The 273647-nt window shown below is 53.1% G+C and overlaps 16 protein-coding genes and 2 long non-coding RNA genes across 46 annotated transcripts; 10 read left to right on the forward strand and 8 right to left on the reverse strand.

Annotated features, from left to right (window-relative positions):
* Window positions 1–18581: 18581 nt before the first annotated feature.
* Window positions 18582–34468, reverse strand: LOC133238137 (uncharacterized). The gene is made up of 3 exons (XR_009733438.1): window positions 34377–34468; window positions 22604–33270; window positions 18582–22330 (listed from the first exon to the last, which is right to left on the reverse strand). It is a non-coding gene; the product is annotated as an uncharacterized LOC133238137 (long non-coding RNA).
* On the forward strand, window positions 33218–37887 carry PRSS22 (serine protease 22). The gene is made up of 6 exons (XM_061400904.1): window positions 33218–33386; window positions 33951–33977; window positions 34383–34554; window positions 34999–35276; window positions 36635–36792; window positions 37382–37887. Exons 1-6 carry the CDS (start codon window positions 33305–33307, stop codon window positions 37640–37642), a joined length of 978 nt encoding a protein of 325 aa, XP_061256888.1. The 5' UTR covers window positions 33218–33304; the 3' UTR covers window positions 37643–37887.
* Window positions 37888–37966: 79 nt separating this feature from the next.
* On the reverse strand, window positions 37967–52766 carry LOC133237981 (zymogen granule protein 16 homolog B-like). Its single transcript, XM_061400509.1, has 4 exons — window positions 50413–52766; window positions 50094–50199; window positions 48004–48082; window positions 37967–47791 (listed from the first exon to the last, which is right to left on the reverse strand). Exons 1-4 carry the CDS (start codon window positions 50465–50467, stop codon window positions 47411–47413), a joined length of 621 nt encoding a protein of 206 aa, XP_061256493.1. The 5' UTR covers window positions 50468–52766; the 3' UTR covers window positions 37967–47410.
* A 16113-nt stretch (window positions 52767–68879) lies between these two features.
* On the reverse strand, window positions 68880–71322 carry LOC133238139 (zymogen granule protein 16 homolog B-like). The gene is made up of 4 exons (XM_061400906.1): window positions 71214–71322; window positions 71043–71124; window positions 70711–70816; window positions 68880–69373 (listed from the first exon to the last, which is right to left on the reverse strand). Exons 2-4 carry the CDS (start codon window positions 71095–71097, stop codon window positions 69016–69018), a joined length of 519 nt encoding a protein of 172 aa, XP_061256890.1. The 5' UTR covers window positions 71098–71124; window positions 71214–71322; the 3' UTR covers window positions 68880–69015.
* A 13297-nt stretch (window positions 71323–84619) lies between these two features.
* On the reverse strand, window positions 84620–86730 carry LOC133238138 (zymogen granule protein 16 homolog B-like). Its single transcript, XM_061400905.1, has 3 exons — window positions 86478–86730; window positions 86149–86254; window positions 84620–85090 (listed from the first exon to the last, which is right to left on the reverse strand). Exons 1-3 carry the CDS (start codon window positions 86713–86715, stop codon window positions 84778–84780), a joined length of 657 nt encoding a protein of 218 aa, XP_061256889.1. The 5' UTR covers window positions 86716–86730; the 3' UTR covers window positions 84620–84777.
* A 5355-nt stretch (window positions 86731–92085) lies between these two features.
* Window positions 92086–92874, reverse strand: LOC133238142 (transmembrane protein 225B-like). The gene has a single exon (XM_061400913.1). The coding sequence runs from the start codon at window positions 92857–92859 to the stop codon at window positions 92269–92271; it is 591 nt and encodes a 196-aa protein (XP_061256897.1). The 5' UTR covers window positions 92860–92874; the 3' UTR covers window positions 92086–92268.
* Window positions 92875–94920: 2046 nt separating this feature from the next.
* PRSS21 (serine protease 21) lies at window positions 94921–103869 on the reverse strand. Of its 3 annotated transcripts, XR_009733439.1 has the most exons (8): window positions 100976–103866; window positions 100846–100875; window positions 100733–100759; window positions 100325–100490; window positions 99370–99653; window positions 96946–97100; window positions 95669–95790; window positions 94921–95493 (listed from the first exon to the last, which is right to left on the reverse strand). XR_009733439.1 is itself a non-coding variant. In XM_061400911.1 (7 exons), the coding sequence occupies exons 1-7, from the start codon at window positions 101040–101042 to the stop codon at window positions 96407–96409; spliced, it is 996 nt and encodes a 331-aa protein (XP_061256895.1). In that variant the 5' UTR covers window positions 101043–103869; the 3' UTR covers window positions 96309–96406. The 3 variants fall into 3 exon arrangements, 2 of the variants coding, with proteins under 2 accessions (XP_061256895.1, XP_061256896.1); XM_061400911.1 differs by lacking the exons at window positions 94921–95493; window positions 95669–95790 and adding an exon at window positions 96309–96673 and having other exon boundaries at window positions 100976–103869; XM_061400912.1 differs by lacking the exons at window positions 94921–95493; window positions 95669–95790 and adding an exon at window positions 96309–96646 and having other exon boundaries at window positions 100976–103862.
* Window positions 103870–109676: 5807 nt separating this feature from the next.
* Window positions 109677–122412, forward strand: LOC133238140 (testisin-like). 3 transcript variants are annotated; one of them, XM_061400909.1, is made up of 7 exons: window positions 110272–110521; window positions 110619–110648; window positions 110735–110761; window positions 110975–111140; window positions 111813–112096; window positions 121612–121766; window positions 122025–122412. In XM_061400909.1, the coding sequence occupies exons 1-7, from the start codon at window positions 110455–110457 to the stop codon at window positions 122268–122270; spliced, it is 975 nt and encodes a 324-aa protein (XP_061256893.1). In that variant the 5' UTR covers window positions 110272–110454; the 3' UTR covers window positions 122271–122412. The 3 variants fall into 3 exon arrangements, with proteins under 3 accessions (XP_061256894.1, XP_061256891.1, XP_061256893.1); XM_061400910.1 differs by lacking the exons at window positions 110272–110521; window positions 121612–121766; window positions 122025–122412 and adding an exon at window positions 109677–110247 and having other exon boundaries at window positions 111813–113191; XM_061400907.1 differs by lacking the exons at window positions 121612–121766; window positions 122025–122412 and having other exon boundaries at window positions 110266–110521; window positions 111813–113191.
* A 610-nt stretch (window positions 122413–123022) lies between these two features.
* On the forward strand, window positions 123023–129981 carry PRSS33 (serine protease 33). The gene is made up of 8 exons (XM_061400510.1): window positions 123023–123081; window positions 124135–124204; window positions 126446–126551; window positions 127328–127354; window positions 127574–127796; window positions 128118–128389; window positions 128780–128949; window positions 129147–129981. The coding sequence occupies exons 1-8, from the start codon at window positions 123023–123025 to the stop codon at window positions 129315–129317; spliced, it is 1098 nt and encodes a 365-aa protein (XP_061256494.1). The 3' UTR covers window positions 129318–129981.
* A 5805-nt stretch (window positions 129982–135786) lies between these two features.
* ELOB (elongin B) lies at window positions 135787–140045 on the forward strand. Its single transcript, XM_061400928.1, has 4 exons — window positions 135787–135890; window positions 136017–136151; window positions 137369–137474; window positions 139662–140045. Exons 1-4 carry the CDS (start codon window positions 135888–135890, stop codon window positions 139772–139774), a joined length of 357 nt encoding a protein of 118 aa, XP_061256912.1. The 5' UTR covers window positions 135787–135887; the 3' UTR covers window positions 139775–140045.
* Window positions 140046–158334, reverse strand: SRRM2 (serine/arginine repetitive matrix 2). Of its 15 annotated transcripts, none has more exons than XM_061400916.1 (15): window positions 158128–158330; window positions 154729–155000; window positions 153714–153821; window positions 153362–153526; window positions 153119–153196; window positions 152645–152704; window positions 152521–152553; window positions 152248–152298; window positions 152009–152101; window positions 151152–151344; window positions 143160–149839; window positions 142127–142411; window positions 140949–141062; window positions 140703–140813; window positions 140046–140611 (listed from the first exon to the last, which is right to left on the reverse strand). In XM_061400916.1, the coding sequence occupies exons 2-15, from the start codon at window positions 154968–154970 to the stop codon at window positions 140602–140604; spliced, it is 8223 nt and encodes a 2740-aa protein (XP_061256900.1). In that variant the 5' UTR covers window positions 154971–155000; window positions 158128–158330; the 3' UTR covers window positions 140046–140601. The 15 variants fall into 15 exon arrangements, 12 of the variants coding, with proteins under 12 accessions (XP_061256900.1, XP_061256899.1, XP_061256898.1 ...); XM_061400915.1 differs by having other exon boundaries at window positions 140703–140810; window positions 152645–152707; XM_061400914.1 differs by having other exon boundaries at window positions 152645–152707.
* Window positions 158335–158515: 181 nt separating this feature from the next.
* On the forward strand, window positions 158516–168440 carry LOC133238147 (uncharacterized). 5 transcript variants are annotated; one of them, XR_009733445.1, is made up of 8 exons: window positions 158516–159071; window positions 159339–159564; window positions 160099–160271; window positions 166558–166812; window positions 166963–167026; window positions 167178–167238; window positions 167923–168068; window positions 168263–168440. It is a non-coding gene; the product is annotated as an uncharacterized LOC133238147 (long non-coding RNA). The 5 variants fall into 5 exon arrangements; XR_009733446.1 differs by having other exon boundaries at window positions 158679–159071; window positions 159477–159564; XR_009733447.1 differs by lacking the exon at window positions 158516–159071 and having other exon boundaries at window positions 159119–159564; window positions 166966–167026.
* A 7820-nt stretch (window positions 168441–176260) lies between these two features.
* Window positions 176261–182734, forward strand: FLYWCH2 (FLYWCH family member 2). The gene is made up of 3 exons (XM_061400927.1): window positions 176261–176451; window positions 180795–181223; window positions 182419–182734. Exons 2-3 carry the CDS (start codon window positions 180893–180895, stop codon window positions 182520–182522), a joined length of 435 nt encoding a protein of 144 aa, XP_061256911.1. The 5' UTR covers window positions 176261–176451; window positions 180795–180892; the 3' UTR covers window positions 182523–182734.
* Window positions 182735–193495: 10761 nt separating this feature from the next.
* Window positions 193496–220922, forward strand: FLYWCH1 (FLYWCH-type zinc finger 1). 4 transcript variants are annotated; one of them, XM_061400930.1, is made up of 10 exons: window positions 193496–193810; window positions 196626–196738; window positions 207176–207607; window positions 207862–208320; window positions 209253–209696; window positions 209826–210089; window positions 212834–213097; window positions 213872–214144; window positions 215804–215876; window positions 218457–220922. In XM_061400930.1, the coding sequence occupies exons 3-10, from the start codon at window positions 207274–207276 to the stop codon at window positions 218584–218586; spliced, it is 2241 nt and encodes a 746-aa protein (XP_061256914.1). In that variant the 5' UTR covers window positions 193496–193810; window positions 196626–196738; window positions 207176–207273; the 3' UTR covers window positions 218587–220922. The 4 variants fall into 4 exon arrangements, with proteins under 4 accessions (XP_061256914.1, XP_061256917.1, XP_061256916.1 ...); XM_061400933.1 differs by lacking the exon at window positions 218457–220922 and adding an exon at window positions 216308–218392; XM_061400932.1 differs by having other exon boundaries at window positions 193497–193810; window positions 218547–220922.
* A 4741-nt stretch (window positions 220923–225663) lies between these two features.
* Window positions 225664–231578, forward strand: KREMEN2 (kringle containing transmembrane protein 2). The gene is made up of 9 exons (XM_061400941.1): window positions 225664–226326; window positions 226508–226682; window positions 227648–227739; window positions 227838–227962; window positions 228164–228317; window positions 228996–229328; window positions 229409–229534; window positions 229620–229698; window positions 229953–231578. Exons 1-9 carry the CDS (start codon window positions 226233–226235, stop codon window positions 230161–230163), a joined length of 1389 nt encoding a protein of 462 aa, XP_061256925.1. The 5' UTR covers window positions 225664–226232; the 3' UTR covers window positions 230164–231578.
* Window positions 231579–231744: 166 nt separating this feature from the next.
* Window positions 231745–238726, forward strand: PAQR4 (progestin and adipoQ receptor family member 4). 2 transcript variants are annotated; one of them, XM_061400939.1, is made up of 3 exons: window positions 231900–232209; window positions 233554–233775; window positions 233946–238726. In XM_061400939.1, the coding sequence occupies exons 1-3, from the start codon at window positions 232044–232046 to the stop codon at window positions 234377–234379; spliced, it is 822 nt and encodes a 273-aa protein (XP_061256923.1). In that variant the 5' UTR covers window positions 231900–232043; the 3' UTR covers window positions 234380–238726. The 2 variants fall into 2 exon arrangements, with proteins under 2 accessions (XP_061256924.1, XP_061256923.1); XM_061400940.1 differs by lacking the exon at window positions 233554–233775 and having other exon boundaries at window positions 231745–232209.
* On the reverse strand, window positions 235210–246452 carry PKMYT1 (protein kinase, membrane associated tyrosine/threonine 1). 3 transcript variants are annotated; one of them, XM_061400934.1, is made up of 9 exons: window positions 246216–246452; window positions 245725–245833; window positions 239104–239603; window positions 237749–238242; window positions 236991–237097; window positions 236688–236860; window positions 236447–236604; window positions 235563–235661; window positions 235210–235484 (listed from the first exon to the last, which is right to left on the reverse strand). In XM_061400934.1, the coding sequence occupies exons 3-9, from the start codon at window positions 239452–239454 to the stop codon at window positions 235373–235375; spliced, it is 1494 nt and encodes a 497-aa protein (XP_061256918.1). In that variant the 5' UTR covers window positions 239455–239603; window positions 245725–245833; window positions 246216–246452; the 3' UTR covers window positions 235210–235372. The 3 variants fall into 3 exon arrangements, with proteins under 3 accessions (XP_061256918.1, XP_061256919.1, XP_061256920.1); XM_061400935.1 differs by lacking the exon at window positions 245725–245833; XM_061400936.1 differs by lacking the exons at window positions 245725–245833; window positions 246216–246452 and adding an exon at window positions 245441–245697.
* A 12137-nt stretch (window positions 246453–258589) lies between these two features.
* On the forward strand, window positions 258590–270272 carry GREP1 (glycine rich extracellular protein 1). Its single transcript, XM_061400938.1, has 32 exons — window positions 258590–259451; window positions 259647–259679; window positions 260184–260213; window positions 260327–260356; window positions 261202–261231; window positions 261314–261346; window positions 261429–261500; window positions 261924–261977; window positions 262232–262279; window positions 262728–262760; window positions 262844–262903; window positions 263858–263887; window positions 263970–264002; window positions 264274–264309; window positions 265082–265111; window positions 265193–265225; window positions 265314–265349; window positions 265538–265567; window positions 265955–265996; window positions 266346–266375; window positions 266454–266486; window positions 266583–266618; window positions 266950–266979; window positions 267071–267103; window positions 268129–268182; window positions 268316–268348; window positions 268425–268466; window positions 268558–268590; window positions 268703–268738; window positions 269405–269449; window positions 269729–269770; window positions 269870–270272. The coding sequence occupies exons 1-32, from the start codon at window positions 259220–259222 to the stop codon at window positions 269932–269934; spliced, it is 1437 nt and encodes a 478-aa protein (XP_061256922.1). The 5' UTR covers window positions 258590–259219; the 3' UTR covers window positions 269935–270272.
* Window positions 270273–273647: the final 3375 nt, after the last annotated feature.

The raw sequence follows: 273647 nt of genomic DNA on the forward strand, positions 1-273647 counted from the left end.
TTTGACCCTCATGGGAAGTCCGGGGGAGGGGGGCGTGGTGGGGACTGATTTCTAGAGTTTGCCCATTTCTGTGGTGTAAATACTCCCTTTATGGCTAATGTTAGACTACCAAGGCGGTCACTGAAGGCGGAGTCAGAAGTAAACCTACAGAAGCACATTGGTATTTCCACCACATGAATATAATAGATACAAAAACCTCAAGAACACAGATAATAGTAAAATAAATAGAAGTGATTATTTTTGATTATTTGCTACCTTTGTCAATATAATTTAAATGTAAGTTTATATAATGCAATTTTTTTTAATGTGCTGGGTCTTTGTTGCTGTGTGAGGGCTTCTCTTGTAGTGGGGCACAGGCTCTAGGGTACCCCGGCTCAGTAGTTGCAGTGACCAGGCTTAGGTGCCACCTGGCGTGTGGGATCTAAGTTCCCTGACCAGTGATGGAAACTGCAACCCCTTCCCCTGCCTTGGAAGGTGGATCCTCAACCACTAAACTGGTCCAAAGTGGGGAAATCCCTATAATGTAATTTTTAACAATGAGTTTTAAAAGATAAAAGACTGTATTGCACACCCAGCTTGCAAAACTCAACATATTCTCTCCTCCCATTTTTGATTTTATTGTTGTTCAGTCGCTCAGTCACATCCGACTCTTTGTGACCCCGTGGACTGCAGCATGCCATGCTTCCGTGTCCTTCACTACCTCCCAGAGTTTGCTCAAATTCATGCCCATTGAGTCAATGATGTCATCCAATCATCTCATCCTCTGTGGCCCCCTTCTCCTCCTGCCCTCAATTTTTCTCAATATCAGGGTCTTTTCCAATGAGTCAGCTGTTCGCGTCAGGTGGCCAAAGTACTGGAGCTTCAGCTTCAGCATCAGTCCTTCCAATGAATAGTCAGGGCTGATTTCCTTTAGGATGGACTCCTTTGATCTCCGTGCTGTCCAAGGGTTAGCGTGTACATTTTACTTCCTCCACCGGGCGGGGAAACAAAGGCGGGAGGAGGCATGCGGCTCCGTGGGAAGCAGAAAGCCGGGCTGGAGTCCCCCAAACGGCCACCGGGTGCGCCAGACACAATCTGATCGGCAGCTCAGGCCGGAGGCAAGCCGGGCTGGAGTCCCTCAAACGGCCACCGGGGGGCGCCAGACACAATCTGATCGGCAGCTCAGGCCGGAGGCAAGCCGGGCTGGAGTCCCTCAAACGGCCACCGGGGGGCGCCAGACACAATCTGATCGGCAGCTCAGCCCAGAGGCCCTTGGGGTCCGCGGCCGCTGCTGGGCTCCTGGATCATGGAGGCGCTTTTCCTTGTATTTCGGGCTCATCCAGGACCAGGGCCGCTAGCAGGGGTCTCGAGGCACGGAGGGCTCGCCCCCCACAGCGAGTACGCACACGCCCTCGCCCCTAGTCTGAGAAACCAGAATTCTCGACCTACCACCCAGCCACGCAGCCACCCACCTTAAGCCCCTACCCGGCGGCCTTTGCAGCCGGAAGTTGGCTGTCCTCCGCCTTCCCGGCATCCCCCGTGCTTCTGCCGGCTGAGGGTCCATAGTGAGCCTGGATCATTAGCTGGCTGGAGTGAATTAATCTGTAGGGAATTAGTTTATATTGTCCTCGGGCTGGATTAGTGCGGAGGGACGAGGGACAGGAGTTTCCTCCTGAGTCACCCTGAGGCCACAGAGCCCGGGAAATCAGGGAAGGAGCTTTCCAGGCTTCCGGTGCAGGTGCGGACGAGGGCCATGCCTCGCCTGCGGAAAGGCCTGTGTGCTCCTCCCAGCTTTTTGTCAACAGTCTGCGTGGCCTTGGGCAAGCTGGGCTCGCATTACGGCAGCAGACGCTGTGGGTTGACTCCCAGGCACCTGTGCCCTTTTGTCCCTGTTGGTAGGTAGTGCCCACCCCTCAGGGTTTCCCAGGTGGCGCTAGTGGTAAAGAGCCCGCCTGCCAATGCAGGAGATGTAAGAGACGCAGGTTCAATCCCTGGGTGCAGAAGATCCTCTGGACGGGGGCATGGCAACCCGCTCCAGTATTCTTGCCTGGAGAGCCTCTTAGATCAGAGGAGCCTGGTGGGCTACAGTCCATGGGGTCGCCAAGAATAGGACACAGCTGAAGCAACTGAGCGCGCCCACCACTCCAGGAGGGTTTACTGCGGCTCTTTGCCCCCACTGTGTCGGTCCTGTACCCCTCATCAAATGCTGGTTCCTTGAAAATACCATCAAAACAGCCTGTCGCTAAGACTAAACTGCGTTTGTTGCTTCCCTTGTTGAGGGAGCAGCATCTTGAAAGACTCCTTCCTGGAGAGGGCAAAGTTGAGATAGGTTTCAGAGTCTGGCTTAATTTAAGACCTTAATGAGGATCGGTAGGGATCATGTTACATAGTTTAGGGCTGTTGGTCATGGTAGTTGAGGGTTTATAGTCTCCGCGAGGGAGTCTTCGATCTTCACCAGTTATTTGATACTACCTGTTTAAAAAAATCGTGTGGTTTTTGATGGATTTTTCTGAGGTCAAGGTGTAAAATTATTTGCGCATTTTCTCTTCCTGGTCAGGTGTTTCTGGGAGTAGTGAACTCATGGTAACACAGTCATGCTATTTTGCTTCAACCAGGGTGAGTCACAGCCCTCTTCTACTTGCACCCAGAGGGATCTTGTGTGTGGTTTTCTTGTGTGTGAAATGGGGATTGTGTTGCAGGGGGAGGGGGAGAAGACCAACAAGGTTTCACCCTGTAGTAGCCTTTCAGACTACGTCACGGTGGGGCTTACAAAAATGTGTGCGTCCTGAAAAAGAGTTCTTACTCTCAAATCTGAAAACAGAGCTGCCAAATTGAAAAGAACAGATGTGTATTAAATGTCTCCAGGATGTCATTATGTTTATTTGCCAACTGCAACTCACAGCATACAGTTAAGGGGTCATTATATTCACTCGGCAAAGGGAGGTGTGTGTTCACATGTTGATGGCACGTAGTGGAAGCTTCAGGTTTACGGATTGTCAAGGTCTTAAAATGGCCATGGGGCGTTTCACTCTTGGCCTTCCTTCTTCCCAGTCTTGTAAGTTGGGGTGAGCTCCTCCCCTTTCTGCCTTCATTTCCTCCTAGGTCCGGTGGGGAGGACAGTGCTCTGAGCAGAGTAAGGAGGCTGAAGTGAGATCATGTGTTGAGTGTGGCAGCTGGCAGTTGCAACTGAGGTGCGGATGATTCTGGAGCCCTGCGAACTGGGGTCTAGGACAGCTGTGAGAGACTGGACCCATGGGAAGCACGAGGGAAGGACGCAGGGGTTTAAGCAGGTTGGGAGAGAAAGCAGGAGAAACGCATATGACAGTAACCACACTGTCCCAGCTCAGAGAGTCTGTGGCTTGTTCCGGTCAGTTCCTGCAAGGAAGTTCCTGACCGCCCCCAGGACAGGGGACGAGTGTAGGGACAACAAATAAAAAATACTGAACAACCAGTTCTTTACCGGCAGGAAGCAGAACAGGGTGACTGGAGTCTGAGTCTTTTGGAGGCCCCGTGTCTCAATGGACATTAACCTTTAATTGCTCTATTTGGGGTGGGCTGGAGCAGCCAGGCTAATGCAGTTGGAGGCTTGAGGAGGCAGGTATTTGCAGCCTGTAGGTGACATGAAGTTGGGCCCCAACAAGGCGTCCTGGCCGGATGTCTGCTTTGCTGGGGGAGGGTGGAGGTGGCAGGTGTGGGGTGGTGGAGGTTGGCAACACAGCCGGGTGCTGGGCAGGCGTGGGTGAGGGCCACATTCTGGTCAGGTGGGTCCTCCCTGGGCACTCCCAGACCCTGGCACCTGGTGGAACCTGGGCTCCTTGGGCTCTGGAGGCATGGAGCAGAGCCCTGGCCCGGAACTTTACCAGGCTTTCTGGTCCTCCCTTCATTTAGACCGGGGGAATTCCTTCCCTCTTCCTGTTTCTAGCATTTCCTGTCTCCTCATCTTTCCCAGCAGACCTGAGGGCAAGGTTAGCTTGAGATCAAGTCTTTAGCAGTTGGGAGAACTTGTTCTCCTTTCCTCCAGGGCAAGAAAGACAGAATCTTTAGACTCTGACAGGATATGAGGGCAAATATTTGCATTTCATCTTTCTGTGGTAAAGAGAGGAAAGGAAAACAAGTCACTGTACAATTTTAGAAAAGAGACTCGTTTGACAATACATGCCAAAACCTGTATATACACCTACAACCTTTGACCTAGCCATTTCTCTTTTAGGAATATAACTCCAGAAAATACTCAGAGATGTTCTTCAAAGATTTCTGAATAAGATTGTTTTCTGAAGTGTTCTGTACAACAGTAAAAAGAATGAGTGTCAAGTATTAATAATTATGTTATGAACAAATAGTTTACTGACATGGGAAGCTACCCAAATAATTACATTTAGAAAACAATATAGTATCATGGTTCCAGTGGAAGGACTGATGCTGAAGCTGAAGCTCCAATACTTTGGCCACCTGATAGGAAGAACTGACTCATTTGAAAAGACCCTGATGCTGGGAAAGATTGAGGGCAGGAGGAGAAGGGGATGACAGAGGATGAGGTTGTTGGATGGCATCACCGACTCAATGGAAATAAGTTTGAGCAAGCTCCGGGAGATGTTGAAGGACAGGGAAGTTTGGGGTGCTGCAGTCCACGGGGTTGCAGAGTCGGACTGAGCGATTCAACAACATGGTTCCAGTAATAAAAGGGTAAATACAGAATCTATAGCCTGTTTTCTCAGTTAGGAAAAAACTTGTGAACTGTTTCATTAAGTAATCAATTGACTCAACAAAAGTGGGAGACACGACATCCCAAGAACTGTGGATATGATAGTGAGCTGTTAAAAGTGACCTGACTTCCCCGGTGGTCCAGTGGCTAAGACTCCACACTCTCAATGCAGGGGGCCCAGGTTTGATCCCTGGTCAGGGAACTAGATTCCACCTGCCCAAGCTAATGAAGAGCCTGTATCCTGCAGCTAAAGATCCCCTGTTCTGCAACTAAGAAAGATCCCACATGACGCAGTGAAAATCGAAGATTGAAGTTCCTGAGTTCTGCAACTAAGACGGGCACAGCCAAAAGATAAAGAACTGAATAAAAGCGTAATTTCCAAAAAAGGTAAAAGCATGACTCAAAGAAATTTAAAAGTGGCATGTATCAGAGATTTTAACTCATTCACGAAGAAGGAAACCATCAAGATGTTACAACTGATTTGAGAAACAGAAGAAGAAATCTATACACGGGACATCAGGAATGGTGAAATCCATTTGCTAATAACAGATGCAAGACTGTTTAGGGCCTAGGGACTTCCCTGGTGGTCCAGTGGTTAAGATCTGCCTTCCAATGCAGGGGTTAAGGTTTGGTCCCTGTCGGAGAACTAAGATCCCAGGTGCCGGGGATCAGCCCACGCATTGAAGAGCCCTTACGCAGCAGCTAAGACCAGACGCAGCCAAAAATGGATAAATAAATATTTTCTTAAAACGTTGTTGAGTCTAAAGCAAGAAAACGTCACGTTTGGCATCACCTCTTCCGCAGGACGACAAGGACGCCAGCCGGCAGCACTGTCTGTCCTCACAGATAGTAACCGGTCACATCAGTGGGAGGTGGCTGGCTCTTGTAGGGGCAGGCCTGATTAGCATTGCTATCAGTTCTGTCTCCACAGAGCTGTCAGCCAGCCTCATCACAGACACAGGCGCACACACGCCCCTACAGGATCTGAAGATCCCGGGAGACTCGTGCTCGCCTTGGGAAGGCTGTTCAGGCCTCCCATTTGCCCATTTCATGTCTTCCACACTTTCCCCACAGAACACTTAAACTAAGGCCAAAGGAAAAGTGCCGACTCTGAAGATGTCGGGCAGACAGAGCAGCAGGTGCCCAGGGTGCAGAGGAAAGAGGCCCCGTGGGGCCGGGCGTGGGCCAGCAGTGAGAGCAGGTGAGCACGGTGGATGCTCCAGCGCCTGCGGGGAGGGGACGAGGTGCTGGGATCCCCTTCTCGGTGCAGTGGGTATCGCTGGGGCTTTGAACAGGGAGATGCCATGAGCTTGTTGGAGTTTTGTTAAACATCTCGGCCATTGCGGGAGAGGAGCCTGGAGGGGAGCTGGAGGACCTGTGTCAGGGGAGGGAGGAGGAGGCCTGGGCTCTCCCGTGGGCTTGTTCTGGGCTGGCACTAGGACGCACTGATGGATCGGTGGGACGGCAGAAGTGTTGCTGTGGCCGGCTCAGCCTGGTGGCGAGGAACGCCTGCGCCCCACCCCAAGCCCACGATGTGGTGAGGCCCCCGTAGACGTGTTGTGGCTGGACTGGCCCCTGGGGTTCTTACTATGATCACAAGACACACCTTAGCAACCAGCCTCAGGAGACTTTGGAAAAAAACAGATTTATTACTCACAGGTCCTGGAGGGCACAGCGAGCACCCTAAGGCCACACGGTGAGGTTGTGGGTAGAGACGGGTAGGGGTGTGCACAGGAGCTCTGCCTTTATTAGGGTCCAAGGGTGGGCAGGCTGGGGTTTCCAGGGTTCACTCTTTGCTGAACTTAAACTTGAATTCCTTGCTGATTTTAAAACCTAAGAGGGGGAATTTGGGCTCAGGAAGAGAAAAGTAGGGTCAACCCACTGGTCAGTTATCTGGGTCACCCAGGGTTTTCTAAAAGGGGACCTTCATGGTTGGGGCCCCAGGCTCCTTAGCTGGTGGTCAGCTCGGAGCTGTGTCGCACAGCTGGCATTGCCTTCATTCGAGATGGGTGTCTTTGAAATAGATTCTCCAGCAGCCGAAAGCTTAATGTCAGAAGCTAACACTACAAATATGTATACATCGGGCCCTGCCCTGCCTCAGCCCTGATCCTGGAGCCCTTAGAATTCCCGGGTGATAGTATCTTTTGTTCTGTTAAGATGATTCTTGGTGGTCTCTTTGGCTCCTGGATGGGGGCTGGTAACCGGAAAGACCAAGCCATGATTAGAAGCTTGAAACCTTCATCTTCTGGGGAGGGGGAGGGGCTGGAGAGCGAATTAATAATGGATCGTGCCCACGTGATGAGGCTCCATAAAAATCCCTGAAGTACAAGGATCGCCAGAGTAGGAACGCATCCGTGTGTGGGGTGGCACACCCCAGCTCCACAGGGACAGAAGCCTCTGCACTCAGGACCCTTCTGGACCTCTCCCGAAGTGCCTCTTCACCTGGCTGCGCCTCTGTGTCCCCCATCATAGAATACACTGGCCACATAAATAAGTGTTTCCCTGAATTCTGTGAGTCATTATAGCAAATGAGCAAACCTGAGGACGGGCTTTCTGGGAACTCCTGATTCGTAGCTGTGTCAGGTGGGAGTGCGGGTGACCCGAGGACACGCCGCTTGGATCGGCATCTGAGGTGGGGAAGGTCGTAGGGGGCTGAGCCTGTAACTTGTGGGGTCTGCACAAACTCCAGTTAGTGTCAGCCCTGAGTGAAATCGTACGACACCTGGTTGGTGTCCACAGACAATTGCTTGGTGTGGAAAAAACCACACAGCTGGTGTCAAAAATACTCTATGTGGGGCTTCTCTGGTGGTCCAGTGGTTAAGAATCCACTTGCCAATGCAGGGGACGCAGGTTAGATCCCCAGTCTGGGAAGAACCCACATACCTTGGGGCAGCTGAGCCCACGCACCACAACTACTGAGCCTGTGGTCTAGAGCCTGGAACTACAGCTACTGAGCCCCCATGGCATGACTACCGAAGCCCAAGATCTCCAGAGCCTGTGCTGCGAGGCAAGAGAAGCCGCCACGAATGAGAAGCCACCAGGGTAGCACCTGCTTGCCGCAACTAGAGGAAGTCGTGCAGCGATGAAGACCCAGCACAGCCAAAAATAAACAACCTTTAAAAACAGTACGTGTACAGAGGAGTTTTTTCCTTTTCATTTGGTAATGGGCGGGGAGGAAAAGGCTGAATCAAGAATGACTCGAATGGCTGTGCATCTGGGAGAACGGTGCCATTTTCTGAGATGGGGCGCCGCGGTGTGGGGGGTGGCGCGGAGCCTGGATCCCAGGGACTCTCAAGATCCCCTAGTCTGTGACGCTGGCTGGGAGTCCAGGTCCCCAGCCCCCAAGCCTGCATCTTGGAAGCACAGCTGAGGAGTGCGGGTGGGGATCTGTCCCCAGGCCCCCGTGCAGAGGGGCGCCCTGGTCCCAGCCGCGAACTGACTCCCCTAGAGCCTTCCGTCCTCCTGGCAGGAGAGCTGGGATAGCCTCTGCACCCTGACTTACCCAGGAGCCATTCACGAGCAGTAATTAGCACCATCAATTATTTCCCTAGAGGGTTGATGGGGGAGGAGGAACGTGGGTCTCCACCCTGTGGGGGAGGCTGGAACTGGTTTCTCCAGGCCTCCTCTCTGGCCCACCGGAAGTGGCTGCTCAGTAGGTACCCCGAAGGCAGACCTGCAGAGCCCAGCTCTGAGTCCACAGAACTGGAGCTTCTCGTTCTGCACCTGCCCCCAGGTATCGTTCATCCCGTACACTCAGTCACTTCCTCTCCAGGAGCCCTTGGCCATGACCTCTGACTTCACAAGCCCTAGGACTGAGAGTAACTGATGAGTCGCCAGGAGTGCTGGAAGCGGCCCAGGCCGGCACTGGACACCCAGCAAGGCAGCTGGACCAGAGCATCCACCCGCTCCATCCTTCCCAGCTCAGCTCTTCCCGGCGGCGCGTCTGGGCTCAGCCCTCCCCAGCCTGGAGTTTCTGTCTCTGCCTCCCGGGGCAGAGGAAGCGCAGCCCTTTCAGACGGACTTCTCGGTGTTGCAGTGAGGGTCGGTCTAGCTGGTCCCGGGGAGAAGTGGGAGCTCTGCACTTGACTGGGGAGGAAAGGAGGCATTGCTAGTGATGTGGGAGGGCTGGCCACCTTGCCCCTGGAGACTCCCAACCAGGCTGCTGGGAGGTTTTTCCAGGAGAACAACAGAAGTCAGTGGGGAAAATGGGCTCTAAGAATTCTGGTGTGCAGCCAACTTTTCTGAAGGAGGGGGAGATTGTGAACAGAACCTAGGAGAATGCTCTAAGCTGTGGAAAGAAAATTCTGGAGGAAGCTGACATAGAGGAAGAGATGGGCCACTAAGGAATGGAGAAACAGGTGTAAGTGCGGTTTAAAAAGAAGTGCGGAAGGTCTCAGTGGACCACATGAACAAATAATACTCTATATTCCAGGAAGACGTTAAGCAGAGTAAAGATACATGGAGTCACACCATTGACATCCAGACCCTGGAGGACCAGCATTCTAAGAGCCAGTGCAGGGGTTGGGGAGCTCTGCGTTTAGAAGAGTATGGGATTGAGGATGGGACCAGGGAGCAGGGACCCCTAAGATTACAGAAAGGAAGAAGGAAATGTCAAGAGGACAGACAATGCTGTTGTAAGATGATGAAAATTTTCTTTCCAAGAATTCTAGGTGGGGGTGGGGTGGACCACATAGCCAAGGGTCAGAGAGGCTGAAGATGGGACAGGATTCGGTGTGCGCCCACATGATGCTAGGCTTCTTGTGGAAACCGAACTCTGGGGACGGGACGGCAGTGAGCAGGACCAAGAGGGCCTTGAGGAACTTGGGAAGAGGAAATGTGAGGTCTGAGGCCGCAGGAGCCATGGGGAGGTTCTGAGCAGGGCCAGGACCCCCGGATGGGCCTGGAGTCAAGTCACACCCCAGTCTCCAAGAGGCAGAGAGCCCCGAATGACACTGAAAGGGAAAAGGTAAAATTTTACTTAACCTCCTGGTCCTTTTGGCTCTGTAACTCAGCTTTCTCCTTGCAAAGTCTGGGTCAGATAGGTCTCAGAAAGTTGGGACTCACAATATTAGGAACTGGAGCTTATTTCACTCACCCATGTCCTGCTCTTTGCAATTGCCCAGCTCCTGCAAACCCATAAACCCGCTTAATCATGCCTGTCCTATGTAAAAACTCTGTAACCCCTTTGATCGGGGCTCAGAGCTTGGAGTGTTAACTCCTCTGGGCCCACTGGCATAATAAACCTGAGTTCTCCAACTCTCTGAGAGTGGGGCTTTGTTTCTCGAGTACTGATTTCTGCAACATTTCTGGAGGCCCCAGCGAGATCCCAACCATGCTGGCCTCTCGAGCTGCCAGACTGGTGGCTCGGCCAGGCTGGAGTGAAGGAACCCTGAGACGAATGAGGAGGCGCGCCATTGGATGGTATTCTGGGTTCTCTTTCGGACCCGTGTTCTGACTCTCTGGATGACTGAGCACCAACTGGACTCATTGGAGGGATGGACCAACTCGCCAGGAGTGGCCACAGGGTCAGTTAAGGCCCCGGGGCCAGTCCCCATTCAGGTCCTACCCCAATAGGTAGAAGAGGAGACTGATCACCTCCTTGGGCTCCCAGGAAGGGAGCGTCAGATAGGGAGACCTGGGGACTCAGGAGAAGGGAGGCATCGTGAATGATAACTCCTTGGGGCTCGCAGGAAGGGAGCAACAGTTAAGGAAACCTGGGGCCTCGGGGAAAGGGAGGCATTGTGCTAATCTCTGAATGATTGTGAGTGAGTGATTGCTGATTGAATGGAGTGAGAGAAATTTTTCTTTTGGAAACTACAAAACCAATTCTTTTTGCATATACAATTAAAAACAACTAGCATGTTAGTGATTTAGCAACAGCAGCAGCATGTTAAAAGGCCTGCCTAGGAAAAAGCTTAAAGTTAACCCTTTCCATGGCCTTGAAATACACAGCCAACTTTGCCTGAGACCTTAGCCTTGGGCAAATTAGAACTTCAAGCAAAGACAAAAAGGGGTCAAAGAGATATTTTATTTTTTTATTATTATTTTTTTCAAATAGATATTTTAAATCTCAAACAGAAAACTATAAGATCTCTGTCAGTCTGTCTGTCTGGATTTATGTATGTCTCAGTGTATGTCTTGTTTTTTTTCTGATAATACTGTTGAAGTTGTAAATGAGTTCTAATTTACTTGGCCTAAAGGAAAGTGCTGCTGCTGCTGCTAAGTCGCTTCATTCCTGTCTGACTCTGTGTGACTCCATAGACGGCAGCCCTCCAGGCTCCACCGTCCCTGGGATTCTCCAGGCAAGAATACTGGAGTGGGTTGCCATTTCCTTCTCCAATGCATGAAAGTGAAAAGTGAAAAGTGAAAGTGAAGTTGCTCAGTCATATCTGACTCTTCACGACTCCAGGAACTGCAGCCTACCAGGCTCCTCCATCCATGGGATTTTTCCAGGCAAGAGTTCTGGAGTGGGGTGCCATTGCCTTCTCCAAAGGAAAGTAATTGCTTACAAATCAAACAATTCTAAATACAAGAGAAATCAACCTAAATAAATTTCAGATTCATATAAATTTGGAAATATTCAATATTAATTATCTAGTATTAATGTTTGCTTGCTAATCTAATAAAGAAGTAGGATGTATGTTTTTAATAAAAAGGTATAAAAATAAAATTACATTTTATGAAGAGAAAAAGAAAGTAGGTCTGACTTACAGGTGGCTGTTACAAAAAGTGATTAGAAGGTTTGTGGAAAGTGACTCTGAAAAAAAATATTTTGGGGCATGGTTAGGACTGACTAAGTTTAAAATAAATTTAATTAAGTTTACCTAAATGAGTTTAAAGTAAGCTGGTGCAAAACTTGAATTTGGCCTTCCTCTCTGTTAAGAGGACATACTTCCTTCAGATGTTGAACTGCTTTTAATAATAGATTTAAGTTTCTTTACCTCTTAATTGATCTGTTCTGTATTTACCTTTGAAATCTTTTGTTACCTTTGGCTAAGTAAATAACTATTATTTCACAGTGACTTATATGATCCTACCTGATGAGTGTTATGAACCCTTTTGATATTTATTGACAAAACTTCCTAAATCACTTGACTTCTAGCTAACTTTGGGATGCTTCAGAGACCCCCTGAGACATTCCAGAGAGCTATTAAGCCACCTAGGTTCATTGGACATGTTAAATTACATGGGAAGTACTATTGAAGGGGTGATAAATCTTTTCGGGTTATACTGTATGGCTGATGTTACTAAATAGCTACCCTAAAATTGTGTGAAATTCATATAGACCTGATATGCCCTGAAAAAATATGGTCAATTATAATCCTAGTTATCATACTGAAGAGTACATATCACAATGACCAGGTTTCTTTGTCAATTACAACAGAATCAGTTTTTAAACACGCCTTCCATGGTTTTACTCTCATGCCTTTAGAGGAATACTGCTAGTTCTTCAAGATTTATGGAAAAGACTTTCTAAGATTAAACAGATAAACAAATTTTGTTATTAACAGTAAGCTGGTACCAGACTAGAATTTGGTCTCTCTCTGTTTAGAGAACAAAGTTTTCTTAGAATGCAGCTTTCAATAACAGATTATTAATTTCTTTGCCTTTAAGTGATTTATTTTTAAAATATTTTTGTTATTTTGGTAAAATAACTAAACAATATTTAAGATTATGATGTGGGCCTTCCTGGTAGTTAGACGGTAAAGAATCTATCTGCAGTGTGGGAGACCAGGGTTCGATCCCTGGGTTGGGAAGATCCCCTGGAGAAGGGAATGGCTACCCACTCCAGGATTCTTGCCTGGAGAATCCCATGGACAGGGGAGCCTGGCGGGCGACAGAGCATACAGACCATGGGGTCGCAGAGAGTCGGACACGTTGTGGCTCAGCTGGTGAAGAATCTGCCTGCAATGTGGGGGACCTGGGTTTGAGCCCTGGGTTGGGAAGATCCCCTGGAGAAGGGAAAGGCTACCCACTCCGGTATTCTGGCCTGGAGAATTCTATGGACTGTATAGTCCATGGGGTTGCAAAGAGTCGGACACAACTGAGCCACTTTGACTTTCAGTTTCAAGACTATGATACATGTAGACAAAGCTCATTCTGCTTCTACAAAAAATAACCCCTCATGGCAAGACTTTTGCTATCCTGATGTCTTTAAAACATGGCAATAGTCTGCTCCTAAAACAGGAAATTAAAAATGGATAAACAACAGCTGAAAATCAAACAGCCAGGGCTATGGGAAATCCAAGATGGCTGCTTGGCTTTTCCCAGCTACCTGACAGACCTCATTTTTATTTGATGGGTAGGATCACAATAAACCCTGGAAAATTCTGAAAGAGATGGGAATACCAGACCACCTGACCTGCCTCTTGAGAAATCTGTATACAGGTCAGGAAGCAACAGTTAGAACTGGACATGGAACAACAGACTGGTTCCAAATAGGAAAAGGAGTACGTCAAGGCTGTATATTGTCACCCTGCTTATTTAACTTCTATGAAGAGTACATCATGAGAAATGCTGGGCTGGAGGAAGCACAAGCTGGAATCAAGATTGCTGGGAGAAATATCAATAACCTCAGATATGCAGATGACATCACCCTTATGGCAGAAAGCAAAGAAGAACTAAAGAGCCTCTTGATGAAAGTGAAAGAGGAGAGTGAAAAAGTTGGCTTAAAGCTCAACATTCAGAAAACAAAGATCATGGTATCTGGTCCCATCACTTCATGGCAAATAGATGGAGGAACAGTGGAAACAATGGCAGACTTTATTTTTTTGGGCTCCAAAAATCACTGCAGATGGTTACTGCAGCCATGAAATTAAAAGACGCTTGCTCGTTGGAAGAAAAGTCATGACCAATCTAGACAGCGTATTAAAAAGCAGAGACATTACTTTGCCAACAAAGGTCCATCTAGTCAAAGCTATGGTTTTCCCAGTAGTCATGTATGAATGTGAGAGTTGGACTATAAAGAAAGCTGAGCGCTGAAGAACTGATGCTTTTGAACTGTAGTTTTGGAGAAGACTCTTGAGAGTCCCTTGGACTGCAAGGAGATCCAACCAGTCCATCCTAAAGGAGATCAGTCCTCAATATTCATTGGAAGGACTGATGTTGATGCTGAAGTTCCAATACTTTGGCCACCTGATGCGAAGAGCTAACTCATTTGAAAAGACCCTGATGTTGGGAAAGATTGAAGGCGGGAGGAGAAGGGGACGACAGAGGATGAGATGATTGGATGGCATCACCGACCCAATGGACACGAGTTTGAGCAAACTCCGGGAGTTGGTGATGGACAGGGAGGCCTGACGTGCTGCGGTCCATGGGGTCGCAGAGAGTCAGACACGACTGAGCGAGTGACCTGAAAGCCTTCCCTGGCTACAGTGTTAATGCCCTCATAATGAGTTCTCCAAAAAAAGAATTATGTTTCACTGAAGATTAAGTTCTAGTTTTGTTAATTAAGGTCTGTGCTTACTAAGACTCACTTCTGAGCCAGTTTCTTGTTATATTGCTAAAAGTTTTAATTAAGCTTTTAAAAAGGACATTTGCAAGGAGATCCAACCAGTCCATTCTGAAGGAGATCAGCCCTGGGATTTCTTTGGAAGGAATGATGCTAAAGCTGAAACTCCAGTACTTTGGCCACCTCATGCGAAGAGTTGACCCATTGGAAAAGACTCTGATGCTGGGAGGGATTGGGGGCAGGAGGAGAAGGGGACGACAGAGGATGAGATGGCTGGATGGCATCCCGACTCGATGAATGTGAGTCTGAGTGAACTCCGGGAGTTGGTGATGGACAGGGAGGCCTGGCGTGCTGCGATTCATGGGGTCGCAAGGAGTCGGACACGACTGAGTAACTGAACTGAACTGAAGATTGTTTCTAAAGCTTATCTCAGAAACCAATCTTTGGATAAAGGTCAGATGCTCCATGATGTACAACCAGGAGATTAACACTTGGCTATAATCATTTAACTGAGTCAGATGACCTGGGTTATACTGGGCTATACCAATGAAAATTCTTGACTTAAATTTTTGCTTATGACCTTACTAATAACTGCTAGCTGTATTATTTTCTATGTAGCTTGTTTCAGATTATTTCTTATGTTACCAAATATGTGACTGAGCCTGTGATAAAATGCTGATATGCAGTTCCATATGAGATCAATAATTGTAATAATGTAACTCTAGATATGAGAAGAAGCAACAAGACAAAATACTTTCCTGGACCAAGAGGCTAGTAAGACAGGTACTGTCCAGAGACCTTTGCTACTTACAAGGCCTGATCTAGTGACAGCACATGGAGTGGCCTGGCAAGGGAATCTGTGTTAGACCTGGGAGTGAGCCTTCCCAGCACCGTGGGACAATGATCAGGAAATGCCCCCAAAACATAGTCAAATATGTGGCTATGAAGGGCCCCTGCGCACTGGATGCTGGCCCTTGCCAGCTGCCTCTACAAAGATGAAATCATGACCACTGCAAGATGCTGACCTTCAACACCCCCTTGAAAGGACTTCACTGCTGCTGCTAAGTCGCTTCAGTCGTGTCCAACTCTGTGCGACCCCATAGACAGCAGCCCACCAGGCTCCCCCGTCCCTGGGATTCTCCAGGCAAGAATGAAAGGAATTCAGGGTGGAGACAAAAAATAAGGCACTCTGTGCTCTGGGAAAAATCCAGAAAAACAAGCCTTCAGATAGTCAGATGTAAAGATTTTCATGAGTCCAAATTCTTGCATCTTCTCATGCCTAGAGAAACACTAATGTCATGAACCAATGTCTGGACCTGGTTCTCCTGGTTAGCCCCACAACAACTTTCCTACTTCTATTAATCTTTGGGCCATATATCTTTAACTTTCTTGTTAAGTTTATTTCTCCAAGTAGTAGTATGTTGCCCTAAAGGTCCGGGAGTGAGAGACGAGAATGAAAACAGAACACGAAATCTGGTGCAATGGGTCAGGGGACCTGCAGCCTCTACTGGACTGAGGTGCAGAGTCCACTCTGTGTCCAGCTTTTACTCCTGACTGCAGACTACAAAACTCTCTTTGATCTATCTTTCCCAAGACACTACACTGACACAGTCCAGATCTTGTTTTTACCCCAAGCCATTCCCTTCTGGGAAAGTCTCAGGAACAATCAGCAAGTGTGTAGAGAGCATTCATGGCTAACGCTGACTCGGTGTTCAAGGTCCATGCTTTCGTGATCCCAGTCATACTCCCTTCTGGGTCTGGCCTTGGGGTCTGTAACAAGGCAATTATTCTAAGAAAAACATGAAAAATGGTTTTCATCATTGTTGATATATCATCAACACAGTTTCTTGATATCTGCTGTTTTTCCAGGTGCTATTTCCATGAAATTTCTCAAAGCTGTGAAAGAACATTATTAGAAACTCCCACTACATCTCCCCCTTTTTGTTTTTGCAGGAGTAGATACGCTGTCCGAGCAACTTCTTCATCAGTTCTCGGATCGTTTCTCTCATGTATCTAAGGACTAGACACAAAACAGTTAAAAATATACGTTTTGATATTATAGTACCAAGCAATCTTCCTCCTAAAGCTTTAATCCACATCATGGGGTTAAGTTTATGTAACCTTTCCTCAATTTCTTTAAATAAATCAGTTTCTGGGAGTAACTGTAAGTGGACATTCTCCATATTAGAAATAGTAGCCTGTAATTGAGAAATATCTAAGAATAGATTATTACGAACGTGTCATCTCAAATGTTTAGATAATTGATCTCAAGTATATGCACTTCGATTATATTTATGAGGTGTGATATAAAATGAAGAAATACTCAATCACACTTAAGATGAATTTGTAATTTTAAATTTTGTTATTTCCTCCCCTAGTAGGAGAACTGCATTTTCTAAATCACTCAATCGTTCATTAATTTCTTGGTCTATGTGGATTTGACTTCCTCAGGCAGAGCTTGCATTTTGGCGCCACTCTGTACAAACGTAGTCATTTGTATAGTTTGATGCGGAGCCGTCCCGGCTACTGCTGTGGTTGTGGTTATAGCAATAATTCCCACAATAGCTGCTATGAGGAGTCCAGTAAACCTTTTGGAACGTTGCAGTACTTTCTTTCGGAGAAGGCAATGGCACCCCACTCCAGTACTCTTACCTGGAAAATCCCATGGATGGAAGAGCCTGGTAGGCTGCAGTCCACGGGGTCGCTGAGTCGGACACGACTGAGTGACTTCACTTTCACTTTTTACTTTCATGCATTAGAGAAGGAACTGGCAACCCACTCCAGTGTTCTTGCCTGGAGAATCCCAGGGACGGGGAGCCTGGTGGGCTGCCGTCTATGGGGTCGCACAGAGTCGGACACGACTGAAGCGACTTAGCCGCAGCAGCAGCAGCAGTACTTTCTTTATAACCTTTAAAAGAGCATGTATTTCAGGGGAGCCTTCCCAAGGTCTGGTTTGATTTACTAGAAGCCATATTCCCAATCTCCTTCTTAATGTAACAAATGAATGATTAGGATTATAAAGTGAAGAATTTAAGCAAGTAGATAATTTGCAATCCTGGCAAGAAAGTTCTTGTACACTTTCATGGATAGAAATGGTTCCTTTTAAGAGCACATGGGATCTCTCACACAAGTCTGAGTATAAAATGTCCCGTTTGTACTGGTATTAAATGCCAATGAATGATTAGTTTTATCAGAATAATGTCCATCCCAAATTTGGAATTTTCTCAGACTTTTTTTTTTTCAGTTCAAATCTTCACATTTTATTCCTTTTTTTAATTTTATTTTATTTTTAAACTTTACAATATTGTATTGGTTTTGCCAAATATCGAAATGAATCCGCCACAGGTATACATGTGTTCCCCATCCTGAACCCTCCTCCCTCCTCCCTCCTCCCTCCCCATACCATCCTTCTGGGTCGTCCCAGTGCACTTAAAGCCAATTTCCAAATCTCTCCTTGCCCTCTTCCTTGATCTAATTGTGGGAAGGGGGGTGACATGCCACTACCATGCCATATAATCGGATGGTCTGAATGAGTGGTAATATTAGCATGGTCAAAGACTTTATGCACCTGCCAACACAGCCTTTTGTGTGGATTTCAGGACTGATTTTGATAAGAGCAATTAGAGACTGCGTACCCCTTGGGGGACCAGTCCCATACAATTCCATGGGAACCATTAATCAAAATTACTCCCTCAGTCCCGCGGCAATTATTCCACTGAATACGATCTTGTTTTCCAGTCCACAGCTTGTGATGCTCGCATAAAGGTCTGTCTGATTTGGTGTCATTATTGGGTTCTGAGTCGTCATAAGCAAAACTCAGACCAGAGAGGAGATGTAGTTGAACCTTAGTATAGTTATGATTTAAAGAATTAGTGGACAGCCAGGCTTGCATAGATAATTTAAGACATCCTGTAGCTGGTCCTACACAAACTGGCCAGGATTCATACCCATGAATAACACTGAAGGGAGTCCCTTCCTCTTTTTAAACAAGAGGAAGGCGTGTGTATCTTCAGGTCCTGGTATCCAGGAAGAGCCATTAACACAAACGGGGATCATAGAACCCCTCCAGTCAATGGGTTTCAGTAATGGGGGGTTAGGGATATATGCCCAATAAGTATAATTCTTTGCTTCTGCCGAAACCAGGGGTGCACCCCCTGCGATGGTTACCAGGGCAACATGACCATGATGAGGTGGGCTGGAGTCACCGGTTATTTCTGCTCAGTTTCACTCTGCGAGCTGGAATCCACACAGGTTCCGGACCTTCTCCTGGGGACATACAAGCAAACCCTCTTTCCCGTGTAACTAACGTTCCCGGTGACCAAGCACTTGTTAATGGCTCTGCCACCAAATCAGGCTTAGTTGTATTTGTGGATGTCGCCTGAAAACGTCGCTCAGCTGTAGTTTCCATAGTTTGTGTCGAAATATTAAAAAATTGAGAGTAGATAAAGCTTTATTCAATATTGTTTATTGTCCTGTGGCGTTTCCCCCTTTTTGTTTTTGTATCGCATGTTTAAGTGATTGATTAGCCCTCTCCGTTATGGCCTGTCTTGTGGGTTATAGGGAATGTCAGTAGAATGTTTTATAGATCAAATTTCAATCAGTTTTCCAATTAAATGCATTGTTGGAATGTTCTACTGGTATAAGCAGGGCCATTATCAGTTTTTACAGTTTTTGGTAGTTTTATAACAGCAAAACAACCAGATAAATGTCTTTGTATATGTTTTGTGGAGTGAGCAGTGGCCCATACAAATTGACAGAATGTATCAATAGTCATATGTACATAAGAGAGTTTACCAAAAGAAGATACATGAGTTACATCCATTATAACTATGGATTTTATATGAAACTGTGTATCATCATTATATCAGTGGCTCAGTCACACATTTGATAATGTAAGGGACAACCTTTCTTGAAACAGGCAATGTAGAAACCAATATAGTTAGCAGTAATAGTAAAATCATAAATAAGAATTTAAGTCAAGAACTTTTATTAGGTATAGCCCAGTGACATCTTTAAGTCATGTGACTTAGTTTGTTAAATGACTATAGCTTGTTAATTTCCTGGTTGTAGATTCTGGAGCATCTGATCTTTATTTAAAGACTGGTTACTGAGATAAGTTTTAGAAACAAACTTAGAGTGTCCTTTTTAATGAAGGACCTTTTTAATTTAAGTTAATGAAGCCTCTTAGCAATGTAACATAACCATAAGGAATTATCTAAGAAGTGAGTCTTAGTAAATACAGATCTTAATTAACAAAACTAGAATTTAAGATTCAATGAAACATTAGAAGTCATAGGCCTGACATCAATTGGGTGGATATTTCTTTTCAAGCTCCCCAGTATACTCTTGCCTGGAGAATCCCAGGGACGGCGGAGCCTGGTGGGCTGCCCTCTATGGGATCACACAGAGTCGGACACAACTGAAGCGACTTAGCAGCAGCAGCAGCAGCAGTATACTCTTGAGATTTTTGTATATGTCTGGAGACAGTCTTTTTTTTTTTTTTAACCTTGATGAGGCTGTTCAGAACGCAAATGTATCTAATTTCTAGAGGGACAAGGCAGAGAGAACAGAAAAATGTTTTAATTTTATCCTCAGGTGTAAATCACTAAATTGTTTTAAACCATCAGTGACTTGAGGAGAAGAGCTTTTTTATATCTGAAAACAAAGATTAGAAGCCAGTAATATGTCAGACAAAAGTCATGAAAATTGTAGTCATATTTAGCAGTCTGTTCAATCTCAGGTAACCAATCCCTTTGTTTTGTGGTCCTTGCCTGATGACCGAGGACGTCAGTAAAAACGATAGTCTCCAAGAAGTTTGTGAAGTTTTTTGTCAATGTCTGTACGACCTGTCTAGCAAAGTGGGTGCCCCAATCACTGGAGATTGCAGAAAATGTATTTTAACCTTTTTTTTTTTTTTTCATTGTGAAATGTTAACCCTACAGCCAGGAAAGGCTTTACTCTATCAAATAAAAGTGAGGTTTGTCAGGGAGCCGGGAAAAGCCAAGGGCAGTCTTGGACTTCCCATAGCCCCGACTGTTTGGTTTATAGCCATTTTTTATTCATATTAAATTTTCTGAGAGGGGTTCATTTTGTAGAAGCAGAGTGAGCTTTGTCTACGTGTGCCATAGTTTCCATAAACCATTGTGAAATAACACTCATTCATTTTATCAAAGTAACAAAAGATTTTAAAAACAAGTATGAATCACTTAAAGACAAAGAAGTTTACATAGTCTGTTATCAAAAGCCATATTCCATGAAGACTTTGTTTTTAAACAGGAAGAGAAAATCAAATTCCAGATTGGTACTAGCTTATATTCATTGTGAAACAATAGTTATTCACGTAGTCAAAGTAACAATAAAAGATTTCAAAGGCAGTTTAATGTCTTAAGAATCTTGTATCATGCACAAAACTCTCTTCCACTTGTCACAAACCTTTTTAACACTTCTGTATTCATCACTCTGCCCATTTAGAGAACAGCCACTTGTAAGTTCAGAAGTACTTCCTTTGTCCTTAATAGAATGTAATTCCATTCCTTATACCTTTTTGTTAAAAACACACATTTTTTTTTAGCAACCATGGACTGTCTTGTATATTAGCCTTTTATAGATTGGTGAACATAAATGAATGATATATGCATGAGGGAATTGCTGTCGCACTGGGTGTAAAGCCTTGGCTACAAACTTTTGACAAATAGTTGGACTGTTAAGCATATCTTGAGGTAATACAGTCCATTGAAATCTTTTATGTGGCTCCTTTAAATTAATGGAAAGAACTGAAAAGTCCAATCTAGGCTGATCATCAGGGTGTAAAGGAATAGTAAAAACCAATCTTTGAGATCAATTACAAATGCCAGTTTCTTGGAATCATATTAGGATTAGGTAGATCAAGTTGTAAAGCACCCATTAAAGCAACAATAACAGCATTGCTGCTCTGCTGCTGCTAAGTCACTTCAGTTGTGTCCGACTCTGTGCGACCCCATAGACGGCAGCCCACCCGGCTTCCCCATCCCTGGGATTCTCCAGGCAAGAACACTGGAGTGGGTTGCCATTTCCTTCTCCAGTGCATGAAAGTGAAAAGGGAAAGTGAAGTCGCTCAGTCGTGTCCGACTCTCAGCTACCCCATGGACTGCAGCCTACCAGGCTCCTCTGTCCATGGGATTTTCCAGGTAAGAGTACTGGAGTGGGGTGCCATTGCCTTCTCCAAATAACAGCATTAATAGCTCTCAAATCAGTAAGCATTTTCCATTTACCAGATTTGTATAATAAACACTGGAGAATTCCAAGGGCTAAAGGACTCAATAATATGTCCCTTGCTAAGTTGTTCATTAAGTAATTTATGTAAAGCCTCCAATTTTTCTTGTTTTAGAAGCCACTGCTCTATCCACACAGGTTGATCAGTTTTCCAATTAAGAGGTATAGGTGGGTGGAGGAAGATTAATAGGAGCAGTGGCCATTGGTGAAAAAGGGGGCGGTTTGAAATCTTGAGCAAAGGATAAATTCTTCCTTTTTGATTTTTGCCCAGTCCCAATCTTGGTATATAACCTTGATTGAACATAATTTGATGACTGGCCTCGCTATATTGATTTTGCGGTTTTTTCAAGAGTCATCATCGCTTTCATCAAAAGAATCAGAAGTCTGCAAAGGCTACAGTACCGACTGAATTAATGCCCATGTTCTCCAAATAGAAACAGGGAGCAGAGTTCCTCTTGTATGTTCTTTCTTTAACTCGGCTCCAACCTTTTCCCAGACTTTTAAATCTAAGGTCCCTATTGGCAGGAACCAGAAGCAATATTTATCCACTGCTTGTAACAATTCTTGGAGAAGGAAATGGCAACCCACTCCAGTACTCTTGCCTGGAAAATTCCATGGACTGAGGAGCCTAGTAGGCTACAGTCCGTGGGGTCACAAAGAGTCAGACACGACTGAGCGACTTCACTTTGTAACAATTCTAATAATTGCCCTTCACTAATAGAAGCTCCTCCTGCTTTCAAGAGCTGTCTTAATAAACAAATACATGGGCGATAGTGTTCTGCACTCTCAACATTTCCCATTTTAACCCTAGTTAAGTGCCTGAGGATTTACCAGTGGGGATTTCAGAGGCCTCTCAACCGTCTCAGGTTCTGCGTCGCTGTATTTTCACTTTCGCTTGTAGCGGTCTTGCGCTCCAGCCCAGTGTTGGGCTCCAGGCACCTGTTGCCCTAAAGGTCCAGGAGCGAGTGACGAGAATGGAAAGAGAACATGAAAAATCTGGTGCAATGGGTCAGGGGACCTGCAGCCTCTATTGGACTGAGGTGCAGAGTCCACTCTGCGTCCAGCTTTTATTCCTGACTGCAGACTACAAAACTCTCTTTGATCTATCTTTCCCAAGACACTACACTGACACAGTCCAGATCCCCTTGTTTTCACCCCAGGCTGTTCCCTCCTGGGACAGTCTCGGGAACAATCAGCAAGTGCGTGGGCAGCGTTCATACCTGACGCCAACCCGGTGTTCCAAGGTCCATGCTTTCATGATCCCAGTCATACTCCCTTCTGGGTCTGGCCTTGGGGTCTGTAACAAGACAATTATTCGAAGAAAAACATGAAAAATGGTTTTCATCATTGTTGATATATCATCAACACAGTTTCTTGATATCTGCTGTTTTTCCAGGTGCTATTTCTATGAAATTTCTCAAGACTGTGAAAGTACATTATTAGAAATTCCCACTACAGTAGTACAAGAATACCCCTCGGCCAACATCCAGACAGTGCTGGAACAAGCTGCCTTATCATTCTGTGCACTCCCTCCATAAATGCACCCCGAGGTCCTCAGGCTCTTCTCCCTTGGAGATCTTATACGGGAGACCACCCCCGAGATAGAAAAGCTCAAGGGGGACCACCAACAACTAGCTGACCTGGAGATGTCCCGACACCTCCAGGCCCTGGGAAAAGTCTTCCACCGTATCTTCCGATAAACCTTAGAAAGGACACCCATTCCTTTGGGCAATTGGCTTCATCCCTATCAGCCAGGAGATGAGGTATAGGTTAAAAATTAGAAAAAAAAAAAAAAAAACCCACTTCAGCCAGTTTGGTCAGGCCCTCACATGGTCGTCCTGGCAACCCCTACTGCTGTTAATGTTATAGGCATCATCCCTTGGACCCACCACACCAGAGTCAAGAAGGCAGCAGCTTCCTGTGATGAGGACAGCTGGAAAGCAGTTCGGGACCCCAAAAACCTCCTCAAGGTCTGGTTCCAACGGCCCTCACCCATGAAAGACACTGAGCCCTGCTCTAGTCACTCCGGAAGCTGAGTAGCCCACGCACGGCAGAAGCATGAGAATTCTTCAGCCTTGCTCCAGCCACACTCCGGCAGCTGGCTGGTCAACGCACGGCAGAAGCTTGAGGATCCAGCTATGAAAATATCAATGGATTTTCATTGTCAACCCTGCCTCTACCCCTGATTGCTAGTTTTGCTGTGCTCTTCGATATAGGACTAGCTTCAGTCACACCCCAAGACTGGGATTTGGGTCAGAAGCTGTGGTTAGCTGTCTGTTATCTCATCAGAGTGGGAAGCCTCATTCTTATTAGATGTCTTTTATGATTGATTGTCCCTACTAACTAAACTGCTCACAGTATAGCTGACCCCCCCTTCACAATAGGCTCAGTTGCTGTAGCCATGACAACCCAAAGATGGGGGAACCTTTTGCTAGTGTTCAGTTATCTGTTATGTGCAGGCTGCTTTGCAGCCCCTTGCTGTCCCTTGCTGCGACATGGTGCCGTTCCTTATCCATCATGCACCTGTCAACATTACAGTCAACCCTTGGAAAATGGCTTACTCAACCAACAGCTAGAACAATGTATAGATAGCCAATCCTATAGGCCGATCACCCACTGCCTCCATGACCATGCACTGTATGTCCTGGGCGCCGAAAATGTTTCCAGTCACGCCCCCACTGCCGCTGCCTTTCCCCCACCAGAGGATCCAAACCCCGGGCGGCATCCCAACACCATGGCATCGCCACCATGCCCCTGCGCCTCCTTCTACCCCCAAATGCCACGCAGATGTTACAACCCAGAACAGGTGTCTGTCTGCCAACTGGAAGAACCTCCTGGCAGGGACAATAATGCAGACAAACGAAATCATGGACCAACTTTGCCCTGAAAAGTCAGGCTCTGCTGCTGGCAGTGGAAACAGGTCACAGAGTTCACCCCCTAGACCCCTGTCTGTACCGGGTTTGCAACGCAGCTCATCGCCTTGTTAATGACACCAGCCCCAGCTGGCCAGGGACTGCTGCTGGCTTTGCTCATCCTTAGGCGCTCCACGGTACTTAGCTACATCAGTACCATTGAATAATGCAACAGCCATAGGAACTCCTGTAGATCCACTCTTACAAGGGCCAGTCTTAAGGGCAAATGTGTTAACTCAAAAGGCTCCAGAATGCTTTACGAATGATGGAGGAACTGAACCTGTAGGCCATTTAGCCAGGGACCAATGCAATCAAACTTTAAAAGGTGAGTGGCCCACTCATCCTCCCACAAACACAATAAGATGCTGCCCATCAGGGCCTTTTCTTCGTGGGACAGATGCTTACTTATGTCTACCTGTCAATTGGATGGGTATCTGCGCCTTGGCTTTCCTCACTCCCCAGATGAATATTGGCCCTGACAACCAGACTCTCACCGTACCTCTGGCAGCACAAACGCGGTCAAAAAGAGCCATCCAGTCTATACCCCTACTAGCTGGTCTGGGAATCACGGCTGGGACAGGCATGGGAATAGGAGGAATTGCTTCATCAACCACCTTCTACCATACGCTATCCAAGGACTTCACAGACGACACTGAGAGAGTGGCCAGGTCTTTAGTGGCCTTGTGGGACCAATTAGATTCCCTAGAATAGGAGAAGGCTAGACCTACTGACAGCTGAAAAGGGAGGACTCTGCCTCTTCTTAAATGAAGAATGTTGCTTTTACGTAAAACCAACCAGGAATAGTCAGGGACATGGCCCAACAGCTAAGGGAATGAATCATAAAAAGGAGAGAGGACCTAGCAAATTCCTGGGATAACTGCAACATCTGGAGCTGGGCATCGTGGCTTCTGCCTTTAACCGGTGCTCTCTTCATGATCTTCGCAGTGCTCTTCTCTGACCCTTGTATTCTCAGTGCTATTTCCCAGTTCATAACTTATTGAATTAAATCCATAAAGTTACAAATGGTCATAGCTCAACATAGCCCCCTGAACGATGGGGAGCTCTGAAAGTCCTACCAAAACATGAGATGATGCTTTCTACGAGTGACAGAAGCATCGAGAAGGGGGAATGAAGAGGAAAAGGCAAAATTTTACTTAACCTCCTGGTCCTTCTGCCTTTGTAACTCAGCTTGCTCCTTGCAAAGTCTGGATCACGTGGGTCTCGGAAAGTGGGGACTCACAATGCTGGAAACTGGAGATTATCTCACTCACCCTTGTCCTGCTCTTTGCAATTGCCCAATCCCTGCAAACCCAAAAACCCATTTAATCATGCCTGTTCATGTATAAAAACTCTGTAGCCCCTTTGTCCAAGGTTCAGAGCTTGGAGTGTTAACTCCTCTGGGCCCGCTGGCTTAATAAACCTGAGTTCTCCAACTCTGAGTGTGGGGCTTGGTTTCTCAAGTACTGGTTTCTGCAACAACACCCAAGCTCTCAGGACAGATCAGAAGTGTGTTAGAAGGAAGGAAGGGTGTCCTAGTTGGGAAGGTGACAAAATGCCAGCTGGTGTGACAACAAACTGTGGAAAATTCTTAAGAAGATGGAAATACCCAACCCCCTGACCTGCCTCCTGAGAAATCTGTAAGCAGGTCAAGAAGCAACAGTTAGAACTGGACATGCAACAACAGAATGGTTCTAAATCAGGGAAGGAGTACATCAAGGCTGTATGTTGTCACCCTGCTTATTTAACTCATATGCAGAGTACATCATGAGAAACGCTGGACTGGATGAAGCACAAGCTGGAATTAAGATTGCCGGGAGAAATATCAATAACCTCAGATATGCAGATGACACCACCCTTATGGCAGAAAGCGAAGAACTAAAGAGCCTCTTGATAAAAGTGAAAGAGGAAAGTGAAAAAGTTGGTTTAAAACTCAACATTCAGAAAACTAACATCATGGCGTCTGGTTCCCTCAGTTCATGGCAAATAGATAGAGAAACAGTGGAAACAGTGGCAGGCTTTATCTTTGGGGGCTCCAAAACCACTGCAGATGGTGATTGCAGCCATGGAATTAAAAGACGCTTGCTCACTGGAAGAAAAGTTATAACCAACCTAGACAGCATATTAAAAAGCAGAGATATTACTTTGCCAACAAAGGTCCATCTAGTCAATGCTATGGTTTTTCCAGTAGTCATGTATGGACGTGAGAGTTGGACTATAAAGAAAGCTGAGTGCTGAAGAATTGATGCTTTTGAACTGTGGTGTTGGAGAAGACTCTTGAGAGTCCTTGGACTGCAAGGAGATCCAACCAGTCCATTCTAAAGGAGATCAGCCCTCAATATTCACTGGAAGGACTGATGCTGAAGCTGAAACTCCAATACTTTGGCCATCTGATGTGAAGAACTGACTCATTTGAAAAGACCCTGATGCTGGGAAAGATTGAAGGTGGGAGGAGAAGGGGACGACAGAGGATGAGATGATTGGATGGCATCATCGACTCGATGGACATGAGTCTGAGCAAACTCCAGGGTTTGGTGATGGACAGGGAGGCCTGGCATGCTGCAGCCAATAGGGTGGCAAAGAGTCGGACACGACTGAGCGACTGAACTGACTGAACTGAGCAGTGTCCCTGAGACCAGCCAGGCCACTTTCCTCAAAACCACTAGTGCCCCAGAAAACCTTGCCTGCAGACTGCACAGCCTGACCACTGCTCAGTCAGCACTCAGCCCCGTGCAGCCGCCAGCCCTTCTCCGGCAGGATCATGAGAGGCATGGCGGTGCTGACAGGCCCTCTCCACAGATGGGTAAGCTGAGGCCTGGTTGCAAGAAGCCGCCGCTGTGTCCCTGGCTCCTTCAGAATGCTCTGCTTGCCCTGGGGGCTTACTCATCACCCAATGGGGACAGAGCTTCTGTTCTGTCCCAGGCCCTGCCCTCCGAGAGCAGAGATGCCCAGAGTCACAATGGCCTGACCAGCACCACAGAGTGCAGGGATGGGGGGAAGGTTGCGATGGATTCAGGCCTCTCAGCCCAGCGGGGCCTGGTGTTGCCCCTTCTCCTGAGGTTCATGAAAAGGTAGACATTCAGATTTCTTTCTCCATCTTTCAGTTGTAGTGAAATATGCAGATTTACCATTTTAACCACGTTCAAGTGTATAGCCGATGGCATTATGTATGTTCAGTGTTGGGCAGCCCTCCGTCTCCAGAACTCTTCATCTTCTCACACAAACTCCTTACCCGTCAGACACTAACTCCAATGCCCCTCCCGCCGCCCCAGGCCCCCACCCTCTGCTTTCTATGAATTTAGCTGCTCTAGGGACCTCAGGCCGCTAGAATCAGGCAGTACTTGTCCTCTTGTGTCCAGCCTGTTTGACCCGGCATAATGCCCTCAAGGTTCAGCTGTGTTGTAGCAGGGGTCAGCGCTTCTTTCCTTTTTATGCTGAATAGGACACAGTGGAACACCTTTTCTCTATCCATTCATCCACTGGTGGACACTGGGTTGTTTCACCTTTTCGGCTGCCGTGGACATGAGTATGCAAGCAGGGACTCAGGCACTTGTACACTCCTGTTCACAGCAGCACTGGCCAAAACACAGATTGCTTTTTTGGCCACACCACGTGGCATGGGGAATCCAGTTCCCTGACCAGAGATCAAACCTGTCCCCCCCTGCATTGGAAGCATGGAGTCTTAACACTGGACCGCCAGGGAATCCCCCAGGTTTGTTTTTTTTTTTTCAGTGTGGATTTGGCCAATTGAAAAAACAAACACAAGCGTGCAGATCTGACTGGAGGGCTGGATTCCACCCTGGTGCGCAGCCATGCTGGTCTCAGAGCCGAGTGGCCTGCCTGGAGTTCAGCGTGGCCCCCACCCTACCCCCGAGGCTCTCCTCCCCGGCTCAGAGACCGAACCTCTCCTCACGGAATAGTTTGCAACCTCAGAGCCAGCGCCGGACAGCGTGGGAACGAGCCCCAGAGGGGAGAGCAGGTCCCGCGGCCGGTGCTGTCTGCTGGGTTTCTGTCTGCGGGGCTCCTGCCCCCAAGCCAAGGCTCCCTTCTGCAGGTGGGTCCACGAGGACCCTGGTGGTCCAGGGGCCTCTGTTCAGAGCACCCTGTGCCTGTGCCCTGAGCCATGTGGCCTCTGACCCCGGAACGCTCTTCCCACGTCTTCTCGTAGTGTCCCCAGCTCGTCCTCTGGAGCCAGGCTCAGAGTCACCTCCACAGGGTGGCCAGACGGCCGGGCCAGGCCACCCCCAGTCCCACCCACCCGAGCTTTTGTTTTGTGGTCATGTGGCATGTGGGGTCTCCGATCCCTGAGCAGGAATTGAACCTGTGCTCCCCACATTGGCAGGCGAAGTCTTAACCCCTGGACCGCCAGGGAAGTCTCACCCGAGCCTCTGAGTTGGCTCCTCCTGCAGCTGGGATGGGCTCTGACCTTGGCCCTGTCCTGCCAGCCTTAGCTCAAGGCTGCACTGTCCCGGGCTCCTGACTTAAGGTTACAACCCCCACCCCGCCCCCCGCCTCCCATACCCCCTGTCATCCCCACCCCCTCACCAGAGCGCCTTCCAGCTTTGATTTACCCCACAGACTTGAGCAGCTACTGCTGCTGCTGCTGCTAAGTCACTTCAGTCGTATCTGACTCTGTGCGACCCCGTAGATGGCAGCCCACCAGGCTCCCCTGTCCCTGGGATTCTCCAGGCAAGAACACTGGAGTGGGTTGCCATTTCCTTCTCCAATGCATGAAAGTGAAAAGTGAAAGTGAAGTCGCTCAGTCGTGTCCAACAATCAGCGACCCCATGGACCGCAGCCCCCCAGGCTCCTCCGTCCATGGGATTCTCTAGATTAGATTTATTCGCTCATATTGTTTCTTCTGTCCCCACTGGCATCTCTGCCACAGGGGCAGGATGGCTTCAGGATTGTTCGCAGCTGTATTGCAGCAGGTGTTCAGTAGACTTCGCTGGATACTGAAGGGATACTCCTGATCATTATCGATCACATCAAGGGATGTCTGCCCTGCCCGGCCGGTGCCCACAGCTGAGATGCCGGGGAAGGGGTGGGGCGCAAGTCACTCCTTTGGACTGAACTCTGCTGGCTCTGGCGGCTTGCCCTCGGGTACCTCTGCAGCCCTACCTGCCACTCCCAGCTCCCTGCAAATTCACCAGCAGCCCGAGATGGCCTGGCAGGGACACGGAGAGTGGGTGGCAGGGTGGGCAGCCCATCCATCTCCAGTCCCGGCGAAGAGATGCCCAGCCAGATTGCCTGGCATGCGTCTGGCATACAGCAGGGTCAGGGTGGGGACTCGATGAATATTCTGTTTGAATGAATGCTGGATCAGGCCAAGGGCTCCACTCCTTGGGAACTGGGGAGCCGGTCTGGGGGTGTCCCTTTTCCAGGACTTGTGCCAGGAATTTTCCACTGGCTTTTCTGGACTTCCTTTCTCCCCATCTTCCTGGCCACCCCGTCTTGAGGACAGCAACATCTCAGGGCACATGCCTGCCCCTTGGGTCACCTGGGCAGTGGAGCAGAATGGCAGGAGAAGCTGGCACAGAGAGGAACCAGAGAGGCAGGGGGTGGCGCAGCCGGTCCCCAGTGGAATTCTCCAGACTCAAGTCTCCCTCATTGGTTTATTCACTGGACAAGCATCCACTGAGCACCAGTGGGCACCAAGTACCAACCCAGGTCCGTGGGGAGCCTCCTTACCATCTGTCCTTCTGGGAGTCGTAGCACAGGGCACCCACCCTCAGGAGCGCCCTCCAGGGTCCACACCCTCCACCCCCTCCCTCCTACCCCCGTCCCAGGCCTCTGTGCCCATCGGCCCAGGACACCATGCTGTCATTACCTGCTCACCTGCCTCCAACCCCCGGGAGATGTGTGCAGCCTGAGGGTAGGACCTGATGTCAGCCCAGGACCTGGCACACAGCAGGTGCCCAGTAAATGCCTGCGGGGTGAGCTGGGGAGGCCAGCCGCCTTAGTTGCAGGAAGGGAGTGGGCTGGAGGAACATGAGGGGCGCAGAGGTGGACCCAGGCCAGACAGCGGGTGGAGGAGGGGGCCGGGGGGGACGCCCTCCCCTCACCTCGCTGGCATTGCGGCCCGGATCCCAGTGGAGGTGCCCCTCACCCGGGCCACCCTGTCTCCCCGCAGTCTCCCTGCCCCCAGTCCTGGGACAGAGATGAGTGAGTCGGGCGCCCCACCCTGGCCTTGTCTTTGGGTGGAGTGGAGCAAGGGCCTCCACGCAGCAGGAGGGCACCTCTGGATCCAGGTTTGAGCTGTCTCCTGCCCGCCCCACTGAAAGCAGGGGCCAGTAAGATACCAAGGACCGACCTTGGTACCGCCCATCTCCAGGGAATCTCGCAGGCTTGCAGAAGCCCTGACAGCCCAAGAAGGTGGGCAGGCTCTGAGGGGGTGCAGGATGTGTGCTGGCTAAGCCGTGGTGTTGGAAGAAGCCCTGGTGGGCAGTCTGCCCGCTGAGGACCCTCATGGCAAGCCCTCCCAGCGCCCTGACTCACCCACCAGGCGCTTACTCTCTCTCTCTCTCCCCCAACCTTGGGCTTCCCTCCCCTGCGGCCCCCATCCCCAGCCTCTGCAGGGTCAATTCCAGCCTTTCCTTCAGCCTCTCCCATTTAAAAAGGAAAATTATTTACTCCTGGCTGTGTGGGGTCTTCATCGCTGTGCATGGGCTTTCTCCAGTTGCGGCGAGCGGGGGCTGCTTTTCCTTGCAGCGTGTTCTCAAGGTGGTGGCTTCTCTTGTTGCAGAGCGTGGGCTCTAGGGCGCGAGGGCACAGTCAGTGTGGCTCGTGGACTTAGTTGCTCCGAGGCATGTGGGATCTTCCAGGACCAGGGGTTGAACAGGTTTCCCCTGCACTGGCAGGCAGATTCTTAACCACTGGACGGCCAGGGAAGTCCCAGCCTCCCTTTCAAGGTCCTCTTTTCTGGGCAGCCCTCACTCGCTGCCCTCGTCCCCTGCCAACATCATGTGCCTCCCCTGGACTCCCACCTACCCAGCACTTCTGAGCCCGGTTGGTCCGTCTACTGGACTGGCGTCCAAAACGGGGTTCACCTCGGGGTTCCTCCACTCACCAGCCGGGAGGCCTTGGGTAAGTCACTAACCTCCCTAAGTGGGCTCAGTTTCCTCATCTGTAGAATGGGAATAATAATAGAGACTTTGCAGACTAAAGGAGGTGGCTATTGTTTTCATGGCTGCAGCCACCATCCACGGTGATTATAGAGCCCACGAAGAGGAAATCTGTCTCTGCTTCCACCCTTTCCCCTTCTATTTGCCATGAAGTCATGGGGTCAGATGCCATGATCTTAGTTTTCCTTAATATTTAGTTTTAAGTTGGCTTTTTCACTCTCCTTCTTCACCCTCATCAGGAGGTTCTTTAGTTCCTCTTTGCTTTCTGCCATTAGAGTGGTATCACCTGCATATCTGAGGTTGTTGACGTTTCTCCTGCCTATCTTGATTCCAGCTTGTAACTCATCCAGCCTGGATTTCTCATGATGAGCTCAGTGTAGAGGTTAAATAAACAGGGTGACAGCAGACAGGCCGGTCGCACTCCTTTCTCAATCCTGAACCAATCGGTTGTTTCAAACAGGGTTCTAACTGTTGCTGCTTGACCTGCATACAGGTTTCTCAGGAGACAGGTACGATCATCTGGTATTTCCATCTCTTGAAGAACTTTCCACAGTTTGTTATGATCCACACAGTCATAGGCTTTAGCATAGTTGATGAAACAGAGTAGTTACTAAGTCGGGTCTGACTCTTTTTGACCTCATGGACTGCAGCACACCAGACTTCCCTGTCCTTCACTATTTCCTGGAGCTTGCTCAAACTCATGTCCATTGAGTCGGTGATGTCATCCAACTATCTCATCCTCTGTCGTCCCCTTCTCCTCCTGTCCTCAATCTTTCCCAGCATCGGGGTCTTTTCTAATGAGTCAGTTCTTCACATTAGCTGGCCAAAGTATTGGAGCTTCAGCTTCAGCATCAGTCCTTCCAATGAATAATCAGGGTTGATTTCCTTTAGGATGGACTAGTTTACCCCCTGTAACGTCCATTCACAGCGAAGGCCAGCGCAAAGTTTGTGGATGAAATGACACAAGGTCAGAGATACACAGTTTGTCTTGGAGACAGCCCCACTCCTCTTGCTTGGGGTGCGGGTGTCTGGAGGGCAGACTGCAGGGTGGGGCCTCCGGGATCAGGCGGGCAGGCTCCTCAGGGAAGCACCTGGATCCAACACCATCCCCGCTCCTGGGGCTTCCCATCAAGCACCACCCAGCAGCCCTCTGACCCCAGTGAGGAGTCGGGGGGCGGTCCCGGGAGACCAGGGGCTGGGGGTGCTGTGGGGCCTCCTGGCCTCTGCAGGCAGCCACATCCATCTCGGCTGCCTGGACAGCTGGCTGCCTGGATAGCTGGCTGCCCTACCTGGGCGTCTCAGACATCCAGGTGAGATGAGTCCTCTGGCTGCCCAGTGACGGGGCCCACAGGAAAGGGGACCCGGAACAGGTGGCTCCTGGGGGCCTGATTCATGGGCCTTCGGGAAGTGGGTTAACGGGATCCGGAGCCCCGGGCTGAGCCAGGTCTCCCGCTGAGTCACAGGCCCGTTAGGGAGCCTCTGGCAGCCCCTCATCGGCCCCCACCCCCACCCCAAGGCCCCCGGGGCCTTCCCAACAGCCCACACCCAGCTTCCCGGCCAGCAGGGTCCAGCGCCTCCCTTTCAAGCTTGGGGGGCCTTCCTCTGCCCCGCCCCCCAAGTCAACGTCAAGGCCCAGCCTAGACCCTGGGGCCCAGGGTCCCTGCTTGCCCCTGCAGAGCCCCATGCAGGCCCCAGGTAGAGGGAGCAGCTGGAAGCCCACCCCCAGACCCCTTAACGGCTTATTTCCTCCCTGAAGCCCCACCCCTCCCTGTGACCTACCGCCACTCACTCCGCCACTCACTCGGGGGACTGGTCCGACGGCATTCCGCCTCCCAGGATAAAACCTAGGGCGGCCTGCAGGGGAACAAGGCACTCCCGTCAGCGCGCCATGGTGGTTCCAGCGACTCCCCCCACCCTGGGGGCGCCCTGCCTCTGGGTCCTGGCCTCCCTGTTGATTCTGGCCGCTCCAGGTGAGTCCTGTGGGCCTGCTGGCCTGGACCTCCCCCACTGCCCACCCCGCACTTCCTCCCTGGTCCTGCTGAGTCCCTCCTCTCCTCCCCTCTGCTGTCTCACTCTGTTTTGTAAGTTGCCTGCTCTGAGCCTCAGTTTCCCCTGCAGCCGTGAGAAGCACAGGAAACACTGCAGGTACCCGTAGGCCCGGTCAGCGCTCAGGGCTCTTGGCTCGGCTTCTGCTTTACCCTCTTCCCCTCCACTCCTGTCTCCCCTGTCTCCTCAGTCCACTGCTGGGGAGGCAGCATCCAGACCTGGGTTCTCATGCTCACCCCCTGTGAGACCCCCACCCCAGACCTGGCCCCCACGGCCCCCAGGGCACAGGCTGGACACAAAGCTACGGGGAGGCCGAGGCCGCCGCTCACAGCCAGGGCCTGAGGTTTCTGCCAGCCCTGCCCAGGCTCCGGGAAATGCCCCACCCGGGCAACGCGACCCTGAGGCCCTGGGACTCAGCCACTGGGGAGGGTTGCAGGGCACGGGAGAGCCCCTCCACCGGCCTGACCCTTTCTTTCTCTTGCCCTCAGCCACCATGGATGCTGTCAAGACAGCCGGTGAGTCTGAGCTGACCTCAGGGAAGCAGTGGGGGAGGAAGCCTGTGTGTCTGTCTGTCGGGGGCAGGTCAGGAGTGGGCAGTGGGGCAGGAGAGGGTTTGAGCTGGAGAAGAAGGCACCCAGGAGAGGAGGCCCAGAGGGTCAAGGAGGAGAGGCGGGGTGTGTATGTGTGTGTGTGTGTGTGGAGCAGGGAGTGACTGAGCCGCCCTAGCAGCTGAAAGGACCAGGGGACTAGAGGATGAAGTGCCCAGCTCGGGGAGGGCAGAGGACGGAAGGGGCAGGCGGGCAGGCGGCCAGACCGGGTTGAAGGGAGAGCGGTGCACAGGCCTCGGTGCGTGAAGCGGGGAAGGGGAGCTGGAAGGGGGATAGACAGCGCCCAGATTTTGACAGACCCCTTACCGCCAGGCCCCCCAGCCTGCGGGAAGCGCCTGCAGCTGAACCGGATCGTGGGAGGCGAGGACAGCTCGGACGCCGAGTGGCCCTGGGTTGTGAGCATCCGGAAGAACGGCACCCACCACTGCGCGGGCTCCCTGCTCACCAGCCGCTGGGTGCTCACGGCCGCCCACTGCTTCAAGGAGTACGTGCGCCCCGCCCGCCCCTCCACCCAGTTTCCCAGACCCCAGGCTGCCCACCCAGCCCCGGTTTCCAGGCCTCTGGCCGGTCTTGAGTCCCTCAGGAGAGCTCTGGCTTCCACCCAGAAGCCTCTTTTGCACGCAGTGTGTGTGTCCCCAGGCCTGTCTGGCTCTTTGTGACCCCATGGACTATAGCCTTCCAGGCTCCAATGTCCATGGGATTTCCCAGACAAGAATACTGGAGTGGGTAGCCATTCCCTTCTCCAGGGGTTCATCCTGACCCAGGGATCGAACCCCTATCTCCTGCATTGCAGACAGGTTCTTTACCACTGAGCCACCAGGGAATCCCCCTTTTGTGCTCCAGGGGCCTTCATGTGCATGCCATTCCTCAGAAACCCTTCCCCAGGCCCTTCCTGGGCTGATGCCAACCCCAACCCTCTTCCTTTTAGTAATCTGGACAAACCAACCCAGTTCTCTGTGCTGCTGGGAGCCTGGCAGCTGGGGAACCCTGGCCCAAGGTCCCAGGAGGTGGGTATCGCCTGGGCACAGCCCCACCCTGTGTACTCCTGGAAGGAGGGCTCCCGCGCTGACATCGCCCTGGTGCGCCTGGAGCGCGCCATCCAGTTCTCTGAGCGCGTCCTGCCCATCTGCCTGCCCGACTCCACCGTCCAGCTCTCTCCGGACACCAACTGCTGGATTGCCGGCTGGGGGAGCGTCCACGATGGAGGTGCGGCTTCTTCCGGGGCGGGGGTGGGTGGGGACAGAGGGTAGCAAACACTGGGAGATACAGGTCCCATGGGTGGCAAAGAACAAAGGCCAGGGGCCGAGCATGATCCAGAGGAAAAAAGATGGTCTGCAGCCCAGAGATGTGATGACCTAGAAACCAAGGTGGACAACTTCAGATCAGTTCTAGTTAAAAGGTAACTTAAGCTGTGTTCTGACTGCCAGATCAACCAGGCTATGAAGTGATATAGGAGAGACTGATAGAAGGTTTCTGGGGCTTCTCACGTAGCTCAGTGGTTAAAAATTCGCCTGCCAATGCAGGAGACACCAGAAATGCCGGTTCTATCCCTGGGTTGGAAAGATCCCCTGGAGAAGGAAATGATAACCTGCTCCAGTATTCTTGCCTGGAAAATCCCAAGAACAGAGGAGTCTGGAGGGCTACAGTCCATGGGGTTGCAAAGAGTCAGACACCACTTAGTGACTGAGCACACCCACTAGAGATTTCTATGGGGCCAAGCCCAAGCCGGTGAATATGAAAACAGCCCTGAGATTCCAAGTCAGAAATAGGTACCCCCTGGTGGCATCAGGACACAATTGCAGGCAAAATTCCCAGGAAAAAAAATGCAATCTCCAGAAGGGTAAAATATAATTGACAACCCAAGTCTGGAAGTTTGGAAAACCTCATCTAGAACACAGAGCAAATTAGAAAGTAAGAAGCAGAAAGGCTGTATTGTGTGTGTGTGTGTGTGTGTGTGTGTGTGTGTGTGTATAGAGAGAGAGGGAGAGAGGAGAGACTAAGAAAGGACAAAATGTAAGAAAATGGGACTTAACCAGATTTCAGAAGAATTAAGAGAAATGACACCATTTTGGGTATCTGGGGAATCCCACTGACACTGAAGTTTCAGCCAGCCTCCCCATGGTCATTCTTAGGGGCTCCTGTGAAAGCTGGATTTATGGATTGGGGAACCTGACCAACCAACCCTAGGGTCTGCAATCCCTCTAGGGGATGGGGAGGTCCTTCAAGTCCCGATAACATTCAACACCAAGCGGCCATTAGTCTGTAGCAGTCCTCAACCTGGATAAAGTAGTGCCTGAGACAGGACAAGCAGGGTCATTGGTTTGAACCTTCTTGTGGGCATCAGAGATCTCATTAAAGGTTCAGAATTTCAAGCTGCACACTCCTTTAGGATTCAGTAGGTCCAGAGTGGAGTCCTGGAATTTGGGTTTTCTGCGGGCATCGTGGCCGAGCCTGACAGAGTTGATCCATTTACCCTTTGAGAAATGCTCCTAAGGGGGATGGCGGGGACTGAGGAGGCCAGCAGGAGAGCCTCCCAAGCCTGACTCTCTCCTCTCTGCTCCCAGTGCCCCTGTCCCACCCTCAGACCCTCCAGAAGCTGAAGGTCCCCATCATCGACTCAGCCACCTGCAGCCGCCTGTACTGGCGGGGAGCCGGGCAGGGCGCCATCACCGAGGACATGCTGTGTGCTGGCTACCTGGAGGGGGAGCGCGACGCCTGTCTGGTGAGCACTTTCCTCCTTCCCAGCCCTGCCCCACTCAGCTCCATCACCCCTCACCTTGCTGGGCCTCCGTCTAGAATCTGCCCTGACCTGGCAGTCCCCCTAGAGAGATGCCTACAGAACCCGGCCCCAGCCTGGCTGAGCCGTTCTTGCCTTTGTTCATACATCAGACATGGTGAGAATGGGGTGTGCCTGACCCCGTTCTCAGGGAGCCGCATCCAAGGAGGGGGTGCTGTGGTCCTGGCACCCCCCAGCGGGCTACAGGGAGGAGGATGGCGGACTGTGGGACCTTGCACACCCGGTCTGAGACACTCTTCTTTCTGAGCCGTGGTTTCCTCATCAGTGAGGCAGATCACAACCCTCGCTCCATGCCTCCAGGGCTGTGAGGGAGAAGGTCTAGCACTAGGTGCTTCTCACCAGGAGTGAGCCTGGGAAGGGGGCCCTCCCTGCCCCGGGGCGCTAGTTAGGGCTTTGCCGGTCCAGGCCCCAGGGTCTGGAGAAATGGCCCGTCTGCCACCTGCTGCGGCGCGGGTGCTGGGCTCTGCCCACCCCTTGGCCCATGCGGACCCCTCACCTTCCTTCCTTTCCGCAGGGCGATTCCGGAGGCCCCCTGATGTGCCAGGTCGAGGGCACCTGGCTGCTGGCGGGCGTCATCAGCTGGGGCGAGGGCTGTGCGCAGCGCAACCGGCCCGGGGTCTACATCAGTCTGGCCGCCCACCGCTCCTGGGTGCAGAGGATCGTGCAGGGAGTGCAGCTCCGCGGGCGCTCGCAGCGAGGCGGGCCCACAGGCCGCCGGGGCCGGGCCCTGGGGGCGCGGCGCCCTCGCGGGGCCGAGAGGCGCCGCGCGGACTAGGGACCCGGGGAGACCTCTTGCCATCTCCTCCGTTGTAAATAAGCCGTCTACCTCTGGGGGGCGCCCGCGACCCGGCGCCGGATCGCCTCCGCGGGAGGTCCCGCCCCTCCCCGGGCTCAGGCCCCACCCCTTAGGCCCGGACAGCCTTTGTGTATATACACGTCAACGCTTTTTACAGTTATTTGTAACCGCACCCACGTATCTTATTTATTCCTCCAACTTCAATAAATTATTTATTCCCCGTTCTGAGTCGTTCAGTCATGTCCAACTCTGCAACCCCAAGGCCTGTAGCCTGCCAGGCTCCTCTGTCCATGAGATTCTCCAGGCAAGAATACTGGAGTGGGTTGCCGTTTCCTTCTCCAGGGGATCTTCCCGACCCAGGGATCCAACCCGGGCCTCTAGCATTGCAGGCAGATTCTTTACCGTCTGAGCCACCAGGGAAACCCATTTATTTATTATTTATTCCCCAGTTCCTGTTTTTTTCCCCTGGGTATGTGGACATTGGTCAGCAGGGATCCGGTTGGGGTTAAAATGGGGGCAGGCAGGTAGCAGTTTAAATGGTGGCCTGGCCAGGGAGCCAGGCGTCCTACCCACCTAGGAGTCAACATCCTGACCTCTGACCTTTGCACTGTCCTTTCATAACCCCCTCCCACCAGGGAGGCCAGCAGGGAGAGGAGACAGGAGGCCCAGCTCTGTCACCTGAAAGCTAGGTGGGGCTGCAGGGCCAGGCAGGCCCACAACCTGCCTGTTGAATTTTGGAAATGGGGCTGGCTGGGAGAACCCCCCAAACACACAAGAGAGTGGGGTGTTCCCCTCCGCCCGGCCCGCAGAACCAGGTGTCTCAGATTTGGGCCGAGGCAGCCAGGGCTCCCAGAAGGTGACTCACCGAGTGACTCACTGCAGACTCTCTGAATCCTCCCTCAGAAGGACGGAGGAGAAAAACAATGAGACAGCAGGTCTCTGCTTGGGGGCTGGGGGAGCCTTGAATCACCTCAGCTGCCCCCACGGGTGGGGCTGGGAGCCCAGCCCTAGGCCACCAGGGGGTCTGCCTGGGACCAGCTAGTGCTCACGCAGGCTCCCCTTTCCCAAGGCCTGCCCTTCCTCCCAGGGCCTGGGAGGCCGAGCCCTTTCTGGGACCCTGTGCCAGCCCCACCCAGGCTTCCCAGCATACAGAGAGAGGGCTGGGTGGTTGGTTTGCTGAGTGTGTGCGAGAGATTTTTTCCAACAGGAAGACACATAGGCCCAGCTGTGAAGGAGACAGAGATGCATGGCTGCCTCAGGGCCCCCAGTGAAAGATTCAGTGCAGTGGACTCGAGAAGGCAGTACCGATGTGGTTGGTAGGTAGGTATCCTTTACTGGCAGCACTGTTTTTAAGACTTTCGTTCGTATTTTTTTTTTTAATCACCCCTGTGTTAATACTGGGCTTCCCTGGTGACTCAGTGATATAGAATCTGGGTGCAATGTAGAAGACACAGGAGGCTCAGGTTCGATCCCTGGGTTATCAGAAAAATCCCCTAGAGGAAGGCATGGCAACCCACCCCAGTATTCTCGCCTGGAGAATCCCATCAACAGAGGAGCCTGGCAGGCTGCAGTCAGTCCATGGGGTGGAAAAGAGTCAAACACGCCTGAGTCAACTTGGCACCCACTCACGCATCTGGTTAATATCAGATCGAGGTAAATGCTGTGGGGTTGCTCTTATTAACACACACTGGGACTTCCCCGTTGGCCTGGTAGTTAAGAATCCGCCTTCCCATGCAGGAGACTTGGGTTTGATCCTTGGCTGAGGAACTAGGATTCCTCATGCCTCGGGGCAACTAAGCCCGCATGTTGCAACTAGCGAGCCCAAACGCTCTAGAGCTGCGTGCCGCAGCTAGAGAGGCCCTGGTGTTACAGTGGGGCTCCTGCATGCCGCCACTGGGACCTGGGACAGCCCGATAAAGAAAGAAATGTTAAGCGAGTAAAACAAACGCTGATCTGGCCTGGGAACCAGCCTGGGAAGCGAGCAGGTGGCTCCGGTGTGGCCCCTTCCCTCTGTGTGTCCCTCTTTGTCGCCACGCTTCCCTCGTCCCCTTCCCCCCCTCTCTGGGCTCAGTCCTCCGCCACCTCGTCCGTCACCCTCCCTGCCTCGTTTTCCCCCCTGTCCGCCAGGGTCTCCCTCTGCTCCTCGCTCCCCCACGCCCTGCCCCTGTCTGCTTACCCTTTCTCTGTCTCCATCTCTGTTGTCTGGCCCCCGGCTTCTTGTGCCTCAGTTTCCCCCATGCCCCATCCCTCACCACCCTCCACCCCTGCCTCCAATGCCGTCGCAACCGAAGCCTCTGAGAAGGCCACACATTTGAGCCCCCTTGGTGGCAGACTCCTTTGGTTGGCTAAGGCAAAACTCATTCCAATGCCCCTCCCTTGCTTCCTCTACCAAAGAGACTGGGAAAGCTAGATACTCCCTTCCAAAGTCTCCTGCAAGGTCGCCATGGAAGCAGACATCTGATGGGTGGTTTCTTGGGAAGACTTTGTTGTTGTTGTTGTTTTTCTGATAGAAGGGACCTATTCAGCTGGCATGATCCTTTCCCACCATCCTCCTTCTAAGATGCAGATGTAATACCTAGCCTTTAGCAGCCATCTTATCACCATGAGGCTACGAATTGATGTGCTAAATTAACAGTGAATAAAGATTCAGAAGCTGTGGGTGTAAGGATGTGGTTGAGAATCTGCCTGTATCCTTCTTGTGTGCTATTAAGCCACTGCTGGTCAGATATTCTTTTACTGCAGCTAAATGCTTTTGAATAGTTTTAGATTTACAGAAAAATTTTGGCTTTTTACAGAAAACTCTTTTCATTGTTATGGAAACAGATTATAAAGGTTTTGAGCTCACAGCTGCCCACAAGAGCTTTGGACCTTCAGGGGGTGCCCCCATTAGTTTCAGGTTTTCATGTCATGCTTACTCAAGAGCAAATTATCAAGTCTTTTTGAGAATCCATTGCTTTTTGAGCAATGCAGGGGATGTAGGTTCAGGGCAACTAAGCCCCCACACAGCCAAATAAAAAGTAAGTAAATAAATAAATATTAAAAGAGTAAGTCTTTTTTTTTCTTTTTTTCTCTCCCTTTCCTGCTCAAAGCCTCCCAGTCAATGCTGCAGCCCGAGGTGGCAACTGAAGGAATTTCATCATTGCCCCTGTAGATGGTGCCCTTATAAGCTCATCAATCTCCAGGCCAAGAGCAACATCTCCCCAAGCTCCCCAGACTGCCTGGGGAGTGTGGGATTCTACATAAAGGTGGAGAGAATGGTTTTTCCCAGCTTCGAGCCAAACTTTGCTACCAGTGCCCAGGTGGTTGTGCTCATAGCATCACAAAGTTGCTCATGGGAACTAGGACTGGGCTGTGAGTAGGACCTTCAAAGCCTGCAACCTTAGACCTCACGTGACGACACCAGGCAGACTGGCAGTGAGCTAGTGAGTAAGAGCACAATCAGAGCACGGGGGAGGGCAGCGTGTGTCAGACTGTGGGGGCCAAGTTCATCTGCATCACCTCGCAACCTTGACGCAATGGGCGCGTAGGTCTGATTTCCTGTCGGCAGCCACGAAACAATTACGCACAGACAAACCAGGGCAAATACCAGTTTTCAGGGACACAGTTGTCTCAATTCATGCTGAGTAGGGAATAATCACTTTCACAGAACATAGTCTATTTTTCTGGTTCTTCCTCATTTTCTCACCCTCTCCGTGGTGGATACCCCAACTTCAGTGCTGGGGCTTCTCTGCTCCTTCAACTCCTTGTATCCCTGGGTGATAGCATCTGCTTTCTCAGTTCTGCCCACCATCCATAAAGGTGACTCCAGAGTTCTCTCCCCCATGTCCACTCAAATACTCAACATCCCCTGGTACATATCATATCATATAGCCATCTCAACCTTATTATGACTCCAAACAAATCTCAATATTCCCTCTCAAACTTGCTCCACTGATGGAATTTCCCATCTCAACACAAGGCAACCGTCCTTCCTTCCAACCGCTCAGTTTAGGAACCTCAGAATATAGACAACGCCTAGGGTTGGCAATGACACCTAGCAACTGGAGTGAAAAGTGATCTCACCCCCTGGGGAAAAGATGCTCACTGTTTCATATAAGGTTGACTATCCACGCAGCAATCCTACTCCTAAGGCTGATCCAAGATAGAAGAGAACATACTCACACAAAATCTGTCTGCAGATATTTATAACAGCTTTATTCAGAATCGACAAAAAGTGAAAGCAACCCAAGTGTTTCTTCAGCTGTGATAAGCAAACTGTGGTCCGTCCATTCAGTAGATTCTACTCCTCAGCAAAAAGGAACAAACTATACTCCACACGGGGCTTCTCAGGTGGTGTTAGTGGTAAAGAGCCTACCTGCTAATGCAGGAGCCGTAAGAGACTTGGGTTCCATCCCTGGATCGGGAAGGTCCACTGGAGGAGGGCATGGCAACCCACTCCAGTGTTCTTGCCTGGAGAATCTCATAGACAGAGGAGCCTGGTGGGCTACAGTCCACAGGATCACAGAGTTAGACACAACTAATGCGACTCTGTACGCACGAATGCACACACAACATGGTGAATTTTAAGCACATGCTGCTGAGGAGAGACAGCGGAACTCCAGAGGCTCCGCACCACGATTCCATCTATACGACGCTGTGCTGAAAAAGACAGCGCTGCAGGGCCAGAGAGCAGATGGGTGGCTGCCGGGGGCTGGGGTGGGGGAAGGACTGCCCCCAAAGGCGCATGGGGGGATTTTTAAATAATGACGGAACTGCCTTATATCTTGATGGCAGTGATGGTTACCTGACTGAATGCATTTACCGAATCTCGTAGGACTATAGTTTATACAAAAATGGTGATTTCGAGGGGATTTTTCTGGAGCGCTAAGACTGCGCTCCCAATGTATGGGAACTGGGCGCCATCCCTGGTCAGAGAAAAAGATCCCGCGTGCCACAACTAAAGCCTGGGCAGCCAAAATAAATAAATTTTTTTTTAAAGAATTGCATTTCTTAAAAAATGATGACGTTTATTCTATGTAAACTGTATCTCCATGAAGTGGAAGTGTTAGTCTCTTAGTCGTGTCTGACTCTTTGTGACCCCATGGACTGTAGCCCACCAGGCTCCTCTGTGCGTGGAGTTCTCCAGGCAAGCATACTGGAGTGTGGGTAACCATTCACTTCACCAGGTTATCTTCCCTATCCAGGGATCGAACCCAGGTCTCCTGCATTGCAGGCAGATTCTTTACTATCTGAGCCACCAGGGCAGCCCATACCTCCATAAAACTGATTTTTCAAAAATCCCAACACAAAAACATGTAGTCTTCCTTTCTCTTCTCTTCTCCTCATTCTCTAAGTTCAAGCCATCAGCAAATCCTGTGGGTTCTGTCCCATCTCCAAAATATGTCCAGACCTGGTCACTCCTTCCCGCGCCGTCCCAAGCCCCTCTCCTCTTTATCCCAGTTTCTGTCATGGCCTCCTGTCTGGTCCCTCCTACTTCTGCTGTTATTCCCTCCAGGCTGTTCTCAACACAGCAACCAGGGTGGTTCTCCTGAAACCAAAGTCGGGGACTTCTCTGGCGGTCCAGTGCTTAAGAATCCGCCTGCCAGTACAGGGGAAACCGGTTCAATCCCCGGTCCTGGAAGATTCCGGACATGCTGCGGGGCAACTAAGCCCATGCGCCACAAGTACCGAGCCCGAGTGTTGCAACTACTGAAGCCCACGTGCCCAGAGCCTGTGCTCCACAACTAGAGAAGCCTCCGCATGAGAAGCCTGTGCGCCGCAAGGGAGAGTAGCCCCCGCTCACTGCACTAGAAAAAGCCCGTGAGCAGCAGGGGAAAAAAAAGTCCTTGCTTGACTCCAGCTTTAAAGAAAAACAAGAGACTGAAGTCGGATCCCATCATTCCTCTCTTGCAAACCCTAATCGGAGTGAATGACGTCATCCTTTCGGCCTCCCTTCTCACCTCTGTCCTCCTTGGTCACTGCGGCAGCGTCGCTGGTCTCCCAGCCGGGCGCAGGAACACAACAGGCGTGTTCCTGCCTCAGGGCCTTTGCACCCACAGTTTCCTCTTCCCCCGTAGGACTGCACGGCCACTCCCTCACTTCCTACCAGTACCTGCTCACGTGTCACCCTGTCATCATCCTGTTTACAACAGCAACGTCCCTTCCCTCCCTTCTTGTTCCTTTTCTTGCTTTCTCTTTTCCCGGGACATTTATGACTATTTAGCATAGTATTTGGTCCATTTGTTCTTTATCATCCCCTCCCAAACACACACAACCAGAAGGTAAGCCTCTGTCCCTGCCTTTGGCATGTTTTCGCATTGCTCTCTGCTTACTTGATTATCTTTCCCAGGAAATACTCTGGGCTTACGAAGGGAGAGACCTTTATCTTATACACCTTGATGTGGTCAGTGTCCAGAAAAGGCTCCTGGCAAAACAGCAGATGTTTGTAAATGTTCTTTCTTTATTTATTTCTATTTTTTTAACTGATTAATACACCATGTTTATTTTTTTAATTTTTACCTAAAAATATTTTTTTTTATTTATTTATTTGGCTGCCCCGGGTCCTGGTTGCAAAATGCTGAATGTTTAGCTTCAATGTGCAAATTCTTAGGTGCAGCATACAGGATGTAGTTCCCTGGCCAGGGATCGAACCTGGGTCCCCTGTATTGGGAGCTTAAGATCTTACCCACTGGACCACCAGGGAAGACCCTGTAAAGGTTTCTTGAGTGAATGGTAATGAGTATGATCGGTGTCGTCAGTTTGGTAGACAATGTGGACACATCCCTTTCATTTTTCTAATTCTTCACTCAAGCCCCGTGTTCTCTCTTTAGCAGACATTTAGTCTCTCCAGGTGGCCCCACTCTGCCCAGAAATTATCTGAGAATCCTATGGGTTGACTTGATCTGTAGGGACCTGCTCTATGAGAACTGGAAAGTCATACTATTCCTTCAGTTCTGTTCCCTTGCTTGGGTCAAGGTCAACTGGGGACCCCATGAACATGACAGTCTGACACACACCCACCCCTCTCCCTGGTCACACTATAAGCAAGCTCACGCCAGCCCGCCCTGCAGTCAAGCACGGGAGGTCTGCGCTTGCGGGTCTAACAGGTGGTCGTACTCAGAGGCCAGCACCTGGGGGGCCATGTTCAAGGAGCTTCTAGCTCCAACCATGAGCTGACCTCCAGCCCTCAGCTCATGCTGCTGACCCCATCACCGAGGAGGATTGCCTTTGGGGTCCTTGGGGTTAGTTTCTGCTAATGAACCATGTTGGAACTGTCTGAGTTCATCAGAGAAATTTCAATAACACCAAACTCACTATTCAACTTTCCTTGACCTACTCAACACATAACAAATTAAGGCTTTTTTTTTGTGGTATCACCATGATCCCGGGAATTTCTACTGTCCGTGAGCCACAGTTACCTCTGGGAAGAGGGAGTGAGCTGGCCCTGGGTCTCCCAGACACAGGGATGACAAGCTGCCTGCAGGATGACGTGGCTCCACGTCCACTCCGGGGAGGCTGGACCGGCTCCGCTGACCCTGGCTCCTAGGAGGGGGTGGCCTCAGACGAGCCTGCTGTCCCCGGCCTCCTCTCCGCCATCTCCCTGGAAGGGCAGGACAGGAGCCCAAGAACGTCCAGGGCTGGGCGCACGTGTAGGAGACACAGGAGGAGAAACAGAGGAGGAGACACGTCTGATGTGCGAGGCTGGGCCCTGTCCCTACCAGCCCGGCCCTCCAGGGTGCAACCCCTCCAAGGAAGCCAGGAAGACTGCGGGAGACCAAGGGGCCCCCGAGGACCATGACCGCCACAGGTCAGCTGGGGATGGGCTAGAGGGGCAGGAGGGTGGAGCTCCGTCTCCCACCTGACCTCACCAGCCCTTGCCCCAGGCCCAGGACTTGTGCCAACACCTCCCCAGCAGGGGCCCCCAGGACAGTTCTCTCTGTGGGTCCTGGGTCCCTCTCCCCTGCCCACCCCGACCCTAAGGCCAGGAGTACACTGGGTCAGGGTCCCTGCTCTATACTGTGGATCCCCCGGGGCAACATTTGCTGGTAGGACTGGGAGCCTTGGTCCAGCGTCCAGGATTCCGCCCGTGCTTGGGCCGATGAAGCTGAGGTCAGAGGTTGTGAGGTTAGCAGGGCCCCTTGGTCCCAGGTGGACGCCTGGGGCCTGTACTTGCTCCTTGAGCCCCTGCTTCCAACTCTGGGAGGAGGGAGGAACCGGAGATCCAGTCCCGGCGGGTGTCCTTGGGAAGCGACCATGCCCCTTAGGGCCCGGGAGGCCAGCCTGCGGTGCGCACAGGACGGCCCAGCCCCCAGGCCCAGCCTCATTCAGGAGGCCATGTTCTGGCCCCTGGGTGATTGGAAGGGCTACAACAGGTAACAGCAGCTTCCGGCCGCCCTCTTTCTGCATGTTCCCGCCCTGTCCCCACACCCTAGGGTCCAGGAAGCACATATTTGCCCAGAACCCCGGCCTCAGAAGAAGGTCCACAGGCTCAGGGCCGGGGCCCTGGGGCTCAGGCCCCGCATCCCTGTCACCAGGGTGACACGGGGGCCTCTGCTCTGTCCCCTCGGTGGGACTTGGATCTGGGCCGGACTGTGAGCTGGCAGTCAAACTGCGCGGGGCCACCTGGGCTGGTGTCTGCAGCCATGTGCCACCTACGCAGACTGGAAGGGGGAACCCTGGCAGGGTCTCCCTCAGGCACCACTGGGAACCCTGCTTCCATTTCCTCCTTCTGCAAGTGGGGAAGCAGAAGTCCTGTCCCTCTAGGGTTGCCAGGCAGGGAGTTGACGGGTGACAGGGCAGCCTCTGCACCATGGCTGAGGGGCAGGCTGCTGCAGTCTGAGGGAGGCATTGAGAGAATGTCCCAGGCCTAGGGGCTACTTTCCTTTCCCTTCGGGCTGTAACAGATGCCCGCCTTTCAAGAAGTGGGGTCCTGGGGAAGCCTGGCTCTGGACATTCCTGTATTGATCTATTGGCCTGGAAGGCCTCCCTCCCTTAACCCCACCTGGCCAGCTCTCACTCAGCCCTTAAACTTAGCTCAGATGTTGCCTCCTCCAGGAAGGCTTCCCTGAAGCACACCCACAACTGTGCATGTGCCTGAGCCCTTCCAGGGAGCTAGACTGTCACTATCAATGCAGATGAAACCACCAGTTGCCTCCATCTGCTTCTGCATCCATTCCCCTTGGGGAACCCTAGCTGGGTGCATGGCCCATTCTCTATTCCTCCAGAGTCTAGAAAGCCAGTAGCCAGCCAGGGTGCATACCTGTTCTGAATGGGTGAATGAATGATTGAGTGGCTTCCCCAAGCCCCTGTACACTCAGAGAATCCTGAAATTGAGCCTGGACAGCTCAGGCCACCTGTATGGGCTGCAGCAGAGAGCAAGGGATGGGGCCTCTGGGAGCCCCAAATCCTCAGAGATTATGGGATCGGCTGGGGTCTGCATGGGCAGGCCCTGCGTCCTGTCAGAATCACCCAGCCCTGGGGTGTCGGAGCCCCTCCTGCCTCCTCCTGCAGCTCTGGTCAGTAAGCTCCGCCCCGGAGGCCTCGTCCCCACAAGCTCAAAAGGCTTTGTTTGCATCCCAGACCAAGGAGCACCCTGGACCCACTGTAGCTGCAGAAGCTGGATTAATTGGTGGATTCTGATTCAGGGCTGCACTCAGGTCCCTGGTGACTTGTGCCCACCACCTGCCAGATGGCCTTGGCAGGGTAACCCGCGGCCCAGCCCTGCGAACCCAGAGGGGTCATTTCTCTTCGGTTGAAGTGCTATTTGCTTCAACTTGAAGGATAACCCCATTCAAAGCCGATGCTGGTAATGCCCTGAACCGTATACTGTGCATAGACTCCAGTGAGCTCCTTCTGGCTGTCATCAGGGGAGGCGATAAGAAGGGGCCACGTGGACATCCAAAACGGACGAAGGGCCGTAGGCTGGTGTGAGCGACCAAGGAGGAGAAACGCCTGAAGGAGCCGAGATCCTGAAATGTGTTCACCTTTCTGCAGGTGGAACTGCTGAGGGTTCAGACCTTCAGCTCCACATAAGTGACTCCAGGAGGAGCCGTGTCTCACCGGAAAGTGAGAAGAAGGGCGAGCCTTGAAGGATCTGGAGACCCCCCCAATCCCGGGTCCTCTATCCCCGCCGTCACCAGCAAGGACAGCCTGTCACGGCAGCATAATCCCTGACGGGACTTTGGTGCCTGAGTCAGGCTTCCGGGTCTCAACCCCTGCTCTGCCACTTTCAGGCTCCGTGCTTTGGGGCTTGTTACCCAGTGTCTCCGGGCCTCAGTTTGCTCATCTGCAAAGTGGGACTGATTTGAGGGAGCAGTCATTGAGATCTTCCATCAGGAGAGCTCCCCAAGGTGCCCAGTCACCGTGATCCTCAGGAGGTACAGCTGGTCTCCTGTCTCAGAGCGGGGAGCTGACCCCGGGCCCAGCATTTGCAGGCCCCCACTAGACCAGGTGGGGGCCCCAGGAGCAGGTGACCTGTCTCTGTGACCTTCCCCCACCTCAGTGTCCATCCCAGAGTGTCCCCTCCTCACTGGCCCCGCCCACACTCTGGCCCTGCCCACACTCTGGCCCCCATGGTGCCTGCTGCTCTGGCCATTCCTTATCCCCGGGTCCCTGGGGCCCTGTAAATGCAGAGCAAATACCTACCCCAGGCCTGCAGCAAAGCCCCCATTTAACCATTAGGGGAAGACCCTGGAGTTGCTGCCTCTACGCTTCAATCACTGTTCAATCAGTGGTCTACTCTGACCCTCCTTCCTTTTCTCTTTGACCCTAACCTGGGCAGAACTTCTGCTTTCCCATACTGCTAAGTCACTTCAGTCGTGTCCAACTCTGTGCGACCCCATTGAGGGCAGCCCACCAGGCTCCCCCATCCCTGGGATTCTCCAGGCAAGAACACTGGAGTGGATTGCCATTGCCTTCTCCCTGCTTTCCCATAAGCATTCTCAAACTGAGAGACCATTTCTGGCTGAGCTGAGTTGGGGTTGAAAGGCGACAGTGGGGAGAAGCACCCCTCCCTTTCGGTCATCCCAGGAAGCAGAGGCCGGACTTGCAGGAGGAGAGCGGAGGGGACAGGGCTGGGGTGCAGGGGAGGAAACAGCAGAGGAAGAGGGACAGACCTCAGCTTACTCAGGAGACATCAGCACCCCAGTGAGGGTGCTGGGAGGAGGGACCAGCCCCCTCCCCAGGTTCCCAAGACTGGGGCAGGGGCTGGGATGCAGTGAGGGGCTCCAAGCCCTGCTCCTCAGTCAGTTCAGTCACTCAGTCGTGTCCGACTCTTTGCGACCCCATGAACCACAGCATGCAAGGCCTCCCTGTCCATCACCAACTCCTAGAGTTTACCCAAACTCATGCCCATTGAGTCAGTGATGCCATCTAACCATCTCATCGTCTGTTGTCCCCTTCTCCTCCTGCCTTCAATCTTTCCCAGCATCAGGGTCTTTCCAATGAGTCTGCTCTTCGCATCAGGTGGCTAAAGGATTGGAGTTTCAGCTTTAACATCAGTCCTTCCAATGAACACCGTGGACTGATCTCCTTTTGGATGGACTGGTTGGATCTCCTTGCAGTCCAAGGGACTCTCAAGAGTCTTCTCCAACACCACAGTTCAAAAGCATCAATTCTTCAGCACTCAGCATTCTTCATAGTCCAACTCTCACATCCATACATGACCACTGGAAAAACCATAGCCTTGACTAGACAGACCTTTGTTGACAAAGTAACATCTCTGCTTTTTAATATGCTGTCTAGGTTGGTCACAACTTTCCTTCCAAGGAGTAAGCGTCTTTTAATTTCATGGCTGCAGTCACCACTGACAGTGATTTTGGAGCCCAGACAAACAAAGTCAGCCACTGTTTCCCCATCTATTTGCCATGAGGTGATGGGACCAGATACCATGATCTTAGTTTTCTGAATGAGCTTTAAGCCAAGTTTTTCACTCTTCCCTTTCACTTTCATCAAGAGGCTCTTTAGTTCCTCTTCATTTTCTGCCATAAGGGTGGTGTCATCTGCATATCTGAGGTTATTGATATTTCTCCCAGCAATCTTGATTCCAGCTTGTGCTTCCTCCAGCCCAGCGTTTCTCATGATGTACTCTACATAGAAGTTAAATAAGCAGGGTGACAATATACAGCCTTGACGTACTCCTTTTCCTATTTGGAACCAGTCTGTTGTTCCATGTCCAGTTCTAACTGTTGCTTCCTGACCCGCTTATAGGTTTCTCAAGAGGCTGGTCAAGTGGTCTGGTATTCCCATCTCTTTTAGAATTTTCCACAGTTTATTGTGATCCACACAGTCAAAGGCTTTGGCATAGTCAAGAAAGCAGATATAGATGTTTTTCTGAAACTCTCTTGCTTTTTCGATGATCCAGCGAATGTTGGCAATTTGATCTCTGGTTCCTCTGCTTTTTCTAAAACCAGCTTGAATATCTGGAAGTTCATGGTTCACTGCTCCTACTCACCTTCTAACACAGCCAAAACGACCCGTAAATACTTGAATCCCGGTGACATTATTTTGGAAGTCTCTAGAGGTATGGAAATAGGTACCTCCTCCAGGCCCAAATGTCTCTGTTATATGAAAGAACCAGGTGGGGAAGAGAAAAAAATTAACACCCAGTGACATGTTTCTGCCCAGAGGAGGACTAAGCCCCTCAGATGAGGGAACAGTCCTGAGAGCAGAGTCCGTCTGTGACAAGGCCCAGACCCCAGCCCTGGACGGAGGGAGGGGATGGAGGGGGGCCTCCAGGGGGATGGGCAGGGGGGACCCCAAGCCAGACTTACCCCCTGCCCAGTAGGTGGGGCTCCACAAAAGGGCGAGGGTCAGCCATAGCAGCATGGCTTCTGGCTGGAGAGTCAAGGGCTCCTGGGGAGAAGAGGACAGGCCATCCGATCTCAGAGAGGGGCCTCCCCTGACCTCCTGGGCCCAAGCATGGTGGGGGGCGGGCCTTACCGGGCCTGCGGAGTCCTGTGGTCCTGTCCTGGTGCTGGGAGTCTGGTGCCTGGGCACCCTCCTCTGGGTCCTTTATACCCTCCTGGACCGTGTGGCCCCCCAGCAGGAGGAATGGGCAAGGGGCCAGTGGGACAGGAAGGAGCTGGGGAGGGCTCTTCCTGGGGGAATCCGCAGAGCCATCCGGGGGAGGGGACGTGCTCTTTACTGCCTTGGCCTCGTGGTCACCACAAACAACACGTGACTAGGGGCATTTTACTGTCACCTCTGGGTTTCCCGTCTGGACCCTGCACCAGACCCTGACTTCAGCCATGGCGAGGTGTCCTGAGAGCCCTTCCCAGTTTGAGCAAACAGGGTTCAACCCCTCGGCTGCTTCAGCATAGCTGCCCCCAGCAGCTTCACGGGGCTCAGGGCTCCTTCCTCGTGCAGAACCCGCTTCAGGGCCTCACTCGGGCCTGGGCAGAGCCTTATGTGCCCTGGGCTTTCCCCTCCAACCCTCAGAGCTGCAGCGGACAGCTCAGTTCTGAGGGCCTGTGGCAGGTGGTAGAGACAGCCTGGGCCTGGCCCTCCATGGCCTGTCACTGGAAGACGCCTGTCACCTTTCCTTTGAGCCGGATCTGGTGTAGCTGGAGATGAACTGGGTCCTGTGGGCTATGGGATGACTGACAGCAAGGACCCCAGGACAGGAGGGGTCACAGTGGTGCTCCAGGTCAGCTCTCCCCAGAGCCCCTGGGGCCAGGCTGAGGGGTCACCTTGTCCTGGAGGGAGTGGGGGGCTTCTCGAGGGCTGGGGATCTGGGGGCCTCATGGTCCAGCAGGTCCAGGCTCCCTGTGACTGGATGGTGCTCAGGCTGTCTGCACAGCCTCCCCGACCATTGGGAAGAGTCACGGGGTCACAGAACTCAACACAGGGGTGACTGTGGGCATGGAGTTGGAGCCTGTCAGGTCTGAACCCCCACTTCCCTCCTCCCTGGCCCCCCTTTGGGAGCTCAGGTCACCCACGTGTCTCAATTGCCCACCTGTTATATGCGGGAAGCAATAGCCCCTCCTCGCAGGGGTTGTGAGATTTCAGTGACACCTTCTCCACCCAGGGTGAATGCCGGGGTCTTACCCCTGTGGGCAGGGGCGCCGGTTTTCCTTTGAGCAGACTTGGCAATCACTCAAGATAGTGCCCTTTTTTCTCTTTTTTGTCTTTTTAGTTGCTAAGTCGTGTCCAGCTCTTTTTGAAACCATGGTCTGTAGCCTGCTAGCCTCCTCTGTGTATGGGGTTTTTCAAGCAAAAATACTGGAGTGTGTTGCTATTTCCTTCTCCTGGGGATCTTCCCAATTTAGAGATCAAACCTGTGTCTCTCTGCATTGCTGGTGGATTCTTTACCAGCTGAGCCACAAGGGAAACCCCAGAATACTGGAGTGGGTTAAATATCCCTTCCCCAGGGGTCTTCCCGACCCAGGTGTCAAACCGGGGTCTCCTGCATTGCAGGCAGATTCTTCACCAACTGAGCTATCAGGGAAGGGGTGGCTTCATATAAAAACCCACATTTGTGGGGAGAAGGGAGCAGAGGGCAGCTTTGTCTAGAAGCTGGCCCCTCCTTCTGGGCCTGCACTGGCCCCCCTGGACAGGCTCCTTAGAGCTCAGGCCCCCCTGACTCCCGTGGCAAAAGTGAGGCCCTCACCTGTCCTCCAGAGCTCTGCACACACCCCCAGAGGCCTCCATCCCTGTGATGCCTCTGGGCTGCGGAAGGGCTGTGTCCTCCTCTGGGCAGAAATAGCCAACATGTCACTGTTTATTTTTCTTCTCTTCCCCACCTGGTTTTTTCATATGAGACATTTGGGCTTGGAGAAGGTACCTATTTTAACACTTCGGCAATGGCAAACCAGTCCAGTACCCTCGCCTGGAAAATCCCATGGACAGAGGAGCCTGGTGGGCTGCAGTCCATGGGGTTGCTGGGAGTCAGACACGGCTGAGAGACTTCACTTTCACTTTTCACTTTTGTGCATTGGAGAAGGAAATGGCAACCCACTCCAGTGTTCTTGCCTGGAGAATCCCAGGGACGGGGGAGCGTGGTGGGCTGCCGTCTCTGGGGTCGTGTAGAGTCGGACACAACTGAAGCGACGTAGCAGCAGCAGCAGCAGAGACTTCCAAAACAAGAGAGGGGAGGCCCCTCTCTGCAGGGGCAGAGAAGCCCTCGAGGAGCCCAGATCCTCCTGGGGAGATGGAGACACAGGAGGCCCAGGAGCCCTACAGGCAAAGCTGCTGGAGGAGGGGCCCAGAGGTGGCACCAGGGGCTTGTGTTCGTGCCCAGCCCAGCGGCAGGCGCTTCTGCTAAAGCTGCCAATTAGGAGGCTTCCTTCTCTCTGCAGACTGCCAGGGTGTGAGCTCAGAAGGAAGGTCTGTCTGGCTGGGACTCCAGGATGCAGTACCCAGGGTGGGAGTTGGAGGAAATGTTAGCTGCCAGCCTGGACCAGAAGGGGCAGACAGGACTTAACCGAAGGCACGGGGCGTGCGTTTTCCTGGAGCACAGGCACATAGCTATAAGGGATGCACACGGGAGCTCAAAAGATACTGCAGGCTCATCAGCGGATCCACTTCAAACACACACACCTGCCAGCTCTCTGACAACAGGAGCTTGCACACGCTCCTCCACATGTATACACCATGCACACATAAACAGCAAGCCCCCATCCCCGGGGAGCTCTCTTCCTGCCCTGCAAATGGTGGCTTTCTCTCTGCGTCCTCACTGGGCAGACATAGGCAGCTCTCTGGTGTCTCCTTCACAAGGACTCTGATCCCCTCATGAGTGCTGCTGGTGGAAGCTACTTCTGTTGAAGAGTTTCGTGTGTGTGTGAGCAGTTCTCCTGTGATTTGATTTATTCCTGCAGTAGTGGATGGATGGATGGATGGATGGATGGAAGGAAGACTACCATTGATCCTGAACCCCCGTGGGGTCAGGCCTAATGCCCAGGGGTTTCACAAGTGTGATCTCATTTAATCCTCACAGCACCTCTCAGAGGGGTATTCCTCTCCTATCTTCAGGAGAGTTGGCGTGCTTGATCCAGTGAGCTGTGGGATTTAACCCCCCCACCTCTCTGCCCCACATTCAGATGTCCGTCCAGGGTCCATCTGGTGCCCTCTGGGGAGAGATGCCCCTTCCTGTGTCCCCGCAGCCCACGTGCCCACGAGCTGCAGACTCCCATGGCCCAGGGCTCCCTGCAGGGTTCCTGCTGCTGCTCTGGGAACTCGGGGCCAAGACGCCCGAGGCCTTTGGCAGAGCCAGCCTGGTGCCTGTGAGCTCCTTCTCAGCGGTCCTAGAAAGTTCAGAGACCAGGCATGTGCCACACCTGAGCCCTGGGGTCCAGGCTGAGGGACGGGCGACTTATCCTGGGCTTGGCTCCTGCCCCTCATCTGGTCCGTGGTCAGACGTCAGCCTCGAGGCCTTCAGAACATTCCAGGGCCTCTAACCCCTTCCTTACCCACATCCCAGCTGAGCCATGCAGGGTCCTCGCATGTGCGCTGTGAGCTGTTTCTCCTCCACAGCACTGACCAGTGCAGCGCCCGGCTCCTGCCCTGTCCTGTCCCTGGACTGTGGCCCTCGTCCTGGGCCACCAGACACCCGTCAGGGCGCAGGGGCCGGCCAGCCCTGGGGCCTTGAGAGACATTCAGCCCTGCAGCCGGGAGTGGGCAGCCAGGGTTCAAGGGGAGCTGCTGGAGGCGGGGCTCCCTCCACCCCCCAGGAGACCCCCCATGGGCCCCAAGAGAACCCTCTTGGTCTGTTTTCCAGGCCGGGGCTGGGGTGGATTCTATAAGCACAAGTGTCAGTCTTCCGAATCCTCTGCAAACACCCCCGGAAGCTGTGGAGAAAGAGGACAAAAGGGCTGGAGTCTGGATCCTGGCCAAGGTCGGGCTGCGGGACCTGAGGTTTGGGCTCCTTCCTCCTCACTCACTGTTGACACAGCGGGAGGCGGGGTGGGAGTGGAGGGAGCCCGGGAGCTGAGCGATTTCTGCTCCTTGCTGCCGACAAGAGTGCGGGGTCTGAGGGACACACACATAGACATACACAGACTCACACACACACAGAGACACACACCCACACACAGACACACACAGAGACACGCATAAACACACACAGAGACACACACATACACAGACACACACAGAGACACATGCACAGACACACACACACACACACAGACATACAGACACATACACACACACACACACACAGACGTGCACTACACATGGGGTGTTGGCTTCAGTGGTGACCGGCTGGTCCAGGACTCACCACAGCCAGGGTCCCTGTGACGGTCTCCCGCGCCGGCTGCCTCCTTCAGAGCCCCGTTGAGACGCAGGTTTTCTATCACTGTCGAGTCTCCTGGACTGCAGTCCCCACCAGAGTGTGAGTCTGGACTCCGTCACTCAGGGCTCCCAGGGTGCCAGGAAGAGTAAGGCCAGCAGGGCTGCAGGAGGGTCACAGCGGGGACCCCAGGGGTGCCTGAAGCGACCCTGCCCGGTCCCCCTTCCTGTCTGTGCAGGTGGGCACGTGGGTGTGGACACCAGGCCAGTGTGGCCCAGGCAGCCTGACTCCTGCCAGCTCACAGTCCTGCCAGGATCCAAGTCCCACAGGGGGATGGAGCAGCGGCCCCCACGTCACGCCGGGGACAGGGAGGCGGGGCCGGGCTCCTGGCCCACCAGCCTCACAGCAGGGCTGAGAGGCTGTCCTCACCGGAGCCGCAAGGGCACAGCCACCACCACAACAACCCAGCAGCAGTGCTGACAGCACAACCCCAGCAACACAACGGCAGCCACGCAGTAACAACCATGCCAGCAGCAGAGCGACAACCCCACAATGACCACAGGAAGAGCAGCATCAACATAAAACAAGGCAAGTCAGGTCTGCTTCCTGACCTGTGTCCTGGGCTGAGCTCGGGGTCCGGGGCCACAGGTGGAGACTCGCCTTTGACTCTTGCTGACGACACCCTCCTGGTTAAAGAAGCCCAGCTGTTTCCTGCCATGCAAATCAACCAATCAATAAAGACCCAGGAGGGAACAGACACAGGTCAGCGGGCGAGGTAAGGAGCCCGTGGCCACCCTCCACCCATCCCACCCCCTGGAAGAAGCAGTCCAGCTCAGGGTGCCCAGCAGGCCACGGTTCTTCAGGGGCCCCTTGGTGCCCCACAATCTTCCCGGCCTCCCTGGAGGGGCCCCTGGAGGGATGGGAAGCTGGAAACCAGGCTGAGACTGCAGCCAGTCCCTCTGAGGGACCAGGGTCAGTGGAGCTGGTGGGGCCTCCCCAGAGTGGATGTGGAAGCACCATCATCCTGCAGGCAGCTTGTCACCAGGAGTCCAGGGGGCAGGGAGGTCCCCACTCCTTGCTCAGGGGAGGCCACCCCAGCCCCCAGCCCCATCCAGGGCCTGCAAGGTGTCCCTGTGGACTGGCCACCTCCTGGCTTCCTTCACCCCAGAAAACTGTGGCTCACAGCATGTAGAAACCCCTGAGTTCACAGTGACTCCACAACAATCCTTCATTTGTTATCTGTGGAGTAAGCCAAGGGAATAAAATCACTATTTGGAAAATTGGTAAATAGAAACAATAAATCAATGATCAAGCACTTTCTGCCTTTCCTATAGTACATAATCTGTAGCTCAAGAATAGTAAATACAAAAGAAAAACTGGCTTTTCTTAAATTAATTAATTTTCATTTATTCCTGCTAGGCTGCATCTTCGTCGCTGCACGCGATCTTTCTCCTGCGGGGCGAGCGGGGCTGCTCTCTAGTTGCTGTTCCTGGGTTTCTCCCTGCAGTGGTGTCTCTTGTTGCTGAGCACAGGCTCCAGCACGTGGGCTTCAGTAGTTGTGGCTCCCAGGCTTAGCCGTCCCAAGTCATGTGGGATCTTCCCGGACCAGGGCTGACCGCTGCATTGCTCGACACATTATTAACCACTGGAGCACCAGGGAAGCCCCCAAAATTGACTCTCGATGGATGAATTCCAGCTACTCACCAGAGAATAAATGAGAGAATATCAGTCTGTTGTAATCAAAGGAGTTCATTGATCTTGGCAATGGTCTCCAACAACTCTGCATCAGCAAGACAGGCAAGCTTCATATGCCCTCTGATAGAAGTCACACCTGCGAGCTCCGGTAGTTGGGAGAGGTGGCAGGGGTATGTGTTTGAGGAGATATCCACCCGTGAGCCTGTGGTGCCTCTTGAGCTCACACGTGTGCACGGGCATCCCTTATAACCATGCTCATGCACTCTGTGAAAATGTGCCTCCCTGTGCCCTTGACCCATCCCCGCCTTGACTAGACTAGCAACCGTCTCTTCCTCTGTCTCCCACTTCGGGTACTGCTTCCTTGTCCCAGTCCAGATAGACCATCCATCTGGGCTCAAACCCTGGCAGCCTGCAGAGAGAAGGAAGGCCCCCAACTGGCAGCTTAACAGAAAAAGTGCCTTCTGCCCTCTCACAAAGGCTGGTTGATATGCCCGCCACCTCCCTGCAGTCAGCACCATGGACAGAGCTGCCTCTGGCCCCGGGTGGGGAAGAGGGGTCCCCCAGAAATCCTGATTCTGTGAGTGATGGGCCACAGGGGTTAGTGTTCTGGGCCACAGAGTCTCTGTCAGAACTCTCCCCGTGCCTCTGCACTGGGAACACAGCCCCAGGTGACATCTCCATGAATGGACAAGAGTGCAGGTAAATGGGCAATGAATGATGTTGGAAATTTAGAGATTTTTACTTGTCACAATTTTTCTTGGAATTTTTTTCTAACAGTATAAATAGATGAAAAGTATTCCGAGCTCAGGCTTCCCAGGTGGCACTAGTGGTAAAAAATCTGCCTCCAATGCAGGAGATGCCGGTTTGATCCCTCGGTGGGGAAGGGCCCCTGGAGGAGGGCATGGCAACCCACTCTCCTATTCTTGCCTGGAGAATCCCATGGATAAGAGGGGCCTGGCAGGCTACAGCCCATGGGGTTGCAAAAGTCGGACATGACTGAAGCCACTTAGCACACGTGCAGTCTGAGCTTACTGGTTGTGCAAAAATAGGTAGACAATGGGAGTTTACCTTCAAGCCATAGTGTGCTGGTCCCTGGCCTAGGGACCTGATGTAAGTAGGCAGGTGGCAGCTGGACAGGGACTTCACCCCGACACAGCCCCCCACACTACCACCTAGTGAAGCCGGGGTCCCCTGTTCCTGGTGGCCTGCATTTCCAGAGAGAGAGGCTGTGCACACACCAGGCCGTGCTCTGCGCCCCTTCTCCTTGCAACCACGTGGGAGCTTGGATGCTCTAGCCTCTGCCCAGCCTGTCCTAAGGCAATGTATCAGCACAGCCTGGGGTCCACTCCTTCTCCGGGCCGTGTAGCTTCCCCTGTGGCGAGGACTCCTCCATTCATGGAACTGGTAACTTACGGACAGGTCTGCCATTCCTAACCTTCAGTTCAGTTGAGTCGGTCAGTCGTGTCCGACTCTTTGTGACCCCGTGAATTGCAGCACACCAGGCCTCCCTGTCCATCACCAACTCCTGGAGTTCACTCAGACTCACATCCATCGAGTCAGTGATGCCATCCAGCCATCTCATCCTCTGTCGTCCCCTTCTCCTCCTGTCCCCAATCCCTCCCAGCATCAGAGTCTTTTCCAATGAGTCAACTCTTCCCATGAGGTGGCCAAAGTACTGGAATTTCAGCTTTAGCATCATTTCTTTTTTTTTTTTTTAATTGTGAACGAATATTTAATATATCAAAACAGAAATGGACTCACAGATACAGAGAACAAAGCAGTGGTTACCAGTGGGGAGAAGGATGGGGAAAGGCAACATGGGGGAAGGAGATTAAGAGGTACAAATTATTAGCTATAAAATAAATAAGTGGTGCTCATTTGTGTGTGTGTATTTAGTTCAGTACAATTTTATAACCTGTATATAGGCATGTATATCACACATATCTATAATGACATAAAAGAGTCTCATCACCTCAACATTTTTCATGGTCACACCTGCCTGCCTCTCACTTACTTGGGAGTTCAGTTCAGTCCATCAGTCGTGTCCGACTCTTTGTGACCCCATGAATCACAGCACGCCAGGCCTCCCTGTCCATCACCAACTCCCAGAGTTCGCTCAGACTCACGTCCATCGAGTCAGTGATGCCATCCAGCCATCTCATCCTCTGTCGTCCCCTTCTCCTCCTGCCCCCAATCCCTCCCAGCATCAGAGTCTTTTCCAATGAGTCAACTCTTCCCATGAGGTGGCCAAAGGACTGGAGTTTCAGCTTTAGCATCATCACTCCTTCCAAAGAAATCCCAGGGCTGATCTCCTTCAGAATGGACGGGTTGGATCTCCTTGCAGTCCAAGGGACTCTCAAGAGTCTTCTCCAACAACACAGTTCAAAAGCATCAATTCTTCGGCGCTCAGCTTTCTTAGTCCAACTCTCACATCCATACACGACCACTGGAAAAACCATAGCCTTGACTAGACGGACCTTTGTTGGCAAAGTAATGTCTCTGTTTTTAAATATGCTATCTAGGTTGGTCATAACTTTTCTTCCAAGGAGTAAGCGTCTTTTAATTTCATGGCTGCAGTCACCATCTGCAGTGATTTTGGAGCCCCAAAAAATAAAGTCTGACACTGTTTCCACTGTTTCCCTATCTATTTCCCATGAAGTGATGGGACCAGATGCCATGATCTTCGTTTTCTGAATGTTGAGTTTTAAGCCAACTTTTTCACTCTCCTCTTTCACCTTCATCAAGAAGCTTTTTAGTTCTTCTTCACTTTCTAAAGCCTTCCTCGGTGATCAATGCAAAGAAATAGAGGAAAACAACAGAATGGGAAAGACTAGAGATCTCTTCAAGAAAATTAGAGATACCAAGGGAACATTTCATGCAAAGATGGGCTCGATAAAGGACAGAAATGGTATGGACCTAACAGAAGCAGAAGATATTAAGAAGAGGTGGCAAGAATACACAGAACTGTACAAAAAAGATCTTCATGACCCAGATAATCACGATGGTGTGATCACTCACCCAGAGCCAGATATCCTTGAATGTGAAGTCAAGTGGGCCTTAGAAAGCATCACTATCAGCAAAGCTAGTGGAGGTGATGGAATTCCAGTTGAGCTATTCCAAATCCTGAAAGATGATGCTGTGAAAGTGCTGCACTCAATATGCCAGCAAATTTGGAAAACTCAGCAGTGGCCACAGGACTGGAAAAGGTCAGTTTTCATTCCAATCCCAAAGAAAGGCAATGCCAAAGAATGCTCCAACTACCGCACAATTGCACTCATCTCACACGCTAGTAAAGTAATGCTCAAAATTCTCCAAGCCAGGCTTTAGCAATATGTGAACCGTGAACTTCCTGATGTTCAAGGTGGTTTTAGAAAAGGCAGAGGAACCAGAGATCAAATTGCCAACATCTGCTGGATCATGGAAAAAGCAAGAGAGTTCCAGAAAAACATCTATTTCTGCTTTCTTGACTATGCCAAAGCCTTTGACTGTGTGGATCACAATAAACTGTGGAAAATTCTGAAAGAGATGGGAATACCAGACCACCTGATCTGCCTCTTGAGAAATTTGTATGCAGGTCAGGAAGCAACAGTTAGAACTGGACATGGAACAACAGACTGGTTCCAAATAAGAAAAGGAGTACGTCAAGGCTGTATATTGTCACCCTGCTTATTTAACTTATATGCAGAGTACATCATGAGAAACGCTAGGCTGGAAGAAGCACAAGCTGGAATCAAGATTGCCGGGAGAAATATCACTAACTACAGATATGCAGGTGAAGTCTGCTCAAATGAAAACCTGCACCCCTGCCCACAGGGGTAAGACCCCGGCGTTCACCCTGGGTGGAGAAGGGTGTCACTGAAATCTCACAACCCCTGTGAGGAGGGGCTATTGCTTCCCGCATATAACAGGGGGGCAATTGAGACATGTGGGTGACCTGAGCTGCCCAAAGAGGGGCCAGGGAGGAGGAAAGTGTGGGTTCAGACTTGACAGGCTCCAACTCCACGCCCACAGTGACCCATGTGTTGAGTTCTGTGACCCCGTGGCTCTTCCCAATGGTTGGGGAGCCTGTGCAGACAGCCTGAGCACCATCCAGTCACAGGGAGCCTGGACCTGCTGGACCATGAGGCCCCCAGATCTCCAGCCCTTGAGAAGCCCCCCTCTCCCTCCTGGACAGGGTGACCCCTCAGTCTGGCCCCAGGGGCTCTGGGGAGAGCTGACCTGGAGCACCACTGTGACCCCTCCTGTCCTGGGGTCCTTGCTGTCAGTCATCCCATAGCCCACAGGACCCAGTTCATCTCCAGCTACACCAGATCCGGCTCAAAGGAAAGGTGACAGGCGTCTTCCAGTGACAGGCCATGGAGGGCCAGGCCCAGGCTGTCTCTACCACCTGCCACAGGCCCTCAGAACTGAGCTGTCCGCTGCAGCTCTGAGGGTTGGAGGGGAAAGCCCAGGGCACATAAGGCTCTGCCTAGGCCCGAGTGAGGCCCTGAAGCGGGTTCTGCACAAAGAAGGAGCCCTGAGCCCCGTGAAGCTGCTGGGGGCAGCTATGCTGAAGCAGCCGAGGGGTTGAACCCTGTTTGCTCAAACTGGGAAGGGCTCTCAGGACACCTCGCCATGGCTGAAGTCAGGGTCTGGTGCAGAGTCCAGACGGGAAACCCAGAGGTGACAGTAAAATGCCCCTAGTCACGTGTTGTTTGTGGTGACCACGAGGCCAAGGCAGTAAAGAGCACGTCCCCTCCCCCGGATGGCTCTGCGGATTCCCCCAGGAAGAGCCCTCCCCAGCTCTTTCCTGTCCCACTGGCCCCTTGCCCATTCCTCCTGTCGGGGGGCCACACGGCCCAGAAGAGTATAAAGGACCCAGAGGAGGGTGCCCAGGCACCAGACTCCCAGCACCAGGATGGGACCACAGGACTCCGCAGGCCAGGTAAGGCCCCGCCCCCCACCATGCTTGGGCCCAGGAGGTCAGGGGAGGCCCCTCTCTGAGACCGGATGGCCTGTCCTCTTCTCCCCAGGAGCCCTTGACTCTCCAGCCAGAAGCCATGCTGCTGTGGCTGACCCTCGCCCTCCTGTGGAGCCCCACCTGCTGGGTAGTGGGTAAGTCTGGCTTGGGGTCCCCCCTGCCCATCCCCTGGAGGCTCCCCTCACTCCCCTCCCTCTGTCCACGGCTGGGGTCTGGGCCAGCCCTTGTCACAGACAGACTCTGCTCTCAGGCCTGTGCCCTCGTCTGGAGGGGCTGTGTCCTCCTCTGGGTAGAAACAGCCAACACGTCACTGTGTGCTTATTTTTTTCTCTTCCCCACCTGGTTCTTTCATCTAATAGAGACATTTGGGCCTGGAGGAGGTACCTATTTCAGTACCTCTAGAGACTTCCAAAACGATATCACTGGGATTCGAGTGTTCATAGGTCCTCTGGGCCTAATTAAGAGGTGAGTTGAGCAGGGCCCGGGAGCCCCTCACTGCGTCCCAGCTCCTGCCCCAGTCTCAGGAACCTGGGGAGGGGGCTGGTCCCTCCTCCCAGCACCCTCACTGGGGTGCTGATGTCTCCTGAGTCAGCTGAGGTCTGTCCCTCTTCCTCTGCTGTTTCCTCCCCTGCACCCCAGCCCTGTCCCCTCCCCTATCCTCCTGCAAGTCCGGCCTCTGCTTCCTGGGATGACCGAAAGGGAGGGGTGCTTCTCCCCACTGTCGCCTTTCAACCCCAACTCAGCTCAACCAGAAATGGTCTCTCAGTTTGAGGCTGCCTATCAGAAAGCAGGGGAAGTTTTGGCCAGGTTTAAGTCAAAGAGAAAAAGAAGGAGGGTCAGAGTGGACCACTGATTGCACACTAGAAGCGTAGAGGCAGCAAGCCCAGGGTCTTCCCCTAATGGTTGAGTGCGGGCTTTGCTCAAAGTCTGGGGTAGATATTTGCTCTGCATTTACAGGGTCCCAGGGACCTGGGGAGAGGGAATGGGCCAGTGCAGCAGGCACCATGGGGGCCAGAGTGTGGGCGAGGCCAGGTGAGGAGGTAGGCTCCAGGATAGGCACTGAGCTGGGGGAAGATCACAGATCGGGGTCACCTGCTTCAGGTCCCCCCACCTGGCCTACTGCAGTGACTGGGGCTGCAAATGCTGGGCCCGGGGTCAGCTCCCCACTCTGAGCTGTGAGACCAGCTGCACCTCCTGAGGGTCATAGTGACTGGGCATCCTGAGGAGCTCTCCTGATGGAAGATCTCAGTGACTGCTCCTCAAAATCACTCCCATTTTGCAGGTGAGCAAACTGAGACTGAAGAGGCTGGCTAACAAGCCCCAAATCACAGAGCCCGAAATCGGCAGAGCAGGGAGACCAAAGACCAGGAAGCCTGTCTCAGGTCTCAGTGTCATGTGTCATAGGCTTATGCTGCAGTGACAGGCTGCCCCCTTGCTGGTGATGGGAAGTTGAGGACCTGGGATTTGGGGCGTCACCCAGATCCCGGACCTTCAAAGCTCCCCCTTCTTCTCAGTATCCAGGTGAGATACAGCTCCTCCTGGAGTGAGAAATACAGAGACCCAGGTGGGATAACTCAGGAATTGCTCCTACAGCAGGATGAACACATTATAAGAATCCACTGCTCCTACACGAAATACCTTCAATCTTTACTCATATGCACTGACCTAGGACATTCATCCATTTTGAAAAGAAATTAGACAACACTTTTGCTGCCTCCTGTGATGACATAGAGAAGGTGCTCACCGGCGTCTATGGACAGTATATGGTTCAGAGCATTACCCGCATCAGCTTTGACTGGAATTATCCTTCAAACTGAAGCAAATAGTACCTCAACCAAAGAGAAATGACTACTCCTGGGTCCCCAGGTCTGGGCCATGGGTTATCCAGCCAAGGCCATCTGACTGATGGTGGACACAACACACCAGAGGCCTGAATCAGAATCCACCAATAAATCCAACTTCTGCAGCTACAGTGGGTCCAGGGTGTTCCTTGATCTAGGATGCGAACAAAGCCTTCTGAGCTTGTGGGGACAGGGCCTCCAGGGTGGAGCTGCAGGAGAAGGCAGGAGGGGGTCTAACACCCCAGGGCTAGGTGATTCTGACAGGATGCAGGGCCTGCCTGTGCAGACCTCAGGCTGATCCCATAATCTCTGAGGATTCAGGGCTCCCAGAGGCCCCATCCCAGACTCACTGGTGCGAGGCCATCCAGGTAGCCTGAGCTGTCCAGGCTCAATTTCAAGATTCTCTGAGTGTGCAAACAGATCCAGAGAAGCCATTCAATCATTCATTCACTCATTCAGAACACGTATGGCAAACCCTGGCTGGCTATGGGCTTCCTGGACTCTGGAGGAATAGAGGATGGGCCATGTGTCTAACCAGGGGCTTCCCATGGGGAATGGATGCAGAAGCAGATGGAGCAACTGGTTGTTCCATCTGCATTGATAAGGACAGGTCTAGACCCTGTACTCAGACTATTTTCTTGGGCTCCAGAACCACTTCAGATGGTGACTGCAGCCATAAAATTAAAAGACACTTGCTCCTTGGAAGAAAAGCTATGACCAACCTAGACAGCATATTAAAAGCAGAGACATTACTTTGCCAATAAAGGTCCATCTAGTCAAAGCCATGGTTTTTCCAGTAGTCATGTATGGATGTGAGAGTTGGACCATAAAGAAAACTAAGCACCAAAGAATTGATGCTTTTTGAACTGTGGTGTTGGAGAAGACTCTTGAGAGTCCCTTGGACTGCAAGGGGATCAAACCAGTCAATCCTAAAGGAGATCAGTCCTGAATATTCATTGGAAGGACCGATGCTGAAACTGAAGCTCCAATACTTTGGCCACATGATGGGAAGAGCTGACTCATTGGAAAGGACTCTGAAGCTGGGAAAGATTGAAGGCGGGAGGAGAAGGGGATGACAGAGGATGAGATGGATGGATGGCATCACCAACTCGATGGACATGAGTTTGAACAAGTTCTGGGAGTTGGTGATGGACAGGGACAAACTCAGACACGACTGAGCCACTGAACTGAACTCAGGCACAAGGCCAGTGGAGGGTGTGCTTCAGGGAAGACTTCCTGGACGAGGCAACATCTGAGCTAAATATAAAGGCTATGTGAGAGCTGGCCAGGTGGGATTAAGGGAGGGAGGCCTTCCAGGCCAAGAGATCAACACGGGAATGGCCAGAGCCAGGCATCCCCAGGACCCCACTTCTTGAAAGGCGGGCATCTGTTACAGCCCGAAGGGAAAGGAAAGCAGCCCCCAGGCCTGGCACATTCTCTCAACACCTCCATCAGACTGCAGCAGCCTGCCCCTCAGCCACAGTGCAGAGGCTGCCCTGTCTCCCCTCAGCTCCCTGCCCGGCAGCCCTAGAGGGACAGGACTTCTGCTTCCCCTCTTGCAGAAGGAGACAGCGCAGGCCCAGAGGACACAGAGGCTCGGCCTGTCACACGGCACGAGTGGCGGAGTCGGGATGCAGGGGGAGGAGGTCTGGCTGCAAAGTCTGTGCTCAGATCCCCAGACCCAGTGAAGCTTGCCCTACTGATCATCATCTCTCTGCAGTTCCCTCGCTGACGTGTTCCTCTTTTCTACTTTTACATTAATTATAGATGCTGGTTGCATGTGGGAGAGGGAGTGTCAGGTCCTGGGCCCCACAGGGACCCCCGGAGAGAATCCTTGCCTTTGCCCAGGAAAGAAATCAAGAGCACGTCAGAGTAACGGGAGAGCAGGTTGATTTGGGGAGATGCACACGCATAGGCAGAAGGCGGTCCATCTCCGAAGCCGGGAGCGGGGTTGGAGGTTTTTACAGACTCAGTCATTTCACACAGGAACAAGTGGTGGAACATTTTTGCTATTTCTGGATAGGGTGGGAATTTCCAGGAATTGGGCCACTGCCTGTATTTTGGTTTTAATGGTCACACTCGGAACTGTTGTGGTGAAGGGGGGTTGACGTTCAATAATAAAACGAAGGCAGAGTGAGCTAAAGTTAAGGACCCAGCTATTGTCAGAGTCCCCTTGGCTTCAGCTGGTCCAGCCTGTCTTCACTGCCTGCTGGCCGCCTCCCTGCTGTCTCAGTTGAGGGCTATTTGGTGGTTCTTAGCCTGGAGTCTGTGGGAAGAACTCAGGGATCTGTGACCCAGGATGGGGAGAAAAGCTCCCATGTTTTCACTGTCCTCTCTGGGAAGTTTCCAGTTTCCTCTGGTTTGTCAAGACCTGGGCCCCCCTTTCATAGAGCCTGTGCCCTCGTCCCATCAGTTACAGTCACCCCATGTCCTTGACCGTGGGGTCTGTCCTCTGATTCCCATCTTCTCCAATCCTGGGCCCCATCTTTCTGGGGTTTCCAGCTAAGCATGGATTGTGTGATCTTTTCCACATCTATTCCTATGTTGGATGAGGTTGGCAAATATTCTTATTGTGGGTAAATGCACAAATTATGAAATTTACCATTTAGATCTTTTTAAGGAGAACAACTCCGTGATTAAGTACATTTGCTGGTTTTGCAATATTACTGCTATTCAGCTCCAGAGCTTTTCCATTACCCCTCAGAAATCCCATACCCAGTACCCATTAAGCAGGAAGTGCCACTATTTTATCTCATTTATACAATTGACCTTAAAAATGCTTTTGTGAATATAAGTTTTCCATCTCACGCTCTCACGTCTGTCCAGATTTTGCTCGGTGATCTTGTCTACCGCTTCTAACATGGTCACGTGACCCTCCACAGGGTTTTTATAGTCAGCTATATTCTCTCCCCAATTTTCCTGGTTTGTTTTTTATTCAGCTTTATTGAAGTACCATTTACATGTAATAACATGTCAGTATGTTAACAGTTTGATGAGTTTTAACAAATGTATACACTGACGTTCATGCATCTCCCACCACACTCAAATTGAGGAAACTTTCTGCCCCGCTAAAAGGCACCTCGCACGCCCCTTGGCATTTGGTCCCATCTCAAACTCAGCTTTGGAGAAGGCAATGGCATCCCACTCCAATACTCTTGCCTGGAAAATCCCATGGGCGGAGGAGCCTGGTAGGCTGCAGTCCATGGGGTCGCTAAGAGTTGGATACGACTGAGCGACTTCCCTTTCACTTTTCACTTTCATGCATTGGAGAAGGAAATGGCAGCCCACTCCAGTGTTCTTGCCTGGAGAATCCCAAGGACGGGGGAGCCTGGTGGGCTGCCATCTATGGGGTCACACAGAGTCCGACACGACTGAAGCGACTTAGTAGCAGCAGCAGCAGCAAACTCAGCTTCCCTAATTACAAGTCTGCTTTTGTCACGATGAATTACTTTTGTGTTTTCTAAAATTCCACATCCACGAAATCACATGGGCTGCTAAAAGGAAAACCTGCGCCCCTGCCCACAGGGGTAAGACCCCGGCGCTCACCCTGGGTGGAGAAGGGTGTCACTGAAATCTCACAACCCCTGCGAGGAGGGGCTATTGCTTCCCACATATAACAGGTGGGCAATTGAGACACGTGGGTGACCTGAGCTCCCCAAGGTGGGGCCAGGGAAGAGGGAAGCGGAGCCTATCGGGTCTGAATCCCCCCTTCCCTGGTGCAATCTGGGCTAGATCGTCTCTTGTCTGTAGAAGATGGATTTTCTCTGAGATCTTCATTTTCTCATTGGATGTACAAAATGTCCCTGCCACCTTGAAGGGGTGGTCCTTTAGTGAACAAACTAATACCTTTCAGGTGTACCTAAGTTGGCAGAGCGCAGGCTTAATAGCTGTGGCACACGGGATTAGTTGCTCTGTGGCATGTGGGATTCTCCCAGACCAGGGTTTGAATCCATGTCTCCTCCACTGGCAGGTGGATTCTTTGCCACTGAGCCATCCGGGAAGTCTGCAAGGACTCCTGTTAAAGTTGAGGATTGAGAGCGCTAGGCAGCAGGGTGGGGTGGGGAGAGAGAGAGCAGAGAGGCTCATATCATGAGAAATGCTGTTCCCACGTGCTGCTTGTAGAAAAGGGTTTCTCCTAAAGAGCTTTGTGTGTCTGCTAGCAAGTTTCCTGTCATCTGATTTATTCCTTGAATGAGGGGATGAAGGGTGGGTGGATGGATGAATGGATGGAAAGATGGCATTAATCACGCACCCAAGAGGGGCCAGGCAGAATGCCAGGTGGTTTAACAATTATCTGATTTAATCCTCACAACAGCTTTCCGGTGAATGTTAATCTCCCATCATCACAGATGTGGAAATTCAGGCTGAGAAAGTTGAACGTCATTTGTAACAGACTCTGCTGTTTTTAGTAAGAACCACTAAGCGGCGCTCAACCAGCATGTAAAATGAAAATAAAGGTAGACAAGAGTCAGCAAGTGTCTTCCCAGAGATGAGGATCCTCTGGAAACCTTCGCTGGGTCTGGGGATCTGAGCCCAGACTTTGCAGCCAGACCTCCTCCCCCTGAATCCCGACTCTGCCACTCGTGCCGTGTGACAGGCCGAGCCTCTGTGTCCTCTGGGCCTGCGCTGTCTCCTTCTGCAAGCGGGGAAGCAGAAGTCCTGTCCCTCTAGGGTTGCCGGGCAGAGAGCTGAGGGGGAACAGGGTGGCCTCTGCACCATGGCTGAGGGGCAGGCTGCTGCAGTCTGATGGAGGTGTTGAGAGAATGTGCCAGGCCTGGGGGCTGCTTTCCTTTCCCTTCGGGCTGTAACAGATGCCCGCCTTTCAAGAAGTGGGGTCCTGGGGATGCCTGGCTCTGGCCATTCCCGTGTTGATCTCTTGGCCTGGAAGGCCTCCCTCCCTTAACCCCACCTGGCCAGCTCTCACATAGCCTTTGTATTTAGCTCAGATGTTGCCTCGTCCAGGAAGTCTTCCCTGAAGCACACCCACCACTGGGCTTGTGCCTGAGCACAGGGCGCTAGACCTGTCACTATTGATGCAGATGAAACCACCAGTTGTCTCCATCTGCTTCTGTATCCATTCCCCATGGAGAGCCCCTGGCTGGACTCTTGGCCCATTCTCTATTCCTCCAGAGTCCACAGAGCTTCTTGCCAGCCAGGGTTTGCCATATGTGTTCTGAATGAGTGAATGAATGACTGAGGGTTTCCCTAAGCCCTTTACATACTCAGAGAATCCTGGAATTGAGCCTGGGCTGCATAGGCCACCTGCATGGGCTTGCAGAAGAGACCTGGGGATGGGGCCTCTGGGACCCCTACAATCCTCCCAGATTATGGGATCTGCCCGAGGTCTGCATGGGCAGGCCCAGCATCCTGTCAGAATCACCCAGCCCTGGGGTGTCGGGCCCCCTCCTGCCTCCTCCTGCAGCTCTGCTTAGTGAGCTCCACTCCAGAGGCTTCATCCCCACAAGCTCAGAAGGCTTTGTTCGCATCCCAGGCCAAGGAGCACCCTGGACCCACTGTAGCTGCAGAAGCTGGATTTATTGGTGGATTCTGATTCGGGGCTGCACTCAGGTCCCTGCCGCCTTGTGCCCACCACCAGGCAGATGGCCTTGGCAGGGTAGCCCATGGCCCAGCCCTGGAGACCCAGAAGTGCTCATTTCGCAGACATATTTGGGGATTGGGTAGCACTTTCTTGATCATAGATCAACTGTACTATTGGATAATCCCAGTCAAAGCCGATGCTGGAGATGCCCAGAAGCTTATGCTGTCCGAAGACTCCAGTGAGCACTTTCTCACTCCCGTCAGGGAAGGCAGAAAAGCTCCTGCCACTGTTCTCTCCAAATGTGGCCTTACGCCCATAGCTAGTGTGGATGACCAAGTGCCGGAGGAAAAGCTTGTAGGAGCCATCAACTCCTGTAATGTATTCACCGGACTGCAGGACAAATTCCTGAAGGGTCCCACCTGGGGCTCCATATTTCTCACTCCAGGAGGAGCCAAACCTCACCTGGATACTAGGAGAAAGGGCAAGCTTTGAAGATCCAGGGTCTGGGTAACCCGCAAATCCCCAATCCTCTAAACACCACCCCCCGACCCCATGTCCAGCAAGGACAGCCTATCTCTGCACATAAATCCCTGAGCACGTGACTTTGGTGCCTGAGACAGGCTTCCTGGTCTCAACCCCTGCTCTCCCATTTTCAGACTCTGTGATCTGGGGCTTGTTGACCAGCCTCTGGAGAAGGCAATGGCACCCCACTCCAGTACTCTTGCCTGGAAAATCCCATGGATAGAGGAGCCTGGTAGGCTGCAGTCCATGGGGTCGCTAGGAGTCAGACATGACTGACCGACTTCACTTTCATTTTCACTTTCATGCATTGGAGAAGGAAATGGCAACCCACTCCAGTGTTCTTGCCTGGAGAATCCCAGGGACAGGGGAGCCTGTTGGGCTGCCGTCTATGGGGTCGCACAGAGTTGGACACTACTGAAGCGACTTAGCAGCAGCAGCAGACCAGCATCTCCTGGTCTGTTTGCTCATCTTCAAAGTGGGACTGATTTGAGGGAGCAATCACTGAGATCTTCCATCAGGAGAGCTCCCAAAGGTGCCCAGTCACCATGACCCTCAGGAGGTACAGCTGGTCTCCTGGCTCAGAGTGGAGAGCTGAGCCCGGGCCCAGTATTTGGAGTCCCAGTCACTGCACTAGACCAGGTGGGGGCCCCAGGAGCAGGTGACCCATCTCTGTGACCTTCCCCCACCTCAGTTTCCATCTCAGAGTGTCCCCTCCTCACAAGGCCCCTCCCAGCCTCTGGCCCCCATAGTGCCTGCTGCTCTGGCCCATTCCTTCTCCCAGTTCCCTGGGGCCCCATAAATGTACAGCAAATATCTACCCCAGGCCTGGAGCAAAGCCCTCATTTAACCATTAGGGGAAGACCCTGGGCTTGCTGCTTCTACACTTCTAGTGTTCAATCAGTGGTCCACTCTGACCCTCCTTCCTTTTCTGTTTGACCCTAACCTGGGCAGAACTTCTGCTTTCCCATAGGCATCCTCAAACTGAGAGACCATTTCTGGTTGAGCTGAGTTGGGGTTGAAAGGAGACAGTGGGGAGAAGCACCCCGTCCCTTTCGGTCATCCCAGGAAGCAGAGGCCAGACTTGCAGGAGGATAGGGGAGGGGACAGGGCTGGGGTGCAGGGGAGGAAACAGCAGAGGAAGAGGGACAGACCTCAGCTGACTCAGGAGACATCAGCACCCCAGTGAGGGTGCTGGGAGGAGGGACCAGCCCCCCCCCCCAGGTTCCTGAGACTGGGGCAGGGGCTGGGACGCAGTGAGGGGCTCCCGGGCCCTGCTCAACTCACCTCTTAATTATGCCACCAATGCCTATAAACACTCTGATCCCGGTGATCTCATTTTCATTGTCTTTAGTTGTACTGAAATATGAGCCTCCTCCACGCCCATACAAAGCTGTTAATGAGAGGACCAGGTGGGAAAGAGAAAAGTAAAGAAACACACAGTGACATGTGGTTTTTTCTGTCCAGCAGAAGACACAGCCCCTCCAGACAAGGGGACAGGTCTGAGAGCTATGTTAGTCTGAGACAAGAGCTGGCCCAGACCCCAGGCCCTGGATGGTGGGAGGGGAGGGTGGTCTCCAGGGGGATGCTCTGGACACGGGAGCCCCAGCCAGACTTACCCCCTGCCCAGCAGGTGGGGCTCCACAGGAGGGCGAGGGTCAGCCACAGCAGCATGGCTTCTGGCTGGAGAGTCAAGGGCTGCTGAAGAGAAGACAGGCCATCCCATCTCAGAGAGGGGCCTCCCCTGACCTCATGGGCCCAACCATGGTGGGGAGGGGGGGTTGTCTTACCTGGCCTGCAGAGTCTTGAGGTCCAGTCCTGGTGCTGGGAGTCTGGTGGTGCCTGGGCACCCTCCACTGGGCCCTTTATACCCTCCTCCTGGGCCCTGTGGGCCCCCCTCCTGGAGGAAGGAGCAAAGGGGCCACCAGGGCGGCCGGAAGGAGCTGAGAGTGGGGGTTCTTCCTGGGGCAAACCCCAGAGCCATCCAGTGGGGAGGCTCCCGGATGTGCTGTGTTTACCGTCTTGGCCCCGCAGCCTATACAAATACAAGGAGACAATGACCACTATTTTACTCTCACCTCTGGGTCTCTCTTCTGGGCACTGGCACTTGACCTTGACTTCAGAGGTGGGGGAGGTGTCCTGAGAGCCCTTCCCAGTTGACCAAACAGGGTCAGCCTCACAGGGGTGCTTCAGGGTAGCCGCCTACAGCAGCTTCATGGGGCTCAGGGCTTCTACCTCGAGCAGAGCACGGTTCAGGGTCCAGAACCCCCCGTGGTGACAAGGAGAAGGGGTGCAGAGCATGCCCTGGTGTGTGCACGGCCTCACAGGAGAAGAGCTGGCCACCAGGAACCTGGGTCCCTGGCTCCATCAGGATTGCCATGCTGGGGGCCTGTGTCCAGTGGAGGCTCTGTCTAGCTGCCACCTCCCTACTCACACCATGTGGCTAACCCAGGGGTCAGCACACTATGGCCTGAAGGGCAAGTCCCACCCTCCATGGGTTTCTCCCCCACTACTTGTGTGCTTAGAATACTGTTTACATTTTGATATGTTTAGAATAAATTTCAAGAAAATTTGCAACAAGTGGAAAACCCTGAAGTTTCAATGTCATTGTCCATAAACACGTGTTATCGTTCATCATCTGGATACAGTCTGGGGCTGTGTCCAGGCTGGAAGTGGCACTGGGGAGCATGTTCCATGTACTTTATGACCTGGAAACATAAAATGTGTGGCCCTTCACCCACCACATCAGGATTCCTGGTGGATCCCTCTTCCCTGCTTGGGAAGAGACCACACTCTGTCCATGGACCTGGCTGCAGGGGCTGGGGGGCTTCATACAACAACCAGTCTTTGTGCAGAGAAGGGAGCAGAGGGCAACTTTGTCCAGAAGCTGGCCCCTCCTTCTGGGCCTGCACTGGTCCCCCTGGACTGGCTCCTTAGGGCTCAGGTCCCCCTGACTGCTGTGGCAAAGGTGAGGCCCTCACCTGACCTCCAGAGCTCCACATCCGCCCCCAGAGTCCTCCAGCCCCATGATGCCTCTGGGTAAGGGCAGGGCCAGCCAGCTGCAGCGGGCAGAGAAGCCCTCCCGGGGCCCTGGATCCTCTTGGGGAGGCGGAGACGCAGGAGGCCTAGGACCCCAGCAGGTACAGCTGCTGGAGGAAGGGGCCCAGAGGAGGCACAAAGGGGCTTGTGTTCCTGCCCCAGCCCAGCGCCAGGCACTTTTTCTGAAAAAGCTGCCAGTTTGGGAGCCTTCCTTCTCTCTGCAGACTGCCAGGGTTTGAGCTCAGAAGGAAGGTCTATCTGGCCGGGACTCCAGGAAGAGTACCTGGGGTGGGTATTCCCAGGAGGGAGGAAGTGTTGGCTGCCGGCCTGGACAAGGAGGGGCTGACAGGACTTGCCCCAGGGCACAGGGGGTGCATTTTCCCAGAGCACACGATTATTCGAGATGCATACACACGTGCATGCATGCTCAGTGGCTTCAGTCATGTCCGACTCTTTGCAATCCTAAGGACGACAGCTCACCAGGCTCCTCTGTCCATGGAATTCTCCAGGCAAGCATGCTGGGGTGGGTTGCCATGCCCTCCTCCAGGGGGTCTCCCCAACCTAAGGATTGAACCCACGTCTCCTGCATTGGCAGGCAGATTCTTTACCACTGGTGCCACCTGGGAAGCCCACATATACACACACATAAGCTCAACCAGTCAATCCTAAAGGAAATCAGTCCTGAATATTCACTGGGAGGATTGATGCTGAAGCTGAAACTCCAATACTCTGGCCACCTGATACAAAAAAACTGACTCATTGGAAAAGACCCTGACGTTGGGACGACACAGGATGAGATGGTTGGATGGCATCACCCACTCAGTGAACATGAGTTTGAGTAAACTCCAGGAGATGGTGAAGGACAGGGAGGCCTGGCGTGCTGCCATTCATGGGGTCACAAAGAGTTGGACATGACTGAGCGACTGAACTGAACTGAAGCTCAAAAGGCACCTCAGGCTTGTAGGCAGATACACCTGCCAGCTCTCCTGACAACACGAGCTTGCACAAGCTCCTCCATGCATGTACAGCATGCACACGTAAGCAGATAGCCCTCATCCCAGGGGAGTTCTCCTGCCCTGCAGTCGCCTTCTTGCTGTGCCCTCCCAGGGCTGATGTAGCCAGCTCTCTGCTGTCTCTTTTACAAGGATTCTGATTCCATTGCGAGGGCCCCACACTAAGGCCCTCATCTCACATAAGGACTTCCCAAGGCCCCATCGCCCAACTCCCATCCTGCTGGGGCAGGGCTGTAACATACAGATTTGGAGGGAGCCCAACTTTCAGTTCGTAACCCATCCTGTGGGACTCTAACTTATTTTCCTGCCTCTGTGTTTCCTGCTAATTGATATCTGTATCCAGAGGCTTGAGCAAATACAAATCAATTTTTCTGGACAAGATACTTCAGAGTCCCAGGTGTGTCTTCTATCAGGAGGTATGTGACGCTTGCTCATCTCTTGGTGATGCAGGCAGTTGCTGGACATCATTGCAAAGATCAACTTATTTATTCAATTGCACCATGGTGATATTCTATGACTCCTTCTCCACTGCTGCTGCTGCTAAGTCGCGTCAGTCGTGTCCAACTCTGTGCAACCCCATAGATGGCAGCAGTCGTGTCCAACTCTGTGCAACCCCATAGATGGCAGCCCACCAGGCTCCCCGTCCCTGGGATTCTCCAGGCAAGAACACTGGAGTGGGTTGCCATTTCCTTCTCCAATGCATGAAAGTGAAAAGGGAAAGTGAAGTTGCTCAGTCGTGTCCGACTCTTCGCGACCCCATGGACTGTAGCCCACCAGGCTCCTCCATCCATGGGATTTTCCAGGCAAGAGTACTGGAGTAGGGTGCCATTGCCTTTTCCACTAATTAGCTGCAAATTGTCTGTAAAGAGTAAGTTTCCTCTGCTATTTAACTATTCTGAGGTACAGCTCATGTGTGACTGGAGCCCGGGTCTCCCAGACACAGGGGTGACGAGCTGCCTGCAGGATGGTGTGGCTCCACGTCCGCTCCAGGGAGGCCGGACCAGCTCCGCCAACCTTGGCTCCTAGGAGGGGGTGGCCTCAGATGAGCCTGCTCTCCCCAGCCTCCTCTCGGCCATCTCCCTGGAAAGGCAGGACAGGAGCCCGAGAGGACTGGGGTGAGGGGCGGGCCGGGTGTCATCAGTGAGGGGCCCACCAGCTGTCCCCAGGCACTGCCGACCCCTGAGCAGGGTCTGCAGGAGGGGCCGTGGGGCTGGGCGGCCTCCTGCTGCTTCTGCTGCCGGATCTGCTGACCCCGAGGGGACCCTCCACCCCTGCCCCACCCCTACTCTGCTCTCCTGTGGGGCCTGGGTCTCCCGCTTCTCTCATCCTCCGGGGAACTTCCTGGATGTCCAGGATAGGGCTGCCAGCCAAGGCCCAGCCTGGGGTGCAGCAAGCCTGCTGGGGAGGGGGCAGGAGAAAGAATCAAGGAGGAGACCCGGAAGCCCCTCAGTGCGGGTGGGGCCCCTCTGCCCGGAAGGAGAACTGCGACTCGCCCTGTCCTTGCACTCCTGGCCTTTAAGACCAGGAGGGTGACACCCCCCACCCCCTCCCCGCCCCTCCCCGCCCCGCCATCTGTCTGGTTTCCTAGGGGCCCTCGGGGACTTGCAGCCTCTGGGAAGGCCCAGCCCTGGAGTTCCAGCCAAGGGTCCAGGCCAGGGGCCCACATGTAGGAGACATGGGAGGAGCAACAGAGGAGGAGACAGATCTGATGTGCGAGGCTGGGCCCCGTCTCCACTGGCCCAGCCCTCCAGGGTGCAGCTCCTCCAGGGAGGCCAGGAAGACTGTGGGAGACCAAGGGGCCCCCAAGGACCGTGGCCACCGCACATCAGCTGGGGACAGCCCTGAGGGGCAGGAGGGCGGGGCCCCCTCATCCCCCAGTTGGGCGCCCTTGGGGTTACAGCTTCCTTGGGTGGACGGGGTAGATGGAGGGTGGCCACAGGCTCCTCACCTCGCCCCCAGCACCTGCGTCTGCCCCACCTCTGTCCTGATTGATTGATTGATTTGCATGGTTGCGAGCAGCTGTGCTTTATTGACCAGGAGGTTGTCATCAGTGAGTGTGATGGGGGGTCTCCACCCGGGGCCCTGGATGCACAGCCGAGCACAGGCCAGGATACGGGGCCAGGGGCCTGTGTGCGCAGGAAGCTGAGCCGATGCTCCTATTCTCATTGCTACCTATCTTCACCAGCCCCTGACCCCAGCCCAGGACACCTGTTCACGGCTCCCGAGCAGGGCCCCCTGCCCACCCCACCCCTGAGGCCGGGAGGGCTGTGAGTCGGGGTCCCTTGTTTCCATACTGTGGACCTCCCTGGGCCAAGGTGACCAGGTCAGGACTGTGAGCAGGGAATCACACCGCACAGGGCCACACCCGCCTGGTGTCTGCACCCACGACCTATACAGACAGGGTGGGCGAACCCTGGCAGGTCTCCCTCAAGCAGCGTCATTGCCTCTTGTGCCTCTGCTGCAGCTGCTGGCCTTTCTCTTACCTGGGGCCCTGTGAACCCCGAGTGATGGCGTCCAGATTCACCCTCCTGGTGAGATTTGCAATTCGGGAGCCTTGGTGGTGAATCAGAAGACGGTGAATCTCAAATGGATTTGGGAGTTCCCTGGTGGTCCAGTGGTTAGGACTCAGCACTTTTACGGCCAAGAGCAGGCTCAAGCTTTGGTTGAGGGACTAAGATCTCACAAGCTGTGCAACACAGCCAAAAACAGAAGCTCAAACAAGCAAAAAAAAAAAAAATGGGGGCTTTGAAGGAGACATCCAGGCACTTGAGGCCCAAGGCTCACAGTGACTCTGGTGCGTCATGAGTCCTGGTGTTGTGGAACCCAGAGTCGCAAAACACACCTCAAAGGACACTCAGACAGTGAAATACAGTTTATTACACCAGCAGGTCCAAGGGGAGTCAGTTCCCAACAAGCACCCTGATGTTTCTGAGAGGCCCAGTTTTATACCCCCCACTGCGTGACGGTTACATGTTAGCAACCTCTTTGTTGTATATGATGGAGTTCTACAACAAGTGGGTACTAGGAGAACAAACAGTTAAGTTTAAAGGAGAGGAACAATGATTATGCATCAAGGGGGGATGTCTCCATGGTTAATCTAACAGGGGCAGCCTGACCTCAACAGCAATCTCTGCTGTGTGTAGCGAGAGAAGTCTCCAGGAGACCTGGTTTTCACCAGCAACGGTTTTCTCACTCTTGGGCAGGGCTCAGGCCCAGTCCACATCCTGTCTTTAAGACCAATGACAGGCTTCAAGATGGAGTCCCTCTTGCTTTCCTCACACTGGCCCCAACACTGGGACAGCTGGTCATCACCGTAGCCAAACACCCCATGTGGAGTGCATGTCTGTGTGTGTGTCTGTGTGTGTATTTCTGTGTGTCTCTGTGTGTCTGTGTGTGTATTTGTCTCTGTGTGTGTCTGTGTGTGTGTCTCTGTGTGTGTGTCTCTGTGTCTCTGTGTGTGTCTCTGTGTGTGTGTGTCTGTGTGTGTGTGTCTCTGTGTGTGTCTCTGTGTGTGTCTTTGTGTGTGTGTCTATGTATGTGTGTGTGTGTGTGTATGTGTGTGTGTCTGTGTGTGTGTAGTGCACATCTGTGTGTGTGTCTGTGTGTGTAGTTTACATCTGTGTGTCTGTCTGTGCGTGTGAGTCTGTGTGTGTCTGCATATCTCTGTGTGTGTCTGTGAGTGTGTCTCTGTGAGTCTGTGTCCGTGTGAGTGTCTCTGTGAGTCTGTGTGTGTCTGTGTGTGTCTGTGTATGTGTGTGTGTTTCTGTGTGTGTGTGCCTCTGTGTGTGTGTCTGTGTCTGTGTGTATCTGTGTGTGTGTCTGTGTCTGTGTGTATCTGTGTGTGTGTCTGTGTGTGTGTGTGTCTCTGTATGTATGTGTCTGTGTCTGTGTGTGTGTGTATGTCTCTGTGTGTGTATCTGTGAGTCTGTGCCTGTGTGTGTATGTGTGTGTGTGTCTCTGTGTGTGTCCCTCAGACCCCACACTCTTGCCGGCAGCAGACAGCAGAAATCGCTCAGCTCCCAGGCTCCCTCCACTCCCACCCCGCCTCCTGCTGTGTCAACAGTGAGTGAGGAGGAAGGAGCCCGAACCTCAGACCCTGCAGCCCAACCTTGGCCAGGACCCAGACTCCAGCCCTTTTGTCCTCTTTCTCCACAGCTTCCGGGGGTGTTTGCAGAGGATTCGGAAGACTGACACTTGTGCTTATAGAATCCACCCCAGCCCCGGCCTGGAAAACAGACCAAGAGGGTTCTCTTGGGGCCCATGGGGGGTCTCCTGGGGGGCGGAGGGTGTCCCGCCTCCAGCAGCTCCTCTTGGCCCCTGGCTGCCCACGCCGGCTGCAGGGCTGAATGTCTCTCAAGGCCCCAGGGCTGGCCGGCCCCTGCACCCTGACGGGCGTCTGGCGGCCCAGGACGAGGGCCACCGTCCAGGGAAAGGACAGGGGAGGGGCCGGGCACTGCACTGGTCAGTGCTGCAGAGGAGAAACAGCTCACAGCGCACACGCGAGGACCCTGCACGGCTCAGCTGGGACGCGGGTAAGGAAGGGGTTAGAGGCCCTGGAATGTTCCGAAGGCCGTGAGGCTGACGTCTGACCACGGACCAGATGAGGGGCAGGAGCCAAGCCCAGGATAAGCCGCCCGTCCCTCAGCCTGGACCCCAGGGCTCAGGTGTGGCACATGCCTGGTCTCTGAACTTTCTAGGACCGCTGAGAAGGAGCTCACGGGCACCAGGCTGGCTCTGCCAAAGGCCTCGGGCATCTTGGCCCTGAGTTCCCAGAGCAGCAGCAGGAACCCTGCAGGGAGCCCTGGGCCATGGGAGTTTGCAGCACGTGGGCATGAGGGCTGCGGGGACACAGGAAGGGACATCTCTCCCCAGAGGGCACCAGATGGACCCTGGATGGACATCTGAATGCGGGGCAGAGAGGTGGGGAGTTTAAATCCCACAGCTCACTGGGTCAAGCACACCAACTCTCCTGAAGATAGGAGAGGAATACCCCTCTGAGAGGTGCTGTGAGGATTAAATGAGATCACACTTGTGAAACCCCTGGGCATTAGGCCTGACCGCATGTGGGTTCAGGATCAATGCTAGTCTTCCTTCCATCCATCCGTGCCTCCCTCCCTTACTGCAGGTATAAATGCTCACACACACAAAGCTCTTCCACAGGAGTAGCTTCCACCAGCAGCACTTGGGAACTGGCTCCTTTCTGTTGCAGAATTAATTCCTTGCCCCTGACTTGCTAAAAGGGACATCTGTTTCAGTCCTGAGGAGACTGGACCCCTTTTCTGGTGCCCACCTGTCAGGACCCACGTTAGGCATTATTGACAAAATGGAGGCACGGCCCCAGACCCCTCTCCTCATTCTGCAGGCATGGTCCCGGGATGAAGGAGTTAGGCCTTGTAATTCTGACTTGTCTTTTCCTCTCCTCGGCTGAGTTGACTGAAAAGGAATATTAAGGTGCTTATCGTTTTTGAGAGAAGCATGAGAAGGCATAAAGCCTTCTGCAGCTGTGCTCAAAGAATAATTCATAAAGTTAATCACTGACATTTGTTCAAGGACTTTTACAAAAAAGTGTTCCAGAGTGAGCACACAGTCCGCAGCTTGAGACCATGGGAGGGATTGCTATCTGAAGCCTATTTGTGAGGAAAGTGTTTATGGCAAAGGAGTTTGCTGAATTTAGGGCTTAGGAATAATTAAAATAGTTAGAAGCTAAAGATTTAAGGGATGCTGTGATGTTAACATATTCTACTATAGCTTATAGAAATTAGGGACTTTAGAGATATTATTAGGTAGAAGCCCTTTCTAAGAAATAGTGAGCTTAGGATACTAGAAGCAAACAGGATTTAGAAAGATAAGAAATGAACTGAGGAATGTGGTATGCAGCCCAGACATTAGCATGAGTTACGGTGTATTCACCAAGGACACATGAGAAAAAGTAGATAAGAGAATCACTGAGGAAGGAACTCCTTTTGAAGGGCAACAATGATTTATGGAGACAACAAATCTGGGTCAGTGGGAACTGAAAATATCAAACCTCTGACCTAATGCCTTTGTAAAAGTATAAAAGCTTGAAATAAACAGGCAGTCCAAGAAAACTGAGAGGCTGCCTCATTTTCTCGCCGACACCGCTCACCCCTTCAGGTTGAATCCCTGGCTGCTGGAGCTGGACTCCGGCACCCACCTTCCCTGGAGATGACAGCTGGGAGGGGGTCGCCTGCCAGTGTCTCCTGGTTGGGGAAACGAGGGTCAGGATGGAAGGTTGCTGGAAGGAGGTTGCTGGAAGAGAGGACTGATGTTTACAGCAGGCCCTGCCTTAGTCTGGGGAAGGCAGGAGAAGAGGAGGATGTGGAGGAGAGTCAGAAGCCGGGGCGGAGGCATGGGGGGGCAGGGTGCCAAATAGGTGGGGGGCCGTTGTGGGGGTTCATTGCAAAGCGCACGAACAGGCACAGTCCAGCCACATTTGGGAGCCGGTTCTCAGGGATTCCTTCGTGGTTCCCACAGCAAACACCGAGGCATCCTCCAGGCTGAGCCCTGTCCCACAGAGTCACGCGTGGTGGAGACGCCGCCCAGGTCCTCAGCATCTCTGGTGATCCACATGCGAGGCTCAGATGGTGCGCCAGCTGGCGGCCAGCACCCAGGCCCAGGGAGCCTGGAGGCCCCTGGAGCCACTGCCCTCGGGAACAAGAACCAGGCATGCACACCTGAGTGCAGGACCTTTATTCAGTGTGGGCACTCAGCGTCGCTCTGGCCTTGCCTACTGGGGTCCAGCCCCAGTGGAATCAGGGGTTTCGAAGGGGAGACGGCTTCGGCGATCAGGGTACGATAGAATTAAAGATATAGAGAGTGGTTAAATAAGGATAGCTCAGTGAGAAAATTTAGTGGAGAAAAGAGGCTGAATAACTTGGTTTATGTGGAAAGCTAATAAAATTCCAAAATAAGGAATTTACGTCACCTACTAGGCCACAGGCGTCTTCCCGTTCTCCCAAAGGAGAGGAGACACTAAGGCCTCCCCGGTCAGATCTTAGAAGCCCAGGCAAAATTAGTAGGCTTGACGAGCCTCCACGCCCCAGATGGAAATTCAGCCAGAAGGTGAGAGAAAGAACGACATGGGGAGACCCAGTTTCGGTGAACAAGGCCCGCACTTTATTTTCCAAAGTAGTTTTTATACCTTAAGTTATGCATAGAGGATAATGGGGGAAGGGGTAGAGTCAGCAGTAAGCCAGGCTTTCTTCCTGCAAACTTATCATATGCAAAAGTTTAGGTGATTTACATCATCTTCTGGCCCGGAGGCCTGTTAACATTTTAAGATCCTTTCTTCAGAAAACTTATTTTTCTCTAAAGGTGATTTTTCTAAAGTCAGGCGCCACCCTCTGAAAGCATTAGATAAAGTTGCATTCCTATAGGGCAAAGGTGTGGTGGGCTATAACAAGAAAAATTATTAAGTCAAGGGTCCAAGGTTACAAACATTAAAGCTACTACTTACATTCCTATGCATCAATTATATTAATCAATACTCTGCCAGGGACACAGTAGGTAAGGGATATGGAAACTTAGCAGCAAACATTGGCCCAACAAGTGAAAAATCCTTCACCAATACAATTTTTAATCAATCTTTTAACTGCTCAAAGGAATCTGTATTTAGACAGTTTAGAACATTTCATGCCTCTCACAGTTGGGAGGCTCTGAACAATCATATGTGGCCGGAAGAACCTATTCAGGCAGGCTGCTGCTGCTGCTGCTAAGTCACTTCAGTCGTAGGTTGAAACACCCTTGGCACACCCAGGAACTTTATTAACTGGAGTTGTAAGTTAACTCTTTTTCAGGGAGAGGGTGGGGGACAGCCCCCCGTAAAGTCAGAGGTGTAGGTGAGAGCACAAAGCAGTAAAGTAGGCAGACTCTGGTTTTGGGGGTAGATGCTCGAGAATTTCCAGGAGGACTCCTAAGGCTCGATCCCGCCTTTGCGTATGCCGAGCCTCCTTCCTCATGACCTTTGCCACGGGCGGAGTTCCTCACGCTGGCTCCCGGCACTTGCCAACTGGTACCAGCCCGGGGTCACTTGGTCTCCGGTCCCAACGGGTGGTCAGAGCCCACCTGACTGCGAGGAAGCCCCGCGCGGGGGGCGGATCTGGGACTAGGCCTCGCTAGGTCCTGCTTCCCTGGGTGTGTCGTCGGCTCCCCGGTCACCACGGCAGGCCGACTGCGCGGACGGCTTCTTGGGGCCCAATCCCCACCTGAAGCTGATTCCCGAAAGGCAGAGGAGCGGGTACAGGCAGCCGGCCAACCAACCCGAGTGGCGGCTGGGAGGCGGGCGCGCGCGGTACCCGGCGGCGGCTGGCGCCCCTGCTGGTATCGCAGCGCGGGTTCGGGACGCGGCTGCCGGGCAACGCCTCTAAGCGTGTCCACTGCGGGGACTCCAGTCCAGGCTGCTGGGGGCTCCTGTCCGCGGGCTCCAGTGTGCCCCAAACCCCAGCCGGACGCTGGGAGGGATGCAGACTCACCGGCCGCCCCTCCCTACCCTAGCACCCTCCTCCCTACTCCAGGACTGATGTTTGTTCTGAAACACCCAAGATGCACAAAGCCGAGGGGTTCGTGGGGAGGAAGTATTCAGGCAGGCTCTGCCCAAGGTGAGCCCCAAGGGGAGACAGAAACAACGGCCCAGCTGAGGCTGGCTGCAGAGAAAGTGGAGACAGGGCCCCACCCTTCCCTCACTTGGGTGGAGTTGCCTGAGCTCTTGGTAGATTTCCTGTGTAAATTGCAAATCTAAACCCCTGCCCCTTCCATAGACTTGGAATAAGGTGTCACTCGGATCAGGCCTCCACACCAGATGTCTGAACCCTGGTGACATCACGTCACTGCTTTTTTCCCACAGTATCTGAAAGAACAGCCTGGGAGAGGTTGATCACCTTGCCCAAGGAGCTTTGGGGAGATAGTGGCCAAGGCCAGAAGGATCTTGGGGACAAGACCTGAGCCCGACCACAATTGCCACATGCCATCACCCTGGATCCGCAGAGACCCCGCTGAGCTCCAGGCGCCCTGCTCCTAGGCCTCTTCCCAGCACCCTTTCCCTGTCCCTGGTTTTTGCAAACGCCCCCCAGCTAAGGGGTACATGCAGATCTCAGCACAATCCAATCCACCTTCCCAGGGCACCGCACCGGAGGACAGCTGTCATCCACTAAACCCCCCCCCCCCCACCCCGGGACAAGGGGGAAGCCCGCCTGCGGGGGAGGGGACGCAGAAGAGCTGCCAGCTGGCTAAGCCCTCAGCAAACAGGACCCCAGGAAGCCGTGAAGACAAAGCTGGAGAGTCCCCTCCGCCACACCTAAGGCTGGAGAAGCTCCACTGTGAGTCTTGCTGCCTTTTCTGGATCCTTCCTTCTGCCTTCCCTGACCAGAAAGAAGGGAGTGTCCTGAAAAGCAGCTGCAGATACACTTGTCTACGCGTGCCTCACAAGTGTCCTGTGAACCCCTATGACTTTATTACTGCTTCAGGAAGAGACAGATCTGGGAGTTCCCTGGTGGCCTAGTGACTGGGATTTCACTATGAAGGTCTGGGTTCGATCCCTGGTCGGGGGACCAACCTTCAAGCCTTGAGGCCTGGCCAAAATACAAAAAGAAAAAAAAAAACCCAGAAAGGCAAATCTGCAAACAGCCAGAATTTAGAAGTCATGCTGAATGTGAAATTCAAGCTATCTGGGAGGACTGTAATTTACATGACAAGGTCACAGGTGATGTGAAAGAGTGGTCTGAAGTACCCTTTATACCAAAGGAAAGATGAAATTTCCATAGAAGACGACGAAAACATTGGAGCTTTCCTCCACATCTGAGTTCACGGATTCCTGCATTTTCCCCACAGACTCCAGGTTAAGACCACAAAGTGACCCTCGTGTGTGGACTGTAGCCTGCCAGGCTCCTCTGTCCATGGGATTCTCCAGGCAAGAATACTGGAGTGGGATACCATGCCCTTCACCAGGGGATCTTCCTGACCCAGGATTCAAACCCGGGTCTCCCACATTGTAGGCAAGATTCTTTACCATCTGAGCTACCAGAGAAGCCCAAGTGATCCTCAACAGGCATTTAAATTTAAAATTAGAGAAGAGGAACATGTCGGCGAGGATCTCCCCCAAGAGAGGAGGATCCCTCTGGAAACCTTCGCTGGTCTGGGGATCTGAGCCCAGACTTTGCAGCCAGACCTCCTCCCCCCGAATCCCGACTCCGCCACTCGTGCCGTGTGACAGGCTGAGCCTCTGTGTCCTCTGGGCCTGTGCTGTCTCCTTCTGCAAGCGGGGAAGCAGAAGTCCTGTCCCTCTAGGGCCGTCGGGCAGAGAGCTGAGGGGGGACAGGGCAGCCTCTGCACCGTGGCTGAGGGACAGGCTGCTGCAGTCTGATGGAGGTGTTGAGAGAATGTGCCAGGCCTGGGGGCTGCTTTCCTTTCCCTTCAGGCTGTAACAGATGCCCCCTTTCAAGAAGTGGGGTCCTGGGGATGCCTGGCTCTGGCCACTCCCGTGTTGATCTCTTGGCCTGGAGGCCTCCCTCCCTTAACCCCACCTGGCCAGCTCTCACTCAGCCTTTATACTTAGCTCAGATAGTGCCCCCTCTGAGAAGGCTTCCCTGAAGCACACCCACCACTGGGCTTATGCCTGAGCACAGGGCGCTAGACCTGTTACTATCAATGCAGTTGCAACAGCCAGCTGCCTCCATCAGCTTCTGTATCCACTTCTCATGGGGAACCCCTGGCTGATCCCTGGGCTCTTCATTTCTCTGGTGTCCAAGGATCCATCTGTGGCCTAGGCCTTAGCAACTGTATGCTGAGTGAGTGAATGGGTGAATGAATGATTGAGTGGCTTCCCCAAGTCCCTGTACACTCAGAGAATCCTGGAATTGAGCCTGGACAGCTCAGGCTCCCTGGATGGCCTTGCAGCAGAGAGCCAGGGTGGGGCCTCTGGGAGCCCCGAATCCTCAGAGATTATGGGATCCGGTGGGGTCTGCATGGGCAGGCCCTGCTTTCTGTCAGAATCACCCAGCCCTGGGGTGTTGGACCCCCTCCTGCCTCCTACTGCAGCTCTGCTCAGTGAGCTCCGCCCCAGAGGCCTCGTCCCCACAAACTCAGAAGGCTTTGTTCGCATCCCCGGCCAAGGAGCACCCTGGACCCACTGTAGCTGCAGAAGCTGGATTTATTGGTGGATTCTGATTCAGGGCTGCAGTCAGGTCCCTGCTGCCTTGTGCCCACCACCAACCAGATGGCCTTGGCAGGGTAACCCACAGCTCAGACCTGGAAATTCAGGAATGGTCATTTCTCTTTGGTTGCGGTGCTATTTGTTTAAGAATGAAGGATAACCCCATTCAAAGCCAATGCTGGTAATGCCCAGAAGCTTGTAGTGGCCACAGACTCCGATGAGCACCTTGTCACTTTCATCAGGGAAAGCAATAAAGGTGTTGCCATCTTCCTTCCCAAATGGGAACAACCTCCCTCGGTCCGTGTATATGACCAAGTGGCGGAGGAAATTCTTATAGGAGCCGTAGATTCCTGTAATGTGTTCTTCGGGCAGCAGAATGACTTCCTGAGGTGTCCCACCTGGGGCTCCATATTTCTCACTCCAGGAGGAGCCAAACCTCACCTGGATACTGGAAGAAAGGGCGAGCTTTGAAGGTCCAGGGTCTGGGTAACCCGCAAATCCCCAGTCCTGTAAACACCACCCCTCTATGTCCAGCAAGGACAGCCTATCACTGCACCATAAATCCCTGAGCTCGTGACTTTGGTGCCTGAGTCAGGCTTCCTGGTCTCAGCACCTGCTCTGCCACTTTCAGGCTCCGTGATTTGGGGCTTGTTGACCAGCCTCTCCAGGGCTCAGTTTGCTCATCTGCAAAGTGGGACTGATTTGGGGGAGCAGTCACTGAGATCTTCCATCAGGAGAGCTCCCCAAGGTGCCCAGTCACCGTGACCCTCAGGAGGTACAGCTGGTCTCCTGGCTCAGAGTAGGGACCTGACCCCCGGCCCAGCATTTGGAGCCCCAGTCACTGCACTAGGCCAGGTGGGGGCCCCAGGAGCAGGTGACCTGTCTCTGTGACCTTCCCCCACCTCAGTGTCCATCCCAGAGTGTCCCCTCCTCACTGGCCCCGCCCACACTCTGGCCCCTGCCCACACTCTGGCCCCCATGGTGTCTGCTGCTCAGGCCCATTCCTTCTCCCCAGGTCCCTGGGACCCTGAAAATGCAGAGCAAATATCTACCCCAGGCCTGGAGCAAAGCACCCATTTAACCATTAGGGGAAGACCCTGGGCTTGCTGCCTCTACACTTCTAGTGTTCAATCAGTGGTCCTCTTTCCTTTTCTCTTTGACCCTAACCTGGGCAGAACTTCTGCTTTCCCATAGGCATTCTCAAACTGAGAGACCATTTCTGGTTGAGCTGAGTTGGGGTTGAAAGGCGACAGTGGGGAGAAGCACCCCTCCCTTTCGGTCATCCCAGGAAGCAGAGGCCGGACTTGCAGGAGGAGAGCGGAGGGGACAGGGCTGGGGTGCAGGGGAGGAAACAGCAGAGGAAGAGGGACAGACCTCAGCTGACTCAGGAGACATCAGGACCCCAGTGAGGGTGCTGGGAGGAGGGACCAGCCCCCTCCCCAGGTTCCTGAGACTGGGGCAGGGGCTGGGACGCAGTGAGGGGCTCCCGGGCCCTGCTCAACTCACCTCTTGATTAGGCCCAGAGGACCTATGAACACTCGAATCCCGGTGATATCGTTTTGGAAGTCTCTAGAGGTACTGAAATAGGTACCTCCTCCAGGCCCATACTTCTCTATTAGATGAAAGAACCAGGTGGGGAAGAGAAAAAAATAAGCACACGGTGATGTGTTGGCTGTTTCTACCCAGAGGAGGACACAGCCCCTCAGACGAGGGGACAGGCCTGAGAGCAGAGTCCGTCTGTGACAAGGGCTGGCCCAGACCCCAGCCGTGGACAGAGGGAGGGGTGAAGGGGGCCTCCAGGGGGGTGGGCTGGGGGGACCCCCAGCCAGACTTACGCTGTGCCCAGCAGGTGGGGCTCCACAGGAAGGCGAGGGTCAGCCACAGCAGCATGGCTTCTGGCTGGAGATTCAAGGGCTCCCGGGGAGAATAGCACAGGCCTACGATCTCAGAGAGGGGCCTCCCCTGACCTCGTGGGCCCAAGCATGGTGGGGGCGGGGCCTTACCTGGCCTGCGGAGTCTGTCTTTTGGTACCTGGATGTCCGCCACTGGGCCTTTTATACCCTCCTGGGCCATGTGGGCCCCCCTCCAGGAGGAAGGAGTCAAGGGGTCAGCAGGGAGCAGGAAGGAGCTGGTGGGGGGTTCTTCTGGGGGAATCCCCAGAGCCATCCAGTGGGGAGGCTCCCGGATGTGCTGTGTTTATTGTTTTGGCCCCGCAGCCTACACAAATACACGGAGACAATGACAGGTATTTTACTCTGACCTCTGGGTCTCTCTTCTGGGCCCTTGCACTTGACCTTGACTTCAGAGGTGGGGGAGGTGTCCTAGAGCCCTTCCCAGTTGACCAAACAGGGTCAGCCTCACAGGGGTGCTTCAGGGTAGCTGCCTGCAGAGCTTCGTGGGGCCCAGGGCTCCTGCCTCGTGTAGAACCCAGTTCAAGGTCCAGAACCCCCACGTGATGACAAGGAGAAGGGGCACAGATAGTGGCCTGGCATGTGCCAGTTTCACTGGGGAAGAGCTGGCTTCCAGGAACCGGGGACTCTGGCTTTATCGGGATGGTAGTGCGGGGGCCTTGGTGTCAGAGTGGAGGCCCTGTCTAGCTGCCACCTCCCTTACTTACATCATGACCCGGGGTCAGGGGTCAGCACACTGTGATCCGCAGGCCAAGTTCCGCCTGCCATCGCATCTTACACAATCCGTGAGCTAAGAATACATTTTACATTTTAAATGATTAGTAAAAATTCAGAAGAATAATGTGAGATTTGAAAAGTTCATGAAATGTCAATGCCATTGCCAATAAACAAGTGTTATCACCCTTTTGGGTTTCCCTACAGGCTCAGCGGTAAAGAACCCGCCTGCAATGCAGAAGATACAGACATGGCTTCAATCCCTGAGTCAAGAAGGTCCACTGGAGGAGGGCATGGCAACCCACTCCAGAATTCTTGCCTGGAGAATCCCATGGAGAGAGGAGCCTTGTGGGCTACAGTCCACGGGGTCACGAAAAGTTGGACACGACCGGGCAACTCAGCACACATGGAGCAGAGAGCAGCCTTGTCCAGAAGCTGGCCCCTCCTTCTGGGCCTGCACTGTTCCCCTGGACAGGCTCCTTAGGGCTCAGGCCCCCCTGATTCCTGTGGCAAAGGTGAGGCCTTCACCTGACCTCCAGAGCTCCACATACGCCCCCAGAGTCCTCCAGCCCCATGATGCCTCTGGGGAAGGGCAGGGCCAGCCAGCTGCAGGGGGCAGAGAAGCCCTCCCGGGGCCCCGGATCCTTCTGGGGAGGTGGAGACGCAGGAGGCCTAGGACCCCGGCAGGTACAGCTCCTAAAAGGGGCCCAGAGGCGGCACAAAGGGGCTTGTGTTCCTGCCCCAGCCCAGTGCCAGGCACTTCTTCTGCTAATGCTGCCAATTAGGAGGCTTCATTCTCACTGCAGACTGCCAGGGTGTGAGCCCAAAAGCAGGGTTTGTCTGGCCAAGACTCCAGGATGCAGTACCTAGGGTGGGAATTGGAGGAAGTATTGGCTGCCAGATTGGACAAGGAGGGGATGAGGGCACTTGCCCAAGGGCACACGGGCGGCACATTATCATGGAGGGCAGGGGCATGGTTATAAGAGACACACATGCACACACGTGCTTTCAAAATGCACGTGTGCAACACAGGATGCACCTTCTAACATTTGCCCAGCTATCCCTACACCCAGGAGTTTGCACTGCCCTGAGCAGCTGTGTGCACCATGCACACCTATGCTGGAAGCCCGGTCCCCAGAGGAGCCCTGCCCCCTCGGTCACCCGGGGCCCAGTGCTGGCTCTGAGCCCACTGCGGAGATTTAACACAGGCCCTTTGTCCCTGGGGATCAGAGTTGCGCACAAGGGGGTTTAGGAGCATTGAGACCATAATCCCCTCTGTGGGCGTACCCCGGATCTCAGTCTTCCAGGAGCCCGGAACAACTGGGTCTCCTTCTCCCAGCAGGGGCAGATGCTGAGCCAACTGGCATGTGGGTCGGGGGCAGGTCAGGACTAACATCCCTTGCCTCCCTCTCCACTATGCTCTGCAGTCCTAGGACAGCCGATTGAGGCCTTGGTCCCCAGCACACTCAGAGCTGGTGGGCACCTCCCTGTGGCCCCTCGGCAGGGAGCCCCTGCCTTGCTTGCTTGGAAGCTGGATCCTGCGTCCCAGGCTCAGGCTCCCGGGGCACGGCAAGGGGTGCTGGCTCCTGCAGGCGGCCTCATCTGATGTCCGAGGCCCCAGGAATCAGATGGAAGATCCTGCTGAGCAGGGTAGTGGGGAGATCAAGAAGGGAAGGGGCATTCTGTCCCAGTCCCAAGAGGAGTCCAAAGCTGGCCTTTGTGCCTGGTGGGGCTTCCCTGGTGGCTCAGATGGTAAAGAATCTGCCTGCAATGCAGGAGACCCGGGTTCCATCCCTGACTTGGGAAGATCCCTTGGAGAAGGAAATGGCTATCCACTCCAGGATTCTTGCCTGAAGAATCCCATGGACAGAGGAGCCCAGCAGGCTGCAGCCCATGGGGCTGCAGAGTTGGAAACGACTGAGCGACTTTCCCTCGCTTGCCTTTGGGGGGCTGTTGCCACACCAGGTGGCCCCCTCTGAAAGGACAACTTGGCTGTGTATTTCTGAAGCTCTCGATTCTCCGCCTTTGCTCATTCCCTTAAAAATCTCACTGAATGCTCTAAGCAAAACATTTTTCTCCAGCTTTCTGCAGAGAAACTCAGTACTTTTAATGGAATGCCAGGTAGCCCGGCCACACGTTTTTGTCTAATCTTATATGTAATTAAAGTCCCATTAGTGCAAGTGCTGAAAATAAAATGACCTCCACCCCAGGGTCAGGTTGATGGAGGCAAGATCTCCAAGTTCCATTCCCCGAGGCTGCCCTGACACAGTGCTTTTCACCTCGTGTATCGGTCAGCCTGGGCTGCTGTAACCAGTACTGCAGACTGGGGGCAGGGGGAGGGGCTCAAACAACAGAGGTTTATCCCTTACAGTTCTGGAGGCTGGAAGTCCAAGATCAAGGCTCCAACGGACTCGGTTCTTGGTGAGGGCTTGCTTTCTGGTCCAACCCACTGCAGGGAGTTAACCAAACAGACTGAGGTTTTCTGAGAGCCTCTCATGAACCCCAGATTCACTGTATCCTGCCTACAAACCCCTAGACCCATATCAATGCAAGCCCATCTGCCTACCTCTTTTTTTAACTTAATTAACTTTTTAACTTTTGTCTGTTCTAGGTCTTCGTTGTTATGCGTTGGCTTTCTCCAGTTGCGACAAGTGGGGGCTACTCTGTAGTCGTGAGCACGGGCTTCTCGTGGCGGTGGCTTCTCTCGTTGTGGAGCACGGGCTCTAGGCGTGCAGGCTTCAGTAGTTGTAGCGCGTGGGCTCAGTAGTTGTGACACACAGGCTTAGTTGCTCCCTGGCATGAGGTCTTCCCGGACCAGGCATCGAACCAGTGTCCCCTGTAGTCAAACTGGTGTCTCCTGTAATTCCCATTACAAGGTGGATTCTTAACCACTGGGCCATCAGGGAAGCCCCTGCTTATATCTTTGAGAAGCTTCAGTTCAGTTCAGTTCGGTCGCTCAGTCACGTCTGACTCTTTGCAACCCCATAAATCACAGCATGCCAGGCCTCCCTGTCCATCACCAGCTCCAGGAATCCACCCAAACCCATGTCCATTGAGTTGATGATGCCATCTAACCGTCTCATCCTCTGTCGTCCCCTTCTCCTCCTGCCCTCAATCTTTCCCAGCATTAGGGTCTTTTCAAATGAGTCAGCTCTGTGTATCAGGTGGCCAAAGTATTGGAGTTTCAGCTTCAGCATCAGTCCTTCCAAAGAACACCCAGGGCTGATCTCCTTTAGGATGGACTGGTTGGATCTCCTTGCAGTCCAAGGGACTCTCAAGAGTCTTCTCCAACACCACAGTTCCAAAGCATCAATTCTTCGGCACTCAGCTTTCTTTATAGTCCAACTCTCACATCCATACATGACCACAGGAAAAACCATAGCCTTGACTAGACAGACCTTTGTTGGCAAAGTAATGTCTCTGTTTTTTAATATGCTGTCTAGGTTGGTCATAACTCCTTCTGAGGAGTAAGTGTCTTTTAATTTCATGGCTGCAATCACCATCTGCAGTGATTTTGGAGCCCAGAAAAATAAAGTCAGCCACTGTTTCCACTGTTTCCCCTTCTATTTGCCATGAAGTGATGGGACCGGATGCCATGATCTTAGTTTTCTGAATATTGAGCTTTAAGCCAACTTTTTCACTCTCCTCTTTCACTTTCATCAGGAGGCTTTTGAGTTCCTCTTCACTTTCTGCCATAAGGGTGGTGTCATCTGCATATCTGAGGTTATTGATATTTCTCCCGGCAATCTTGATTCCAGCTTGTGCTTCTTCCAGCCCAGTGTTTCTCATGATGTACTCTGCATAGAAGTTAAATAAGCAGGGTGACAATATACAGCCTTGACGTACTCCTTTTCCTATTTGGAACCAGTCTGTTGTTCCATGTCCAGTTCTAACTATTGCTTCCTGACCTGCATACAGGTTTCTCAAGAGGCAGGTCAGGTGGTCTGGTATTTCCATCTCTTTCAGCATTTTCCACAGTTTATTGTGATCCACACAGTCAAAGGCTTTGGCATAGTCAAGAAAGCAGAAGTAGATGTTTTTCTGGAACTCTCTTAGAATTGCTGGGGTCCAGCATTCTTAGAGAATTACTCTGTTTGTACATATCTTGTTGTTTTCTAGAGTTTGGAAGTGTCTAAGAGAAGCAGGTGTCCATGCTGCCCCACCTGCTTATCTTTCCTTCCATCTTTCTGTCCTTGAACTTGTCTTTCCAAACAGATTTCTGGAACAATGTTCAAACAAAACTAGGGTTACTTCCAGATGATGGAATTTAAGGCATTTTTCTATCTCTCTTCTGTTCTTTTTCGTACCACTTCCATTTTTAAAATAGGGTTGTACTAATTTTACAAAGTAAAAATGATTGTTCTTTTTTAAATGGGATACATTTTTAACCTATAAGTTCTCAAAAGATATGAAATTGGAGATTCCCAGGGTCAGGAACAATATGGGGAATGGGTTCTCTTACTTACCTGGGGGAGTGTACTGAGGACCTTCTCATGACTTAAAAACCTTACAAACATGAAGCCCATTTGGCTAAAACATTGCGCCCACAGAAAAGGTATCCTAAGAAATGATGAGAGGGACTTCCCTGGTGGTCCAATGGCTAAGACTCCATGCTCCCAACACAGGAGACCCGGGTTCAATCCCTGGTCGGGTAACTAGATCCCACCTACCACGAATAAATGATCCTGCATGTCGTCACTAAGACCGGTGCAGCCAAATAAATAAATGAATAGGAGTGATTGGGAAGATGTGCCAAATTTATAAATTAAGGTTTTCCTAAAGATATCATTTTACTTTTCTTTTTTTTTTTTTAAGAATTAAAAAAAACGTTTAACAAATATCAAACATACGCAGGATAGAATCACTGTGAGGAGGGGGAAGGGAGGGGTTGACTTGACACTCAAAAGCCTCATCAGAAACGGCAGAGACTGGGGGAGACTGAAGAGCCACACACACTGACACATGTGCACTGGACGAAGGGCAGGGCACAGACTGTCTGGGTCTAGATAATGGTTTCTTCCTTCAGCAGCGTCTCCTTCTGCATGGAGCTCAGTTCTCCTCCCAGACTATCCAGGTTTTCCAGGTACGAGATCTCTTGGGTGTCCTCAGTACTCTGGGAAATGGGCAACAAATGGCATCTAGGGCAGGCTATTTCTTGGATGAGGCAGATGGCACCAGCCACCATGAACAGAAGGATGCTGAAGCCCAGGACGTAGTAAGGCCACTGTATGGAGAACTGCGGGGGGCTGGGCTTCATCCGCAGACTCTGGATCTCCAGGGCATGCAGCAACAAGGCCAGGAAGGCACAAGCCCCTGTGAGGAAACTGATGAAGGCTGACACAAAATTGTGCTTCCGGGTCCTCGGAAAGAGCTGAGACGCAAAGGACACCATGATGAAAGTGGTAAGGAAAGACAAGACAATGGCGGACAGCAGGGAGACTCGGCCGAGGATGACGTAAATGGATAAGGGTCGAGGCTTCCAGCACTTGATATGGAAGCAGTTCTCAAACAGGCCACTGAAGAACACTTCCTGGGACTCCTCGTTCACCAGCCGCACCCAGAAGGGGAAGATGGAGACCAGCCAAGATATCATTTTAAATGACAGCAACTTTTCAACTATCCAACACTAGGAGACTGATTACAAGTTTGGTTCTGGTGATTTTTTTTTAAGTTTCTTCTTTGAGCTCCTTTGATTGATTTTTATTTTCTAACAAGAAGGCATTATTTTGATAATCATCATAAAGCTACTTTTACTTTGCTAAGAAGTCTGGTTCTGCAGAGCGATTTTCCCCATTAGCTGAACATTTGTCCAAGGTGGGGGCGTCATGAGCAGCCCCAGATAGGACACGTGCCAATTCTTCAAGCTTCCCACTTTAAAAGGAAAAACAAGCCTCTTTATTAGTCAGATGACCTGGTGGCTCTGCCATCGGATTCTGTAGGGGAGAGATCTCCTGGACGTGGACAGCAAGGGAGACCCCCATGAAGAGGGACTCTACGCAGGAAACCTGAGCAGCTGGTGAATGACAAAGAGGGTGAGGGCGATGGGAAGGCAGGGCCCAGAGCCGTCACAACGTAGACACGAGTGCAGGGAAATGAGCGTTGTTGCAGGCACCTCAGTTCGCTGTGTTTTCATCTACCAGCTGTATTTAGCAAAAGGAGAAAATGTCAATGTTGAGCCATTTCCTCGCTTCTAGACAAACACCGGGCCGGCTTGAGAAGCCGGATCTCAGCTCACTACCGCCCCCTCGTGTCAGATGGGGTACCTGGGAGGGACAGGTGCAGAAAGGAAATGAAATTGTACCGGAGAAAAATCCACCTGAGAAGGGGGAGGCTGTCCGCTCGGGTGGATCCTACGAGAGAGAAAGAGAGAGAGAGAGAGACTCCAAGGGAACTGTGAAGATTCAGCCTGGCCCTAGAGACGGTGGAACAGCATCCACACATCCCTTAAGAAATCCCTCACAAGTGACAGTTCTATGGTCAAGAAATTTGGGAAACGCAACCCACTATATTTTCTCTTTCAGATTCCTGATGCATTTTAGCAAGTAAAAGTCATTGAAAAGTTCTGCAACAAAAAAATTTTTTTATTATTACAACTTTTATTCTGAAAAACTAATTTTTTCTTTATATTTTTTAATTTATTTTTTTATTGAAGGATAATTGCTTTACAGAATTTTGTTGTTTTCTGTCAAACCTCAATATGAATCAGCCATAGGTATATCCCCTCCCTTCTGAACCTCCCTTCCATCTCCCGCCCCATCCCCCCACTCTAGGTTGATACAGAGCCCCTGTTTGAGTTTCCTGAGCCATGCAGCAAATTCCCATTGGCTGTCTATTTTACATATGGTAATGTAAATTTCCACGTTACTCACAACATACATCTCACCCTCTCCTCCCCTCTCCCCATGTCCATTAGTCTATTCTCCATGTCTGTTTCTCCACTGCTGCCCTGTAAATAAATTCTTCAGCACCATTTTTCTAGATTCTGTATATATGCATTAGAATATGATATTTGTCTTTTTCTTTCTGAGTCACTTCACTCTGTATAATAGGTTCTAGGTCAACAAAAAAAATTTTTTAAAGATTTCACTTTCCCCAAAGTCTGTGATCATAAGCTCCTTTTACAAATGAAGTTTATTCACAGCCTTGGGAAATAACATTCCATGGAATACATGTTGGGAACCACTGCTAAAATAGAGGCATGGCTGAGGAGGGCTGGGCTGTTTCAGAATCAATCTAGAGAAAGAGAAGTAAGGTGGTCATTCTGGTGCTCACACTGGGGCCTCAGGAGCTGGGCGTTCTCTTCCTTTCAAAATTCTGCTGGCTGGGTCACAGGGTGGCGATGCGGATGTTGGTGATGGTGGTAGTCGGGGTGACGGTGGTGATGAGAGCCCAGGCACAGTGCTTATTCTGGGTTTGTTGTCCAGTCAATCATTTGTATCTGACTCTTCTGCGACCCCGTGGACTGTAGCCTGTAAGGCTCCTCTGTTCATGGGATTTCCCAGGCAAGAATACTGGAGTGAGTTGTCATTTCCTCCTCCGAGGGATCTTCCCAACCCAAGGATCGAACCAGCATCTCCTGCATTGCAGGCGAATTCTTTACCACTGAGCCACCAGGGAAACGTGCTTCTTCTATATCGGATATTGTTCTAAGCCGTTTATAAATTAACTCATTTTATTCTAACCATCTGAAGGAAAGGTACAATTTTTTAGATATAAAAAATGAAGCTGAACTCATTCATAGCTGGTGGGAACATACTATTGGTACATCCAGTTTAGAAGACAGTTGGGTGTGTCTCCCAGGCCGCTGTACAGTTTGTGACATGTTCAAATCAAAATAACACCTTTGGGGCCACCCACAGGGCCTCCCGATGACCTGAGGGGGCTATTTCTTCAGATAAGAGGCCTCTTGAGAGGCCACCGGTCTCAGGTGAAATTCTCAGAGGTCGATACTGAGGCGGGTGAGGATGGCGTGGTGGCTGGCTGCAGCCTGCTTCTCCTTCTGAATGAAGGGCACCGTCACCCAGCCCAGGGGACCCCACCTGAAGCTGGGCTGGGGGCTGGGGGCTGGGCGCTGGGCACCACCTCTGGCTCTGCCCCCAGCCCCTCTCAGGGTTGACGTGGGAACTTCCTCTCGTGGCCGGGAGGGGGTGCTGCCTGCGAACTGCAGAGCAGCCTGGGCGGAGACCTCCTCTCCCAGGACAGGGGTGTGAGGCCCTCAGAGGCCATCCTGAAAAATGAGGGGAGATGTGAATATTTCTTGGGTTTGTTCACTTATTTGTTGATTAGGTGCCCCTCCCTCCCAGCCATGAGAAGGTCTGTCTGGGTCACTTGTGGGTCACCAGCTCTGAAAGCAGAGATCACACACCCACACCCACGCCCTCCCCTTTCCCAGGTCCCCTCACCACATGTGGCTGCAGGGCAGGCCTGCGCATCTTCCTGGTATCGGCTCAGAAGCTCCTGGGCTCCACCCTTGCTGGCTCTACAGACTCCTGGCCAGGCCAGGCCCAGGTCCCCGTATGGGTCCCTGGAAGGGATGGGTGAGGGACACAGTATCTTGAGGGCCAGGCCTGGGAAAACAGGGCTGGTGACATATCTGGGCCCTACTGCCCGCCTCCCAGGACCTTCCTCCTCCGTCCTGCCCTCTCCACCATCAGGGGACTAACTCTGGCCCCAGAGGGAGCTGCCTGGTCTTGTCTTCCCAGGACAACACTGGGTCTGACATAAGCCTCGCCAGCCAAATCTATGGTTCTTCCAGTAGTCATGTATGGATGTAAGGGCTGGACCATAAAGAAGGCTGAGCGCCGAAGAACTGATGCTTTCAAATTGTGGTGCTGGAGAAGACTCTTGAGAGTCCTTTAATAAATGATCTTTCTGATCGAACTAACCTTGAAAGGGTTTTGTTGTTTGCAACCAAAACCCGCATAGCACAGATAAGTGGACGATGATTTAGGAGTTAAAGAGTGGTCTTGGAGTGGACGGGACGCAAGTGTCCGTGAGGGTGTCCAGGAAGCCACCCGGGGCCACCGAAAGTGCAGCAAGGTGTCAACTTGAACATATACACTTTTATTAGCAAAGGGGACAGAAGGGGACTGGGCCTGACTCAGCAGATGGCCCCAACTCTCGGGGGCCACTGGCTGGGCTCAGGCCAGCTGTAGGAATGGGAGAGCCCAGAGCAGAGGAAGGAGCAGCAGCATCAGGCAGGAGTCCAGCCTGCAAGTGTTGTTTTGGGCCAGAACCTCTCGGATCCACTTGTAGTGCACACTGATATTGGTGTAGACACCCGGCCGGTTGGGCCTACCGCAGCCCACTCCCCAGCTCACGACTCCAACTTGATACCACAGCCCTTTCTTTTCACAGACCAAGGGCCCACCTGAGTCACCCTGGGGACCAGCATGGGTGAGTCCAGCCTGGGGTGGCGCAGGAGGGGTGAGCAGAGAGGCCGGGAGAGTAGGAGGGGCTGTGGCCAGGCAGACAGGGTGCAAATCCCACCCCTCCCCTCCACCAAAGTGAGCAAGCCTCAGCTTCTGCATCTGCAAAGTGGAACAGTGGTCCCTCCCCCCGCCCCCCAGGGTGGACACGAGGCCCGAATGGAGGGCAGGGACGCAGGGTACTTTCTGGCCAGGGAGGGGAGGCGGGCGGCTGGGGTGATGCGTGAGCTGGGGACGGGAGGGACACTCACAAAGCAGGAATCCTTGCCGCCTTGAGGCTCGCCAGCGCAAATCATGTCTCCCCAGATGTCAATGCGGAAATCGGGCATTGAGAACAGGTGATTACACATGGTGGTGTTTATGATCCCGACCTGCACTTCCTGGAGGGTGTAGGGAGATGGCAGACCTGCCACGGAGTTGAGGGAACAGAGAAAGATGGCGTCCTGAGCCTCTCCTCTGCCATCAGAATGGCACAGGCTACAAAGGCATGCGGCGGGGGGACCCTGGGGCACCCACAGTACCTGGGACATTGCCCTTGACTCCTCTGCTCTAGCCCAGCACCCAGCACGTGGTGGGTGATGAACACACCACGGAAGGGCCTAGAGGAGGGACTGGCTGTTACAGCTTCCCTCACTGCAGCCTGCAGAAAATAGGCCCTGCTCCAGCCCCCAGGGAGAGACCTTAGCACTCCGGGGTGGGGCTGGTGCAGCTGGGATGGTTTAGGATCTGCACAGTCCAGCGTCCAGTGCCTGCGGGAGTGGGGCAGCCTGGCGTGCTCTCTCTCCCCCCGCAACAAGCCTGCCTAGCCCGAGCCCAGAGCTCTACCAGGTGCTCCTGCAGCATCCCTGGGATGCAGTGTAATCAACCTTGGTCTTGGGTAAGGAAAGATTCAGGAGGAAGGTCACCCTCCTTCAACCCCGGCAAAGCACCAGGAGCTGCCAGAGCCTAACATGAACCCATGCATGCTAAGTTATTTTAATCGTGTCCAACTCTTTGCAACCCCATGGACCATGACCCACCAGGCTCCTCTGTTCATGGGATTCTCTAGGCAAGAATAGTGGATTGGGTTGCCATGCCCTCCTCCAGGGGGTCTTCCCGACCCAGGGATCGAACCTGGGTCTCTTATGTCTCCTGCATGGGTCAGCGGATCCTTTACCATTAGCACCCCCTGGGAAGCCCTGATATGAAGCCAGGCCTGTCCAAAGTCTAGAACTGAATCACCTCCTTGTTCTGCAGAGGATGGTGATCCCATTAACACTGAAAGCTGTTGAAGCAATCGTTTCTTGACTTCCAGGCGCTCTGCTAAGCCCTCATGTAGGAATGCTTTTAAGCCTCAGAACTACCCTCTCTGGTGGGAACTATTATTACCCCATTTTACAGATGTGGAAGGTGAGGCAGAGTGAGATGAAGTGCTTTGCCCAAGGTTTCCCCACTAGTACAGAGTACATCAGCTCTGGGGGTGGGGTCAAGAAGTCACTTTCTACCTGTCGGAGTGAGGGTTCAGCTGGCGCTGGATGTGATTACCTGTCAGCTGGGGGAGGGGCAGTGTCAGCCTGGCTGGGCCCCTCAGCTCACGGCCATCCAGCCCTTTGGGCCCAAGAAGTCTACACTGGGGCACCTTCTCCAGCCCCCTGGGGTGCAAGGAAAGGACAGGGCAGGTCTCCAGTCGACTCCCCTCTCCTCACTGGCAATGCCAGGTGTGTGGCTGGCTACTCTCTCTGGGCCAAGGAGCCCTGGCTTCTCCATGGATCCCCAGGGCCTGGGAAACTCTCCATGCCTCTCCGGGTTTCCTCATCTGTAAAGCAGGCATAAAGATGCTCCCAGCTCTTTGGCAGGTAGACTTCAGAACGAAGAGAGTCCTTGGAGCCCTGGTACACACAGTGCACCAGGGGAGCTTGGTCTATCACGGCTGCTGTGGTTGAGGGCAAGGCAGGGCCGTGCTAGGCCCGGGGGCAGTGTGACCGGGGTCTAATTCGTGAGCCCCTCTGGGGGACCTGGGCCCAGCAGATTCGAGGGACTCGTGGTAAGACAGAAATGGGTGGCAGCTAATGGCAACCCACTCCAGGGCTCTTGCCTGGAGAATCCCATGGACGGAGGAGTCTGGTGGGCTACAGTCCATGGGGTCACAAAGAGTCGGACGCAACTGAGCGATTTCACTTTCACATTTCACTAATGCCAGCACATGGAGCCCCGCAGAGATTGAGTGGGAGCAGGGCTGGAGCAAGGCTTAAAGTTTCAAGGAGAGAATGAATGAGCTGGCACTCCAGGATGGGAGGGCTCCCACCTCCCACCGCCCCTGTCGGTGCAGAAGGGGTTGGGGAGCTGGAGTGGGAGGCTGGATGGAGGGGGTAGGGGGGAGCACCCTGCTGGGGTAGAAAGAAGGGTTTCCTGAAACACAGACACCCACTTCCCCCACAGCACCCAACAGACACCCAGCAGGCTGAGGGTGCTAGCCTGGGCCTTCCTCTCTGGTTTCTGGCTCACAATCTCCGGAAGAGAAGGGGAGCTTAGGGTACATACAGAAAGCCCTGCTCTACGGGTGAGGGGCAAGGGTGGAGAGCCAGCATCCAGAAAACACTGAGCAGGCTGCCAGCATGAGGCTGGTGCAGCTAGAACCAGCAGGCGATGGCACTGCCACCCTCGCCTGGCCCATACCCGTCTGTCCCCAGACTCACTCAGCTCCTCTTCAATGTCTCCCCAGCCGGTCACCCAGCAGTCACTCCTGTTCTCAAACTCAGAGATGGAGGCCATGACGCAGATGGGCTGGATGTACTTAGTATAGGTGACTGAGGAGGACAGCTTCAACAGGGCGATGTCATACACCGGAGCGCCCAGATAGTGGGGGCTCAGGAAAATCTGGTCCACATTGTAACGGTTGTAGTAGGCTTGCAAGTTCCAAATGGATGGTGCGGCAGACAGCTCCCCAAACTGGACTGACCAGTGAAAGGGATTTCGGTTGCTATCAAGGGAGGAGAGAGCCCTCAGGGGTCTTCAGAGGGAGAGTGGGCCATCCCAGCATGCCTGGGCCACTCCCTGAGACTGCCGGGCCACTGCCCGGCTCATCCCGGACACAGGTCCTCCTTCCACAAAGAGGCCAGGGCAGAAACGGGGAGAGCCCCGAGCCCCAAACAAAGTCCCACACCTGGGGACGTGGGACAGGAGGGTGCCTCCCCTGCCAGCTCACCTGGCCAGTCACTCAACCCCCTGTCGCCTCCAGGGCCCTCCTCTTAAGGGGACCAGCAGGTTCACGGGGGTCACACAGGCTGGGCTCCACACAGCTTCGGGAACCACTGACCCCACCAGCCGGGCTCCTGTCCAGCACTTACCTCAGCTCATTCCTCCCCCAGGGGTACACCTCCGCTGGGAGGTGGGGTGAGGAAGGTGGAGGCTGGAGGTGCCATGTGGGGGACAAACGAAGCAAGAAAGAGAACAAGACACACAAACGTTCCGGAAAAAACCTCATAGGGTTTCCTCAGGGAGCGCCCTGGGGGCCTCGTGCCGGTGTGGAACGGGCTGCAGCCCAGCCTGGGGCTCAGGAGCACACGAAGGCCGCGGCCACGTGGCACATGGGCGCGCGTCCTGGCACAGACCAGGACGCGGGGTCAGCGGGCCCCCTGCCCCCAGACTCACTTTTCAAAGCAGTGCGCGGCCGAGAGCGCCCAGCGGCGGTTGAGCAGGCTCGCTCCGCAGAAGTGGTAGCCCCACAGACGCAGGCTGCCCTGCCACGGCCAGTGTCCGATTGTTGCATCCTTTCCACCCACTATGCGTGTCGGGATGACCCGTTGACCACAAGGCCCTGGGATGGACAGACGGACACCAGGCTGAGCTGCTGGAGGCAGGCTCATCCTGTCCACCCTCACCCACTGGGAAGGGAAGGGGCTCCCGGGGAACTGCGCGTCCTGGAGGGAGGGGGGGGGAACGGCGCGTCCTGGGGTCGTGCCACCCAGGAAGCGTCGAACGCTGGGGACCCGCCCCACGTGGCCCGCGGGCGCCCGCCCCATCCTGCCCGCCCCCGGCCCCCCGGGGCCCATCAGTTACATGCGAGCATCGACGAGTTCTGAAAACCTGGAGCGGGGAGAGGGAAAGCTGAGGCGCCCTTCGCGCTCGGGCCCACGAGCCCTCCGCGGGGAAGCGCCTCCCGCACGCCTTACCTGGAAGCAGCAGGTCCTTGTCCCGAAGGGCTGCGGGCAGGAGACGAGGTGAGTTCCCCACTGCCTCCTCGCGCCCCAGCCGCCCCCCTCACCCCGGTTCGTGCCCGCAGCCCTCGCCGCCCGAGCTCACCCTGCTCGGCGATTTCGATCCGCACCAACAGCTGCGCCAGCAGCAGCGCCGCCCCCTGCGGGCGCATGGCCTCGCCCCCGGCCGCCCGGCGCCCTCTCCGCTCCCGCCCGCTCCAGGGCCCCGCTGAGCGCCCCCTGGGGGAGAGGGAGCCGCGGGAACCCTGGCCACCCTCGCCAGGCCGACGACCTCCCTGGTCCAAGGTTTGTTTGGGTACCTGGGACGTCACAGTGCCCGGCTTTGAGCATGTTACTGGGACTGGTCCCCAACGACGTACCTTGCTATGGCCCGGGAACCGGTGCGAGCAGCCAACCCCTCTCGTCCGCCATGCTGGGGCCTGGCCGCCCCCTGCTGCCCTCTGTACTAGCCGCTCCTTCCTCTAGAAAGGACCAAGGACCTGGCCCACCGTCAGGACTCTCATGAAAGCACAGTCCCAAGTCCTCACTGAGTGCTGATTAGGGCCGCGCACTGTATTATCTGCTGTTAAAAGTGATGACCTTCACTGGACCCACAGAATAAACTGGCCTGATTTGACCATCTAGGGAGCTCTTAACCTCCCTGTCTGCCTGTTGCCGGGCAAGGAGCCTCATCTCTCTACAGAGCCTACAGGTTGCTTCCCCTCCTTGTGGACACTGTTGCAGGCCCCAAAGTCACTTTGTGGGCACAAAGTCAAAGTCAATAATTTTTTAGGAGGATTCACAGAACTCAGAAAAGCTGTTCCTCTCCTGATTGTGCTACCTTACAGTGAATGGATACAGATAACATCAGCACATGCCAAAGGTGCAGAGGAGAGTCTGGGAGAGACCGGATACAGGCTTCCAGCTGTCCTCTTCCAGAGGACAGAGGTCGGGTGGGCACTGGTTAATTTTCCCACTCATGAAGTGCTGTCAACCAGGGGCACTCACCTAAGCTTTGGTGTCTTGGAGTTTCTATTGGGATTTCATCGCAAAGGTATGGAGTGCCCACGTGGCTGACCTTAGTTCTGACTGCAGCCCCTCCAGAGGTCCAGCTGATCCAGTCTGACCCAAGGCCCCACCATAAATTACATCATTAGCAACTATCTAGAGGCCCAAGGACCCCAGATCTACAGACAGTCTTTTCAGGCAGGACTCTCCAAGGGGTGGATGTTATTTCCTAAGAGCTGTTAAAAGGCCAGTCCTTTCTTTGGACTATGCAGGATTTAACCATCCTAGACCTGTTCAGTTAACCTTTTACTGCACAGCAACCAAGAATGAAGAAATGTTCACAGAAAATTTGTACATGCAGTGGAATGATCTATTCAAATAAACTGAACTGACTCCAGAGGAAACTGAGATATCACATGGAACAGCAGAGAGTTTGAAAAATTCTAACTGGTTTCCTCAGAAAGCCTGAACAAGTGTTTATCAGCATTAAATAAGAATTATACTACAGAGGACCAAGCAATCAGAGAACAAGAAAGAGTATCTGGAAATTTAAAATATTTCTGAAGTAAAGCAGTTTAGCCAAACACCTGAATAAGAAAATGGACATAGCTAAAAAATGAATTAGCAAACTTGAAGACAGAGTAGTGAAACATGGAGAACTTAGAGCCAAAGTAGTAAAACATTAGAACTTAGAGCCAAAGTTTAAAAGGGGCAAATTACATGAGAGAGAAATGTAGAGATGTGGAAGGACAGTCAAGACTGGTTCTTGTTGGGACTTCCCAGTCGTTAAGAATCTGCACTGCAGTGCAGGGGACGAGGGTTTGATCCCTGGTTGGAGAACTAAGATCCCACAGGTCGCCCCAACTACTGAAGTCTGAGAGCTCTGAAGCTCGCTCTGGAGTCTGAGAGACACAACTAGAGTCCGTGCACAGCAAAGGAAGATACCCCGCATGACACTAACACCCGCCACACCCAAATAAATAATAATAAAGAGTGGTTCTTGTCTATCCATTTCTCCACAATAAAAAGCACTTTAAGTGAAATAAAATAGGGGGTTGAGAAAAGGTGAAGATCAGGCCTTCCTCTAGAATCCCATTAGTAAACCATTAGAAAGGCAGGTCGGGGGCTTCTCTGGTGATCCAGTGAGTAAAAATCCTCCTGCCAACGCAAGTGACATGAGTTCAATCCGGGAAGATCCCATGTGCTGCAGGGCAACTAAGACCATGTACCTCAACTACTGAGGGCTGTGCGCCTGGAGCCCATGCTCTGCAACAAGAGGAGTCACTGCAAGAAGTCCGTGCAACTCAACAAAGAGTAGCCTCCACTGGCTGCAGCTAGAGAAAGCCCACCAGTAGCAACAAGGAGTACCGCAGCCAAAGGGAGAAAACAAGCACGTCTGTACATGGTATCGGTTCCATATCTATTTTTACCTCCCCAGTATCATTCTGAATGGGTGACCAGACACTCATGAACACAAAAAGAGTAACTGAGAGCTTCCCTGGTGGCTCAGGGGTGAGGAATCCGCATGCCAGTGCAGGAGACATAGGTTCGATCCTTGATCTGGGAGGATCCCACATGCTGCAGAGCAACTAAGCCTGTGCACCACAACTGCTGAGCCTGTGCTTCAGAACCCGGGAGCCACAACTACTGAAGTCTGAGTACCCCAGAGCCCCTGTTCCGCAACAAGAGAAGCCACTGCAAAGAGAAGCCCAAGCACCTCAACTGGAGAGTAGACCCTACCTGGTGCAACCAGAGAAAAGCCCGCATAGCCAGGAAGACCCAGCACAACCAAAAATAAAGAGATAAAAATGACAACAACAACAAAATAAAAGAGTTGTTGAACGGCTGTGAGTTTTAAGGGACGTTTGATGATCAGGAGTGCCAGGATGTCTTTATTTTTATTTTTTATTAAAATTTTTTCAATTGGGGAGGGAGGTGGGAGGGGGGTTCAGGATTGGGAACATGTGTACAACCATGGCAGATTCATGTTGATGTATGGCAAAACCAATACAATATTGTAAAGTAACTAGCCTCTAATTAAAATAAATTTAAATTAGAAAAATTTTTTTTCAATTGAAATATAATTGATTTACAATGTTGTGTTAGTTTCAGGTGTGCAGCAAAGTGACTCAGTTTTTTGTTTCCTTTTTCGGCCATGCCATGTGGCATGTGGGATCTTAGTTCCCTGACCAGAGATCAAACCTGTGCCTCCTGGCAGTGGAAGCTCAGAGTCTTAATCACTGGACCACCAGGGAAGTCCCAGTTTTATACACACATAGACACACATGAACACATTCTTTTTCAGATTTGCTTCCATTATAGGCTATTACAAGATATTAAGTATAGTTCCCCGTGCTATACCGTATGTCTTTGTTGGTTTTCTATTTTATATATAGCAGTATGTATATTTTAATCCCAAACTCCGAATTTATCCCTCCCCCCTTTCGTAACCATAAGTTTATTTTCTATGTCTGAGCCTATTTCTGTTTCATAAATGAGTTCATTTGTATCCTTCTCTTTTTAGATTCCACATATAAGTGATATCATGTGACGTTTGTCTTTCTCTGACTTACTTCACTTAGTATGATAATGTCTGGATCCATCCATGTTGCTACAAATGGTATTATCTCCTTCTTTTTTTCTGTTCCTTCACAAAACTTTTTATTTTGTATTGGGATATAGCTGATTACAAGGATGTCTTTACATCAGATTTACTGTTAAGTGCACTGGCTCTTACATAATTCTGATTATCTGCTACTGCTGCTGCTAGGTCACTTCAGTCGTGTCCGACTCTGTGTGACCCCATAGACGGCAGCCCGCCAGGCTCCCCCGTCCCTAGGATTCTCCAGGCAAGAACACTGGGGTGGGCTGCCATTTCCTTCTCCAATGCATGAAAGTGAAAAGTGAAGTTGCTCAGTCGTGTCCGACCCTCAGCGACTCATGAACTGCAGCCTACCAGGCTCCTCCGTCCATGGGATTTTCCAGGCAAGAGTACTGGAGTGGGTTGCCATTGCCTTCTCCGTCTGATAATCTAGACATTCTCAAAATAATTTCTGGGACCAAAGAAACAAAAAATCACAAACAGGCAGGATGTGTCTTTCTTTATCCCCATAAGGTGTCAGTAAATCATGAAACTTCTGTTTGTTTGTTTTTTCCAATAACAAAAATCTGTAATACTGTTAGTGGAGGTACTTTACTATTTTACAAGGATTCCAGCAAGTTTATTCTAATAAGGGCCAAGCATAAGTAGGCTGGGCTTTCCAGGTGGCACTAGTGGTTAAGAAACTGCCTGCCAATGCAGGAGACATAGGAGACTTGGGAAGATTCCCTAGAGAAGAGCACGGCAGTCCACAGCAGTATTTGGCTGGCAAACCCCATGGACAGAGGAGCCTGGGGGGCTACACTCCAAAGGGTCAAAAAGAGTCAGACATGACTTAGCACGCATAGATAAGTAGGTTAAGAAATTTAACTTCTTGTAATTTCTTTCTAGGACTTCCCTGGTGGTTCAGATGGTAAAGCGTCTGCGTACAATGCAGGAGACCTGGGTTTGATCCCTGGGTTGGGAAGATCCCCTGGAGAAAGAAATGGCAACCCACTCCAGTATTCTTGCCTAGAAAATCCCATGGACGGAGGAACCTGGTAGGCTACAGTCCATGGGGTCGCAAAGAGTTGGACAGGACTGAACAACTTCACTTTCACTTTCTTTCTTTCAATTTCTTTCTAAACATCTTCTTTTTATTTTGTTTTGACTAAGGATATATATTGGTGGGAAAGTCGCAAGCAAGATAAAAGTGGCTATGAACTATCATGTACCAGATACTTGCAGATGAAATAGAACCCAAGGCTCAAAGTCTCAAGAATGAGCTATGAGCCACAGGGGTATTTTACATTGGTAAGAGTTATAAGCCCCTGGAAAGATATAAGAGGCATGAGCCTTTATACACCAATAACAGAGCATTGTATACCCCAATAACAATTTTTATTTTGAAATAATCAAAATAAAACAAAAGATGTTATACATAAAGATAAGACAAAAATGTTCTAAATACTCAAGAAACTAATAAATCCACATTTTTTTTCCCCTCTCAGAAATCAAGAGATCAGGTAAATGAAAAAGCAATAATACAGTGCTGAGCATGATTTTGGCCTAAATCAAGCATTTGGGTGGAGAAGGAAATGGTAACGCACTCTAGTATTCTTGCCTAGAGAATCCCACAGACTGAGGGGCCTGGTAGGGTACAGTCCACAGGGTCGCAGAGTCAGGCATGACTGAGACTGAGCACACACGTGAGCATCTGGGGCTTCCCAGAGACCCAAGGAGCCCCTTGGAGGGGGAGCTGCCTGCAGGCTAGGCTGGTGTGAGGGGTAATCCAAGATAGGTACTTTTTTGTTGTTTGTTTTTAATCTTTTGGCTGCACTGCACAGTATGTGGGATCTTAGTTCCCTGATCAGGGAATCAGGGTTCCTGCATTGGAAGGTGGATTCTTAACCACTGGACCAGTGGTTAAGCCCCTGGGTTTGCTCCGTATCTCTTTTCCTTTTTCTCCAACCCCTATCTTTCCAGGGAAGCCTCAGAACTGGCTGGAGAAATGTAAGCCAGCCACTGGCATAGGGAGCACAGGGCAGGACCTCAGGCAGGAGCAGGGGTGCTGGCCACTGTGCAGGGAGAGGAGGCAGGAGTGGGGGTCCTTTGGGACCTCCATCAGTCTTTCAATTTCTTGAACGTTCACCAGCTGTGTCACACACAGTCCCTGGAGGCAGTGGACAGCCACACATGCAAATGACGGAACAAGATCATTTGGATATTGCTAAGTTCTCGGAAGGAAATGGACTTCCCTGATGGCTCAGATGGTAAAGCCTCTGCCCGCAATGCAGGAGACCCGGGTTCGATCCCTGGGTTGGAAAGATTCCTTGGAGAAGGAAATGGCAACGCACTCCAGCACTCTTGCTTGCATAATCCCATGGATAGAGGAGCCTTGTAGGCTATAGTCCATGGGGTCGCAAGGAGTCGGACACAACTGAGCGACTTCACTTTTGCCAGAGTCCAGCTGCAGCAGCCAGGTAATCAACCTGAAGGGATGGGCGGTGTTGGCGAGTAACGATGCAGCCTCTCAGTTTTCTTGGACTGCATATTTATTTCAAACTTAAGATTCTCTTTTCCAGGTTCAATGCAGGATACAGGATGCTTGGAGTTGGTGCACTGGGATGACCCAGAGGGATGGTAAGGGGAGGGAGGTGGGAGGGGAGTTCAGGATTGGGGACACGTGTACACCCGTGGCAGATTCATGTTGATGTATGGCAAAACCAATACAATATTGTAAAGTAATTAGCCTCCAATTACAATAAATAAATTTAAATTAAAAAAAATGGAATGCCCACCAAGAACAGAAGAGAAAGATGCTTTAAAGTCCCATATGACCTTACCCATTAGAGGTCCCTGGGGCTGACTGATTAATTACACTAAGAGAGAGATTGCTTCTTTCTCTTCACCTAACCCCACATTCTTCAACTAGGTGAAGAGAGGCACAAACATGTACAAGCCAAAGAAACATTTGGAAATGAGTTGCAAGTTGATAGATAAAAAAAGAATAATTACTTGCATTGAGAATATTTGCCTTTCTGGCATATTAAACACCCATTAGAGCAACTCAGAGAATGCAAACCACTCTAGAAAGGCTTTCTGATATTAGAGGGCAAAGGGGAGCTTGCTTTGTAATGCATTTTAATTTCAAAGAAAATTTCCATCAACAACCTGAATATCTAAAAGGAATTTGGGGTCATGCATTTGGGGAACAAGATTATTAATACAAATCTTGTTGTGTTAGCACTGACAGAACACAGACCCAGGGCTTTGTAAATCTAGCAGGAAAGGAGTCCATTCTGGGGCCTCTGTTGGGTGGTAGAGAAAGGAGCACAACTGGCTTTGATAAACACAGAAAAGGTCCACTGTTCCCTAATCCTCTTCCACTTCCTTCAGATGGTTTCAATTTGCAAAGTGGCCCTCAGACTCTTGTGATTTTGCATCAGAGTTCAAGGAGCAAGTTCTCCTTCCTCTACCCTCATCCCCTCTTCTGATTCCAACATAACACATAAAACCTGCATTTTGACAACTCCTCATTTAATATATTAAAAAACCTGTTTTACTCCTGGTTCTACCATTATGAATTGCATCCTTGTAGTCATGGACAAAAGCACCCTTCTTAGCCTCAAGTATCTTGTAATTAAAATAAAATTTCCCATGGGGGAAAAAAAAAGATTCTCTTTAATATTTTTACAAAAGCATTAGGTCAGAGGTTTTATATTTTCAGTTCCCCCTGACCCAGATTTGTTGTCTCCATACATCATTGTTGCCCCTCAAAAGGAGTTCCTGCCTCAGCGATTCTCTTATCTACTTCTCATGTGTCCTTGTCAATACACAGTAACTCATGCTAATGTCTAGGCTGCATACCACATTCCTCAGTTTATTTCTTATCTTTCTAAATCCTGTTTGCCCCTAGTATCCTGAGCTCACTTTCTCTAAAAAGGCTTCTAACCACTAATATCTCCAAAATTCCTAATCTCTATAAGCTATAGTAAAATATACTAACATTACAACATCCTTAAATCTTTAGCTTCTAACTATTTTAATTATTCCTAAGCCCTAAATTCAGCAAACTCCTTTGCCATAAACATTTCCCTCACAAATAGTGTTTCAGATAGCAATCCCTCCCATGGCCTCAAGCTGCGGCCTACGTGCTCATCCTGGAACACTCTTCTGTAAAGGTCCTTGAACGAATGTCAATGATTAACTTTATGAATTATTCTCTGAGCACAGCTGCAGAAGGCTTTGTGTCTTCTCATGCTCCTCTCAAGAACAATAAGCATCTTAATATTCTTTTCAGTCAATTCAGCCGAGGAGAAAAAAAAGAACAAGTCAGATTCACAAGGCCTAACTCCATCCAGGGTCTGTGCCTGCGGGACAAGGAGAGGGAGTTGGGGCCATGTCTCCATTTTGTCAGTAATGCCTAACACAGCTCCCGACACACTCTCACTTTCAGGAAGGAAATACAACAGGTCAGTGAGAAGGACAGTCATTGGGGGCATATGGGCTTGACTTGAAGGCTCAGAAGAAGCTTGCCCTGTGACCATCTGGGAGAGAAGTCCACAGGGAGAGGCCAGCCTGAGGCTGGAGCAAGCTTGGTATTCACCAGGAAAGGACACTTGGGGCAGGGGACAGGCAGGTAGGTGGTCAGAAGGAGGAGAGTGCTCCGGGACCATTGTCAAGGACCAGGGCAGGACCTGTGTAAGGGGTCCCTTGGGTGTGTGTGTGGGGGGGCAGTGTTGGCACTGCGCCTCATCTCTTGCAAGGGGCTGTGCTCAGCCCTGACCTGGGGAGCTCACGGGGACTGGCCAGTCACAAGCACTGTGTAACAAAGACCACAGAGGGGACCTTCTTAGGGGAAACCCTACCCCTTGTTGCACACAGTGTGCCCCTGAGCCCACCAGCCAGAGCCCACGCCCACTGCCCCTTCTGCAGCGTGTGAAGTCCAGGAGGGGTGCTGACAGCCCAGCTTCAACCTCTAGAGAAGCTTCCACGCTCCCCAAGCATCAGGCATGTCCCCCGTGTCTCCCCAATGCGCCCTGAGGTCAAGAACACCCTGCTCTGCCTGCTCCGGCCCCCAGCGGCTTCTTCCCTTAGAGTCACCACCTGGGCCCTGCTGAGGGTGCCAGGACCCAGGATCCCTGAGGGTGCCCACCTCCTTGGGATATTCCTGCAAGTCCAGACTCCAGACTGCCTCCCCTGCCTGGTGGGAGCCCCCCCATCCCGCCGCCCGCCCCCAGAAGCCAATTCCTGGGGACTCATCACTTGGTGCACATGGAGGGGCACTAAGCAGGCACGGGTTCCTCCCAGGTTCCTGTCTGTAGCGTCACAGGGACACAGGAATAAATAACCAGAGATGTTTCCCTCTTCCCTTTTTTTTTTTTTTTTTGGTGCCATTTCCTTCCCGGCAGGACCCAGGTAAGAACGTTTGTAAAAGGCAATTTCAACTTGAAAATCACCCAGAGGAGGGTGACAAAAAGGGCTGGAACCTGCCACTAGGGGGCAGCTTGGGCCACACGCAGGGACCAGCCCGAGGCCCGCAGAGGGAAGGACGAGACCCAAGACCACCAGTCCCCCAGGAGAGGCTAGTGAGGGGTCTTCTCCTCCCGGCTCAGCCCAACAGTGCCCGGCCCCAATCGGTACTCAGTGAGGATTTGGGACTGTGCTTTCATGAGAGTCCTGACGGTGGCCAGGTCCTTGGTCCTTTCTAGAGGAAGGAGCGGCTAGCCCCCAGCGTGGCGGACTAGAGAGGGGTCGGCTGCTCGCACCGGTTCCCGGGCCATAGCAAGGTACGTCGTTGGGGACCAGTCCCAGTAACAAGCTCAAAGCCGGGCACTGTGACGTCCCAGGTACCCAAACAAACCTTGGACCAGCGAGGTCGTCGGCCCGGCTGGGGCACCCAGGGTTCCCGCGGCTCCCTCTCCCCCAGGGGGCGCTCAGCGGGGCCCTGGAGCGGGCGGGAGCGGAGAGGGCGCCGGGCGGCCGGGGGCGAGGCCATGCGCCCGCAGGGGGCGGCGCTGCTGCTGGCGCAGCTGTTGGTGCGGATCGAAATCGCCGAGCAGGGTGAGCTCGGGCGAGGGCTGCGGGAGCGAGCCGGGGTGAAGGGGGCGGCTGGGGCGCGAGGAGGCAGTGGGGAACTCACCTCGTCTCCTGCCCGCAGCCCTTCGGGACAAGGACCTGCTGCTTCCAGGTAAGGCGTGCGGGAGGCGCTTCCCCGCGGAGGGCTCGTGGGCCCGAGCGCGAAGGGCGCCTCAGCTTTCCCTCTCCCCGCTCCAGGTTTTCAGAACTCGTCGATGCTCGCATGTAACTGATGGGCCCCGGGGGGCCGGGGGCGGGCAGGATGGGGCGGGCGCCCGCGGGCCACGTGGGGCGGGTCCCCAGCGTTCGACGCTTCCTGAGTGTCACGACCCCAGGACGCGCCGTTCCCCGGGAGCCCCTTCCCTTCCCAGTGGGTGAGGGTGGGCAGGATGAGCCTGCCTCCCGCAGCTCAGCCTAGTGTCCGTCTGTCCATCCCAGGGCCTTGTGGCATCCAGGGCATCCAGGTGCGCGTGGTGGGTGGAAATGAGGCCAAGCTTGGGCGCTGGCCGTGGCAGGGCAGCCTGCGTTGGAATAAAGTCCACAGCTGCGGAGCGAGCCTGCTCAACCGCCGCTGGGCGCTCTCGGCCGCGCACTGCTTTGAAAAGTGAGTCTGGGCGCAGGGGGCCCGCTGACCCCGCGTCCCGAGTCTGTGCCAGGACGCGCGCCCATGTGCCACGTGGCCGCGGCCCTCGAGTGCTCCTGAGCCCCAGGCTGGGCTGCAGCCCGTTCCACACCGGCACGAGGCCCCCAGGGCGCTCCCTGAGGAAACCCTATGAGGTTTTTTCCGGAACATTTGTGTGTCTTGTTCTCTTTCTTGCTTCGTTTGTCCCCACATGGCACCTCCAGCCTCCACCTTCCTCACCCCACCTCCCAGCGGAGGTGTACCCCTGGGGGAGGAATGAGCTGAGGTAAGTGCTGGACAGGAGCCCGGCTGGTGGGGTCAGTGGTTCCCGAAGCTGTGTGGAGCCCAGCCTGTGTGACCCCCGTGAACCTGCTGGTCCCCTTAAGAGGAGGGCCCTGGAGGCGACAGGGGGTTGAGTGACTGGCCAGGTGAGCTGGCAGGGGAGGCACCCTCCTGTCCCACGTCCCCAGGTGTGGGACTTTGTTTGGGGCTCGGGGCTCTCCCCGTTTCTACTCTGGCCTCTTTGTGGAAGGAGGACCTGTGTCCGGGATGAGCCGGGCAGTGGCCCTGCGGTCTCAGGGAGCGGCCCCAGGCGTGCTGGGGTGGCCCACCCTCCCTCTGAAGACCCCTGAGGGCTTTCTCCCCCCTTGCCAGGAACAGTTACCCCTCCGAATGGTCAGTCCAGTTTGGGGAACTATCTGCCACACCATCCATTTGGAGCCTGCGGGCCTTCCTGCGTCGATATGGAGTCCAGGATATTATCACATTCTCCCAATTCAGGAAGAATTTTCAGCATGACATCGCCCTGGTGAAGCTCTCCTCCCCGGTTACCTTCAATAAGCACGTCCAGCCCGTCTGCGTCACGTCCTCCTCCTTGGAGTTCAAGAACCGGAATGACTGCTGGGTGACTGGCTGGGGGAACATCGGCGAGAGACAGAGTGAGGCTGGGGACAGACGGGCGGGGGAGGGGAGCACTGTCCACCAGGCCCTGTGCCGGCCCGCACAGCAGCTGCAGGGGCCCCGCCTCGGTCTGTGCCCACACTGCCCTCTCTGTGCCCCCTCAGCAGTCGGCCTTCACCCCCTCCCCGCCCCCACCACGGAGCAGCGCTTTCTGCACCCACACTCAGCTCCCCCTGCGAGGCTTCGAGCCTGGAGCCAGGGACCAAGGCCCACCTGCCCAGACCTGCAGCCCCAGACTGCAGGGGTGTGCGAGGTTTTGGGGTGCACTTATCAGAAAAGCACCGGGCTTTTTTTTTTTTGGAGATACAGTTCACAAAGCATAAAAATCATCCTTTTAAACTGTACAATTCAGGGACTTCCCTGGTGGTGGTGGTTAAGACTCTGCCCTTCCACCGCAGGGGGGCATGGGTTCAATCCCTGGCTGGGGAACTGAAATCCCACATACTATGTGATATGACAAAAAAAAAAAAAAAAGCATAAAATTCAGAGTGGTTTTTTTTTTGGATACTCAGAATGGTGCAGGTACCACCACTATCTAATTATGGAACATTTTCATCATCTCAAAATGAAATCCCAGACTTATTAGCCATTACTGCTTATTCCTCGTTGTCCTTGGCCATAGTCCCTGGCAGCCACTAATCTGCTTTCTGTCTTTATGGATTTACCTACTCTGGTCACTTCACATGAACATGATCTACAACATATGGTCTTTGGGGCCTAGCTTCTCTCACTCAGCATAACATTTTCAATGTTCACTTTTGTTTTGGCATGTCAGTACTTCACTCCTTCTTTCTGAGCTATTTCTCATATTAACCATTTTTAAATACATAATTTGAGACTTCACTGGTGGTCCAGGGGTTAAGATTTCGCCTTGCAATGCAGGGGGTGTGGGTTCCATCCCCGGTCAGGGGACTAACATCCCACATGTTGTTGTTCAGTTCCTAAGTCGAGTCCGACTTTGTGACCCCCACAGACTGCAGCATGCAGGATCCCACGTGCCTTGCGGCCAAAAAAACAAAACATAAAACAGAAGTGATGTTGTAACAAATTCAATAAAGATTTTTTAAATGGTCCACATCAAAAATAAAGTCTATAATTCAATGGCATTTCAAACATGCACAGTGCATAACCGTTGACTATCAAGTTCAAAAACATTTTCATCAAGCCCAAAGGAAATCCCATAACCATTAAGTAATCACTCCCCATTACAGCCCTCCATCCAGCCCTTAGCAACCACTACCAGCTTTTTGCCTCTATGGATTTATGTGTTCTGGGTATTTCAAGTAAATAGAATCATCCACTATGTCACCTTTCATGTTTGACTTCCTTCACTTAGTATAAAGTTTTCAAGATTCATCCATGTTATAGTATATATCAAAACTTCATTCTTTTTTTTACAGGGAATAATATTCCATTGTATGGATGGACCACAATTTGTTTATTCATTCATTCACTGATGACTGTGTCATTCAATCTTTTGGGTATTTGTGTCAATAGTGAAGTGAAGTCGCTCAGTCGTGTCCCACTCTTAGCGACCCCATGGACTGCAGCCTACCAGGCTCCTCCATCCATGGGATTTTCCAGGCAAGAGTACTGGAGTGGGTTGCCATTGCCTTCTCCATCAATATTGTGTCAATATTAGTATACAAATTTGTGCTTGAATACCTCTTTTTGGTTATTTTGTGAATGCATTTAGCAGTGCAATCCTGGATCACATGATAATTCTATTTTAACTTCTTGAGGAGCTGACAGTGTTCCATAGCAGCTGCTCCATTTTATAGTCCCATCAACAATGAGGGTTATAATTTCTTTCCATTCTCCTCCACACTTATTATTTTACAGGTTGCTGTTGTTTGCGGGGAGGGCATCCTAGTGCGTGTGAAGTGGTGTCTCACTGTGCTTTTGATTTGTGTTTCTCTAATGACCAGTGATGTTGAGCATCTTTTCATGTGCTAGTTGGCCATTTGTATATCTTCCTTGGAGTAGTGCCTATTTAAGTACATTACCTTGGTGTGTGTTTTTTTTTTTTTTTTTTTGGCCACACTACATGATTTGTGGGATCTTAGGGATTGAACCTGGATCCTCAACAGTGAAAGCATGGAGTTGTAACCACTGGACCACCAGGGGATTCCCAATTCATTAAAAAATATATATTTAATTTATTTATTTTTGGCTGATCCTGGTCTTAGTTACTGCACAAGGGATCATCGATCTTTGTTGCAGCATGAGGGATTTTTTTTTTTTTTTAGTTGCTGCATGTGGGAGCTAGTTCCCTGAAAAGGGATAGAGCCTGGGCCTCCTGCATTGGGAGCAGGGAGTCTTAGCCACTGGATCACCAGGGAAGACCCCCAACCCATTTTTAAATTGAGTTGCCTTTGCAGTTGAGTTGTAATAGTTCCTTATATATTCTGGATACTAGACTCTTTTTAGAGATGTGATCTGCAAATATTTGTTCCTATTTTGTGGGTTTCTTTTTTTTATTTTTTCCCCTTTTTTTCTTTTTCTTTTTTTTTTTTTTTAACGTTCCTGGGTCTCACTCCATAGATTTAATTGGTCTGGGATGTGGCATGGACACTGGGGTATTTTAAAGCTTCCCAGGTAATTGTAATATGTAGCTAGGGGTGAGACCAGCTGGCTTGGTGGGGTTCATGATGAGCAGAGGGCCAAGTGATGCCAGGAAGGAGGGTTACGATAATCTCCAGGAAACGGATAAAGAGCTAAAGATTTGAAAGTTGAAATGAAGACCTGGCCCAAGTTCTGTCAAACAGGTAGGCTTTAGTGTCTGAAAGTTGTGTTTTGAATCCTCTTACATAACTCTTCAAATTCCTCGAAATAGGGATCATAACCTCCTTCCTCCCAGGTTTCTCCACGTTGTCAGTCCCTGGTGTTGATGCGGAAATAGCACTTCAGATGCAGGGCTGAGCCAAGACTCACGGACCACATCTCTTTTCACTTTCATGATAGTGTCTATTTTTTAAAATATATTTATTTAGTTTTGGCTGCCCTGGGTCTTTGTTGCTGCTCATGGGCTTTCTTTCGTTGCAGTGTGCAGGCTTCTCATTGCAGAGGCTTCTCTTACTGTGGAGCATGGGTTCCACGGCATGCAGCTTCAGTAGTTTTGTGGCATGTGACCTCAGTAATTGCAGCTCACAGGCTCAGTAGACGTGGCATGTGGGATCTTCGAGGACCAGGGATTGAACTTGTGTCCCCTGCATTGGCAGGTGGATTCTTAACCACTGAACCACCAGGGAAGTTCATGATAGTGTCTGCTGATGCACAACATTTTTAATTTTGATGAAGTTCAGGTTGCTTTTTTCTTTTGCTGCTTTAACTTTTGATGTCATGTCTAAGAAATCATTTTCAAGTTCAAGGTCATGAAAGTGTACTCTCATGTTTTCTTGAAGAGTTTTAAGTTTGGTTATACTGCAAGGAGATCCAACCAGTCCATTCTGAAGGAGATCAGCCCTGGGATTTCTTTGGAAGGAATGATGCTAAAGCTGAAACTCCAGTACTTTGGCCACCTCATGCGAAGAGTTGACTCATTGGAAAAGACTCTGATGCTGGGAGGGATTGGGGGCAAGAGGAGAAGGGGACAACAGAGAATGAGATGGCTGGATGGCATCACTGATTCGATGGACATGAGTCTCAGTGAACTCCAAGAGTTGGTGATGGACAGGGAGGCCTGGCATGCTGCGATTGATGGGGTCGCGAAGAGTCAAACATGACTGACCGACTGATCTGATCTGATCTGATCTGATCTGATAATGTTAGCTGTTATATTGATATGTATGTCTTTGATTCATTTTGAGTTGATCTTTGTTTATAGTGTGAGATATGGGGTCTGGCCTCGTTTTTTGCATTTGGATATCTAGTTGTCTCAGCACCATTTGGTGAAGAGACTGTTCTCTACTCTACTGAATTGTCTTGGCACCCTTGCCAAAAATCAGTTGGCCAAAGAAGAAAGGGTTTGTTTTCTTTTCTACACTCAAAATTATATTCCATTGGTCTGTGTTTCTATCTGTTTGTCAGCACCCCATTGTTTGATGCCTGTACCTTCCAATTATATTTTGAAATTGAAAAGTGTGTGTTCTCCAACTTGTACTTTTTCAAATATTGGTTTGTTATTTGAGTTCAAAACATCTCTTGATATTTTACATAAATTTTAAAATCAACTTGTCAATTTCCACTCAAAAGACCTTTGGAGTTTGGATAGAGGTTGCATTGAATCTGTAAATTGCTTTAGGAGAGTATTGTCATTGAAATAATATTAAGTCTCCAGTCCATTCACATGAGATATACTTCCATTTATTTAAATCTTCTTTAATATCTTTCAGCAATCTTGTGTAGTGCTTCTTGTGGGCAGATCTTTCATCTCCTCAATTAAATCTATTTCTAACTATTTTATTCTTATTGATGTTATTATATAAATAAATTTTGTTTTCTGATATTGTTTTGGAATTGTTCATTGGCAGTGTATAGAAATATAATTGATTTTTATGTCGATTTCAGATCTGCAGATTTGCCAAGTTTATTAATTCTAGTCCTTTCTTGTGTATTCTTTATGATTTTCTGTATATAAGATCATGTCATCTGTGAATAAAGAGTTTCACTTCTTCCTTTCCAACTTGAATATGTTCTTATTTCTTTTTCTTGCCTAATTTCTCTGACTAGAACTTCCAATAAAATGTTAAGTGGAAGTGGCAAAAAAAAAAAAAAACTGGCATCCTTGTCTTAGGGAGAAAGCTTTCAGTCTTTCACAATTCTGTATATTAGCTGTGGATGCTTCACATATGATCATTATCAGGTTAAGAAAGTTCTCTCTATGCTTAGTTTATTGATTGTCTTTATAATGAAAGAGTGTTGGATTTTCCTACATCAATCAGGATAACCATGTGGGTTTTTTCCTTTGTTCTATTACTATAGTATGCAGTATATTGATTGATTTTTATACATTGGACCCCCCCCCCCCCCGCCTTGCACTCTTCAGATAAATCTCACTTGGTCATGGTGTTAGAATTCCTTTAATATGAAAGACAGGGAAGCCTGGCGTGCTGTGGTCCAGGGGGTTGCAAAAGTTGGACATGACTGAGCAACCAAACAACAGCATGCCACTGGACTCAGTTTGCTAGTCTTTTGTTGAGGATTGTTGCATGTATGTTGATCTGTAGTTTCTTTTGTGAGATAGCTTATCTGGGCTTTGTTGTCACAGAACGAGTTAGGAAGTGTTGTTTAAAAAGGTTTCATGTTAATTTCTTTCTATATTTTTAAAAAAAATATTTATTTACTTGCTTGGCTCGTGCGGTCTTAGTTGCAGCATGTGGGATCTTAGTTCGAACCCTCATCCTTTGCATTACAAGGCAGATTCTTAACCACTGGACCACCTGGGAAAAGCCCTCCTCCTGTGTTTGACAGATGTCACCATTTAAGTCATCTGGCCCAGGACTTTTCCTCATTGGGAGATTTCTGACTACTGACTAAATCTCTTGACCTAGATTTTCTATTTCTTCTTGAATTTGTTTTGGTATTTTGTGTGTTTCTAGACATTTGCTCATCTTCGAGGTTATCTAATTTGTTGGCATACAATTGTTCATAGTACTCACTTACAGTCCTTAAATTTTCTTTAAGGTCAGTGATAGTGTCCCCACTTTCATTGTCAGTTTTGTTGATCTTTCAAAGAACCTGTGCTCCACTCAATATGTCAGCAAATTTGGAAAACTCAGCAGTGGCCACAGGACTGGAAAAGGTCAGTTTTCATTCCAATCCCAAAGAAAGGTAATGCCAAAGAATGCTCAAATTACCGCACAATTGCATTCATCTCACACGCTAGTAAAGTAATGCTCAAAATTCTCCAAGCCAGGCTTCCTCAATATGTGAACTGTGAACTTCCTGATGTTCAAGCTGGTTTTAGAAAAAGCAGAGGAACCAGAGATCAAATTGCCAACATCCGCTGGATCATGGAAAAAGAGAGTTCCAGAAAAACATCTATTTCTGCTTTATTGACTATGCCAAAGACTTTGACTGTGTGGATCACAATAAACTGTGGAAAATGCTGAAAGAGATGGAAATACCAGACCACCTGACCTGCCTCTTGAGAAACCTGTATACAGGTTAGGAAGCAACAGTTAGAACTGGACATAGAACAAGAGACTGGTTCCAAATAGGAATAGAGTACGTCAAGGCTGTATATTGTCACCCTGCTTATTTAACTTCTATGCAGAGTACATCATGAGAAACGCTGGACTGGAGGAAGCACAAGCTGGAATCAAGATTGCCGGGAGAAATATCAATAACCTCAGATATGCAGATGACACCACCCTTATGGCAGAAAGTGAAGAACTAAAGAGCCTCTTGATAAAAGTGAAAGAAGAGAGTGAAAAAGTTGGCTTAAAGCTCAACATTCAGAAAACTAAGATCCTGGCATCCAGTCCCATCACTTCATGACAAATAGATGGGGAAACAGTGGAAACAGTGGCTGACTTTATTTTTCTGGGCTCCAAAATCTCTGCAGATGGTGATTGCAGCCATGAAATTAAAAGACACTTGCTCCTTAGAAGGAAAGTTATGACCAACCTAGACAGCATTTTAAAAAGCAGAGACATTACTTTGTCAACAAAGGTTCATCTAGTCAAGGCTATGGTTTTTCCAGTAGTCATGTATGGATATGAGAGTTGGATTATAAAGAAAGCTGAGTGCAGAAGAATTGATGCTTTTGAACTGTGGTGTTGGAGAAGATTCTTGAGACTCCCATGGACTGCAAGGAGATCCAGCCAGCCCATCCTAAAGGAGATCAGTCCTGGGTGTTCATTGGAGGGACTGATGTTGAAGCTGAAACTCCAATACTTTGGCCACCTGATGCACAGAGCTGACTCATTTGAAAAGACCCTGATGCTGGGACAGATTGAGGGCAGGAGGAGACGGGGATGACAGAGGATGAGATGGCTGGATGGCATCACCGACTCAATAGACATGAGTTTGAGTGAACTCCGGGAGTTGGTGATGAACAGGGAGGCCTGGCGTGCTGAGGTTCACGGGGTTGCAAAGAATCAGACACGACTGAGCGACTGAACTGAACTAAATGAGTTTTTGATGTGTTGTGTTTTTATTTCCATTCATCTCACAGTGCTTTCTAATTTTCCTCATGATTTCTTCTTTGGTTAGGAGTATGTTGTTGAATTTCCATATGGTGAATTTTTCAGTTTTCCTTCTGTTTCTGAAGGAACAGAATTCTAGCCTCAATCAGCTGTTTTCTATGCGGTCAGTCTTTTCTACTTTATTCTAACTCATTTTGTGGTCTGACATCTATCTTGGAGAATGTTTTGTATCCACTTAAAAAGAATGTGTGTTCTGCTCTTCTTTGGGGGGATTGTTCTGGTCTACTGACTATTCAAGACCTCTTTTTTCTTAGTGGGTCTTCTCTTTGATTGTTCTTTCCATTAATAAAAGTGGGACATTGAAGTCTCTGCTGTTATTCTAGAACTGTCTGTTTCTCCCAGCAGTTACATCAATTTTGTATCATGTAGTTTGGGGCTGGTATTAGATATGTAGATATTTATAATTATTTTATCTTGAAGACTTGACACATTTATCAATAGTTAATGTCCTTCTTTGACTCTTATGACATGTTTTGACTTAAAATCTATTTTGTCTAATATTAGTACAGCAACCTCAGCTCTTTTTGGTTACTATTTGCATGGAATCTCTTTTTCCAACCTTTCACCTTCAACCTATATTTGCATTTGGATCTAAAATTATTATCTTGTAGACAGGATATGGCATCCCACTCCAGTATTCTTGCCTGGAAAATCCCATGGACAGAGAAGCCCAGCAGCCTACAGTCCATAGGGTCACAAAGAGTCAGACACGACGGAATAACTTCTCACCTCAGAGACAGGATATAGTTGGATCCTTGTTTTTAATCCATCCTGGCAATCTCTGCCTTTTAATTGGTGTTTAATCCACTTACATTAAAGTTAATTTGATAGGAAGAATTTACTGTGTCCTTTATTCTGTTGGTTTTCTATATTTTGTCAGACGTAGAAGATATAGATATTTTGTATCTATATCTTATATCATCCCTATGCCTTATATCTTATTTCTTCTTTTCTTGTTTAATTGATTTTTATTAGTATACTGTATTGATTTTCTTCTCATTTCCTGCTCTGTGTATTTTTTATTTTCTCAGCAGTTGCTCTGGAGATAAGTTAATAACTTAAACTTATAACAGTCTATTTTGAATTAATATCAACTTAGGTTCAATAGCATACAAAAATTCTGTTCCTATACAATGCTATTCTCCTTTAAGTTGTTATTGTCATAGTTCCATCTTTATATATTGTGTAGTCATTAACAGGTTTATAATTATTCTTATGCATTTGTTTTTTAAATTGTATAGGAAAAAAGTTATGAACCAAAATTATAATAATACTGGCTTTTATATTTACTTGTGTAGTTACCTTCACCATTGTTCTCTATTTCTTCCTATGGGTTTAAGTTTCTGTCTACTGTCCTTTCATTTCAGCCTGAAAGGGTCCCTTTTCCATTTCTTGAAGGGCAGGCCTACTATGATGAACAGTCTCAGCATTTGTTTATCTGGGAATGTCTTAATCTCGCCTTCATATTTTTGAAAGGTAGTTTTGCCTGATGTTGAATGCTTGGTTGACTGTTTTCTTCTCTTAGCACTTTACATATGTCGTCTCACTGCCTCTTGGGCTCCAGGGTGTCTGGAAGGAATTTAGCTGTCAGTCTTGCCAAAGATCCCTTATACTTGATGTGTGTCTTCTCTCTCAACGTTTTTTTAAATAAGATTCTCCCTTTGCCTTTTGATATTTTGATGAAAACGTATCTCGATGTGGATCTCCTTGTCTTTATCCTACTTGGAGTTTGTTCGTCTTCTTGAATGTATAGATTCATGTGTGTGTGCGCGTTCGTTCATGTCTGACTCTTTGCGATTCCATGGACTGTAGCCCACCAGGCTCCTTTGTCCGCGGAATTTTCCAGGCTAGAGTACTGGAGTGGGTTGCCATTTCCTACTCCAAGGGATCGTCCCAGCCCAAGGATTGAACCCACATCTCTTACACTGGCAGACGGATTCTTTATCACTGAGTCACATCTTTCATCAAATTTGGGAACTCTTCAGCCTGAATCATGCAGCTGTAGTATACTGATTACAAACAAGCTCAGCAGCATCAGCCCCTCCCCACTGCATAGCTTCAGCCAAGATCTCTCCCCACTGGTCCAGGCAGGGCCTGTCATCTGCATGCCACGGAGAGGGAAACTGAATCTGGGGGAGGAGCTGTAACAGCCCCCCCCCCATCCATTGGGTCCTTCTGTGGTCCACCAAGTGCTGGGTGCTGGGCTGGAGCAGAGGAGCCATGTCCCGGGGACTGTGGGTGTCCCGGGAAGTCCACTTCCCTGCTTCTTACCCCATTTCCCCAGATGGCAGAGGAGAGGCTAAGGTTGTTTCTTTCTCTCTCCTGCCCTCAACCCCTGGCAGAGCTGCTGCCTCCCTACAATCTCCGGGAAGTGCAGGTCTCCATCATAAACAAATCCAGGTGTTCCTACCTGTTCCAGCAGCCTTTATACCGCAGAAACATCAATCACGGCATGATTTGTGCTGGCTCTGAGGATGGCGATGCTGACAGCTGCAAAGTGAGTACCCCTGCCCCACTCCTCCAAATTTTGGTTCTGAGGGCAACCCTCTTGACTCCCTATCAATCCATCCTCAGAATGTATTCATCAAATCACTGTAGACCTCATTATCCAGCCTGTAAAACAAGCTTCCTGTCTCACATTCATTGTACCTCCTTGGATCCTTATGTGAAATCCAAAGGACAGACTCTGCTCTCAGTCTCTCCTGGGGCCCCTCCTGCCCCGCCCTCGGCCTTGCTCACCCACACTGCTTTCCAGGGTGACTCAGGTGGACCCTTGGTCTGCGAAAAGAATGGGCGGTGGATTCAGATTGGAATCGTGAGCTGGGGAGTGGGCTGTGGTAGGCGCAACCGGCCTGGTGTCTACACCAATGTCAGTCATTACTTCAGCTGGATCCAGTTGCTGACGGCCCGCAGCACACCCAGGCCAGACCCCTCTTGGTTGCTGCTCCCCCTCGCTCTGCTCTGGACTCTCTTACTCCTGCAGATGGCCTGTGCACACTAGAGTCCATGAGGATGCTGTAGTTACCGCAGCTCTGGGCGCACTCACCAAGGGCTGGGGGCACCCTGGTGGCAGGGTGGCCTGCTGGATCAGGCCTCATCCCCTTCTGTCCCCTTTGCTAATAAAGTGTGTATATTCAAGTTGACACCCTGCAGCACATTCTGTGGCTCCGGATGGCTTCCTGGACACCCTCATGGTCACCCGCGTCCTGTCCACCCCAAGACCACTCCTTAACTCCCAAATCATCATCCACCCAGGTCGGAGTTGCAAACAACAGAACCCTCTCAGGTGGTTCAGTCTGAGAGGCGGTTGGAGCAGCAGGATGGCTGGGGGCTCGGAGAGCTGGAGTGGGGGTGCTATGGCGGAAATGCCCCCAGACTCCCCAGTGCTCATACCGTGCCCCCCACCACACAGATGCAGACACTCTGGTCTCACCACGGTCCCCAAAGGCTGACCTGGGACCAGGACAAGGGTGTGGGTAGTTCATTTGGGAGGCAATGCCAAGAAGCCCCAGTGAAGAGCAGAGATGAGGCAGAAGGGGCGAGAGCCAATGACATTTGACCCTTGTGGCAGCTGACGCACAGTCTGGCTGGGGCCCCCCTGAGAGTTCACAGAGACACACCTCAGCATCGCCTGGGGGACAAAGACCCGGTGTGGCCACTTTTATCCTGATTCCCTGTGGTTGACGGTTGTCCTGGGGGCATGGAGGCTCCAAGTTCCATCACATGGCCTGGGTGGAGGGGGCGGCATCAAGCATGTCTGCCCCACCCCCACTGGGCTCCCAGAACGCAGCCTCAGTGTGGCCAACGGACAGGTCAGCAGGGTTGTCTGGGGCCCCTGGGAACTGCTCAGGCAGATGTGTGTTTTCATGGGACCCACGGGTGCTGTGAGCACAGAAGGTGCTGGAAGCTCTGGTCCGGCTGGGGCTGGTCACTGTGCAGAGGCAGGTGGAGGAGTCTGGGAGGGGTGTCCTCATCACCCCTGCCTGCCCAAAAGCCACATTGGCTGTGACACCACTTTCATGCCCCTTAGCAGCCCCCAAAGCTGGAGCTTCCCCTTCCCCAACTACTGAGCCCACAGGCAGCAGTGAAGACCTGACTCAGCCAAATAAATAAACATTTTTTAATAAAATAAATAATTTTTAAAAATGATGAGGGGCTTCCTTGGTGGCTTGGTGGTATAGAACCTGGCTGCCAATGCAGCAGACATGGGTACGATCCCTGTTTTGGAAAGATGCCACATGCTGCAGAGCCACTAAGCCTACGCACCACAACTACTGAGCCCGTGCTCCGTAACGAGAGAAGGCCAAGCAGCGCGACCAGAGAGTAGCCAGCCCCCGCTCGCCACGACTAGGGAAAGCCCACGCAGCAACGAAGACCCAGCACAGTCAAAAATAAATACATTTTTTTTTTTTAAATGATGAAACTGAGACCCAGAGAGGTGACAGAATACTTCAAGTCACCTAGCTCACAATGGCCCATGTCGACCTCAGGCTGTGTGGCGTGCGTGACTCAGAGGGGCCAGCAGGTGCCTGGTGCCTGGTGTCTTCCACGTCTCCCAGGTGGGACTCACCTGCTTTGAGATTTCCACCCTCCGCCATCTGCCCTTCGGAGCAGTCAAAACCTGAGGGCGTCCCTGCTCATCTCCCCCAAAGGCCCTCCGGGCTGACCCCACACAGAACGCTCACTGGTGTCCCGTGTTACCGGAGGACCGCATGATTTAATGCCTGTGAAGCGCTTGGCCCCAGACCAGCCGCCCTGCGACACTGCCCCGCAGGCCTGCCTGGCAGGGTGTTACGGCCCCCCCTCCAGCAGTGGGCCGAGTAACCTCTGGTGGCCTAGTGCCTGAGTGACAGTCTTGTCCACAGAAATACCGTCAAGCCCGGCCAGGCACACATTCCCCACAGCGTCCTGTTCAGGGCCACTTACCCCAGCCCGGTGCCACAGCGCACCCCTCCCTGTGGCCCGGCTCACCCCACACCGTTGTCCCTCCTTGCATGACTCTGGTTGGTGATGTCGGCATGGGGTGGGCTCAGGCTGCAGCCCTCCCAGAGGGCCTGGGTTGTGCTGGGACATCAGTGGGAAAACACCTGGGTCCCAGGAAGGCCACCCCTACCCCACACGTTCCACAAACCAGCTCTGGAGGCTGGAGCATGGGCTTGAGCCTGGTCCTGGAACGTGGACTGTGGAAGTCAGGCCCGAGGCTGCTCTCCCTCGCTTTGTGTGGAAAGACGGGCTGGTTCGCCACTAGGTCCCCTCATTCGTCTCCTTCACCCTCACCGCCCCCCATGCCTACTGGCCCTGTCCACTTACTCCCGAACACTCAGTGCCCACTCTGTGCTGGCACTGCTCTTGCCAGTGGGGACTGGATATTTGTGCACGTGCTCAGTCACTCAGTCGTGTCTGACTCTTCGAGATCCCGTGGACTGTAACCCACCAGGCTCCTCTGTCCCTGGGATTCTCCAGGCAAAAATACTGGGGTGGGTTACCATTTCCTCCTCCAGGGGATCTTCCTGACCCAGGGATGGAACCTGTGTCTCCTGCGTCTCCTTCGTTGACAGGCAGGTTCTTTACCACCGAGCCACCTAGGAAGAACATCTGTGAACTTTCCAAAATTTATACGTTGAATCTTTAACCCCAGTGACTCTGGAAGTAATTAAATGAAGTCATAGGGTGGACTTATTAGTGTCCTTATAGAAAGAGATACCAGGGACTTTCCTGATAGTCCAGTGGCTGGGACTCTGAGCTCCCAAAGCAGGGGGCCCAGGTTCGACCCCTGGTCAGGGAACTAGATCCCACATGCCACAACCAAGACCCGGCACAGCCAATAAATAAATAAATAATTTTTTTTTTTAGAAAGAGAGACCAGGGGACTTCCCTGGCAGTACAGTGGTTAGGACTCCATGCTTCCACTGCTGGGGGCCTGGGTTCAATCCTTGGTCAGGGGACTAAGATCCTGCATGCCACACAGCACAACCAGAAAAGAAAAAAAGACAGCAGCGCCTCCCCCCCCAATACCCCTCATGCCCAGGAGACACAAAGAGAAGGCTATGTGATCATTCAGTGACATGGCAGGGCAGCCCCCTACAAGCCAAGAGAAGAGGCTCCCATCTGGCCAGTTCCTTGTTCTTGGACGTCCAGCCTCCAGAATGGAACTTAAGCCCCCAGTCTGTGGGCTCAGACAGTAAAGAATCTACCTGCCATGCAGGAGACCCAGGTTCAATCCCTGGATTGGGAAGATCCCCTGGAGAAGGCAGTGGCAAACCACTCCAGTATTCTTGCCTAGAGCATTCCATGGACAGACTATGGGGTCGCAAAGAGTTGGACATGACTGAGCGACTGACACTGTGGTGTTCTGTCCTGGCAGCCTGAGCTAAGACAGGGACAGAGACCCAGTCCCTGCCTCACGGAGGGGAGACAAACAGGTATGAATCAGATCTCCCCTGTCACACATCACCTCCTTCTGGGACACGGCCAAGGAGGGGGTGTGCTGGACAGGAAGGCCCCCAGGATGGGGAACCAAGTGGATGGCTGCTGGAGTGGGGCACTGACTTGGTAAAAGGAGATTTCGGAGCCTTTCCAGGAGGTGGGAGCAGTCCAGGCCCCCACCCCCACCCCATCCCATGCATCCCACCCCGCTACTCCATCCTTGCCTGGCTGGACTCAGGCTCCCAGCCCCAGTTCCGTGCACCTTGGCCCAAGCCAGGCTTCCTTCGAGAAACCCAGGTGTCGCTTTCTTTCCACGGCAAAAGCACTGTTCAAAGCATCTTTGTTCAAGGCTGGACTGAGGAAGCCGCAGCCCCGCCCTGACCTCCTTAATTACCTCCTGGCCCCCACCCTGCTCCTGGCTTTTTAAGCCCCCAGATCCTCCCCCAGCCCAGTTAGCAGGGAGGACACCAGCTGCAAGGGTGAGAAAAGAATCCAGGGTCTGTGGAGAACAGGGTTGGGGGGCATCTATCAGGGAAATACAAGATGGGGGAGGGGCTGGGCTCCAGGGCTTGAATGGAGACCTAAGGTGCCCAAATCATGCGGCACTTGAGAGGGCAGGGGTGGTCCCTGGGGCCTGGGCATAGGGCATAGAGCGTGGGCCACAGGGCTAGTTCTGGGACCAACCAGGGTCTGAAGGAAGACAAAAGGAGCTCAGGGTGGGGGGGCTAGATCCTCCTCTTCTCTCGGCAGGCTCCAGCCAGGCTAGTCCTGGGCAGCACCACCCTTACCGGGCCCAGCCCTGAAGACAGAATGAAGTGGGCTTCCTCCCTCCAGGTCCTGCTCCTACTGCTGCTGGGTGAGTGGGGGCGGGGCTGGGGGTGCTGACCACAGGAGCTTTGGCTTCCATCTGCCCAGCCTTCCTGCTTCCTCTAGAGCACTCTAAGGCATCCTACTCTTTTTTCTATTTTTGGCTGCACTGGGTCTTCCTTGCTCCTTCCAGGCTTTCTCTAGCTGCCTCACGTGGGCTTCTCACTGCTGTGGCTTCTCTCCTTGCATGTAGGATTTTCCCTGACCAGGGACTGAACCTGTCTCCCAATCCGCACTGGGAGGTGGATTCTTAACCACTGGATCACCAGGGAAGTTCAGGCATCCCATTCTTGGCTCCAGAGCTTCCCCAGTGACTCAGCGGTAGAGTCTGCCTCAATGCAGGAGCCACAGGAGACGCGGGTTCAATCCCTGGGTGAGGCAGATCCCCTGGAGAAGGAATTCTTGCCTGGAGAATCCCATGAACAGAGACCAGCAGGCTACAGTCCCTGGGGTTGAATAGAGTCGGACACGACTGAAGTGACCTAGCACACCCGCACTACTGGCTCCAAGGGTTCAAGCTGTCTCTGTCACTGACCTTGGGCTCTCCGAATCTGGTTGTGCTCGTCTGTGTAATGGGTCTAAGTCCCGACCTCACAGGGCTCTGGGGAGGGTTTAATCCTGGTAGTCGATTGCACAAAAATCTGGCATCAAGTCAGTGCGACATATACATTCCACCCTCCTTCCTAATCTGTGACCGCCCTCCCCGTCACCCCGTTACCTGACACCAGACCCGTAATCCAGTCCCTTCCCTGCTTCCACCTCCAGGAGCAGCCGGGACCCTGGGATATGTAGGTAAGGAAGCCGCGGAAACCCCCTGTGCCTACCCCTCCCTAACCCCGCCCCCACCCGCCTCCCCGGCCCCACCCCTTCCTAACCCCGCCCCCACCCGACTCCCTAACCCCGCCCCCACCCGACTCCCCCGGCCCCCACCCGTCCATAAACCCGCCCCACCCTACTCCCCGGCCCTACCCAACCCGCCTCCCCGGCCCCACCCGCCTCCCTAACCCCGCCCGCATCCGCCTCCCCGGCCCCCCACTGCTCTGCCCACCCCCAGTCCCCTTGTCCTCCCAGCTTGTGGGCAGCCTCGGGTGTCCAGTCGTATCGTGGGCGGCCGGGACGCCAGGGCCGGAGAGTGGCCGTGGCAGGCGAGCATCCAGCACCGCGGGGCGCACGTGTGCGGGGGCTCGCTCATCGCCCCGCAGTGGGTGCTGACGGCGGCACACTGCTTCCCCAGGTCAGCAGGCAGCCGGACCCCACCGAGGGACGGTCCCCTCCCCCTAGGGCTCCGCTTCGAGGTTTGCCAGGCCGGGGCGGGTGGAGCAAGACCCAGGGAAGGTCTTGGATCCGGGGCTGTAAGTGGCCACGTTTGTACAGACCCCCGGGCGATTGGGCAGGGCCCAGCCCTTGCTCCAGCGTCCCACACCCACTGGGACCCCGCGCCCAGACTTCGCGCAGGTCTCACCCCGGGCTCTGAGAGAGAGGGCGACGGGGACGAGCGCTCCTGGGCTGGAGGGGAAGCTGCCTTAATGTTAGACCTAGCGCCCCCGTCACGCAGGAAGGCGCTGCCCGCTGAGTACCGCGTGCGCCTCGGGGCGCTGCACCTGGGTCCCAGCTCGCCCCCTGCTCTCCTGGCGCCCGTGCGGAGGGTGCTGCTGCCCCCGGACTACTCGGAGGACGGGGCCCACGGGGACCTGGCGCTGCTGCTGCTGCGCCGCCCGACGCCCCTGAGCACCCGAGTTCAGCCCGTCTGCCTGCCGGAGCCTGGAGCCCGCCCACCGCCCGGCACACCCTGCTGGGTCACTGGCTGGGGCAGCCTCCGCCCAGGAGGTGAGGCAGAGGGCAGGGCACGGGGGCACTAGGGGAGGGCCAGGGGCTCTCTCCCCAGCTCGCTCTGACCTCCAGGGACCCAGACATCCTCTCTGTAAGGCCAGGGAGCCCTGGGCTGTCAGGTGAGGCTTTTCCCACCCTCTGCGGGCTCTTCCTGGGTGTCCGATTCTTGCAACCCCATGGACTGTAGCCCACCAGACCGCCTCGGTCCATGGGATTCTCCAAGCAAAAATACTGGAATGGGTTGCCATGCCCTCCTCCAGGGGATCTTCCCAACCCAGGGATCAAACTCACATCTCTTAAGTCTCCTACATTGGCAGGTGGGTTCTTTACCACTAGTGCCACCTGAGAAGTCTCTGCCGCCTCTTAGACCTCCCCCTTCTCCTCCAGTGCCACTCCCAGAGTGGCGACCCTTGCAGGGAGTGAGGGTGCCACTGCTGGACGCTCACACCTGTGACCACCTCTACCACCTGGGCACCGACGTGCCCCGGGCAGAACACATAGTGCTGCCAGGGAGCCTGTGCGCTGGCTATGTCGGGGGCCAGAAGGACGCCTGCCAGGTGCGAGACGCTGCCCGGAATGTCTGGAGCCCACGCCCCTGTGGCCAGCACCTTACCTCCTTAGGACCTGGGACCCAGGATGTACCACCTCCAGGCTCAGTGTGCTGAACCCCGACCCAGAGGCACCCCTGAGGGATGGCAGCCTGGGACCCAGAGTCCCTGGGGGGCTGGGACCTAAGCTCTCCTTTCTCCTGCAGGGTGACTCTGGAGGACCCCTGGTCTGCATGAAGTCTGGGCGCTGGATCCTGGTGGGTGTGGTGAGCTGGGGCAAGGGCTGTGCTCTGCCCAACCGTCCAGGGGTCTATACCAATGTGGCCACTTACAGCCCCTGGATTCAGGCTCACCTCAACATCCCATGCAGTGACTGACCTGAAGCCAGACTCTGGGGTCCCTCGGCTGCCCGGTCTGTCTGGGGACCGACACATCCCTCACCCTTCTGGACTGAAGGCTCAGAGGCCTGATAAAGCCAAGGAGCCACCCATCCATCAATTTGTCTGTCTGTCCCCAGCATCCTCCGTGGAGCTCACCAAATGCGAGTTGCCAACCCTCCTCCAGGAGCCTCCCGTGTGTCTAGGGGTCTCACATTCCCTCTGTTCCCCTCCTGCTCATATTTACCCTCCTGAACTCCAGCCAGGGCACCCAAAGACAGGCAAGTGATTCAGTGCTGGGTCTGGTCTGCGTGCCCCTCTTTTCCGGAAGGAGTCAGAGAGATACAAATGGGACCAGAACCCAACACCAAGGAGATGATTGTCCATTGCTAGCTTTGAAGATGGAGGGGCCACGTGGTGAGGAGCTGAGGGCGGCCCCTGGCCGACAGCCAGTAGGGAAAGGAGCACCTCGGTGCGACAGCTGCAAGGGACTAAATCTGGCCAATAACCTGAACAAGCTTGGAAGCCAACAACTCCTCCCGCAGCCTGCAGACCAGAGCCCTGACAGTCTATGCCCTTGGTTTCAGCCTGGTGAGACCCTAAACAGGAACCCGGTTGAGCCCACCCACAGAGTTGTGATGTAATAAATTAGTGTTTAAGCTGCTGTGTTTGTAGTCATCTGCCGTAGCAGTAGAAAACTCGTATTTTGCCCCACTGTAGTGAAGGTGCCCCAGGAGGCAGGTGGCAGCCACCAGACCTGCCCTTCCCATGCATTCAGGAGTCTGTTACCAGGTCAGATCACAGATGGGGAAACAGGTGCATCAGTACCCTCTACCAAGAGGGGCCCCCAGGTAGGCGTGGCCGTAGCTTCTGCTGTCCTTAGCTTTTTCTGCCACTCCCCCATTCCGTGCCCTGTGTGGGTCTGGGGCTTCCCAGCCCAGGACCTCCCTTCCCCGCCTGCACCTGGAGACCGGCCTATGCCCTTTCAGCTCCCTGACCACCCTCACGTTCTGGCACCTGGTATCCTCGCCCCTCTCTGCCATCTCACCCCCAGGCCAAGGGTCATCCGTCTGTATAGACAGAGCTCAGTTTCTACAGCAACAGAAGGAACAAGAACCTGAACGAAACCTAGAAACTCCAACCTCCGGAAGTGACAGGAGCAAGGGGGGCAGGGGGGCAAGGAAGGCTATCCCTGAAGGGGCAGCCTGGCTGGACGGGGCCAAGTGCGGCTGCCCCACGCAGGCCTGAGCCATGGCTCCCTCCCTTTTCTTTCTTTTTTTTTTTTTTCTGCCACTCCATGTGTCTTATGGGATCTTAGTTCCCCAACCAGGGATTGAACCCATGCCCTCTGCGGTGAAAGTACTGAGTCCCTACCACTGGACCGCCAGGGAACTCCCCCTCCTTTTTTTTCGTTTTCTCCCAGGGGAAAAAGTGACTGCAGCATGTGGTCGCTGCTGGGCCAGACCTGGCTGGGAGAGAGGGTGGGTCTGTGAACAGCGAGGGAGCTCCAGGCTGCCGCCTCCCCTCTAGGCTGCCCATTGGGGGCAGAGGCTGGCTGTAGCAGGCCAGGCGAAAGGCTGTGAGCACATCGCAGTGGGGTCCTAGTAGCCCTGGCTGGGCAATGCTGGCTGTCCTCCCATCCTGCCCTCAGCCTGGGGCCCGCCAAGAGAATATCCTCAAGACACCTCCCAAGGCATTGAGACCAGAACAAGCCAGGGACTGAGAGCCAGGATGCCTCAGTCTTGGGCCTGCCATGATCAAAGTAATGGGTCCCCATTCAGAGCTCAGTGTTTCTTATATATATATATGTAATTTATTTCTGTATAATTTATATATTTTATTTATTTATTTAAATTTTGGCTGTGGTGGGCGTTCATTGCTGTATAGTCTTTCTCTGGTTGGGGTACTTGAGCTTCCCCTTACGGTGGCTTCTCTTGTTGCAGAGACGGGCTCTAGGGCACGGTTGTGGCTCTCGGGATCTAGAGAGGACAAGGGCTCAGGAGTTGTAGTGCAGGCTACACTGCTTCTCTGTGCCCCACAGGCTCAGTGGCACAGCACCCTGTGCCGCTGCATCCCGCCCATCAGCAAGGTCAGTGAGGCCGAGGGGGTGTGTGACAGGTGGACCGGGCCCAGCATCCGTCTCACGCTGCACCCCGTCCCCACAGGCCTCAGAAAGCCAGCCTGACCTACCAGGAGGGGCTTTCAGAGTAGTCCTGAGAACCACCCTTGCCGGGGACAGGATGCTGGGCTCCTGTCCATGCAGGTATTTTTTAGCCGTTCACCTGCTCCGGTTGGTAGCGCTGCGGCCAGATGGCCCAGCCTCTCCGAGAAGTACTGATGCACCTGTTTCCCCATCTGTGATCTGACCTGGTAACATCTGCCCCGTTATGGCTGTTGGGAGAGTCAAAATGACTCAGTTCTGCCCAGCAAGCACGCGGGTTGTGCCAGGCATTGGTGGGCTCTCAACTGATCTCTGAACACTTGGAAGGTGTTCCCATTTCATGAATGGAGAAACAGGCCCCGAGAGACTAGGTTATGTGCCCCACGACCCACAGCAGGCAAGAGGTGAAGGCAGATTTGAATCTGGGCCGTCAACTCAAATTCCACAGTGAGTTATGTCACTTCCCTTATAGAAAATAGTTGTAAAATGCTGCCAATGAAAGACACACTAGTAGCTAGCAGTGATTGACAATTACTATTTATTTATTTTTAATATGTGTTTTGTTTATTTGGCTGTGCTGGGTCTTAGCTGGGTCTTTGGCTGATGTGGGATCTAGTTCCCTAACCAGGGAATCAAACCCAGTGCGTGCGTGCTGAGTCACTTCAGTCGTGTCCAACTCTTTGTGACCCCATGGACTGTAGTCTGCCAGGCTCCTCTGTCCTTGGGATTTTCCAGGCAAGAATACTGGAGTGGGTTGCCATGCCCTCCTCCAGGGAATCTTCCCGACCCAGGTATAAATCTCTTATATCCCCTGCATTGGCAGGTGGTTCTTTACCACTGAGCCACCTGGGAAGCCCCCAGCTCCCTGCATTGGGAGCACACAATCTTAGACACTGGACCATCAGGGAAATCCCTGACAATTGCTATTTATTAATAACATTTTAAGAAATTTAAATACAGCAAAGGAGAAGGTCCACCAGCCGAGATCCTACATGCTTAGTTTAGAAGCCCGGGAGAGTTTCCATGGTGAGCTTTGAGTGGTTGAAGCAACAGGGCAGAAAGGACCGGGGAGGACTTCCTGTGCAGGGAAGCAAGAGCAGCTGGCCAGCTGCATCACCTGCCATCTGTAGGAGGGTCTGCACCCAGCTAAAGAGCTGGGGGCTGGGGGTTGAGCCTCTACACCTCCTTCAAGCCTCTCCTGACCCCATTCTCCCTGCAGGAGGCGTCACTGTACTCATTGACACGAGGACGGAAGTTACCTCTTGCAACCAACCACCCAGCACAGCACCATAGGGTACACAGAGATCCCATGTGAGGGGAAGGGCTGCCTTGAGGCCTAGAGAGGGAGGAGACCCAGGAAAGAAAGGGGCTTCAGAGGACTCCTGAGGAGCCAGAAGTCAGAAGTCAAAAATTATAACTATGGCTATAGCTTAGGGAACATCTATATTTATTGAGTGCTAACTCTTGCTGATATTACCCAAAAGCTGGGTTTGCTTCTTGGTGGGTATCGAGCAAAAAGATACTTACAACCAAGAAGTAAGGATTTATATTATTTGCGGCAAGTGAGGAGAACACTTTGGGTATCTCTTCCAAAGCAGTGTCTCCCTGGACAGCAGCATTGGGGGAGTTTTAAGCTAAGGGTACATGCACATTCACAAAGGGGGTTGCATTGAGGCCAGGCTTAGATCACAAAATTAGATCACATTTTGGCCCAGGCCAAAAATGGCTTCTCTTCTGTCAATAAAACCACACCAGTTTCTCTTTCTCCAGGGACACCCCCCACCCCATCTGCTTACAGTAATGCTCCACAAACTACAAACAGCTATTCTGCCACTTCAGAGAGGTGGACACTGGGCTTGGTGAGGTTAACTGCCCAAGGCTGCACACTCAGTGCCAGAGCAAGGATTTGAATCTCAGCGGGTCTGAGCCTAGAGCCTGCTTGGCTAGCCAGCAACCTGATTCAGGGCCAAAGCAGCATCATCTTCATGTTCCACCCACTCTAAAGAATTATCCATTTGTGGCCTCAGTAACTGCTGAGCTGTTCAGCATCCAGGATCATCACTGGCTCATTTCTCATTGGGTGCCACAGCATGCCTCTCTGGCACATGCCAGCAGCGACACAGATGAGATTCTCCTTCTCCCTGAGAGAGGTTGCGAGAAAAGCCTCCTTGCCTTGCTCTAGCGTAACTGCCATTTGGGACACAGGAAAGTGTCCAAGGAGGAAGCCCTAGGCTGTTAGTAGGGATGAGGGGTGGCCAGACAGGGAAACCAAGTCCACATGCCCTTCCGGATCCAGAGTAGACCTGGGCAGAAGAGTAGGTAGGTGCCCAGGGCACCCTCTGCCTGGGAAGACTGAACACCAACTTTGGCCATGCATGGTGCTTCTAACAAGTTAGGCTGTTCAATGGCCTAATTAGTTATCGAATGGAAGTCCTACTGCTTGCCACTCACAAAATCAATTACATACTCACAAATGTTGGTGGCAAAAGAAAAGTACTTTTAATCAGAATGCTGGCAATCTGGGGAGATGGTGGACTCAAACTCCCCCAAAAACTTTTAAAGGGAAGAAATCTCAGTTAGTCCTTGAGATCTGGAGTCAGAATTGTCATGAAACTGTTTACCTCAGATTGGAACTTGAACCCATGTGCTGGGGCTCCAAATGAGCCAAAACGTTGCTTGGGACTTGAACTCTCAAGATTGGGACTTGAACCCAGCCAAAACCAATAGTCTTCCAACTGAGATCACAGACCTGGTTTCAAGACCTAATGAACCTCGTATCAGAAAGAATTCAGTGAGACACAAAGTGGTAGCTAAGAAATGTATTTATTCAGAAAGAAACAACACTCCATAGCGAGCAGGGCATCGCAGAGGGTGAGTGTTGTGGTCTTGATATACGGTGTAGTTACTTTTTATGGGTTGGGTAATTTCATATGCTAATGTGTTAGTGTTAGTTGCGTCTGACTCTGCGACCCCATGGACCGTAGCCTGCCAGGCTAGTCTGTCCATGGGATTCTCCAGCAAGAATACTGGAGTGGGTTGACATTTCCTACTCCAGGGACAGGCTAATGAGTGGGAGGATTATTCCAACTATTTTGGGGAGGGGGTGGAGATTTCCAGGAGTTGAGCCACTGCCCACTTTTTGGTCTTTGAGGGTCAACCTTTGAGGTCTTTGAGGGTCAAAGTGTCATGGTGGCTCACATTAGCTTGCGCCTGTGTTACAATTAGTTTATACTGAGAAGCAAGGTCTAGTCAACTTGACTTGTCTGCCATCTTGGACCCATTTGGTTCTAATCAGTTTATGTTACGCCCTCTGGTTATGTCATTCTTTCAAAGCTTGTGCCCTGCCTGCTTCCCTCCTGTTTCACCCACGTAGTTAACTTCTTGTACTCTTCCTCTAGAGGCTATCTTGTTCATAGTTTGTTCAGATTACTGAATTAGAGACTAGAGAAGCAATCCAGTCACCTGCTGAAGTCTTCATTTCTCCTTTTTTGATCTGCAGAAATAACTAATATGGCAAGATATTGTGCGATTAAAATTTCGTAAGGTGTGCTTAGCCCAGGGATGGGTAAAGCATGGTTTCAAGGAAGGGATGTGTGTGCTGGTTCAAAACTTGTTTACAATTTAGCTTTGCTAAAGTGACAAGAAAAGGAGCTTCCTGCTGAGGGCAGTTTCCTGCAAAGAGCTGCTTTCACACTGCCTCACACCAACAACAGCATCCAAAGGTCCTTATAGGACCCGCTAAACTGGTTTAAATAATCCTAAAGCCCCACAAAACTGGTTTAAATAATCCTCACAACCTAGGCTAGGGCGGGGAAACAGTACAGTTTTCTGATACGGTGGCCGAAAGATCCAGAATTTAACACCTCCTCAAAATGGCTACCAGGGAGTCCCATAATCATGAGTCAGACTACCAGGTCTGACTGTGATGAATACAGGTCTATGGCGGCCCAGGTCTCTCTGTGTTGTGACTGTCTTGGCGCCGCGATGACCAAGACGTATCATTCATACACTCTCCTTGGCGCGTGAGGCACCCTACACTTGGGAAGTTCAGCCCTGTATTCCCTGCAAGAAGGATGGACCTGCGCCCAGGCATCCGCCTCACTGCATCAACACGGGGACCTCGCCTTTGCCACAACCAAGATGGCTCCACCGCCCAGAGTCCCTCCCGCGCTCGGTCCCCGCCCGACTCCGACCTCCTCCATCACTCCGCCAACCGGCCCCGCCCGCGCCACGGGGCCAAGATGGCGGCCAGACACTCGGTCGGAGCGCCCCCTTGGCGGATTACTTAAAATGGCGGCACGGGGCGGGGCCGTCGGGCGCAGGGTACGCTGGGGCCGGCGCGCGGGCTGCCGGGAACGGGGCGGAGCGCGGCCGCGTCGGCGCGTCGAGGGGGAGAGGCAGCCGCCGCGATGGTGAGCGGGCGCGGGGGGAGGGGCGCCGGGCCGGGGCCCGGGTCGGGGCCGGGGCCGGGGCCGCGGGGCCGCGCGGGGGAGGGGTGGGGGCCCGGCTCCGCGCTCACGCCGGCCTGCCGCCCCCAGGACGTGTTCCTCATGATCCGGCGCCACAAGACCACCATTTTCACGGACGCCAAGGAGTCGAGCACCGTGTTCGAGCTGAAGCGCATCGTCGAGGGTATCCTCAAGCGGCCGCCGGATGAGCAGCGGCTGTACAAGGTGCGGTCCCGTAGGTTCCGGGCGCTTGGGGGCTGCAGGCGCCCGTGGGCGCACGGCGGCAGCGTCGTTGATGTAAACATCGGCGACCGGCCGCCGCGGGCCGGAACTCCCCAGCGTGGGGCCGTTGCTCGAACTCGGGGAGGTGAAGCCCCGATAGCGCTCGCTGCACTGGGGTTCTCCATCAGGAGGGCGTGAGCGGCTCGCGCCAAACCCTGTGCTGAGCGCCGAGGGCCGGCGTCTCATCTCATTCCTACAGCGGTCCCCCTGCGACGTTCTGGCTCTTGACTTCCTAGCTCGGCCGTGAAGAAAACTGAGGCTCGGAGGTGGCCTCTTGACCAACCCAAGGTCGTTAGCAGTCAGGATTCCAGCCGCGATGCTCTTATATCACTCGCCCCTCGGCCCAGACACTCCTTAATGTAAAGAAACGTAAAGAAACGGAGGGTGTTGAGATGAGTCAGGTCCCACCACTTCTTCCCTCAACAACTGTTTATTACTCCTCAGCTTACTGGTGATGTTCTAAAAGCCCCGCGCCCTACCCCCTTTCCCCTTACAAACCAATCGCAGTTATTCAGCAAGGATGGCTTGGGGTTTGGCGTTTCGGGGCAGTCCAGAGTGTCGGTCCCTCTTTCAGGTCTGGCAGCAAGAGGTCGCTCACCTAAGTGCATTGATCTGCTGCTGCCTGGAAACTGATCTTTTGCTCCACTCCCTTAGTCTGTAAAGGCTTTTTTCCCTTATCTACTAGGATTTCTGTGATAAAGACCCTTCCTGCTGCTTGAGTTCGTTGCACTGTGTAGCCTTTGCTCATTGAAGCCTCTTGGCTGCCCTATGAGTTGGGAATTCCAATAACTTCTATTTTACAGATAAGAAAACTTCACATCAAAAAGAGAAACCTGTTAGTCCAAGATGGTAGAGCTGGGGTGCAACCAGCTCTACCTGTGGCCAGATTGGTTCACTGGCACTTGGAATTGCATTCACCTTAGAGTTAGTGGGTGGGGTGGGGAGCGGGGGAGATTCCAGAGCCCTATCCTGGGAGATTCTGATATGGAAAGTCTTGGGTGTAGCCCTGGAAACTTACATACTCTGGGGTGGTTCTGGGCTCTACTTGGGGCTGTCTCTCTTCCCTCTTCTGACTTTGAATGTAGGTATTGACCAGAGAAGTCTTTGTGACTTGCCTCTTCTGGGGCCTCTCCTGAGACCCTGCCTTCCTCTCTCCTCAGGACGACCAGCTTCTGGATGACGGCAAGACGTTGGGCGAGTGTGGCTTCACCAGCCAGACAGCACGGCCTCAGGCCCCCGCCACTGTGGGGCTAGCCTTCAGGGCAGGTGAGAGGGGCAGTGACAGTGTGGAAATGGCCAGTGAAAGGGGTGTTCAGGGAGCCTGCAGCTGTTCCTCCAAGCCTCTTAAACCCTGTCCCCCCTCATCAGATATAAGCAATAGATAGTGTGCTTGCTTCTCCACTACAAGCAGTGTGAAGCATGTGAGATGCTTGTGGAAACTAAAGCCCATTTCTTGGAAGATTCAAAGATCCTTAGTCACAGTACTGGCTTACATTTACAGAGGACTAAGGGCCTGGCCCTGCAGTCTGCATTTTATTTCCATTGTCCGATCCAGTCCTCTGGCCAGCCCTGAGGGGTAAGCACTGCCATTCCCATTTGGGAGCTTTGGATGCCCAGGCTTGCTGGCAGTCACGTGGGGACCCCCCAGTCCAGATGCAGGCTGCTGGGACCTTGTTTGAGCTGGGTGCCATGCCACCTGCTGTCTCCATGGTGCATCTCTGTACTGGGCAGACTTTTATCAGGATCATTTTAAGGATGAGTGAGCTGAGCCTGCAGAGGTTAGATGGATCCTGCCCTTTCTTGCCCTCAGAGCCAGTACGTTCCTCAACCACGTGCCACCCTGACCAAAGCTTAGATACCTGAGTGGTGGGGGTTGTTTATGTTGCTCCAGTGTATCTCTTTTCTCAAGATTTAAATTTTATCCTTTGTTTCAGAAAATTTAAACAGAAGTTATAGGGTCTTTTCACAGCTGTAGACCCAGGAGCTGGTGAATCTGGATGAAGTTACAAGTTTATTTTTGTAGCTTGTAAGAAATCTTAGCGAGGGCTCAGGAGGGAGCATATAGCCTCAGTTACCTTTAGCCTCACAAATATCCTGTTCTGAGGACAAAGCAAGTGAAGCTGTAGCAGCTGTGTCCTTGGACAGCTACATCATGCCCGGTGCCTTCCAGACTGGGGTGGTCTCCAAAAAGGAGTATGATGCCGGGACCAGCCTCACAGCGAGGGGGTGAGCCCCTGTGCACCCAGGCCCCACAAGTGCTCAGGAAAAGGCAGTTCTAGGGGCCTTTATGTGGGTTCCCTTGAGTCTCAGTAATGGGCAGGCAGATGCAGTGCTCTCTAAAGGTGTTCTCTGAGGCAGGTAGTACGTGTGTTCTTCCTAAGCTAGGCCAGGCTGCAAGCATCTGCATGCATCCAAGAGAAGGTATCTGTTCCTCTGACTTGAACAAAGGCACTCTATGGACCGGCAGCACCTCAGCCATCTTGCAGGTGGACACGCTCACAGTGCAGTAAGGTGGTTGGTTTTCCCCATGACCCCCAGTTGTGGCATACGTTGTGACTGCGCCTTGGGTGGCAGCACCTCAGGTATGGAATAGCCGTTTTGATGAGGGCTGTGGTGTGGACTGAAGACAGGCTGATTCTACTCACAAAAGTGCATTTCTTGGGTTGGGGGTGGGGTGGGGCAGGTTGTCTCCCTACCCCACCAAAGTGGCTGCTTAGATAGGGAGGTGTGGCAAGTGTCAGGTGTTATATGGCAACTTTCAGACCGTCTCCAAAGAATGGGGAGAGGTGATAAGACTCAGATTTGTGTCTTGGAAGATGAATTGGTTATTAAGCTGGGCCAGGTGTCTTTAGCACTGTTGACATTGGGGCTGGATGATTCTGGGGGAGGTTGTCTTCCGCATTGCAGGATGTTTAGCATCTCCAGCTCCTAGTAGGTCATCTCTCCACTAGAGGCCAGTTTCAGCCGATTAGCCAGGGAGCCTAATTGGTTGAGAGGTTTTTCATGCAGAAGAAAAAATGCAGTTCATTTGCTCTGTGCTGAGGTCACAGCAAGAACAAGACAGGGAAAGCTTCCTGGGACCCGCTGTTCCTAGTAGAGCAGTGGTCACGAGAAACAGGGCATTCCCAATCAGTGGTTGTGTGTCCTGGGCGTTGGGAACACAGAGGGACTATATAGGGTGCCTGGGGAAGGTTTCTCTGAAGAGGGAAGAGGTGGTATCTGAATGCCCTTGGGTGCCTGGAGGCAGCAGCCATTCTAAGTGGCAGAGGGCAAAGCAAGAAAAAGTTTGATGTGGGAACATGTGGAGCAATATAATGTCGTGAAGGGAATGGGGGAGATTGTAGGCGGGTGCAGATCAGCCCAGAGGCTTACTCAGGGAGACAGAGTAAGGAAGAGGGTCCCCGAAGCGGAGGCCACCTCAACTCCAGCGAGGACCCCTTTTCTCTCCCTCAGATGAGGCATTCGAGGCCCTGCGCATCGAGCCTTTCTCTAGCCCACCTGAGCTGCCGGACGTGATGAAGCCACAGGACTCAGGAAGCAGCGCCAACGAACAGGCTGTGCAGTGAGAGGCCTCCCCCAACTGTCCCCTCAATAAAAGATTTGGGTGTCCACCTGGTTGCTGCTTCTTTCTGCACACCCTCTCCTGACTCAGGCATGCCCCTCCCTGGTGTGTGGCCCACCCTCAGCCTCTAGCCCAGCCTTCTCAGCCTGGGGACAAAAAGGTATCCCGCTTTGTTTCTTCAGGGCAGCCCCACTTTGGGGGCAGGGGACACAGCCAGAATGCAAAGGCAGCTCCTCTCCTAGCCCTCCCACCCCCAATAAAGTTTGTAGACCCAATTCCTGCATTTCTCATTTTTATTTGACAGAAAAAGTTGCTCTTGCTGTACAGATTTTAAAAAACCAAAATGCCTTTAAGAAACGTGAAGAAAAGTTGGGGGGAGGGGCCACAACCTCACTGGGAGGCCAGGAGGAGCCAACTGATTTCAACTCCCCTTCCTTCTGGGTGTAACTCACACAGGTCCACAAGTTCCAAACCATCATCCCCCCCGCAGGAACTCGGGGTTCAAGGGGGGCAGTGCCTCCGAAGTCCTTTCTGAGTCAAAACCTGGGAGTCCCAAACCATATCCTCCCCTCCCACAAATCCCATTCTCATTCCCAACCCACCCCAAACCCCCCAAAACATGTGAACCAGGAAAAACTCACAGAGATTAACATTTCACAGAACAAAGAAAAAAAGGAGGGAGGGAAATAAGGGAGCCCTCCCCAACGGGATGCTGCCAGGGTTGGGGGGGAAGGCAGACAAGGACCCCTTCCCCCAGCTCTGTTGGGAAAAAAGAAGGGCATGCCCCGCAGCTCCAGAACTTGGGGCAGGATGGAATTCCCCTGAAAGGATTCACGGAGACCTGAAACAGAGGAGAATCATCAATGCAAAGGCCCAAGCAGCCCCGCGGCGGTCAGCAGTGTGCCCAGCCCTGGAGTGTGACAAGGACTCACCTTGAGGAGCGGTGCCGCACAGGGCGGGGGCTGGGCGTCTCCTTTCTGCGCTTGTGACCTGGGGAGCGGCTGTCCCCACGCTGGCTTCTCCGGGAACCCCGCTCACTGCTGCTGCAATGGAGAAGCGTCATGAGACCACACACAGCACATCACCAACACCTGGTACCCTGGAGCCTTAAAGCTTCACTCTGCAGAAATCAGCTGCTAGACCGGGCTACTGGCAGGAGAGCACAGTGGTAACTGTACCTCTGCTGGTCCCGCGGCGAGGGCTGGGGTGAGGGGCGGCGGCGCTCAGCAGGCGAATAGCTGAGGGACCGGGAATCCCGGAGGGAGTCTATTGGCTTCCGGGGGCTGCGGGACCTGGGGATCAGAGCAGGTCGCCATAGTGCCACACTCTTCCAAACCCAGCAGCCAACACTCAGGACCACCCCCATCCCACCCCAGGTCCTGACCGCCAAACCTCATACCACACAGGGCCAACCTCAGACCCACCTTCATCCGCTCACTCACCCATCCGCCCGCACACCATCCACCGAGTCCCCCAACAGGCGGGGCACAGGGTGCAGCGGGGGACGCAAAGATAAAGACAGTCCCTGCCCTTGGAGGGGCTCAGTCTGATGGTGAAGGGAGGCCAAGGGAGGCTCGCTGGGCCCCATGTGTGGGAAGCAGCCCCACAGTTGTACACAGGAGGTACACGGGGTCTGGGGACCCAGGGGAGGGAAGACAAGGGCAGGGCAGGGAAGGGGCAGGGCAGTCTTCTCGAAGGTGCTGTTTGAGCGGAGTCTTGCAGAACGAGTTCACCAGGCAGACAAGGGAATTCCAGGCAGGAGGAACAGCATGTCCAAAGGCATGGGGTTCTCCTTAGACTGCAAGGCGCTGTTGAGTGTGGCTGGAGCACAGGGCATGTGTGGGGGCGGGCAGGAGAGGAGAACACAGGGCAGGCAAGGCCAGTTGGTGAAGAGCCTCACACGCCATTCCCGCAGAGGTGGGGCTTTATCCTGCAGGCCACAGGGCGTCCCGGAAGGATTTGTGGAGTGAAGGGAGTAACCAGATGTGCGGTTTTAGAAAGATCCCTCTGGCTACATGTGGAAGAGAATGGCGTGGAGGCAGGGAGACAGGGAAGAGGCTGTGGACAGAGTCGGGAGAAGATGACGGTGGCCAGACCAGAGCCCTGGTAACAGTAACAGGCTGACTTAAAAGCTAGAATCCCTGGGACCTGGGACCAGGCTGTATGTCACGGGCAGGGAGAGGAAGGAATCTAGGACTCCCCAGTTCTGGCTCACGCACCCGCTTGGATGGCGCAGCCCTCCGCCAGCACAGGGCACAAGAGGAGCAGGCAGGGAGAGGAGAGCCCAACTCCTCCTGTACGAGCAGACACACCCAGGGTCACACCCCACCCTTGTGTCCAGCAAGGCAGCACTCACCTCCGCTCGCCAGGGGGTGGCTTCTTGGGGCTTGCAGGTTTGGGCAAGGCCTGAGGGCCAGGCTTAGCAGGGGAGGGAGAGGAAGAAGTAGAGGAGGAAGAAGAGGATGAGGAAGAGGAGGAGGAGGAGGAAGAGGAGGAGGAGGAAGAGGAGGAGGATGATGAAGAGGAGGAGGAGGAGCTGGAACTGGAGCTGCTAGAACGCCTCTTCCGCTTGGCTGGGGCTGGCTCCTGAGGACGGCCCTCTCGAACAGCCTCCTTGGGGGCTGGGGCAGGGCTGGGGACCCTGTGGGAGAAGAGGGTGTCACGTGGAGACGAGCTGCCCCAGCCCCAACCCTACCTTCCTTGGCCTGGAGGAACGGCAGTGGGGGAGGGGTGCTGAGGAAGGCCCTGGGAGCTCTCTGAACTGAGAGCTGAGCCGGGAGCCTGTGAGCGCATTCTCTGGAGAGCGTGGCCCCAGCCGACCCAACAACTGCTAACACAAGCAACAGGCTGGGGCCCGCAGCAAAAGGGATCAAGGTTAAACCTCAAGAATGTCCCTGAAGGAGGAATAAGGCCCCTGGGCTCAGGTGTGGAAGCCGAGCTGGGTGGTCTCCGTCCTCGGAGAGGAGAGCCGCAGCTTGGGGAGGCCACTGTGTGTGCGGGTTGGCTGGGGGAGGGGCCGTCCTGCCTGGAGGCAGGGAGAGGGATAGGATGACCTCTGAAGATCCTTCCAGCCCAGGGAGTTCCTCTTGAGGTCTAACTGCCATCCCTCCTGCTGTAAAATTAAGTCCATTTCCTCTAGTTCTGTCCTCTGTAGAGACGGAAAACTTATCATTATCCTCTAGAGAATTAACCTTCGGAGACTTTTACCTGTCCCATCCCTCCCCCCTTTAACCCCCACCCCAGCATTCTCTTCTACCCCCATCTTAAGGGTCAGGGTCCCATACCTCCTCTCAAAGAGCAAAGAACCTCTGGATAGGGCTTCTCCCTCCCCACTCCCACCAACCATCCCCGAAGCCTTCCCCGTACAAGAGTTCTACAAGTCCCCTCACCTCTTCAGTGCTACCTCAGGTTGCGCAGGAAGGCTAGAGCCCTCCGAGTCACTAGAGCTGGAGCCAGAGGAGGAGGACGAGGACGACGAGGACGACGACGAGGAGGAAGAGGAGCTGGAGGACGAGGAGGACGAGGAACTCCGCCGCTCCTTGGCTGGCTGCAGGGCAGCCAGTGTGGAAGGCTGCTGGGCCCCGGCACAGGCGGGTGGTTCCCCACCCTCTGGGTGGGACACCCCGGGGACAGGGCCAGAGAGCATGCCATTGTGGTCACCAGCAGAGGACGTGGTCTTTGCCACCGTGCCAGAGGAAAGGGACTGCGACCCTGCTACAGGGGTGGTCTGGGCAAGCAAAGATCGAGATTGGTCAGAAAAAGCAGATGGCACAGGGGACCTAGGCCGATCTTGAGCTGGAGGAAGAGCAGACTGTGAGGGAGCCTGGACCATTCTAGAAGCAGGAGACAGAGCCCTCTCAGAGGTCACTCTAGACTGGCTTGGGGCAGATGGCGGGGTTCTGGAGCCTGGGCCCCCTGGTGGGGTTCTGGACCTGGCTCGGTCAAGGAGTGGTGGTGAGGTTCTCCCACTAACACGCTCATAGGCAGAGAGGGGCACCCTGGGGCTGGTGAGGTTTGCACCAGACAAGGCTGGAGCCATTCTAGCACTAGTGAGGTTTGCAGGGGCCAAGGCTGGAGGGGTTCTTGAGCTGGCGATATTCACAGGTGCTGTGGCATGTGCAGACCTAGGACCCACCAGGTTTGCAGGGGCTGGAGCCTGGGGTGCTCTGGAGCTGGACGGATAGTTTGCAGCAGTTGGAGCTGTGCCAGAACCCGTGAGACTCAGAGCTGCCAAAGCAGCAGGGGTTCTGGCTCCTGCTAGATTCACAGCTGGGGCTGTGGGAGTACGAGGGTCAGCGAGGTTCACGGCCGAAGGTGCCACCGCTGTTCTGGGGCTGGCCAAGTTCATGGCTGCTGCTGCAGCTGGTGTTCTGGAGTCAGCCAAGTTGACTGCTGAGGGGAGGGCAGGTGTCCTGGCGCTGGCCAGGTTCATGGCTGCTGCAGAGGCTGCAGGGATCCTGCTGGCAAGACTGGCTGCAGGGGCCGTTCGGAGACTCATGAGAGGCACTGGAGCTGGAACCTGGGACATTCTCGCAGCAAGGCCAGCGGCAGACATGGACGGAGGCGGCCGAGCAGTGCCAAGGCTGATGGCCGTCAGGGCAAGTGCAATTCTTGACTGAGCATGGTTTTCAGGTACAGATGCTCTCGGGTGATCAGGAATTCGGGGACCTGGACCATCCATCATGGAACCGCCAGCTTGCTGCAGGACAGACATGGGTGTTCTGGAGCTGCCGAGGGGCTCAAGCACTCCGGGTGACCTACAGCGGTCAAGAGGAGTTGGTGACATGCTAGGACGGCTGAAGCAGCCCATTCTGGAGCTATTGAGAGCTACAGGAGGTGTCCGAGAACCAGAATGGTTTCTTGTTGCTGGAGGAGTAGCAGAACGTGATCGATCGGAACTGCTTCCAGAGGCAGAACGCCTGCGGATGGCCGGAGGAGATCTTGTTAAGGACCGTTTGCCCCGAGTTGTTCGTGGAGTACGGGATCGGGAACGGCGGCGAATAGCAAGTGGCGAGCGACTTCGAGAGCGCTTTCGTGGCAGCAATGGGGTTCGAGACCTGGAGCGGCGCCGAATAGCTGGAGGAGTTCGGGACCTCGATCGGCGGCGTGTCACTGGAGAGGTTCGCGAGCGAGACCTCCTTCGAGTTACTGGAGAAGTGCGAGATCGTGATCTCCTTCGGGTGACTGGGGATGTTCTGGATCTCGATCTTCTGCGAGCGATAGGGGAGGTTCGGCTTCGAGATCGCCTTCTGGTTACTGGTGGAGTCCTAGATCTGGACCTTCTTCGAGTCACTGGTGGCGTTCTAGAACGGGAACGCCGGCGGGTCGGTGTTCTCGACCTTGAACGTCGGCGGGTTACTGGTGGTGTTCTGGACCTAGATCGCCTTCGACTCACGGGCGAAGCTCTTGATCGGGATCTTCGTCTAGTCACTGATGTCCGGGACCTGGATCGTCTCCGACTGACTGGTGAGGTTCGAGACCTGGACCTCCTTCGGCTAACCAGGGGTGTTCTGGACCTGGATCGCCGGTGGGTAGCTGGAGAAGCCCGAGACCTGGAGCGTTTCCATGGTGCTGGTGATGTGCGTGAGCGGGAACGCTTCCGACTGGTTGGGGGTGTCCGAGAGCGACCTCTGCGACGTCGAGAGGAGGTTCTGGAACTCTCCTGCCGAGCAGGAGATCTTGAATGGTAACCAGAGCCTCCCCTCCGACGGCGAGTAACCCGAGACCTCGACCGGCTCCTCTGTCTTCTCCGAGAGGTTGACTGAGAAGATCCAGACCTATCCCGACGTCGGGTGGCCCTGGTTTTCTCCCTCCTCGAGCGGGAACGGGACCTCTGGAGCCCACGAGGCTTTGGTGAAGGAGAACGGCCTCTCCTTGAAGTTGTCTTAGTGCGTGGAGAGGATGCTGAACGCCGCCGGCGTGAGGATCTCGACTTTTCAGCCGGCTCTGGGGAAGACACTGAGGGACTTCTTCGGCGTCTTGGGGGAGTTCTAGAGCGGGTCTCTGGTGAGGATGACGCAGAACGGCTCCTACGGGAGAGCCGGGCCTTCCTAGTCAGCTCAGGAGATGACCGGGAGCTGCGACGCCGCGGCGGAGTACGAGACTTAGTCTTGGGCTCTGGTGATGACCGAGAGCTTCTTCTAGCAGTTCTGGATTTGGGAGGGTGTTCTGGAGAGGACTCGGAACTGCTGCTTCCTTCAGGAGAAGGGCCTCTGCCTTTGCTTGATGAACCTGATCTGCTTCGTCTTGGAAGGACTCGAGGGGCAGGAGCCTTGGGTTCAGGAGAGGAATCAGAACCACTCTGTGCCCTGGGTGCTGCTCTTGGCTTCTCTTTAACCTCAGGGGATGAGCCAGACCTGCTACGCCGAGGAGAAGGCCGGGATTTGCTGTCCACCTCCGGAGAGGATCCAGAGTGACTCCTCTGCCTGAGTGGCATTCGTATCTTAGCTTTAGAATCTGGAGAAGAGTCTGACTCACTTCTCTCCTGAGGGGATGCACTGGGTTTCCCATCGAGTTCCTGAGAAGATCCAGACCGACGTCTCTGCCCAAGAGGTGTCCTAGCCACAGTCTTCTGTTCAACTGATGACTCTGACCCACTTCTCTCTCTCTGAGGGGTAAGACACTTATTGTTGAGCTCCGGGGAAGATGGAGAACGACTCCTTGGCCTAGGAGTCTGAGGCAAAGCTTTTGGTTCTGGAGAGGAATCACATTCACTTCTCCCCCTGGATGGTGTTCTAGGTATATCTTTCATTCCGGGAGACGACCCAGATAGGCTGTGCCTGGAAGGAGTCCCAGATCCATCTCTAAGTCCTGGGGAAGACCCAGACCTGCTTCTCCTTGAGGGAGTTCTGGGTAAGCCATCTTTCAGTTCAGGAGAAGATGCAGAACTACTTCTTTCCCTTGAAGGTGTTCTGGGTATAGCATCAAGTACTGGTGAAGACACACTCTGGTTTGAAGACATTCCTGCTTTTTCCACCACATCTGGGGATAACTCAGAGCTGCTGTGTCTGGAGGACCTTGTTGATTGTTCTTTCACATCTAGAGATGGATCTGTCTCTAGCTGATTAGGAAAAGGTCCATTCAAATCTTTACCCTCAGGAGAAAATCCAGTATTCATTTCTGCAACAGGGCCTCCTGAGTTTCTAAATTCTAAAGGTGATCCAAAGCTATTCTCCCTGGGAGGAGAGTTTGACAGTTCTTTATGTTCTGGAGAAAAGTGTGGCCCGCTCCAAGCTGAGGCCATTGCAGAGACTTCTTCCGAAGAAGCCTGCAACTGGCTTTGGTCAAGAGTCAAAGGTACAGCAGGCCTTTCTATTTCTGGAGATGATTCAACATTACTTCCAGCAGTTTCTTTACGTTCTGGAGACAAATGCGGCAGAACTTGGTTTGATGATTCTTCAGATTTCTCTACTACCTCCATTAATTCTTCATCTTGGCTTGGCTTAGCTAATGCAGAACTTTGGTCTTTTGTATCTGGAGATAACCTAACACCACCACCTCTTTCCCTTGATGGAGTTCTAGGGGTATCTCTGAGTATTGGTGAGGACTCAGGCCTATTCTGCACTGGAGGAGGACTCAATTTGTCTTTTAGTCTTGGAGGTGATGCACTAACATCCTCCTGCAGGAGTAAGCCAGTTTTTTCTTTTGATTCAGAAGGCTCTAATCTGCTCTGCCCCAGAAGAGATTTAGAGTCTATGGCAGGATATGAGAAAGAGTCAGACTGGGACCTGCTCTGTTCTGGAGATATTTCGGATTTCAGTCTAGGACTTGCTGGCAATTCACCTCTTGTTGGAGATCTGGGTGCCAGCTCAGCGACTGGAGATGAGGACCTAGAGCAGCTGCCCTTAGGAGGTGTTTGAGATTTGCTCTGCAGATATGGAGACTCAGAATGACTTGGTCTCATTTCTGGGCTTGAAGTACCAGATCTGGAGTCTGGTGAAGTTGGAGATTGTCCTTTCTGTTGCAGAAATGAGGGTGGTGTGCTAGACTTGACTCCTGGACAGAGGGAGAAGGATTCAGAGCAACTCTGTGCTAGTGAATCTTTAGACTTCTCTTGGGAACATGGGGACTTTGATCCAAGATTATGCCCTGGTGGAGTTTGGGGCTTTGCTTTGGGGCACGGCGAAGTAGACCCTGAGTGACTTTGTCTTGGTGGTGTTCCAGGTTTCACTTTGGTATCTGGAGAGGAAGATCTAGAATGGCTGTGTCTTTGCAACAACCTAGATTCTGTCTTAGAGCATGGAGACACTGATCTGCTTTGCCTTGGAGGTGTTTTAGATGTCATCCTACTAGGACTTGGAGAAGAGAAGCCAGAATGGCTTTGGACTGGTGATGTTACTGCCTTCACTTTGGGTTGTGGAGATGACGACCCAGATCGGCTCCGTCTTGGAGGTGTGCCAGATTTCACCCTAGAAGGAGAAGACCCAGAGCAGCTATGTCTCGAAGGGGTCCTAGACTTCACCTCAGGGTCAGGTGATGATTCCGAACGGCTCCCTCTCTGTGGCGTTGCAGACTCTTCATTTATCTGGGGACTTGTTACGGACCCTTGCCTTGGTGGCGTTCCAGACTTCATTTTAGGTTGAGGAGATGAACTGGAATGACTTTGCCTTGATGGTGTTTTAGATTTCTGATTACCAGGCGGAGAAGAACCAGAGCGACTTCGTCTCAGTGGCGTTCTGGATTTAGCTTTGCGTTGGGATGATCCAGAGCGACTGCGCCTTGGTGGTGTCTGAGACTTTTGTTTAGGGCACGGAGAGGACTCTGAAAGGCTTCGCCTCACAGACAAACGGGATTTTGCTTTGGACCTTGGTGAAGAGAGAGACCTGCTCCGCCTAGAAGAAAGCCGCGATTTCTTCATTTCTGGACTTGAGTTGGACCTGCTCCTTCTCTGTGATGTGCGGGATTTGTTCTTCCGCTCTGATGATGAGCCAGACCTGCCCCTTCTTTGTGGTGTTCTAGAGTGAGATCTTCCCCGTCTAACTAGGCTTCTACTATGGGATCTTCCCCGTCTTGCTGGTGTCCTAGACTGTGATCTCCCTCTCCTGTTTGGGGTTCTAGAGCGTGACCGGCCACTTCGTCTAGCTGGCGTTCTAGAGCGTGACCGGCCACTTCGTCTTGCTGGTGTTCTAGAGCGTGAGCGCCCACGCCTGGCTGGGGTTCTGGAACGTGACCTGCCACTTCTCCTGGCTGGTGATCTACTACGAGACCTCCGTCGTATAGGTGATCGGGTCCTAGATCTGCGCCTAGCAGGTGTTCTAGACCGAGACCTGCCTCTCCGGGCGGGTGTTCTAGATCGTGACCTCCGCCTGGCGGGTGTTCTAGATCGTGACCTCCGCCTGGCAGGTGTTCTAGACCGAGACCTGCCTCTCCGGGCAGGTGTTCTAGAACGAGATCTGCCCCTAGTTGCAGGGGATCTAGAGTGTGACCTGCCTCGTCTTGCTGATCTAGACCTGCCTCTTCTCTGTGCATTTCTGCTCCTGGACCAGCCTGGCCGCTGAGGAGACCTAGAGCGGCCACGTCGCTGGGGGCTTCTAGATCGTCCCCACCTCTGTGCAGAACGTGATCTACGCCACTGAGGTGACCGGGACCGAGAATGCCCTCTCTTGGTAGGGGTTCGAGACCGAGACCGCCCCCTCTTATTGGTGGTAGGACTACGGGACCTCCCCACCCTACGGGAAGGAGTATGAGAATGTGAGTTAGCCCGTTTTGCTCGGCCATGAGAGCGACTCTTGGATGCAGGAGAAGAACTCTCTCGGCGGGACCCAGGAGCTGGTGCCGGTTTAGGGCTTTCAGGGGAAGAGCTGGCATGCCGAGAAACTTTGGTAGGTTGAGGGGATGGTGGGCAGCTCTCTGAAGAAGATTGGGGAGGTTTCTCAGGAGACTTAGGTGGTGAATGACCCTGGGCTGGAGAAGCCTCAGAAGGGGGGTTCACTGGCTCCTGACTTAAGGGGGTTGTTGCAAGGGGTTGTGGGGAGCCGCCATGTTGCTCAGCAAGGAGCAGAGTGGGAGCCGGTGGTTCTGGCCCTGTGTTGCTCCTTTCCGGAGAGGGACTAGGTCGAACTGCAGATTTCTAAGAGTGGAAAAGAGAGTAGGGGTAGGGATAATGTAAGCACCAAAACTTCCTATCATCTGTAAGGTCCCAACACCCCTTCCAATGAAACACCTTTTCCTCACCACAGGCAGTCACATTCATTCAATAATCACACAGTACAAAATACAGTTAAAAACATATGAAAACAGAGTCTATAATAATCTCAAAAGTCATATAATCTAGAAAAAAACAATGCAATCTAATGTACTATTAGTTCACAACAACCACTATAACATGCTGACTGCAGAAGAATATTTTTAAATGTAAAGATAAAGCAACTTCCCAAAGTGACTGACTTTACCCTTTAAAAATAACTACATTAAAGGGAAAAAACTGAGAACATGGCACGTGAGTAACAAAAACTAGGATAAAGTATAGGAAAACACAGAAAAAGAGACCAAGTTATAAAAACCTTAAAACATAATCCAAGAGAAATAGGAAGTAAATTATGCTTCTGAGGTGATCAAACTTGCAGTTTGGAAAAGCAACTCTGGAGAATGTGAAAAATAACAGGAGAGCTACAACTTTATCAAAGAGCAATTAAAAATATATTGTGATGATAGAAATAAGAAAACATGATTAGGGTCTGAATTAGAATAGCAAGTATAAACAGAGAAGGCAATGGCAACCCACTCCAGTACTCCTGCCTGGAAAATCCCATGGACAGAGGAGCCTGGTAGGCTGCAGTCCATGGGGTCGCTAAGAGTCGGACACGACTGAGCGACTGAGCGACTTCACTTTCCACTTTCATGCATTGGAGAAGGAAATGGCAACCCACGCTAGTGTTCTTGCCTGGAGAATCCCAGGGACAGCGGAGCCTGGTGGGCTGCCGCCTATGGGGTCGCACAGAGTCGGACACGACTGAAGAGACTTAGCAGCAGCAGCAAGTATAAAAGAAAAGGTATGGAGAAAATATTTCCAAAAGTAGTTTTCAGACTGCAAGCAGCAACTCAGCGGACTGAGAAATTTTAGTAAGCCACAACCAGCATTTAATGAAATAAATACTAGAGACACTGAATAGTAAATGGCTAATAGGTGTAAAGAAAATTTTTTGTTCCGAGTTTTATCTTACATTTACAAACAAAATAGTAAGGTAAAATCTATTATTAATACCTAGTGAAGTTTGAAAGTCACAATTCTAAATGATTTGCAGATGCAAAAGAGAACTTTATGAATACCAAGAGACAAATCAGAAAACAAAACTTGATCTTACTTTTTCCTTAACTCTGAACAGCTATCCTGAATCCACAGCCTTGCAACCCCAAGAACATCCATTAATTCAGGAACATACCTCCTTCTTGTCTTTGTCTTCACAGGGACTGCTAGGCTGCTTTGTAGAAGGCTCCGGACTACTAGGCTGCCCTATGTTGGTAGTACCTGGTTCCCTGGGAGGTACATCTCCCTCCCCTCGACGCCCCAAAGCAGGCGAAGGACTTCGTCCAGTCAAGGCAGTTGTATGGGTTTTAGCTGCAGCACTTCGAGACCTGCGAGAGGTAATTGAGGACGGGAAGAGAGAAAGAAAATCAGTTCAGGAGAGAACAGAAAACCCCCTCCCCAGCTCCCATCTACCTTTCCTGACTATAACCCTCCTCCAAAAAACCTTCTCTCACTCACAAGATTCAAATTACTCATATTGAAATTCAGGTCCAGTTCATTTTGCTCCTTCTCTTCTCAACATCAATCCCCAAAAAATATTCTCCCTCTACCCCTTCATATTTACCTCCCCCAAACCTCCCAGAACCCTCCACCCAGTCCATTCCCTACCCGCTTCATTCACCACTCACCTCTGAGCCCACCTCCTTCAGGAAGCCTTCCCCGATTAAGGAAGCCAGGGTAAGGATTCCTTCCTCCCCCAGACACCACGAACAAACCACCACCCCCCCTATTCTGGCAGTCCATATATATCAGAACAAAACAAAAAATAACAAAATAAATAAAATAAACAAAAACAAAAAAACAAAAAAAAAGAGAAGGGGAAATGTATATGTCTGTCCATCCTGTTGCTTTAGCCTGTCAGCTCCTAGAGGGCAGGGACCGTGTCTTCCGAATGGTCTGTGCAGCGCCTAGCACACCGTGGGCGCTCAATAAATATTAAATTGATTAACCCACAAGTCCCTCTCCCTCCCTTCCTCCTGGACCACCCCTTACCGACTGCGGGAAGTATCTGAAGAAGAAGCAGAGTCAGCAGAAGTTGAACGGTGGGCCCGTCGGCTCTTGGGGGCTGGAGTTGTACTTCGAGATCTGCAGAAAGACCAATATCACAGCTCAGGGTACTGTCAAAGGTCTACAAGGTTCCCCTTATCCATCCCTCAACCTTCTACTGGACTGCCCTATCCCCAAGTGGCACTCATCTACCCATTAAGCAAATTTCCCTCTAATTTACTCACCGCTTCCGCTTCTTGTCCTTAGATTTACGTTTGCTCTTTGGAGTAGGAGACCTGGGAAATAAGGCAAAATTATTTAAAATAAAAATCATTTTTAAAGAAAAAAACAAGCAAAAGTAGAAAGGGAAGAACTGTCATTCAGGAGAATCACCAGCAGGGAATCAAGGAACTGAGCTTTAAAGAGAAAAAAAAAAAAAGAGCAAACAAAGCCATCAGGTAGCAATGGCTCACCACTTCATGTGCCACTGTCCTCCCTATGCCACAAAGAGCTCTTACCTATGCTTCCTTTTCTTGGATTCAGATTCTGACCTGTGGATAAAAAATAAATAAAACATAAACCATTATCTATGCCTGAACTCACCAAGCTTCTCCCATCACTCCATGTACGCCCACCTCATACCTGTGCTTCTTCTTCTTAGAACTCTTCTTCCTCTCTCGTCGAGGAGAGCTGCTCTCTGACCTGCTAAACATGGGTTCAGAAACAGGGTCATTCGGCTTGCCTCCTTCCCTGGCCCACCCTACTTACGATCCATCCTCAGAAGGCTGCACAGAACAACTCCAACAGCACCTATGTGCCAGATCTACACCCAGAACTTTACTCTCTAAGCAGCATAAGTACCTATAACAACAAACCTCAAAACAGAACAGTACCAAAATTCTGATCAATTTTGTACAGCTGCACAATCAACCCTTCCCCACTGAAGCAGCACACATATTTTTGCTCTCAGCTGAGACCTGAATGGTAACTCCTCTTCCCTGACTTTCCTGACAACTCCCTCCTGCTTCCTAGAAATAAAAATCCTCTATTTCCAAAGAGAAAAAGCCTGACAGGTGCGGTCCTCTGGCTACTAAAATAACTTTCCAACTAACTTACCGTCCTCGATCTTTCTTCTTTTTCTTCTTCTTTTGCTTTGGCGTTGGTGAGCGAGAACTGCTAGACTCCCGGACAAGGCTGAGTGAAGATGAAAAGAAGCAAAGATGGGTGCTAAGATGAATTTTCTGAGACATTTCAACTTCAGAACAAAATCTTAAGAATATGAGAAGAAATAATCCACACACAAAAAATGGAGCAAAGCACTTAGAATTAGGAAGAGAAACTGACACTAATCTCGTGTACCTGTAAGGTTTGGGAGGCTCAGGAGCTGGTTGTTTAGCTTCTCGAGCACGACGCTGGGGATCAAAAGAGCTGCCATCCACATAGGAATCACTGATGCCAAAGGCAGCTCGGAGTCGCTCATTCTTCTTCTCATTCAATTCTGCCAACTGGTGAGTCTCAGTTACCCTAGAGAAGAAAAGGTCAAAGGTCTAAAGGAGATAGACAACAAAATGCAGAGTCATATTCACACAATTGCAGGCATGGACCAAACAGCCACGAGAAAAGGCAGAGAGCAGGGAGAAAGTCCACAGTAAGGAGAGAGAACAGCAAAAGCAGAAGAGAGTCCAGAGAAAATGGAGAGGGAAACACTCACGCTGGCCTCTGCCCTGGGTTCTCCTCCTTCCCCCCAGGGTTCACATCCTTCTCCAGCAACATGAGTCGAAAGGTCGCCACTTTTTCCTGAATTTGCTGTTCCTCGTACCTGAAGAACAAAAGCCTTCAAGGTTAGAGCCTGACCAGACACTCTCCCCAGACCCGGGTTTACAATTCCCTCGTTCCCAGCAGGACCCCTTCCCTTTCCATGCACACATAAATGTTTCACTCACTGTCACCCAAAGGGCCCTCCTTTCAAATTCTGCTCTTTTCCTGTAATCTTTCTTCCCTGCACTGACTACACCCTCTAGAACAGTGGATTTTAAACATGCTACACTCCGGGGCCAAAAGAGGAAAGTTAAGCAGGCAGAGTTCCAAGTGTTCCTCCCCAACTTCAATCAACATGAACAGGTCTTTCATTTCATGGGATTCCAAAGTAACATGCATTGTCAAAAAAAAAACAAACAAAAAAACAGGGGGGACGCCACTGCTGAAGTTTGAAAACCACTGCTCTAAAAGGTTTTCTGCCTGAACGTGCTCCTTTTCCACAAATCTCACTTCCCTACCCAACTCATGATCCCCTTTATCCAGGTGTTATTCCAATTTCCTGTTTTCTTTCCTTTGCTACTCTCAAAGGCCTCAACCCTTACATCCATTCACCTTCCTTTTCTCTACCAATGACAACACATATCAGCTTACCAAGCTCTTGTGTCTTGCCTGGTCTGCTTCCCCACCTCTCCCTTAAAGCATGTATTTCTCAATGGCCCCCCTCATTCCCCCTGTGCCTTCATCTAAATAATTCAGACTCCATCAGGCTCCCTTTTATGTTCCAGACACAGGTTTCACTTTGAACTGCCCCTCAACTCCTTTCAATTCGCTATCTTCTTTACCACCTCCCCTCCTACAACTCACTTCTCTCCAGGCCTCTTTCAACTTGCCCAACGCTCCCTACAGCCCACCTAACTCCCCGGCTCTGCACTCGCTGGGTGCGTGGCTCTCCCCCAGACCTCCCTCACCCCTGCTCCTCCATCATCTCCTCCAGCTCGAGGCATCGCAGCTCCACGCGCCGCTTGCGCTCGTGGTCCAGGATGTCAGGATTAGGCCGCTTCACCAGGGCAGCCTCCAGGCGCCGCAGTTCCTCCTCTCCCTTGTAGTCAGGCCGCTCACCCCGGCGGCCCCGCACCAGGGACAGGTTGCGCTGGACGTAGCCGTTGGTGCCGCTGCCCCGGGGCGTCGGCAGCCCGATCCCGTTGTACATGGCCCCGTGCCCGGGGGGGCACCACCGCTCCTGAGGGGGAGCGGGGAGACACGGGTCAGGCCCCTGGCCCCAAACTAGCCACTCACCACCACCCAAATCCCTGCTCTTCTTCAAACCTACTTCAACAGGTCTCTCCACACTAAACCTCCTTTGGCTGCATAATCCTCCTGGTCTCCTAAACAAACCCTTCCTTCATCCTTCCCTCACTTTCTTTCTACCAAATCAAGACCAACTCTTACAGTCTTTACCCTCAGTGTGCAAAAGCCACTTGTTTGTACCTAGCTTTTCCTTACCCACCCCAAAGATCCAATTTCTCCCAAATTTCTCCACACTATCCCTTTATTCTCCTTTGAACCCAATATGCACAAGTGATATCTTTACCAACTATTCTGATTCCTAACCCCTGGCAACTGACTGAGGCCTCCAAACAGGGCACAACAAACACCAACAAAAAATAAAAACAGAGAGAGAAAGAGATCTGTGGCACACAAAGGCCTGCAGTCAAGTCTAGAGTCTTCCAAGAACTAACCTAAGCATTTCAGGCTAGCTACCCTGAACGTAGTCAGAAATTATGAATACAAATTGACTCAAGAACCCCTAGATATCCAAAAGGAGGCCTAACCTAAAAGGCCAGCACGCACTGCAGAAACACATGAAGCCTAGATACGTAATCCTCATATACTTCATCTCTCAGGTAAGAGGCATGTCCAATCAACTATCCTGACTGATATGTTATTTCCTCAATTTCCTTCCCAATAGGATTTCTCACATGGTTTGTGGCTCACCCAAGTCTCCCTAGCTCCTGTTAAAAGATTGCGTTTTCAACTCAACACTCTATGTGTATCAAAGGGGCCTCTAGTCCCACTGTTCCCCATACCTTCTCTACATCCTTTCCCCACACCTAAGTCACAAAAACCCCACTCTTTCTCCCTCTCCTTCATTAAAGTCAAACTGTTGACTTTAACAGTCCCCTCATTACCTTACTTCCTAGTTTTTCTCATCCAGCCCCACATGACTCTGAAGAAACCCTCAAATGCTAGTTCTTTCCTGATTAGGTTTTTTGCCTACAGACTCTATGCCTTTCTCCTGCTCTATGTACTCTCTTTCTTCTCCAACTCCTCCTGTCCAAGATAGTGTCACAAGGGAAATGCATGAGTGAAAAGGACCCCAGGAAAAGAACCCAAGGAACAAAGTGGAGATATTAGTGAAGGCAGAAGGAAAAGAACACACAACTGGATAAAAAGGAAAGTTTCATTTAAAATACTCTGGAAGAAACATTATACAAACTCCTGGAAAAATGTACTAACCTCCCCCTTTATAGGTAGATGTTGAATAAAAAGAAGACAGCTCATCTCTAGAACAGTTTGGTACCCCTTACCCCTCAACTCTAAGGCTGGGTCCCTACCCAATCCCAGTTGCAGACTCTAGAGATCTGAAAACAAAACAAAAAAATAACCATATTGGGGTAAAGGATGATGCTAAATCTAGGAAAGGCAAGCGAAATTGTGTGAAATGAAAAATTTCTTTATACTACAAGAAATCTTCCAACCTTCGCCTTTACTTTCTCAAAATTTCTCTTTACTCTTAAGCTCGATTTTCTCTGGCTCTCTATACCCTACCTAGTTTCTGCTTCCCTTGCAGAAAGCTTCTGACCTGCAATTAATTCTTCGGTTTAACCATTCACCCACACTTCCATACCACCTCACACAATAATCCTCCCACTCCCTGGAAAAGGATAACCAGCAGCTGCTAAGCAAAGGGTATTCAATCACAACAGACTACTTTTAGAGAATGACCCAGCAAAGAAAACAAACAAAAAACAGGAATACCATGGCATCCAAGACAATGCTCCAAAAGGACAGATGGACAAGAAGGGTGTATCAATAATACATATACACAAATCACCAAAACCTAAATGGAGATACTTAAAACTGGGATCCACGGACTATGGGCATGCAAAAGTCACCCAAGCTAAAGGCAGATAGTAAAAGCAAGCTGCAAAAGAAAATAAAAAGCAGTTTTTTCTGTTGGAGAATTATCACATGTTAAACTAACAAGACAAAAGGAGTCTTAAAATTCAGTATTATGACAGTCAATGAAAGAAACGCACCAAAAAGGGAGCGGACGGTGCAGGAAAATGAAACTAAGTAATACGTAAGCACATCAAGTTCAGCACGGGGCACCACAGTAGCTGACTAGGGACTATGGAACCCAAAAAGCTGAAGTACTGGCTCAGTAAAAGAGGCCTAGATTCAACACACTCAAAAGCAAAGACAACACAACTTTTAAAATTTTTGACCCAAAAGCTATCTTACATAAGCGTTTGCGTGAAAACCAAGGTCTGGAAGAGTTTTGAGTCAAATTATAACAAAACCCTGCGCTTTCTCAAGAAAGGGCTGGCAGCCGCCTCCCCAGCTTCAACACAACTTTGGAGGAGATCATGAAAAGGTGCAAAAAAAGAAAAGAGCACGTGGTCTGCCTTAACATACCTAGACTGAATACTTAATTAAAAACAACAAAAAAAACGTTTTGAACGCTTCGCTTCTTAATACTTCACGGCAGACAGTAACGAATCCAAAATGCCGAAATCTAGGAGACATCTAGTTCAAGACCTTCTTTGCACAGGCTGAGCCGCCAAGACCTATTTTCGGCCTTGAGGGATGGGGGAGGGGGCTGCGCGGCGCCCGGTAGTCTGGGAGGCTAAGGGCCAGACCCCAAGCCCCGGGTAGGGACGGACGGGCCGGACGCCGGCGAGGAGCGGGGCAAAGGAGCCGACAGCCGGCCCCCGCCGCCGCAGCCCCCTCCCCGCAAACAAAATGTCGGCAAGGACAGCTGCAACAGGGCCTCGTCGCCGCACGCGTCCGGGAGACGAGAAGCCCGAGTCGCGCGCTACCCACTCCTCGCCGAGAACGCGCGCGAGCCCTAGTGCACTCGGCGGCGCGCGCCGTTGCCATGGGGGAGGGGGAATAAAAGCCCGCGCGCGACAAGAACCGCGGGAGAGGGGGAGGGGAGGCAGGCGAGCAGGGACGTCCGCGCGAGCTAGGAGCGGCGAGCGCGCGTGCGCGCGGCGGCCTGGGCCGTTCTCCGCGCGCTTTGGCCTGGCGCCGGGGCCGCCGCCCCTCCCCCACCCGGCTCGCTCGCTCCCTAACCCTCTCACCCGCCGCCGCCTCCGCCCGCCGCCTCCGAGGGGGAGAGGTGCTGCCGCAGATCGAGCTCCTGAGTCCTTCGGGGCCTGGAGCCGCGGCCCAGCCTCGCCTGTCCGCCCGACTCAGCCGACACCGCCGCCTCCTCGCTTCCTCAGGGGCCGCAGCGGGCTCCGACTGCGCCACTCGCACCCCGCCTGGGCCGCGTTGCACGTCAGCACGACCAACTAAACGCGTCAGCACGCAACCGCGCGCGTCGCAAGGCCCGCCGGGAACGGTAGTACGCTCCGCGGCTTTGTGCGCAGGCGCGGAATCAGCACGGGATGTGTAGTTCCTTGAGTCCCGAAGGAGATTCAACTCTGTTGTCGATGAACTACGAGTCCCGTCAGCCAGTTGCGAGGAGGGTCTGGGGAGGGGCCCGGAGCAAGCAACGCATTCCAGGGGGTTTCCGACGGGGAGCAGGAGGACACAGGGCCTAGGGACGCTAGCCCTCGATCGCTCCCGCCTTCGGCCCAGAGCATCCTGGGAGTTGTAGTTCTAGCGTGGCGTGGAACCCGTAGGTAGCTTCGCTCTCCCCCGCCCCCACCACGAGGCCGCCATTTTGTCTCCCCATGTTAGGAGGCAATGGGCCCGAGGCCAATAACACCGCTGCCTCCAAGTGACCGCACGCCTCCCTGCGTGAGCCCGGGGGCCATGCTGCACCTATCATTCCGGACCCAGGAGTACCCGCCCCCCAGACCCCGGGCGGCGGACACCCCGGTAATCCCAGAGCCCAGCTACAGGCCCAGGGCTTGAGCCAAGAGCTGAGCCAGCAGACCGTGGTGTTCGCAGCTTCCATCCGCTGAACCGGGCTGGCTGCCCCTGAGGAATGAGTTTTTTTTATGACTACGAGTAAGGGGGCCAGACAGAGGTGCAATTTTCTCCTGCAGAACATGAGGCGTGTTACATACGTGGCAGGGTAAAAACGTTACAACCTCCGCCCCCCCCCCCCCCGCCCCAAGTTTGTCAGCCCTCTGCAGAATGTCTTAGGTTAATGTTTTTAAGTCCGTTTTGCTTGAGCCTGAGGACCAGCCAGTCTCCCTCAAAGCAGAGTTGGGAGAAGCTGAGTTTTACAGGCAGGCCAGTCGTCTGGGTTATCTCTGTTTGGGGTGGGGGTGGGGGCAGCCTATACCAGCAGCCAGTTAATGAACTGTGGTCCCTTTGACTTTGTATCTGATGTTACTAGGTTTTCTTTGTAATCGTGGAAAGATAAACTCACCTCATATGCTGGAGTGGGGCAACCTACCGCTTGGTGTAGGAGCTGTAGCTTTGGCTTAAAGGTGCCGGGGCTGATATAATCTTACCTTCTTGAACTCTTGGCAAGTGCTTACCGGAGTTGGACACATCTTTGGAGTGATTTATGGCAAAGTGGAAAAGCCTGTCCTTTCTGGGCTTAAGCTGATATTTCTCAGGTGAGGGTGAAGGTGATAGTTTCTTCAGTAAGACCCTTTCCTGTAACCAAATTCCCAATGATACTCTTCCCAGGAGATAGGAGGGTAGGAGGTGGGGCACAATCTTTCAAAAAATGATATATCCTTAGGACCCGAGGTAAACACTGATTAGAATTAAATGGGTTCAAGATGGCAGACAAGTCAACTTTGACTAGAATGTGATCCTCAGTATACACTCATTTTAACATACCAGTGAGCTAGATGACCCACGGAGAGGACCCATGACAGTTCAAAGCCAACCATCATAGACCAAAAACTGGGCAGTGGTCCAATTCCTGGAAATCTCTGCCCCTTGCCCAAATTAGTTGGAAGAATCCTCCCACTCATTAGCCTATGAAATTACCCAGTCCATAAAAGCTAACTATACCACCTTGTGAGGCTGGGCTCACCCTCTGAGATGGCCCACACTCTGTGGATTGAGTTTCTCTCTAAATAAATTAACTTCTTATATATCACTCTCTCTCTCTGAGTTGTTGTTGTTGTTTTTTTTTTCAGTGTATTGATTTAATTGGAGGACAATCACTTCACAACAATGTGGTAGCCCCTGCCACAGGACAGGGATCAGCCAAGGGGCACATTCACACCCCCGCTCTGCCATCCTGATCTCACTGAGTTCTTTTTGCCAGGAGACACCAAGAATCTGTTGCTTCATTAGGTCCTGAAACCAGGTGTGTAATCTTAGTTGGAAAGCTGTGGGTTTGAGTCCCAAGCAGAGATTCGGCAGTTCAAATCCTGGCACATGGGTTCAAGTCCCAATCTGAGGTGAATAGTTTCACCTGTATTTACTGAATATTTTGTGCTAACCTCTGTATGTGAATCACTGCATTTAATGCTTGTGAGAACGTCCTATTCCTATGAGAAAAGAATGGATTATGAGAACTACGAGTTCATTTACATATCCACAGTCTGTGTGCTCAGTTGTTCAGTTGTGTCCAACTCTTTGCAACCCCATGGACCGTAGTCCACCAGGCTCCTCTGTCCATGGAATTTCCCAGGCAAGAATACTGGAGCAGATTGCCATTTCCTACTCCAGGGGGATCTCCCCAACCCAGGGATCGAACCCACATCTCCTGCATTAGCAGGTGGATTCTTTACCACTGTGCAACCTGGAAAGCCTACATATCCACAGTACGGTTTTCAAAATAAAGTAACATTGAAATAATCTACAAACTTTATATAGACGTTATCAATTGTTCTGATAATATCCTGAATAGCAAAAGAAAATTCAAAATCATAAATGTAGTGTTCTTAGACATCTTAATCTGGAAGGGTTGCTGATTCTTTGTAATTCATGGCATTACCATCTTTGTAGAGTACAAGCCATTTATTTTGTAGAAGGTCCCTCAATGTGGGTATGTCTGGTGTTTCATCATAGTTTTAAAATGCAGGTTACACATTTTTGGCAGGAAGACCAGGGAAGTGATACATGTTCTCAGTGTACAGTAGGAAGAGACACGTTCTGCCCAGTGGTTGCATTACTGCCAACACTGACTTTGAGCTGATTCAGATCATTTGGTTAAGAAGGAGTCAACCAATTTTCTCATGAAATTTCTAGTTTGTGAAAGTGAAAAAGTGTAAAAGGGTTTGTTGTTCAGTGATGTCCAACTCTTTTCAACCCTGTGGACTATAGCCCACCATCTCCTCTGTCCATGAAATTCTCTAGGCAAGAATACTGGAATAGATAGCCATTCCCTTCTCCAGGGGATCTTCCCAACCCAGGGGTCAAACCCAGGTCTCCTGCATTGCAGGCAGATTCTTTACCATCTGAGCCACCAGGGAAGCCCTACTAATTTTTTTTTAGGAAGCCCTAAATTAATTGTTTCCAGTGTTTTGTGATCACAAACCATGCTGCAATGAGTAACCAGGTGCATACATATTTTCATATTTGTTGGGGTGTATATCTTCAAGGTGGGCTTCCCAGGTGGGTCAGTGGTAAAGAATCTGCCTGTAATGCAGGAGACCGGGGTTCGATTCCGATCGGGAAGATCCCCTGGAGGAGGAAATGGCAATCCCTCCAGTGTTCTTTTTTTTTTTTTTTACCCTCCAGTATTCTTGCCTGGAAAATCCGATGGACAGAGGAGCCTATTGGGCTACAAGGCTATAGGGTCGCAACAACAGTATCTTCAAGGGAAATTCCTAGAAGTTGGATTGCTAGGGCAAAAGGTAAAGAGAAACAATTTTGTTAGTAAGGACTGATCCCTCTCTGTAAGGGTTGTACCAGTTTGCATTCCCACTGGCAGAATATAGAGAGGGCTCGTTACCCACGGCTTCACCAATGGACTACCTCACAGTGCTTTTCCATTCTGGCTAACCTCATAGGTCAGGAGTGTTAATACAGTGTAGTTGTTTTGTGTGTGGTAAAGTGCACATGAATATAAATTTTATCATTTAAACTAATTTCTGAATGTACAATTCCGTGGCATTAAATACATTCATGGTGTTGTGTGACCATCACCACTATCCATTTCCAGAACTTTTTCATTCCCCAACTCTGTACTCGTTAAACAATAACTACTTCCTACCCTCTCAGTTCAGTTCAGTCGCTCAGTCGTGTCCGACTCTTTGCGACCCCATGAATCACAGCACGCCAGGCCTCCCTGTCCATCACCAACTCCCAGAGTTCACCCAAACTCATGTCCATCGAGTCGGTGATGCCATTCAGCCATCTCATCCTCTGTCGTCCCTTTCTCCTCCTGCCCCCAATCCCTCCCAGCATCAGGGTCTTTTCCAATGAGTCAACTCTTCGCATGAGGTGGCCAAAGTATTGGAGTTTCAGCTTCAGCATCAGTCTTTCCAATGAACACCCAGGACTGGTCTCCATTAGGATGGACTGGTTGGATCTCCTTGCAGTCCAAGGGACTCTTAAGAGACTTCTCCAACACCACAGTTCAAAAGCATCAATTCTTTGGCGCTCAACTTTCTTCACAGTCCAACTCTCACATCCATACATGACCACTGGAGAAACCATAGCCTTGACTACATGGACTTTTGTTGGCAAAGTAATGTCTCTGCTTTTCAATATACTATCTAGGTTGGTCATAACTTTCCTTCCAAGGAGTAAGTGTCTTTTAATTTCATGGCTGCAATCACCATCTGCAGTGATTTTGGAGCCCCCAAAAATAAAGTCTGACACAGTTTCCACTGTTTCCCCATCTATTTCCCATGAAGTGATAGGACCAGATTCCATGATCTTTGTTTTCTGAATGTTGAGCTTTAAGCCAACTTTTTCACTCTCTTTCACTTTCCTACCCCCTAGCCCTTGGTAAACTCTATTCTATTTTCTAAGAATTTGCCTATTCTTACTGAAACTGTCCATCCTGGCCAGGCACCACAGTTACCATTCGCGTGAGTTATTCTACAACAGGAGATCCTAATAAGGAAAATGAAACTAACAAGCCACCGCCAAACAAAAGAACTATCGAAAGGTCAAAAGGACACACCAGTCCATGTGTCCTCCCAGAATCCTTCTTCCTGGAATCCACCTTGGCTGAGCGACGCGCTGGTCACCAAGCAGCACCCTGAGTCAGAAGGATTGGCCAGAAACTAACCCCATCACCATAAACCCCGAGACTGCTAACCTTGAGACCCCTGAGTTCTCTTACCCTGGGGCTCTCTGCCCAGGCACTCCTCCTCAGTAAAGTCTCTTGCTTTGTCAGCATGTGTGTCTCCTCAGACAATTCATTTCTGAGTGTTAGGCAACAGCCCATTGTCGGGCCCTAGAAGGGGACCCCTTCCTGCATCAGTTCTAGGTTCCTCATTGCTCGATCGGGCCCCTCAAGAGGGCTGTTCTCTTGCTCCCTGTGCATGCCCTGTGCATGCCTTGCTCCCTGTGCAGGCCAGCGCCTGCTTCACTTGCATTTTAAGCACAAGACTGACCTTCTGACGTACTTGCCCCCAGGACCCAGCTAGTGATTGTTCTTATTAAAGGGGCACTAAGGAGTGTGCCTGGGAGCCAAGGCTGCCACTTTATCCTGCCCACTGTCAACCCCACGTGGTGAGGTGGTTGCTCCAGGACCTTGCTCAGACATGTAAGTGAAAGTTGCTCACTTTTGTGCAATTCTTAGCAACCCCATGGACTGTATAGCCTGCCAGGCTCCTCATCCATGGAATTTTCTAGGAAAGAATACTGAAGTGGGTAGCCATTTCCTTCTGAAGGGAAGGAAATTTCCTTCCCAACCCAGGGATCAAACCCAGGTCTCCTGCATTAAGATTCTTTACTGTCTGAGCCACCAGGGAAGGCCTGCCCAGATGTGTTAAGATCCCCCTGTTCATTAAACCACTGATGTCTCTGTTGCTGATCCAGGCTGTTTCTGCATCCTTAAAGCTGGGAGAGTATATTAGGCCTGCTGTGTGCACCCCAGCGCTCACAGGGTGGAGTCTATCTGTCCTTTCACACCCATCTTATTGTACTTAGCATAATGTTTCTAAGATTTATTGTTGTAGCACGTGTCAGCAGTTCACTCTTTTTTAATGACAATAATACCCTGTTGAATGTATATATACCACATTTTGTTTACCCACGCATTCACTGACGGGCTTTTGAGTTGTTTCTACATTACAGCTATTGTGAATAGTGCTGCTGTGAACGTTAGTATGCAGGTTACTGTGGGGACAAATGTTTTCATTTCTGGACTTTACAGACAGTCTCCTCTCCAGGCGCCCAGCCTCTGGGCTTCCCCTCCAATCTTCATGAAACCTCCTAAAAGATTTTTCTAATTTAAAAATTGTATTTATTTATTTATTTTTGGCCGTGCTAGGTCTTCGTTGCTGCTCAGGTTTTCTTCTGGTTGCAGCGAGTGGGGGCTACTCACTAGTTGCGGTGCTCTGGCTTCTCATTGCAGCGGCTTCTCTTGTTGCGGCTCCTGGGCTCTAGAGCACAGGCTCAGCAGTTTTGCCACTTGGGCTCAGTTGCTCCACCGCTTGTGGGATCTTCCCAGATCAGGGATCAAACCCGCGTCTCCTGCAATGGTAGGCGGATTCTTTACCCCTGAGCCACCAGGAAAGTCCCCAGAAAGATATCTTAATTTTTCTTTGAAATGTAATTTGTATCCTACAGTGTAGCATGTTGACTAGTGGCCCCCCCAAACTTCGTGTTCATCTGGAACCTCAGAATGTGACTTTGTTTAGAGCCAGGGGCTTGGCAGAGGTAACTAGTGAAGGATCTCCAGACGAAATCACCATGAGTTGAGGGAGGAGACGGATGCACAGGAGAGAAGGCCTTAGGAAGATGGAGGCAGAGATAAGAGGGATGCAAACACAAACCGAGGGGTGCCAACAGCCACCAGATGCGGGAGAGCTGGGAGACTCCTCCCCCAGGGCCTCTGGAAGGGTGGGAGACTCTTACTTCTGGCCTCCAGACTGCGGGAGACAAATTCCTGTTTTGAGCCACGCCGTTTGTGGCAATTTGTTATGGCAGCCCTGGGAAGCTTACGCATACAGGTAAGCCACAGACCAGGATGCACTGTGCTCCCCACCCTTTTCTTCTCCAGGTGGATGCTCTCTGCAACTTGGGGGTTTCTAGAACTTTTTTTAGAGCACTACCTTTATTTCTTAGCAGTTGAGGCTTCATGAAAATTCAAATGAAGTATGACAATTTTTTAATCTTAAAAAAAATACTGAGGGGAAAAAAACCCCTAAACACTGAAAATAAAAGACCAACCAATCAAAATCCCATCACTTAAAAATTACAAATGTATTTCATAAAAATATAAACATAATTTCATTAAAATACAAACATTTTATATAAATATATTTTATAAAAGACCAATCAAAATCCTATCACTTAAAAATTATAAGCATATTTCATAAAAATGTAAACATTTTATAAAACATGTTATAAAATATAAATGTATTTTATGAAAATATAAATATTTTATAAAAGTGCAAACGTTCTTTATAAAAGTGTAAATGTATTTTACAAAAATATAAAGTGGCACTCCCTCAGCTGGTACCCTAAACCGTGGAGCCCTCGGAGCATTGGTGGGAGCCACTCCCTGGAGAGGCCACAGAGCATGATGCCAGCTGAAGATCAGAAGGAGACATCCATGCATGCATAGTATTGGCACAAATTCATAATACGAAAAAAATGGGATAAACCTAAATGCCCATCTATAGGATAGTACTTAAAATAACGGTGAAAAAACCTTGCATTAAAAGAGCAACTCTGTTCTCCTGGTTGTCAAGGCACATGCATCAGGCAGGCTGTATTCTCTGCCAACATAGGGAAGTAGATGATACAGGGGTGGTGGGTGGTGGATGGTAAGATGAGGGGTATTTTGTATGTGTCAGAGACTCCGGGCCTCCTCCTGCAGGACCTGTCCCCAGGAAGCCTCAGGCTTCCTCCTGCTAGCTAGCCCTCCCCAGGACACAGCCCTCCCCAAGTCACTGCCCTCCCAAAACCAACTGTCACCTCCTCCAGGAAGTCTCCCAGGACTGAAGGCTCCCGGCTGGGACCTCCCAGAGTAAACGTCTGCTGCCAAACCTATTGGCTACAGGGATTCTGATCAGTAGGAGCTGGAGGCTACTGAGTGGGCAGGGACTGGACTGAGCGGCTGGACTTGCAGCTGTGTTTACGCACGAGCTCAGCCTCCTCTCCAAAGGGCTCCAAGTTATGGGGTCTTTGGCTCCATTTTCTGCAGCCTGTGGCCTACAGCCTCTCCATGCCTCCTTTACCATCTACGTGGGAAGCCCGCCCAAGTGCTGGGCGCTCCCTCTCCCCCTCATCTGCACCCATGGAGCCCTGAGTTGTCTCACAGCTGGTACCTTTAAAAGCTTTTGTTGCAGAGCAGACGAAAGAGAGCAATGGAACAAACCATTGCTTCCCAGTGGCGGTAGTGGTAAAGAAACCGCCTGCCAATACAGGAGATGTAAGAGACTTGATCAGGTTTGATCTCTGGGTTGAGAAAAGCCTCTGCAGCGGGGCACGGCAATCCACTCCAGTATTCTTGCCTGCAGAATCCCATGGACAGAGGAGCCTGGCGGGCTACCGCCCGTAGGGGTCGCAAAGAATCAGCCACGACTGAGCAACTACGCATGCGTGATCTCAGAAACTTGGTTTCCTGGAAACTGCTGCTTTTCTAAGAGGCCGCGGTGGTGCGGTGCGGTGCACGGGAGGGAGGAGAAAGCAAATAGCAGTACCAAGTCCATTTGCTGATCTGGCCTAGTTAGAGCTGAGAGTCGGAGAGGAGAGAGCTCGGGTTCCTTCAAAAGGTGAGGGGGTGCCAGACTGGGGACCAGAGTGGGATTGCTGCTCCACCAACATGTTGGGGTACCTTTGAACAGGCTCAGGGTGGGGGCAGTCGGGCAGGAAGTGGGGGGGAGTGGGGGAGGGGACCTAGGTGCTCCTTTCTCCACACCCAGCAGTCCCTGGGGTGGCCCAGCCTACACCCCACTGTCACCTTCCAGCGGACCCCCAACCCCCAAGGTCAGCTCCAGGCAAGTGGCACTTTTCTCTTGTCTGGGCGACCCCTCCAGAAGGGTTGGGGAGGGGCTTCAGTCTCTGCGGGGGGACCTGGGGGACCTTGGGGGAGTCGGAGTGTGTGGGAAGGAAGATGACTACAGGTGTCCCCCTACAGGGGTGAACTCTGATACCTTGAGAAGATGACAGATGTGAAAAGCGGGATAATCTTCTTCGTGGTGAGAGACAAATCCACCCCTCAAAACCAGCTGGACCTGACCAGGCCCAGCCAACAGCTACCAGCACAAGAGCAGGACCCTGGTTGTTTCCAGAACAGATTAAGTCTCCAGGGACCTGGGGGTGAGGGTGGAGGGACTGCTCCCCTTGGACTGAGACCCCAGCACATCCCCAGCAACAGACCAGGAGGTTCAGGGGACCTGAGGGAGCCCTTGGCCTCCACCCCCTGCTGGGAGCCTGGGTCTGGCTGGAGCCATGCTTGAGGAGCCAGAGTGTCCCCTCGCCCCAGACCCTAAAGCCCATACCTGGCTCACCCAGAAGGGCTCCCCACAGGCAGTCCTGTCCGAGGTGCCCCCAAACCCCGTGGGCACTTGTTTCCTCCCACCAGTCCAGGAGGCAGAGAGTGCCGTTTCCATGAGGGTCAAGTCGCTGCCCTGAAATTACCGGATTGTTACTGCAGAGGGAGGGGCAAGGCCGGCATCTGCCTTAGAGTTTATTCTTTCTGCTCAGCTGGGGGTGGGGGGGCAGGATGGGACCATCTTGTTGAGTGTCTCTGTCTTTTCTCTGGTTCCTGCACCTTCTCCCGTCAGTCTGGGACCCCGAGCCCTACCATCCCCTCACTGTCTCCATCCTGTGAGGTCACCCTGGTGTCACTCAGGTCACCTGACCTCATTCCTCCCTTATAGGCAAAGGGTTCTCTGTCTGCGGGTTTAATGGCCATAGGGTCTGCGGTGTGGCCTGCTGCGCTAGTAGTGGTCGCTGGGATGGCCTTGTACGCCTGGAAGAAGAGCACTGAAAGACCATGCCCTAAGAGGTCCTAGGTGGACATCAGGTAGGGATCGGGGAGTGTGTGAGTAAGAGGGAGGCCTGGGTGTGGTTTGGGGGAGGCACAGGTGCGGTGGGGAGAAGGTGGTGGGACTCCCTCCATTGGCCTGGAGGCCTAGTGGCCCCACCCAACTGGCCACCTTTGTCCTCCTCCCGTGGTCAGTTCTGGGCCCTGCCTGACCCCACCCGCTTCTCTTGCAGGTAAAAATGAACAAGAACCCTAAAATGTATTGAAAGGAATCCTCTCCCAGTCCCCTGCAGACTGGAGAGTCCACCTTCCTGGGGTCAGGAATTCTTTGAAGCAACATTTTATCTTTGGGGTTTGAACAAAATCAACTTGTGGGCAAAAAAATAAATTCATTGAATGTGCCTGACTCTATTACAGAACTGGTGTCTGAATCACAGGATTCAGGGTCCTTGGAGGCCCAGCTCTAACCTGAGCAGCCCTGAACCATCCCCACCCCAACCAGGCTCCTGACCCTTCTCCAGGGCTGCCTGGCCCGGGCCACCTCTCAGCCCATGGGGAGCCTTTTGGGGCCTCTGTGCTCTGAAGCCCTGACAAGGGAAAAGCACCCGCTTTTCCTCTCCTACACTCACAGTCACACACCAACACTTCTCACACCAGATATGTGGGATTTATCACACCTGCCAGTTTTCCGATTTACTGTGGACAGCAACTGAGATGTTTATGACAACTATGCTTTGATTTATTTTACTGACGTAGAGTTGATTTGCAATGCTGTGTTAATTCCTGCTGTTGTACAGCAAAGTGATTCAGTTATACGCATATATATATATACTCTTTTTCATATTCTTTCCTGTTATGATTTATTACAGGATATTAAGTATAGTTCCCTGTGCTATACAACAGGACTTTGTTGTTTATCCAATTTATACATAATAATTTGCATCTGCTAATCCCAAACTCCCACATTTATTATTTTTTCTTTTCTTTTTCTTTTTATCTGCATGCTGGATCCTAGTTCCCGGAACAGAGATCAATCAAACCTGTGCCCCCTGCAATGGAATCATGAACTCCTAAACACCACAGGGAATTCTCTGTTTTTTTTAAAAAAATTTTTTAACTGAGATTTAATTCACATGTCATAATATTCACCATTTTTTATTTAAACAAAAAAATTTTTGGCCACACAGCTTGCAGGATCTCAGTTCCGCCACCAGGGATGGAATTCCCCTCCCACCACCACATCCCTGCAGGGCTGTGAAAGCCCTGAATCCTAACCACTAGACCAACAGGGAATTCCCAGTATTCACCATTTTAGAGTGTACAGCTTTGTGGCTTTTATTAATAGTATATTTACAACCATCACCATTATCTAATCACAGAACGCCATCATAACCACCAAAGAAACCCAGTCCCCTTTCAGTGGTCACTCCTCATTTCCCCCCAAATCTCTCAGTCTACTTTCTGTGTCTATGGATTTGCCTTTTCTCTGCGTTTCACATAAATGGAACACGCAGTATTTGTCATTTACTGTCTGGCTTCTTTCACCCAGCAGTGAGGTCTCCCAGGTTCCTCCACGGTGTACAGGAATCTGTATTTGGTCCCTTATTATGGTGGCTCAGACAGTAAAGAATCTGCGAGACATGCGGGAGACCCGGGTTCCACCCCTGGGTCGCGAAGATCCCCTGGAGAGGGAAATGGCAACCCACTCCAGTATTGTTGCCTGGAGAATTCCATAGACAGAGGAGCCCAGCAGGCTACAAGTCCATAGGGTCACAAAGAGTCGGACACCACTGAAGCGACTTAGCACAGACACAACACATGGCCGAGTAACGCTGCATTGAGGGATAGCCAGCATTTATTTATCCACATATCAGTGGATGGACATCTGAGTCACGTCATATTTGTTTAACTGTTATAAATAATTCAAAAAGCCTGAGGCTAAATCCGGATCACCTCAGGATAGGCCAAGGAGTGAAACTGGCCATGAAACAACTATGTCAGAGGATAAACAGGAAGTCTTCTAGTTATTCAGTAATGAGGTGGGGGGAACAGGAGACCAGAGAAACCAAATAGCCCTTCTGTGTACATGACCTCTGTGCTTGTCCCAGGAGAGGTCCCATGGGGGTCCCATGCTGTCCCATGGAGAGCAGACCCACGTTTCCCACCCGTGGACACTGCAGCTGATGCTCCTGGTGGCAAGGAAGGGGCGCGTGGGGGTGCCGTCTGAGCCAGCCGACCTCGGAGGCCCATCCAGGTCCTTTGAGGCCCGGGCACCGGCTCTAACTTGTCTTCTGCAGGGGTTGGGGGAGGGTGGTGATTCATCTAGGAAGGATCTCTGACAACCTGACAGATGGCTGGCTATCTGAAGAATACAGGCGATAACCTTCACTCCAAAGTCCTCCGACAGAAAGCTCAATGCTAATTGCAGGCCCCTCTTCCGTCTCCTTCCTCTCTTTCTTTTTTTCTTTCCTCCCTCCCTTCTTTCTTTCTTCCTTTCACAACACTTATTTTTTACAAAAGCAATGTCCTTGAAGTACAGTTGACACAGAATAAAATTTTCCTTTTGGAAATATACATTAGTCACTATTAGACATGTATTTGTTGAATAAATAAATCCCAGGGGACTTCCCTGGTGGTCCAGTGGTTAAGATTCCCAGCTTCCAGTGCAGGGAGCATGGACTTGATCTGTGGTCAGGGAATTAAGATCCCACATGCCAAATAAAACTATTTGATAGGGGCAATGAGAAATTCAATTTTCAACCGATTAAAATTATAGACAGGTCCGTAAGCATTATCAGGGTTTTGAAACAATTTGGCAATATATTTTAAAAATAAATAAATTCCAAAACAGAGAATCGAGCGGAAAGGGAGAAATAATCAAACCATTAGAAACAAGTCAAAGCAAATGCTATGAATTGAATTGTGTCCCCACTCCCCACACAAAGAAGTTCAAGTCCTAATCCCCAGTGCTTGTGAACATGACCTTGTTTAGAAATAAGGAGTTTGCCATTAAGTCCTTAAGATGATCGTGTTAAGATGAAGTTGCTAGGGTGGACCCAATTCAAATAACTGATGTCCTTATGAAGAGGGAAGATATTGACACAGAAAGGCACACGGGAGGACGCTCTGTGACGGTGACAACAGAGATCGGGCTGACGCGTCTAGAAGCCAAGGAGGGAGGCCTGGAACAGACTCTCCCTCCCAGCCCTGAGATGGTCGATGGCACCACCCGAGTTTGAGCATACTCCGGGAGACAGTGAAGGACGGGGAGCCTGGCATGCTGCAGTCCACAGGGTCGCAAAGAGTCGGACACGACTGAACAACTGAACAACAACTCAGCCCTCAGAAGGAACCCACCCCGTCCACACCTTGACCTCAAATTTCTGGCTTCCAGAGCTATCAGATGAGAAGTTTCTGTTGTTTCAGCCACTCCATTTGTGATCCTTTGTTCCGTACCACTGACACACTAATACTAATATGGGAAGAATTTGCTTAGGATTATTTTATTTATTTTTTAAAAATTTTATTTATTGATCTATTTTTGGTTGTGCTGGGTCTTCGTTGTTGCATCCAGGCTTTGTCTAGTTGGGATGCGAGGGGTCCACTTTTCATTGCGGCGCAAGGGCTTCTCATTGTGGTAGCTTCTCTTGTGGAGCACAGGTTCTAGGCACATGGGCTTCGGTAGTTGCAGCATGTAGGCGCTAGGGTGCTCGGGCTTCAGTAATTGTGGTACACGGGCTTTAGTTGCACAGGGCATGTGGAATCTTCCTGGACCAGGGGTCAAACCCATGTCTCTTGCACTGGCAGGCGGTTCTTAGCCACTATACCACCTGGGAAGGCCAGGATGATTTTTTAAAAATCAAGAAACTCAAATTGGAAAAGACCATTAGATTTAGCTGAATATGGAATTCCCTGGTGGTGCAGTAGTTGCCCTGCTTGTACTGTCAAGGGCCCTGGTTTGATTCCTGGTTGGGGACCAAGATCTCACAAGTGTGTAAGGCGTGGCCAATAAATAAGTAAATATTCAGATGTGTAGATGCATACACCAATTTTCCCAGCCACCTCCCCCACCAGATGCAAATGATAATGTTTCCATCAAATGTGGATTGCTAGGGTTAACTGAATTCAATAAGGTTTCTTAAATCAGTAAGGAAAAGATGAACAAGTTCATAGAAAAATGAACAGCGCAGCAGGTCTCAAAGTGTATTCTGGTGGCCTCTAGGGGTTCCCAAAGCCCTTTCAGGAGGCCCATGAATATTTCATGGTATTAATAATACTGAGGCAATTGTGGCCTTTTTCACTGTGATGAGTTTGCACCAATGATGCGAAAGCAATGATGGTTCTTAGTGTGAATCAAGGCAGTGACACCAAACTGACAGAATTTGTTACCAATAATAAAGTTCTAAGGCTTTTGGCAAAAAGTACAATTTTGGAGATTGTATCTGCCACCTTAAGCTTCACAACTTCCCAATATTGCCAGAGAGTTGCAATATTCATGAATGTTATACTTTTTTTTTTCATATTGTATAATAGGATGTGTCAACGGTCGCAAGATCTACTCAGTGAACAAATATGTTTGGAAACACCAACATGTGATTTACAAAATCACATGTGAATAAAAGATCCTTTCAAAGCGCAAGATAGATCCATGGGTTCTCATGTAATAGAGCACAAAAAGCACACAGATATCAGCTGAGATTCCACGTTGCAGCTAACCTTCAAAAAACCACCACATTCTGAGTGTCGGTGTAGTATCAAAGAAGAATAGCCGCAATTATCTGAAAAGGCTCTAAAAAGACTACTTTCTTTTCAAAGTTTTTTTTTAATCTGAGGCTAAATTTTCTTCATGCACTTCAATCAAATCAATGTATTCTTATAGAGTGAAGGCAGACACAGATATGAGAAGCCAGCTGTCTTTTCTCAAATGTGATATTAAACAGATTGTTTTTTGGGCCATGCCACAAATCATGTGGGGTCTTATTTCCCCAACCAAGGGTAGAACCGATGCCCCCTGCAGTGGGAGTCCTGAATCTTAACCACTTGACTGCTATGGAAGTCCCCAAATAGATTTTTTTTTTAATGTGGCACACCGCCATTCTTCTCATTCATTTTTGGTTTGAAGAAATAGTCAGTGGATTTATCATTGCTATTTTATATTTTCAGATTAACTTTGATATTGGAAGTATTGCTAGATGAAACCTATAAAAACGAAAGCTCTTTGAGCTGCTCAATAATTTAAAGAGCTGTGGTCACATATGGATGTGAGAGTTGGACTGTGAAGAAGGCTGAGTGCCGAAGAATTGATGCTTTTGAACTGTGGTGTTGGAGAAGACTCTTGAGAGTCCCTTGGACTGCAAGGAGATCCAACCAGTCCATTCTGAAGGAGATCAGCCCTGGGATTTCTTTGGAAGGAATGATGCTAAAGCTGAAACTCCAGTACTTTGGCCACCTCATGCAAAGAGTTGCCTCATTGGAAAAGACTCTGATGCTGGGAGGGATTGGGGGCAGGAGGAGAAGGGAATGACAGAGGATGAGATGGCTGGATGGCATCACCAACTTGATGGACGTGAGTCTGGGTGAACTCCGGGAGTTGGTGATGGACAGGGAGGCCTGGCGTGCTGCGATTCATGGGGTCGAAAAGAGTCAGACACGACTGAGCGACTGAACTGAACTGAACTGAACTGAATCACTCTTTAAAAGGATTCTGAGACCAAAATTTCTGAGAACCACAGGACTAAGAAATATAAATGTTGGAACCCATGGCCCACAGAATGCTACTCTGTGAATTCTCACAATATCTCCCAAGTGGGTGGTATTATTATACCCATTTACTAGATGAGAAAACTGAGACACAGAAAGGGGAAGCAATTGCTTGTCACACAGCTAGCTACCGCCAGAGCTGGGATTTGAATCCAGGCATCTGACTCCAAGCTTGTGCGTTTCCTTAGGGACAATCTGGCAATAAGTTCTAAAAGCCCTTAAAGATATTTGCCTTCTTTAACTCTTTCATTTTGAAATTTTATGAAAGGAGATAATCAGAGATAATCAAATTTGTATACAAAGATATTTATAACATAATAAAATTAGAAACAACCAGTAGTCAGTGGATTCAGTTCAGTTGCTCAGTCATGTCCGACTCTTTGCCACCCCATGAACCGCAGCACGCCAGCCTCCCTGTCCATCACCAACTCCCAGAGTCCACCCAAACCCATGTCCATCGAGTCGATGATGCCATCCAACCATCTCATCCTCTGTCGTCCCCTTCTCCTGCCCTCAATCTTTCCCAGAATCAGGGTCTTTTCCAATGAGTCAGCTCTTTGCATCAGGTGGCCAAAGTATTGGAGTTTCAGCTTCAGCATCAGTCCTTCCAATGAATACCCAGGACTGATCTCCTTTAGGATGGATTGGTCGGATCTCCTTGCAGTCCCAGGGGCTCTCAAGAGTCTTCTCCAATACCACAGTTCAAAAGCATCAATTCTTCGGCGCTCAGCTTTCTTCACAGTCCAACTCGCACATTCATACATGACCACTGGAAAAACTGTAGCCTTGACTAGATGGACCTTTGTTGGCAAAGTAATGTCTCTGTTTTTTAATATGCTATCTAGGTTGATCATAACTTTCCTTCTAAGGAGTAAGCGTCTTTTAATTTCATTGCTGCAATCGCCATCTGCAGTGATTTTGGAGCCCAGAAAAATAAAGTCAGCCACTGTTTCCACTGTTTCCCTGTCTATCTGCCATGAAGTGATGGGACCGGATGCCACGATCTTAGTTTTCTGAATGTTGAGCTTTAAGCCAACTTTTTCACTCTCCACTTTCACTTTCATCAAGAGGCTCTTTAGTTCTTCTTTACTTTCTGCCATAAGGGTGGTATCATCTGCATATCTGAGATATGCAGATATTATTGATATTTCTCCCAGCAATCTTGATTCCAGCTTGTGCTTCTTCCAGCCCAGTATTTCTCATGTACTCTGCATATAAGTTAAATAAGTCAGTGGACTATTAATAGATAATGGAAAATAAACTTACTAAGGCCTTTGAATGAACCTAGAAAATACCCAGGAAATGAGGTGACCCCTGGAGAAAGGATTGGAGGGTGTTGGAAATCTGGCTGCTGAACCTGAACCAACGGTGGGGATGAGGAATCTGCAGATGGGGAGGTAGGGACAAGGAGGAAGCTGGGAGTCTTTGGGAGGCAGACACAGGTTCTGCTGATGTTTGGACTTGAAGATACAGGAGAATGTGGGTGAGCTGAAGGACACAGGATGGAGAAGATGCAGAGAACGTGGGAAATGCCTGGCATCCCGGGTAGGCAGGCCCCAAGGGACCTGGACCTGGCCTGCCCAGGGAGCCTAGGAGCAGCCTTAGAGGAAGAGGAGGGAGGCGGAGGCGGAGGGGAGGGGTGTCAGGGGAGTGGCATTTTCTAGAGGAACAGTGTCTTCATTCTGTCCACGTGAGGACACCCAACCAGAAGACTGGGGGCTCCAGCCGGGCGAAGGGCCGGGGTTGGGGCGGCGAGTGGAGGACTGGAAAGGGTTGAGGCGAGCAGAGGGCGCAGGCGCTGTGCGGGAGGGGAGCAGGAGCGTCGTTGCACCTAGGGCGGGTGAGAGGCAAGGCCGGCCTCAGCTCGGAGGATGCTGGACCACTCGGATCTCCACCCGCCAAGTGTCCAGGAGAGCACTCCCAGGCCTCGCAGCTCCCCGCACCAGAGCAATCCCGGTCCCCACCACACAGGGTGGTCAGAGAATAAGTGGGCAGTGACTGTGCGCTGTGAGTGGGGGCTGGACCTATGGGCGATAGACAGACCGAAAGATGAGTACTGGACCTGTGGGCGTTTGAAGGTACCAGTAGCGAGGAAGAGACCAATGGCGAGGGTTGAACCGAGAATCCAATCAATGCCAAAGATGCTGTGCCCTCAGGGATGCTGGGGACAGAGAGGAATCAGTAGCTTTGATGAACATAAAGGAAGTTCTCTCTGTTCGCTCAGAAGAACGAAGAGGACGATCGAGGCCCTTAAACAAATGCTCAGACTTCCTCCGCGTCGAGCCGATGTCAAACACTGGGGGAGGTCGCATGGTCTCAGTTAAACCCACCCTCCAGTCCTGGGAGAGCCCCTCCCGAGGTTCGTAGCCTGGCAGGCCCCTGAACTCTCAGTCCCGCCCAGTACCCGCATGGCCCCGCCCCCGAGCGCCGATTGGTCAGACCGCCAGCTCGGCCCTGCGCGGGGAAGACCCGGAGAAACCACTTAGGCTCAAGGAACCGGCACCTCAGAAGCCCTGCTGCGCATGCTCGTTCCTTGACCCCAGCCTGAGGTGACTGCCCGAACCTAGGCGGGGGCCCCCAGACACCTAGGCCGAGGGACCTGCCGCTGCTCGGCCTCCGGAGAGAGAGGGCCCCTCTGCCGTCGCCGCCCGGCCGGTGCCCGGTGAGGACGGGCCCCAGCGGATCGGGGAGGGTCTCAGGTCCCCGCCGGGCTCTCCTGGGGGTCCCCAAGGGCTACTGATGCTGGGGTGGGCGGGGTGCTCCCCACCTCTGCCTCCCGGCGCTCAGGCCACCCCCTTGTCCTTCATCCGCTATTCAAGCTCCTTTCTCCTTGTTCCTCCTTGCCCCCAACCACCCCGACCCCAGGACTGAGCCCTCACACCCCAAATCAGGGAACCCCACTCTGGGTTGTCTATCCTTGACCGCGTCCGCCCCACCCAGTACCGCCCCCGCCCTGCACCCAGCCCCTGTCCCGTCCCATCCTTGTGGCTCTAGCGATGCTCACAGGGCTGGCGGTTGGCGGTCTGAGATGTTGGGACAGGGGAGGCACTCAGGGAGCTTGGTCAGGAGGGGCGATCATGACGCGAGAGGAGAGAGCTGGGGAGCGGGGCGCAGCTCCGCAGCATAGACAGGTCTAGGGGCAGATTACAGCGGGTAAGGAGTAAAGCTAACTCTAAGACTACCTTTGGTGATTCTAAGCCGTGGTGATTAGGGGAAAAGAGATGTCATTACATGAAATCCCCACTTAGGGGAAACCTTCCCGTACACTATCAAGTAGCAATTCTTGACCCATTTTGGATCTTACTAATGCTTTGAAAATCTCCCTGTGAGGAGGATGTGTACCTGATGCCTAAGTGAACCCATCACCTCACCAGCAGCCCCATCACAGCCCTCCAAGAAGCACATGGGACAATGATTATGGAGTGGCCGAAGAACAGTTCCACTATGGACCAGGGAAGAGATTAGAAACTTCCTAAGCTGAGGACCCATGGCATCAGCCATGTTTCACAAAGTATCAGAATCAAATAGAGTACAGGTTAAAAATAAATAAATAAAAGTAGATTCTCAGGGCCCTCTCCAGACGCACTAAGAAAGAAGTCTGGGGTTGGAGGAGTCCAGGATTGGGCATTTTAAATAAGAATTCTAGAAGATTCTTAGGTATCGTGAAGTTGGGAAACCACTGGTCATAGACTTAATTTCCCTTTTCTTAATACATGAGTTTTATTGAGATAGTTTACATACCATGAATTCACTCACAATGTGCAATTTAATGGCTTTTAGTAAATTCACCAAGTTCTGCAGCCTTCACCACCATCAGTTTTGGAAATTTTTAATCATCCCAGAAACCCCCATATTAGTATTCACTCTTCTGGCCCCCATCCCTCCCACCCCTAACCCTAGAAAACCACAAATTTACTTTCTGTCCTTATGGATTTTTCTACTGTATCAATTTTCTAGAGACTTCAGATCATTTTATAGAAATGGAATGTATAATTTGCAATCTTTGATGACAGGCCCTTTTTTCCACTCAGCTGATCTTTCCAAGGCTTATTCATGTGTGGCATGAATTTGTCAAATTATCAAATAATATTCCCTTGTGTGGACACATCACATTCTGTTTATTCATTTACCTGTTGATGGATATTTGGGCTGTTTCACTTTTTGGTGTCTGAATAATGCTGCTGCAAGCATTCTATGTACAAGTTTTTATGTGGACATCAGTTTCCATTTCTCTTGGAGAAACAACTAGGAGTGGAATTGCTGGGATATGTGGTAATTTTGTTTAACCTTTTGAGAAATCGCCAGATTGTTTTCCAAACTGGCTGCGCCTATATACAGCTCCACCAGTAGTGTATCAAGGCTCTATTTTCTTCTCAACCTGACCATCACTTGTTATGGTCTGTTTTTTGCTTTGTTTTATTAGATCCATCCTAATAGTGTGAAATAGTATCTCATGATCCACGTTTCCCTCACGACTAATGATGTTGAACATCTCATGTGCTTACTGGCCACTTGTATATTTTCTTTGGAGAAAGGCCTTTTCAGATTATTTGCCCATTTTTAAATTGAGTTATTTGTCTTTTTATTACTGAGTTGTAAATGTTCTTTATAAATTCCAGATGCAGGTCCTTTATCAGAGATGTTGTTGTTTTAGTCACTAAGTTGTGTCCGACCCTTTTGCGGCCCCATGGACTATATGCCAGACTCCTCTGTCTACGGGAAATCCCAGGCAAGAATACTGGAGTGGGTTGCTGTTGCCTTCTCCAGGGGATCTTCCCGACCCAGGGATCAAACCCGGGTCTTCTGCATTGGCAGGTGTGTTCCTCACCACCAAACTACCCGGGAAGCCCTTTATCAGATACGTGATCTGCAAAAATGTTCTCCTATTCTATGTATTGCCTTTTAACTTTCTTGATTGTGAGTCTCTATGACTCACAAAAATTTTAAATCTTGATGATGTCCAATTTACATATTTCTTCTTTGGTTGTCTGTACTTTTAGTTCTTTGCCTAATCCAACTCTTTTTTAAAGAGTTTTATCACTAGCTCTCATGTTTAAGCCTGTGGTCATTTAGAGTTAATTTTTTGGATATGGTATGAGGAAGGGGTCCAACCACCTGGAGTTTCATCCCTGGACCACAAAGGTTTAGGCTAGGCCCGGACGTGCCCCAGGGCCAATCAGGGGCCTGTGGGCGGAGCTTCCCACCACAGCCCTTTCCTGCCCAGAGTGGCTCTGCCAGGGGAGGCACTGGCAGCATCTTTTCCCTGGACCCTGTGTCCCCGCAGGGCCCCGATACCACCATGTTGCCCACCCTGTGGGGCAGGGTGGGCAGAGCCGGGAAGGACCACATGGGAGGAGCAGGAGTTGGCTCATCCAGAAGCTGGACCAGGGACAGGAGAGATAATGAGACATCAATCCTAGGGGTGCCAGTGGTCAGGGGACTTCCTACCAGGCAGCATAGACCTGAGGACACCACCACCACCACCCCCGCCCCGGAGGTGTCCTCCCTGTCACTTTGGGAGGTTTCTGCTCTCATGTCTAGTTGTCAGGGGAACTTGTGGGGGGCAAGACACCCCAACCACACATTGATCTTGCACTTCAGGCTCTTGTCATGAATGATGGGGTCTTGAAAGACTATGAAGTGCGGGGCATGGACCCTTCAAGCCATGTGAGTTTGTCGTTCAGTTGCTCAATCGTGTCTGACTCTTTGCAACCCTATGGACTGCAAACTCAAAAAAAAAGTTCAAAGCCAGGTCAGAGAAGCAGGTCCAGGGGGGCAGGTAAGAGTATGGGCTTCACTGCCCCCTGGGCCCTGGACAGGGTACATGAGACATCTGCCAAGGTGACAGCCTTGTTTCTGGGCTAAACTGAGAAAGACCCTCACCATCTGCTCACTACCCATTCACCCCCAACAGACACCCCCACACCGATGCCCCAGGGTCCGGGTCTCCAGGCCAGCCCTGCCCCTGTCAGCCATCCTTTCTGCTCTCCAGTCCAGCAGCCAGGGAGCCCTCAGTGACCACGGCTCCTCTGGACACCTCCACAGCCCTGTCCCCACTCAGCAGGGGCAGCGCCAGCACCAGCTCAGACAGAAGTCGCTGCCCTCGTGGGGCCCTGGCATCCCCTAGCCCTGGGGGGCCTGGGCCTCTGGCCTGGGATGGGGACTGGATCTATTTGTGAGTCCAGAGTCCCGCCTCCCAGGGCCAGGCTCCCCTCTGGGGCCTGCAGAGTGCCCTGGGGGCCCAGCCCCCGCTCCTGGTGACACAGACAGAGTGTTGAGGTGAAGGGCAGCAGGCCTTCTGGGAGGGTCAGTGACCTGAGTTCCCATCCCCCAAGTGCTTTTCCCCGAGGCCCGTTGCTCAGGAAGCCCGGCTCCCATTATCCTGGAGCAGGTAGCCCGGGTGCAGTGCGGGGCGGGCCCTGGACCCCCTCGACCAGACCCCCAGCTCTGCTCCCTGGCCGTGTGCCTCCGTGTTCTCATCTGTAACCTGGGTCGATGAGAATGATCAACTTCCACAACGTGGAGTGAAGGTGAAATGGGACAAACCCGTGGAAGCACTCCACCCCAAGCTCAGCACCTGTGGGCCTGGGTTCCTAGTAACTCAGCTGTCAGTACCTTGGTCACCCCAGCAGCCCCTGCAGAGCCCTGTTTCTGGCACATTTTACAGATGGGGAGTGAGGTTTGGCTGGGGGAGGTGATGGTCCCAAGGCTGCCAAGACAGCAGACATGCTGGCCCGGGTTCTCCAGCTCCATTCCGGTCCTTCCCCAAGGTGGGGGCGGGTGTGGGGGGCATGGGGAAGCCCCCCCTGCCCTGACCTCCAGCCCAGATTCCTCCTGAACCCTGGCCCAAGGGCCCCTCCACTGATGGGATTTTTTTTTCCCCATGGGATCCCTTAGTTTCCCAACCAGGGATCGAATCTACGCCCCCTGCATTAGAAGCGCAGGGTCTTAACCACTGGACTGCCAGGGATGTCCCCGCTGATGGGATTTTGCCTCCTCCCTTAGGACAGAGCCCCTGGACTGCCAGGTTCCTTGCAGGGAGGTGGAGGACAAATCCTACTGAGACCTGAGCGTGGCCTGGAGGCCCGGCTGCCTGTCCCAGAATGCCCCTGCCCGAGCCCAGCGAGCAGGAGGGCGAGAGTGTGAAGGCCGGCCAGGAGCCCTCCCCTGAGCCCCCTCAGCCGGGCACAGATGTTGTCCCCGCAGCCCCCAAGAAACCCAGGAAGTTCTCCAAACTGGTCCTGCTGACGGCCTCCAAGGACAGTGCCAAAGTGGAAGGGGCCAAGCGCAAAGGCGTGCACTGCATCATGTCCCTGGGGGTGCCTGGCCCTGCCACCCTCGCCAAAGCCCTCCTGAAGATCCATCCTGAGGCTCAGCGGGCCATCGAGGCCGCCCCCCAGGAGCCTGAACAGAAACGCAGCAAGCTGGACACAGGTGAGGCCTGGGCCCAGCACGCAGGACAGGAGCAGGGCCTTCTGAGGGCTGACGTCAGGGGGACCGCCAGGCTTGGCTGGCCTGGAGAGGGTGCGTGTGCCGTGGACATTTGTGTGTCTGTCTAAATACGTGTGAATCTCCGCGTGTCTGTAGACCTCCATGCACACGTGCATGTATGTGTGTGTCTAAGGTTCTGTCTGTTTACATGTGTATTTGCCTAGAAGGGTAACTTTGTGTGGGTCCTTGTGTGTCTGTGTTCCTGGGCCTATTTCTCCCCTATTTCTGCATTTACATATTCATGTGTCTTTTTCGTGAGATGGGGGCATCCCCAGCCACCAGCCTAGAGTTCTCAGGGAACCTAAGGGACCCCTCAGGCTCCATCGCCTGCTAGACGGAGCCATCCTCAGGGAGTCAGGGAACCCGGAGCCCGGAAGCCCCTCTGCAGGGGGCCCGGCTCACCCTTGAGCCCTTCCGCTGGCCTGTTCCATTCTAAGTGCCTCCTCGTGTCCACCTGCCTCTCTGGGAGGAGAGGATCCTTCCTGGTGACCTGTGGGGAAGCAGGGCTCAGAGGAGCAAAGTCACCGCCCTGAGGCCATCAGTTGGTCCCTGCAAAGGATGGGGGTGCATCTGGCTCAGAGCCCGTTTCTTCAGCTGGGCTGGGTGGGACAGGCCATCCCCGGGGCTCCCTCCATGCCAGCTGAGACCTCTGCTCACTTCTCAGATCAGCCTGGGTTCTGGAGCCATGTAGGCCTCAACCCATAGGGCGCCTTTGTGAGAATTAGGATAAACCCACCTTCCTCGGACGCAGAGATGGGGCGTGGAACAGGGGCTACACGCAGGTCCCCAGGCGCCCCTGGGCAGGCGCTCATGGGCACCCTCGGCCTGCCCCTCCGCCTTTACCTGCAGACCTGTCCACAGCGCTTCCCGCCTCCTGCTCTGTCCCCTGGCCAGGCAGTAGGGGTAGCAGCGGCTTCCTGGTGCTCAGCCCAGAATTGGCCTCAAGTTTTCTGGAAACAACCTCTGTGTCCCCGGGACAGTGGCCTTTGCAAGCATGTCTGGAGTCAGCAGTTACTTCTCTAAGTCAGCCAACAGCTCCGCACCCCTCCCCTGGCAGCCGGGACCCCCAGGTTTGCCCCCCTACCCCTCCAACCCCTGTTCCTTTGACAACAGCCTGACCCACCCCCTTCTCTTCCAGATGGAGAAGAAGATGGGAGCTTAGCAGGGCCTTCTGCCCCCAGCCCCTTGGTGGTTGGGGAGGAGTCCACCTCGGCCCTCGTCAAGCCCAGGGCGGCTCCGTAGCCCTGACAACTGTGGGTGCGTCCTGCCCCGGTCAGTGAACTTGGCTGCGCCTTCTACACGTTCCACTGGGCTTCTCCTGGGGCCCAGCCCCTGACTGGTTTTCACTTTCAGCACTGTAATTTTTTCCCTCCCAGTCAAGCATAATTTACTTTTGTAGCAGAAAAAAATTTTTTTAAGAGAATAAAAGAAGCTGTACACTAGGTCCCATCATAGATAGGCTTTTAAAATTCCATGACTCTGGATCCTTTGAGACCCCAGCTCCAACCGCCACCGCCCCCCATCCCCCTCCCTTCCACCCCCACCCCCACCCCGGGGCGTCCCCTCTAGCACTTACCTCACCCTTCCTGGCCTGGACCATCTCTCAGACCCCGGAGGGCTCTGCAGGGGCCTCCATCCCCCAGGGCCTCACACCCCTGGGCCTCCTCAGCGTGGACATCCAGCCTCTGACCCAGAGATGAGGTGGAGACTCGGAGGCCTCCTCTTTCTGCCGCCTTTGGTCTCCAGCCCAGAACCCCTGGGAAGTGGATCCTGCCTGTCCCTGGCTGTCCCTCCAGAGCTAGTCCACAGGAGGCCTCAGCCCGCTCCTTCCTCCTGGACCCTCAGAAAGGCCGCCTCCTCCAGGGAGCCACACAGGACTGACAGCCCCCCTGCACAGGGACCCTAACGTTCATGGCAGCCCCAGGTTCTGCTGAGGAGGAGGTGGGCCTGCAGTCTGAGGGGGCACCCCAACAGAAGTGTATGGTGCCCTGTTGTGTTCCCTCTGGGTGGTGTGGGGGCTGAGGTAGATTCTTGGGAGCCTGAGCACCCCGCCTCCAGGTCCCTGGGGTGCTGCCCTGCTGTTGCCTTCCTTCAACCAGAAGTCAGGGTTCCCTGAGAAAAGGTGTCAGCCTGGAGAAGGAAATGCCAACCCACTCCAGTGTTCTTGCCTGGAGAATTCCATGGACAGAGGAGCCTGGCGGGCGACAGTCCATGGGGTCACAAAGAGTCACGACTGAGTGACTGACACCTTCAAGACGCTTCAGCCCACGTGCTCCTGTCATTTGGAAACTGCCTTTGAGCAAAACGAAATGGATTATTTTTTTTTTAAGGCAGAGTTTAGAGGACTTCTGTTTTCAAGCAACATTTTCCAAATTTAATCTGTTATCTGTTGAGTCGCTCTTGGGAAAAGTGAGTTACGTGGCATCTTCCTTGCCCAACTCTCCATTCTGCTGTTATTTTTACAGCTAGGTTGTCTGTAACATTTACATTCTGTACCCATAACTTGGAAAGTTCTTTTGTCTGGATTCTCTATTTAAATAGATTCCCATCCCCCACCCTGGTTCTCCTTTCCTGAGGTCTGAGTCATCCCCGTGGTGGGTTGGTTCTGAGGGTGCTGAGGGGCTGGGGGGGACCGTTCGATGGTGGAGCGGGCCTGGAGAAGAGGCAGTGGGGAGAGGAGCCAACCCCTGCCCCTCAGCCTGGTCTCCGGGCAGTCCTGGCCTGAACAGGGTCTCAGCAGGCATCCACTCCCTTGAACTGTGCTGTGGCACCATCGACCCCTTCTGCAACTGCCAGGCAAGGCTGGGAGTGGCACTCGGGGCCCCAGTGAGGGGGCCTGGTTGACTCGCTGGTCCCCGGAGGCTGCGTGGGGGATCAGCAAGGGGGTACCTCCCTCCGGGGGCTCAAGTCACCCTGCCTGAAAGGTGGTTAGGACTGTGGGGCAGGAAGCCACTGCCGAGCCAGGATGGGAGCCCACACGCTGGATCTGGAGGTTTTCTTATTTTTTAAATTTTGAAACATTGCAAACTCCCATAGTAGTTGTACAAGCATCCAGAGAGCACCACCTAGATTCACCTGCCCTTTCCCTCCTGCTGCTGCTTTCTTTAACACACCCAGACCAATATCGTATATTTTATTCTGTCTTATATTCATTTTAATTCATATTTATTTGGCTGCAGCAGGTCTTGGTTGGGGCACACAGGATCTTCTGTGCCCCATGTGGGATCATTAGCTGTGGCACGTGGGATCTAGTTCCCTGACCAAGAATCGAACCCAGGCCGGCTGCATTGGATGTGCAGACTCTTAACCGCTGGACCACCAGGAAGTCCCACCTTTGGAGAACCTTAATGTCTTTCCAGAGCAGGATACACAGGACCCAGTGGTCAACAGATCACAGCCCAGGTTCCCAGAGCTAGACAGGAAGCACGGAACTTCCTGCGACAAGTCCATGAAAACTGGGGCTAAGAGCTGCCGGGGAAAAGGCTAAGAGCTCCTTAGCGTATGACGGGGCCCTGGGGAAGCCCCGTGAAGGGAGCTGAAGGGTAAGGACGGCATGCTTGGGAGAGGCGAGACTTGGGCCCAGAGAGAAAAGGACAGGAAGGCCACGGGGCAGGCAGGATGGGCAGAGGCTAGTGGCCCAGAGCCCAGGGGCCTAGAGGCCACAGGCAGGTCCAGGTTCATGGAAGGTGGGGAAGGATTCTCCCAGAGGGGGAACCTAGTCAGTGTGGTTTTACAAAACTCACCAGACACCCGGAGGAGAACGGATGTGAGGTGGGGTGGGGGCATCCAAAGTGGGAGCTGAGAGAAGAGTCAGGAAGCCACCCCACACACAACTCCCTACACCCTGCCCCAGGGTAGAGGAAAGGGAAGGGGAGTGGAGATGCTGGAAGGGGGCTGAAAAGGGCTCAGCGATGGAGGTCTCTTTCAGGGAACTGGGTTTGAGGGAGAGAGGACTGGCCTGCCCAGCCGGTCGCTCAGTGGTAAAGAATCTGCCTGCTAATGCAGGAGACACGGGTTTGAGCCTTGATCCAGGAAGATCCCACATGCCTCAGAGCAACTAAGCCTGTGGGCCACAACTACTGAGCCTATGCTCTAGAGCTCAGGAACCACAACTGTTGGGCCCATGATCTGCAATTACTGAAGGTGGAGGGCCCTAGAGCCGGTGCTCCAGAGCAAGAGAGGCCACCAAAAGGAGAAGCCCCAGCAAAGCAATGAAAAGTAGCCCCCGCCGGCTGCAATTAGAGAAAAACGCTCACAGTCCAAAGACCCAGCACAGCCATAAATAAATAAATAAATAATAAGATTTTAAAAAATACATAGGATGACGGTACACTTTCTTTTAAAAAATAACTTGCATTGGTCTTTCAAGCTAAAAATAATGTAATTTATGGTTATGAAATAAATAAGAAAATATTGATTAAGAAAAAATATTACAAATATCTCCAATAATTCCATCACCTAGAGATAGGTTTGTAATAAATATTTTTATATTCAGAAAATTGGGGTCATTCAGTTCTTTTTTTTTTTTTCTTGGATATTCCCTCTGACTTGCGGGATCTTAATTCCCTCCGGAGAGTCAAACCTGGGCAGCGGCAGTGACACACCGAGTCCTAACAACTGGACAGCCAGGGAATTCTTAATATATTACAAAGGTCTTTCCAGCGTCCATTTTACAGCGTAGCACAACGTACCGCCACAGGGGTGGTGATCATTCATCCAGCCAGTCCCGCTGGACGTATCCTGTTCGTGTCCAGGTCGGTAACGATCCTCTCAAAAGTCTCGGGTGAGATAGCGGCTCCGGGGAAAGACACCGCTTCCAACATTTCCACCCGCCGCTCAGGCATCCTCGCCAACACCCGGCAACACCATTGAAAAGAAAATATTGACAACGGGCCCCCCCCCCCCCCCCCCCGCTTTATCTGCCGGCACACCCCCTGCGTGTTTTCTCCTGGGGGCTGCCACCACTAGACTGGAGGGCCGGTCCAGAGATGCCCCCTCCCCCGCCCCGCGTGGCTGATGCTCCGGGCGGCCGGAAGGCGGCGCGCCCGGAGGCCGTCTGGCCCAGCGGACCCAGGACGCCCACCCACGCCCTTTGCGGTCGGGGCACCGGCTCCAAAGTGACTTCTGCTGGGGGCAGGAAGGCGATCAGTGGCGATCCGGCAGATCGCCGGCTATCCGAGATTCGTGCTCCCAGTCCTTCTCCGACAGACCCTCCTACCCAAGTCGCAGACCCTCCTCCTCCGTGTCTGATTTCCCCCAGCAGGTACCGCTTCCAAGACACCACGTGACCCACTGTTTATTAAGATCTATGGCTTCTCCCCCCACCCTCCTGCTCCGTAACTTAGGCTCAAGTATGCGGGGGCGGCGGTTTTTGTCGATTTCCGCACGGGAGGCGCTCGCGGCCGACAGGCAGGGGTGCCGGACGCGAAGCCCCAGTAAGGGGCGGAGATGCGGGGACCCCGAGCGCCGAGCCGGAGGATCGGCGGAGCTTTAGGCCCGAGAAGGAGGCGCAGGACGGAGAACGCGGATGGGAAAGGGGGCAAGAGAACGCAGGAAGGAGGGGATTCGACCGAGGTTGCGGAAAATGTGGGCAGGCTGGCCCCGCGCGACCTGGACCTGCACCTGCCCGGAGCGCGGGGGACGCGGCTAGGCGCGAAGGAGGGAGGCGGAGGGAGGGTTGTCAGGCGAGCGGCATTTTCTAGAGGAGCAGTGCCTTCTTTCTGTCCACGTGAGGACGCGCGGCCAGAAGTCTGGGGGCTCCGGCCGGACGAAGGCGGAGCCGGGTTGGGCGGGCGGAGGGCTGCGAAGTGTCGCGGCGAGCAGAGGGCGCAGGCGCGGTGCGGGAGGGGAGCCGGGGCGTTGCTGCACCCGGGGCTGGTGAGAGGCAGGGCCGGCTTCAGCTCGAAGGATGCTGGGCCACTCGGATCGCCACCTGCCAAGTGTCCAGGAGAGCACTCCCAGGCCCCTCAGCTTCCCGCACCGGAGCAACCCCGGTCCCCACCGCACAGAGTGGTCAGAGAATAAGTGGGCAGTGACTGTGCGCTGTGAGTGGGGGCTGGACCGATGGACGATGGCCGGACTCAGGGACGAGCATCGGATAGCTGGGCAGGGGGCTGGAGCACTTCGGAAAAAGATGCTTTCCCCTCACTAAATGCCAAAGGGATTGTTTTTTTTTTTTTTGTCTGACGTTTTATTTGGACATAATTTCATGCAGAAAAATTGCAAGAAATGTACAAAGCATTCCCATATACTTTCACCCAGGTACCCCGAAACTTAGGAATGAAGCAGTCACAGCAGCAATAGTAAAATTTAGAAATGAGTGTCCAATAGGAAAATAGCTAAATTGGGTAGCCAATCATATGTAAATAAGCTTATAATGTTGGGGAGCGTTATAATATACAGGTAGGTGGGAAAAGCAAGAATTACTTGAAAACAATTGCCATGGAGTGTGTTTGCAATGATGTAAAGTTTAAAATAAAGATCTGTTTTCGAAAAGACTGACAAGAAAGATGACAACTGTAAACTTAAGGGGTCTAAAGCCATCCTGGGAAAGAATGAAGTTGGAGAATTCACTCTCTGATTTCAAAACTTTCCACAAAGCAACAGTAATTGTGTCAGGGTGGTGCTGGCACAAGATAGACACAGACCATGAATAGAAGTGAGAGTCCAGAAATAAATCCTCATATTTACAGTTAATTGTTTTTCAACAGCGGAGCCAAAAGAATTACAGGGAGAAAAGAACAGTCTTTTCAACAAATGGTACAACTAGGATGTTCATATGCAAAAAAAAAAAAAAAATGAAATCACAGCCCTACTTTGCCTGTGCATACTTAGTTATTAAGTTATGTGCAACTCTTTGCAATCCCATGGACTGTAATCTGCCAGGCTCCTCTGTCCATGGGATTTTCCAGGCAAGAATACTGGAGTGGGTTGCCATTTCCTTCTCCAGGGACTACTGGAGTGGGTTGCCATTTCCTTCTCCAGGTAATCTTCCCGACCCCAGGATCGAACCTGAGTCTCTTGCATTGGCAGGCAGATTCTTCACCACTGAGCCACCTGGGAAGCCCCGTACTTCCCCATACACAAAAGATAACTCAAAATGGGTTTAAGTCTCAAATGTAAGAAGTAAACCACCAAACTTTTTAGAATACGTGGGGGTAAATCTTTGTGAACTTGGACTAGGCAATGATTTCTTAGATGTGACATCAAAAGCACAAGCAAAAAAAAAAAGATGAACTGGACATCATCAAAATTAAGAACTTCTGTGCTTCAGAGGACCCTGTCTTAACTGGGGGCAATAAAATGAAAAGACAATCCACAGAATGGGGGAAACTTTTTGCAAATCATATATCTGACAATGGACATATATCTAGGATATATAAAGAATTTTTAGGCTTAATAATAAAATGACAACTCAACTTTGAAATGGGTAAAGGCTCTAAATAGACATTTCTCCAAAGAAAATATGCAAATCGAAAATAAGTACGTGAGAAGAGAATCAACGTCATCAGCCATCAGTTCAGTTCAGGTCAGTCGCTCAGCTGTGTCCAACTCTTTGCCACCCCATGAATCGCAGCATGCCAGGCCTCCCTGTCCATCACCAACTCCCGGAGTTCACTCAGACTCACGTCCACTGAGTTGGTGATGCCATCCAGCCATCTCATCTTCTGTCGTTCCCTTCTCCTGCCCCCAATCCCTCCCAGCATCACAGTCTTTTACAATGAGTCAACTCTTCACATGAGGTGGCCAAAGTACTGGAGTTTCAGCTTTAGCATCATTCCGTCCAAGGAACACCCAGGGCTGATCTCCTTTAGAATGGACTGGTTGGATCTCCTTGCAGTCCAAGGGACTCTCAAGAGTCTTCTCCAACACCACGGTTCAAAAGCATCAGTTCTTCGGCACTCAGCTTTCTTCACAGTCCAACTCTCACATCCATACATGACCACTGGAAAAACCATAGCCTTGACTAGACGGACCTTTGTTGGCAAAGTAATGTCTCTGCTTTTCAATATGCTATCTAGGTTGGTCATAACTTTTCTTCCAAGGAGTAAGGGTCTTTTAATTTCATGGCTGCAGTCACCATCTGCAGAGATTTTGGAGCCCCCAAAAATAAACTCTGACACTGTTTCCCCATCTATTTCCCATGAAGTGATGGGACCAGATGCCATGATCTTCGTTTTCTGAATGTTGAGCTTTAAGCCAACTTTTTCACTCTCCACTTTCACTTTCATCAAGAGGCTCTTTAGTTCTTCTTCACTTTCTGCCATAAGGGTGGTGTCATCTGCATATCTGAGGTTATTGATATTTCTCCCGGCAATCTTGATTCCAGCTTGTGCTTCTTCCAGCCCAGCATTTCTCATGATGTACTCTGCGTATAAGTTAAATAAGCCATCAGGGAAATGCAAATCAAAACCACAATGAAGTGCCACTTCACTTCGCAATGAAATGCCATACTAATCAGAAAGACAGATAATAACAAGTGTTGACCAGGATGTGAAGAAATTGGAATGCTCATACATTGCTGGTAGGAATGTAAAATGGAGCAGACCCTGTGGAAAACAATTTAGCAATTCCTCAAATGGTTAAACATTGACCCAGCAAGTCTACTCCTAGGTGGAAAAATAATTGAAAACATCTGTCCACACAAATTTGCATATGAATGTTCACAGCAGCACTATTCACAGTAGCCCAAAAGTGGAAACAACCCAACATTATTCAACAGATGAATGGGTAAACAAATTGGGGTATATCTACACAGTGTAATATTATTTGATGATAAAAAGAATGAAATACTGCTGGCATACTACAACATGGATGGACTTCGAAAACAACTGTACAAAAAAGATCTTCACGACCCAGATAATCACGACGGTGTGATCACTGACCTAGAGCCAGACATCCTGGAATGTGAAGTCAAGTGGGCCTTAGAAAGCATCACTACGAACAAAGCTAGTGGAGGTGATGGAATTCCAGTTGAGCTATTCCAAATCCTGAAAGATGATGCTGTGAAAGTGCTGCACTCAATATGCCAGCACATTTGGAAAATTCAGCAGTGGCCACAGGACTGGAAAAGGTCAGTTTTCATTCCAATCCCAAAGAAAGGCAATGCCAAAGAATGCTCAAACTACCGCACAATTGCACTCATCTCACACGCTAGTAAAGTAATGCTCAAAATTCTCCAAGCCAGGCTTTAGCAATATGTGAACCGTGAACTTCCTGATGTTCAAGATGGTTTTAGAAAAGGCAGAGGAACCAGAGATCAAATTGCCAACATCCGCTGGATCATGGAAAAAGCAAGCGAGTTCCAGAAAAACATCTATTTCTGCTTTCTTGACTATGCCAAAGCCTTTGATTGTGTGGATCACAATAAACTGTGGAAAATTCTTCAAGAGATGGGAATACCAGACCACCTGATCTGCCTCTTGAGAAATTTGTATGCAGGTCAGGAAGCAACAGTTAGAACTGGACATGGAACAACAGACTGGTTCCAAATAGGAAAAGGAGTTCGTCAAGGCTGTATATTGTGACCCTGTTTATTTAACTTATATGCAGAGTACATCATGAGAAACACTGGACTGGAAGAAACACAAGCTGGAATCAAGATTGCCGGGAGAAATATCAATAACCTCAGATATGCAGATGACACCACCCTTATGGCAGAAAGTGAAGAGGAACTCAAAAGCCTCTTGATGAAAGTGAAAGTGGAAAGTGAAAAAGTTGGCTTAAAGCTCAACATTCAGAAAACGAAGATCATGGCATCCGGTCCCACCACTTCATGGGAAATAGATGGGGAAACAGTGGAAACAGTGTCAGACTTTATTTTTCTGGGCTCCAAAATCACTACAGATGGTGACTGCAGCCATGAAATTAAAAGACCCTTACTCCTCGGAAGGAAAGTGATGACCAACCTAGATAGCATATGCAAAAGCAGAGACATTACTTTGCCAACAAAGGTCCATCTAGTCAAGGCTATGGTTTTTCCTGTGGTCACGTATGGATGTGAGAGTTGGACTGTGAAGAAGGCTGAGCGCTGAAGAATTGATGCTTTTGAACTGTGGTGTTGGAGAAGACTCTTGAGAGTCCCTTGGACTGCAAGGAGATCCAACCAGTCCATTCTGAAGGAGATCAGCCCTAGGATTTCTTTGGAAGGAATGATGCTAAAGCTGAAACTCCAGTACTTTGGCCACCTCATGCGAAGAGTTGACTCATTGGAAAAGACTGATGCTGGGAGGGATTAGGGGCAGGAGGAGAAGGGGACGACAGAGGATGAGATGGCTGGATGGCATCACTGACTCGATGAACGAGAGTCTGAATGAAGTCCGGGAGTTGGTGATGGACAGGGAGGCCTGGCGTGCTGTGATTCATGGGGTGGCAAAGAGTCAGACACGACTGAGCGACTGATCTGATCTGATGCTTAGAGAAAGAAGCCAGACACTAAAGACCAAAGGTCGTATGATTCCATTTAAGTGAAATGTCCAGAATATGCTTATCTATAGAGACGGAAAGCAGATTAATAGTTGCTTAGGGTGGGAGGATGGGGGACTGAGGTGTGTTTGTTTTGAAGTGATGAAATTGTTCTAAAACTGATTGTGGTGACATCCGCATCTCTGTGAATATACTAAAACCCATTCAATTGTACATTTTTTTTTCTTTCTTTTTATTATTGCTTTTTAATTTATTTATTTATTTTTTATTTTTTTAAAATTTTATTTTATTTTTAAACTTTACAATATTGTATTGGTGGGTGAATTGTATAGTATGTGAATTATATCCAATAAATCAGTTACCAAAAAAGATACAATAAAACTTTTATGTGTTAGCATAACATTTTTATGAAAATCATTGTATTTTCCAAAACAAATTTTATAAGAATGGTGTTTTACATATTTTTTGTGGGGGGGCATAAATCTCTTTAATGTAGGTAAATGGAGCACTGCTGCTGCTAAGTCGCTTCAGTCGTGTCCGACTCTGTGTGACCCCATAGACGGCAGCCCACCAGGCTCTGCCATCCATGGGATTTTCCAGGCAGGAGTACTGGAGTGGGGTGCCATTTCCTTCTCCAATGCGTGAAAGTGAAGTCGCTCAGTCGTGTCCGACCCTCAGCGACCCTATGGACTGCAGCCTACCAGGCTCTGCCATCCATGGGATTTTCCAGGCAGGAGTACTGGAGTGGGGTGCCATTGCCTTCTCCGAAATGGAGCACTACACGATCTCATATGTGCTTCAACATTCAACCTGTTACACGTCATGTAACCTTTGGAATATCCCATGAGGACTTCCAGAAACCCCAGAGACTTTGAGGACGGTTTCTCTACTGTAAAATTCATATTTCCCCTCTTGGAATTAATTAGTATCTTGTGGAGAAATATGTATTTTGGGAATATGCAAATACTAGTTCCTTGTTGAACTTTCACCCTCCGGTCTTAGAGGCCATTTATTTTTGTCCAAATCAGTTATTATTTAATATCGTCGTGAAGTTTCTCAGTCGTGTCCGACTCTTTGCGACCCCATGGACTGTAGCCTACCAGGCTCCTCCATCCATGTGATTCTCCAGGCAAGAACACTGGAGTGGGTTGCCATTTCCTTATCCAGGAGATCTTCCCGACCCAGGGATTGAACCCGGGTCTCACGCATTGTAGGCAGACGCTTTATCGTCTGAGCCATCAAGGAAGTCCATCCTATTACTTAATGATGGTCGCCAAATGGTGATTTTCTGTTTCATTCCTTCTTCATTTATTAGTCGGCATCCTACTGTAAGAGATTTCTCATCTCTCCATTTACTTATTTACATCACTATCGATCATGGATGCTTGTTTTACTCAGTTATAATCTGTTATTATTATTATTTAGTTTGAATCAAATTGGCCCAACTTTGAGGTTAGTCATTTTAACCTGTCAGTGAAGTGCAGAAGAAATCTTCCGCAGCCTAAGGAAAGTGACGGTCCTAAGGATGCACCACAATGATCGCTTCCGCTCAATTAGCACAGAATCAAATCCTTGGGCGGTTCGGGAGTGTCAAGGCCCCCCAGCTCTCTCTGAGCGTCACCGCACAGGACCTCCAGTCCAAGTCTCAGGTCTGAGCGACTCTAGGTCCGCGGACGCCGCTGCCCAATCCTGGGCTTGCCCCGCCTCTTTCGCGAACTCTGGCCCCGCCTCCCCGCGCCGATTGGCCAGGCCGCCGGCCGCCGCGCACTGAAGACCCGGAGAAGCGGAGTTTGTCTGAAGAATGGAGCTCCGCGGCCCTGCCGCGCATGCTTGCGAGGAACCCGCGAGTGCGCTCCTAGAGACTGGCTCTCCAGCGGGGCGGCGCGCGCTCCCTACGGCCAGCGGGGCGGAGCGCGCGACACGGGGCTCGCTCCCGAGAGGGCAGGTGGGGGCGGGGGTGGACACCCGGGTTGCGGTGGCCGGAGGGGCCTGGGCCGCGAGGTCGACGCCTGTGGCTGCAGCGGCCCGAGGCCAGAGGACCCGCCGCGCGGCTCGGTCTCCGGAGAGGGAGGGCCCCGCTGTTGTCACCGCCCGGCCGGTGCCCGGTGAGGACGGGCCCCCGCGGATCGGGGAGGGTCTCGGGTCCCTCGGCGTGGTTGCGCCCCCAGCCGGGCTCTCCCGGGGGTCCCCAGGGCTGCTGATGCTGGGGAGTGGGGTGTCCTCGGACTCTACGTCCCTCGATCAGGCCGCCTCCTTGTCCTTCACCTGCGATTCGCAGCCTCCTTTCTCCTCCTCCCCCGCAACCCACCCGACCCCCGGGACTGAGCCCCGACACCCCAAGTCAGGAAGCCCCACATGGGCTTGCCCTTCCTTGATCGTGTCCGCCCCACCCAGTACTGCCCCCGCCCTGGCATCCACCCCAGCCCCATCCTGACTTTGCAGCTCCGGAGGTCCAGTGACCTTGCACTTTTTGCTGTTGTTACACCTGCTTCCATTGCTGAATATATAGATTGCCTGTTGGTGCTTTCAAACTTTTTAGACTCAATCTATAGTGAGAAATATATCTGACATGCCTGTAGATGCCTATTACTGAGAGAGAAGTTTAAAGGGAGATTCTTACCCCAACCTCACATGACGCAGCCAGATCTACTCTACGTGCTTTCTAATTCTATCTTGTTCTAGTCTATTTTCTTCTTTCCATTTAAAAAAAACAAAACAGACTATTGCTAACCCATTAAACTGATTTCAGCACCTAATGAGTCTGACCAGTTTGAAGCCCTTGCTTTAACCACCACAGGGGTCCAAAAGAGCCTGACACGACTGAGCACACATACGCGCGCACACACACACACACGCATACACACACACACTCTTTTGCTTCCATTACCCCTTGTGTTTGGAGGATGCTGAACTCCAGTAACAGATAATCAATCACGTGTAAACTTCAGTTCCAAAAAAAGGGTATATTTTTTATTATTCTGACTTTAATGCTTTTCCAGGCCAAAATCATTTCTAGGACTTAGTTCAGTTCAGGCAGTTTTACCTTGTTCCTCTCCCAAAAGCTCCTAGATGGACTTGGGGAAGCTGGAGCCTAGATTGTGGAGGGTTTATAACGGAGATGGACACCACTGTCATTGGAGAAGGAAATGATTCGAGCTGAGCTTTAGGAAGTCAGTACTTCGTAGGGAGAATCAGGATGCTGGGCAGAAAAGCAGTTGAGGAGATGGTGGAGGGACTTCCCTGTTGGCCGAATGGCTAAGACTCTGCTCCCAGTACAGGGGGCCTGGCTTCAATCTCTGGTCAGGGAACTAGATTCTGCATGCCACAACTGAGTTCCCAGACCCAGACCCTCGGGTCCCTGCAGCCAAATTAAAAAAAAAAAAAAAAAAAGGAGGCAGAATTTCCCTGGTAATCCAGAGGCTAAGACTCTGTGCTTCCAATGCAGGAGGCCCAGGTTTGATCCCTGGTCAGGGAACTAGGTGGTGAAAGAATCTGCCTGCTGATGCAGGAGTCTCAGGCTCCATCCCTGGGTCAGGATGATCCCCTGCAGAAGGAAATGGCAACCCACTCCAGTATTCTTGCCTGGGAAATCCCGTGGACAGAGGAGCATGGCAGGCTACAGTCCGTGGGGTCACGAAAGAGTTGGGCATGACTGAGCATGCATGCCCAGGGAACTAGACCCCCCCCACCAACTGAGAGTCCACACGCGGCAAGGAGAAGATCACCAGTGCTGGGATGATGACCAGAGAGTCCGCGCACTGCAACCAAGACCCGGCCCTTCCAGACGCATGCAGAAATATTTTTTTAAAAAAGGAGGTGGTGGGAGAGGAAGCCCCAAGGTGATGTGGGGTTGGAGGACGTGGAAGATGGTGTGACCCGGTGTCCGGGGATGTGAGGACGAGTCAGGCCTGATAAAGGAAGCATGGAAATCACCACGGTTGTGATCTACGGGGGTTAGGAGATTTGGGGCTGGGAGTCCCATTAGCTGGAATCTCCCTTTCTGTCCCCTCTGCCTATAAACTGCTTTGGACCAGCGGTCCTCCGGGGACATTCAGCAAACCTGGGTTGTCAGGATTCGAGGGATGCGACTGGCATCTCCCAGGTGGCGTTGGTGGTAAAGAACCTGCCTGCCAATGCAGGAGACTCAAGAGATTCGGATTTGATCCCTGGGCTGGGAAGATCCTCTGGAGGAGGAAATGGCAAACCACTCCAGTATTCTCGCTTACAAATTCCATGGACAGAGGAGCCTGGTGGGCCACAGTCCATGGGGTCTCAAAGAGTCGGGTACGACTGAGCACACAGTGGCAACTTGTAGGCAGAGGCCGGGGATGCTGCTGAACATCCTTCATTCCACAGGATAGCCCCCATGACAAAGAATTATCTGGTGCAAAAGGTCAGCAATGCTGAGGTTGAGAAGCCCTGCTTCGGAACAGAATCCTTAATCTTTGGGGGGATCACTGCCACCTTCGCCTCTCCCAGCATTAATGCCCGTGTGCACACTTGGAGACCACGTACAGATCATAGGAGGGCCCATGAGCCAATCAGTGTGCACGTCCTAGTGGGGGGCGGGCAGCTTTTAGAATCATCCAGGACCTTTTTCAAATGTCAGGGCCTTTGCACCTCCCCTTTCTATCAATCATTCGGATCCCCTCCTGGGCCTGGACAATGTACTCCCTGTTCGTATGTGATATTTGTTGTTCATTCAGTCATGTCCGACTCTTTGTGACCTCCAAAGAGTGCAGCATGCCAGGCTTCCTGTCCTTCACCATCTCCTTGAGTTTGCTCAAACTTATGTCCATTGAGTCAGTGGTGCCATCCAACTGTCTCATCCTCTGTCACCCCCTTCTCTTATGTGATGACTCACAGTTTATGGAAGAATTTCACGTACAATATCTCATTCACCACTTTTTCTGTTTCCAGGTGAAATTAGTCCAGAGAAGTGATGGGATTTGCCCCTGGTCTCCCACCCAGCAAGGCAGCGCTGACGATAGCTGTTGGCGGACCGTGAAGGTGGTTCTCACTTGTCTATGAAGGTAATTCTCTTGCTCCTCCATCAGCAGCTGAGCAGGGATCTTAGAGCTTGGACCCACTGGTGTTTGAAAACAGTTTGCATGTAATATTATGTGTCTCTTGGGTGTTGGGTTTACCAGAGCAGGCAAGCTGAGTATTGCACTCAAATTTGCTCTGTACTCCATTTGGTTGGGGAGGAAAAGAGCATCAGAGAGCGATTAACCGTGAACTGTGAGGTTCTCGCACTTACCATTCACATCTGCCTGACTTAAAAATACTCCAGTCACTCTTTACTGAGTGAAAATAAAATATTATAAAACAAACACATTAGGGCCCAAGTATTTACCTCCAAACAGTGGTCATCCAAAAAAAGAAAACAATTTAAATCCACCTAGAACAAATATACAAATGTAATGCAAATAGAAGTTTCATAAAATAATGCTTACTTTTATTACATGCAATGCAGGTTAGTTATTTCCTATGTGATTTTTAAAATTGCTGATTGGGGACTTCTCTGGTAGTCCATTGGCTAAGATGTGCACTTCCAGTGCAGGGGGCCCAGGTTCGATCTCTGGTCAGGGAACTAGACCCCACGTACTGCAGCTAAAGATCCCGCATGCCGCAATGAAGACTGAAGATCCTGAGGGCCACAACTAAATCCTGGCACAGCCAAACAAAATTGTAACATAAATTTAAAAAAACAAGTAAATAAAATTGCAGACTAGAGCCCCCAGATTATAATACCAATGACCAGGGAGATTTGAAAAGCAGAGGCTTAAGACCAAAACGGAGGAAATAAAACTCTTTCATGCAGATATAAAATGAATGCGTATTCAAGTTTTTGCTTAACCCATTAATCCAGGAACCCGTAAGATCTTATAACCAGTTTGCAAGGGAATCCAAAGAAGATTCTAGAAGACTGTAGGTCAGGAGTATTGACATGAATGCGTACATAGAGGCAAACCTGGAGAAACTGCTTACTTATCTGTATTAATTTACATAGTGAGAAAGCAAGAATGGGTCTACAGGCTAGAACTATTTTGCCTTGTTCTGCTACCTGTGCAGAGTTATAAAAGCAACTCAAAGGCAACAAGAGGCTAGAATGGTATAACCTGAAAGGCTGTGCTCCAGACAAAGCCCAATTTTCCACTGATGCACAATTTTCCCCTACAGCCTCATAATTTCAATGAAAGATCTTTTTGCATGAAATGAGGGTGGTCCTGTCAGATGGGGTGGGAGGTCTGATCATTTACACAGGTGTGGCACGCTTGCTAATTCACCTTGTAGGCTTTCTTGAGTTTGCTTTGCTGGAAGTCTCTGTAAGGAACCTCAGTTTGGACTTTTAAAAGTCTGGTATATGTTATCTCAAGGTACTGAAGCCATCCCCAACAAGCTTTCTCCCCCAGATTTCATCTGTACTACTTAAAAATTTGGGCAAATTCCACTCTTCTCGAGGTCCCCAAAATACCTTAAGGTGTCTGAGACCTGTTAGATTGTTATTAAAGGATCATTTTAACAAGATGAAATCATGACTCTCCCATCGATGTAAAAATAAACAAACATTAACGATTCTGTTTAACACACCAATGAAGGAACCTGTATGTTGTGACAGATGAAATAACGTGTGAGAAACACTTCACGTGATGCCCTGCACAAATGAAATGTCAAATCCTTCTCAGGGTGGCCATGGATCTTCCGGGCACCGAACCTCAAGGGCATCTAGTCCAGTGTTGCACAAAGCTGAGTCCGTGATCCACCAGGACCAGAGTCTCAAGGGGTACTTGTTAAAAATCCAGATTCTTGAATTTGACTGTAGACTCACCCTCATAATTTTGGGTGGGAGATCTAGGCATCTGAATTTTTTTTTTTTTTTTTTTTTTTTTAAGCAGTGAAAGGTTTATTGCAGGGCCAAGCAAGGAGAATGGGTGGCTCATGGTCAGAAACCATCCTCAACCTCTCGACGACTTTCAGGGGAAAGTTTCTATAGGCAAAATTTGGTGTGGAGGCTGCAGGGTGCGTGACTTTCTTCTAATTGGCTGGTGGGGAAGTAAACAGGCAGAGCTCCAGGAATTTCCAGCCCCAAGCATCTGCATTTTTATCAAGTGCTCCAATAAAAAGTAAATTTAAAAATAAAAGTATCAAACACCCCAAGTAATTCTTACGGAGACCAGAATTACATACACAAATAATTGAAATAAAAGCTTCGTGAAAACTGAACTTAACCTCACTATATGGGTGCACCCTTTCTGTGCTGTTTTTTTAAACAGTGCTCTTCAGCAGGCTTTCTCAGCCTCAACCTTGCTGCTGTTTTAGACCAGATCCTTCCTCCTGGGGGTGGTGGGGGCTCCCCCAGATCTGAGCCGCATCCTCGGCCCCCACCCACAGAGGCCAGGGGCCTGTCCTGCACCCTATTTGTGACAGCTAGAAATGTCTCCTGACCTTGCCACGTGTCACCTGGGGGGCAGACCACCCTGACTGAGAACCACCGGCCTTAACCCTACTCCGTTGTCGATACCTGTTGATACCAATGGGTTAGAATCCTCAACTTTAAAAGAACCATTTTAAACTTATTTTAGGAGTATAAGCCCTGAAACAGACACAGGAGGTTCGCACACTGGCTGTCCTTTAGCGGCACAGCTCCCCGGGTCACAGAAACCTAAAATTGAGCCTCAGTTTCCTCCTCTGTGAGTGAAAGAAAGTGAAAGTGAAAGTCGCAGTCATGTCTGACTCTGTGACCCCCGTGGACCCCACCAGCTCCTCTGTCCATGGGATTCTCCAGGCGAGAATCCTGGAGTGGGTAGCTGTTCCCTTCTCCAGGGGATCACTCCCAACCCAGGTCTACCACACTGCAGGCAGATTCTTTCCTGCCTGAGCCACCAGTGAATGAAAGAACAGCAGGCCTAATGGAGGCAGCTATTTGGGAGATAAAATGCAATAACCTATGCAGAGCCCTCGCCTAGCCCCAGGCACCTCAATTGGCATTTGGCAACTATGAGGCATTGTAACCACAGTCCTTCAGATTCCTGAAGCACATGTGGTCGGAACCCACCTGGGAAAACAGAAATTACTGTAAGGTTTCATTGGGAGTTGCATCGCTCTCCCTGCTGGTGAAAGCTGAGAAGCTAAACCGGAAATGGCTTAGCACTGGCGCAGCAGCTGGGGGTGGGGGCACTGAGCAGACAGCGGCGCTGGGGCAGCCACGCCAGGCAGGTCGCTTCTCCCTGAAGCTCCTTGCTCCCCATGCCACACCCTCAGTCCCCCACGGTGGCTCCTGGTGGCCAGATCAGCTGGAAGCCACACTGTGTTAGATGCTCAGTCGTGTCTGACTCTCTGTGACCCCATGGACTGTAGCCAGGCAAAAATATTGGAGTGGGTTGCCATTCCCTTCTCCAAGCCACAGTACTAAACCATAAAACAGCTGGTATGTAGGGCCAATCAGTGCAGCTCTGAAGGCCTGGCTGTCACTACCCATGTAGTCACTACCCACGTGGTCCTGAGCCACTTGCTTCAGGCCCGAGCCTCAGTTTCCCCAGAAGCAGAGGGGGCAATGGTGCAGAGAGATCGATGGGTCCCTGCACTTGGGGTACCCATGATGTCATAGGATGTTTGTTCTTGGCTCAGGTCCCAGCTCGAGGACCAGCCTCATGGCTCTGGGTTGGAGTGTCCCCTTGGTATCCCTTCCTCTCCTCCACCCCACTCGCTTCTCTCTTCCTGCTTCCACCCAGAAGGCCTATGGCTCACTTATTTTCCAGTCAACTTCCACTGTGTCTATAGGTTTGAAACTTGGGTTTTCAAAATCCTTTTATTTTGAGTTAATATTAGACTCTTAAAAAACAACTGCAAAAAAAAAAGAAAGAAAGAATTCCCCTGTGCTCATCACCCAGTCTCCCTGAATGTCAAGATCTTACCAAACATGCGGTGATCAAGTCCGGGAAATCCACACTGGTCCTGTACCATTAACCTGAACTCTTGGCCTTATGCACATTTCACCAGCTTGGCCCCTAATGTCCTTTGCCTGTTCCCAAATCCCATTTTGCATCTTGTCCTTGTGTCTCCTTCGTCTCCTCCACTGCCAGGTCCTCAGCCTTTCTTTCTCCGTGATGACCTTGACACTGTGACGCGTCCTGGTCAGTCGTTTAGAATGTCCCTCCAAGCGACTTGTCTGGGGGTGCTCATTCGGGGCAGGAACATCCCCAGAGATGATGCTGTGCCCTCCTCAGTGCGTCTCGTCAAGGAGGTCGTGGTGCTGGTGTGTCTTGTTCCCGGTGAAGCTGGCCTGGAGCCCTTAAAGGCTGTGTCTGCGCGATTTCTCCACTGTCAAGTCATTCTCTCTCCCTTTGTGGTTAATACATGTCTTGGGGGAAGTCTTTGAGGCTCTGCAAGGCCCACAGCGGAGACCACAGGATTCTTGATTTTTCACTTGTTTCTCTGCCCCATGGTCTGTATTCCTCTTTATCTTCTTTTATGACACATCTTGCAGAGGAATGGAATCCCTGCTTTTCCTCAGAGATATGGAGTTAAAGAAAACAATTATCAAGCAAGGAGGTGCAGCTTATCTTTAAAGTGTGAGATATTTCCCCACTGTAAAGAGCTCACGCACATTGTAAACAATGTTGAGAAAACAGAAGAAATTTAATGGAAAAAAATTAATCGCTTTTCTTACTAGTTTTAACGTTATGAGGTATTTCCTCCCAGTGATAGGGTTTTTTTTTTTAAGTCACAGATACATAAATCAGTCAATAAATAACAAATGTGACCAGACTTGAGATGAGCCAGAAGAAATGAAGTGTATTGAGGTCTAGAGGCAGTGTCACCATCCAAGGAGTATTTTGGTCTTTTTTAAAACAATAACAACAACTTAGCTTAGAAATTGTAATCTTTGCTGAATTTGTTCACTGGATTTTACTTTCAACCTAATATATTTTGTAAATACAAACTTTTTTTTTTGGAAGTCTTCCTGAATTATTTGTCCCATGTGGAAAAACTCCCAAATTCTAGTTCCATAAACTGTGCGCGCTAAGTCCCTTCAGTTGCGTCTGACCCTTTTCGACGCCATGGACTGTAGCCCGCCAGGCTCCTCTGTCCATGGGATTCTCTAGGCAAGAACACTGGAGTGGGTTGCCATGCCCGTCTCCAGGGGGTCTTCCCCACCCAGGAATTTAACCGGTATCTCTTAATGTCTGTCTCCTGCATTGGCAGGTGGGTTCTTTATCACTGGCGCCCCCTGTGGTACATCTAATTCTACCAAGGATGCTGTACTTTCAAGGAGCAACATCACCCTCTTGTGGCTCTATTCTGGTATTGCGCTGAGGACTTGGATTTGTGTTCCTGTTGGGGCCTGGTTACACAACATAATACTTTGGCCCTTTACGAGGGATCCATCTGGTCTGCAGGTGGGGGCCTCCCACTCTATAAAGAGGAATAAAATAGCAAACATGTTGAACACATGTATGTGCAACAGAAAGTTAAATGTATATTAAAGACACTAATACAAGAATAGAAACAAGTGCATTTGAGTGGCAGAACTGAGGATAATTTATCAGCGTTACGTTCTCAACATTTAAAAGTGTTTTCAGTAAAGTTTTTACAATATGACATTAACAACTTACAAAATATCTTAATATACAGTTCATGCCCACTTTTGTGAAGAAATCAAGCCCAAGAGTGAGAAGCCTGTTTATGGTGAAGACTGTTTTTTATCCGGGTGACCCTGGGGACTTGAGTCGTACCTATAATGATTTGGTTTTTTTTTTGGCTGCACTGCTTGGCTTTCAGGCTCTTAGTTTCCAGACCAGGGACGAACCTAAGCCCACGACTGTGAAAGCACTGAGTCCTGGTCCAGGGAATTCTCTATAAGGATTTTTTTTAAACAACTTTATTGAGATATGGTTCACATAGCATACAATTCCCCCATCTAAAGTGTAGAATTCACTGTTTTTAGTGTATTCACAGTCCACTTTATAACATTTTCATTCCCCCAAGAAGAAACCCTTAGCATCACTCCTGAATCTCCCCCTCATTCCTGTCCAACCCCCGTCAACCACAAGTCTAATTTCCGTCCCTAGTAGACATCTCATGTAAATGGGTTCATGCCACATGCTGACTTTAGTGTCTGGGATCTTTCGCTGAGCATACTGTCTTCAAGGTTCATACACATGGTAACAGGTATCAGAACTTCATTCCTTTTGCTTTGTTGTCTAGTTGCTCAGTCGTGTCTGACTCTTCTGTGACCCCATGGACTCTAGCCCATGAAGCTCCTCTGTCCATGGGATTTTCCAGGCAAAGTGGGTTGCCATTTCCTTCTGCAGGGGATCTTCCCGACCCAGGGACTGAAACTGTCTCCTGCTTGGCAGGTGGATTTTTTTTTTTTTTTTTTTTTTTTACCACTGAGCCACAGGGAAGCCCTCATTCATTTTTAAGGCTGAATAAATTCCATTGCATGGGTAGACCGCATACAGGCCAGACCAGGTGTTTTGGAGAGAAGCATGGATTGTGGATTAATCCAGCAGGTGCTGATCCTGCACGCAGGCCAAAGAGGAAGATGGTGGTCTGAAGAGTCGGGGGGCAGGTGCTAGGTGGCCTGGCGGAGAAGGGAGGGGTGTGGACTGTTTCAAAAAGTCTAACTGTTGAGGGAAGGAGGGGTTTTGTGAGCTTTTGTTTTAGGATGTAGGAGACATAAGAAGCTTAGGCATCTTTAACTCAAAGGACATGAGTTTGGGCAAAATCTGGGAGATGATGAAGGATAGAGAAGCCTGGCGTGCTGCAGTCCACGGGGTCGCAAAGAGTCGGACACGACTGAACAACAACAATGAGAAGCTTAGTCCTGAAAACTCTAAATGCAGAGACCCAGAGGAGGCAGAGGTTTGGGGACTAGGGAAAGCAGATCGTTCAGATGGAGAAAGGGCCCTGGTGTGGGGGTACCAAGGGAACTGGATTGGACACTTTGTTCTCCAAATCAGGATAAAATTTGTATGCTCTCTTTATCCAGACAGTGATGAGTCATTAGAGCTTAAGAAGCATTCATCCTCAGTGTATGAACTGTGAAAGAGAAATTGTAAAATTCAGAATCATGGAGGAATAACTTTCATCAGAAATGTGCATTGTGGGGGGAACCTCATTCATCAGTATGATAGATGGAGCATTACTATATATAGTTTGCTATAGTTGTGGGGTTTTTAAAAATAATTTTATTTGCATGTGTGGTAAAATAAACATAACAAAAATTTACTACTTTAACCACTTTTAAGTGACAGTTCAGTGGCATTAAGTACATTCACATTGTTGTTCAATCATCACCACCATCCATCTCCAGAAATTTTTCATCTTCCCAAACTGAAACGGTCCCCATGAGTGCACGGGCAGTCGTGTCCGACTGTGACATGGCCCACCAGGCTCCTCTGTCCATGGGATTCTCTGGGCAAGAATGCTGGAGTGGGTTGTCGAACCCATATCTCCTCTCCCATGTCTCCTGCACTGCAGGCGGGTTCTTTACCTGGGATGACCAAAATGGTCTCCATTAAACACTAAGTCCCCATTCCTCCTCCCCACCAGCCCCTGTCAACTACTGTTGGACTTTCTGTCTCTATGAATTTGACTAGCTACATCATGTAAGTGGAATCATAGAGTATTTGTCCTTTTGTGTTTGGCTTATTTCATGTTACAGATTCTTAAAATGCACAATTCTCATTTGATATCCTTTATACTTAATATTTTGTTCCTCTCACTGAGTTACCAGTTTTTCAAATGTGAGCATCTGAGGGATTTAAAATTGGTGTTGGATGACCCTTAGAGTTCAGGAGTTCAAAAGCACTTTGATATTGGATATTCCACATCCATTAGTATTATCCCATCTATCAAAAAGTCAAAACTGACTATGTTCAGTTGCTTGCCAAGAATATCAGTTACTGCTGCATAACAAATGAGCCCTGATCTTACTTGCTTAAACTAACCATAGTCTATTATTGATCAGGGTTCCATGGAGTGCCTGGGCCACTTTCCCCTGGCTCGCTCTTGTGGTTACACACAGCTGGAGGGTCACTGAACTTGACAGTGGAAATGGTCTCCCTCCAGGCCTGGCAGTGCCTCCCTCCCCTGTGTGTGGCCCCTCATATAGCTTCCTTCTCTGGCAGTCTCAGGGCCCCTGTCTCAGAGGGTGACCCCCCACAGCAAGCTTCTGCCATGCTCTATTGGCTACATCAAGTGACCAGTATGGGCTGGAGACCAGTTCAGATTCAAGACCACATTGCAGAGGGACCTGCATACTTTATGAGAGGATTTGTGGTCATTAAACAGTCTACACTTTAAGGCCCTTTAGTGGCTGAGAATGGGAACCCTCAATCAAATCTAAATTGAAGCCCGTTGCAAGGACCCAAGTCTTTCCACAGCCTGTGGTCAGCCACACTTCGAGGTCTTTTGTTGCACTGGAATTTGTTCCATATCCTTTGAGGTACATGCACAGTGCTTAGTCGCTCAGTCATGTCCCACTCTTTGCGACCCCAAGGCCTGCAGCCTGCCAGGTTCCTTTTGTCCATGGGGATTCTCCAGGCAAGAATACTGGAGTGGGTATATTTTAAGCTTTGTAAACAGAAGCTTCAGTTGAGAGAATTACACTGCCTCGGGGTGCCCATGACTCTGGGTGCAGTTCCACCGGAATGTGGGGGTTCTCTGTGGGAAGGCTTTGGCCTCTGATCGCATGAGACTGAGGTCGGGGTCCTTGCTGCCTCCACTGCGGACCGAGCGCAGGGTCTCATAGGAATGTGCGTGCTGGGAGGGCAGTGACCGCAACGTTTTGGCGGCCTGAGCTGTCTGAACGGCCTGTGGAAAGGAGGACCGGCTCCCTACGGCCTTTCGCCGCGTCGTGGGAAGGACGCGGGGTCGACAACGCGTTCCTGAGCCCCTCAACCTCCAGCGCTCAAGCCCCGGAGGCGGGCTCCCGGCGGACGGACGTGCGCCGGGGCCAATCAGCGAGGGGGGCGGGGCTGCTCGCGGAAGCTTTTTCCGCCTGAGCGGCCGCGGGCGCGGAGGCGCCGTCGCTGTCCCGCCTCTGACATCACACGTGCCCCCGGGTCCCCAGGGCCGCCGCGCCCATCAAGAGAGGGCTTTGCTGCTGCCCTCGGTAGCCTTGGCTCTGCCACCACGGGGACCCAGGAGCGCCGCGCGTGGTCTGATAGACCTTGGGGAGCTGCATGTGGGCCCCAGACCAGGAAACGCCACGCGGCAGGAATGGGGGACCCGGGATGACAGCTCGCAGACGGGGAAGCCGGAAGGTTGAGGTCCGATTCTGGGCTGTCACCGAGAGGTGGGAAAGGCCCTGACATGCATCCCACCCAGTCCACCAAGAAGACAAAGCAGTCACTGATGCCCCCACACCGATGCCCCAGGGCCCGGGTCTCCAGGCCAGCCCTGCCCCTGTCAGCCATCCTTTCTGCTCTCCAGTCCAGCAGCCAGGGAGCCCTCAGTGACCACGGCTCCTCTGGACACCTCCACAGCCCTGTCCCCACTCAGCAGGGGCAGCACCAGCACCAGCTCAGACAGAAGTCGCTGCCCTCGTGGTGCCCTGGCATCCCCTAGCCCTGGGGGGCCTGGGCCTTTGGCCTGGGCCTCTGGCCTGGGATGGGGACTGGATCTGTCTGTGAGTCCAGAGTCCCGCCTCCCAGGGCCAGGCTCCCCTCTGGGGCCTGCAGAGTGCCCTGCGGGCCCAGCCCCTGCTCCTGGTGACACAGACAGAGTGTTGGGGTGAAGGGCAGCGGGCCTTCTGGGAGGGTCAGTGACCTGAGCTCCCATCCCCCAAGTGCTTTTCCCCGAGGCCCGTTGCTCAGGAAGCCCGGCTCCCGTTATCCTGGAGCAGGTAGCCCGGGTGCAGTGCGGGGCGGGCCCTGGACCCCCTCGACCAGACCCCCAGCTCTGCTCCCTGGCCGTGTGCCTCCGTGTTCTCATCTGTAACCTGGGTTGATGAGAATGATCAACTTCCACAACGTGGAGTGAAGGTGAAATGGGACAAACCCGTGGAAGCACTCCACCCCGAGCTCAGCACCTGTGGGCCTGGATTCCTAGTAACTCAGCTGTCAGTACCTTGGTCACCCCAGCAGCCCCTGCAGAGCCCTGTTTCTGGCACATTTTACAGATGGGGAGTGAGGTTTGGCTGGGGGAGGTGATGGTCCCAAGGCTGCCAAGACAGCAGACATGCTGGCCCAGGTTCTCCAGCTCCATTCAGGTCCTTCCCCAAGGTGGGGGTGGGCGTGGGGGGCACAGGGTAGCCCCACCTGCCCTGACCTCCAGCCCAGATTCCTCCTGAACCCTGGCCCAAGGGCCCCTCCACTGATGGGATATTTTTTTCCCATGTGAGATCTTAGTTCCCCAACCAGGGATCGAACCTATGACTCCTGCATTAGAAGTGCAGGGTCTTAACCACTGGACTGCCAGGGATGTCCCCGCTGATGGGATTTTGCCTCCTCCCCTAGGACAGAGCCCCTGGACCACCAGGTTCCTTGCAGGGAGGTGGAGGACAAATCCTACTGAGACCTGAGCGTGGCCTGGGGGCCCAGCTGCCTGTCCCAGAATGCCCCTGCCCGAGCCCAGCGAGCAGGAGGGCGAGAGTGTGAAGGCCGGCCAGGAGCCCTCCCCTGAGCCCCCTGAGCCGGGCACAGATGTCGTCCTCGAAGCCCCCACGAAGCCAATGGAGTTCTCTGAACTGGTCCTCCTGGCGGCCTCCACTGAGAGTGGGGATGGAATGGACACCCAGCCCGAAGAAGTGCACTGTGTCCTCACCCTGGAGATGGCTGACCCTGACACCCTGGCCGGGACTCCCCAGATCCTGCCAGTAGAGGAACAGTGTGGGGTGGTCCAGCCAAGGCCCCAGACCCAGGCACTGAAACCCAGCAAGCCAAACATTGGTGAGTTCCAAGCCAGCTGCCCCCAGCTGGCCACCTTTGTGGCCCCCTGTGCTCAGACTTGGGTTTTTCCAGCAGGGTGACCTTGGCCATCCCTTCCCTGCTCTGAGCAGGGCCTCCCTGACCTTATCCCAGGCTGGTTCGACGAGGGCAGGAAAGCGTCCCTGGGCGCCCCAGTCCCTGTATTCCTGTCCGTGGCCCTGACTGCAGGCCTTGCTCCGGGTCAGCTCACCTGCCCCCTATCTTGTCTTCTGCAGTCACCCAGCCCCTGGAGTTCCTGAGGACCCCATTTGGGGGCCGCCTGCTGGTGCTGGAGTCCTTCCTGTACAAGCAGGAGAAGGCCGTGGGGGACAAGGTGTACTGGAAGTGCCGCGAGCACACTGAGCTGGGCTGTCGGGGCCGGGCCATCACCCGCGGCCCGCGGGCCACAATCATGCGGGGCCACTGCCACCCGCCCGACGAGGAGGGCCTGGCAGCCCGGCGCCAGAGACAGAAGCGGCTCGGCCCGGCCCTACCCGAGGGCTTGGCGGGTTCCCAGGGCCCCAGCAGCCTGGTGGAGGAGCCCCTGGAGGGGGCGGGCCCGTGGCTGTGCCCCGTGGAGCCAGATCCGACCCCAGGCCCGATGCTGAGCTACCTGGTCCCCGAGGAGGACGAGGGGCTCCGAGCCCTGGCGCTGCTGAGATTGCCCCCGAAGAAACGCTCGACGCTGGGGAGCAGTGAGTGCCCCCCACCCTGGCCTTACCCTTGAGCAGGCGGGAACCACTCCCCTTTCCTCTGCCCAAAGACACACCTGGGTCCTCTGTGGCTTCTTAACATGCTCAAAGTCAAAAAACGATTTTAAAAATATAAAGGCGTCCCAATAATCATTAAGCCCGTGGGGGTAGAAGCAGTGCTCATGGGCCAGGCGGCCCAGGTCCTCCTGGAGCTTCCTAAGGCACAAACCTGAGGTTTGTGGGCCCCACGGAGTGCTGGCAACCTTTGAAGTTTGGGGAGGTGGGCCTGGTGGGAGATGTGAGCTTCGTGGTCCGGGTTCAAGGTCCGGCCCCACCTCACGCGCCTGGGCAGGCTTGATGAAGTTCTGCAGGTTCACAATATAGGCGATGGCCTCGCTGTAAGGGGACTGGGTACTGATGGGTGGGAAATGCCAGCCCTAGTCCAGCGTGTGTTGTCGCTGAGTCACTGCTAGATGGAGTCTTTGCAGAGGTTTTATTCTTCGTCTGTTTGTTGGCTTGCGTGTTGTTTTTGCAGAGGTTTTATTAGCAGTCACTGGGAGGTTGTCTTGGTCCCTGAAGCCGTAGGCCTCCTAACCTGGAAAGGATTGAAGAGTTCAGGGATTTAAGGGGCTGGGGGCAGGGTGTGTGTCTCTCAGGTGTGTCTTCTGGTCCCATTTTATTTTACGGAGTGTGCCTGTGTTACTCAAATACTAGATCCAATTTTCAAACAAACCCTACGCAGAAGTATGCCTGGGAGTAACACGTCAGAGCCGGCTCAGGCCTCCCCTCCTCCATCCCGAGACCCTCCACCCACTGGCCATCAGGAGAGGGGCATGGTCCCTTTGGCTCCCTGGGCAGGCGGTCCGCGGGGGCGCACCTGGAGCCCCAGCGGCGGGCGCCCACCCAGCCCCTCCTCTACCCGCTTCCTCCTCCAGGAGGGCCCCCGCCCCTGGAGTTCCTGCGGACCTGCTATGGGGGCAGCTTCCTGGTGCACCAGTCCTTCCTGTACAAGCGGGAGAAAGCCGTGGGGGACAAGGTGTACTGGACGTGCCGCGACCACACGCAGCACGGCTGCCGCAGCCGTGCCATCACCCAGGGCCGGCGGGTGACAGTGATGCGGGGCCATTGCCACGCGCCCGACCTGGAAGGGCTGAAGGCCCGGCGGCAGCAGGAGCGGGCCATGGCGGCGCTGCGGGCCCAGCCGGGCGGCCCCGGGGGCCCAGGGGACAAGCCGCTCCAAGGCGTGGACAGCCTGCTCTACCGCAGAGGGCCCGGGCCCCTGACTCTCACCAGGCCCCGGCCCAGGAAGCGCCTGATGGCCAACGACGAGGAGCTCCCGGCCGAGCCCCAGGGCGAGGAGGACAAGGACGAGGACCCGGGTGAGCCCACACCTGCTGGACCGGACCTCCCTCCAGTCTTGCTCCCCGAGGTTCCAGGAGGCGGGAGGGGGCGACACCAGCTTCTGTCCCAGGGTCCCCCCACCTACCCACGCTCCCATCTCTCCCCAGGAGGCCCCGAGTTCCTGAGGACCCCTCTGGGGGGCAGCTTCCTGGTGTACGAGTCCTTCCTCTACCGGCGGGAGAAGGCAGCCGGGGAGAAGGTGTACTGGACGTGCCGGGACCAGGCCCGCATGGGCTGCCGCAGCCGCGCCATCACCCAGGGCCGGCGGGTGACGGTGATGCGAGGGCACTGCCACCCGCCTGACCTGGGGGGCCTGGAGGCGCTGCGGCAGCGGGAGAAACGCCCCGGCACAGCCCAGCGAGGAAGCACAGGTTGGTCAGACAGATGGGGTGGGGGGTGGAGGCAGCCTCGGTGGACAGGCGGGAGACCCAGACTGCCCGCCGTGCCCTCTTGACCTCCAGCAAACATCCTCCTGTCCTTACTGGAAACATCTGGAAGGTTGCAGCTCCCTCCTGGCTCCTCCCCTCCCTGTCCTCCCCTCCGGTGCCCCCACCTCACCTCATCCCCTTCCTCTCCCTCCTTCCCAGACCAGCCTGGAACCTCTGCACACCGGATCAACCCGGGCCCCCTTTACTCCTTCTCGTCTTTTCCTTTCTTGTTTCGCATGTATAGGATTTATGGTGGTGGTGGTGGTTTACTCACCAAGTCTTGTCTGACTCTTGCAACCCCATGGACTGTAGCCTGCCAGCTTCCTCTGTCCATGGGATTCTCCAGGCAAGAATACCAGAGTGGATTGCCATTTCCTTCTGCCATTTCCTTCTCCAGGGGATCTTCCCAATCCGGGAATTGAACCTGGGTCTTCTGCATTGTAGGCAGATTCTTTACCTGCTGAACTATAAGGGAAGACTACAATAGGATTTATAGAGGAAGCTGATTGCACAGGGCAGTTTCTCATTTTTCCGGGGAGGGGTGGGGGGTGGGCAGTGGCTGACACCGTGCCCAGTAACAAGCATTGACGGCTGAAGGTGACACGGTCCTGTGATTGCTTCGCTCTCCCCCAGCACCTGCCATCGTCCCTCAGGGCTGGGCAGTGAGGGTCCCGGGCCCTCCTCCCACCTTCGACGGCCCCACAGGGCCTGTGTCTGACCCTCGTGAGGCCGCAGTAACTCACATATTAACATCTCGCCAAGAGCGACCCTGGCCCAGCCTTCTGCTCGCTGGGGTTCTCCGCTCAGGTCCGTCCATGACTCCACTTGCCTCTCCTCCGGGGTTCCTAGTCCCAGACTCTTTTGAGTCACCTTCAGAGCCTGGCTGGCCCTAAAATTCTCTAACTCGAGACTTCTGACTCCTTCTTTTTTGTTCCCGACTCTCTTTTTGTCCCATTTCCTTGTAACTTCTGTGTACCTGAGGATGGTCTCACCCCTTGCCAGCCTCACCCCCAGCTCCCATCCTGAGTAACCGCTCAGCTCCTTTGTTCTTTGCCTCTTCTCTGAAGCCTGCCTCCTGCCACCGTGTCAGCTGGTCTTGTATCCCCTTGTTGCCTGTTGACCTCCGACCAGAGGTGGGGGTGCCCAGCGGTTCCCCGCGCGCTGCCCCCTCCTCTCAATGCAGCTGCTGTACTTTTGTTCTGTAAACCGTCCCGGCCGAGTGGGACCAGGCTGTTTGTGGCTCCTTCTCAGTGGCCGTCTGGTCTCTGTGCTCGGGACTGATCCTACACACGTGGAGGGGTCTTTGCTTGAAGGTGTAAGGTCGTGTCTCTGCCCCTGGGGTGCGTTGCTGTGCTGGGGGCACTCGGGGCCTTTCAAGCCGAAACTTGTGTCCTTCACTCATAGAAATTTCCTCATGTTCCATGATGTTCAACTCTCCGTTTTTCACACACTTCTTTGATTTTGCTTTCCAGTCCTTCAATTTACATTCTAACTTTCGCTCTCATATTTGAGCTCCTTTTTGATCCAGAGCACAAAGCCCACCCCACCCCCACTCGGCCCCTGGCAGCGGCACTTGTCTCTAAGTGCTTTTTCTCTGTGGGTTTTTTTGGTCTCTGCCTTTTAGGGTAAAGCTTGTCTCTCTTTCTCTTTATTTATTTATTTATTTTTGTCAACAGGTGAAATTTTCCAAGCAGGTATATGCCATTCACTTCCATTTTCTGTCAATCACACAGTCGTATAAAGCAGCACAAATTGAAGGGGGATTTTTTTTGGCGGGGGGCATGCTACACAGCTTGCAGGATCTTAGTTTCCCGACCAGGAATTGACCCCTGCCCCCGAGCGAAAGTGAGGAGTCCTAAGCACTGGACCTCCAGGGAATTCCTAGGAATGATTGTTGTATCCACGTTAAATTGCTTTGCATGGTCTCATATGAGATACTTGGTATAAGAATCTTGACTTTTTGATTGTGGAAGATGTGAGAATCTTTGATCATGTGTCCAGTGGTCCTTGGCTGTCTGCCAGGTTGAAGGTGAGACCCACACGCTCTGTATGTGGGCGCCAACCTGGTGATGCGACAGACCCCAGACCTAAGCGTCCAGCCTGGCTGCCGGCTCCAGGGACTCAGGCAGGGAAACAGGGTGGGCCGCAGACTTCCTTCTCCTCTCCTCACGCCCCACTCTTCCTCTCCAAGACGGGCACCTGTCTCATTGCCCTTCAGGCACACAGCCCTTGCCAGTCTGCTGTTTGCAGCCTGCCCTGGGCTCAGCTGCTGGACTCTGCCTCTTCTGCCCCCCTCAGACTGGGCGAGCCTTTGCCTTGCCAGCTCTGTGACCAGGTGCCCCTCTGCCCAGCCTCTAACCTGCGTCAGCATCTCTGCCCGCTCCTCCCCTCCCCTCCTTGCATCTCCGGTTCATGTCCTGTGCTTTTTTGTTCTGTTTTCATCGAGTGCAGGGAGAGCAGAAACGTGCCCCCCGTCCCATACCTCCCCTCCGGCCACGCACCGGCCCCACTGACGGCTGCCACTCCCGCTCCTGACAGAACCCCCAACCCCTCCCGCTGAATGGTCCCCGTGTCTCGACGGCGGGGAGTTCTCGAATCAGAACCTCCTGGGTCCCCCTCTCAACACCTGGGAACAGCAGCCCACCCTCCCTGCCTCCCTCCCCTGACGCCATCCCATCTCTCCCCAGGAGGCCCCGAGTTCCTGAGGACCCCTCTGGGGGGCAGCTTCCTGGTGTACGAGTCCTTCCTCTACCGGCGGGAGAAGGCGGCCGGGGAGAAGGTGTACTGGACGTGCCGGGACCAGGCCCGCATGGGCTGCCGCAGCCGCGCCATCACCCAGGGCCCGCGGGTCATGGTGATGCGCAGACACTGCCACCCGCCTGACCTGGGGGGCCTGGAGGCACTGCGGCAGCGGGAGCAGCTCCCCAGCCCGGCCCAGAGGGAAGGCTCAGGTGCGGGAGGTGGGCGGGCCAGGGCTGGGTCTGGTCTCCCTGGGGACAGCCCAGGGCGCGGACTGGAGGGAGCCTGGTGGGACAGTCCTCCTGTGGCCCAGGTTGGGTGGGTCTGTCCCCTGGGCAGTGAGCTCCCAGGGAGAGGGGCCCCACACTCCCGCGCTGGTCCTGGTGGGGCTGGGGTCTCAGGGGGAGACCCCCTCAGATGGCTGGAGAAGGGCAGGGGTGATACTGGGAGCCGCAGGAAGTGCTCCCGGACCTGGGGGACCCTCTGTCTGCCCTTCTGTCCCCACCCCCCCTTCCAGCCACCCCAACCCCAACATATCATGAGCTTTCAGTTCAGAGTCTTAAAACGTCTCCTGAGGGAGAATTTGACTAGTCACCAGCTGGCCGAGGGGCAGGTGGCCCCAGAGCGGGGAGGCCCCTGGTGCACTGTCCAGAGCAACCTCAGGCCTTCCAGAGTGTTCCAGTCCAGCCCCTGCCCTGGGGCGCCTGCCAGCCATTGTGGCGGTCGAGCTGGGTCAGCAGGGGCCTGCGGGAAAACTCAGGGTTTGGGCGGCGGCGGGCCCAGCTTCCCCGGTAGCCCCAAGGGCCTCAGACAGACAGACAGCCCACACCCCAAGGTGACAGGGCCGAGGCAGCCTGAGCTTCAGTCCCCAGGGCCCTGCGGCGCAGGCTGGGGTGGGGGCAGGGGTCCCCACTTTTCTGGCTGGAGCTCTGCACCTTGCTTCCGGGCCGGCCAGGTGCCCCACTCACATGGCATGTTCCTTCCAGAAACCCCCCAGCCCCTGGAGTTCCTGAGGACTTCCCTCGGAGGCCGGTTCCTGGTGTACGAGTCCTTCCTCTACAGGAAGGAGAAGGCGGCCGGGGAGAAGGTGTACTGGATGTGCCGGGACCAGGCTCGTAAGGGCTGCCGCAGCCGCGCCATTACCCAGGGCCCGCGGGTGACAGTGATGCGAGGGCACTGCCACCCGCCTGACCTGGCGGGCCTGGAGGCGCTGCGGCGGCGGGAGCAGCTCCCCAGCCTGGCCCAGCAGGAGGACCCAGGTACAGACAGGGCCGGGGCAAGGCTCTTTGCCAGGCCGAGGGTCAGACATCCCAGGGGGCTGACACCGTCTGGGGAGCTTTGTTCCCTGGGCTTCCTGCCTTTTTAGAGTCTCCTACCCTACCTCTCACTGGCTCCTTCTCCTGGATTGAGAAATACACCTAAGTCTGTCCCATCCCTTTTTTTTGGGGGGGAGGGCTGTGAGGCCTGTGGGATCTTCATTCCCCCATTAGGGAACTGAACCCACGCCCCCTGCACTGGAAGCACAGTCTTAACCTCTGGACCACCAGTTGTTCAGTCGCTTAGTTGTGTCTGACTCTTTGCGACCCCATGGACTGCAGCACGCCAGGCCTCCCTGTCCATCACCAACTCCTGGACCTTACTCAAACTCATGTCCATTGAGTCGGTGATGCCATCCAGCCGTCTCATCCTCTGTCATCCCCTTCTCCTCCTGCCTTCAATCTTTCCCAGCATCAGGGTCTTTTCCAGTGAGTCAGCTCTTTGCCTCAGGTGGCCAAAGTATTGGAGCTTCGGGTTCAGCATCAGTCCTTCCAATGAATATTCAGCAGGGTTGGACCACCAGGGAAGTCCCTAAATCTGTCCCATTATTAAAAACAACTTCCCTGGGAATTCCCTGGCAGTCCAGTCATTAGGACTCCACGTTCTCACTGCCTGGGTTCAATCCCTGGATGGGAAGCTAAGATCCCTCAAGACACACAGTGCAGCCAAACACATCTAACAAGCAAACATTCCCATTCTAACTGCCATTTTCTTTCCTCTCTTTTACACTAAGAGGTCTTCATTTTTTACAGATGGTAGTATCTTTTGAAAATCTGTTTAAAAAATATAGACTGTTCTAGAAGAATGTACTAACGAGTATGCACACACACGCATGAGCACATGCACGCACACACAGAGTTTTGCAAATAATTAACCATGTTGAACTGAACTTGGTTTTGCTTCAAATAAACAGAATGTAAAACCAGTCTTTAGAAAGTGTCTCATATTAATTCATGGAAATAGGAAGGGCCACATCTTATACAGGAATGAATCCTGTTGTATAAAACAACCAAAGGAAACTTGATTTCTGCTTTAAAATTTTTCTTTTCTATGAGAAAGCCAGTTTGACTTAACCAAGGAGGAGGTGCTATGACTCGCCTTTGGCAGGATGAAGGGTGTGGCCTCTTCGAGATCTAGTTGCCTTCCAATCTTTTTGGTTACAAGGTGAAGCCTGATTCGCAATCTACAATAGCTTAGTTTGGGGCTTCTTTGGTGGCTCATCTGGTAAAGAACTTGCCTACCAATGCAGGAGACGCAAGAGTTCAATCCCTGAGTCGGGAAGATCCCCTGGAGAAGAAAATGGCAACCCACTCCAGTATTCTTGCCTGGAGAATTCCATAGACAGAGGAGCCTGGTGGGCTACAGTCCATGGGGTCGCAAAGAGTTGGACACGACTGAAGTGACTTAACACACGTGCACGCAGTTAGTTTGGGGCATCAGAAAACCAGAATTCCCAATGACTTCCCCAGTCAGAGTCATTCCGCCTGGTTTTCTTCATCCTTAAGGCCTTGAGGTCATTGTTCCAAGGGGTGTGCCTTTGCCTCTGGCAACTTCAACAAGAGAAGAAATATTAATTCATGTTTTCAATGTTTTTCCCTCAGAAAAGGTAAAACTTCTGCCTGAAGTTCAACTGTGCCTCGAGACATGTGCTCCTGAATGCCAGCAGAGCTATGGGTAACTATATTGGTTGTCTAATGCTGCATCACAGATTACCCCAAAGCCTCAAGACGAAGAACAGCAAATACTTACTGCTTTTCCCAGGGTCCGTGGGTTGAGATTTCAGGAGGGGCTAGTTGGGATAGTTCTGGCTCCGGGTCTCTTGTGAGATTGAAGGGAAGGTGTCCGTGAAGGTCAAGCTTTCAGCCATCTGAAAGCTTGAGGAGGGGGGCTGGAGTAGGTGTTTCCAAATGACCTGTTCGCTCACAGGGCTGTGGGCTGGAGGCCCACACCACGTAGACCTTTCCTTAGGGCTGCTCGAGTTTCCTCAAACAGGACAGCTGTTTTCCCCCAAAGTAAGCGATCCGAGGGAGGGAGTATATTAAAAAGCAGAGACATCACTTTGCTGACAAAGGTCCATGTAGTCAGAGCTATGGTTTTTCTAGTAGTCATGTACAGATGTAAGAGTTGGACCATAAAGAAGGCTGAGTGCCAAAGAACTGATGCTATCGAACTGTGGTGCTGGAGAAGACTCTTAAGAATCCCTTGGACTGCAGGGAGATCAAACCAGTCAATCCTAAAGGAAATCAACCCTGAATACTCATTGGAAGGACTGATGCTGGAGCTGAAACTCCAATACTTTGGCCGCCTGATGCAAAGAAGTGACTTATTGGAAGAGATCCTGATGCTGGGAAAGAGAAGGGGGCAACGGAGGATGAGATGGTTGGATGACATCATTGACTCAATGGACTTGAGTTTGAGCAAGCTCCGGAGTTGGTGATGGACAGGGAGGCCTGGTGTGCTGCAGTCCATGGGGTCACAAAGAGTCGGACACGACTGAGCAACTGAACAACGAGGGAGCAGGGCAATATGGAGGCCACCACCTACAGCAGAATTCACATTCTTAAGCACACGTGGGACATTCCCCAGGATGGACCACATGTAGGCCATCAGACAAGACCCTTCAAATTTAAAATGACTGAAATCATAGAGTATGTTGTATCACCACAGTGGAGTGACATTAGAAGTCAATAACAAAAATTTGGGAAACTCATAAATACATGAAAGTTAAACAGCATATTTGTAAATATATCCAGTGACTCAAAATTACAAGGGAAATTAGAAGATACTTCAAGAGACTTCCCTGGTGGTCTTAGTGGTTAAGACTTCCTGTTCCAATGCAGGGGACCTGGTTTGATTCCTGGTCAGGGAACTAGATCCCAACTCATCCTGTAAGGCTGGCGGTAGCCTAGCACCAAAACCAAGCAAAGACATCACAAGAAAAGAAGACTAGAGAACAATATCTCTTAGGAATACAGATACAAAAATTCTCAGCAAAATACCGCAAACTGAATCCAGCAACGTGAAAAGGATCCTACACCATGACCAAATGGGAATTATGCCAGGAATCCAAAATTGCTTCCCCGTCTGAAAGTCAGTATCATACAAGCTTGTATACAGAAGAGACTTAACACAGGAGGCCGCCAACTCCTGTCCTTAGAACATCCTGTTTGTAAGGCTGACCCTGAGCTTCCAGGGTCCAGATCAGGATGCTTCCAGGGCTTGACTGATATTCTCCCTAAATGATGACAGTTGCTCACTCTTACCTGTTTGTACAAAGAATTTGATTTTTGCTGAACACTTGCTTTTCTTCATGGGCTTCCCTGGTGGCTCAGACAATAAAGAATCCGCCTGTAATGCAGGAGACCTGGGTACAATCCCTGGGTTGGGAAGATCCCCTGGAAGAAGGCATGGCAACCCTCCAGTATTCTTGCCTGGAGAATCCCATGGACAGAGGAGCCTGGCGGGCTATAGTTGTAGCCTACCAGGCTCCTCTGTCCATGGGGTTGCAAAGAATCAGACATGACTGAGCAACTAAGCACTGCTTTTTTCCTGAGATTCTGGAATATCAGTGACTATAGGTACCCTCTGCTTAAAACAAGATATAGTTCATTCATACAATGAAATGTTGCTGCTGCTGCTGCTAAGTCACTTCAGTTGTGTCCAACTCTGTGTGACCCCATAGACGGCAGCCCACCAGGATCCCCTGTCCCTGGGATTCTCCAGGCAAGAGTTCTGGAGTGGGGTGCCATTGCCTTCTCCAACAATGAAATGTTATTTGGCCTTAAAAAGGAATGAATTGCTGACACACGCTACAACACGGATGAATTTCAAAAATATCATAAGAAGTGAAAGAGGCCAGACACACAAAAGACCACAACTTGTGTGATTCCATTTCTATGAAATGTCCAGAATGGGCAAATCTATGGAGATGGAAAGTAGATTAAAGTTTGCCTAGGGTGAGGAATGTTGGGGGTGCAGTTAAAGGGCATGGGGTTTCTCTTTTGTTGTTGTTTTCTTGGCCACGCCTCTTGGCTAGCGATATCTTAGTTTCCCCAACCAGGGATTGAACCCCCGGCCATGGCAGGGGAAGCACCAACTCCTACCCACTGGACCACCAGGGAGTTCCCAATCCCATGTTTTCAAGGCACCAATGTGATGTATGTGTATAAAAATGACCTAGTTGATGGTGATCTGTAGGAGGAAGGAATCCTTAACTGTCTTTTTTTTTTTTTTTTTTGCATTTATTTAAGCTAGGTCATTTTTTATTTTATTATCCTTAACTTTCTTCATTATCTCCTGCCATGTTTGGATTTGCATGACGCACGTGTGCTTCTGTGTCATCAGGAAGGTGGAAAGTACACAGCTCGACAACGAGTCCCAGTGAGGCCAGCCTCCGGCCTGACAGCAGAGGAACCAACCCAACCTAACATGTCACCAGTGTCAAGGATGCTCCAGGTCCTTGCAGGACCCTGGCACTTCCCACCCAGTTAGATTTTGCTCGACAAAGCCTCTCTTTCATTCTCCAAAGCATCCACGGGCTTCACGTTTCCTCCAGAGGCCTCCCAGGAAGAACGCTTGATGGTGTCTCCCTGCTGGCAGAGAAGAGCCCTGGGAGCTGGTGGCCTGCAGCAGTGCGTGATGTGGGGTGACGTGGCGGGCGGGGGGACCCCCGCGGGGGCCTCAAAAAGCTCAGAGAAAGGAAGCACCATTCACAAAGATACCTCCCCCCGCCCCAGCCTGCTGAGCCGCAAACACCCAGCCATCCTGAGAGCCCACAGCTTTGCCAAGGACTTCCCTGTTGGGTGTGGTCCCACTTGGGCTCCATAAAGTAGAAAGTCGTTGTGGCAGCCACGTCAAGATGAAGGTGGGCGAGTTTGGGGAAGTCCCTGCCTCTTTGGGCTGAGCTGCCCCACATGGTGTTTGCCAGGCAGGTGCCGGGCGGGCCTCCGGGCTCCTTGGGCACCTACTGCCTGGGTGTGGCCGTCCCGTAGCAGAGCAGGCATAAACCAGGGGACTTTTACACCATCTGTTGGAGTTTCCTTTGCTCTTCTCCAACTTAAATCAAGCGCAATGTCAACGATGCCCAGGGCAGGTGGTGTTGGGCCATGGGAGCCCACGCTGGGCAGACTGCCCAGGGTTGCCCAGGTTTGCCTGATGCCGGAGGAGAGGGAGACCCAGAAGACAGAGGGGCAGAGGCATCCCCTTCTCCTGTCTTCTGGTACAGCCGGGAGCAACAGGCCGATGTCCCCCACCAACCCAAGGCTGCAGCTTGCTAAGGGGGCCGCGTCCCTGCCAGCGGCTCCTTGCCCCCACCCTGTGGTGGCTGGGGGCTCCCCCTCTTCCGCCTAGCTAGCCGTGCGGCCTGCCGTCCGGCTGCGGGGCAGTAACAGCTTGGATGCCCCCCGCTGTCCCTCTACCTCCACACTTCCCGCAATAAACCCGATTTTATACCTCGCCGTGCTGTGTAAAGCTGCTGTGTGTCTACATGCCCGCTGCAGCAACAGATGGCCAATAGCAACCAGGAGGCCACACACTCCACGCGTCCCTGTGCCATGTGGTTGGAAGTGATGGAGTTTGGTTGGGCAGAGGGAGGCCTTCACACCTGGGGCAGCATCTGCTCACCTGGCCCAAGTGTCAGCTGGACCAGGCACGGGTGGGAGTCCTCCGAAAGCTCACGGATGGGGTCTCCTACTGGCTGTTCCCTCAACCCTCATGGAGCTGAAGGAAAGGCCTTGGACCTCTGCTGACTCATCCCACCTCCTCCATGACTTGTTTTCACAAGCCGGGCCAAGCTGGAAGTGGAAGTGGCGCCCCCCAAACTAGGGCCACCTGGACCCCCACCCCAGACCATGGCTACCTTCCCAGGCAGGTAACTGACCCATTCCTTGACTGGACTGCCAGTTCCACGGGGCCCTCGCCCACCAGCCTGGCCAGCAGTCATGGAGATGGCCCAGCAACATGACCGGATGGCCCACCCCACCTCCCAGGTAGGAGGCCCGTCGTGCTGCTGGCCCCACGCAGTGGACACTCGACACGGGGGCTACGTTTCAGGCAGTGCTCTTGCCCCGAGACACCGAACTGTTCTCAGCCAAGGCCAAGGCCGAAGACACAGCCCTGGGAGGAGCAGATACACCCCAATCCAGACCCACAGACGAGCATGCCCATGGCAGGCAGCTGCAACTGAACGTCAGTGGACAGGCACATCTGTGCCACCACCAGCTTGCTCTCTGCTCAGTCTCTCATGAAGGGGAGCCTCACAGAGCCCCGAGGTGTCAGGCCAGAAGCACTGAGTCCTAGCAACCAGCGTCACCCCAGCCCCACAGGGTCACTGGACCCCCCGCCTCTGCAGCATGTCTGCCCCGCCCTCTGAGGGGGCCCATCCGCGCAGCCCCCGCTCTGCACCTGCTCTGACCTCAGAGGGCAGGTGGCTGGTCCGTGTTGCTCAGACCGAGGACTCCCCAGTGGACGCAAACCTGGATGCCGCGGCCGCCTGGGGTGGCCCCATAGCCACCCACCCCCGAGCCCCCTTCAAGTGGCCACCTCTGCCCTGGTTCTAGAGCCACAGAGTTGCCCCCGCCCCAGTGCCGTCCCAGAGGAAACAACCAGCAGGAAGCTGGCCCCTGGCAGACAACACCAGTGGGACGCAGCCCTGCCCTCCTCCTGCCCTGTCTCCGCCTGGCTGCTCCTTCCTGAAATAAACCTTGCTTCGGTATGTCTTCACCACGTGGAGCTGGTAGAGTATTACTGTGTTCCTTTGGGTGATGGCACAACAACCTCTCAATTATGAAATTTTAAGTAAAAGTTCATAAGGAGAAGGGAAACTACCGACACGGAACCCAAATTTTAACAATGGGGCAGCGGCGGGCTCTAGGGGCTCCCACCCCAAGTCCTGCCCCCGGGGGTGTGAGGCAAGCATCATTGAAACGCTTCTCCCAGCCCAGCCTCCTGCCCCCATGTCCTGCATTGAGATGGCTCCGGCAGGATGGCACCACGAGTCACTCAAGTCAGCGGGTGCATCTCAGAGCTCGCTCTCCTGCACGGGCTGCCCCTCCTTGATCCTGGCAGACCTGAAGCGACCCCCGGGTTCTCCGCGCCCACCCCCAACCTCCTTCAAGGGCCCCTCGGCCCTGGTCCAACCCGTCTGCAAGGTGGTTGGCTCTGGGGACTGGACCTCAGCCCTCTCTGCCCAGCCACTTTCAGGGTTCGCGGTTTGTCAGTGTGCAGCTCCAGCCCCCCACTCCCTTCTGCAACCAAGCCTGTGTATCCTGCTGCCTCCAGGACCTTGGCCCCAGGTCTCCCGTGGCCACCAGCCGAGCAAGGAGCAAAGGGGACTGTCCTCCACTCCTCCGATGGCTCCACCACAGTAGAAACCCAGGGCCATCCTTGACACCGTCCCTCTTGTCCCCATGTTCCGTCAGTGGTCAGGCTCTTTTCAGTAACAGCCTTCTTGAGATACAATCCACATAGCATCCAGCTCACCCACTCAAGTGGGTGGTCCAATGGCTGTTAGTATATTCACAGGGTAGGGTCTCCATCACCTCTAACTCCAGAACATTTCATCATCCCGAAAAGAAACCCCAGATCCATCAGTCGACACTGTCTCTGCAGTGTCCCTGTGATGGGGTTCCTTCCTCCGGTGCTGGGAGAATCTGGGGAATCCAAGTGTCTTAGTCTGCTCAAGCTGCCGTGATTATGCCATAGACTGGACTGGGAGGGGAGGATCTTAAACACCAGACATTTATTTCTCACAGTGCTGGAGGCTGAAAGTGTGAGATCAGGGAGTAGACAAGTGGACTCAAACTCATGTCCATTGAGTCAGCGATGCCATCCAACCATTCCATCCTCTGTAGCCCCCTTCTTCTCTTGTCCTCAATCTCTCCTAGCATCAGGCTCTTTTCCAACAAGTCGGCTCTTCGCATCAGGTGGCCACAGTATTGGAGCTTCAGCATCAGTCCTTCCAGGAAATATGCAGGGTTGATTTGCAATCCCGTCACACAACACCTGTCCCGGGTGTTCTCTCCTGGGTGCCCATATGACCTGTCCCGGGTGTTCTCTCCTGGGTGCCAGGTATGACTACCTGGTCCAAGGACTAGAAGCCAGAGGCACCCAAGGAAGTCTCCGAAGGTCTGGGACAGCTGCCAGCCTCAGGCCGCAGCCGCACCACAGCTCTGCAGAGCGCAGTCTCTCATGACTGCCCTGCCACAGCAGGGCTCTGGAGGCCCTAGAATGGCTCCTCAGCCGCTTCTGAGGACTCTGAAAAGACTCTGGCTGCTGGAGAGACTGCTCCTGGAAACCATGGGACACTGGGCCTCAACTGAGAGAGTGATTAGTCCAAGTAGGAGAGGGTGGGGGCCCAGATGAGGGCGGTGGCAGGAAGGATGCAAAGGGACAGGAAACAGATGAGATGTTAGGAGTTGAAGTGTGTCCCCCAAAATTCACATGTAGAAACCCTAAGCCCTAGAACCTCCACAAGTGAAAGTGTTAGTCACACAGTCGTGTCCAACTCTTTGCAACCCCATGGACTGTAGCCCGCCAGGCCCCTCTGTCCATCGAACTCTCCAGGCAAGAATGCTGGAGTGGGTAGCCATTCTCTTCTCAAGGGGATCTTCCCAATCCAAGGATCAAACCTGGGTTTCCTGCATTGCATGTAGATTCTTTACCGTCTGAGCCACCAGGGAAGCCCTGGAACCTTAGAATGTGACTTTATTTGGAAATGGATCACTCCAGATGTGATTAGTCTAGACAGGGTCAAACTAGGGTGGCCCCTAGTCCAGTGTGGCTGCTGTCCTTATTAAAAGGGGAAATTTGGACACAGGTGCTCACACAGAGAGACGCACGTGAAGATGAAGGCAGAGATCGGGGTGATGGGTGGCTTCTACAAGCCAAGGAATGCCAAGACAGCCAACAAGGCACCAGAAGCTCGACGAGAAGCACAGAACATTCTCCCTCGTCAGCTCTCAGTAGGAAGCAGCCCTGGAGACAAGAACTGGAGGAGGGTGAGAGGATGTATTAGTTAAGTTGCGCCAGCTGCTACAGCAAGCAAGGCCTGGATCTCAGTGGCTGAATACATAGATGTTTATGCCTCCACTCACGCAGAGCCCCATGCTGATACTGCTGATTGGCAGGCTCCTTATATAAGGTCACTTGGGAATCCAGCTCCATCCCCCCTGCCCTGGGTCCTCAGTATCCTCTCCATTCAGTTGGCGAATGAGGGAGTTAGAAATTGAGGCTGCTATAGGCCAGACCTGGCAGGCATCTACATCCGTGCAGCCCAAACTTTAAGATCTGGGGAGCTTGTTAATGCAGGTTATGATGAAGGAGGTTAGGGGTGGAGCCTGAGAATCTGCATTTCTGAATTCTGCAGTTCTCCCCAGGGATGACAATGCTATTGATCCTGGCTATTACTTTGAGTATTGAGAGTAAGAGGCGTCACTCCCCCCGTCATGCCTCATGGCCAGAACTCATTCCTGTGGTCACACCAAATGCAAGGGAAGCACAGGAATGAAGTTCAGCTGTTAGTGCAGGAGCTGGAGGAGGCAGGGTCAGTCGACAGCAGGGGGCAGGCAGGGGCCATGCAGCAGGGACCCAGCTCTCCTGGGACAGCGTTGCTGCAGCAAGACCAGGGGGAAGTACTGACTGGAACCGGGGAACCTTGTTCGGCAGCCTTTCTGAACTCCCCAGAAGAGGAGGAGGGGGGTGAGGGCCCAGGCCTTCCAAGTTCAAGGTTCTGTGAGCCAACTGGGACTGGAGCTGGCAGTGGGAGTTCTGCCCCTTGTCTTGGTACCTGAGTTCTGGAACTAAGCACCCCCTTCCTCTCATCCCACACTCCTTTTGCAGATCAGCCTGGCCTGGTCCCCCAACTCCTGTTAGGGAAGGGCTCAGTTCTTCCTCCAGGTCCCCGCTGACCCTCTTTTTGCATGCAGAGTACCGGTGGTTTTTGTCCTCCACCTCACCCTTCTCTCATGTGACCCCTGAGAGTGAGGATCTCCCTGCAACCCCGTCGCCCTGGCCATGGCCCAGGCCAGAGCCTAGGACAACACCACAGAGCCACAGCGGACCCCAAGTTCACAAGCAAAAGGGAGAAGGGGGCCCTGGTCGATGGGTGTTACTGCTCCCTCCTTAGCTGGGTTCACCTGTGCAGTGAGACCCCCGTCCAGTGCTAAGCAGGGCCAGGAAACTGGGAGGCGAGAGGGCTCCCCCAGGAGACAACCAAGGCGCTGGCCTCCAGTCTCAGTCAGCCAGCTTCTTAGAATGCTCGCCACCCCAGCGTGACACATGCACTCCCCCACCAGCATGTGTGTGAAGTGCCTGCTAAGTTGCTTCAGTCATAACTCTGACCCCATGAGCTGTAGCCCGCCAGGGTCCTCTGTCCATGGGATTCTCCAGGCAAGAATACTGGAGTGGGTTGCCCTGCCCTCCTCCAGGGGATCTTCCCGACACAGGGATCAGACCCAGCGATCAGATCCGCCTCTCTTCTGTCCCCTGCATTGGCAGGCGGGTTCTTTACCACTAGCACCACCTGGGAAGCCCCCTAGCCTGAGGCACTGACTTCCAAGCAGAGGTCTTCAGGGGTCCCACCACCACCAGCAGCACTCTGGGTTTCCTAGAATCTTCTCTGATGCCCCCAATCTTCCAGGAGAGACAGGGGGAGTGTGGATACTGACAGGGCGGAGATAGGTCCTTCCAAGCTGGGCAGCGAGGTGGGGGTCTGGTGAGGGGTGGGAGGCTGGACTGAGGGGCAAGACATCTGGGCGACTGGGGCTCTGGCCCCCCCATCTCCTTCCCCTCCCCCCTTCCCCCCCCCACCCCTCCCCGCCGCGCTCTCCCACGCACCTGCGCTGGCCTCCCCCCAAGCCCTTGGGGCAGCCGGCGGGCGCTGCTGGGAGATCAGAGGACTCGGAGGAGTTGGGCCCAGGGGGACGGGGCGGGGAATTTCCCCCCACGCCTGCCTGGGCCTGCTCCCCTCCCCCTCCCCCGCCAGGTTGGGGGGCACCGCTGGGGGAATTCCATCGCGCTGCGAGCCCGGGCCGGGGGTCCTGGGGAGAGGAGGAGGCGAGGAGGGGAAAGGCTGGGACCAGGGGCGCAGCTGCCTTCCTCCCAGACACCAGCTGCCCCTGCCTGTCCCGGGCTGAGCGTCCACCCTTCCAGCTTGTCGGGCGGGTGAGGGGGCTGGGAGTGACGCTTCCCCAGGCCGGAGGCGTCGGGACCCGGGAAGGGAGAGGCGTGAAGATCCAAAGACGGTGTGCGTGTGAGCGTCTCACCATGAATGGTGACTGAGTGGGAGAGTGCGCGCACTTCATTCAAGGCTGGCTGTGAACGGGGGACGCTGGCGAGTCCCGGGACATGTGGCCCCGGGAGACGGTCCTGTATCTCCCCCTTTAGGGTCCTTCTGTCTACCAGCCCGGCCTGTCCTCCTGCACACGCTCCCACCCGAACCTTCACTGATCTGGGGAGGGGGAAGGGCAGGGAGGGGCGCGCCGGGCCACAGAGGGTCCCGGAGATGGGGGGGCGGGCGTGGGAGGCGTCTGGACCTGCTGCCTCGGCTCCAGTCTCGGGCGGGGCTTCCCGGCCTCGGGGGGTGGGGTGCAGAGGGAGGGACCCAGGGGCGAGGAACGCGCGGAGGGACGCGAGGGGGGCAGGAGCCGGCGCGTTAGAGACCTGGGCGAGGGAGACTTAGAGAGCGAGGCGCAGCGGGAGGGGGCGGGTGTGGAAGCCGAGGCAGGACCCCGAACCCCGAGAGGCAGAGACCGGAAACGTCCCTGGCCTAAGATCGCCCCCCCCCCGGGGGGTAAATTCCCAGTTGGGTCGGGGCAGAGAGACGCCTTCAAGGCCAAAAACCTTAGGAGGCAGATACCCCTAGGCGATACTCCCCCGCCCCCTCATCCTCTCGCCCCAGACCTAGAGCGGGCCCCAGAGAGGGACGAGGACGGACTGTTAGAGGACAACGCCCCCCTCCCCAGACGCCTGGGAGACCCTGGGGGCGCCGAGGGCCTTGAGCGGGCCAGGGCGACCTCTCCTCGGTTGGGGGCGATGGGGACACGGCCCCCCAAGGCCCTGCTCCTCCTCCTCTTGCTCCGGCTGCTGCCGCCACGCGGGGCCTCGGCGGGGAGCCTGCAGAGCCCAGGTGAGTCCCGGCGTGGAGAGTGGACCGAAGGCCGCACTCCCAACTCGGCCTGGGCGCCTAGAACCCGACTGCCCAGCTCGCGAGGGGCCAGAGCAGGTGGAGGCGGCAGTCGAACAGTCCTCGGAGGGTGGGGAGAAGGTCCGGGCGAGGGTCAGCCTCAGGCCCCGCCGTCCGCGCGCAGGCCTGTCCGAGTGCTTCCAGGTGAATGGCGCCGACTACCGCGGCCACCAGAACCGCACCGGCCCCCGCGGGGCCGGCCGCCCGTGCCTCTACTGGGACCAGACACAGCAGCACAGTTACAGCAGCGCCAGCGACCCCCAGGGCCGCTGGGGGCTGGGCGCGCACAACTTCTGCCGGTGAGGGGCGGGGCCTGCGCGGGGCGGGGCTGGTGCAGGGTTGAGGGCGTTGTCCTGGGGCTGGGCCGCGGCGTGGGCGGAGCGGAGGTCTCCTCTGGGCGGGCCCAGGAGCCACCTTGAGGGCCTGCTTGTTCATTCGTTGTCCTGTCTGACTCTTTGCGACCCCGTTGGCTGCAGCACACCAGGCTTCCCTGTTCACTGTCTCCCGGAATTTGCTCAAACTAATGTCCACTGAGTCGATGATGCCATCCAACCATGCCATCTTCTGTCTCCCCCGTCTCCTGCTCTCAATCTTTCCCAGCATCAGGATCTTTTCCAATGAATCGGCTTAAGGACCTAAGGGCGGGGCCTAAGCGATGAGTGGAAACCTTTTCTGACCTGGGTCAGGCCTTAGGAGTCCAACTTTTTGCAGAGCCTCAGGTCAGACCTGGGCACCAAGGCGCCCATGAGGATGGGGCCTAGTCAGAGGGCAAGCTCTAGAGTGGGCCGGGCCCTTAGCGTTCAGCTCCTTTGAGAGACGTCTACTAGCGGTGACTGAGGGATTGGGGGTTCAGAGCCATAGCTGTGGTCTGAAGCGACGGGGACCAAGTTAAGTGGGAGGGCACTTCCCTGCTGAACCGCAAAGCTTAGGGCTCATCACGTCTGCTTTAAAGCAGGGTTCCAAGACAAGGGACAGTGGCTGAGGCCCAGGGCTGAGTGGGGGGTGAACACAAATGGCCTTGAAGTCCTCATACATGAAGTCATGTCCGAGCAACAGCTGAAGACATAAAATCAGCCCCCCCCCCGCCCCGGGCCCCTTTAATGACTTCCCACCATGCACTGGGAAGTCGACATCCATTCTGGTGGGCAAACCAGGATTTGCTCTAACACACACAGTGGCATTCTGCGAATAAGCTGTGGGTCAGGGCCTGGAATTCATGGTTCTTGGGACGACAGTATCCCAAAGATTTCTCCCGGGCCTGCAGTAACCCAGACGGTGACGTGCAACCATGGTGCTACGTGGCCGAGACAGAGGAGGGCATTTACTGGCGCTACTGCGATATCCCCACGTGTCACAGTGAGCTGGCCGGGCTTGACGACGGGGGCGGCCGGGCTGCCGGGATGGAGTTCGCTTTTGCAGGCCCCACACTGAGCCTGACCCTGCTGCCCCCTCAGTGCCTGGGTACCTGGGCTGCTTCGTGGACTCTGGGGCACCTCCGGCCCTCAGCGGCCCCAGTGGCACCTCGACAAAGCTCACCGTCCAGGTGTGCCTTCGCTTCTGCCGCATGAAGGGCTACCAGGTACTGCCCACCTGCCCAGACCAGTGACCCCTGACCTTGACCTCAGCACCCAAATCAACATCCGACTCTGAGGCCAAACCTTGATGCCAATTTCCAAACCTCCAGCCCTGATTCCCACTTCCAACCCCGATCTCTGGCTCCCACCACCCCACCCCCTCCCTCAGCCCCTGTCTGGGGGAGTCACCCAGTCTGTGCTCCCAGTTGGCGGGCGTGGAGGCCGGCTACGCCTGTTTCTGTGGCTCTGAAAGCGACCTGGCCCGAGGACGCCCGGCTCCGGCCACCGACTGTGACCAGATTTGCTTCGGCCACCCGGGCCAGCTGTGTGGTGGTGATGGGCGCCTGGGCATCTATGAAGGTGAGGAGTGGGCAGGGATGAGGGGCCTGGGTGAGGGGAAGAGTGACAGGGGGAGTTATCTGGAAAGGGAAGGCATGGGTTGAGGGCAGGGCCTGATTAAGAGATTAGGTTGAGGACTGGACCGAAGAAGGAACTGGGCTGAATCTGGGGGTCAGGGGTCTGGGGCTCTAGAGAAAGGAACTGTTTGAGGACAAGACTAGAGGAGGGGACTAATGGCTTGATTAGAAGGGGTTGGACTAGAGGAAGGAATTGTTTGAGGTCAAGACAGTTGTTGTTGTCAGTCACTCAGTTGTGTCCGACTCTTTGTGACCCCATGGACTGTAGCCTGCCAAGTTCCTCTGTCCATGGGATTCTCCAGGTAAGAATACTGGAGTGGGTTGCCATTTCCTTCTTCAGGAGACCTTCCCGAACTAGGGATCGAACCCTGGTCTCCTGCATTGCAGGCAGATTCTTTACCATCTGGGCCACCAGGGAAGACTAGAGGAGGGGACTAATGGTTTGATTAGAACGGGTTGGACAGGGCCGGAGGAGGGAACTAACTTGGCTGAACTTCGGATGGAAGAAGGTCCTGCGATCCGGGCCAAGCGGGAGAAGGGGCGGGGCTTCTACATAGAGCCCCGCCCCCGTTAAGGAGGAGCCCGCGGGCCTCCGGGTTCTGACCGCCGGCCCCGCCCACAGTGTCAGTGGGCTCCTGCCAGGGGAACTGGACCGCACCCCAGGGTGTCATCTACTCCCCGGACTTCCCGGACGAGTACGGGCCGGATCGTAACTGTAGCTGGGTGCTGGCCCCTCCGGGCGCCGCGCTGGAGCTTGCCTTCCGCCTCTTCGAGCTGGCCGACTCGCATGACCGGCTGGAGCTGCGAGACGCCACCTCGGGCAGCCTGCTCCGCGCCTTCGACGGCGCTCGGCCGCCGCCGCCGGGCCCGCTGCGCCTGCGCGCCGCCGTGCTGCGGCTCATCTTCCGCAGCGACGCGCGCGGCCACGCGCAGGGCTTCGCGCTTACCTTCCAGGGTGAGGCCCTTCTCCCGGCCCCCCCCGCCCCCGCCTCGGGTCTTCCGCTCCGCCGGCCGGTCTCACACCCCTCTCCTCAGGGCTGCAGGACGCCGACGCCGACCCGGCGCCCCTCGAGGGCTCGACTCAGACCCCAGCAGTGCCCCTCGACGGGGCCAACGTGAGCTGCAGCCCCGGGCCTGGCGGTCCAGAGGCCTCGATGGGGGGTGAGACGGGCGTGGGAGGCGGGAGCGAGTTTGGGGGCGTCAGGCCCTTCCAAGCTCCGTGCTCACCGCTCTCGTGTGCCCGCAGCCCAGGTCTTCTCGACGGTGACGGCCGTCTCGGTGCTGCTACTGCTGGTGCTGTCGCTGCTGCGCCTGCTGCGCGGACGGTGCGCGCTCTGGGGCGGGGCCTGAGGGCGGAGCCGGCGGGGAGCCTGTCGCTCCGCCCCTGTGCCCCCGGGGCGTGGAGGGCCCTCTGGGACGCTAGGGTACAAGATGGGAAAGGGGCTGGACGGAACTCCTGGGTTCTTGAGGGACGAGGCCTTGGGTCCACAGAGGGAGTCGCTCGTGAGATCACAGGCGAAGCGAGGTGCTGAAGGTGAGGTTGATTGGAAGGTTCGGCTGACGTCTGCTCCCTCTCTAGGGGCTGCCTGCTGGCTCCGGGCAAAGGGTCCCCAACGTTGGGGCCTTCCCGGGACCCCACAAGAAGCTGGGCCGTTTGGTACCGCCGGCCTCGAGGGGTGGCCCTGCCCTGTCCTCCCGGGGACCCCCAGGTTGAGGGTTTAACCGCAAGTTACCGGCCCTTGAGCGCCTCCAGCCAGAGTTCCCTGCGTTCACTCATCTCTGCTCTCTGACTCGGGGACCCCCAGGGTCCACTGGATCTTCCTGCGGCTGGATGGACTCCGCAGACCCTATGCCACCCTCTGTGTGCCTTGGCCTTCTGCCCCTTTGAGGGCAGCTCTAGTCATCTCGAGGAGGCCAGACGTTGGACAGGAAGCATCTGGTACTATTGAGAACTTGACCTGACCCTCGGGGTCCGGATGGTCAAGGCCAAAGGACAAGAGGAATCCTGCTTCCCTTCCTCTTAGACCTCGGTTCGTGGGTCTTTGAGCCCTGCTTGGGGTAGTTCTGGACTACTGCCCAAAGTGAAATGTAAGAGGTCAACAAAAGTGGTCAAAAGACCAACCTTAGACTTTGAATAAAAGACCTGTTTTGGTACTAGGGGCCGGAAATTCTTCTGTGCGGGAGGAGCTATGTTAACGAGGTACTGTGCTTAGACTGGTTGTGGGCAAATTAAGGGCGTTCCACGGAAAGAGTTTCGTGTAACCGCCTGGAACGCAGAGGATAGAGAAACCGAGGCGGAAGGATGAATGGGCGGGATCCTGAAGAACGGGAGGAGGTGGAGGCGTAAGAAGGGATACCTTCGTGGATGTGATTTAGAATGAACCCTGCGGGGCGGGGGTGGGGGTGGGGGAAATACTGAACTTTCTTCCCTTATTTCCTGCTTTCTCTCCTTCACTGTTTCCTGCCGGTCCTAGGCGGGGCGCAATATGCTTCAACAGTGAGCGAGTATCGCCCACCCTTCATGGTTCAGCGAGGAAAGAACCCGCCTGCAATGCAGGAGCCGTCCATGCGGGTTTGATCCCTGGGTGGGGAAGAGCCCCTAGAGGAGGAAGTGGCCACACACTCCAGTATACTTGCCTGAAAAATTCCATGGACAGAGGAGCCTGGCGGGTTACAGTCCAAAGGGTCGCAAAGAGTCAAACACGACTGAGCGCGCGCGGGCGCGCATGCACGCACAGACATAGACACACACATACGCTCAGAGAATCCTGGCCCAAGGGCAGGTCCTCAGTGGAGGGCACCGGGCAAGTCAGGCACACCCTTAGAGGCCCAGCCGCCTTGGCGCGCCTTGCTGCGCTCCGGGGAAGTCGTGCGAGTGGAGCGATCACCCGCGGAGTGATGGCGCTCAGGCTCTAGACCTGACCCGTCCGAAAGTCCCGGGCCGGCAGCACCTTGGACAGAGCCCGGGCTGTGGGGACTGGGCAGGGTGGCCGGGCAGTATCCTAGAGGGTGAATACCCAAGGGTGGGTCGACCCTGGGGCTCGCGCGGAAAGCCCGGGCGCGCACTGCAAGGGAACGCGAGGCTCCCGGGTCACTCTGGCAGAGCCACCGGGACTCAGAACGTTGCATCCCAATCCAACAGGCACCCCATGCAAGTGAGACTGGGACCGAAAAAAATTATACTAAGAGGGTGAAGGCCTGAGCTGCCGCTGGAGGAACCTCCCCGCCAGCCGCGCCCATTGGCCCTCGCAGCTGCAACGTCAGGAGCCCGGAGCGCGAAACCCTGGGCGGGATGACGGGGGCGAGCAGCTGGGGCGGAGCCTGGCGTCCCCTCCCGTGTCCGGCCGCGCCCGTCCTCGGGGCCGCCAAAAGAAAACTGGCCGCCGCCGCCGCCGCCACGAGCTGTCCCTGCAGAGAGCCTGCCCCAGTGGAGCGGGCCGCACCGCGCTCAGGCGCCCGGCACGTCCCCGGCCTCCGCCCCAGCGTGGGGTCGCCAGGCCCGCGCGTGCGCAGCGCGGGAGGGGCGCCCGCCGGGACCCCCGGGCCAGCGCGTGCGCGGACAGAGCCCTGAGAGGTGGGCGGGCGCCTGGACTAGGCTCCGGGTGCGGCGGGCCCACTGAGGAGACCCGGGGGCCCAGAGGAGCGCGGACCGACCTCGCGGGACCGGGCCATGGCGTTCCTGGCCGGGCCGCGCCTGCTTGATTGGGCCAGCTCGCCGCCTCACCTGCAGTTTAACAAGTTCGTGCTCACTGGCTACCGGCCGGCCAGCAGCGGCTCGGGCTGCCTTCGTAGCCTCTTCTACATGCACAACGAGCTGGGCAACATCTACACGCACGGTGAGCCTCACCCCGCACCCCGCATCCGCAGCAGCCCTGTCCGCGCCGGGGCCACGGCCCGAAGGCCGAGGAGAGCCCCAGCGCTCAGATCCTGGGCTGTCCCGGCCCTGGCACTGCCAGGAGCCGCAGTGACAAAGCTGCCATTATCCCGGACGTCGCTACCCGCTTCTGCTCCCCCGGCGGGGCCCCGGGGGCAGGCGAGGGAAGCGAGGGAGTGGGGGACCCAGTCCGCTTAATCCTTCTGAGCCCTGGGAAGACTGAGCTTGGTGTCTGGCCACTTCGTAATCCCTGCGCCCTGGCACCCTCTCCCGCCAGCACCCATCCCGGAGATGGGTGTCGAGGAGGGGCCCAAGAGAGGAAGTTAGGCCGGGCGGCCCTGCGGCCCCTGCCCGAGCCGCTCAGCCGCGGGGCTCCGCCTGGTGGCGGCTCCTTCCTCCCCCCGCAGGCACCGGGCCCCTCCTCCGCTGCCCCGCTGAACCGTGCTGACACAGGCCTGCCCGTCCTTGGCCTGCCCCTGGCAGACAGGCGGCTGAGAGAGGGGCGCTGAGTGCGCTGGGCCTGGCCTTCGTACCTGCTCCCTGGGGGTACTGTGGCCTGGCCAGGCCCCGCCAAGAGTGGTCAGTCAGCGGCCCCAGCCCGCAGGCGCTGAACTCTGACTCCTGTGAAGGCAATTCCAAAATGCCTGCAGGAAGTGGTAGGAATGACCCTGGAGGCCTGGGCTGGGAGGCATGGAACTCCCCAAAAAGGTGCTAGGGAAGGAGACGGAGCAGGTTCTTTCAGCCCCTTCCCCTGCCTCGCCTCAAGACGACAGAAAGGCCCCCCCATTTGTCTGGTCGCTTCTGGAGAGGAGAGGGCACAGGGGTTGGGAAGAGCAGGCAGAGTGGCCCTGGCATGTTAGCATCGCCCACATGTCCTGTTCAGAGCTCAGCTTGGGGTCACCCCTCCTTCTGACTTCTGCTGAAGTCAGGTTTAGGGGTTGGGGCCCCTGCTTTCCAGGAAATCTGCCACAAGGGTGAGAGCAGCTTTGGAGTCAAGAGTGCCTGGGCTCTGGGCTGCTTCCATTGCTTCCTTGCTGGGGTCACCTGGGGCAGTGACTCAGTTTCCTCACCGGTCAGTGGGGATAAAGGTCTGTCCTTCCAAGAACTACTGTGAGCTCTGCTAAATCAAGTGATCAGAAGCCCAGGACCCGCTCCTGCCCAGGGCTAGCCAGCAGCTGGCCCACAGCCTCCTCAGGACCTGAGTTGCGCTCACCCTGCCGTGCTGTCTCTAGACTGGGGCCTCCTTGGGGACATGCCTTGTCCTCAGTGTGAAGGTGTCTGATGGAAAACTGTCTCCCTCCCCCAGGACTGGCCCTGCTGGGCTTCCTGGTGCTGCTGCCCATGACCATGCCCTGGGGTCAGCTGGGCGAGGATGGCTGGCTGTGGGGCACACACTGTGTGGCCTGCCTGGCCCCCCCTGCAGGCTCTGTGCTCTATCACCTCTTCATGTGCCACAGAGGGGGCAGCCCTGTGTACACCCGGCTCCTTGCCCTGGATATGTGTGGGGTCTGCCTCATCAACACTCTCGGTGAGCAGGGCGTGGGGTGGAGGGCGGGGGGCTTGAAGGATGGGAGCTGAGGGTTGGGTCCACTCACGTGAGCCCTGGGTAGAAAGGGCAGGAGTCAGGAAAGCTGGAAGCAAGAGGGCAGGTGGACCCGCAGACTGACGTGCCCTCTCCCGCCTCTCTCCTCTGCGCAGGGGCCCTGCCCATCATCCACTGCACCCTGGCCTGCCGGCCCTGGCTGCGCCCTGCTGCCCTGCTGGGCTACACCCTGCTGTCGGGTGTGGCTGGCTGGCGGGCCCTCACCGCCCCCTCCACCAGTGCCCGGCTCCGCGCCTTTGGCTGGCAGGCTGCCGCCCGCCTCCTGGTGTTTGGGGCCCGGGGAGCGGGGCTGGGCTCCGGGGCTCCAGGCTCCCTGCGCTGCTACTTGCGCATGGACGCGCTGGCACTGCTTGGGGGGCTGGTGAACGTGGCCCGCCTGCCGGAGCGCTGGGGACCGGGCCGCTTCGACTACTGGGGTAACTCGCACCAGATCATGCACCTGCTCAGCGTGGGCTCCATCCTCCAGCTGCACGCTGGCGTTGTGCCCGACCTGCTCTGGGCCGCCCGGCACACCTGCCTCCCGGACTGAGCCACCTCCCACCTGCCATGCCCTCAGGCTTCTAGGGCCAACGGCGCCATGCTTCTGTCTTTCCGCTGGCCTGCAAGGGGATGGCTCCCTGGACGCTTCACCAACGGGACTTCCTGGCAGGGGCCTGCGTCCATTCATCCCGTCTTCCCTGTGGACTAGCTGCTTCTACTCACACCTTGGAGCTCCAGTGGCCCTGCCTGCCTTCTTCCAGGGAACTTAGTCTTACTGCGTAGGTTGAAAGGCAACCTTCCTTTCTCTGAGCCTCCAGTTACCCTCTGTGTGACTTCTGACAGTTGGGCCAAAGGGACAGTTGTGATCCTGCCAGCCCAGAGCCATCGCCAACTCTGGGCCTCCTCGGTACCTCACATAAGGCTCCTCACGGCTGCCCAGCCTCCTGCCCTTGCTTCATGGCCTCTGTCCATCTACCCTGTGTGCCAGCCCTCCCAGCAGCCCGAGGTTCGCCCACTGATTTTCCCTTCTGTCCGGAGACTGTGGATTGAGGGGTCTGGGCATCAGGACTAGACTCACCCCCGGACCTAAGAGCAGGAAAGCAGCTGCTGGTTTTTCCAGGCAACTGGCACAGAGACCTAAAATGCTGGAAGGCCCTGGACCCGGCCCTGCTGGACTGAGGGCCCACCCTCCACCTTGAGTGCTCTGACAACTGACCTGCCCACCAGCAACACACCTGCTCAGGAACTTTGCCCCACACAGTCGGTGGCTCCCAGTTCATCTGCTGGCCTGGGACTTGGGGACTTAGAACAGAGCTCAGCCTGTCCCGGGGGGCCTCAGGCCCTAGGCGACGTCAATAAAAGGGGGCAGGAAGCACTGTGTTGCCACACAAGCAAGCTTGGGTGCGCCCCAAGATTCAAATACCTTTTATTAGACACAGCCAGGCAGAAGGGACCACTGGAGTCCACACAGGGACCCCAGCCTCCAGGATGATGGAAGGGAGGGGCTAAGAGGTTAAAAAGCACTGAGCCTGGGCCAGTGGGCTTAGCTCGGGCCCAGGGAGTCCTCAAACAGGCTGAGGAGGTTCCGAGGTTCAAAGGCGGGGAAGGTGCCCCGAGGGGGCTCTGAGTCAATGTCACTCAGGTCCAGAGCATCCCTGGGGGCAGGAAGAACAGAGAAGTGACTCAGGGCCAAGAGCTGCCCCCTCCCACCCCAGGACCCTGGGCCAGCTCACCTTGGCGTGTGCCTGCTCCGGGGGGCAGGGGAGCCACTGCAGGGGGTGGAGGTGCTGCTGGCAGCCCTGGCCAGAACGGCCTCTGGAGACAGCGAGGGCCTGGATTGGGGTGTAGGGGGTGGGCAAGACCAGCAGGCTGTGGAGGGGAGGGTAACGGAGCAGCAACGCCCACCTGTCCCTGGGTGGATCTGCCTGAAGCAGGCGGGGCTGGTGCCGGACAATGGGTGTGTGGTGGAGTTGAAAGAAGGGCTTTGACAGCTTCAAAGTCCACCTGACTGCACACAAAGGCCACCTCTGTCCCTTAGAGCACTGAGGCTCTGACTGAGCTGACTGAAATGACCTTGTGGTAAATGAAGCTCATCTGGCAGTCCGTCTGCTGTAATGTGCTCCCGGGGGTGAATGGTGTGAACCCTCCAGAGAGCTGCCTGCCCCGAGCATGTGCTTTCCTTTGCAGTAGTTTCTTAATTACGGCCTGTCACTTGGCCACCAGGCACCTGGGACTAAGGAATTACTCCTCCCAGGGAAGGGGCTCGCCAGGCTCTGGGGGTTTTGTTCCCCAGAGGAAAGATGACGCCTTGTCTTCGGGTGGCGGGGGTGGGGGCTGCACCGCCCGCCTCTCGGCAGTGCAGTGGGCCCTGTGCAGCCCCCCAGTGTGGCAGCACCCTCGGTGGGAGGCTGCCAGTTCTCTGCTCAGTACAGACCCTGCTCTGTGCACCAAGTTTAGAAAGAACTGCATTCAAACTAGGCCAGGCCACACCCCCATCAGCCTTGGTTTCCTTCCCGGGGCTTGAAGGCGGCCAGGTCTGTGGGTGCGTTCCCAGTTCACCACGCTGACGCCTGCCCCCCTCCCTGCCCTCAGCCGCCACTCCCGAGTCCTCACCCACCCTATGCTGTCGTCGTCCCAGGTGCTGGAGAGGCTGCGGTCCAGGAGGAGGCCACAGGGCGGCGACCCAGGTGGGGTGGCCGGCGGACCCGGGGGCTGCAGCCAGCTGGCGGGGTGCGCCAGCCCGTGCCAGAGCCAGCAGAGCAGGGAGAGCAGGGCCTGCAGGGACAGGGGCTCAGGGGAGGCCGGGCAGGCCCTGGGCAGGGAGCAGAGCCAGGCGGCCCATCACCCTCCCCCCTTACCTGCCACAGGGCCCAGCCTCGACTGAGGGCCTCGGCGGCCATGAACCACAGGACGCTCCAGGGCCGTGGCTTCCTGAGCACGGGCAGGGCCAGCAGGGCCTCGGCGGTGGCCCGCAGCTTGGGGTCAGGCTCCAGCATCGTGACGAGGACAGAACGCAGCTCAGAGGACAGCCCTGTCCCCGGGCAGGGCCACGTCAGGGGCAGGGCCTTGCACCTCCCAGCCCCTTGCCACCAGCCACCCCGACCCCCAGAGCCTGTCCTCCCCGTGGCAGACAGCCCCCCGGCCCTTGCCCCCCAACTCACCAGCCGTGAACTCAGGGGGCAGATAGCCCTGACGCAGCCGCTGCCAGCCCTCCCCACCGCGGGGCAGCTCCATGTTGCATGCCACCTCCAGGATGGTGAGGCCCAGGCTGGGGGACGGGGACAGAAGCGGGGCGGGGAGGGCCGTGAGATGCAGAACCCAGCAACTCGGGTTGACCCCACGGAGAGGGCTGCTGGCCTCCACCGTGAGCCAGGGCCCTGGGGGAGGAGGGGCTGATGACAGGGGACCACTTCGTGGAGCATGGACCTCCGGGCCAGCACGGCTCACACACCACCGTGGTGAGTCCTCCCAGCAGCCCCCGCCCCCACGGGACTGGCACTCTGGTTGCTAACAGTGACTTAACAGTGAGGCTATCCTCGTCCTGTTGAGGTGACCAGGTGCTACTGTCAGGCAGGGGAGGGGTGACTGGCTTGGACCTTGGAACCCAGCACCTGGTCCAGGCCCAGCTTTACCGCCTGCTAACTGTGGACTTGGGGAGAGTCTCTCCACCTGCTGTCTGTTCCCCTGTAAATGGAGTAATACGGTCCCTCCCAGGGACCAGTGAATCACGAAAGGTGGCTCCTGAGGTTTCTCTACTTAGACAGCCTAACTCTCCAGGCCCTCTCGATTGGAAGGTGGGACCTCCATCCCCCTGAGGCAGGGTCTCCTGGCCTGAAACCAAGTCTTCCTGACTCTGGGCTGGGCTGGTGTCCCTCTGCTGACCACGCCCCACCCACCAGGAAGCCCCCCCAGCCCTCACCTGAACACGTCTGCTGCTGTCCCGTAAGAGCCCTGGAGCAGCTCGGGGGCCATGTAGCGGGGGTCTCCTTCCTGGGCCTCGCTAGTTCCCGACGCGCCCAGCTCGACCAGCAGCCCAAAGTCGCCCAGCTTGCAGCGGCCCCGGGGTCCCAGGAAGATGTTGGCAGGCTTGACGTCCAGGTGGACCAGGCCCTGGCTGTGCAGGTGGGCCAGGGCCAGCAGGGTATCCCGCAGGTAGCCCCAGACCTGGGTTTCGGGCAGGCTGGCGCCCCAGGCCTCACAGTGCTGCTGCAGGCTGGGCCCACACAGCTCCGTCTGTAGGTACAGGATGCCGCCCTCCTCCCAGGCTTGCTCCAGCCGCACACAGCGCGGGTGCTGCCCCACCTTCTCATGGCCACCCACCTCGGCCAGCTTGCGGGTCCGGTCCTTGGGGCCCCGGAACGGCGACATGGAGCGCTTCACTGCATAGAGCCGGCCGTCTTCCTTGGAGCGCACCTGGAAGGGAGGGGGCACAGGCACTTGGGACCACCCCGAAGTTCAGTTAAGATCTCAGTGTGCAGGAGGTGTCACGTGGCAGCCACTTTAGAGGACCCCCTGTGTGTGCAAGAGCAAAGCTGGACAAACCACACCATGTGCCAGTCTGCTGGAGACCCAGCGATGGAAGAGACAGGGCAGACCTCTAAGTACTGGTCCGGGAGGATGTGTTAGATGAAGAAGCTGCCTAGAGAATAGCAAGGCAGTGTGGTCTGCATGCAGCCTATGAAATGGTTTCGTCTTTATGTGGTCAACTCCAGAGAAAAGTCTAGAAGCAAGACTCCCACCTGACAATCATCTGTTTCCTCCAGAAAGGAGAGCTGACCTAGGGGTTCTTGTTTGTACTTTTTAACAAAATTGTCTTCGTGTAGTACTTGTGTAAGGAAAACTACATTTTAAAGTAAATATACATGATTGGAAAATATATTTTAAGGAACAAAAGGTGGCATGGAGGAGTTGCCTGAATGCTTGCGGCTGGAGGGAGATGGGGGCGGTGGTTCTGGCTCAGGGGCCAGGTGGAGCTGCCAAGACCCCCAGATGGCTGGCTCCGGGCAGGAGGAGATGGCAGGCAGGAGCCACCGCAAGGCATGCCAGGCTCTGGACAAGGGGAGAGTATGTACTGAGGGGCCTCAGAGGGGCCTGAGTAGGGGGGTATGAGAAAGCAGCCAAGTCCAGCACTGAGGGGAGCCTGCCAGCCTGTGAGGGGGGCCGTCAGGGGAGGGTGGGGAGCAGGCTGCCTGGACACCCTCCCACCCTGGCTGGGGTAGGGTAGCCGCGGCAGGGGGGACCCCAGACAGACCCACAGAGCTGTCACCAACTCACCTTGAAGACCTCCCCATAAGAGCCGTGGCCCAGGCGGCCGAGCCTGTGGAAACTCTGCTGGAAGAAGGACTCCGGTCGGCTTGGGTCATACCCGGGGCTCTGCAGGGGCTCAGAGGCCTGGTCCCGGAACGACACCCGCCGGGCGTGGGGCTGATGCCAGCCTGGGGTCCGAGGAGGGAAGAGGCGGCTGACGGGGATGCTGCCCTTGGCAGGGGGCCGGGGTGGGAGGCTCCGGCTGAGCCCTCTGGGCCTCTTGAGGGAGAAGCCAGGTTCTGCATGGCGGAAGTAGGCTGGGACTGGGACGGGAGTGCCACCCAGGGGTGGCGGGGTGCCCTCGGCGGGCATGAGCATGTCCAGCACAGGCGCCCCAGGAGGCAGAGTATGGTGAGTCACTCAAATGGCGCTTGGTCCTGTGGCCCCAAAGAGGCTGCAGAAGACAGCCACATCGACACCACACACACACTCCGCTTTAGGCATGGAGGCCGCGGCACCTGGAGCACCTGCAGGAAAAGGTATACAAATGAATGCCCTGTCACTGGTCCCCGAGGGTAGAAAAACACAAACTGAAAACCACAGCGTCCTGTCCTGGAGGCTCCCACAGCCCGACAGAGGTTAACCAAGGCAGGTTCTGAAGCCAGACCACCTGTGTGCACAGCCCTGCCTGGGTAGCCTTAAAATATCCAAGCTTTGGGAATTCCCTGGCAGTCCTGTGGTTGGGACTTGGCACTTTCACTGCCCTGGCCCAGGGTCCAATCCCTGGTCAGGGAACTAACATCTCCCACGCCACATGTGCTGTGCTGTGCTTAGTCGCTCAGTTGTGTTCGACCCCTTGCGATCGCATGGACTGTAGCCCGCCAGGCTCCTGGGGCATGGCCAAAAACATTAAAAAAAAAAAAATTAAAACTTACAAAAAAAACGTCCAACCTCTTCCGAGACTGTAAGGTAAAAATATTAACACAGGCCCATTACCCCTTATCTCCGATTCCAAAGGAAAAAAGAAAGTCTGAATTACAAATGTCTTTCTTGTTTCCTTTTTTGTGGTTGAGCTGCTAAAACTCAGTTAGTGGGGTTTCTTTCCAGCTCCATGTGGCAGAGGCTAAGCTTCCACTGAGTGTAGCAGAGAAACTGGGGCTCCCTTCTTTCACCAGCCACTCATGGGGCAGAAGCTCTAACTGAGCTGCAGGAAGCTGCAATACAGGAGCCCAGCAGTTCAAGTCCCAGCTCATTCCTCAGGAGAAGATCCCACACTGGCAAAGGCCAGCCAAGAAGCCTGGGGACTACTGCCTCACTCTCAGGCAGCAGTGATATTCAGAGACAGGCTCCACTGTCCATGCCCCCAGTTCAGAGATTCTGCCCAGGGGACAGGCAGGTCAGGAAACAGAGAGCTCCAAAGCTCTCTCTGCAAAAAACTGACCTGACTAGTAACAGAGTATGAGAAGTTCAAGCCTAAAGGTACTCTTAAAATCAATGGAGGCTTTGCTAATAAGCAATTAGCAGGAAGCTGGTACTTCCGTTAGTGCTATTGGCTGAACCACAGGCCAGCTAGTGTACCAGATAGAACTATTGGAAAGATATAGCTAAGATGAGGCTTCCTGGGGTCAGAACAAAGTTAAGTCTGGAACTCCAAAGATACCCCTTTAAAGTCCAAATTTGATTTGATCAGTCTATGGAGCAATTGATGCTCCAGGGCATTGTCAAAAACAATAGAGCAATCAGCCAGCAACTGGTGGGGCCTGACAGCTGGGTATGATCAGGGAAGAGACAAACAGAGCACCCCTAAAACCACTAGTGTCCCAGGGTGACTGTGCACAGGCCCAAGGCCAGGGCCTCTGAGGAGCAAAGTCAAAGGCTTCACATTGCAGAGGAAAGAGACATCACTGTTGTGGTCTGGCTGGTCACTAAACGAACAAGCAAATAATCCCAAGCTCCCAGATGCAGAGTGAGGAACCAATCTAAAATGTCCAGTTTTCAACAACAAATTACAAAGTATATAAAGACATAAGAGAGTGTGACCCATACACAGGAAAAAAACACAGCAGAATCTGCCTGTGAGAAAGACCAGATGTCTTTAACAGACAGACTTCACAGTTGTTCAGTTGTGTCCAACCCCCTGGACTGCGGCACACCAGGCCTCCCTGTCCTTCACCATCTCCCGGAGCCTGCTCAAACTGATGTCCATTGAGTCGGTGATGCCATCCAACCATCTCATCCTCTGTCATCCCCTTCTCCTCCTGCCTTCAATCTTTTGCAGCATCAGGGTCTTCTCTAATGAGTTAGCTCTTCGCATCAGGTGGCCAAAGTATTGGAATTTCACCTTTAGCATCAGTCTTCCAATGACTATTCACTGTTGATTTCCTTTAGGATTGACTAGTTTCATCTCCTTGTAGTCCAAGGGACTCTCAAGAGTCTTCTCCAACACCACAGTTCATAAGCATCAATTCTTTGGCACTCAGCTTTATGGTCCAACTCTCACATCCATATATGACTACTGTAAAAAGCGTAACTTTGACTATATGGACCTTTGTTGGCAAAGTAATGTCTCTGCTTTTTAATACGCTGTCTAGGTTGGTCATAGCTTTTCTTCTAAGGAGCGTCTTTTAATTTCATGGCTGCAGTCACCATCTGCAGAGATTTTGGCGCCCCAAAAAATAAACTCTGACACTGTTTCCCCATCTATTTCCCATGAAGTGATGGGACCAGGTGCCATGATCTTCGTTTTCTGAATGTTGAGTTTTAAGCCAGCTTTTTCACTCTCCTCTTTCTCATCAAGACACTCTTTAGTTCCTCTTCACTTTTTGCCATAAGGGTAGTGTCATCTGCATATCTGAGGTTATTGATATTTCTCCCAGCAATCTTGATTCCAGCTTGTGCTTCATCAAGCCCAGCATTTCATATGATGTACTCTGCATATAAGTTAAATAAGCAGGGTGACAATATACAGCCTTGAGGTATTCCTTTCCAATTATGAACCAGTCCATTGTTCCATGTTGGATTCTAACTGTTGCTTCTTGACCTCCATACAGGTTCCTCAGAAGTCAGGTGATGTGGTCTGGTATTCCCATCTCTTTAAGAATTTTCCAGTTTGTTGTTATCCATGCTTTAGAATAAGCAATGAAGCAAGCCACTATAAATAATGTGCAGAGAACTAAAGGAAGCCATACTTCAAGCAAACACGATGACAACATCTCAACTAAGTAGAGGATATCAATAATCAGATAGAAATTATAAAAGAAGCAAATGCAGAGTTGGAAAAGTACAATGTAACTGAAATGAAAAAAAAATCACCTAAGGGGTTTGAAAGTAGATTTGAACTGGCAGAAGACATAATTAGTGAATTTGAAGATAGATTGATAGGAATTATGCAATCTGAAGGCCAGATGAAGAAAAGGGAAACAAGCTGCAGAGAAATATAGGATAGCATTAAGTGAAGAAAAGTTATGACAAACCTAGACAGCATATTAAAAAGCAGAGATATCACTTTGCCAACACAAGTCCATATAGTCAAAGCTATGGTTTTTCCAGTAGTCATGTACGGATGTGAGAGTTGGACCATAAAGAAGGCTAAGTGCCAAAGAACTGATGCTTTCAAACTGTGGTACTGGAGAAGACTCTTGAGTCCCTTGGACTACAGGGAGATCAAACCAGTCAATCCTAAAGTAAATCAACATTGAATATTCATTGGAAGGACTAATGCTGAAGCTGAAGCTCCAATACTTTGGCCACCTGTTGCAAAGAACCTACTTAATGGAAAATACACCAATGCTGGTAAAGATCGAGGGCAGGAGGAGAAGGGAGCGGCAGAGGATGAGATGGTTGGATGGCATCACCAACTCAATGGACATCAATTTAAGCAAACTCCAGGAGATAGTGAAGAACATGGAAGCCTGATGTGCTGCAGTTCATGGGGTCTCAAAGAGTCAGACACAACTTGGTGACTGAACAACAAAGTGAACCAACATATGCATGATGGGTACACCAGAGAAGAGAAGAAGCTAGAAAAATATGGATTACAACTTCCCAAATGTGATTGTAAAAATAACCAAGAAGCTCAATGAACTTCAAGTAGGATAAATGGAGATACACACACCCCGAATCAAAAGTGCCGAAAACCAAACATGAGGGGAAAATCTTGGGAGTAGCAAGAGGAAAATGACTCATTACTGAAAAAGCCCACCCTGCCTTGACGTAAGGATGGACATGAAGATCAGTCGAATAGAAATGAGAGTTCAGAAATAAACCCTCACACTTAAGGAGTCGATTGATTTTCACAAGAGTGCCAAAAGAATTCAGTAGGAAAGAAATAGTTTTTTCAATAAATGGTGCTGGAACAATTGGGTGTCTACATGCAATACGCATTTAGAAGAAAAATCCGACCCAGCTTATTCTTCCTTCTAAGTATAAACATTCATATAGAAATACTAATGTATTTGATTATGAGATGATGTCCCAGATGCTTGAATGGGTAGTGTTACATATGTTGGTTGGTTGATTGGTTTAGTTGCTAAGTTATGTCCGACTCTTGAGACCCCATGGACTGTAACCCGCCAGGCTCCTCTGTCCATGGGATTCTCCAGGCAAGAATACTGGAGTGGGTTGCTATTTCCTTCTCCAGGGAATCTTCCCGACCCAGGGATTGAACCTGGGTCTCCTGCATTACAGGTAGATTTTTTACCAACTGAGCTATGATGTCTTACATGCACCCTATTAGCTTTCTAAAACTGGAGACATTATAGAATTTAGACATTTAGTCCAGGACACACACCTGGACTCAGGGGCTTGTGGACCTGTAATGCTGGCTTCATGGAAGGCTTAGTCTAGCATCTGGTATGCAGATCCCTCAGTTCAGTTCAGTTCAGTTTAGTCGCTCAGTTGTGCCCGACTCTTTGCAACCCCATGAATCGCAGTACGCCAGGCCTCCCTGTCCATCACCAACTCCCGGAGTTCAGTCCCAGACTCACGTCCATCGAGTTAGTGATGCCATCCAGCCATCTCATCCTCTGTCGTCCCCTTCTCCTCCTGCCCCTAATCCCTCCCAGCATCAGAGTCTTTTCCAATGAGTCAACTCTTCACATGAGGTGGCCAAAGTACTGGAGTTTCAGCTTTAGCATCATTCCTTCCAAAGAAATCCCAGGGCTGATCTCCTTCAGAATGGACTGGTTGGATCTCCTTGCGGTCCAAGGGACTCTCAAGAGTCTTCTCCAACACCACAGTTCAAAAGCATCAATTCTTCGGCACTCAGCCTTCTTCACAGTCCAACTCTCACATCCATACGTGACCACAGGAAAAACCATAGCCTTGACTAAACGGACCTTTGTTGGCAAAGTAATGTCTCTGCTTTTGAATATGCTATCTAGGTTGGTCATCACTTTCCTTCCAAGGAGTAAGCGTCTTTTAATTTCATGGCTGCAGTCACCATCTGCAGTGATTTTGTAGCCCAAAAAAATAAAGTCAGCCACTGTTTCCCCATCTATTTCCCATGAAGTGATGGGACCGGATGCCATGATCTTCGTTTTCTGAATGTTGAGCTTTAAGCCAACTTTTTCACTCTCCTCTTTCACTTTCATCAAGAGGCTTTTTATTTTTAGTTCCTCCTCACTTTCTGCCATAAGGGTGGTGTCATCTGCATATCTGAGGTTATTGATATTTCTCCTGGCAATCTTGATTCCAGCTTGTGCTTCTTCCAGCCCAGCGTTTCTCATGATGTACTCTGCATAGAAGTTAAATAAGCAGGGTGACAATATACAGCCTTGACGTACTCCTTTTCCTATTTGGAACCAGTCTGTTGTTCCACGTCCAGTTCTAACTGTTGCTTCCTGACCTGCATACAGGTTTCTCAAGAGGCAGGTCAGGTGGTCTGGTATTCCCATCTCTTTCAGAATTTTCCACAGTTTATTGTGATCCACACAGTCAAAGGCTTTGGCATAGTCAAGAAAGCAGAAATAAATGTTTTTTTCTGGAACTCTCTTGCTTTTTCCATGATCCAGCGGATGTTGGCAAACAGATCCCTCAGTATCTGTTATATAATGCTCTGAGTAGTAATTGAAAGAATACACAAAAGACAGTGGTCCCATGGGTATAAATGACTTTTCTGTTGGAGTAGAGAGGGCTATTGTGTGGCTATAATGTTATAATTGAAAGAAAAAAGAGGGGAAAAAAAAAAAAGAAGAGTCTAATCTTGAGAGGAGCCACAGTGTATCAAAAGGAGTCCATACTCAGCACAGGGGGGTGAGTCAGTAACTGAAACTGGAAGGAGCGGTCATCTGAGGGTGTCCTCCAATGCCTGAGTAAGTGAGGGGTGAGGGGAGGGACCCCACGAGGGCTTGCATGGAGAACTCACCCTGCAGTCTGTGGGGACGCTCCCTCTGCCTCTATCCATCTCAGGAATCCTATCCCAGAGTTTCTCAAAGTGAGGGACTAGGGTGTCAGGACCCCGTAGGGTGCTCGTTGAAAGTACGGCCTCCAGGCCTTAAACCAATTCTCACACCATCCCACAGTACTTAAACGTTCTAGCATGGCCAAACAGCTTTGGGGGTGGGGGAGGTAGGAGAAGTTGGGGCTCCCGGTGAATCCAGGGCGGCCCGAAGCAGAGGCCAGGCCGGGATGACCTTTCAGGGGCCTCACCCTCTCAGCGGGTAGGATGCCATCTGCTGACCACCGTCTACCGCACTAGACTGTGAGTTCCTCCAGGGCAGGGCCGAAGCTGATTCACCTCCGTGGGCGTGGGGAAACCCTGGCGAACAGAGTGGAGTAGACCTGCTGTCACAGGGGAGGAGCTTTTCTTGGGGAGGGCAAGTAAAGGAGGAGCAGTCGCCGGGGTAAGGGGCTCCCAGCAAGGGGGATAGGGAGGCCCGGCGAAGGAGGCAGGAGCCTCTAGAGGGGAAGTGGGCGGAGCCGGCCGCGCAGAGGGGGCCCAAGGAGGGCTGAGCAATGGGGTTGGGCTGGCCCAGGGAGGGCTGGGCTGACGGAGGGGTGAGGAGGGAGGCGGGAAGGGGTTGGGGGTGAGGCAGATCCAAGGAAGGCCAGTCAGGGGGATTAAGAGTTGTTCGGAAGGCGGCAGAAGGGAGGAGAGGGCGGTCCCTTCCGGGAACCCTCAGGGCCGAGTGTGGGCTCACCTGAGGCGGGTGGGCGGGGCGCAGCTCAGCAAAGTCCCAGATTCCGGGTCAGCGGAAGGCGCGGGAGACCTCGGGGCGGTCAGGCGGGCCGCGGTCTTCGGCCCACCGCTCCCCACACCCGGGCGGGGGGACTCTCGAGGGGGAACGGCCCGTGAACGCGCGCGGACCCAGCTCGCGCCAAAAATTCCAAACCGGCCTCGAGGCCCCGCCCAGGAACGCCTCTTACCCCTACCGCCTCCCCGATGCGGCCTATCAGAGGCGCCCAGCCTGCTGGGGCTCCGCCCCAACGTCCCTGCGTGCGCGTCGTCGACGCCGTGCCGCCGGCCCAGCGCTCTTATTGCGCAGGCGCTAAGTCTCCTTAGCCGGGGCGGAGGAGGGTGGCTACGCGGTGCGGCTAGGAGGCTGAGGCGCCACGCGGGGTCTGAGGCAGCTGTTGGGTCCCTCCTGCCTGGTTCCCGGGTCGCCAACCGACCTCCAGACCTCCGTGCCGGCACCTACGGCCCTCGCTGGGCTGGCTTAGTTTTTGCATCTATAAAGGGAACGGTCACTGTGTTTTTTGCCCCTGAGGTGTAGCCCCAAGAGGCGGTCTCTTGGGGGCTGGACAGGAAGTCTGCTGCCTCCGGGGTTTTGTCGCGGTCGAGTGCCTTGGGGCTTACTGTACCCTCCTCATACCTGCCGTGCACCGCACTGGGGCGATCGGGCTGCCATTCCCCCATTCCTCCACCCGCCACACACACACCCTCCACCCGCTGAACAAGAATGAACCAGAAAATTCTGCCTCTTCCAAGAAGCCTCCCTTCCTCCAGGTCTCAGCTACTTCGGAGGCAGCCCTTCCCAGTCTTTGGATTTGGGACTTATGCGCAGCTTAAACCTCTCTCAGCCTCTTGGCCTAATGACCTTGGGAAGGCACTCTGTCTTTCCAAGCTTGGGACTTAAGTCCCTTCTGTCAAAATGGAACTGATGACGCTTCCTTCAGGGAACTGGGGGTTCAAATAAGATGATCCCCTTAAAGTTCTTAGCAGCGGGACTGCCAGAGCAGACGCTGATTCCTAAGTAGTGACTGGGAGTTGCTTCTTCTTTCACCTGACGGGACTTTTTAATAGGATCAAGGGAGTCAGGCTGCCAGGCCACAAGGCTCCCCATCTGGTCATGTTGTAGCCACGCATTCCGGGAAAGAAACTCATTCAGAAGGACAATGCAGATAGTGCAGTGCAGTTTATTACACCGGCAGGCCCAAGGGAGAGTCTCCTTTTAGCCAAGGACCCCAACCAGTTTTTGTGAACACCTTCTCTGATGGCTCAGAGGGTAAAGCGTCTGCCTGCAATGCGGCAGACCTGGATTTGATCCCTGGGTCGGGAAGATCCCCTGGAGAAGGAAATGGCAACCCACTCCAGTAGTCCTGCCTGGAAAATCCCAGGGACGAAGAAGTCTGGTGGGCTACAGTCCATGGGATCACGAAGAGTTGGACACAACTGAGCGACTTCACTTTCACTTTATATACCCTAAGTGTATAAGGTTCCCTGAAACTAGTCTGAACAAAGGAAAAAGATACAATCAAAGTTAACCCGTGTTAACTACCTAGGCCTTAAGCCTAGGTAGTTAACAGTGGACAATTATCAATAGGCCTGTGGTCATACCCCAATAAGCATAATAGAATGTATGATTCTATTCGGTTACACAGATAATTAGGATTAGGGTATTCTTTTAGGCGATGGAGAGCCCTGGGTCTCTTCCTTCCAGGGGCCTGGTTTTCCAGTTGGTATGTCATTTCCATAGATATTAGGCATACAGCTGAAAGTCCACTGTCTGGCCCAAGATAGAGTCCTGCTTTTAAGATAGAGCCTGTTCTGTTTCCTCCTTCATTCCCCCCTCTTGATGCTCTTAACTCTTAGTATCAGCATCACTTATAAGGCTATATTGCACCCTGGCTCTCTGACCGCCAATGTGGGAGAACAACACCAACCTTTGGGTTACAAAGTTCATAATACATTGTGAAATGCAGGGTCCACAAAGCAGAACTATCAAGGCAACTATAACAATGGTAAATATAGTTTTCCACCAATCACCCTTCACCCAAAATAGTACCGAACTCCAGAAAGGAATGTTTTCATTTGACATTGCTTTTACCTGGGTTTCTTTTTTTGTTTTTTCATCTAAAGCAGTTGATACATTGCCAGATAAATCAGGAATGTATACACAACCTTAATTATAGCACAGGTCCCTCCTTGAGCAGCTGTGAGCATGTCCAAAGCCATTCTAATTTGAATTACCGCTTCTGTTACTTTTATGAAACGGGTGTTTACATAATATGTAACCCCATGACCGGAGTCTATTGACTGTAGATCTCTCTTATACCTAGAGAGCAGGGATAGATTATGATTGACAAGAGAAAGGAAAGTCTCTTTTTGTTGTCCCAGAAAAGAGCAGAGTGGTTTAAAATCTCCTTGGCGGAGCGGTGACACCCACCAAGGAAGTCCATCCATCATAGACAGAGGCATAGCCCCACATACCGAACAGTTGGAGGTATTGTGGAAGTCCACATAGGAATGTGCATGTTGATGAGAGCGAGCAGCAGGAGTTGATTATGTGGCTTCATCCTTAAAGGGCTCGTCCGGGATCTTCTTTTTTTTCTTAAGGATGATCTTGGTCTCTCAAGCGTCAGTGGGGTCCCTCTGCGCAGTCCACTCAGTGTTTTCTGGGTCTGCGTGGTATACTCTTTTCACCCTCATATGATAGATCCAAGGGGCAATACCTGTAACTTTAACTGCAGTAGAGGTAGTTAGAATAACAGCATAAGGGCCCTTCCACTGAGGGGCTAGTGAATCATGTTTCCAATCTTTGACCCATACTTGGTCACCAAGCATAAACTCATAAATCTGTTCCCCAAAGGGGAACAGCACCCTTTCTTGTACAAACTTAGTTATTTGATTTATTACCTTATCCAGTTCCATCTGCTGTGAAATCCTATCCCCACCCTTACCTGAGGCAAATTTGTTGACACCTGTTTTATTATGGGAGGGGCCTCCCATACACATCGTATAGAGAATAGCCTTGGGACTATGGGGTCATCCTGAGTTTGATCAGAGCCATCGGGAGCAAGTCCACCCAGGAGCAGTCAGTCTCTCTGATGCACTTGGAAAGTGTCTCTTTAAGTGTCCGGCTGGTTTGTTCCACCATCCCAGAACTCTGGGGCCTATATGCACTGTGCAGTTTCCATTTGATGTTTAAAGTTTTGTTTTCTTGTTGTACTAAATCAGTCTGGTCCAATGCTGGAAGGAAATCCAAATCTGGGAACTATTTTCCTAAGCAGGCACCGGGCTACTTCTGATGCTCTTTCTGTCCCGGTAGGAAAAGCTTCTACCCATTCCGAGAACGTACCAGCAGGTACATACCAGCGGATAACGGTAGTGTCGGTGAGGTTTCATTTCAGTGAAGTCCACTTCCAAGGGTGTTCAAAGGGCAGCGTGCTTTCAGCTGAACCCCTGGAGGTTTTTGTCTGTGCTGAGAGGCAGCATTAACCTGTGAGCAAGCAGTGCAGTCCAGAGATTCTGTCCTGCATAGGGAATAGAGGTGGGGAACCAAGAAATATTTTTTAATTAGCTCTTCCAGTTTATCATGGCCTAGGTGGGATGCTTGATGTGTTTGACTTACCAGAGTGGGTGCCAACTCCTCTGGTACCAATAATTTGCCACTTGGCAAATCCCACCATCTCTTTTTCAGTCTTGATGGCCCCCTTCCGCTTTGGCAAGTTGGTTTTAGGCTTCAGTGTATTCCAGCGTTAGCTCAGGCATCTCCGCCACTATGAGAGCTTTAATAGGGGCTTCACTTGTCACCCCCAAGCCCTCGGCTGCTTGTTTAGCAGTCTTATCTGCCAGTCCGTTTCCCTGAGCCTGGGGGGTATCCTCTTTTTGATGTCCTTGGCAGTGTATGACTGCAACGCTTTCTGGTTCCCAGACAGCATCCAATAGGGTCAGAATTTCTTCTTTATTTTTAACGTCCTTTCTGTTGGCTATCAAAAGACCCCTTTCTCTTTATATAAAGCCCCATGTACATGTAAAGTAGCAAAAGCATACCTGGAGCCTGTGTAAATGTTTGTCTTCTTACCTTTTGACAGCAGGAAGGCCCGGACTAGAGCATACAGTTTGACCCGTTGAGCAGACCAGTGTGATGGCAGAGAGCTAGCCTCAACATGGTTTCTTCCACGTCTACTGCATATGCCGACAGTCATTGTTCTTGTTTCAACGGGCTGGTGCCGTTGGTGTACAGGACCCAATCTGGGTCCAGGATTGACTGGTCTCTCAAGTCAGGTCTGCTGGCATAAACTTCTTCCAGGATTCCTTTGCAATCATGTGAGACCCACCTTCTCCCAGAGGAAGGAGAGTGGCCAGATTCAGGGCCCGACGAGGCTCAATAGTAACATGGGGGCTCTTACATAACAGTCCTGGGTATGAGTAATCCGGGGTGTCAACAACCGTTTATGAGGGTCCTCTTGCAGGAGACTGTTGACCTCATGCGGGACTTTTACGATCAAATCTTGGCTCAAAGTCAGCTTGGTTGCCTCCCGGACCAATAAGGCAACCACAGCAGCTGCCCGTAAGCATCCCGGCCACTCAGTGGCAACAGGACATAAGCCACAGGCCTGTCCCACGCCCCCACAGTCTGGGACGACACTCCCATAGCCACCTTGTCCTTTTCACTCATCTCACACGCTAGTAAAGTAATGCTCAAAATTCTCCAAGCCAGGCTTCAGCAATACGTGAACCATGAACTTCCTGATGTTCAAGCTGGTTTTAGAAAAGGCAGAGGAACCAGAGATCAAATTGCCAACATCTGCTGAAACACGGAAAAAGCAAGAGAGTTCCAGAAAAACATCTATTTCTGCTTTATTGACGATGCCAAAGCCTTTGACTGTGTGGATCACAATGAACTGTGGAAAATTCTTCAAGAGATGGGAATACCAGACCACCTGACCTGCCTCTTGAGAAATCTGTATGCAGGTCAGGAAGCAACAGAACTGGACATAGAACAACAGACTGGTTCCAAATAGGAAAAGGAGTATGTCAAGGCTATATATTGTCACCCTGCTTATTTAACTTATACGCAGAGTACATCATGAGAAACGCTGGACTGGAAGAAGCACAAGCTGGAATCAAGAGTGCCGGGAGAAATATCAATAACTTCAGATATACAGATGACACCACCCTTATGGCAGAAAGTGAAGAGGAACTCAAAAGCCTCTTGATGAAAGTGAAAGAGGAGAGTGAAAAAGTTGGCTTAAAGCTCAACATTCAGAAAACAAAGATCATGGCATCCGGTCCCATCACTTCATGGGAAATAGATGGGGAAACAGTGGAAATAGTGTCAGACTTTATTTTTCTGGGCTCCAAAATCACTGCAGAAGCTGACTGCAGCCATGAAATTAAAAGACGCTTACTCCTTGGAAAGAAAGTTATGACCAACCTAGATAGCATATTCAAAAGCAGAGACATTACTTTGCCAACAAAGGTCCGTCTAGTCAAGGCTATGGTTTCTCCAGTGGTCATGTATGGATGTGAGAATTGGACTGTGAAGAAGGCTGAGCGCCGAAGAATTGATGCTTTTGAACTGTGGTGTTGGAGAAGACTCTTGAGAGTCCCTTGGACCGCAAGGAGATCCAACCAGTCCATCCTAAAGGAGATCAGCCCTGGGATTTCTTTGGAAGGAATGATGCTAAAGCTGAAACTCCAGTACTTTGGCCACCTCATGCGAAGAGTTGACTGATTGGAAAAGACTGATGCTGGGAGGGATTGCAGGCAGTAGGAGAAGGGGATGACAGAGGATGAGATGGCTGGATGGCATCACTGACTCGATGGACATGAGTCTGAGTGAACTCCGGGAGTTGGTGATGGACAGGGAGGCCTGGCGTGCTGCGATTTATGGGGTCACAGAGTCGGACACGACTGAGCGACTGAACTGAACTGAACTGAAAGAGTAAACGGCTTAGCAAGGTCTGGCAGGCCCAAGGCAGGTGCTGACGTAATTGTACCGGATTCGAGTTCTATTACCACCAGGACTTGTTTTGCAAGCCTGACGGGGCGTAGCAGGTGGGGGGCTCGTTGTGGTGGTTGTCTTCTGCCCAGACCTCAGGAAATATGTTGAATTCTCTCTCTCCACTGTTTAGCCTGTCCGGTTTCCCTTCCGGGAGATCATGCAACCTCCATTCATCTTGAGGGGTTACCGAGAGGAAGAGTAAATAGGTGGTTGAGCCCACTCGAAGAGTGGGTCTTTCGTGGGGGAAAAGTCACTTGTGCCCCCAATTTAGACAGCAAGTCTCTTCCCAACAAGGTACTGGTCATTCAGGGATGTATAAAAATTCATGAGTCACTTGGTGACTGACATTTTTGGGGTAGGCTTGAGACACAAAGGCTGCATTTATCACCATCTGAGACCCAGCAGCCCCTGGATCTATTGGCGTATAAAGTATACTGGCTTCGCACAGTCTTTCGTAGAACTCAGAGGGTGATTCTTTCCCTCTTTGAATCACTTCAGAGGGTTTTGCCATACTCATAGGTTTTGGGGTCCCGCCCTGAGGCCTTGTAAAATAGCCGCCCAATATCTCTCCAGGTGGCCCCTCCCTTCCTCTGTGTTACAGTCTCAATTGGGCCTCTCATCGGGGTGGCTAGTTCTGCCCACCGCTGCAGGTCTGCAATACCCTCAGGTGCCACTGCTCTTAACCATTTTCTGGCCTCAGTTAGGATCCTGTGTCTGTCCTCAGTGATGAAGAAAGAGACTAGAAGTTGGATTATGTCATCCCATGTAGGGCAGTGGGTTCGAAAAATAGTCTCCATTGGCCTAATCTTGTAATAATAGGTTACGGGGGGCTGATGGTAGTGGCCATCTGTCCCCTGAACTGGAGGCTGCTGTAACTCTCTGAGGGGCATTTGTAGTGGGGCCCTTTCCTCTGGCTCCTTAGTGGAGCACAGCCTCTGTTTGATTCTGGTGTCTCCTTTTCCCTTCCTGTCAGTACTCACCGGGAGAGACGGGTATAGCTTGGGAAGTTCAGCTGGAGGCGGATCCTGGAAGTGTTGGCCAGAGGCTTCTGCCACCGGCATCGGAGCCTGCCGAGGTGGCGGCTCTATGACCTCCGGGAGAGCTGGTGGAGGAGCAGTGGCTGCTGCAGGAACTTCACCTGGCCCTGGATCGGGCATTACGGTGGCCTTGGGTCCTGGCGGTGGGCACATCATCATCCAGTATGGGGGAAGGGCAGGTCATCCTTGTCCAAATCCTGCCAGATCCCAGAGGGAGAAGGGGGATCATCATGTCTTCACCTGCTGGTCAGCACGGCCGAACCAGAACACCACGTGGTCCAAGACTGTTTCTCCCTTAAAGTCTGTTCTGCCTTGGTGGGCTTGATCAGGTGTGGATGAAAACACAGATGGGTTAAATATCCCACTCCAGAAAAGCCAATTCATACTCACTTATGTATCCCCCTCCTTGTAGCCTGACAATTTTGAGGGGGTCAAGAATTTCACAGCAGACGGGATACCTCCTAGGGGAGGCTAGAATACAAGCACACGAGGATCAAGTTTCTTCTCCTAAAAATCCCCTGGTGATTGCTTGGTAATAATTTTCCCCAAGACAGCGTGGACACACCTCTGAATAACCTTCACAAATTTCCTTCCTAAGCCCTAACATGCTCGTTGACCTGTGTACCAAGCAATCGCTGCCACCTGCATATTCCAGGCTTCTGTGGGTCCGTGCCCCTTCCAGTCCCTCCCAGGGGGGTGATCAGGCCCCCTCTTCCACCTTCCGGGTGGGTTCCTCCTCACCTGAGCGCTCAGTTCCCCTGCTGCCGTCCACTACCTGCTAACATGAAAGGTCCGGGTGTTGAGAAGCAGAATCCTTCCTGAAGGACAAAGGCACCTTTCCCCTCTAGAAAATTCAAGCCGCAAGGCCTCGGAGTAGTCCCAAATGGGACTTATCTCCTCAAAGTGAGGAGTTTCCCGGCCAAAGCACCAAATGTTGTAGCCACGCATTCCCGGAAACAAACTTACTCAGAAGGACAATGCAGATAGTGGAGTGCAATTTATTACACTGGGGGGCCCAAGGCAGAGTCTCCTCTTAGCCAAGGACCTCAACCAGTTTTTGTGAAAACCTTATATACCCTAAGTGTATAAGGTTCCTTGAAACTAGTCTGACCAAAGGAAAAAGAAAGATACAATCAAAGTTAACCTGTGATCATATGCCTTAAGCCTAGGTAGTTAACAGTGGACAATTATCAATAGGCCTGTGGTCATACCCCAATAAGCATAATAGAATGTATGATTCTATTCAGTTACACAGATAATTAGGGTATTCTTTTAGGCGATGGAGAGCCCTGGGTCTCTTCCTTCTGGGGGCCTGGTTTTCTAGTTGGTATGTCATTTCCATAGATACTGGGCATATAGCTCAAAGTCCACAGTCCGGCCCAAGATGGAGTCCTGCTTTCAAGACAGAGCCTGTTTTGTTTCCTCCTTCAGTCAGATTTCATTTCCCACCTTATTTAGTTCATTTGTGGATCAAGTCCCCATGTCTCTGAAAGATCATGGACTGCAGGGCTGCCCGATTGCTGTGGTGTGCCCCCATTCAGGGAACACTCTCCAAGCCATAGACTGGGACTGGAGGCCTGGCATCCTGGGTTGGGCCCAAGACCCAGAGCCTCAGCCAGCTGCAGCTCCCCTCCCTGTGCCCTTCCTTTGCATTAGCATATCTGGCAGTCACAGCCCTTGTCCCTCAGGCTGAATCCCTGCTCAAGAGCCCAGGCGTGTCCCCAGGAGACCCAGGGAGCTGGCAGGCCCCTCCCTCTCCAGCTGTCATCCCCTCTGCCAGCCCCACCTCTGGGAGTCCTGGACTCGGTTCCTTTTCCTCCTTCTGAAAAGTCTAGTTCACAATGACTTAAAAATATCTTTTTTAAGTTCAAAATGTGCTTTCTGTGGAAGTGTGGAAGGGCTAGAATATAAAGTTAAGTACAGATAGCACAGGCCATGGAGTCAGGGAATTTAGGGCTGTGCCCCCCACAGAGGCTGTGCAATTGTGGGTAAGTTGCTTCATGTCTCTGGGTCTGTTTCCACATTTTCATATTTCCCCATTTTAGGGGAAAATAATCATAGTTCCTACTTCCATGGGGTGTGAAAGTGAAGTTGCTCAGTCATGTCCGACTCTTTGCGATCCCATGGATTGTAGTCTACCAGGCTTCTCTGTCCATGGGATTTTCCAGGCAAGAGTACTGGAGTGGGTTGCCATTTCCTTCTCCAGGGGATCTTCCTGACCCAGGGATCGAACCCAGGTCTCCTGCATTGCAGGCAGATGCTTTACCCTCTGAGCCACCAGGGAAGCCGTGGGGTGTATGAGCACTAAAAGAGAAAATGCGTGTGAGAAAAGGACAGTCAAGCACACAGTGGGAACTTACTCACTCTTAAATAACAGTTAACACTCCCTCATGTGTCTGCGTGCTAAGTCACTTTAGTAGTGTCCAACTCTGTGATCCTATGGACTGAAACCCACCAGGCTCCTCTGTCCATTGGATTCTCCAGGCAAGAATACTAGAGTGGGCTGACACGCCCTCCTCCAGGGGATCTTCCCTGACCCACATCTCCTGGGTTGGCAGGGGGTTCTTTACCACTAGCGCCACCCCAGTATTTTGTAGTTTTCAAAGCAGCTGCCTGGCTCAAAAGGAGGACCCAGGAGAAGAGCCGGACCCAGGACCTCTGCTCCCACCTGGGGGTCTCAAGGTTTGAAACCAAAGCCCTTAGCCGGGGCTCTGTCCGGGAGGAAGCCCCCCAAGCCCCGCCCAGGCGTGGGTCCCTGCAAGTCCAGGCAAGAGCCGTCTTGAACCATGCGCCCCCTTGTGACCTGTCTCGGAAACAGCACCTCGGACCCACTAAGATTCCCAGAAGCCCCATTCACCACTCACCCAGGAAGGGGCCACAAAATTGGATTAACGTGGCTTTAGAAAGGCAAGGAAAAGACGACCACAGGTGCAAACATGGCTACCCTAACAGCAAGAGGAGACTGTGATGAGCACTCCCGGGGAGTCTGCTGTGTTCTGTTTCTTGACCTCAGCTTGACCTCTGTGCCAGCCGCGTAGGTACTTTGTAGGTTCGTGTCATATTGTTCATTTCTGTCTCGTGCACACTTCTGTATATACGCTATACTTCACCCTGGCCTGTAGCTTTGTTTGTTTACTTGTTTGTCTTTTGGACAGCCATGCTGCCCGGCTTGTGGGATCTTGGTTTCCTGACCAGGGATCAAACCCAGTCCCAAAGCAATGAAAGAACTTAACCACTGGACCGCCAGGGAATAAGAATCTTATCCCTGGCATAAGATTTTTTTTTTGTTTTTTTTTAATAATCCGACAGGTGTGAGGAGGAGTTTAATAGAAGTCAGCTTTGCACAGTGCAAGTGTCTGGGGCTGACAAAGAAGTCCCAGAGGCGGCAGAGGCAGGGATCTGGGCTAAAGAGCTGCCACCGGGTGACCTGAGGGGCTTTTAGCACAGCTGCATGTTCAGATGTCTGACCCGCAGGCTCCTGGCCTCTCCTTCAACTGGCCTCCCCCAGATTCCCAGCAGGCAGGCGGTGCTGCTTCGAGCGGCTGGTGGGAGCCTCGACCCAGGCTGTGCCATTTTAAGCGACACACTTCCCACACCCCAGCTGTCACCCTGCTCTGGGCTCCCAGCTCTGCCCCCTCAAAGCTGCTCCTCTATTCAGAAGCTGGGCTGTGTGTGTCCCCCACTTCTGGGAGCAAAGGGGAGCCCAGACCCTGGTTCTGCCAGGGGCTCTCGTGACCCCTGAGTGGTTCACGTGCTCTCAGGCTGCCCTGCCAGGGTGGGGCTGAGCTCTGGGGTCTGGCCCAGCTGTGCTGGGGGCAGGGGTGGTAGTGGCATTGCCAGGGCCAGGGTTCCCAGCTGGGCCAGGCCATGGTCCCGAGCAGAGTCGGTTGGCCCCAGGCCCCAGACTGTTTGGCATTTTCTACAGGCACACGCCAGCACCCAGGCAGCCTGGCAGTGGTGGCGGGCCCTGGCTTTCCCTCTGGCAGTGGCCAAGCGGGCACCTGGCCCGTACCTCCCACAGGGCCCCTCCTGGTCTCCCTGCCCGCCTCCTCCTGGGCCAAGCTTCCCCGTCGCCCAGTAGGGTGGGCCTTGTCTGGATCTGTGCAGGGGGCCCTCAGCTCTCCCGGGTCTGAGGCAGAGGCCTCGAGCCCAGACTGGCATGAGGTGGGCAGACAGCAATGTGACGACTGGGGTAAGAGGGTCTGCTGCCCAGGCGTGTGTGGGTCTGCTGCCCAGGGTGGAGGCCTGTGGGCTGCCTGCCTTCAAACCCCAGCCCCCAAGCTTGGCTGTATGATCTGGGCCCAGTCCCTTCTCCTCTCTGCCTCTGTTTCCCCATCTGTAAAATGGGGTAAGAAGTAGCTCCCTCGTTTTAGAGGAGAGTGAACAGACGCAGGGAAGTGGGAAGGAGCTGGTATGTGAACCTGGTCTGAATCTGAACCCAGCACCCAGGCTGCTGATCACAGGCCACTTAGCCACCCTCCATGAGCAGGCCAGGGAGCTGGTGCCTGCTGCCATGGGCCGAGCAGGTGGCCTGGCAGGAGAGTAAACTGCCACAGCTGCCCTGGGCTCTCGGGATTGGTTGGGGCCAGGGGCCAACCCTGAGCCCTCCCAGCCTCCAGGACTCCAGGTCACAGACACCTGCACCCCGGCGGGGCAGGAGGTGGGCCTGTGGGGTGCTGGGCTGGGGAACCTGGCTGAGGAGATCGTGTTCACAGGGGGGTCTGTGGGGGGAGGGGGGTGGGTGTCACGGGCATGGTCACATCACGTGTGCACTCATGTGCGCGTGCCCCCAGGGGTGCCGGCCCTCGTGTGTGGGCAGAGTGAGCAGCAAGGGTACAGGGTGTGTGGGGGAGGCAGAGGGGGCTGTGCTGGGAGCACCACCAGTGAGGAGGACCTGGGAGAAGCCCCCCCACCATTGCCCACTCCTCACTGTAGCCCCGCTCCACGCCTCACCCTCCCAGGCTGCCTAGTGTAGCTGGCTGGACTCTGGACTCCTCAGCTCGAGATGACAGGGGTGGCTGGCTGGGCAGGGGGCAGGCTAGCAGACAGAGAGTGGAGGCTTCAGGACTAAGGTCCAGGGACCCTGAGTCACTGCTGTCCCCCTCCAGCCCAGTGGGGGCCCACAGGAGGAGGAGGGGCTGGAGTCTAAACCCCCCATGTCTGGCATGTCTCAGGCCTGCCAATCCTGGCCTCCAGGACTCAGCTCTCCACCAAGCCCCCTCCCCGGGCCCCAGCTCTAGGCTCATCCACCGCGAGACAACCTGCTTGCACCTCTGCCCCCCACTGCAGCTTAAGCAGCTCCCCTCCCGGCCCCCATTCTGTCCCTAAAGTTAGAGTCAGTGCTGATGGAGCACAGCAGGAGAGGGAGATGAAGCTGGAGGGTGGGGGGGGCGGCGGGTGGAGCCTCGTACAGCGGATGGGCCCCCGCTGAGCCTTTGAGAAACAGCATAAACTGGGCTGAGGGTGCGTCAGCCATCCCTGTGTGTCCCCGTCCCTCGTGGAAGGGAGGCTCAGGCCCACACGTGCCAACCTGGGCTCAGCTGGGGGCAGAGGGCCGGCGTCTCCTGGTGTGGTCGCTGCCGCCTCCAGGATTAGAAGGAGTGGACTCATCACGCACACGTCCGCTTGTGCGATAGTGACGACATCCTGATGTGCTACCCTGTTCCTGGGCCACTTGCCCCTGTAACACTGCCTCCTTCCTGTAACACACTAACTCATTCAGAGGGTCCCCTGCCAGCCACACCCACGTTTCTGGGCTTGGCTCCCCTCTCACCCCCAGCTGTGTCTGGGCTGGGCCTGGGGTGCCCACCTGCCCCTCGCCAACTGGCGGGGGAGCAGCTGAGCCTCCAGGCCTGACGCCAGGGCCCCAGCCCCTGACAGGGGTGGAGGAGCCTCGGGGGGCTAGGTGGGAGCCTGTCCCAGCTGTCAGCACCCGTGATGGATGAGGAGTGGGGCAGGGAGGAGGCTGGGGCTGATCTCCTGCAGCAGCAGGAGGTAGGGGCTGGCCCCCTGGGGTCTGCCAGCCCAGCGGAGACCCTGGCCCCCACCCAGCAGGGGTGTTTAAAGGCCCACAGGGTGGTGCCCTCCCACTCTGCCGGCATCATGAGTGCTTGGGCCCTCCCCATAGCCCTTCTCCTGCTCGGCCTGACCTCTGAAAGCCTGCAAGGCGGTGAGCACCAGCGGTGGGGCTGCCGGCCGGTCTGGGGGTGTTGGGGGAGCACTGGGCCCCAGAGAGGGAGGGGAGGGCCTGTGGAGTCTGGGCCGGGGCAGGGTTTGGGGAGGCTGGGGGACAGATGCCTGGGACCTGCCCCTTCTCTGTCCCCGGGGTCCCTGCCCTGAGTTGGCACCCGGCTTGCTCCCCTAGGGCTCCCTCCATTGTCTCCGGGCCTGGGGAAAGGTAAGTGGACCCTCCAGACGCTGGGCTCAAGGAAGAGGGTCTGGTCGTTCCCTGGCAGGGGTCTGGGGGCTCTCTGGGATCCAGATCTGGGGGCCCCGGAGAACACGAGGCGTGTGGCCTTGTTCATGTCAGCTCAAGTATGAGGAACACAGACACCCCGCACCCTTGGAGGGGGATTGAGAGGGGGCAGAACCTTAACTCGGTGTGAGGAAAAGAAGCCAGAGGAGGAAGGGCCTGGTGGGGGAGGCGGGGGGAGGGGGGCAGGTTGCAACAGGAAAGGGAAAGGACCTTGCCTGGGGATCCGCCCCCAGGCGGCTGGCCCAGACCCCTCCCTCCTCGCCAGGGACCCTTCCGCTCCCCGGCCGCCAGTCTGCTCACCCTGCGGTGATCCCCGGGGAGCCTGAGGCCCGGGGGTGGGGGGGGCCGCACCCTCTCGCTTTGCAGGGAGCATGCAGACTCAGCTCCTTGCTGCCCCCTAAGTCCCCCCTCTTCCCGACCCCACAGGCTTAGGAGGCTCCAATGGCTATCGATCAGGTACAGCTGGTGGAGGGGAGCGCAGGGGGGGTCCCTCTGTGTCCTCGCAATGGGCACCCTAGCTCCTGGCCCCTCCTGCCCCACCCCCGCTCACCTTCCCATTTCCCCCATAGGCTATGGCCCCCCCAGTGGTCTAGGAGCAGGTGAGGCATGGGAAACGGGATTTGGGTCTGGGGGAGGCAGCCATCTCAGAAACACTCAGGGACCCCCGTGCTGCTGCCACCCCAGAAACCCACCTGCCCCCCTTCCCGCAGTGTCTTCCTTGTCCTTTCCTCCTTCTCACCACCTCCTGCCGCCCCCCCAGGAGTCCATCAGGAATCCACCGAGGCCATTCTGGTGTCATGTCACCCAGTACCCACCTGGGGGTACAACTCTTTCCTCTCCCTGCTTGTTCCCTGGCTGCCGCAGAAGCCAGCTCCAGGGCACGCACCCTGGGCTCAGAGCGAGGCCCCCCGGGGTAGCTCTGAGCAGAGGAAGGGAGGAAGGGGTCTGGGCTCCCGGGAGCCCCCCTACCCACACCCCCACGCCTTCCCCCTTCCTTGGAAGGGCCGACTGGAGCTGAGTCATCAGGCTCGGAATGGCTGAGGGGTGGGGGGCATCCGGGGTCTCTCACCCAGTCTCCCCTCGGCTTCCAAGCGGGTGTTACACTGCAGAAGCCGGGTGGGCCCGGCCTGGCCCCAGCTCTCTCTCTGTCTCCCCATCTTTCTCTCACACCCCTCACCTCACTCTCTTCCCCCAGGGTTCGGGAATGGGCGGGGGCTGGGAGCCCAGCCAGGTGAGTGGAGGGCGGGGAGGAGGACTGGGCTCCCAGGCCTCAGAAGGGAGGGCAGGATGGATGATTCTGAGGGTGGGGGCCAGATAGGAAGCTGTCTGTCAGGCTTGCTATTTCTGGTGGGGTCCAAGGTGCTGCACCCCCCACCCTAAACCTACCTGGTTCGTGGCTTCCTCTCCCTAAACCTACCCAGTTCATGGTTTACTCTCCCCACAGGCCCTCCAGCTCAGAATGGCTACGGAGCAGGTAGAGGTGGGGCCAGGATTCTTGGGGCAGCCCGGACATGGGGTGTCCCGAGACCGTCCCTTGACCCCTGTCTCCTTCTCAGGCGTTGGAGGGGGCGTGAAGCCCCAGAAGCTGGGTGAGCCTCACCCTACCTGTCCCTCCCGGCTCTGTGCCCCTTTCCCTCACTCTCCCTGACCCCGCCTGCCCTGTCTCCCCAGGTGTCTCTCCAGGGTTTAGGAACGGGAACGGGCTGGGAGTCGGGACCCTCCCGGGTGCTGCTGCCCAGCCAGGTGAGGTGGGGGAAGGACGGGTGTGGGTAGCAGAGAGGGGTGTGAAGGGTGCATCAGTTCACCCTCTGGAGGGGCTTCTCCCCGGGTCCCCCAGGGCAGAGCTGGTGACTCACTGAAGGCAGAGGCAAGGTCCGTAAAGGATCCTGTGGTCTAGTTTGGGGAACAGAGAACACAGAATCACTCCCCCTTCAGCTGAGACCCCAAATGCCCCCCCTTACCTCTCTTTCATGGAGTCCCAGGAAGAGGCTGGGTCCCTGGGTCCCCTTAACCACTGCCTCGCTCCCCAGGCTTTGGAGGGGGCGCGAAACTCCAGCAGCCAGGTGAGCCCTGCTCCCTGACAGTGTGATGGCCCTCAGATCGCCTCCCCGTCTTCCCACCCTGGCCCCGGCCCCTGCCCCCTCCACCCTTCCTCTCTGTCTCCAGGGTACGGAAACGCGCTGGGAGCTGGTGCCTTCCCGGGGCTGGGAGCCCAGCCAGGTAAGGGCGCCTGGGGCACCACGCTGGGGTCCAGGGATAGCGGAGGGAGCGCGCAGAGCTGGAATCGAGGAACCCGTCGGGGAGAGAGTGGTGTAGTGCAGGGGGCCGGAGACGCAGCCTGGGGGTGCGGGGCGTGGAGCCTCCGCGGCCCGGTGAGCCCCGCCCCCGTCCCGGCGCTCCCCCTACGGATCCCGGCCCGTCTGTGCGCCCCGACCTGCCCAGCCGTGACTAATGGCCTCACCTCCTGTCCGCAGGATTCGGGGCTCGAAATGGTATCGGCGCTGGGGCTTTTCCGGGAGCAGGTGAGCGTTGGGGGGCAGGGCTGCAGGGAGGGGCAGGCAAGGGGGTGCCCAGGGACTCGGCCCCGCTCTTAGGGGAGGGGCTGGCTGGGTCAGCGTCGGCCTCTCTGTCTCTCCCCGGGGCTGGGGTGAGGTCAGGGAGAGGCCTGCGCTCCCTTCATCCAGCCGCTGCTGCCACTCCTCTGGCTGGGGCTGGGGTCCTGGGGAGGGTCCAGGCTCCCCGGCCCCTCTCTGGGCATAACTCTCTGAGAACTGTGGGGGCGGTGCCCCGCTCATCGGGTGAGGACACCCCCGGAGGTGTGAGCCCACCCCCGGCAGCCCAGACCCCACCTCCCTCTCCCCACAGGCCCCACGGCTCAGGGACAGGGTTGGGGATGATGGGGGGGAGCTGGCAAGCGGGTTTGGGCTTAGGGTTCACCAGAGCTTCACCACGTCTGGGTCTCTTTCTCAGGAATTGGAGGGGGCGTGAAACCTCAGAAGCCAGGTGAGCCCCACCCTGTCCCTAGCTCCCTGCCCTCTCCCCTCGTTGATCCTCCCCCCTTACTCCCTCCTTCTCTGTCTCCCCAGGACTCATCGCTGGGAATGGGCTGGGGGCTGGGGCCTTCCCCGCAGCTGGAGCCCAGCCAGGTGAGGGCGCTGGGCCAAACTGGGGTGCTGGGGAGGAGCGGGGCAGGGGCTGAGGACGGCAGAAAACTGGTTTATGGGAGAGTAGGGGCTGGGAGGGGTCCACATACAGGAGGCTTGGGAGGGGGCGTGACACCTCAGAAACCAGGTGAGACAGACACTCGCCCCTGCCCCTCCCTGCCCTTGTCCCCACCCCAAGTCCTCCCTAGTGCCCCATCCATGGCTCACAGAGGGTATTGGCACGGCCTGGGGGCCCAGCCAGGGAGGGAGGCTAGGGCCCAGGCTGCTGGAGGAGGGAGGGGTCACTGCCGTGTCCTACTCTGGACTCCTAACAGGGGCCCCTTAGGGGTTCACTCCTTCCACCACCTTTCCCAAGTGCCCGTCTTAGCCCGGCCTTGACTGCGCACTGCAGACCCCACGCCGGTCAGCCTTTGGGCTGCAGGCCCGCTGGGCCGAGTGCCCAAGCTGGGACCCCTGGGTGCCCATGCGGACTGAGGTCAGGACTTGGGGGAGAACCCACCAAGGGCGGAAAGCCGGAGGGCAGAGCCCAGGGCTGGAGGCCAGCGGGGACCTGAACCTAGCTGTGGGATTCACCTTTGTGGTTTTACGCTGGGAGTGAAAGAGCTGGTCTACCTGGAGTAGGAGAACTTAGGGAGGAGGCTGCTGGCATTGCAGGGGGGTTGGGGTGTGCAGCAGTCAGAGTGGGATCAGTGTGGATAAGACCCCAGGAGTCTTCAGGGCCAGAAGGAGGAGGAAGGCTGGATCTGCGGTTCCTGTCTCAGCTGCCGCTGTCTCCCCAGCCCTTTTCCTGGCACAGGTCCCCACGGGGACCTCCCCACCCCTCTTGTGAACCTACCCAGGCTGGATAGAAGAATTGGGGGGAGGGCAGGGGTCCAGGCTGGGGCTCACCCCCACGTCAGCATTGTCTGGATTTCCTATGTCCCCCCGCCCACCCAGGTCTCGCAGCTCCAAATGGCTTTGGACCAGGTAGGGAGGGGACCAGGGGAAGTTGAGGGGGGAGGCCCGGAGGGGGCACTCCAGGGTCCTTGACCTGCCGGTCTCTCCTCAGGCTTTGGAGGGGTCGGGAAACCCCAGAAGCCAGGTGAGTCCCGCTCTGCCCTGTCGGGCTCTCGGTCGGTCTGTCTGTCCGTCCTCTCTGTGTCTGTGCTCCTTTCAAGCCCTGCTTCAGTCTCAGGCCTCTCGCTGTCTCCCCAGGATTCAGGACTGGGAACGGAGCCCAGCCGGGTGAGGCCCGGAGCTCTAGGGCCTGAGGGCTCACCCAGGGGGTGGTGGATGAAGGGGAGGGGGCTGCCCCTGGCTCTGAGGGAAGACGGGATCCGGGTGGACTCACTGAACATTCTCCTTGTCCCCAGGCCTTGGAGCAGGAGGGCTGAAACCTCAGAAGCCAGGTGAGACCCACTGTCCCGTCTGGGGTCCCACAGCAAATACTCATTCGGCAGCCAGGTGGTGGGGGGGCACATTCTTGGGAGGAGGGGCCTAGAGGCAGACCGTGCCCCACTGAGAAATCTTTAGCTAGGGCATCCCAGAGAGAGGACCAGAGAGGGAACAGGCTCTGGAAGTGGCCACGGGCCATGGTGACAAGAGCCCATGCTGAGAGCAGAGTATGTAGTTGATGAAGGGATGTCAAGGGCCCCCTTCCTGCCTGGTTGGTGGGGGTGGGGGTGACACCAGGGGGGACCCCAGGCAGGCAGGATGGCTTTCAGGCTCCACAGGGAGGCTGGACACCAGGACGAGGACCTGCCCAGCTGGGGTGGGATGGGGGGTCCGCATCTGGGCCTCCTCTTCCATCCCCCCGCCCCCAGGCCTTTGAGGGGCAGGATTGATGAGGGATTGAGAGGGGCTTGGGGAGAGCCTCTGGGACCCTGGTTTTGCCTGGGCTCTGGAGGGGGCCACTGGGACTTGCCTGGTGGCTCAGATGATAAAGAATCCGCCTCCGCAATGCATGAGACCTGTGTTCAATCCCTGGGTTGGGAAGATCCCCTGGAGAAGGAAACAGCAACCCACTCCAGGACTCTCGCCTGGACAACCCCATGGACAGAGGAGCCTGGTGGGCTACAAGTCCACAGGGTCTAAAGAGTTCAACACAACTGAGCGACTGACACTTGCCCCCCATCTTAGCCAGGGCCCCAAACTCCTTTCTCACCCCTCCCTCCCCCACAGGCCCCCTGGCTCAGAATGGCTACGGAGCAGGTACCAGAGGGTTGGGAGAAGCCAGTGTCGGGGTGCTGGAGCTCTGGGGTGGTCTGTCACCTGCTCCCCATTTTTCTCCAGGCTTTGGAGGGGGTGTGCAAACTCAGAAGCCAGGTGAGCCTCAGCCCCACCTTGTCTCTGTCCCCCACCTGGAGTTTGCGGCCCCTTCCCCCCTCACCTTCACCTCCATCTGTCCCCCCAGGATTTGGGAATGGAAACGGACTGGGAGCTCAGCCAGGTGAGAGTGGTGGAGTCTGGAGGCTTCCACATGCCTATGTCCTTTCCCGCCTCCTTTCCAGGCCTCATGAGGGCTGGGGAATGATTGAGGGGTGCTGGGAGGAAACCCCCAGGATTCCAGCCTTCTGGCTTGGCTTCCGCCTCAGCCAGACCCCAAATCCACCCAGCTCACCCTTCCTCTCCCCACAGGCCCAGCAACACCGCAGGGATATGGAGCAGGTAGGAGCAGAGGGGCCCTCGGGTGCCCAGGATGGGGGGTTTTGGGCAGGCTTCTCCCCCTGTTCCCATGTCTTCTTCAGGCTTCGTGGGGAGCATGAAACCCCAGAAGCCAGGGGAGTCCTACCCTGGCCTCGTCTCTCTCCATGGACCCCCGGAATCAGAGTGCCCCCACCCCCTGCCTCCTCGCTCTAAGATCTGGGCGTGGGTTGAGCGTGGGCCTTCCCGGGGCAGGGGGTCCGGAGGGCAGGCTCTGAGTAGAGGGCAGACGAGGCTGGCTTCAGAAGCCAGGTAAGGGGGAGACCACCCGGAGCCCCCTGCCTCGTCTCTCTCCTGCTTTGAAGGGGTTCACCTTCAAACGCTGCCCTCCTGCCCCACTTCCCTCCCCAGGCTACGGTAATGGAAACGGACTGGGAGCCAGGCCGGGTGAAGGTAGCTGGGCCCGGGGCCTCAGGGGGTGGGGGTGAGAAGGGACGTGAGAGGTGGGGGCCGCAGGAAACTGAATCTTGGGGCCTAGGGGTCCAGGGAGGCCTAGAGGAGTCCACGTCAGCCCCCCTGCCTGCCCAGGCCTAGTGGCATGGGAAACCCTAGGTGTCAGAGGCGAGCAGGCTGTCCTGGCCCTCCTGGGTCCCTCTGGCCTTCTCCCCCTGTTCACAAGTGGAGGGTGTCCAGGGGCTCCAAGGACCCTGGGGAGAGGAGGGGGCAATACCGAGGGGCCCCCATGCTGGCCTCACCCCTCAGCCTCACGACTAGTCTTATCACCGCCCCCCACCCTGCACAGGCCCTGCGGCTGAAAACGGCTATGGAGCAGGTAGGGGGGCCCTGCCCAGGGAGGCAGCGGGGGCCCCAGGGGCCCGGGGGCCCGCACTTACTGTGTGTCCCTCACCAGGCCTGGCGGCCGGCGTGAAGCCCCAGAAGCCAGGTGAGCCCGCCTTAGCCACCTCTCCCCGTCTCCCCAAAACCCTGAGCTTCCCTGCCTCCTTTCACATGCCCACCTCCATCTCCCCCGCCCCCCCAGGATTTGGGAATGGTAACGGACTGGGCGTCCAGCCAGGTGAGACTCGCGGGCTCTGGGGTGGAGGTCGTGCCTGGGCATTCTCTCCTGCCTCCCTCCAGGCTTCTGAGGGTCAGGATGGGTGATGGGGTCCCCACCAGCCCCCCAGCTCAGAACTGAGGAATTGGGAGAAGCTGGAGGCTAGGCGAGAAGGAGAGAAGAGGGGGCAAGGGCCTAGATCCTGCTCTGAGGCGCCCCTCCTAGGCTCCTTGGAGAGGGTGGCCATGTAGCAGAGGAGGCTCCAAGTTCTCTGGTCCCTACACTGGGAGGAAGGGGGCCCCAGTTTCCGGCTTCCTGTGCACCTCAGCCTCTCCCTGCCCGGTCCCCACAGGGCCTGCAGCTCCCGTTGTCTATGGCCCAGGTACAAGAGTGGGTGCTGGGGGGCAGATGGAGGGGGAGAGGCTCAGAGCAGGTCATGGTCCCTCACCTGCTCCCACCTCCTTCTTCTCTAGGAGTTGCTGAGGCCATGGAGCCTCAAAAACCAGGTAAACTCTCCTTTTCTCTCTACCTGCCCTGTGATACTGTGATTTGTAAGAGGAAATAGGGCTTCCCAGGTAGTACAGTGGTAAAGAACCCACCTGCCAATGCAGGAGACACAGGAGACATAGGTTTGAGCCTTGGGTGGAGAAGGAAATGGCAACCCACTCTGGTATTCTTGCCTGGGAAATCCCTTGGACAGGGGAGCCTGGCGGCTATAGTCCATGGGGTCGCAAAGAGTTGGCTGCTGCTGCTGCTGCTGCTGCTAAGTCACTTCAGTCGTGTCCGACTCTGTGTGACCCCATAGACGGCAGCCCACCAGGCTCCCCGTCCCTGGGATTCTCCAGGCAAGAACACTGGAGTGGGTTGCCATTTCCTTCTCCAATGCATGAAAGTGAAAAGTGAAAATGAAGTCGCTCAGTCGTGTCCGACTCTTAGCGACCCCGTGGACTGCAGCCTACCAGGCTGCTCCGTCCATGAGATTTTCCAGGCAAAAGTACTGGAGTGGGGTGCCATTGCCTTCTCCGAAAGAGTTGGCTATGACTGAGCAAATAACAACACTGGGCAGATGACCCCATGGAGGTGCTGGGAGTGGCGTGCTCAGAGGGGATGGGAGCAGTTAAGTGCCTGCCTATGGGTCTAGTCCCTGCTTTTCTAGTAAATCGATTATCTGATAAGTAAAATGTTTCCCTGTGTTCTGTGAGCTGCTCTAACAAATTAATCAAACCCCTCTCTAAGGAGGGGGTCATGGGAATCTCTGATCTACAGCCAGCTGGTCAGAAGCACAGGTGACAACTTGGACAGGAAACTGGTGGCAGAAATGCGGGGTGGGGTGGGGGGAGCAGTCTTGTGGGCCTGAGCCCGTGACGCTGTCATCTCCAGGTCGACCCTGGCAGACTGGAGTCACACTGCAGGGCCCCCCGGTGCAGTCTGGACTTGCTGTCAGGATTGGAGCCCCGCCTTCTCTCTACCCCCAGAAACCATCTCCTCCCGCCCTTGCTCTTCCTCGTAACCCCTGCCTCTGTCTCTCCAGTTTACAGGAATGGACTGGGAGCTGGAGCTTTCCCAGGCCAAGGGGCCCAGCCAGGTGCGGGGCAGGGGCAGGCCTGGAGTTCTGGGGGGTGGGGAGGTGGCCCCACTGGATGAAGAGCTGGGTCCTTGGGAAGAGGAGGGGCAGGGTGGGGTCCACGGTCACTCAGCCTCTGCTGGTCTCCCCCCAGGCCTGGGAGGGATCGTGAGCCCTCTGAAGCCAGGTGAGTCTATCCTCCTCTCCTCTGCCCCCTCTGAAGTGTCCCGGGCCCCTGCCCTCATGTCCACGCTTCCTCCCAGGATACACGCCGCCGCTGGGGAACGGGCCACAGCTCCTCCCAGGTGAGTCTGGTGGGGGCCTGGGGTGGGGGGAGAGTGCTCCTTCCGCCAGGAGGGCTGGTTGGGCCTGAGGTGCCCTCCGTCTCCCCTGCAGGCCTCGGAGTGGGTCTGAAACCTCAGAAGCCAGGTGAGCCTCCCCTCCCTGTCCTGCACCACCTCCTGCCTCTCCTTTCAGAACCCGCCTCGCCCCCCCCCCCCACCCCCGCCCAGTGCCCTTCACATCCATTTCTCCCCTCCAGGATATGGCAACGGCAATGGGCTGGGGGCCCAGCCAGGTGAGACAGGGGTGGAACAGAGGGAAGTGGGGGAATGTTGTTGGATGCTGGGGCGGGGTGGGCAATAGCAGGAACCACAGCAGGCGGCTGAGTCCTCTTGTCCCCAGAGCAGACTGTGACCCGTGGAAGCTGGGCTTTTTCTGACATGGCTACTGTCCCCCTGGCAGCACCTTATCTGCCCTAAAAGCCACCGCAGGTCATGGCTTGACCAGGTGGAGGCCAGGAGGGCAGCCTGGAGGCGGCACCGGCCTGGGGTCACTGCCCTCTCCCTTCCTCCCCATCGAGGTCCCTGCAGTGGTGGGGTTCTTGCCAAGCCTCCCACTCCAGGGATCCCTTCTGATAAAGGGGGTGGCTGGGGCCTGAAATCCCAGCCACCTCTCCCAGGGCAGGATGGCAAGTTCCCAGGTCAGTGCCGACTGGGGGGCCTGAGGGGCCGTGGTGGGTAATTGGTCCCAGGAGGGGCTGGGGTTGGCTGGGCTGCTCAGAAGCCCCCTGGCCCGATCTCCAGCAAGTCAGTGAAGAAGAGCCTGAACCCTGGCCCTGAGACCCCGTGTGACTGCCTGTATGACAGCACCCCCAGGCCCCAGCCCTTCCCCCGTGGCTTCCTGGGGCATACCCCACCTGCCTCGCCAGGGGCTCACTCCTGTCCCCTGGCCTTCCTTCTAGTGCCTACTCCAGCCCTCCAGTGGGGACCGAAACCTCAGGAAGCAGGTGTGTGTCTCTCTGCTCCCTCTCCGTGCCAGATTATGCCATTCCATCTCCCTTGTTTCCTGGCCGCCTCAGGTGTTCAGGCGTCTTAAGGCCAGGAAGTCCCTCTCTGAGTCTACCCTTGGTCTCTCGCGCTGCTTTCTGACTTCATGTCTTCTGATTTCCATTCCCTGGGGATGAGGAGAGTCCCTTCTGCCTCAGAGTCCCCAAGGTCCACACACGGGCCCCAAGGAGTGAGGGCAAGTCGGGGTCCTCCCCACTCACCTCCATTTCCCCTCACAGGGTACCAGCCCCCGAATGGCTACGGACCAGGAGCAGGACTGGGTGAGGAGGCCCTTCTGAGCTTCCCCTTCCCATTCCCCCTTTCCCATCCCCTGCCTCCGCCAGCCCAGGTTATCTCTGACCCAGCCTCCTCTCCCCCAGGCTTTGGTGGTGGCCTCAGGCCCCAGAAAGTCGGTGAGCCCCCTGGGCCCCCATGTTGGGCATGAGTCGCACCCCCTCACGGCGAGCATGGCTTGTCTGTGTGTCTGTCTCTGTCCGTACTTGCCGGGCTCTCGCGTACTAAGCGCTGGGCCACATGGATGGCCAGAGCCTGTGTGGTGTGGGTCCAGTCTCAGGTCAGAGTAGAGTGACCAACTGAACAGGTGGGGAGGGAGATGCCCGGGGTTGGGGGAGCCATGGCTTCCTGAAACTGGGCTGTCGCCCTTAGCTGCCTGCAGGGGCAGGATTGTGGGAGGCCCTCTCTAAATTGCCTCTGAGTCAGTCGGTCTGTCTGCCCACCCCTCCCTGTCTCTCCATGAGCAGGTCACCTTGCCCCAACCCCCTGAGGCCCCCGCCCCTCCCCAACCAGCCCCCCTCCCACCGCTTTCCTGCAGGTTTGGGCTACGGCAACGGCAACGGTGGTCTGGGAGCCGGGTTCTTCCCTGAGGTCCGCCCACAGCCAGGTGCCTGGGGGGCTGGGGGTGAGGTGGGGGGCTTTGGGCTCAGGGGTGCTCGTGTTTCTGACCTTGTCTTTCGTCCTCCAGGGTTCCCAGGGGCCGATGGCTTTCTGAACGGTGAGTTGGGCCTAAGCGACTGAGTGCAAGGGGGTAGGGAAAGGGCTGGTTCTCTCACGGGTGTGGGGAAGCTGCCCCTGTGCTCCCCAAAGTGGCCACTCCAGGCCCTGGAGGAAATGGTAAGACACACTGAGAGGGCAGAGGGGGCCCTAGCAAGGGCGGTGGGGACCAGGCCAGGTGGGCAGGGGGCTTTGAGAACCAGGAAGGACCGGCGCATCCTGGACACCCAGCTCCAGAGGGCAGGGGTCCCAAGCGGCTCTCCTCCTTCAGGTCAGGCTGCGGGCCTGAGGGGCTTTCCCTGGCCCTCCCTCCGGGCCTGGGGGGCTGCCTTGAAGCCTACATACCGGGTCGGAGGCACATACCCAGAAGTCGGGAGCCAACCAGGTAATGGGGTGTGCGGAAGAGTGCTGTTGCAGGAGTGGCTGCAGGGAACTGGGCTCTGGGCCCACCTGACTGCCCTGCAGAGAGGGAGGCGGGCACTCTCGGCAGAGGGCGTAGAGGTGGGCATGAGGGACTCAGTATCCTCACCTCCATCTCTCCCCCAGGGCCCTATGGGCAGCTGAGGCCAGAGCTGGGCCCTGGGCCCTTGGGTGAGTAGGGGTCTCCCAGGGCCTTGGGTAAAGCTGGGAGTGAGCAGAAGGACTCCGAAGTCCTCTGCTGACCTGGGTGCCCTGGCTTGTCTCTGTGCCTTAGGAGGCCCTGAGGTGAAAAGAGGCAGCAATGGCCCCCTGGGAAATGGCTTTGGAGGTGAGAGGGAACTCAGGGCCCCGCCCCCAGCCACCCCATGCCACCATCATCACCCCTCCGGGCTGCACTGGGGGCAACCCCGACCTGTGGGAGGAACAGATAGTGGCTCTCAGGCCACCTGTGGGTGCCTGGTGGGTGGCTGGCCCCAGAGATCCGATAGAGGGCCCGTGTCCCCCAGGAGGTGAGCAGGGGCCAGAGCTCAGCTGGGCCCTGCTCTGTCTATGCCTAGGCCGCTGACTTCTTGGGAAATGCTGAGCACCTGAGCACACCCACGGCCTGTCCTGAGCGCCTCTGCATGCAAGCCTGGTCTTCAGGCAAGGCCGGCCAGACCCTCCGGCTTGGCCTCTGGCCTGGGGTTTCCTGCAGGCTGGAAGTCTCAATAAAGGCAGTGTGCTTCCCTGTTTGCCTCTGTGTGCTGTGTGGGGGGATCACCAGCTGGGCTGGGGGACCACCTGGGCCTGCAGCCTCCACCCAGCACCTTATTCATTCCTTCAACAAACATCAACACAGCTGTGTGCCAGGGGCTGTGCTCCAGATAGGGGCCACATGAGCACAGAACAAACTCAGGCCTGCTCTCAGGGACAACACGTGGTCACAATGTAGAGATGGAGCCATGTCCAGGTTAGGGGACTTGTGTGTTACACATTGTGTTCATGCTCAGTTGAGTCAGTCGTGTCTGACTCTGCGACCCTAAGGACTGTAGCCGGCCAGGCTCCTCTGTCCATGGGATTCTCCAGGCAAGAATACTGGAGTGGGTTGCCATGCCCTCCTCCAGGGGATCTTCCCAACCCAGGGATCAAACCTGCATCTCCTGCATTGTAGGTGGATTCTTTACCCACTGAGCCCCCTGGGAAGCCCACATGATACATTAGGACTTCCCTGGTGGCTCAGCCAGTTAAGCATCTGTTTACAATGCAGGAGACCGGGGTTCAATCCCTGGGTCGGGAAGATCCCCTGGAGAAGGAAATGGCAATCCACTCCAGTACATTACTTGTGTTTTAATTGATAATTAACTTACTAAAATGATCCACTAAAAATTTAGTTTTCCTTAAGCCTTTATACTTGCTTCCAGATATCATTGTATTGATTCATTTTATAATTTGGATGTAAAACTCACTTTCACATTCTTAGATTAATAGTTAGATTATAAATTTGTCAGATCAGCTTCTCCCTAAATATTTAGCATGCTTTACAAGCCTGATACTCAATTCCCTTAGACACTTCAAATAATTATGCACATAATCTACTTGATCTCTTAACAGGATTGGGGTGTGTGTGTGTACAAATCCAACCAGTAACTTTCTTCCTAAGCACTTAAGGGGTTCTTGGAAATCAGTCAGACATTTAATATCTCAGATTACTGAACACTTTCAAACATTTTAAAAAGCTAGTTACTAATCCAGTATCAGTAATCAGTGCTACTTGAATGCTTCCTTTTCTTATCCCACGATTATAAATTTAATCACCCAGAAATGTGGAAGCAAATTTATTCTCCTAGGCTGGGTCCAGAATTGAGGTTGCACAACTGGGGATTAATCTGCTCTTCTGAACTTTGACCTGGGGCTTGGGTGGTCCCAGAACTAGTGTCCTTGAGTCTCTGTTCTGAGCTATGCCTCCCCCAGTCTACACCTCTTGAAATCTGGTGAAGTTTTACCTTAACTGAAAAATTTGAGCTGAATAGAGTTGATGGGATTTGCCACCCAGGGAGGAACTCAGATTGTTTTTCTATGGTGTGATTTAAGATAACAGATAATAGACCAAAACCTGACTGCAGTGTGCGAAACCTTGAGGAGGTTGTGTAAACATTATTGGAATTCCAACCTGATATCTCTTGAACGTGAAGTCGCTCAGTCATGTCCGACTCTTTGCGACCCCATAGACTGTAGCCTACCAGGCTCTTCTGTCCATGGGATTTTCCAGGCAATAGTACTGGAGTGGATTGCCATTTCCTTCTCCAAGGGATCTTCCCAACCCAGGGATCGAACCCCGGTCTTCTGAATCGTAGACAGACGCTTTACCGTCTGAGCCACCAGGGAAGTATCTCTCAGCCTACCTCATTTAATTTGCTCTATTTGAGAATCATCGTAGGCTTTTGCTTTTTCATAAAAGTATTGATTCTTTGGGCTTCCCCTGCGGCTCAGACGGTAAAGCGTCTGCCTGCAATGCGGGAGACCTGGGTTCAATTCCTGGGTCGGGAAGATCCCCTGGAGAAGGAAATGGCAATCCACTCCAGCACTCTTGCCTGGAAAATCCCATGAACGGAGGAGCCTGATAGGCTACAGTCTGTGGGGTCTCAAAGACTTGGACACCACTGAGCGACTTCACTTTTTTTTTCTAAGAAGCTCAGTCGGTAAAGAGTCTGACTGCTATGCAGGAGACCTGGGTTCGATCCCTGGGTC

The sequence above is a fragment of the Bos javanicus genome, chromosome 25 (assembly GCF_032452875.1).
Source record: "Bos javanicus breed banteng chromosome 25, ARS-OSU_banteng_1.0, whole genome shotgun sequence".
Lineage (NCBI taxonomy): Eukaryota > Metazoa > Chordata > Mammalia > Artiodactyla > Bovidae > Bos > Bos javanicus.

Excerpts from the sequence above, each read along its gene's own strand:
- KREMEN2 (XM_061400941.1), top strand. The coding sequence starts at position 226,233 with ATGGGGACACGGCCCCCCAAGGCCCTGCTCCTCCTCCTCTTGCTCCGG. Across the intron at positions 228,318-228,995 it reads GCGCCTGGGCATCTATGAAG|TGTCAGTGGGCTCCTGCCAG; the intron begins GTGAGGAGTGGG and ends CCCCGCCCACAG. Across the intron at positions 229,329-229,408 it reads CTTCGCGCTTACCTTCCAGG|GGCTGCAGGACGCCGACGCC; the intron begins GTGAGGCCCTTC and ends CCCTCTCCTCAG.
- LOC133238139 (XM_061400906.1), bottom strand. The coding sequence starts at position 71,097 with ATGCTGCTGTGGCTGACCCTCGCCCTCCTGTGGAGCCCCACCTGCTGG. Across the intron at positions 70,817-71,042 it reads CCCCACCTGCTGGGCAGGGG|CTTTGTATGGGCGTGGAGGA; the intron begins GTAAGTCTGGCT and ends TCTCATTAACAG. Across the intron at positions 69,374-70,710 it reads ATTGGTGGCATAATTAAGAG|TATCCAGGTGAGGTTTGGCT; the intron begins GTGAGTTGAGCA and ends CCTTTCTCCTAG.
- FLYWCH1 (XM_061400930.1), top strand. The coding sequence starts at position 207,274 with ATGCCCCTGCCCGAGCCCAGCGAGCAGGAGGGCGAGAGTGTGAAGGCC. Across the intron at positions 207,608-207,861 it reads ACCCAGCAAGCCAAACATTG|TCACCCAGCCCCTGGAGTTC; the intron begins GTGAGTTCCAAG and ends TGTCTTCTGCAG. Across the intron at positions 213,098-213,871 it reads GGCCCAGAGGGAAGGCTCAG|AAACCCCCCAGCCCCTGGAG; the intron begins GTGCGGGAGGTG and ends TGTTCCTTCCAG.
- GREP1 (XM_061400938.1), top strand. The coding sequence starts at position 259,220 with ATGGATGAGGAGTGGGGCAGGGAGGAGGCTGGGGCTGATCTCCTGCAG. Across the intron at positions 261,347-261,428 it reads CGTGAAGCCCCAGAAGCTGG|GTGTCTCTCCAGGGTTTAGG; the intron begins GTGAGCCTCACC and ends CTGTCTCCCCAG. Across the intron at positions 268,467-268,557 it reads CGGGCCACAGCTCCTCCCAG|GCCTCGGAGTGGGTCTGAAA; the intron begins GTGAGTCTGGTG and ends TCTCCCCTGCAG.
- LOC133238138 (XM_061400905.1), bottom strand. The coding sequence starts at position 86,715 with ATGGCCCAGGAGGGTATAAAAGGCCCAGTGGCGGACATCCAGGTACCA. Across the intron at positions 86,255-86,477 it reads CCCCACCTGCTGGGCACAGC|AGAAGTATGGGCCTGGAGGA; the intron begins GTAAGTCTGGCT and ends TTCATCTAATAG. Across the intron at positions 85,091-86,148 it reads CCTCTGGGCCTAATCAAGAG|TATCCAGGTGAGGTTTGGCT; the intron begins GTGAGTTGAGCA and ends CCTTTCTTCCAG.
- LOC133238140 (XM_061400907.1), top strand. The coding sequence starts at position 110,455 with ATGCGCCCGCAGGGGGCGGCGCTGCTGCTGGCGCAGCTGTTGGTGCGG. Across the intron at positions 110,522-110,618 it reads GATCGAAATCGCCGAGCAGG|CCCTTCGGGACAAGGACCTG; the intron begins GTGAGCTCGGGC and ends TCCTGCCCGCAG. Across the intron at positions 110,649-110,734 it reads CAAGGACCTGCTGCTTCCAG|GTTTTCAGAACTCGTCGATG; the intron begins GTAAGGCGTGCG and ends TCCCCGCTCCAG.
- PRSS33 (XM_061400510.1), top strand. The coding sequence starts at position 123,023 with ATGTCTGCCCCACCCCCACTGGGCTCCCAGAACGCAGCCTCAGTGTGG. Across the intron at positions 124,205-126,445 it reads GGGCCACTTACCCCAGCCCG|GCTCCAGCCAGGCTAGTCCT; the intron begins GTGCCACAGCGC and ends TTCTCTCGGCAG. Across the intron at positions 127,797-128,117 it reads GCGGCACACTGCTTCCCCAG|GAAGGCGCTGCCCGCTGAGT; the intron begins GTCAGCAGGCAG and ends CCCGTCACGCAG.
- PAQR4 (XM_061400939.1), top strand. The coding sequence starts at position 232,044 with ATGGCGTTCCTGGCCGGGCCGCGCCTGCTTGATTGGGCCAGCTCGCCG. Across the intron at positions 232,210-233,553 it reads GGGCAACATCTACACGCACG|GACTGGCCCTGCTGGGCTTC; the intron begins GTGAGCCTCACC and ends TCCCTCCCCCAG. Across the intron at positions 233,776-233,945 it reads CTGCCTCATCAACACTCTCG|GGGCCCTGCCCATCATCCAC; the intron begins GTGAGCAGGGCG and ends TCCTCTGCGCAG.
- FLYWCH2 (XM_061400927.1), top strand. The coding sequence starts at position 180,893 with ATGCCCCTGCCCGAGCCCAGCGAGCAGGAGGGCGAGAGTGTGAAGGCC. Across the intron at positions 181,224-182,418 it reads ACGCAGCAAGCTGGACACAG|ATGGAGAAGAAGATGGGAGC; the intron begins GTGAGGCCTGGG and ends CTTCTCTTCCAG.
- PRSS21 (XM_061400911.1), bottom strand. The coding sequence starts at position 101,042 with ATGCGCCCGCAGGGGGCGGCGCTGCTGCTGGCGCAGCTGTTGGTGCGG. Across the intron at positions 100,760-100,845 it reads CAAGGACCTGCTGCTTCCAG|GTTTTCAGAACTCGTCGATG; the intron begins GTAAGGCGTGCG and ends TCCCCGCTCCAG. Across the intron at positions 99,654-100,324 it reads GCCGCGCACTGCTTTGAAAA|CAACCGAAATCCCTTTCACT; the intron begins GTGAGTCTGGGG and ends CTCCCTTGATAG.
- PKMYT1 (XM_061400935.1), bottom strand. The coding sequence starts at position 239,454 with ATGCTCATGCCCGCCGAGGGCACCCCGCCACCCCTGGGTGGCACTCCC. Across the intron at positions 237,098-237,748 it reads ACAGCAGCAGACGTGTTCAG|CCTGGGCCTCACCATCCTGG; the intron begins GTGAGGGCTGGG and ends CCCGTCCCCCAG. Across the intron at positions 235,662-236,446 it reads TGGGACGACGACAGCATAGG|GCCCTCGCTGTCTCCAGAGG; the intron begins GTGGGTGAGGAC and ends ACCCCAATCCAG.
- ELOB (XM_061400928.1), top strand. Across the intron at positions 136,152-137,368 it reads ATGAGCAGCGGCTGTACAAG|GACGACCAGCTTCTGGATGA; the intron begins GTGCGGTCCCGT and ends CTCTCTCCTCAG. Across the intron at positions 137,475-139,661 it reads GGGGCTAGCCTTCAGGGCAG|ATGAGGCATTCGAGGCCCTG; the intron begins GTGAGAGGGGCA and ends TCTCTCCCTCAG.
- SRRM2 (XM_061400914.1), bottom strand. The coding sequence starts at position 154,970 with ATGTACAACGGGATCGGGCTGCCGACGCCCCGGGGCAGCGGCACCAAC. Across the intron at positions 153,197-153,361 it reads GAGCCTCCCAAACCTTACAG|CCTTGTCCGGGAGTCTAGCA; the intron begins GTACACGAGATT and ends ATCTTCACTCAG. Across the intron at positions 152,299-152,520 it reads TCCAAGAAAAGGAAGCATAG|GTCTCCTACTCCAAAGAGCA; the intron begins GTAAGAGCTCTT and ends CTTATTTCCCAG.
- LOC133238142 (XM_061400913.1), bottom strand. The coding sequence starts at position 92,859 with ATGATATCTTGGCTGGTCTCCATCTTCCCCTTCTGGGTGCGGCTGGTG.
- LOC133237981 (XM_061400509.1), bottom strand. The coding sequence starts at position 50,467 with ATGCTGCTATGGCTGACCCTCGCCCTTTTGTGGAGCCCCACCTACTGG. Across the intron at positions 48,083-50,093 it reads CGTTTTGGCTGTGTTAGAAG|TGGGGGCCTGCAAATGCTGG; the intron begins GTGAGTAGGAGC and ends CACCTGGTCTAG. Across the intron at positions 47,792-48,003 it reads TGTACCTCCTGAGGATCACG|GCTGTCCTTGCTGGTGACGG; the intron begins GTGACTGGGCAC and ends CTGCCGTGACAG.
- PRSS22 (XM_061400904.1), top strand. The coding sequence starts at position 33,305 with ATGGTGGTTCCAGCGACTCCCCCCACCCTGGGGGCGCCCTGCCTCTGG. Across the intron at positions 33,978-34,382 it reads GGATGCTGTCAAGACAGCCG|GCCCCCCAGCCTGCGGGAAG; the intron begins GTGAGTCTGAGC and ends CCTTACCGCCAG. Across the intron at positions 36,793-37,381 it reads GGGAGCGCGACGCCTGTCTG|GGCGATTCCGGAGGCCCCCT; the intron begins GTGAGCACTTTC and ends TCCTTTCCGCAG.